Source organism: Tenebrio molitor, chromosome 3 (assembly GCF_963966145.1).
Source record: "Tenebrio molitor chromosome 3, icTenMoli1.1, whole genome shotgun sequence".
NCBI lineage: Eukaryota > Metazoa > Arthropoda > Insecta > Coleoptera > Tenebrionidae > Tenebrio > Tenebrio molitor.
Window position 1 is genome coordinate 17,363,005 of NC_091048.1, and position 255,275 is coordinate 17,618,279.

The 255,275-nt window shown below is 34.8% G+C and overlaps 22 protein-coding genes and 6 long non-coding RNA genes across 47 annotated transcripts; 15 read left to right on the forward strand and 13 right to left on the reverse strand.

The window, feature by feature from the left end:
* The first annotated feature begins 2,730 nt into the window (after window positions 1-2,730).
* LOC138126475 (uncharacterized) lies at window positions 2,731-3,204 on the forward strand. The gene is made up of 2 exons (XR_011157846.1): window positions 2,731-2,885; window positions 2,935-3,204. It is a non-coding gene; the product is annotated as an uncharacterized lncRNA (long non-coding RNA).
* Window positions 3,205-29,697: 26,493 nt separating this feature from the next.
* LOC138127408 (E3 ubiquitin-protein ligase TM129) lies at window positions 29,698-31,383 on the reverse strand. Its single transcript, XM_069043476.1, has 4 exons — window positions 30,962-31,383; window positions 30,698-30,909; window positions 30,257-30,641; window positions 29,698-30,204 (listed from the first exon to the last, which is right to left on the reverse strand). Exons 1-4 carry the CDS (start codon window positions 31,202-31,204, stop codon window positions 29,932-29,934), a joined length of 1,113 nt encoding a protein of 370 aa, XP_068899577.1. The 5' UTR covers window positions 31,205-31,383; the 3' UTR covers window positions 29,698-29,931.
* A 137-nt stretch (window positions 31,384-31,520) lies between these two features.
* Window positions 31,521-33,212, reverse strand: LOC138127405 (sorting nexin-7-like). The gene is made up of 4 exons (XM_069043470.1): window positions 32,998-33,212; window positions 32,676-32,948; window positions 32,459-32,623; window positions 31,521-32,414 (listed from the first exon to the last, which is right to left on the reverse strand). Exons 1-4 carry the CDS (start codon window positions 33,124-33,126, stop codon window positions 31,602-31,604), a joined length of 1,380 nt encoding a protein of 459 aa, XP_068899571.1. The 5' UTR covers window positions 33,127-33,212; the 3' UTR covers window positions 31,521-31,601.
* A 63-nt stretch (window positions 33,213-33,275) lies between these two features.
* On the reverse strand, window positions 33,276-41,729 carry aux (cyclin-G-associated kinase). Its single transcript, XM_069043450.1, has 15 exons — window positions 41,511-41,729; window positions 41,391-41,452; window positions 41,167-41,341; window positions 40,840-41,105; window positions 40,566-40,788; window positions 40,097-40,484; window positions 39,710-40,049; window positions 35,813-36,060; window positions 35,656-35,761; window positions 35,427-35,602; window positions 35,184-35,377; window positions 34,995-35,134; window positions 34,194-34,883; window positions 33,967-34,128; window positions 33,276-33,827 (listed from the first exon to the last, which is right to left on the reverse strand). The coding sequence occupies exons 1-15, from the start codon at window positions 41,641-41,643 to the stop codon at window positions 33,717-33,719; spliced, it is 3,414 nt and encodes a 1,137-aa protein (XP_068899551.1). The 5' UTR covers window positions 41,644-41,729; the 3' UTR covers window positions 33,276-33,716.
* Window positions 41,730-42,222: 493 nt separating this feature from the next.
* On the forward strand, window positions 42,223-45,363 carry LOC138127402 (LMBR1 domain-containing protein 2 homolog). The gene is made up of 10 exons (XM_069043465.1): window positions 42,223-42,540; window positions 42,590-42,768; window positions 42,817-43,195; window positions 43,248-43,424; window positions 43,557-43,734; window positions 43,788-43,969; window positions 44,023-44,262; window positions 44,317-44,518; window positions 44,569-44,676; window positions 44,726-45,363. The coding sequence occupies exons 1-10, from the start codon at window positions 42,367-42,369 to the stop codon at window positions 45,013-45,015; spliced, it is 2,109 nt and encodes a 702-aa protein (XP_068899566.1). The 5' UTR covers window positions 42,223-42,366; the 3' UTR covers window positions 45,016-45,363.
* LOC138127394 (glycogen debranching enzyme) lies at window positions 45,354-54,725 on the reverse strand. The gene is made up of 17 exons (XM_069043447.1): window positions 54,443-54,725; window positions 52,155-54,355; window positions 51,894-52,095; window positions 51,707-51,844; window positions 50,693-51,552; window positions 50,517-50,637; window positions 50,324-50,456; window positions 49,842-50,269; window positions 49,585-49,793; window positions 49,328-49,531; window positions 49,049-49,278; window positions 48,904-48,993; window positions 48,677-48,854; window positions 48,262-48,621; window positions 46,633-47,539; window positions 46,354-46,581; window positions 45,354-46,282 (listed from the first exon to the last, which is right to left on the reverse strand). Exons 1-17 carry the CDS (start codon window positions 54,656-54,658, stop codon window positions 46,232-46,234), a joined length of 6,756 nt encoding a protein of 2,251 aa, XP_068899548.1. The 5' UTR covers window positions 54,659-54,725; the 3' UTR covers window positions 45,354-46,231.
* Window positions 54,726-54,934: 209 nt separating this feature from the next.
* Lkb1 (Lkb1 kinase) lies at window positions 54,935-76,650 on the forward strand. Of its 2 annotated transcripts, none has more exons than XM_069043468.1 (6): window positions 54,935-56,178; window positions 56,256-56,562; window positions 75,583-75,719; window positions 75,774-75,959; window positions 76,012-76,178; window positions 76,234-76,650. In XM_069043468.1, exons 1-6 carry the CDS (start codon window positions 55,718-55,720, stop codon window positions 76,359-76,361), a joined length of 1,386 nt encoding a protein of 461 aa, XP_068899569.1. In that variant the 5' UTR covers window positions 54,935-55,717; the 3' UTR covers window positions 76,362-76,650. The 2 variants fall into 2 exon arrangements, with proteins under 2 accessions (XP_068899569.1, XP_068899568.1); XM_069043467.1 differs by having other exon boundaries at window positions 54,936-56,178; window positions 76,231-76,650.
* Window positions 55,974-57,054, reverse strand: LOC138127414 (uncharacterized). The gene is made up of 2 exons (XR_011158222.1): window positions 56,818-57,054; window positions 55,974-56,232 (listed from the first exon to the last, which is right to left on the reverse strand). It is a non-coding gene; the product is annotated as an uncharacterized lncRNA (long non-coding RNA).
* A 260-nt stretch (window positions 76,651-76,910) lies between the features above and the next one.
* On the reverse strand, window positions 76,911-79,801 carry Ifrd1 (Interferon-related developmental regulator 1). Its single transcript, XM_069043471.1, has 6 exons — window positions 79,592-79,801; window positions 78,211-78,677; window positions 77,868-78,109; window positions 77,570-77,813; window positions 77,154-77,384; window positions 76,911-77,102 (listed from the first exon to the last, which is right to left on the reverse strand). Exons 1-6 carry the CDS (start codon window positions 79,620-79,622, stop codon window positions 77,025-77,027), a joined length of 1,293 nt encoding a protein of 430 aa, XP_068899572.1. The 5' UTR covers window positions 79,623-79,801; the 3' UTR covers window positions 76,911-77,024.
* A 177-nt stretch (window positions 79,802-79,978) lies between these two features.
* beta4GalT7 (beta-1,4-galactosyltransferase 7) lies at window positions 79,979-81,522 on the forward strand. Its single transcript, XM_069043478.1, has 4 exons — window positions 79,979-80,301; window positions 80,356-80,785; window positions 80,839-80,985; window positions 81,031-81,522. The coding sequence occupies exons 1-4, from the start codon at window positions 80,187-80,189 to the stop codon at window positions 81,272-81,274; spliced, it is 936 nt and encodes a 311-aa protein (XP_068899579.1). The 5' UTR covers window positions 79,979-80,186; the 3' UTR covers window positions 81,275-81,522.
* Nmnat (nicotinamide mononucleotide adenylyltransferase) lies at window positions 81,520-83,686 on the reverse strand. 4 transcript variants are annotated; one of them, XM_069043474.1, is made up of 7 exons: window positions 83,472-83,685; window positions 83,192-83,415; window positions 82,955-83,140; window positions 82,779-82,880; window positions 82,572-82,726; window positions 82,210-82,516; window positions 81,520-81,797 (listed from the first exon to the last, which is right to left on the reverse strand). In XM_069043474.1, the coding sequence occupies exons 1-7, from the start codon at window positions 83,545-83,547 to the stop codon at window positions 81,765-81,767; spliced, it is 1,083 nt and encodes a 360-aa protein (XP_068899575.1). In that variant the 5' UTR covers window positions 83,548-83,685; the 3' UTR covers window positions 81,520-81,764. The 4 variants fall into 4 exon arrangements, with proteins under 4 accessions (XP_068899575.1, XP_068899576.1, XP_068899574.1 ...); XM_069043475.1 differs by lacking the exon at window positions 82,210-82,516 and having other exon boundaries at window positions 83,472-83,682; XM_069043473.1 differs by lacking the exon at window positions 81,520-81,797 and having other exon boundaries at window positions 81,804-82,483; window positions 83,472-83,686.
* A 118-nt stretch (window positions 83,687-83,804) lies between these two features.
* Window positions 83,805-90,395, forward strand: lqfR (clathrin interactor lqfR). Of its 2 annotated transcripts, XM_069043448.1 has the most exons (6): window positions 83,805-83,941; window positions 83,998-84,064; window positions 84,192-84,393; window positions 84,447-84,717; window positions 84,996-85,859; window positions 86,718-89,472. In XM_069043448.1, the coding sequence occupies exons 2-6, from the start codon at window positions 84,015-84,017 to the stop codon at window positions 89,450-89,452; spliced, it is 4,122 nt and encodes a 1,373-aa protein (XP_068899549.1). In that variant the 5' UTR covers window positions 83,805-83,941; window positions 83,998-84,014; the 3' UTR covers window positions 89,453-89,472. The 2 variants fall into 2 exon arrangements, with proteins under 2 accessions (XP_068899549.1, XP_068899550.1); XM_069043449.1 differs by lacking the exon at window positions 86,718-89,472 and adding an exon at window positions 89,531-90,395 and having other exon boundaries at window positions 83,872-84,064.
* A 195-nt stretch (window positions 90,396-90,590) lies between these two features.
* Nop56 (Nop56 ribonucleoprotein) lies at window positions 90,591-92,528 on the reverse strand. The gene is made up of 4 exons (XM_069043466.1): window positions 92,370-92,528; window positions 91,895-92,267; window positions 91,642-91,840; window positions 90,591-91,585 (listed from the first exon to the last, which is right to left on the reverse strand). Exons 1-4 carry the CDS (start codon window positions 92,370-92,372, stop codon window positions 90,688-90,690), a joined length of 1,473 nt encoding a protein of 490 aa, XP_068899567.1. The 5' UTR covers window positions 92,373-92,528; the 3' UTR covers window positions 90,591-90,687.
* A 564-nt stretch (window positions 92,529-93,092) lies between these two features.
* On the reverse strand, window positions 93,093-96,484 carry wfs1 (wolframin ER transmembrane glycoprotein wfs1). 2 transcript variants are annotated; one of them, XM_069043452.1, is made up of 3 exons: window positions 95,835-96,484; window positions 95,602-95,706; window positions 93,093-95,541 (listed from the first exon to the last, which is right to left on the reverse strand). In XM_069043452.1, the coding sequence occupies exons 1-3, from the start codon at window positions 95,893-95,895 to the stop codon at window positions 93,167-93,169; spliced, it is 2,541 nt and encodes an 846-aa protein (XP_068899553.1). In that variant the 5' UTR covers window positions 95,896-96,484; the 3' UTR covers window positions 93,093-93,166. The 2 variants fall into 2 exon arrangements, with proteins under 2 accessions (XP_068899553.1, XP_068899552.1); XM_069043451.1 differs by having other exon boundaries at window positions 93,093-95,544.
* A 346-nt stretch (window positions 96,485-96,830) lies between these two features.
* On the forward strand, window positions 96,831-137,658 carry LOC138127400 (ABC transporter G family member 20-like). 9 transcript variants are annotated; one of them, XM_069043461.1, is made up of 15 exons: window positions 105,244-109,399; window positions 109,455-109,715; window positions 109,765-109,893; window positions 120,513-120,623; window positions 120,675-120,834; window positions 120,883-121,019; window positions 121,072-121,197; window positions 121,248-121,341; window positions 134,867-135,088; window positions 135,141-135,259; window positions 135,311-135,723; window positions 135,779-135,959; window positions 136,859-137,124; window positions 137,177-137,263; window positions 137,347-137,658. In XM_069043461.1, exons 4-15 carry the CDS (start codon window positions 120,523-120,525, stop codon window positions 137,556-137,558), a joined length of 2,118 nt encoding a protein of 705 aa, XP_068899562.1. In that variant the 5' UTR covers window positions 105,244-109,399; window positions 109,455-109,715; window positions 109,765-109,893; window positions 120,513-120,522; the 3' UTR covers window positions 137,559-137,658. The 9 variants fall into 9 exon arrangements, with proteins under 9 accessions (XP_068899556.1, XP_068899558.1, XP_068899564.1 ...); XM_069043460.1 differs by having other exon boundaries at window positions 109,455-109,665; window positions 109,716-109,893; XM_069043462.1 differs by having other exon boundaries at window positions 109,455-109,665.
* On the reverse strand, window positions 109,943-110,983 carry LOC138127411 (uncharacterized). 2 transcript variants are annotated; one of them, XR_011158218.1, is made up of 4 exons: window positions 110,826-110,983; window positions 110,628-110,766; window positions 110,299-110,573; window positions 109,943-110,105 (listed from the first exon to the last, which is right to left on the reverse strand). It is a non-coding gene; the product is annotated as an uncharacterized lncRNA (long non-coding RNA). The 2 variants fall into 2 exon arrangements; XR_011158219.1 differs by having other exon boundaries at window positions 110,628-110,785; window positions 110,826-110,963.
* Window positions 121,349-131,809, forward strand: LOC138127413 (uncharacterized). The gene is made up of 2 exons (XR_011158221.1): window positions 121,349-128,492; window positions 128,561-131,809. It is a non-coding gene; the product is annotated as an uncharacterized lncRNA (long non-coding RNA).
* Window positions 137,633-140,518, reverse strand: LOC138127399 (biorientation of chromosomes in cell division protein 1-like 1). The gene is made up of 5 exons (XM_069043453.1): window positions 140,179-140,518; window positions 139,763-140,127; window positions 138,065-139,714; window positions 137,889-138,011; window positions 137,633-137,825 (listed from the first exon to the last, which is right to left on the reverse strand). Exons 1-5 carry the CDS (start codon window positions 140,430-140,432, stop codon window positions 137,731-137,733), a joined length of 2,487 nt encoding a protein of 828 aa, XP_068899554.1. The 5' UTR covers window positions 140,433-140,518; the 3' UTR covers window positions 137,633-137,730.
* Window positions 140,519-141,000: 482 nt separating this feature from the next.
* Window positions 141,001-141,985, forward strand: LOC138127412 (uncharacterized). The gene is made up of 3 exons (XR_011158220.1): window positions 141,001-141,329; window positions 141,383-141,553; window positions 141,678-141,985. It is a non-coding gene; the product is annotated as an uncharacterized lncRNA (long non-coding RNA).
* A 4,592-nt stretch (window positions 141,986-146,577) lies between these two features.
* LOC138127410 (uncharacterized) lies at window positions 146,578-149,051 on the forward strand. 2 transcript variants are annotated; one of them, XM_069043479.1, is made up of 5 exons: window positions 146,578-146,890; window positions 147,430-147,692; window positions 147,747-147,929; window positions 148,489-148,795; window positions 148,843-149,051. In XM_069043479.1, the coding sequence occupies exons 2-5, from the start codon at window positions 147,482-147,484 to the stop codon at window positions 148,979-148,981; spliced, it is 840 nt and encodes a 279-aa protein (XP_068899580.1). In that variant the 5' UTR covers window positions 146,578-146,890; window positions 147,430-147,481; the 3' UTR covers window positions 148,982-149,051. The 2 variants fall into 2 exon arrangements, with proteins under 2 accessions (XP_068899580.1, XP_068899581.1); XM_069043480.1 differs by lacking the exon at window positions 146,578-146,890 and having other exon boundaries at window positions 147,339-147,692.
* Window positions 149,052-154,789: 5,738 nt separating this feature from the next.
* On the forward strand, window positions 154,790-158,981 carry LOC138125376 (clarin-2). Its single transcript, XM_069040643.1, has 4 exons — window positions 154,790-155,543; window positions 158,108-158,296; window positions 158,348-158,483; window positions 158,539-158,981. The coding sequence occupies exons 1-4, from the start codon at window positions 155,324-155,326 to the stop codon at window positions 158,669-158,671; spliced, it is 678 nt and encodes a 225-aa protein (XP_068896744.1). The 5' UTR covers window positions 154,790-155,323; the 3' UTR covers window positions 158,672-158,981.
* eIF3a (eukaryotic translation initiation factor 3 subunit a) lies at window positions 158,799-167,224 on the reverse strand. The gene is made up of 8 exons (XM_069040642.1): window positions 167,055-167,224; window positions 166,630-166,975; window positions 166,231-166,582; window positions 165,539-165,747; window positions 164,470-165,487; window positions 163,519-164,347; window positions 162,839-163,444; window positions 158,799-159,053 (listed from the first exon to the last, which is right to left on the reverse strand). The coding sequence occupies exons 1-8, from the start codon at window positions 167,101-167,103 to the stop codon at window positions 158,992-158,994; spliced, it is 3,471 nt and encodes a 1,156-aa protein (XP_068896743.1). The 5' UTR covers window positions 167,104-167,224; the 3' UTR covers window positions 158,799-158,991.
* LOC138125377 (uncharacterized) lies at window positions 160,950-161,946 on the forward strand. Its single transcript, XR_011157433.1, has 2 exons — window positions 160,950-161,270; window positions 161,330-161,946. It is a non-coding gene; the product is annotated as an uncharacterized lncRNA (long non-coding RNA).
* Window positions 167,225-168,729: 1,505 nt separating the features above from the next.
* LOC138127432 (protein Skeletor, isoforms B/C) lies at window positions 168,730-224,512 on the reverse strand. Of its 3 annotated transcripts, none has more exons than XM_069043504.1 (9): window positions 224,272-224,512; window positions 192,598-192,826; window positions 185,083-185,194; window positions 176,491-176,910; window positions 176,406-176,426; window positions 176,025-176,201; window positions 171,502-171,943; window positions 170,779-171,263; window positions 168,730-170,691 (listed from the first exon to the last, which is right to left on the reverse strand). In XM_069043504.1, exons 1-9 carry the CDS (start codon window positions 224,387-224,389, stop codon window positions 170,524-170,526), a joined length of 2,172 nt encoding a protein of 723 aa, XP_068899605.1. In that variant the 5' UTR covers window positions 224,390-224,512; the 3' UTR covers window positions 168,730-170,523. The 3 variants fall into 3 exon arrangements, with proteins under 3 accessions (XP_068899605.1, XP_068899607.1, XP_068899606.1); XM_069043506.1 differs by lacking the exon at window positions 224,272-224,512 and adding an exon at window positions 206,906-207,174; XM_069043505.1 differs by lacking the exon at window positions 176,406-176,426 and having other exon boundaries at window positions 224,272-224,511.
* LOC138127096 (uncharacterized) lies at window positions 204,961-205,741 on the forward strand. The gene has a single exon (XM_069042951.1). The coding sequence runs from the start codon at window positions 205,094-205,096 to the stop codon at window positions 205,667-205,669; it is 576 nt and encodes a 191-aa protein (XP_068899052.1). The 5' UTR covers window positions 204,961-205,093; the 3' UTR covers window positions 205,670-205,741.
* On the forward strand, window positions 220,668-222,387 carry Bap55 (Brahma associated protein 55kD). The gene is made up of 4 exons (XM_069043507.1): window positions 220,668-220,979; window positions 221,040-221,173; window positions 221,225-221,855; window positions 221,908-222,387. The coding sequence occupies exons 1-4, from the start codon at window positions 220,778-220,780 to the stop codon at window positions 222,210-222,212; spliced, it is 1,272 nt and encodes a 423-aa protein (XP_068899608.1). The 5' UTR covers window positions 220,668-220,777; the 3' UTR covers window positions 222,213-222,387.
* Window positions 224,513-224,917: 405 nt separating the features above from the next.
* Window positions 224,918-226,502, forward strand: LOC138127434 (nucleoplasmin-like protein). 2 transcript variants are annotated; one of them, XM_069043509.1, is made up of 4 exons: window positions 224,918-225,077; window positions 225,491-225,885; window positions 225,994-226,056; window positions 226,112-226,502. In XM_069043509.1, the coding sequence occupies exons 1-4, from the start codon at window positions 225,056-225,058 to the stop codon at window positions 226,214-226,216; spliced, it is 585 nt and encodes a 194-aa protein (XP_068899610.1). In that variant the 5' UTR covers window positions 224,918-225,055; the 3' UTR covers window positions 226,217-226,502. The 2 variants fall into 2 exon arrangements, with proteins under 2 accessions (XP_068899610.1, XP_068899611.1); XM_069043510.1 differs by lacking the exon at window positions 225,994-226,056.
* A 25,321-nt stretch (window positions 226,503-251,823) lies between these two features.
* LOC138125853 (uncharacterized) lies at window positions 251,824-253,163 on the forward strand. The gene is made up of 4 exons (XM_069041399.1): window positions 251,824-251,983; window positions 252,241-252,395; window positions 252,456-252,678; window positions 252,731-253,163. Exons 1-4 carry the CDS (start codon window positions 251,947-251,949, stop codon window positions 253,021-253,023), a joined length of 708 nt encoding a protein of 235 aa, XP_068897500.1. The 5' UTR covers window positions 251,824-251,946; the 3' UTR covers window positions 253,024-253,163.
* Window positions 253,164-255,275: the final 2,112 nt, after the last annotated feature.

A 255,275-nucleotide genomic window follows, 5' to 3' on the forward strand; every position in this document is an offset into this window, starting at 1 on the left:
GTATTGCATGTAACCAAGATCCTGATTCTCTGCATTGCAAAGCCTTAAAACGAGCCAAGTCCCTAGATGAATTAAAGATTAAGTCATTGTCAATTATTCTTTTGATATTGATATTATCCCAATTCTTCTGAAATTGTGGAATTGTTGGTCTTTCGTTCTCATTTTCTACATCCCAGACTGCTAAAGCTTCATCATAATGGTGAATAATAAGCTCATTATCCTTTGAATTTAGTAATTGAGAAACAAGCTTTTTAACACCATGAACTGAAGATAGGAAAGCAGGGAGGCAAATATCGGAAATGCGGCGAATTCCCAGTCCACCAAATCTAATCGGTAAAGTGGACTGACACCATTGTAAATCAGTTAAACGTAAATTAAGTATTTTTTCTAAAGAAGACTTTAAAGAAGAATCAATGGAATTAACGTAATTAGAAAATTTCCAAAAAGGAGTTGTTCTTAATAAAAAATTAAATTTTGGTATGAAAAGACAGTTCTTGATTAAGGTATAAGCCACGTGTCTGCTAAGAAATTCAGCTTTATTTAAAAGATTTTCAACTGTAATAATAGTTTTTTCGACAGTGTTTTTGAAGCCTTGGTCAAAGATTGGAGAGCCTAAAAGAGATAAACTTCCTCGGTCACAAATTTTAATACCTGGTGCTAAATTTTGAAATTCCTTTATGACTTTTAAATCTGTGTCTCCAGAACAGCCAAAGATCTCGCATTTGTTAAAGTTTAATTCAAGACCAATTTTTCTGGATAAATTGATAACTTTCTTAAAGTCGGACAAAACTACTTCTGGGTAATCAGCTAGGGTTCCATCATCTAAATACCAAATATTCAGTTCAGAATTCAAAGATAAAATAATTGGTTGAATGGCAAGACTAAAAATCATAGGACCACAAGGATCTCCTTGTTGAGCTCCAACAGAAGAAGAAAGTAAATGATCACCAAAAAATAAAGTTGAAGGATTCCTATAGCATTGATAAAGATAAGGGTAAAGAAGTGGGGTATGACATTGGACTTCTTTTAGAATACAATCTCGTTCGACTGAGTTAAATGCGTTTTTGAAATCTAATTTAAGAACAACTTTGTTACGGTTTAGGTCGTTATTCACAAAGGTACGTGTAGTATGAATTGCTGCTTCGCATCCTAGCTTAGTTGCCACTCCAAGTTGGTGTGGAGATAAATACGAATTTACAATATTACGACTTTGAAAACAAGCAAGCTTTGAAGTCAATCTTCGTAAACAGTTTCCTATAGCGATCGGTCTAATTCCTCCATCTTTCTTATGAAGGGCGCATAAAGACGCACCATATAATAAATGACAAATTTCTGAAGGAAGTTGGCCAGACAATAAAAAAATGCACAGTTTTGTTATTATTATTATTATTATTATTATTATTATTATTCATTTAAATAGTTGCTGAGGCAAACCTATTTAGCAACTTAATGGTTGTATAATTCCGTATATTGGACAATTGTGTTTATTACTGCATTTTGTCATATTGCTTCTTAAAAGCACAGACATTAGCGCTGTTAACGACTGTGCTATCTAATTTGTTCCAGGTTTCAAATGCGCGGTTTGTTAGGAAATATTGTCGAGAAGATGTCCTAAATTTCTCTTTCTTAAGCTTGTATTGGTGTCCTCGTAGTCGGGGGTCCGTTTGCATGTCTATGAACTCCGAGGTGTCACTTGGCCATATATTGTGGGTTAATCTATATATCTGGATCATATCTGCTCTATCATATCTGACTTCTAATTCAGGCAATTGTAGAATATTTAACCTCTCTCTGTAGGGCTTATGTTTAAAGCCTGTCGGCCATCTTGTCACTGCATGTTGTACTCGGTTAAGCATATGTATATCCTTCACATGATAGGGTCTCCAAACCGATATTGCATACTCTAAGTGGGGCCTAATGTACATTTTAAATAACCTTGAGCATAATTCAGGACTTGGTTTAAAGAAAGCTCTTTTGATTGAATGAAAAACCCCAGAAGCCCTTCTAGCGGCTTTGGCGCTCTGGTTGCCCCAATTCAACTTGTTATTAACGAGAACGCCCAGATCATTTTGATTTTCAACTACAGTAATATCTCGGTTTCCAAGTTGATATATATTTTTTTTATTGTTGAAACCAAGATACATGACGGAACATTTGTCCGGATTCAAGGGTAAACACCACTGATCACTCCACTCAGTCACAAAATTTAAATCAATTTGTAGCTTGTTAATATGTCTACATTCATTGGATGAACTAAAGATTTTTACGTCATCTGCGTAAGCTGCAAAAGGACATTGTAATCTGGCAAGCAAGTCAGATGTGTAGAGAGTGAACAATAGCGGACCAAGCACCGAGCCCTGCGGCACGCCACTTATAACGAGTTTCTTGTCTGAGAGCACAGAACCCACTTTAACAGCAAACGTTCTAGAGGACAGAAATGCCGCAATCCAGTTTAAGACATGTCCATTGATGCCACATCTTTCGAGTTTATGTAGGAGTAAAGAGTGTGGCACTCTGTCAAATGCTTTGCTAAAGTCTAAGTAGACAATGTCAACGGTTTTTCCTGTGTCTAGCAGTTTGGTCCACTGGTTACACGAGGTAAGCAAGTTTGTTATGGCAGAACGGCCAGGAATAAACCCGTGTTGGTTTATTGGTACAACGTTTTTATTTCGTAGAAATTCGAGTAATTGTCTAACTAGCACTTTCTCAAATAGTATTTAGTAAGTTATTTTCAAATTTGGTTTTCTTTTCATTAATGACATTTTTCAGGTGATTAGAGAAATTGCGGTGAATGTCGTAATCAGATGGAGCACCGGAGCGCCTGAAATTCCGCCAGAGCTGCCTCTTATGATTTATCATCTTGAGTAGAGAGTGATCAATCCATGGTTTGGACACAACTTGTTTATGCGATTTGATGTAACTATTTTTTTCCAGGTATTGGTTGATTGTAGAGAGAAAATATTGCCATTGCAAGTTAACACAGTGCAGTTGGTAAAAGGAGGACCAGTCATGCCCGGCTAAGTCGTCATTAACAGAAGCATAAGATATTTTTTTATAAGTTTTTATTTCAATTTTGGGTGTATTGTACACTAGGACTTGTATATCAAACGTTATTCTACAATGATCAGAGATGCCAATTGGGTCGCCAACATTAACTTGTGATATCAGATCTGGGTCTGTTGTTAATAAAAGATCTAAAATGGATGGTTGTTGATTCTGTCTAAAGCGAGTGGGTTCAGAAATTAACTGCGATACATTATTGTGGTTGAGCATTGAAATAAAGTCACTTTCACGGCTGCTTGTCGATTGATATATCCCTTCATTCCATTTGATATTGGAATAATTTAGGTCACCTATCACGACTAAATTAGATAAAGTTGTAAAGCATGATTCTAATGTATTATTCAGTTTTGCATCGTGAGCAACGGAGTTTAAAGTGGTACCATCAGGAGGTCGATATAAGCAGCAAAGTGTGAAAGTAAATACTTTGTTATAAAATTTAACCCAAAGTGAATCATATGGATCTGTTTCGATATCTACGACAGTAGTTTTGAAATTGTGTAGTAAGGAGTTCTTAACATATAGGCAGACCCCACCCCCTTTACATATAGTTCTATCCTTTCTAAATATAGTATAGGTATTAATAGATATTTCTGAATCTGCAATGTTTGAGTGTAGCCATGTTTCGCTTATGGCAATTATATCAGGATTACTTTTCGCGATATCAGTAGAAAGTGTAGCAAGTTTTGCCATAATTGACGAGATGTTTGTGTATAAAATGGATAACCTAAATGGTTTGCCAGTTTCTAGTTTTTTTTATTAACAATTTGAGGAATGTTGTGAACGTACTTTATAGTTGCCGTATCATCCCCCCGCTGACGCATAATGTTAAGTTCTTCTCTTAAAGACTGCAAATGTTTTATTTGTAGCGGAGTTTTGTCATCTCGAATAAGTATTTTCGAAAATTGGGCATGGTGGATGAGATTCCCTTTCTTCCGTAAGCAGAGCCGCGCCATATCAGGAGTATTGAAGGATACTTTTAATGGTTTCGGTTTATTTGTAATTTTTGTTCCAATACGAGCCACTGACCCTGGATCTACTACCAGGGAGGCATGACAGACCTTCAGGTTATCATTCACAATGTCTACTTCCCTCTTTTCTTCGCACGAGTCTACATTGTAAATTATGTTAAAGCTCTTAGTGCCCGCTGACCTGCTTCGCCCGCTGATAAAGATATAATATCTTTTAAATATTGTGGTCTCATGCCATCTAAACCTGGTGAAGAACCGGCAGGAAAGGAATTGATAGCTTCTCGAACGTTTTGCTCATTAACTATTAAAGAAAAGTCTCCCGTTTTGAAAGCGTCTGGAAAAAAAAGTTCGCGAGATGGTGAAGGATGCTTTTTTTTTAATTCTTCAGCAACATCTTCATTGAATGAAGCTAATGAGTCATCCGAGGACAATAATTTAACAGCTCCTTTGATATCAAAATCGGCTACTTTTGCTTCCACTTTCTTAGCTAGTGATAAATGTGTTCGTCTCTTAGAAGATGTTCGTATTTGAGGTACTTCAAAATTAGAAAGATTTTCTTTTATATGCTTATTCAATGATTTATCAGATTTCTCGGCTACATTGAAAGCTCTATAAGAGAATAGCAAAAGATCCTCAAATGAAGAGATTGATTTGGACGAAAGACAATTATTAATAATTGAACTTAATTTATCAGCAGCTAAATGTCTACAAGCTTTAGGCAATCTTCTAATAGTTGGTAGCTGCTGTTTTAAATTAATAAGCAATTTTGTGATAGAAACCGTTGAAGAGAAATTAGAAGAAGTTGGTAGGTTACTATTTGTATGATACTTATCTACGTGAATTTTCAATCTGGTATTATCCTTAAAAGATTTTCCAGGACACAAATTACAATTTAATCTTTGTTGTCCACTAGAATGATTATCTTGAGATCCGAATTGCTTCTCATAATCCGTGCAATTAAATGAAGTGTTATTAATTTCTTCAGTTTTCCTTCTTGTTTTATTAATTTCTGAAGAGAATGATTTTGACGAAAACGATTGGCTCATTAGTCCATGAATCCTTGATCTATGAATTTTAAGGCCCTTTTCCTTTTTGAAATCTCTGTTGCAGTCTTCACATCGAAAAACTAATTTTTCTCCAGAAATTTTATGACACTTTTTGACGTTTCCGAATTTATGTTCAAGATTAGCGTTCGAAGGACCTGCATCAGTTAAATCTTGATCACTTATTTTCCAATCTGTTGTTCGTAGACGAAATCTCGTGTCTTGAGGATATTTAAACTCAAGATAACTATTACTTTCTTCAAGAGAATTATCAAATGATGTTGACAGACGCATGGCATGTTTAAAATTGGTTTCATTAATAATTGGATAATAACTTTAATTACTTTACCGATTAGATTTGGTGGACTGGGAATTCGCCGCATTTCCGATATTTGCCTCCCTGCTTTCCTATCTTCAGTTCATGGTGTTAAAAAGCTTGTTTCTCAATTACTAAATTCAAAGGATAATGAGCTTATTATTCACCATTATGATGAAGCTTTAGCAGTCTGGGATGTAGAAAATGAGAACGAAAGACCAACAATTCCACAATTTCAGAAGAATTGGGATAATATCAATATCAAAAGAATAATTGACAATGACTTAATCTTTAATTCATCTAGGGACTTGGCTCGTTTTAAGGCTTTGCAATGCAGAGAATCAGGATCTTGGTTACATGCAATACCTTCTCCTAATATTGGTACTCTTTTAGATAACACTTCCTTCCAAGTTTGTATTGGTTTAAGATTGGGTTGTAATCTTTGTACACCTCATATTTGCAAATGCAATGCGAAAGTTGATGAAATTGGTATTCACGGTCTAAGTTGTTCCAAAAGCAGTGGTAGATTTTCAAGACACACTGAAATTAATTCTATTATCAACCGGTCTTTGACTTCTATTCATGTTAATTCAACTTTAGAACCAAACGGACTATCTCGTGATGACAGAAAACGCCCTGATGGGATGACTTTAGTACCGTGGAATAAAGGTCAACCTTTGGTTTGGGACGTTACTGTCGTAGATAGATTAAAGGTTTAGCCTTTGAAACCTTAGGCCCTTGGTGCAAAGAAACAATAGATTTTATTAATGTCATCGGAGACCGACTTATCGCGGAATCAGGGGATTCAAAATCTAAGAAATTCCTTTTTGAGAGGATTTCCCTTGCCATTCAACGTGGAAACGCTGCAAGCATTCGGGGCACTTTTCCAGATTCCGCATTATTATCGGAAATTTTCGCATTGTAAATTAAAAATGTTATTTTATTTTTGTTTTACAAAACGTTTTCGAAAATGACTCATTTAATTGAAACACAACGTACAGAAATTTTAATTTTGATTCGGTGCGGGGATAAAACTAGATAAAACTAAAACAGGGGGAATTTCTTCATAAACTTGCTTTTTGTCAACAAGCTGGGGGATGGCAATTCGAACATTTAATTCCACAATTTTAAGTACTTACTAACACAGTTTTTGACTTGTTTTTGTTCGTTATAAAATTTATTTTTTCCAACTTTATTATTTTTTTTTTCTCAAAAATTTCCTTATGTAAGGTAACAAAATTTTTATACTGGCGTTTAGACAATTAAAAGGGCTATCAGAATCAAGAAAAAAAATATTGGGTTTCCATTTAAAAAAAACTATCGATGACGTCATAACTCGAAAACAAATGACTGCTTGGAATTTTGTTTTGTACTAAAATATGTATTTTTATAAACTAAAATTGGCCTGTCCAAAGATTTTTTTGAAAAAAATGTTGTTTAATTTTTAATGAATTTGTTCCATACTTTTGCCGCTCACTGTATATGTACTGTCGCGAGCAATAAATTTTGGTCGTCAATGTAATTTCAAAATTTGGTTAGATTGTCACAAATTTAAAAAAATTCCCTGCCTAATTTTGCGCATGTAAACAAAGTGTCAAAAAAAAAAAATGAAAAAAATTACAATTAATGTCATACAAGATGATGATAGGTTATGATATTTACGACTGTTTTACAATGGAGCATTTTCGATTGCGTCAAAGAATGACCTTGACGACCAAAATTTATTGCTCGCGACTGTACAGAGTGTCCTAGCCAAGACTTTCGAGTCTAATATCTCGGTTATTTTCCAACGGATTTTTGTGAAATTTAAAATGCAGATATGTATTTAAAAAAAGTAATTTTTACATGCCTTTTTAAAACGTTGAATCACTTAAGATTTATATCAAAAAATTGATCGTCAATTAAAAATGCTGTCAGGAGGAACGCGTCCTTGAAAGACGTCTGGTTTGCAAGAAAAAAGAAAAAAACTGTGTTAAACGTGGCTGCAGATGCAAAAACGTAGACGCGTATGAAACAAACGCACACTATCGCCGAATTTTGGTCACCCCTTTTCGCACAAATGCAGGTGACATATTTGACGTTTATCTTTCTAACCTTACAAACACTTACAAAGTTAAAGACAACATTTTGACGTAATTTATTATACTGGATGCTTTAATTCTTCCATAAAGGACTAAAACACGATCGAGATATTTTAGCAAGGTAATTTAGTTCACGTACAGTTACGGCCACGGAATTTCGTCAGTTGTTTTACTGTCAATTCGAAAAAACTTGTGTTGCCTAAGCTTTATGGTCATTATGACTGACATTTAAAATTTTTGTGAGAGAAATTCTGTCATGCACAATAAAAATCAAAATGCCTCCAGTAACGTTTTTGATTGACAAATTGACATCCATGTCAAAAATTCCAATGTGGGGTTAGAAATATATAAAACCTGGTTTACAACTAATGTCAGTTGAATGACAACGGCTGACGAAATTCCGTGGCCGTGACTGTACGCTTCCTGTCTTTTAAAATAAAGTGACGACTCTCTGAACCTTAAATTTTGTAAAGCCTACATTTGGATAGTGTTATAGTGAATTTTTTTTAATAAACAATTGTCAGTGTCAAAATGAAGTAAAAAACCATACTGTACCACCCTAAAATTTGGACATATGGACCAGCTGTATAACAATTTGACACCAAATCATGGTTAAGGTTATGTTCACTTCACTTCCCGTACCTTTCTTCCGTGAATTCATTTTCAAAGCAAATTTAATGAGAAATCAGGAGAAACCTTTTCGAATTTGAAATAAACTCTCGCTCGTTAGGGCGCAGGCTCAGTTACATAAAAAACATGTTGACACTCAATGTGACCAATCGTATTATCATGAAAATCACAGTTTGGCTCATACCAACAAGACAACGATTTGACAATTGTTTATTAAAAAAATTCAACTATAGACGAGAAAACGAACTGTCATTGAAGTTCCTACGATACTCCGCAGGCAAAAATTATTTACTTTTTCAACAATATTGAAATTTCTGCCATTGTAGTCTATTTTTAGAGTATTTTCAATAAATTTATACAATTTGACTTTTTTAATGACAGATGTTAAGGGATGTACAAAATGTTCTTTGGCAACTTTTCATCAATTGTTTCAAAAAGTAACACTGATTTTTCATTCGTCTAAATCGTCTGGTAACTAGCATTTCGCTGCCTAGGCAAGAAAATCGAGACAGAAATTTTTAATGAAAGATTTTAGGTTGGCGGCACAAAATGTCAGTGTCATGCGGCATTTTTGTACCATTTTTTGGAAAGAAGAATTTCTCATGGAACCATTTTCCAAATCTGACTATTGGAAAGCAGCCTGGCTAGATGTAGATATTTTCAATAAAAATCTAATTGAGGATCCTACAAAACAAATTCCGGGATTTGACCTACCTAGGAAAATCTGGTGTAAATTAAATCGTTTTAGAACAGGCCATGGCAAATGCAATAATATGCTGTTTCACTGGAACATTCGTGAAAACCCTTCTTGTGAATGCGGTGCAGAAAAAGAAACCATCCAACACATTGTGGAAGAATGTCCCCTTACTAAATTCCAGCAAGGTTTCTCCAAACTCCATCTACTTACTGAAGACGCCCTAAATTGGCTACAGCAAATTAAAAACATATAATTTACGATAATTATTTTATGAATTTCGAATTTTAATTATAATTTTCTTCATACGAATATATATACAGGGCAAGTCACATAAGGGTTATTTCCGAATTTATTTTGTACGCAACCAAAAATACTAATGACGCTGACTACTTGATCCCATTTATAATGTGATTTAATTCAGTAATCAACGTAGGTATGTAATTTGGCTAAAAATGTCACAATGACGTTTTCCTGTTCTGATTAATGAAATCAAAAATTAAATTCATCAACTGTCATTTTGACATTTTTAGCCAAATTACATACCTACCTACATTGATTCCTAAATTAAATCTCATTATAAACGGTATCAAGTGGTCAGCGTCATTAGTATTTTTGGTTGCGTACAAAATAAATTCAGAAATAAGCCTTATGTGACTTGCCCTGTATATATATATATACAGAGTGATCACAAAAAAACGCCCCAGCGTATATCTTTCTTATTTGAAATCCGATTTCAACGAGCGGTACATCAAATTAATGTGTTCAAAAAGTACTATAAACTGGATATAAAATGTTGCCCTTAGCAACCCTATCTTACAAGGGTCAAGGGTCAACTTAAATTTTTTAAATAGCAACATATAATTTTTTTGGTACAGTTAGATTCATTATGTTTTTCTGAGTTAAAAAATATAGCACACCCTGTATATTTAAATGTTATTCTAACATAAGAAATAAATAAAATTCAATTACAAATCATTAAGAATAAGTAGAACTTTATTCGTAACAAGCCATGAATTATTTAAGATATTCTTGTAACCATGGAGACACAGAAAAGTAAACATTTATTTTGAAAATAAACTTTCTTTGTCGTAATTTTTGTTTAATTTTTTTCTCCAATTTCGAGTTGTGAAATAAAATGAACAATAATGAAATTGTGGATACGTTGCAAGCATATTTCGGAAATAATAGAAATTACTAAAGTGGAACCAGAAATATAGTGTTTTTATGAGGGATGGAGTACATTAACTTGAGAGGGTCAGTTATGGCAGGGCAATAAACTTCTGGCACTCGTCGCGCGACTGGGCTCTACCTACCTTTGTCTCCGATGGTCCATTTATTTTTCAGACGGCTCAAAAACATCTGTCATAGAAGATTTATAACTCTCTTCAAGTTGGTAATAAAAGTGACCCCAAAATTGTAAAAGAAATTATCGACCAGAGTCCATAAAAACACTATATTTCTGGTTCCACTATACTTGAAGAGAAACGCCACCTGAAAGTCTTCTGAATGTCAGGCGAAGTATCTCGAACAAAATGGTGCTCAATTTGAACAGATCAGTTGAAAAAAAATTATTGTTATTTTTATTGTTTGTATTACTTAATAAATATTGTTTCCATGATACAAAAATGTCTGCATAAGTAATTCATGGCCTGTCACGAATAAAATTCTACTTATTCCTATTAGAAATTAAAATGACATTTAAATATACAGGGTGTGCTATATTTTTGAATTCAGAAAAACATAATGAATCTAACTGTATCAAAAAAATTGGATGTTGCCATTAAAAAAAATAAAGTTTACCCTTAACCCTTGCAAGGGAGGGTTGCTAAGGGCAACATTTTATATCAAGTTTATAGCACTTTTTAAACCCTTTAATTTGATGTATTGCTCGTTGAAATCGGATGTCAAATAAGAAAGATATATGCTGGGGCGTTTTTTTGTGATCACTCTGTATATAGCGTAAAATATTGATGTCGGGCAAATGTGTATCCTTTATCGCAAGCTGTACATTGTGTATAGCAGTAGGGGCCGAGGGGGGGTATCAAGCGATGGGTTAGGAATAACAGAAACGACGACGACGCTTTTGAATATTTGAGGAATTGGTTAATTTTTGTCGTGACAGTCGCTTCTTGAATCCTTTATGTTGCCAATGGAAGAAAAATAAATTCCCTATCTGGTAATTTTTTTAACAAAAATGATTATACAGGGCAAGTCACATAAGGCTTATTTCTGAATTTATTTTGTACCCAACCAAAAATACTAATGACGCTGACCACTTGATACCGTTTATAATGTGATTTAATTTAGTAATCAACGTATAGTTGAATTTTTTTAATAAACAATTGTCAAAACGTTGTCTTGTTGGTATGAGCCAAACTGTGATTTTCATGATAATACGATTGGTCACATTGAGTGTCAACATTTTTTTTATGTAACTGAGCCTGCGCCCTAACGAGCGAGAGTTTATTTCAAATTCGAAAAGGTTTCTCCTGATTTCTCGTTAAATCTGTTAACTGTGGTACAGTTGGTTTTTTACTTCATTTTGACACTGACAATTGTTTATTAAAAAAATTTCACTATACGAGTAGGTATGTAATTTGGCTAAAAATGTCAAAATAACGTTATCCTGTCCTGATTAATGAAATCAAAAATTAAATTCATCAACTGTCATTCTGACACTCATTCACAATTCAGTTAAAACGTGTCTGATTTTTTGTCACAATTTTTGACACCTACGGCTTTTGACAAAATGCCTACAGTACGAAGAGATAGACAACACCACCAAGTAAGTGATTTTGATAGGGGTCGAATTGTGGCGTTACGCGAAGCTGGTTTATCATACCGGGCAATTGCCTTTCGCGTTGATCGCAGTGCCGCTACGGTAGTGCGAATTTGTTACATATGGGAGGAAGAGAGACGAGGGATAAGACGAAGATCCATTGGATTACCAAGACGCACTACAGCCCGCAAGAATCGCAGGTTATGATTCTCGGCTCTCAGAGACAGTTTCTCCACAAGTCGGCAGATTGGAGACCAGTGGTTTGCTTGTTAGCATGAGAACCATATACCGCCGCATCAGGTCTTTTGGGTTGTCGTCTTATCGTCCCGTCTAATGCTTCCTTTGACCGCTGAACATCGTCGTCAAAGATTGGAGTGGTGCATAGAACGACAACAATGGAGGGAGGAATGGTACAATATGGTGTTCAGCGATGAATCCAGGTTCCGTTTGGGGATGCACGATGGTCGCAGGCGAGTAAGAAGACGTCGTGGAGAAAGGCCTGATAGTGAGTTTGCTGTTGAGAGGCCTATTCACCGTACTGTTGGAGTAATGGTATGGGGTGCTTTTGGTTATGGCAGCAGGTCATCATTAGTTCTAATTCGGGGCAATATGTGCCCTACATAAACGAAGTTCTAGAATCCGTTTTTGTTGCCTTACCTAAATGGTCTTCATCCGCCAATATTTCAGCAAGATAACGCTCCCCCATATACAGACTGTCCCAGAACTGGCGTACATCCCGTTAACCACGTGCTCCGCTCTTTCTGCTGAGAAAGATTTCACTAGAATTTTTTTGTTTAACCTTATAGTTTTTAAACTACAGCAATTTCAAGTTAGCCAATCACAACAGAAAGATTACAGATAAATCTACCGTGAGCTGTTGTTTCCTGGGAAATTCTGGATTGAATTAATATTTGTCTACGATGATTGGTTAAATTAAAATCGTTGTAACTTAAAAACAAAAGGATTGAAACAATTTTTTTTTTCAGAATCCATTTCGGAATAAATATTTACATTTGCAGTTAACGGGATGTACGCCAGTTCTGGACACTCTGTACTTATAGCCAGAAGAACACTACACTTCTTAAATGAAGCTGGTGTTAACATTTCACCGTGGCCTGCCAGATCTCCCGATCTCAACCCGATCGAACATATTTGGGATATGGGATATAATCGAAAGAAGACTGACCACTTTGCACCGGCTCCCACAGACCCTAGCTCAACTGCAACATGAAATTCAACTTGCCTGGGACCAAGTACCACCTCATTTCGTCAATGCCCAGGCCGCTAAATTAATGTATCCAAAACCGAAGTTGTTATCAAAGGATATAGTTTTTTTATGCAATTACAAGAAAAAAAACTCTTAACAGAATCAATAATAGTAATTATACACCAAGGTAGAGAAGACATTTTTTTTAAGCCGAGGTAGTTTATTACCTTTATTATAATAAAGAAGCGAGGCTTAAAATTGTCTTCTCTAGCGTGGTGTATATATTATTTTTTATTATACCTGAATCATAATCCCTGTTTTTGACACTAAAATGCGTGCGAAAAAGGGCCTTTAAGACTAGTAGTGAAAAAAAATTATAGATTACTATTTGAAAAATAAAAGTTGCCCAATGCCAATAAATGGGTAGATGGTATAAAAATTATACAGGGTGTTTGAAAATTGCTAGTACAAAAAAAAAACTGTGGCATCTGGAACCCCTAAGAAATCCAAGAAACCAATTTTTAATTTTTTAAAACAAAATGGATAAAGTAACCCTATCCCTGCATATTCTACGCCTCAGGCGGGGCAATATTTTTTAAACCTTGGTAACCAAGCGTGATAACGAAGGACTATACAACAATATGAAAAATTTATATTTTTTTGCAAGTTCTTGGCAACCACAGATTGACAGTTTAAGAACATCAAATTTTTTATTTCATTATTGCTAAACAACGTGAAGTATCTTTTTAAAATACCTTAACTCAGTGCCGCACTAACAATTTTAACCCAATTTTTAGTCATTTTTATCTCGAAAACTAGAGGATTTTTATTAGAATTTTTTTTTGCCGATGACTTCAACTCACCATCACCAATTACCAGTTTTTTTTTGTACTAGCAATTTTCAAACAGCCTGTATGCTCACTCAGGTTTGTAGTGCTTTTACAGCCATTTCGCTTCCTGTATAATTTTTTGCATTTGGGTCATCAATAGCGTGGGCCGTTTTTTAAGACAGCTGTATATTAATTTAAAATCAGAAACATTTTAGTTGGGGCACATAAATATTTTTTTAGCCGACGAAAATTTGCCCAAAACTTATGTGACATACGTTAGGTAGGTACAGAGAGTAGTGACAGAACTGTATGTAAATATTATGTAAATACATAATGCATACGTACTTCTTGATTCTTATTGTACCACATTTTTATGTTGTAATAATTGAATTTTTACAAGAAATTTTAACTTAAGAGCTACCTACTCTTTATACTAACTACAGTTTCAATTTAAAATATTTCCTTTGGAATAAATGAAAAACTGAATGTTTTCCATAAATAGCAAAATTATTGTTTAAACAATAGAAATATTTATGTGCCCCACCAAAATGTTTCTGATTTCAATTAATAGGTATGTACATAAAAACAAACATTGAAAAAAAAATCATCAAAATCGGAGCTGTTCTTGAGGATTAAGAAGTAAAAACCTTCACTGACTATTATTATTATACCTGTTTTATCTTTATCTCATAGTTTTGATACATATTTCATCTACAATATTAAATGGTAAAACCGCTGACGTGTCGCGATTTTTTTAAATCTTCACTGTACCGCACTCATACGGGCGAATAAAAATCTAAATTATGCATATCGTTATGTTTTTAAATATAAATATAATATAAATCTAAATAGGTAATTTAAATAATAATTAAATTTTTCTTCTTTGCAACATTTGCTGGAGGCGACGCGATAAATCAGTTGCCACTTAAATTTATCTCTGCACCGCTTATCTGCAGAGTATAATAATTATTAATAAAATACAAACAATTTGATTATACTTTTTATCACATCTCACAATAAAGATCACTTACCTACGTATATAAAAGGTGGCATTGTTTGAGCACTTATTAGTTGAAGTTCGATGATGATAGCTGCTTGATGCTAATTCATTCGGCACGTAGTAATGTCTAAAATATTCAAAGATATATTCAGTTCTAAAAGTAAAAGCAAAAGTAACAACAAACTAGTGAAAAGTTCGACGATTGCAACAGACAGTGAAATAATGACACACGAAAAGTGGACCAGAATCGGTGAGGGCGAGAAACCCCAAATAATGTCCCGAAAAATGTCATTGACGAAGAGTGGCAGAATGAAAGAAAAAAAGAGAAAAAACGTCTCCGTGTCCGACTATTTTCCCGAAACTGCCAAATTTTCATCCAGTCGAGAATTTGATGAAGATGATGCTAACTGTGATAACGATGTCTTCAGCGTCGATGATATTGTTAAAGAAATCCATCAGATCGTGAGGACGGAAATACGAACATAAGGCTGCTTAGTTTAGAATGCTGTGGTATAGATTTTAAGTAATTTGTATATTTTGATTAAATAAAAAAGTTTTGTATATAATTATTATTTATTGTAAAACAGTAATCTTTTCGATGTATAAGTATTTTGTAATATCTATTTTGTTAATAAAACTGTTTTCATCCGACAATTAATATTTTGTATTTAATGTGACGTCAAACCTAAAGTTCATGCATATGAAACATGAGTGGTTACATGTTGGATCAATTTGAACGCAGATCATAATAAGCTTATTTTACGCTTTGATTAGATCTTAAATTAAGATACAATTGAACAGCAAAATCACTTGAGATTAAAATTCACTTTATTTTGCTTTGTTCTTTGTATTGATATCGATAATCAGTAGTAATGGCGACTGTGAAATTAAAATCGTTACATAAAATACGAACGTAATGTATACCTACTTTGAAAATTTAGACTACTTTTGAAAGTAAAATATGATCTTTATCTTATTTGTTGTCACACTTTGATATAAAAGGTTTAATTAAAAAATATAATAAACCCTCAAGATAAAAATTTAAAATCTCACCCAACTTGCAACAAATCTCCAAGCTGTTATCTACCTATCACGTTTTGTTGTGTTACAGACAATGATATCATAGTTTAAAAATAAAAAGATAACAATTTGAGTTTGATCTCTAGCGATTGCACAAAATAAAAAATACAAAACACTCGCTTAAATAAAAACTACTTATTTACGGTAGTAACTCGAATTTTTTGTTGCCATTTTGGTCACGATTTAAATAGGCAACTTTGTAGGTAAGGTAGGATAGAGTTGACGTTTTTTTGACAGTTCATAGTCGCACAATTTTGAAAATTGTCAAGTCATAGTTGCCACAACCATTTTGAATCGCCTAACATCAAAAATAATAATAATAATTGATAAATATGTACGATTTGCGGAACTGAAGGGGAAACAATTGAACACATCATTTCTTCTTGCACCGTTTTGGCTCAAAGCGAATATAAGAAACGTCATGATATACATATAATGATAATGATAATTACAAATTATATTTTGATCGGACAGTTTTAACTGACATTCATATTAAGCATAACAGACCAGACATTATTATTTTAAATAAACAACAAAAGCAAGCATATCTTTTAGATATATGTAGCTGTTCCAAATTCCCATAATATAATACAGACATATAACACAAAAATTAATAAATATTTAGAGCTCTCCGTTGCTATGAGAAATCTTTGGTGTTTAGAAAAATTTTAGAAAAATTTCGATTTTACCACTTATAATTTCAGCAACGGGAATAGTACCGCAATCTCTTTTTAAAAATTTAAAAATTCTGGATTTAGGTAACACATTGGTAGTTGAAATTCAAAAAGGTATATTATTATACTCATGTCACATCGTAAGGAAGTTCCTTAACATTGACACAGAAGATAATAAAACACAACAAAGTCAAAATGTGGAGGCGAGACGCCGGTAATTATGTTGATTAGCACTGCACTATTACTTGATAGTAATATCCGTAATAGTGTATGTACTCAGGAAAAATTGCCGTGTCGCCGGGTGGTGGAGGGTTCAGGAATCATTTATTTGGCCAACAGAATCATATTCCAATTACAGGACAAAAAAAAAAGAGAAATTCAAACTTATCTAAATGTAATTCTAAATAATTAGCTCTTCAAGAATGAAAGGCACGAAGAGAAGTTCATTACTTACTGGAATGACAAGCTTGATTTAGGATCTACAAGCAGTGTGTTTTCTAAACTAAGTATTATATCACTGTATGAATCAATAAAAAGATCAGAAGTTGCGTTAATTTTGTTTCCCAGAGCGTGTAGTTTAACAATTGGTGAATTTAACATGAGATTTGTTTTGGCTTTGGGATACAAAAATAAATTGTGATGCCTTGAATTATACGTTGGTACATCATAAAGACGCAGACATGATAATAGCTCACTACAGTCAATTTTGCCTCTCACTATAGTGAGTAAAAATTTAGTAAAGTTAATATTACGTCTGTATTCTAAGAGGTCAAGTCCACAGATATTTAAGAGTACAGTATGGTTGTAACCTCTTGCAGGAAAATGACCGTAAACAGTACTGAATATTATATTTTGCGGCTTTTCGTTGAACCTTCTCAATACGCATTCTCTGGTAATTATAGAATGGTGACCATATTATAAGGACGCAGTACTCTAGTTTTGATCTGATATAAGCGAAGTACAAGCGCACTAGAACTTCTGAGGATCGAAGACAAAGCGTAGATCTAATGATGAAGCCCAACATTTTCATAGATGAATTGATGATCAAGTTGATGTGTTCGTTGAAGTTAAGCCTTTCGTCAAATGTTACTCCGAGATCTTTATGCTGACTCGTTCTCAACAAAATGGTATTTTGAATGTTGTAATCTTTGTTTTTTCATTGAGAATGTCATAATGCTTAGTTGCATTTCGCAATGTTTCGTTGCAGATCATTCTCAGCACACCATTCGCTGATGACATCGAGATCCTTTTGTAAAGATTGATAGTCAAAAGACAAAAAGCGTATAATGATAGAGAGATGACTTTATTGACACTCGACCAAATTTGAGTTGCGATACGCTACAGTTTCAAGAGGAGATCGTTACTAGATCACTCGAGAAAATAAGCATTGTTTTAACAAAATCATTCATGACTTTGCATTATTTTTACCAAGGCGATCTACATTTACCAGGCCAAGACACTGACCAAAGGCAGTGTGCTATGGAATGGCCTACCACAGTCTGACAACATTGCTTCACCAACATTTAGTGAAAAAAATCGAAATCCACTAAACCTGTCATTGTATTTACATTTGTCAAATATGAGTGATCTAATTTTACGACAGTTCAAAAATGCGTAATCGCATTGTAACATATAGTTTAAAACCACCTTAGGGACAGAACAATAACGGTGCTCATTACTGATAATATTTCAGATGCTCTGCTGTGTTCCAGACTATTGAAACAAGTTTGGTTATAAACTAACGCGAGGTGGGCATTTCCAACTTAAATATAACAATTTGTTCTCCCCATTGCCTAAATCCCATCCCATTTCTTGTAACTTGCTTCCCAGTCTCATTTCAAATTCGTTTTTAAAACCAAAAGATTTTCTCCAGTGATTGTGTCGTCATTACTAAATTTTGATTATTTTTTCCCAAAGTGTAATTTCTTCGTAATTAGAAGTTATTAGCACCGCGTTTGGCACAAGTCGCTTCATTTTGTCCCCATTGATAACTGTTCCGCTAAAATCTTTAGCACAAGCATGGCTACTTTTGCGAATTCATCACTCTTCGATTTTTAAAATCGCTTTCCAAATTGGCTTCGTTTCCTCATTTGATGGAAACTTAAATAAAAGCATTTAGCTACCTACGTAATTTGAAGAAGACGCATAATTTGAGTTGCAATTTGGTACGCAACACTTAATGACATTTTTAATTCAGTTTGATGAATTTGACCAAGGAGTTGTCAAAATTTATTTTAAATGTCGAATTCGTTTCAAAATTTTTGGAACACCGTAGGTCAGGGAATGGCCTACCAGGGAATGTGGCAACACAGCCAGTGTCCTGGCCTGTAACTTGAGACCGCCTTGTTTTTACACATTATTATTACATTAAGGGCCGGCTGCACCAACGTGAGTTAAATTTAACTACAGAATAAAATATACGAAAACATTGTTATAACAATAATAAGTAACTAAAGTAACGAAGCATTTTAACCTACAGTTAACTTTAACTGGCGTTGGTGAAACCGACCCTTAGGGCCGGTTGCACCAACGTGAGTTAAATTTAACTACAGATTAAAATATACGAAAACATTGTTATAACAATTGGTAACTAAAGTAACGAAGCACTTTAACCCACAGTTAACTTTAACTGGCGTTGGTGCAACCGGCCCTTAGCCCCTCGCTTAGCCCATTAGGTGATATACACAGATTACCCCCACATAACATTTCTTTGACAGTTCATAGTTTAGTCGTGCAATTTTGAAAATTGTCGAATCAATGTGCAATGGTATAAAAAAAAATCAAATGCACGCTTATGAAATGTCATACAAATGTCAACTCTACCCCTCCCAGACACCCACACAGTTTCTACATAAATTTTCCTACACTTATCCACAACCATTTTGAATCACTCAATATTAAACATAGATCTTCAAATTACCAATTGGTAGATAGAAGAAATATTATCTACTGGTGCACCTGTAGCTTATAAAATGTGGCGTATGTAACATTTGGTCTCGCTTTGGGTTTCTCAAAACTCATGGCAGGACAAACGCACCGTCATGCTAAATGAGATATTGGAAGATAAAAACAAGTTGCAAATGATGGTTAGTATGCTTGATTAAAAAAAAAAAATAGAAATTACGCTAAAACGGTTGGAAATAGACATACACAAAAGTGGCCTTAAATACAGGGTTATTCTAAATGATTGTAGTCGAAGTAGGCCATGCCCATGTTATTACATTTTTGCCGCTTTTAATGTGAACTGTCAGTTTTGTAGCTGTCACTGTCATTTTTTAGGTGAAAAGTGCGGTGATGAGATTTTTATTTATTTTTGTTAAATTAACGATTGAATCCAGAAATATTGAGTTGTTTTGCATCCAATTTAACTCCCGTGTGTACTCACTTCTTCACATCATTTTTATGTTTTTTTATGTGGAGCGGCAACCATCAATTTTACATTCAGTTTTCACGCCTACTTCGACTACAATCATTTAGAATAACCCTGTATTTATTTGTATAACCAGTTATGAAAGTCATACTTTTTTCCACGAATTTGCAGCTTGATTAACGAGGGCGTAGCCCGAGTTAATCAACCAAATAAGTGAAAATAAGTTACTTTCATAACGTGTTGTGTACACTATTATTTTGCATTTCGATGTAAGTTGAGAAATTTGGTCTAAAAGGATTTATGAAAAATTACAAAAAAAAAATAGGTATGCTTTGACAATCATCTCCAAGGAGCTGGAATAAAATGATGCAAAAAGTACTACTTTCACTACGATTTTTCGTGTAAAAAAGTGCCACATTCATTACGATATTCAAAAAATTAAATTTTACATTTACATCTAGGGCAGCAATGATAGTTGCCATTTAAAAAAATGAAGTTTTCGGCATTTTTTGTTTTCAACTTTGAAAAATTGCAGTAGGCGTATGAAACATAAAAAATGTCACTAATGGGGCAAAGATCGGCCAAACCTTTAGGAATACAATCAAAAAAATAAATTATTTATTTCCAATGGTTCAGGAGTTACAAATTTTTTAATGAAGCCCTGCAATCCCGCTTTTTTGCGAAAAATATGACATAGGTCAAAAAGATGACAGATAGGTAGCTGTTGACAAAAGGACGGGGCCTCTCCATTTAAAAAAACAAATTTGGCGTCGACTTCCGATATTTCCGGAAGTGTTGCCATCTTGAAAATATTTTATTTGAACTTAAAGGAGTCGATTATAGTCGGCCACCAATTTTCATATTAATATCTACTATTTTGGGAAATCAGAAAGTTTCTAACGAACGGGCTACGTGAATCATCCTGTATATCACTACTGGATACATAAGTCGACACATTTAAAAATACACGAAAAATACTGAATATAGTACTAAAACCCAAAGTCTCTTTGATGACTTAGGGCCGGTTGCACCAACGCCAGTTAAAGTTAACTGTAGGTTAAAATGCTTCGTTACTTTAGTTACCTATTGTTATAACAATGTTTTCGTATATTTTAATCTGTATTTAAATTTAACTCACGTTGCTGCAACCTGCCCTCATTTAGTTATTTCTGTTTGATGTTTCAATGAATATTTTCTTACAAATGGGCTAGTATTTTTGTTAAATGGATGTCCCAGAATTACCTCCCCAGAGAAAAAAAAAGAGTATTTGGGTAAATGTGATAATCTGAATTTTAAAGAAAAAAAGTCCTATCTCAAGCGATAATCGAGAATAGTAGTTTATTTAACGAGTTTGTGTGTAAATTGGGACTTTTTTGGCATGAGTGGGCGAGTGAAACGAGCGTTTTAAAGGCCCACAACGTTTTTTTGTTCGACGAGCTGCTTAAAGGCTTCAAATCGCTTAAAATCTTTAAAATTAGCTTGATGTTTCGTTTCGACAAATTGTGACATTTATCAAAATCCGTTCACACAGGAGAAAATTCTCAAATTCTGACAGTGTCAAACAAAAAAAAAGACATTCTAAACTTGACCAATCCGATTTGAGTAGCATCAAGGTATAGTCTGTCTCAATTCTCTGTTTCTATTTTACATTTGTCATTTCTTCTCATTGTGTCGTGTTTGTTACCTATTCTTTTTATTTTACATTTCATCTGACTCTATTAATGGGCTCTGCCTGTTGAGTCAGTCATTACTAATAATAATAATAATAATAATAAAATCAAATCATATTCAACATTCAATTATAAAAGAAAATTTAGAAAAACAATTTTATTTAAGAATTAAATCTATTTTAAAATCAAAATTAAACGGTAATAATTTAATTAAAGCAGTTAATACATATGCTGTTCCATTGTTGACCTATTCTTTTGGTATTATAAAATGGTCCAAAACTAATTTACAGAATATAAATATTCAAACTAGAGTTCTCTTTACAAAATTTTGTAAACATCACCCTAAATCTGCTATTGAAAGATTTAATTTACCACGCGAAAATGGTGGTAGGGGTTTTTCAAATCTAGAAATTCTACAACATAATCAAATTGCTTCACTAAAAAATTATTTTCTCAATAGAGCTCGTGATAACACTTTTTTTAATGCTTTGGTTTCAGCGGATAAAGGTTACACACCTTTAAATTTAAGTGATAATATAATTTCAGATATTGTTAAGCCAAATATACCTGACACTATAGCAAATATAAAACAAAAGTCTTTACATGGGAGATATTTTAAAGAGCTAGAACAGCCAGAAATTAATATTCAAGCTTCTCATGCATGGCTTAAAAAATCAAATATTCATCCTGAGACTGAGGGTTTTATATTTGCAATACAAGATCGTGTTATAAATACAAGAAATTATAAAAAACACATATGCGGTTTACAATCGATCATTGATAAATGTAGGATTTGCGGAACTGAAGGGGAAACCATTGAACATATCATTTCTTCTTGCACTGTTTTGGCTCAAAGCGAATATAAAAAACGTCATGATATATTCGCAAAAATTATACACATGAATTTAGCAGTTAAATTCAATTTATTAAAGGATACACAACCACATTACATTTATAAACCAGAAAGTTGTTTAGAAAATGACAATTACAAATTATATTTTGATCGAATAGTTTTAACTGAGATTCATATTAAGCATAACATACCAGACATTATTATTTTAAATAAACAACAAAAGCAAGCATATCTTTTAGATATAACTGTTCCAAATTCACATAATACGGTGTGATCAAGAATGACTGAGTCTGTTGGTAACAATGAAAATTGTCAAATTTGAAATTTATCATCAAAGGTTCATTTTTGTAACAGCATAAATATAGCCGGCATAACCAAAAATGTTTTTAATGTCGTCTCAAGTTAAAAAATCCGGTCAGTTCCAATTACGAGACAAAAAACACCAGTACTTTTCAATTGTTTCATTGCCAACAGACTTAGTCATTGTTGATCACGCTTTATAACATAGACATATATCACAAAAACTAATAAATATTTAGAGCTCTCCGTTGCTATGAGAAATTTTTGGTGTTTAGGAAAAAATCGATTTTACCACTTATAATTTCAGCAACGGGAATAGTACCGCAATCTCTTTTTAAGAATTTAAAAATTCTGGATTTGGGGAACACATTGGTAGTTGAAATTCAAAATAGTTATTTATGTATCAAGGGCATTATGAAGATGTTTATGTTCGAGGGCAACCAGTTTAAAATGTCGAGGGCCGCGAGGTCCGAGGGTTTTTAGGGTGTCCGAGAGCATAAACATCGAGTAATGCCCGTGGTGCATACAACGTTTTATGTTTCACTGCATTTGAATTTGTGAACATTTAAAAAAAATAAATTGTGAACTTGATTTTGCTAAATTTCCTAGTTTGCGGTGGCTCGTATCTATGACGACTTGTTTGAGCGGGCGTAATAAGCGGGCATTATGATTTATACGCCCTAGGGCATTATAGCCTACTTAATATATCTCGTTGTCAAGGTATAAAAAAACAAATAATGATTCAGTGAAACATAAAGGTATATTATTATACTCCTGTCACATCGAAAGGAAGTTCCTTAACATTGACACAGAACATAATAAAACACAACACAGTCAAAATGTGGAGGCGAGACGCCGGTAATTATGTTGATTACCACTGCACTATTACTTGATAGTAATATCCGTAATAGTGTATGTACTCCGGCAAAATTGCCGTGCCGCCGGGTGATGGAGGGAAAGTAACGATAAATGGATAAAAGCTTTAAGAGACTGAGCAATAGCTAGTAGGTATTAATAGATCATACAAGTAGAAAAATAAAAAATAAAAAACTCAACTTTTTAAAGAACATTACACCTGAAGTTTATCAAGATTAAGAATTAGAAAGAATAGGTATTTTTCAGCTGTTATTCCTCAGTTCTGAATGTTCTCGTTCATTTGAAGACGCTTAAGATAAAAACTAAAATAACATAAATCAATAATTTTCTCTCAGGATTTATTAAATTCAAGAAAATGGAAAAGATATGTTTTTTTTAATTCTTGTTTCATTAAACTACCTTTATAATTTCAATTCAATTCAATAGCTTCGCCGCACAAATACTCGTAAAACAACCTCAAAATAGGAGTTTTCGAGGTAGAAAATACGGGGTCATTATAAATGATTGTCTCATCGCAGTAGGCGTTAGTGACGTAGTTGAATGTGCCGCAAGCTTTATAACATGAGTGAGACTAGCATCGCCGATAGGTAGCGGTAGTGGAAATCTGTCTACTAGTTTGTCTAACGTTGCGAAGCTAGCGGCACATCCCAAATTTGTGTGGGTTTTCAACGCCAACTGCGATGGGACAATCATTTATAGTGACCTGTATTTAAATCTATTACTACATTGTATCTTTTACTTGGGTAAGGGAACTCTTTTATTGCAGCTTCTACCTTTAAAAGCAGGTTTAATAGTATTTTATTTGTTCCCTACTTGTAAACATCAGTTTATCAAGTCACTGTATTCACCTTGAAAATGTCTCTTAACTGGCTAGCATGTAAAATTATGTTAAAAAAATTACAATTAACATACATATTTAGATATTAATTGGAGACATTAGGCCTTGGCCTTCCCCTTTTTTATTTTTTTGTATGGCCATGACTTTGGCGCCAAACACTTAACTTCTTATCTGTTTCTTCCTAAACAAGGGCATTGCACTTCGATTATACAAAATTGAACATAAACAAAATATTGCTACATAACCCGGCAGTGATTCAGATAACAATAAAAAAATATGCAATGGAAAACAACGATGCTCCCAGTAGTCAAGTAGTAGATAATAGTTCTTTTAAAAAGAAATTGCAATAAAGTTTTCCAAACATTGTGTCACTTTTTATCGCAAATTACACCTATAATAATCGATATATACAGGATGTCCCAGAACTCGCGCGTCAGCCGTTAACTGCGAATTTTAATATTTAATCCGACAAGGATTCTACAACAAAAAACGTCAAAAGCATATTAGTTTTGAAATGAAAACGATTTTAAGATAACCAATCATACACGCCTTCCAGAAGGTAATTTTACAAAATGTATGCGTTTCCGAGGAAATGACTTTAGATGTTGCTGCTAAAAAACTGTGATGAATTGTTTGGACAACTTTTATTAAATTCTGTCAGTTTGACATTTAACAGAAAACGGAAACAATGTTACACGAAAAGCAAATTTTCAAAGTAAATGTTCAAATTGTGCACCACCAACTTGCCTGCACAGTCTTGCTCGTCTAAGTAAATTGTTTCTAGTGTTTTGTAACATTTCTGGTGTGACCAGTTACAAAATTCCAATCGAGGTGCATAATCTTCGGGTAATAGATGTTGAACTTTGGTGTAATGATACGGGTGCATGTGGTTGTGTTTTAAAATTCTTTGAACAATACTTTTTGATAGATTCAGGATGTCGGCCACATTCCTAACACTTCTCGTTCCATCTTCCGTGAATTATTATTGAAGTACGACTCCTTCTGTATCAGGAGTGCGAACCGTGCGGTCAACACCACCAACTCATTTTCTGTCGGGCACCAAAGAACCAGTGGTTCTTGATCTGTTCACTAAACGTAAAAATATGTCCGAACTAGGATACTGACCATGTGGAAAGCGTTCACGATACAGCCTTGCGACCGCTTTAGAATTAACTGCCACTTTCCCCGTAGATGATCATCATTTCGGTGTATTCTTCGGAAGTGAACATTTCTTACTGTGTTGCTGTCCAAAAATCGACACTTTTCAAATGACCTACTAATTAATGTCACTTTGACGTTAGTATAAAACGTTTGCACAGTTGACCAGACAAATACTGACTTTTAACATTAATTTTGTTACCCGGTAACAACAGTTCACTGAACAATTCACCTAATACACCTTACTAATGAGTATTCTGTGATTGGCTATCTTAAAATAGCTGTAATTTAAAAACTAAATTGTTTAAGAAAAAAAATATTGAAAATCCTATATCAGGTGGAAGAACAGAATGTGTGGTTTACGGCTGACGCGCGAGTTCTGGGACACCCGATATATATACACTACTAGATACGTTAAAACCCTTTCTGATAATATATCCCTCCGCCACCCGGCGACACGGCAATTTTGCCGGAGTACATAGTACATACACTATTACGGATAATACTATCAAGTAATAGAGCAATGCTTATCAACATAATTACCGGCGTCTCGTCTCCGCATTTTGACTTTGTTGTGTATTGTTATGTTTTGTGTCAATGTTAAGGAATTTCCTCACGATATGACATGAGTATAATAATATACCTTTTTGAATTTCAACTACCAATGTGTTCCCTAAATCCAGAATTTTTAAATGTTTAAAAAGAGATTGCGGTACAATTCCCGTTGCTGAAATTTAAATGTTGTTACACAGTCTAGGATTGGTTTACAAATCTATGAGGGGCGTGATGACCAACTCAATAGACCGGGACCAATGGCTTAACGTGACTCCCGAATCACGAGATAGAATATAGCCTTTTTTTTTCGCCCTGGGTCGGAATCGAACCCGCGACCCTCGCGTCCCTGATAATAATTAGGTATTAATAAAATTATTTTGTCGGATGCGACGGATCCGAGTTGTCATTTCTAAACGGTTGCTATGAAAATCGTCTACGTTAAGCAATGAAATAATGAAAATTAACCAGTAGGAGAGAAATCCTACTTCTGGGTTCGGGTCAGGAGTAAATAATGACGCCTTCTCAGACTAGTAGTGAAAATAGTAATTTATTATACGAGTTTTATAAGACACCATTTTGTCAATATTTTTTCTATTTTGCCCTTTAGATTTAAAAAAAGTTCAAAATATAATTCTATATTGGCAAATACCGAGTGACTGTAAATGATTGAAAATTATTTTGTTATGTTGGTGACACATTTGAAATCTTTAGTTGGCAACATCGTTGGCATGACACACGCAATTTTTAAAATTGAAACAAACGTCAAAAAACTCTAAATCGACAATGTACTTCGTGACTTAACCTAACCTAAATAGAAATGATTGACAGATGATCCAGGAGAAGACTTACACTACCAACTGCATCAGTGTTGCCAATCCACTATTTTCCTTCAATCATTTATAGTCACTCGGTATAATATAAAGGGTTAATAATGGTAACGCTGGTAAATAGACAAACAATTGTAAGTTTTGAATTTAAAGTGTCGTGAAGTGCAGTGATCACGTAGCAACTACTCCCTATGAGTCACTGCCAACATTAAAAATTTAAGTAAATGTTCCTGAAACGCGTATCGAAAAGAGTTAGAGTGTTATACTGACTGTGTTATAGGTGCAAAATAGAAATTATGCTCTCATTAATGTATTCTAGCATTTTCTAGTGCATTTTGTAGTGTTGGGATACAAGTTTACAATTTAAAATCGCCCAATCTCTCGCTGGACGGAGTTTACCTATTAATTGTAGAAAAAGAAACAATGTATTAGAGCCCATATCAGTATTAATACGACAATACGAGTAAAATACAAATTTAATAAAGCAACGCAAAACAAAAATTAATTAATTTATGTGACTGGCTTAGCTACCACCTGCTCTAAGTATGTACATTCAAAGTGAGAGCCCGTTGAAGTGAAGTAAACAAAATGTACCAAATTTGTCGTTTCAAACGACAAAAACTGCAGCAGACATAACCAAATCAATAAGGTTTATAAAACATTAATTTATTATCAAGGTAACCTCCCGATCCTTATCATAATCCATTTATTAATTTGTTGACGGCAGAGTAGCGAAATATGTCCTTGAATCTGATAGATTTATGAAAACTCCTAACATGCAAATTTTAAAGGTGTCCTGCAGTCTGATATCTTTGTGAACTGAGCGATAAATGGATTAACGTAGTAGCAACAGCAAATATTGCGGTTCTAGTGTTATACACATATTGGATGATTCAAAATGATTGTGGATAAATATGGCAACTATGTACGGAAATTTATGTGGCAACTGTGTGGGAAAGACGAAAATGGTTGTACCGGGTGATTTTAAATGAATGTGACTCTTTTTCATGGGTTGGTAATATTATTGTTGGTTATTCAGCTTTTTAATGTGATAGTTGACATAAACATAGGCGTCCTCGCCTATTTGACACAATTTATTAATACATAAAATGTCAAAATGACGTACGTACGCCAATGTGTTGATTAAGGTATCAAGTTTACCAAAATAATTTATGAAAAATGTTCCCAACTTAAGAAAAAAAGTCACAATCATTTAAAATCACCCGGTATTTATATCATTGTGAAAACATGAATAAAACACCGTTGTTGCAATCGCGGCGCAAGTGATTAGGTACTTTTAAGGTCCAACATCTACGAGATTAACGGAAATCAATTTTTCCGCAACGTGTCCTGCCATTTTTTAATTATTAGTTTTGAAAGTTTTCAACTTTTGATGTTATTTAATATCCATGTTTTGTTGCCACCAAGTCATGACGTACCTAAATATAGTTCCATCAGCTCCCCACCATTGCTGGTTTCCACCATAAATTTATGCTTAAAAAAAACGCTCCCAACCTGTCAGGCATTGTTGTCAAAATGAAACTAATGCGAACTTTATAATACCAATATTTTCTCTATAGCAACAATTGTTTACTTCTATTATGACATTCATGACATTTGTTATACATTGGGCGTAAAGTGGAATAATTTAGCGAAGAATGGCATTTACTAATAGTGAAAAAACCGATATGGTAATTTTTGCCAATTTTTGATGCATAACTCAAAATTTTATTTTGAGACCGGAATCTGCCACTGGTTAAAATATTTATGAAACTATATGAATCACCCTGTATATTAGTCATCACTGATCTCAGTTAGTTTGACCGGTATGAGTACTGAAGCTACGCTGCACGTTTTCAGAGGTTTTGTTTTTCATAGCATCACAGCCGCCCCTCCTTTTTCTGTTGATTATATTGTACACGGTGACTAAAGATTTGGGAAAACCTTAATAAACTTCGTCCAGTGAGAGATTGGGAGATTTTAAATTGTAGACTTGTAATCCAACATTATAAAATGCACTAGAATACATTAATTAGAGCATAATTTCAGGGCAAAAATGTTGCTGCTGGAAGGGTATATTTAAAATTTTACGTGCGCTAGGTAGGTACCTACTACAGGGTGAGCAACAATAACTGTTTCAGTTGGCAATAAAAAAATTTACATGAAATTTTCAAGACTGTGAATTGTACCTATTTCGGTTTGTTTTATTGACATTATTGACAGCTGGTATACATTTCATATTTAAACGTCTTGGTTTTTGTATTCTTTTATTAATAAAATGGTTTTCTCGTTGGAATATGACATAAAAGTCACCAGAATTTATTGCCAACTCAATCAGTAATTGTTGTTCACACGGTACTTTTTCTACGTAGAATTTAGTGATTTTTATGTCAACCAATCTCTTGCTGGACAAACTTTAACTGGATTTATACGGGTTCCATAATTCCGTGGCAATACAAAATATGTAACTTTTTTAAAGGGCTATCCTAAATATTGTTAAATTTGAGATAAATTAGTCAGTATTATATAGATTATTTTCATCCGATTTTAAATTAGGCATGTATTTCCGTTTAAAGGGGAAAAACATGCAATTTTACAAGGATCACTATCCTCGAAACTACAGATTAGTAAACAAATGAATGAATGATGTTTGACTCCAAAAATATTAATGTTTTAAATGAAGTCTCTATAACAGCATTTTACGTCATTTCCTAGAAGCTGAATGACTTGAAATTTTTAAATAGGACACCTGTAAGTACATACACAGATTTGTTTTATTTTCTTGTTAAAAATATCAAGTTAAATAGGTGCCAAATCAATGAAGAACATTTTAACATTAATTTGAAAAATCTATCATTTTTATATTTAATTTAAAAACTCAGTCAGAAAATATGCCTCTTTATTTGTTGAAAACAATATTCCATGCAACTTTAGATCTAAATCTTATCAGCAACAAAACAATTTTTTAATAAATTAACTAGGTCCGGTCCGTACAAAAGTTTGATAATATCTCACAAATTAACAGTACATTTATATTGATCTGATAAAACATATCGCCAAACATTTCCTAAATAAAAAAAGAAATGATGTAATCCTTTAATTTATCATTTGTTGTTTTATTCTTCAACATCTACATTATCCAGGAATGACACGTCTAAAATACAAAATTTAGACCTGCACATCGGACAGGTACATTTAGATGACAACCAAGTGTTTTGTTGATCACTTTCTTGTCTTGAAGCAAACCACTTTGCCATACAATTGACACACCACATGGGTTTGCAGTAACATGTCATGCAACTGTCGCTTCGTCCGCTATCATCTCCACATAACTTTTGAAGTTTAATATTCGGCGTTGCTTGCATACAACCAATACATTGATCTAATTCCTACAAAAAATATCGTCATATTTAAATTTTTTACGATTCACTTTCTTACAACCTCTCTGTTTTCATATCGGGGATTACTTTTTATGGTCTCTTTAAAAACATCCACAAACTGTTCTACTACCGTTTTATGGAACTTGACATTAGGAGGAATCGTAATGTCTCTAGCGATTCTATCTTCCAAATCCTTAAAATCTGTCGCATTAATGCGAATAATAAAACTTTCAACGTTTTGTCGTCCTGATTTAACTGCGATGTTTAAATACTGAGTTTCATTGGTTGTTTCGAGCGAAATTTGATGGGTGTCTGCTTTCTGCACTATTAAACTCGCATCGCTTTGATGGGCTATTAAAATCGTGAATGGCGTAACTTTTAAAATCCAATTTTCAGTAGCAATTACTTTGATTAGAGAATTTGTTCTCACACAGATCTTATCAATGCTACAAAGATACCATCAACTTGTAGATACTAAAACGACGCGTCAAGATTTATTTACCGTCTGAATTCTGTGCTGATGTCAGAAGCGACACGCTTCCAGTCTCGATTGTTATTGTTACAGAACTTTGACAAATTTATGGCTATTGGGTGATATTTAAAATCGTCAATAATCCATTTTCTGATCTGGTAAAGTGCCAAAATCGGTAAAGCTAAACTAGTTGTGAAAAAAATTCTCCAAAATAGGGAACCGTCTATTATCAAAGAACTAACCTAAAATTATTCGATCACAGTTTATTTTTTGCGATTGTTTTTTTGTACTTACATCCTGAAAATATTCTGAAGCGAACAATGCAATTATATAACCCAAGGGCAGCACAGAATACACCCCTAAAGTTACAATTACTCTTTTAATGTGGTAACTTACGAAATCTTCATCTTCCGATCCTAACACTCTACTGAAGACACATGGTATGGTAAAACCGGCAGAAACAAATTCAACAGGGGGGTAAATTATACAAGCACTTAAAATTATATAAAATATTGAAACAATCACCTCTTTTGACATACTGGACAATCGAAAATCATACACATCATTTTCTAGGTTATGTAAATGTCAACATGCAGTGATGCCAAAAACCAAAAAGTCGCAATTTATTTCATTGTGACCCTGCGTATTTAAAAAATATCGATAATATTCTTTCAAGAAAAGTATAGACCGTAAAGTCAAAGTAATAGTTTAAAAATGTAATTTATTACCAATTGTTTAGTTACAACAAAATAATGTAGATACTCTTTGATGTAGATAGCAATTTAGCGCTGAATCAATACCAACGCGATATTTGACCTCACAGCTCGAAGCAACCAACAAAAAAAAAACTGGCACCTGGTGAAATATTTATTAAATAGATTAGTTCAAATAATTTAGGAATGTACAATGAGATCTACAATAGATATTTTTTATATCATTTGGTTACAGCCACGTTGTTTTGAGGTGCAATTTCATTGGTGACATGTTCCCAAGCACTTACAGTTGCCTGATAGTATTCAATTTGCTTATTAACAAAATCTAATAAAATCTTTTTTAAACATTGTTGCTTTTCAATTTGCCAGTGCTCCAAGTCGCTTCTTAGCGATTCATTGGCACATTCCAAGCTGTCTTGATTAGCTTCAACTTTCTTAAGTAACTGGGGAATATAGACACCTAACTTTTCCAATTTTTCATCACAACTAGGTTGTTTCCACAATGAGAAACCACTAGCTTGTTGGGACGGATTGTGTGATGAAGCTATAAGCTTATCCTTCTCGCTGTGCCGCTTATTCAGTTCGTCCAATGAATTCTCATAAGCATACTGATAAGCTTCACGTTTCTTTATAGTTTCTTGTACTATATCTATGTAAGTTATGAAATCTCTAATTGGATTACCAATTATTGTTCCATAACTTTGGACTAGCATATTTTGTGCTGCTGTACTTCTTTCAACCGCGTTTCCAATGCTTTGCAACATATTAGCTAACTCAGGTTCAGTAGTGGCCCAAGTGGTAAATATTGGGTGGTAACTGTTCAATTCTAAAATAAAGTCAGCACGTTCCTTATTAATACGACTAGAAATTTTTTCGATGGATGACAGTTTTTCTGATAACACATTTAAGTAAGTTTTGGTCTTGTCAAATTCTAAGTGACGATTTTTCAGTGCGCTATGTGTTGAATTGGAATGACTTAAAGTGCGGATCTTCGTCTCTGAGTTTGTTCGTTGTCTTCGATGTAAGCTGAAATCCTAAAAAAAAAGTCTTCTAGGTATTGAAGCTCTTATTTACTTACAGGTTGCTTAGCCGTCAGAAATACTTTGAAATGTTCATTGCAACTTAAAATGGGATGATTAACAATTCTTGAAATAAATACATTTAAAGCTTTCATCCTCAACAATATAAAATCTTTTGAATATCTATCTAATTGACCTATAAGTGAGTGTTTACCCGGCAGCGGCTGAAAATCGATTAGTAATTAAAAATTTATAACATTATCAAGTGACAGTTACTGGAACTATACAAAAAGGATGACATTCAACTAATTTTTGACGGAGCCAAATGAAATCATTATAGCGTCTCCGGACGATATACTCGTTGTCAGAGTACTCGATTCTCGCTACTTTAGTAGTTATGCGAAACGTTATGTAGGTTTCAAGAGTTTCAAGGTGTTTCTGGGGGTTGTCAATTTTTACACTCAAATCTGAATTTTCATCCATGTTAAGCTCTGATAAATTTTCTATATCCTGAAGGGTTGAAAAACTTTCCAAGCTTGGTGACTGTACCTTAAATAATTTATTAAATTAAATTTACTAATCATTGTACATAACCTACAAGAGAATTATCAATAGTTGAGCCGCTACATATACTCGACCGGTCGAAATCTTTATGGTCTTTCAAAATCGATGATATTTCTTTGCTTTCCGACACTATATCTAAGACCGCTGAGGTATTAGTTGCCATTGTAAAAAATTTATTTATTTTTGGCAAAAGTGAGGTTAAGTTAATTGGGACAAATGGGCGTAATTACTGCGGCGAAAAATTGAACTATGCACGTCAATTCGTCAATGTACATTGTACATTTGGAAGGCAACCTCTAGAGAAAGTCTCGGTGAATGCTTTTTCACATTTATTTTTTTCTTAAATTTCACAACTTTCAATAAAATTCGAATAGAATTATTCCTTGTTTAATTACGAAACACATTTGTAATGTTGAAATTGCACAGATGACATATATATATATAAAGTTGACATAATATAAAAATATATTCTAAACAGGAAACAATAAAAATTTTAAGTATAATAATAATATCATTACGATCAGTAATTCAATAAATTTTTAACAACAACATCTCTAAAGTAACTAGGATTAAAATATTGTCTAAATTCGACAATCCAATTGCTTTCATTATTTAATAATTAAAGTCATCACTTTAGAGCTACATTATTGTTAGGATTCAAAAGGTAAAATTTAAATTGAAACAAAATTTCCTAAAAAATAAATACACTATAAGTTAATCGTAAAATGGAATGATCACATGACACGAGAAGAATTAACTAGCAAACATATTTTGCTGAGAGGCATCATTTTCAAAGTCACTCCAGGCATTATTTAATTCCATGAATATAAGTTTCGCCATATTTTCATTATCAGTTCCGCCTTGCTGCAAAAAATATTCAATCCGTCAGTTACACATTGTTTAAGTGAAATGTGTCCATGCAGTTTATAAATGCATAAACAGTTATTGTAGCCTGTTTTAGTGACAAGAACTTGTGAGCGTAGTGCTGCCAATACCAACTTACCTTGTCAGGATGTACTGCCAGACATGCTTTTCTGTAAGCTTTTTTAACATCAGCTGCTGAGACGAGTTGGTGCATATCACATTTATTCCACTTTGCCCCCTCCCATACCACTGTGTGCAGTGAACACAACAAAGCCCTAATATTGTTCTTCTTGCCTTCTTTCTGTGACATTAAAAAACATACGTACATACAGCAGTCCTCAGTTCCAATTTCTTAACATTTCTTACCCACTCTATAATTTTGATTTTATCCGGATCCATGTAAGTGGCCATATCCTCTTTCCTCATATCGTTGATTGTTCTAGGTGTATTATCTTTTTTCGCTGTAAATTTGTAACCCTGCGATCCAAGCAAATCTCCAAAAACGTCGTCACTTTTAACTTTGGTTTTCGGCTCGTTCTTATCATTGAGCGTTTCAAAATGAGATCGACTGTAATCTGCTGGAGATTTCGCTTGGTGTTGCGGTGTACCCGGCTTGTGTTTGGGAGTTCCAGACGGAATGTGTTGCGGAGTCGTCGGAGGTGCTTTATTGGGCGAGGACGCGTTACTCTGCCACATCCCGCCGCCCAAATTACCCAAATCGGCAAAGAAGTCGGTTGGTTTTTGCGGGGGAGCCTCGGCTGACGGAGGCGCTGGAGCCGAATTGAATCCACCCCAATCGCCCAATAAATTGTTTTGGGTGTCCGACCCACCGAACGGATCGAATAAAGTCGTGGGTTGCGGATTCGTTGGCAAGTTTGAGGCGTTAGATGACGTGAAGTTGGCAAAGTTGTCATTTGAGGAGTCCGCTAAGCCGCTAAGGAGATCGAAGTTTGAGCTGGGCGAGGGCTTTATGTTACTCATCACCGAGTCTGAGGTCGTGTTCAAGTTAAGTAAATCTACAGCCTCCACTAAAGGCTCAACGGGCTTAGAAGTGGGCTGAAACAAATAGTTCACCTCATGATTTATTCATAACCTCGAAATTTGCAATCAACAGTTATTGTGAATAGTTTTCATAAACTGCAAAAAAATTTAATTGTAAAAACTTACGATGATTTGTTCGCCGTCGGAATCGCTTGAATCTTTTTGTTCCAGTTCAACATGTGCAGGCCGTGGTGAAGGGGGTGCCGGTCTGGTAGGACGCTCGGGCGGCCTCCTAGGTGAAGGTTGTACCCGTTGTGGTTTACTGGCTGCAAAAATTTTTCCCTAACACACGCTCACAAAACAATGAAAACCTACCAAAATTGTCTATAGTTTCATCTTGTTCTAATTTTGAGTTAAACATAGTATCACAAACGCGTTTGGTTTTGTCCGTTAGCCACGGTGGTGGTTGCGACGGTTTTCTCTCGGCATCAGACACAAAAACATTCAAGAAAACAGAAAATCTCTCTTGGTAATGATCTTGTCCGTCAGATAGTTCATCCAATTCGGATCTACAAACCGAATTGACTAAGAGTGTCCCACACTTTTACGTTTCTATACTTGTTGAATTTTAGACAGGTCTCTTCTTCAGGTATGAAACCTGTATGGAATTGTACCTGACAGATTTTGATACCAGTGGCTTTACCTTGCGTCATCACACCCCCTAAAATGTTGCGTGCGTGATAAATAATGATGCAAACATCGCCACAGACGCTGGTGTTGATCGGCAAAAGAACCTGAAAGAATCGATTCAAACTGAGTTTTTTTTTTAACAAATTCTGAAATTTACTTTTCCCTCGCTCACGTTGTACAATCTCATCCTTTCGTAATCTTGCAAAGTAGAGAGTACGCAACGGTTTTCGCTGTAAACTTCCAAGTAAGGCCGACAGCCATCTCTAAAAATCGAAACGATCAATTGCGTCATGACCAGTTGTGTTAAAACTGACCTGATTTTGGTAAAGAGCGGAATTGGTTGCATCTGAATGGATACCAATGTCACCGGTTTATAATGCGGATAAGTGGGTGGATCTTTAACGATGTCAGATAAATAGTAGAGATATCTCAGCTCGGAAGGTCTCATGTTTGGGGGACAACGTTTCACAGCAAACATTTGTAAAGCATCTTCAGGAACTTCGTAAAGGAATGAATAAATAAATAAACCGCATACCAGAGTAGCGGAAGTAGCTTTGCCATCCTAATAAAATAAAATTTAAGCTGATAAAAATTATTGAATAAATAAGATGAAAGTAGGCTGGTAAATCTCTGTTACTATTCATTCGCAGATGTAGACAAAGGTCTTGAGCAACAGCTTCACGCGTCTAATAATAAACCAATCAAGTAAACTGAAAATTCTATTCATGACTTTAACGTTTTGTTAACGTCCATGTATTTTAAGATTCATACAACAAATAATCAAAACATCTGTTACCATCAATTTAAAAATTTTTTGTTCGACACTGTCAGAATTTGAGAATTTTGTCCTATGTGAACGGATTTTGATAAATGTCAGCTAATTTTAAAGGTTTTAAGCGATTTGGAGCCTTTAAGGGGCTCGTCGAACAAAAAAACGTTGTATTCAACTCGTTCGTGTGTAAATTGGGCCTTTTTTGGCACTCGTGGGCCTTTAAAACGCTCGTTTCACTCGCGTTTTAAAATGGCCCACGCGTGCCAAAAAAGGCCCAATTTACACACAAACTCGTCAAATAAACTACTATTACCTATCTATCTAACGTTTACTAAATGAATTTTAATATAATTTATTTTTATGATATCACTTAAGTATTTATAGAAAATTATCAATGGATTTTGAACGTGTTCGTACGGTGTTCCGAGTAATACATTTTGGTAGTCAATCTTATTTTAAGGTCCTCACAAATTAAAAATTTTCCCTGCTTGATTATGTTGTACAATGTCAACAAAATGACAGTTAACCGCGAGCGTAGATTTCACGCACTAGTGCTTCAAAATCATTCAAAAAGCATTCGCCTTTTTGAACATTCGGAAAATAATAATTTGACTTGATAATAATAAAATCTGGTTTACAAAACGCCATTTCTCCAATTTGGATGGTGAACATTTCGAAAGGGTACTGTCGCGAGCAAAAAATTCTGGTCGTCAATGTCATTTCAAAATTTGGTTAGATTGTCACAAATTGAAAATTTTTCCCTGCCTGAAAAAAATGACGAATAATGTCATACAACATGATGATAGGTTATGATATTTTTGACCGTTTTAGAATAGAGCATTTTCTGTTGTGTCAAAGCATGATTTTGACGACCAGTTTTTTTTGCTCGCGACAGTACAATCGCGGCCATCCAAAAGTGAACGATAGCTTGCGCAAATATCCGTATTTTTCGTTAGATTAAATCAGGCTGTATTCATTGGCGTTTGTGGGGCAGGCGTTACTATTTTAATAATAAAAAGTTGTAATAAATAATTTTTAATAAAAATAAGGCTTGGAAGTACCTAATTAATACATTATTAAAGTGAAAGTAAATTCGTATTGGCCTCCCAAGCCTGTTTTCTTGCCAACGCCTCTTTATATTGAAGATGCAAATCTTACTGCAACGTAATTCTCTCGCCACAGCAGCCGACCAATTTTCTTCTAGCTTTGCAATAGCCTTAGCTGTCTGAATCGGAGATGTGGCATTTTAAAAAAATTGTTTAAATAATTTTTTTAACGCTAGTGTCAAACTTTGACATTTTAGGACGCCTATGATTTAAAGTAAAAATCAAATTATAAAAAAAAAGTTCACTTTTGGATGGCCGCGATAGTACAGTTGCGGAATTTAAATTTCGGGCAGTATTTTTCTGTCACTTCAACAAAATCTCTGTAAACCACTTTTTAGTGACATGATGATTGGTGACTGACATTCAAACATTAAACTTTTCTGTCAGTCACACTGACATTTTTTGAATTTTGAATTAATTGCACTGAGTGTAATTAAATAATAGCTTTGATATGTTGACTACCTGTTATTATGTCACAAATCACAATTTTTTGAATGCAATATATGCCAAAAAGAGAAAAATATGACAATAGAAAAAAGTGAGGTTATTAATGTAAAGGTTGTTTTACGAGTTTATGTTATAACCTTATAACATTGACAATACTGCCTGAAATTTTATTTCCGCAACTGTACCTACACGATCAAACATAATGTTGGTTTCAAAAAATATTGTACAAACTTCAATGCGCGAAGACGTATTCGGCACATTTGCGCAAATGAAGTCCTCGCTCCTTCGTCGCTCGTGTATCAAATAATGCGCTCATGCGTGAAAAATGTCTTCTCGCACTCGGTTCGTAAATAACTATAATTTGTTTCAAAATCAAAAATCCACCACCTGTTGAATCGTGGAGGGAGAAAAGTCTTTTCTCCCTCCACGTGTTGAATTATGTTGGCAGAAAAAAAGAAATCCCTAGAAAAAGTTTAATTTTTTTGGGTTGGCTAAACCTCCCGCCAAAATTTGACATTGAACTGTTGAATTTATTTACGAAACACAAAATAATTATTATGTACAAAAAGGTTTTAGCTACAATATCATACTTTTTGAGTAAAATAATAAAATAAGAATAAAAAACACGATGAACTACGACCAAAACGACTGTCCAACAGTTTGATTTCATAACCCCACTTTTTTCTGACACTTGCAGACACACTAAAAACAAAAGTTGGCGACGTTGTCGGTTGTATTTTCGAGGTAGAATGCGCTGTTGGTGGATTTTTAATTTTGAAACAGATTATATGTATGTATTATCTATCACCGCTAAAATTGTCTTAGAAAAACCCAACTTTGATAGAATATAATAAATTAACCAAGGTGACGATAGTATCTATTTTTTTCCAAGATGACAGCAACGCGTAATGGTCTATGCTTACATCTTGGTTACCGAATAACAGGAATTTTAAATTTTCCAAAGCCGAAACTATTGTTTTGCGATGTAATTTGCTTGTTGTTGCCTTGGATTTGTGAGTTGCTAATTTCGTTACCGCACTCATTAGGACAAGGAGACTATTACACTTCTAAAATGAGTGTGATATGGTATAACTTATCCCACGGTGATAGATAAAATAGTTTAAATTTTAATTCGGGCATTTCATAAATCTAAGCAAAGAAACTTTCCGAAATAACAAAGTTGCGGCAGCAAATTGTACATGTTAAAGTTCTTCCAATAATTAGTGATGACCGGTTGTATAAAATAATTAAATAGATATAAATTACACCTCCAGTACTGAAACGGATTTGTCATTTGAATTAATCACTGATTTACAGCTGATATAATATATCCATTTTAAAGAAACTTTTTAAATGAGGTGAACATTTATTAGGCTAGGGGCCAGTTTACAGAAGCGAAATTAAGTTAATCGTCATCAAATGCGGGATTAACTGAACACGTGATTAGATTGAGCCAATCGAAGTTTCGGATTCATGGGTTAAAATTTAATTCGAATTAAATATTTAATTTTCTTTCTATAAACTGGCCCTAAATCTAATTTGTTTATTAGACAAACTAGTAGACAGATTTCCACTACCGCCAGTAGCGCCACCTATCGGCGATGCTAGTCTCACTCATGTTATCAAGCTTGCCGCACATTCAATTTAGTCACCAACGCTCGCCAACGCCTACTACGATGGTACAATCATTTATAATGACCCTGTACTATTTTTCAATAAGGAATGAAATCAACTTAAGGTGTATAATAAGCGGGTTACACTTTATATTTCCAACAAACAATTTTTGTTGTCAACCCAGTTAAAAACATGGTCAAGATATTAGTAAATTTGTACTTCCCATCTCGCTTAGTTTAATGTAATTGTTAGAATAGGTTATTTTAACTTACCGTACAATGAATGACAACCACGTTACGACTATCACCTGCCAAATATTGATAAATATCTTCACATAACTGGTACAAAGAATTAAGAAGTGGAGCCTTAAAATGTTCGGGATAAGCAAAAGTACAATCGACGACTCGCGTTTGCCCAAATTTCGAATGATATGATTTGCCAGAAAGATTATAAACGGAATACTTCAAATTTGGATGTCGTGAATCTAAAAACAGTCGCACGTCTTCAATATGATTGGTTTTGTAAGCTGATTCAATGCCCTCTGATGGGAAAGGCATCACTAAAATTCTGGAAGTTACATAACTCATATCTAAGTCGGTTCGTGCAATTGATCTAGAAGAAAACAATGCAACGAGCATTTAAAAAAATCGTGCACTTACTGTTGCATAGTTGCCATCACTTTGGAGCTCGTGTCTTTCAAGTTTTTCAAAAAACTACCAGCTCCCCCTTTCAGTGATGAAAACAATCCCGACTGTTTCACCTCTGGCGGTCTCTGCTGCACTGGCATTGTTGGTTTTTGGGGCGCTTGTGCGGGCCTTTCAGGTGCCGGTTGTGGTTTGGGTGGTTGTATAGGTCTGGGTGGGACCGGTTTTACACTGTTGTTGTGGACGCCATCGCCATAACTATGATCAGGTTCAGTATTCAGTTTCTGCTGAAACTGCAATGGGGCTCTCAGATTATAACCATTTGATTCGGCAATAGCGGCAATGCGTTCCAATACTCCAGTCACAGTTAATCTTTGTTCAGGATTTACTTGCAGACAACCACCTTGATGTAAATGTCAAAATAATATAGTTATTTTTAGATGTTTAAAATGAGCCAGAATTGAGCAACAATAGAATTACTTACGAATAATGTCATGGAAGCATGAGTATTTTGGATCGACAGGAAGATTGTAATTGGCATTTATAATTCTCAATTTAGCACTGTCTTCAAATGGATGTTTCATGTAACAAAAGGTGTATAAAATGCAACCTAAAGCCCATATATCTACAGGGGGTCCTATGTAATAATTATTCCAAGTGTCCACCATTTCTGGTGCCCTATACATTGGAGTTGTAAATTTTGCCATCTAAAAGTAGAAGTTGTATTTTACTGCAAAATCTTTTTTTTGTGAAATTACATGTTCTTCTATACTGGAATGTTCATTCGCAGACCAAGTCAAGTCTGGTCTATATATCTCAATAGTGGCTGAACCAAAATCACACAATTTTATTGCACCATCTTTACTAATTAATAAATTTTCAATTTTTAAGTCTCTGTGAATAATTGGAGGGTTCTGTGAGTGCATATGTGATAAGGCTTTACATGTTTGATAAAATATTTGTGTTATAATTTCAGGATCAAAAGGACTCGTGCGAGATTGCAAAATTTCAACCAAAGAACCTCCTGTCAAATTAACATATGTATCATTTAATTTAGCGTTAACCACTTTTATTTTATATAATACCTGTGCACAGCTCAGTTACTAACAGAAATTCAGCTTGCCCATGTACAGTTTGCGATTTATCTATAAATGAAGCTGATAAATACTGAATAATGTTGGGGTGCCCTGACAGCTTTTTTAGAATATTCATTTCTTGAACAATATTTCTTTTAGCCTCTTCATCAGCTGCTAGCAGTCTCTAACAAAGAACAAGCATAGAATTTAAAAAGAAATTCTTAGGAACTTACTTTTAAAGCATACTCTTTTCCAGTGCTTACATCTTGTGCAACAAAAACTACCGCAAAACCGCCTGAAAATCATTGTAAATATTGCAAAATGTTTAAGAAAAATCAATATTGAAAATTAACCTTCAGCTATGACTTTTTTTACTCGTAATTTAACATTAGATATTTCGACTATTTGACCGACGAAACTATTGTCACTCTGTCCATTCGTAGGACCACTAAAATATTCATAAGCTGATTTAAATAAGTCACTCATTTTACTTGAAAAATTTGCAGAAACTCATAACAAACTTGCTGTTCCAAGTACTCTGATAGCAATTTAGCAATTCGCTATCCGCTTAGGGTTTTTGACTTTCAATCCACCCCCGCATCAATGTTGCCAATAAAAATACACGGAACAAGACTCACAAATCAATCAATTTGAACTAAAATTAAGCTAAAGCTGTTTTATTTTCCAATTTAACTTACATCTCTTCAATATCTGAAGTAAATTAATTGTTAAGAATTTTCTAAAATATTAATTTACATCACTGAAAAAATGATCAATGGTGGCTACATTGTGTTTTGACAGATGTCAAAATTGACTGATACGCGTTTGTGTTGTTGGAAGTTGCAAGTTCATCGATATTTACAGATTTTTACCCATGCAGTACCTACTTACAATGCAATGTTGATCATGATAATTGACGAATAACCCGTTAGGAAGGTTTAACGACCATAAAGTGATGCTGTTGTAATTTATGTATTTGTGAAAAAAAAATTGGTGACGATGTCCAATGCAGAAAAACTAAAACCGATCATACCTAATAGAGGACAAGTAATTATTGAAGACATTCAAGATTTAGTGTTGTGTAAACCGCGATTAATTCCTCTAAAAAGTTTCACACTGGAAAAATTAGAAAAAATGCAACAGGAAGCTCAAAAACTACAAACACAAGAAAGTCCTAAAGAACAGTAAAGTCATTTTGTAATTGTCACAATGAATTACGGACCTTTAGTTTCAAAAATTCTTCTCTCATTTATTCTTGCTTCAACAGTTTTATATAGATATGGGAACTGGTTCAGACACCACATCATTGTTACATTAATTGTGTTGCTTGCTTGGTATTTCAGTTTTTTAATAATATTTGCTCTTCCGCTGGATGTAATATCAGTAAGTAACTTTTTATATGTTGCCTAATTTACTAGAACCAAATTTCTAGACTGTCTATCGGCAATGTAAAGAAGAGCATGATACATATGAAAATGCAACTGCTTTATTAACAATTAATTTTACAAATAAAGATGCTGAGAAATGTGAAGAGCCTTGGAGTCGAGTTCCTGATCAAGTTTTTCCTAATTTATGGCGCACAGTCTATTGGAGTACACAGTGTTTAACTTGGTAATTGTTTAAAACAAATTTATGACTTTGAATAATATATGTTTTTAGGCTAGTCATGCCTATGATGCAGTCTTACATAAAAGCAGGTGATTTTACAATTAAAGGAAAATTAAAATCAGCTGTAATTGATAATGCAATATATTATGGTTCTTATTTACTAATTTGTGGAGTGTTGCTCATTTACTTAGCTTTAAAACCAGGAATTGACCTAGATTGGTCTAAACTGAAAGCTATTGCTTCATCTGCAAGCAATACTTGGGGTTTATTTTTGTTGGTGTTATTATTTGGTTATGCCTTAGTTGAAGTACCAAGAACTCTTTGGAACAACTCCAATCGTAGTTTTGTACTTACACATTCCTATTTTAAAGCGGCTAAACTTAGCTCTGATAAATGTGAAGCTGAAGAAACTGTTGATGATGTGCTTGAGGTAACATGTTCGATGTAGATAAAAATTGGTTGATAATTTTGACCCATTTCAGTCCTTACAAGCAGTGTCTTTAGCTGTTCACCCAGGACATCCACTGCATCTGAATTTGGAAACCATATTACAGAAGGTGCCTACAGAATTAAGAGATAGAATGAGTCGTCGACAACTACCTGAAGACACCCCTACAGATTTACCAAGCGAAAAGGCTTTAATTAGACTTCACAAACAGGTAAGCTTTAATTTTAAGAGACTTGGAGTCTGCATTGCTCATTTAGAATCGTTTTGAAAGTATTACGTGAACTGCAAACTAAACATGATACACAAAATCTGTCATTCTTCACTGAAATTATCTAATCCGTAGACGATAAAGTCGCTACAAGTGCTACAAAGAACTGAAACTCAATGGAATCTTTTGGTAGAAAAAATTTTCGACTTAGAGGATACTCTAAAAAATCAAATCTCGAGAGACAAACGTTTCAAGCGAACATTTCAGAAACAGAGAACAATTTTCAGAAGATTTTTGTATGTCCCTATTGTTGGTACAGTTTCTAAACGTTCGACTTTAACCCGATCTGAACACCTTTTTTTCTAGAGTGGTACTGGAAATGTGTATTTTATGGTTACACACAAAAGGCGTTGGCCGTCATGGCGGGAATTTTTTCCGTAGCTGTTGTGTGGTCAGAAGTTACCTTTTTCAATAAACAACCTGTTCTTTCCATTTTTGCCATGATAGTTAATTTGGCGAAGATCAACTATGACTATTTCACAATTGAAGTATAAAAAGAAAATTGCGGTTTTTGTAAATGGTTCATTTAAATATTTTCTAGCTGTTGTCAACGATAATTATTTTATACTTGTGTTACTGCGCGTATTCGACTATCCTAAAAATAAAAGTTTTGAATTTGTACTATTTGGCACCACATCATCAAACAAACGAATATAGCTTAATCTTCTCAGGGATGATGTTAAGCCGTCTTACCCCACCGCTTTGTTTGAATTTTCTGGGTTTAATCCACATGGACAGCCACATTATTAAAAAACAAGTCATGGAAACTCACTATACTCAAGTTAGTAACAGTATTAATTTTACTTTGTTTTTCCCTAAAACCAAAATGCTTTAGATTATGGGTCACATGGACGTAATCGCCATCATTTCCGACGGTTTTAACGTGTACTTCCCGATGGCCATATTAGTATTTTGTTTAGCGACATATTTCAGTCTTGGTTCGAGATTACTGACCATGTTGGGTTTTCACCAATTTGTTGGTGATGATGAAATGACGACAGATCTAATTGAAGAAGGACGAGAGCTGATCAAGAGAGGTTGTCGGTACAATCATGTGTTCATTATATTAATCTGTTTCAATTTTTAGAGAAAAGAAAACGGCAACGTTCTGAAGAAGCTTCATCGCGGAGAAGAGAATATAATGAACGTTTCCCAACTACCGGCAGGTACAGGCCAAGAGGTAGCACTGATACTAGTAAGTTATTATGTTTTGAAGTGACTTTTAAATGGCTTGTGCACTGCAGTTCGACCGATGACTCAACTAGAAAACCTGGACAGTACTCGCTCAAATTTATTGCAAGAATCACATCCCCTGGAATCGTATGACGGTACTCGTTACACTAGCGAAATAGATACGCGATTTCCTCCAGACACCGACGACATTGATGCCAGATTCGGAGCTAGCACGAGAATTAACGAACGATATAACAGTTCACAAGAGTTGGAACCGAGATTTTCAGATTCTTATCAACTCGACTCTAATTACAGGAACAGAGTCGGAATACCACCACGTGGAATTTTTGACGATGTCTGAAATTAATGTTTGAAGTTAAAGAAATTCTAAGTCATTTTAAATTGTCCATGTTATTATGAAATGAGTTGTTATTTTTATATTGTGTTAAAAAATTATATTTTTATATTGTTTATAAGGCAGCAACTATTGGCGTTTATTTTAGAGTTAAAAGTATATAGATACTAAAATGCCATGTATCCAACAAAATTGTAGTAGAAATTAGTGAGTCCCACATTCCACGTAGAGTAGTATGTGATTAGTAACTTATTTCAGTATAACCACAAGGTAAGTTTTTACTCGGATTTAGTAATCATTGTTAAAATGTAATGTTTTAATTACAAGTGTAAGAAAAATAAAGGTTAATAAGAATATTTTTTATTAGTTACAAAACAATTCATTTTACATGTAATAAAATTTATGACGTACAAATTAATGGCAATAAATAATTTCAAGCTAAATATATAATAAAAAACGTGGTTATAGCTAAGGCAAAAAAGGCTAATGTGTACATAATTGTAATACGAACAAGTTTTTTCTGTTCGGTTTCATAAATTCTATTGATAACTCGTTTCTTCTGTATATTCTCTAATGATAATGGTTCAAGTATAATTGGATTAAATCTATTTTTATCTAAGAGAGGTTTGTCAATTTGATTTACAATTAGGTCGTCTACAATTCTAGGGTTATCGTCATCAACGGGCGTTATTTCATCTAGATCGATTAAATTACTTTGGGGTTTTTTCTTAATAACTTGATGCGATAAAGAGATACGAGATAATAATTCGCCGAACAATGTAATCCGGCTGCGAGACGAATCGTAATTCAAAATGGGATTATATCCTTTATAAGACTTATCTAAATTAAAACTAATATCACTACTATCACTCAAAGAATATTTTACAATTTGTAACAATCCGGAACACTTTTTAAAACACGGCATAAAATTCGTTGCAACAACAGGATGCATACTAGTAGAAATTAAAGTATTATTATTTGTGTGTACGTAACCACTCAAGTCAAGCGGGAACGTATTTAAAGTCTTGTTATTTTTGAAATACAAATCGCTGTAAACGTGACAATTATTCGTTTGATAATTACCTGTGTCATTTTCAACGTGAATTATTTCTAAATATTTTTCTTCACATCTAACGGAAGATCTTGACAAGTATGCATTTGTTTTGATCACTTCATAACTATTTGACACATTTTCTTTAAACGATTCTAATTTAATCCTAAATCAATTGATCAACGGTCGGTCCTTTTCGATCTTCTGCAGATCGTGTAAAACCTACAAGAACAACAATGTTATCGGCACTCCGTAGTACTTGGGTTATGGCACAGAATGATTATGGTACTGACCTCCAAAATGCAAGACATGCTCCACGCTTGCGTCCTCGAGCTGTCGTTGCAATAAGCTCCATCTTTGTTGGTCAGTTCGGGAAGACCCCGCCACGGCGACGTCTGCAGTTCCACGAAATGTTTGGACAAGACCACTTTGGTATTGGCCAACGTCTTCGGTAATTCCCCGTTGGCAGCGGCAAAACGAAGTTTGGCTCTTAAATAGAAACCAACAGGCCACACCCATTCCTTAAAAAAAAATACAACAATAAAATAAACACTATTAAAGGTGGTGCATACAGGGCCTTGATGGTAATTCAAGCCGTGAGCGACGTTGTAGTTGTCGGAGTCGTTCGAATTGTCGTAGTTTCCGTTGTAGGCCCAATCTTCTGGATCCAAAGTTTTCATTCCGAGCGGTCCCAAAAGATGTTTTTCGGCTTGTTGCAAGGCAACCCAAGCATGTTTTGGGTCGAACAGTTCCGGTGCTACCACCATGGCAACCGGGAAGTTACATCTCAACTGGAAGTCGGTCCATTCTTGGCTCGCCCCGTAACAATCCTTGTAAATTCCTCTCTTGTTGATCAAATCCGACCTAATTTCATTCGGTACGGGTGTCGTATTCACCCAGAAATACTTTTCGAAGTTCTTCTGGATTTTGTCGGCCCACTCTTTGAATGTCCACTTGGTCACGGTTCCATTTTTGTGTATTCTTTCCACCCCTGTGTACGGATAGACTCCGCCCTGGCTCAACTTGTCCAACCACGTGACTACAGATTTCGACAGTCCTATCAATTCGACAGCGGAGCCATCTCTTGGGGTCGCCGGTTTGCCACGATTGGCAGCCTTATCCGAAGACCCCATCTTGTCCATCCACGTGCCGCAATTGAAGGAGTTTCCGCCGAAAACAAATCCGGTTTCGGGGTGGATTCCGATCTGATTATTAAAACCTTGGTCTGTCATGTGTTCGTCGATTTGTCTTCCGGCGTTGCGTTCGCGGAAGACTAGCCCTTGGAAGTGGACCTTGAGAGCTTCTTGCATTACGTCGTACAAGGGTTGATCTACGGTGCCGGCCGGTAAGGCTGGAGAATCGTCTGTAGGGAAAATACGAGATACTTTGTCACTAAGAATGTCGAGACCATTGGGGGCATCCTCGGCGTAGCACTTGATGCAATACAACCACCACCAGACGGCGTCTCTGCAGTTGAACCTGGAAAAAATTAATCGTTCTTAGCTTAGCTGATAACGATTAAGATGCTCACACGAGTTTCAGGAATTTACATAAAAACGAAAAACAGCTTGTAACGCAGACTGAAATTTGTGATTTTTCCAACGTTCTTTATTACTTTAGTCAACGAGTAACGCATTAACAAATGATAAGTAAGTCCTAAATCTAAAAAACTACTACGTGAGGATTACGAAGAAATAATAGAAGGTGACGGTGAGATGTGGAAGCGATCGTAACATATGAAACATGGATAGATGCAAAAGAACGAACATAAGAATGAATAAAACATGGAAAACAGTAAGAAAACGAAGAAAAAACAAATCTTGGTGGAATGACATAATATAAACAAATATTTCGAATAACATCAGACGGAATCAGTAAATATTATGTATTTATTAAATTTTGCTTATCACCAGTGATTTTGTAAAAAGTAAGCAAACACTAGCTTAACAAAACAACAGCAACCTTTGTACAGGATTGACATTTTTAAGTGTTTACGTTGAGATGAACTTTCATCTTTGTCATTAAAATTTACTATTGAAAATTTGGTAAAACCAGGTTGACAATTTGAAATTGAATTTTCCAACACTTATAATATACTATTACGAAATAATGGATGTTAATTTAGATTTGTTATTTTTTACATTAATAAAGATTAACAATGAATTAGTAATGTTTGATAAAGATAATGGAAATTCGCTCACCGTGAATTGCGTCCTCCATCAAGCAAATTCGGGATCAATCCGTGGCGCAAGCAGGCCGCATACCCCAGAATGTGATATCTGGCATCTTGGTAGCGTCCAGTTAGTAAAAATAGCCCCCTCAATGCTATAAAAGTGTCGCGACCCCAGTTTCGCATATAACCCACAGAGAAGTGTGGTAAACCAGCAGACAACGTAACGCACGCTTGGACGTTTTCACCCTTATCATTTTTTCTTTTTAGTGGTTTAGGTTCGGATAAGTTTGGTGATAATACGGGCAAATCAGCCGACTTAATGTATGCCGCGAATTGTACTGAACCCATAGCTAAACCCTTCACAAACGTAGAGCCGTTATTAACAAAACTGAAACAAATTTATTTAAAAAAAAAGTAAATAATCCAATTTAGTTGTTGCTTACTCTGACATTATTTTGTGGCTCTGTTCAAACAATAAAATATAAATTCCGGTGACGATCACGTCAAAATAGCACGGAACTAAATATCTAGGAACCGACTTGAGAGATTTCGTATTTTCCTCCAACCACTGACCTAGTCGTTTTGTACCTTCATCGAATTTCAGGCGCTGCCAAATATAATCTAAAACTCCATACTGAAACAAGTTGAACAGAGTCACCCTGCTACGAACCAATCATCCAATTTCCATCACGCAAATTCGCACACATTGGATGTCCCAAATCATTGCTGGGCCGAATATTGCACAAAAGTGACATAAAACCTAGCACAAAGTGTATTCCGATGAACTAGGTGAAAACAAAATTGACAAAACTGACCTTGAAAGCCTGCGTACACCAGACTACCGAAATTCGGAATATTGTAAGTGTCGAAGCCGTGCCCTTCATCCCTTTCTTCTTGTTCACACCGGTACAATGCTCTATTTAAGTCGGGCAAAGTCATTTCGCTCACAATTTTCCACAACTCGCTCTCCTTCTTCAACGAAAACTGACTAATAAGATCGCGCACGTTCTTGATTGCTCGTTTCATCTCTTCGGGCAACGAAACTCTGAAATAATTTCGTTTGAAAACGCACCTCCAACTGTGTCACTGTTTACTTAATAACAGCTACGCTTCCCGGTTTGAAATTTTTCAAGTTTAACTGTACGACATTTGGGTTTCCCGAATCGACTTTTTCGAAAATGTCAGACTCTTCGGGTTGAAGGTGTTGTTTCAAGTGTGCCTGATACTCCGACAATCCGTTAATCCATTTGTTGTCTTTGTGGAAATTTTTACTTTTGGCGTACTTCGAACTGGAAGACCTGCAACTCTTACGTCACCAACAATCGCTATAGCTTGTCTAATTCTACATTACGTTGTGCCGACACGGTCCAAAGTTGCTTCTAAAACGATTTCATCCAAGACACCTTCGACGCGAAGAGGTTTCATTCCTCTTTGTTGGTACGCGGCGTCTTCCGGGGGATGACTGAATGCTGTAAATGCAACCAAGACGTAACTCTGGTGCGTGTCCGGGCAGTGTCTAGTCACGGCAACTACGTCAGGATCCATTTGGTCGACGTAAACCTGCAAACACCTGACGTATTCACCTCGTTACGATTTGAAAAACAGTACTTGATCGAATCCTTCAGAACCCAGATGCAAATGTAGATCGTTCAGAGCTTTTTTTGCCGCTATAATTCCAGATTTTCTCGTTACATATTTCGAATTTCCTAATGCTAATTTTTCGTCCTCCGTCCACTCAGTATATTGTCTGGTTTCATCGACTACATGAATGTGATGGGGGACAAGTTCATCGTAACCTCTGTTAGACCCGCTGGCACAGCAGGCCATATTAACTAAAGCCGTGCTTGGTAACAAATCGAAAACTGAACGCTTCTCAACTGGACTAGGGTTGTCATGAGTTAAATCCAGGAATAGGGCGTGGGCGATTGATGGAACGAGAGGGCGAATTCTGGGCTGGTAAAACGAACCAACAGGAGAACCACCATATCTGTATACCAAACGGCCTTGTTCGTGCGAATCCCATGCAGACATGGCTTCTGTAATTGTCTCTGTTAATGCTGGATCCTTCCTGTTTCAAAAAAAAAACTTACCTCTGATGAGTGAAGTGATTCCTAATCGATTTACAAACACGTTGTCCGTCGCGTCTGAATTGGTAAATAATTCCGCAACGACGTACAAGTCAGGTTTGACCTTGCGAGCACAGTCCAAGAGATACTCAGCGACCTTAAGAATACAGCACAAATATCTATAATACAAAACCATAACACCACAATATCTAATTACCGGTATGGGAGTTGAATGACAGTTATCCAATCTAACTCCGTCAAATATCTTAGCCGTCTGCTCAACGTAAGTCCTCATGTGATTCCACAAGAACGGACAATCCTCGGGTTTATCTCCAAAACTGTAACACGCATATTCTTAGCTTAAAAACGAAGAAATCATCGTTGTGGTGGTACCGAAGTTTGACGCTGTCACCCCACGCAATCAGCTCTCTTCTGATGTAAACGTTAGAATCTGGTGCTGCAAAGTTGCGCAAGGGATCAGAATTCATGACCCACCCGTTGTGCGCCATCAAGAACTTTCCGTTGTCACCATACATGATCTCTTCGTGCTCCGCTATACTCACGGGAGTTCCGTGGTCCGTGAAGTATCGATGTACAAGAGGATTTTTAATTGAAATTTCTTTGATTTTAGGACCATCGTGTTGCACTCTAAAATATCTTATTCCCGCGATCACGTTCTCGACTGCCGCATTTAGGTGTTCCTTCATCTCGTCCACGACCATCTTGTTCAGTTCATCCAACTTCCTCTTAAAATCCTCAGCGCACTTCTTGATTCTGGTGTCTTCGTCGTAGCAATCGTTGCGATAGACGTTGTACAGACTTGCAGCTAATTGCATGTCGATTTTTGATGCGAGTCTTCTGTACAACGGGTCTTGTATCAGTTTTAGTTGTTCGTTCGGTTTCGATTTCTCCTCGTTGGGAGTTTTGCTTCGGACCAAAGTTAAGAATTCGGCCACGCACTCATCGATGCTACACGTCCCCAGTTCGTGGAAGTTTAGTGCGGCCAAGACAACGTGCAGATGGTACCGGATGGAATTAAGATGATCCTCGGTACTGACTTGTGTCGGTAGGCCTTTGTCCTCGTAAACGCCTTTAGAGACGTCCGAGGAAAACTGGTGGAGCGCTGCGTCTAAAAGATAGGCAGGGCGCATGTACGGACAAGTGTGACAATTGTAAGTCACTTCTGGGTGCTCTTTTAACCATTTGCTCTCATTTGCAGTGTGATTTAGGACAATGTCGCAGATGGACGCCATCTAACAAATTTAATATTATTTTTAATGAGACCCCAAATGAAATAATTTAACAATTATTGATAATTAGGAGAATTAAATTGATGACTAGGCAACTACTTTTTAAACAAAGCATTTGTTAATACAATCGTAATAATTTTCTCTTTAAAACCCTCACCTTCCACTCGACCCTCAATTTCTTTATTAAATTTTCCACATCTTCGAAAGTTGTTTCTTGGCCATTCTGCTTTGCAAAAATGGAATTCACTTTTAACTGTTCGCTGAGACTGTACGAGGAATTGGAAGCGCCCAATTCCTAAACACTATCGTTAAACGAAAAGTACTACTAACATCGCACTAAATACCTGAATAGGTGTGAAATGTATCATGTTGTAACCGGATTCTTTGGCCACTCTCAGTTTATTCTCCCATGTGTCGAAAGGTCCCAAACCTTTGGTCAAAACTGTTTGACACTGTACGCAGTCCAGAGGAAGCTCTTCGTTGTTTCCATATTTCAGGACAGGGTCCACTAAGAAAAATCCTGAACCCTGATGTTCTTCTGTATCGCTAGTAACAAAATGGAGCCTTTTAACAGTAGGTACATCGAGATTTTTTCCAACACTTACGCATTGTCGTAGGTGAAGAAATAATGAAAACTGCCAGAAACGATCGGAGTTATTTCAGTTAGAAGAGCCGTATCGTCCGCGTAATGGCACCCTTCATCTTGTCGCCATTTCAAGAGATTGTAGGAGTGTCTGTTGAACTCTTTACCTTTTTCGGGATAGTTGCAGTAAAGTGATACTTTACGTCCTAATAACGACGGACCGAGACGAAACTGAAGAACCCAGTTTTTCTCGATACGGTACAAAGTAGAGTCTTGATGCTCTCCATCGTTTAAAGTTAGAACACGAATTTGGATTCCTGAAGACATTTTAAAGGGTTTTTCTGGTAAATTGGTTTCTTGAGTATCTTGCAGATCTGAAGTATCTGATGGAATATGCTCTTCAACTACGGCTGTGTAATGATCAACGTCTCTTGACGTTTTGTCTTGAGTTCCTGTTAGGACTTTTTCACCAAAATTGGTACTGTGCGTTCCTACTTCAGTTTCAACTGGAATTTGATCGTCTGTTTTATGATCGAATTTAAGTTCTTGCTTTTCAATTTCAGGAACAAAATTTACTTCTGTTTCTGTAGTTTTACTGTCCGCATCAATTTCCTCTCTATCAATTACTTCTGTATCACCTTGTACTCCTACAGCGTTTTCAGTAGAATCTTTATTATCTGATTCTCCTTGGGATTTTTCACCGTCGGTCACTTCTAAATTTTCTGTTTTTGTATGTCCTCCGCTTTTGACAATAAAACAAAAATTATCTCTATTTATAATTTCACTCTCAAATGGAATCTCCTCATCTGACACCTTTCCACTATCAATTATTACCAATTCTTCGCGCAAACTGTTTTCACTAGTTGTCTTATTAGAAACGATTAATTCGTTTTGAATTTCAGAAGGAAGATCTACGAAGACTTTTTCTTCAGTTTTATTTGTAATCACAAATTCTGCACTTTCACTTTGAATATTTCTTACTTCATCAGCAGAAGTCTCATTGTTCGTTTTATTTTGGGCTTCTTCAATAAGGTCAACCAATCTGCGTTCCTCACTCTTAATTTTCGTCTCAAGTTCTTCGTTTTTGATTAAATTTGAAAATTCGTTGATTTCTGTTTCACTATTCGACTGGGGTAATCTTTCGGAATTGTCGTTCAACTTAGTTATTGCCAAATCTTCATTTAATTCTTTCACATCGACATTATCTGTACCGTTGGAAATTTTCACTAAATTTTTCTCGCCGTCTATTATCTCGAATTCTTGTTCTGAAAGATTTATCTCAATAATATTCTTGCTTTTAATTTTCTGAACATTTACGTCATCAACTAAATTTTCCTTTTTCTGCGACAAAATGGAATTATTTTCTTGGACGTTTTCAACTGTTAATTTATCTTTATCATCTCGGTCCACACAACTTGATGTGTTTAGTTTCTGACTTTCTTCTTCTTTACGCAATTGTTCTAAAGTTTCTTCAAAACGTTGCGAGGCGACACTGGCGTATGAAATTTTAGAGTGTACTTTTTTGCTTTCTTTCGCTTCGAGATAGACGACTTTCCCCGATTCTTTATTCACTATTTCAATTAAATTATCATGTAATATTTTTGTAGTCGGCTCGTTCGATTTAATCTCTTCCGCTTTTTCGATTACTACAAAATCTTTAACAGCCTCTAACGGTGAAACAGTTTTCTTAGATCTTTTTGACGCAAAATGTTCTATAAGAGTTGATTTCGGCAGATCATCGATTTTGGTTTTTTGATTCTTTTTCGTTTGTCGCTTGTCTTTCACAGGAAGAAACGAAAAACCGACTAGATCTGACGATGACGATTGCAAAACTGTCGATTCAGGACTAGATTTTGGAGAAACTTTTTCTAATAATTTTGAAGGGCTTGGTTTTTCCTTAGACTTGATTTGAAAAAAAGAAAATCCCACGTCGTCTTCAAATTCTTCACTAGTTTTTACCTTACTCTTTGATGATTTATTACGTTTTCTGGATTTACTTGCTGGTTTCGTTTCTACCCTTGTGACAGTTGAAACGTCTTCATTTAATGTTTCTTCTATAACTTCCTCAATGGGTGTAACTAATGTTGTACTAAACGACGGTTCTCTCGTTGGGCTTTTCTTTGGTTTATTTTTATTTTTTTTAGATTTCGATTTTTCTGTATCATTTGCAGTTCTATTACTTCGTTCTTGGTCTGTGTCTTCACTTCTACCACCACCAGATATCTGAGGAAATTATTAACTGCAATGTTTTCTGGTCAACCACAATTGTTAAAGTGAATGTACAAGGATATGTATTAAAAATAAACTCACTTGCTCCAAATACTTCGACAAGCTTAATAATTTTAGAACACAGCACAAAGAGAGGTATCGAAATAAAAGAAACGCGACAACTACACTATTGTTTGACAAGTACAATAGAAAATTAAATATCCCCTTATTAAATTTCCACCAGAAATAAAAAACTCTATAAGGTAAAAACCTATTGCTGTTGTTGCTGCACTTCTCCTTGACTGGCTGTATGTCCATGTTGAAAATATTGTTTACTATAGTGAATGCAACTCTTTAAGGTCAAAATAATACAAAAATAAATATTTTAGTTCCATATATAATAAATAAAAAATATATCAAAGACCATAGGTTATGTAAATTAAGTTTTATTGGTTATTTAAGACGATAACCAGCACAAAATTAATCAGTCTGCACCTTATCCCTTTAATTAATTATTATAAATAAATTAAACACAACAAACATATGATTAAAAATGCGGAATGGATAAAGTCTACAGGCAGAGTTTAATTTCTAACTTACCGCTTTCCGATAACTCTAATACTATGCGGAGAGTAGTTTCCTGCGGCTGTCTTTATATAATAATTCACGCTCTTTTAAATATTCAAAATTCTTGCGGCACCATGAAAATATTTACTTGAAACTGTCAAGGTGACATTGACTTGACAGCTACTTGTTGACGGGTACCAAATGGATACCGAAAATAATTTTAATCAACGTCATTTAGTGTTATCAGTTAATAATAACAATAGTTTTCGGTGGCACGAAAAGCATCTGAAGTTTGAATGAAAAATTGAGATAAACCAGTCGAACGTTGTAGTTTATCATTAAATGATTTTAGAATTGTTATTAAGTGTTTCTGTAATTCTAAGTTAAATATAGATATTATTCCATTTATAATTATCATTTTTAAACAAGTTTTCGTTATTTTTATACAAATTACAATATTTTTGCATTTTTACTGACCAATGTGCATTTTCATCTGGTAATTTTAATTGATCCGTGTTGGTACTATTGTCATTTATTTAATGAAATAACATCGGATCTTTATTTTTTCCTTGTTAAAAAATAGCAAAGTTAAATTGAAGTGGTTTAAATGTGTCTTTAAAAAAAATCCACGTACTTTTTTCCTAAACTAGATTATGTAATCACTAGTGTAAAAATGAAAATCCCCAGAAACAGCTGTTGAAATGGACAAACAAAAATATTGAAAATGACATGAGGTGTAAGTGCCCAAAAAATTCAACTTAGGACATTTTTTAATCAAACAAAACCGTCACAAAGTGCAAAAAATTAATTATGGACAAAAAAATGTGTAACATAACTAAAAGTGACAGTGATGAACAGGAGTTCATAGACGAAAATGAAGAAGTGGAGATTACTAATAGAGTCTTCGATGCTGATAGTGAAGAATTTCAACCTGCTAGAATTTTTGATATTGATAGCAACGAAGAATTACGCCCACTCGACGAACAACCGCTTGAAGAACAAAATATTTGGAGTAATAACTTGTCAGATGATCTTGATGGTGTTAATATCAACAATTTTTTCCACCGAGTGTCATCTGACCAGGTCATATATCAAGCCAGAAAGCGCTTGAAAATGATTGGAAAATACGTAATGGGTGATGTACTAGGCGAAGGTTCATATGGTAAAGTGAAAGAAATGTTGGATTCAGATACTTTGTGTAGATGTGCAGTGAAAATTTTAAAGCAACGCAAGCTCAGAAGGATACCAAATGGAGTACAAAACGTAGAAAGGTACTTACGGTTCCGACAATCCACGCCACCAAGGCGGCCATTTGCGATTTTAATCTGTAACAAAAACATATTTTCAGGGAAATCAAATTGCTTAAGTCGCTCAAACACAAAAACGTTATCAATCTAGTCGATGTTTTGTACAATGAGGAAAAACAAAAAATGTATTTGATCATGGAATTTTGCGTTGGGAGCCTTCAGGGAATGTTGGATTCGACACCTACAAAGAAATTCCCATTGTTTCAAGCTCATGGGTATTTTACACAACTAATTGATGGGTTAGAGTATTTACATAGTAAAAGAGTTGTACATAAAGATATTAAGCCTGGAAATCTTCTATTAACGTTGGAAGGGGAGTTGAAAATTTCCGACTTGGGCGTCGCTGAGGTGAGTACATACAATCAAACAGTTAAAAAATACCTTTTTAAAATAGTGCATAGAATTTGACAAAGCTGACTTAAAAATCCACACATCATTAAATTTTGCTACTTGTTTCAATTATTGTAAAAAGTCACAAACACAGTTAAAACATTCAAACACATTTTAAAATCACACACTACAGTAAAAAAATTGAAAAAATATATTGTTTTTGCTTGGTTGTTTTGATAAAGTGATAAGAATTGTTAATAAAAAAGAGATTACCTTGTTAATAGAATGAGAGTTAAAAGTAGCGCCAAGAACAAAGTAGCTGCCAGAAACATGATTAAAACTGATTATTTAGCTACAGAATATGTTGACCTGTATCTCTCAGGTCAGAGGTTAGAGATTTTTGGATTAGTAAAGCACACTGTTAGTTTTATTAGTTTTGTAGCACATAGGAAACCACGAGAAATGAAATGATCGCCACCAAGAACGCGGCAGTTTATTTTTTTTTTTCACTTCATTAAAATTGGCAAATGACCTTAAAGGTTGAGATTATCACGTATTGTGTTAAAAATATTTCGTCGTTTTTTACGAGAACAACTTAATTCATTGTGGCAGTAAATAATTATTGTTTCTCCTATCTTGACTAGTAATGTTTACTTTAAGGTTTCATTATTCTACTGCATGTTGCCCTCATGATTGATACCAAACGCAGTTTCAGACACTCTCTCGTTAAATGATCCTTGTATCACTGTTTATTCTTTTATTAAAAATTGATAAACAGTGCTATAAATAAATGGAATTTTATTTTTAGACGTTTCAATACTTTAAAATTTTGTGCCTTCTATCCCTTGCATATTTTTCTTGTGTTATCTTTAAATTAATTTTTATTTTCGGTATAACTTTCTACAATGATATTCAGCGCATCAAAATTTCCCAGTTTTTACCTAATGCTATTTTTAAACTTCACGATTAAATATTTTGTTTAGAGCTACCTAGTTCTGCCCGTAGGTTCCGTCTCACGTATCTTTGAGAGCGTTTTTTAACGTCGAGACGCGAATTACGCTCGAGAAGATTGAATTGATTAAATTTTATCGTCTTGTACCTAATATTCTAATTTTTCTACTGGGTCCCCCAAAATTTGCGGAACAACTCAATGGGGCAATGTCAACTCATGTTAGAAAATAATCAGAAAAATAATAAAAAAAGGTGCAACTTGGATCTCATTTATTTTAAATATCTATTAAAACAGATTTTGACTATTTGTCTTTTACTAGCCAGGGGTATAATAATTCTGAACGATTGTGATCAGGTTTGGAATTATTTTCTTCATTATTTCCAGCATTTCCAAGTAGTAATTTTATGTCCGTTTTACCTCAAATAACTTGTGGCAACATGGCTTTGATTTTTCTCTCTCATTTCCATGAATACAACAAAAATGAAATATTTGCAGAAAATAAACTACTCCCTAGGATTTAGGGATATTCGATACTACAGTTAATTTCAAAATTATCGAGTACACCCCAAAAATCAAGAAGTCGATTTATTCCAGTTTTTTCCACATGTAAACATGCCTTTTTGAAATTTGAGCGTCATGTTTTTTATATAGGTTAGGTGAGTTTGACAACATAATTTGGAAAGAATGAGCATTTTCGCGTTTTCGGTTAGATTTGGCATTTTGTTTGTCAAAATTGACATTGATCATTGACAAAAAATGTAAGTGCAATTCACACTGTAGAAAATTAGGTGTACTCTATAATTTTGAAATTAACTGTACAATAGATTTAGTGTCCGAACGAAACCATGTTTTTCAGCCGAAACCGAATTTCGGCCTCTGTTACAGTTTCGGCCGAAACCGAAACTTTTGAATTCAGTTATTTTTTGGACATAGACCTTTGTAATTAGATACAACTGTTTGTCTTCAATCCAAAAATAAAGAAAAACATCTTTATGCTTCTATTTTTATTATAAATCAAACTAAAAAACAACTTCTGTCAGTCTTAATTAAACATTTATAAGTATTATCGGGTGTTTTTTTAAATTTCATCTCAGTAGGCATTGAAGAGTCGATTGTGAATGCACTATACGGGTTGCGGATCACGGATCAGCTGTTTAAATCTTACGATTTACACGAATGGTGCGTTCACAATCGACTTTTCATCGCCTACTACGAAGAAAAAAACACCCGATACCTACTTAATAATAATAATCAAAATCAATCAACGAGCGTGACGCGACAAAAAACAGTTTCGGTTGGAGTCGAAAATTCAGCCGATTTTTGGCAGAAACTCTTATTTTCAGCCGAAATTGGCCGAAACCGAATCTTCGGTCGGACACTAACTAGATTGCCATAAATTTGGTTAGGTTGGAGGCTATGTGGTTTCTGGCGACAAACAAAAGATATCGTAACCAAAAATGTAAGGCAAAGATATGCATGTAACAGTTGCAAATGGCTAATTTCTCGCTAAGTATAGTGGAACCAGAAATATACTGATTTTGTGGACTCTGGTCGATAATTTCTATTTCAATTTTGGGGTCACTTTTATTACCAACTTGAAGAGAGTTATAAATCTTCTATGACAGATGTTTTTGAGTCGTCTGAAAGTGGACCATCGGAGACAAAGGTAGGTATAGTGGAACCAGAAATATAGTGATTTTATGAGGGATGGAGTACATTAACTTGAGAGGGTCAGTTATGGCAGGGCAATAAACTTCTGGCACTCGTCGCGCGACTGGGCTCTACCTACCTTTGTCTGCGATGGTCCATTTTCAGACGCCTCTAAAACATCTGTCATAGAAGATTTATAATTCTCTTAAAGTTGGTAATAAAAGTGACCCCAAAATTGTAAAAGAAACACTGGTCTACAGTGAAAAAAGATTCTGAATAATTTTAACTAATTTTTGCTTGTCTACCCATGCTGAATACGAGTTGATAAGTAAAAGTCATTTATTAGTTTAAGTTTTCACGATACCTGATATCAATGATATCTTCCAAATTTAACGATCCTAACTTCCTTGAGCTTGATAATACTGATATTTACTAGTTGAAAATATTTTGTTTTAGTGCCCTGTTCTGTATTACCAAGTGATAATAGTGTTAAAAGTAAAAATAATAATTATATTTTATAGCAAAATGTCTCTTTTAACAGTCTTATCACTTAGTAATACAGAACAGAGCACTAAAACACAATATTTTCAACATTTGATGCCAACTAACTAAGTAAATATCAATATTATCAAGTTCAAGAAGGTTAGGATCGTTAAAAATTTTGAAGAAATCAGGTATCGTGAAAACTTAAACTAATAAATTACTTTTACTTATCAACTCGTATTCAGCATGGGTAGACAAGCAAAAATTAGTTGAAATTATTCCGAATATTTTTCCACTGTAGACGAGTATTATTGCTGGACTGTTTGTCCTTGTCGAGATGTTACAGAAGCAGAATACAATATATACAGAATAATGTATAGAAGAACAGTATGATTTCTGTTAATTTTTGCAAAAATCTTGTAATTTTTTTTTCTAGTAAACGGAAACTAATTTTAAGTATATATTATAAATTTTGTATTCAGCATATGAAGATTAATAAAAAAAAGTACTTTACGCGAAGAATAGTTTTTTAAAGTCAAAATTTGTAGACCAGTGAAATTATCGACCAGAGTCCATAAAATCAGAAAATCACTATATTTCTGGTTCCACTATAGATCCCAGTCGCGCGACGAGTGCCAGAAGTTTATTGCCCTGCCATAACTGACCCTCTCAAGTTAATGTACTCCATCCCTCATAAAATCACTATATTTCTGGTTCCACTAACAACATATATATATATATATATAGGTACATTTTCATCGCTAAGACCTCCGTTATACTCGCGGGCGCTCAAGCCTCCACTACACCTGATGCACATATAAAGAACTAAAAGCATAATTTCACATAAGGGGAGAGTCGGTAACAAAGGTTTCTAAAGAGGGGTAACAATTTCCTGTAATATTTTAGATTGTATGATTCGATCGCTCTCACCTCCTACAATATATTACATTATTTCGATGCTGTGACTTCCGGCGCTGTTGCCACTCCTTTCACGCTAAAAATAGATTTAAGATGTTTTGTATATGATGAAATAGGTTTATTAACGGCAAACAATACCATTTAACAGTGGAGAACAAATAAAGAAAAAACCAAATACAATAACTTCAATAACATAACAAAAACAATAGATATACAATAGATATTTAATATTATAAAATTCAACATTATGAGAATGTGAATTAACATTCCTGCAGATTCTAGATAAAGGCGACCTTAACCCATAGTTGGTTCTATGATAAGGAACAACTAACAGATGTACACTTCTGAAATTACATTGAGGCACATAAAGTAAAAATAAGCCTAAGATTGACGAACATGAAATCATATAATTAATTACTTTAAAAACGAAGCATAAATCCAATTGAATGCGTCTGGATCTTAAAGTACTTAAACCAAAATAAGCCAATATATTATCGGTTGTAATTCCACGAGAGCTCTGAAATGATCGATTTTTAACACGAAAGCTGCCCTAGGTAACGACTGTTACTTTGACAGTATTAATAATAAGAATAATAATAATAATTAATTGGTGGAGGGAAATTATGTCAGTGACACGAGTGGTTACTAGTGGAGTAAAATCGGACTGAAATTATGACTTTTAGTGATTCCAAGGTATAACTAAATGAAACCTATACTATCTTGTGGAGAACATTTTGGGGCATAAGGAATGGTCATCTACAACTTTTTTTAATAGGACCGAACTTTGAAAGCGCCTTTATACGTAGTTGAGGTGTAGTCCGAAAAACTACGTTTTTCGTAACATTTAACGCTGTGTTAATTCAACTATTGAAGCTATAATTATGATTTTCTGTATATTTGTAGTAAACAGTACAGCGCTTGCAATAGTGAATCGGAAATTTCGCAAATATCGATAGTTTTGAAAAAAATAATTAATAAATTTAGATTAATCAAAAATGCGCATCGTAAACTTCATTCTGCTGGGACCTATGTGAAATGTTGAAAATTTCGATACACATGCAGCGAGTCAAATGTAACTAGGATATTGTAAAAGTTTTTAAAAAAAGAATTAAGTCAGTAGCCCGTATACTTTTTGAGAAAATATTTTTTTTATTCGACGAGCGAACGCGCCGGGCGGCTCCTGGCAGGCAGATATAACCCTGCACGCGTATTTAGTCGTCTATCGATGTAGGGATTGTAGCAGTCTAAAAACAATAATTGTAAAATTTTGAGTAGGTAAATTTTTTGTATTTTTGCTAAAATTTACCTACTTTAAATGCTTTCTTCTTCGTCATATTCATCGTCATACAAACAAGAAACATTGTTCTGACATTTTTTGCAAGAACAATCACTCCAGGATCTTAAGCCTTCCTTCATGCACATACATTTATTGTTTAATTGTTTTTTTTTAATTTAAGAAGGATAGATAAGCAATACCATTAAAAAAAAGGAAAAATATTATTTCTCGTCGATTCTCCTGTTCCTATAAAAAATGTTAACAAAATGTCTTCAAAGTAAATCAATATCAAAAAATATTATTTTTATACTAGTTTGAATTGCAGTTCATTTCTCTCTTTTTACTTCCAGTTCTTTTGCAAAATATGCTCATTTTAAGTATGTCAAAAGATTGACCTATGGGTTTTTTAGTGCACATATGTACCACTTGAAAATGAAGTGTTACCAGCCATGCATTTTTTAAAGTTTTAAAATCGGCAAAAAAAAATCAGCATACAATGTCCTTCTGAAAACATTTAAAGAGTTAGGGAAGTTAAACTCGATGACTATAACCGAGGCTGTTAAAATTTCTACTAAATTCGCACTGGCTTTTTAAAAAAATAAAACTGAGACCATTAACATATTAAACCAACTGAGGTATAAACTGACTACAACCTCCAATAAGTCTGCTAAAAAATTGCCACCAACAGATGATGCTTTTGGTCAACATGTGCTAAGGTATTAACATTAAAAAATAATAATAATTATGTACCTACATACCTCACTCAAATTTTAGATGCATTGATCAATTACGTATATCGTTGTGTAGTCATGTATAGTTTGTCCAGCGAGAGATTGGTTGACATAAAATTCATTAAATTCTACGTAGAGCAAGAAGTCGCTAACGCACGTAAAATTTGAAATATATCCTTCAAGCAGTTTATAACATTTTTGTCATGAACTTATGCTCTAATTAATGTATTCTAGTGCGTTTTGTAGTGTTGGGTTAATTTAATACAATTTAAAATCTCCCAATCTAAATAAGGGCATTTTAGAACCTGTTTTAGCTACAATGGATCCCATACCTAATGACATTAGAAAACTGATGAACATTTTTTGGACAGACCAATGATGCCAAAATAATAAATGTATGTGCATGAAGGAAGGCTTAAAATGCTGCAGATTGTTCTTGCAAAAAATGTCACAACAATGTTTCTTGTTTAGGTATATGAGAATGAAGATGACGAAGAAAGCATTTAAAATAGGTAAATTTTAACAAAAATACAAAAAATTTACCTACTCAAAATTTTACAATTATTGTTTTTGGACTGCTACAATCCCTACATCGATAGACGACGACTAAATACGCGTGCCGGGTTATACAGGCTGTCCCCAACAAAAAAAAGACGAGTCCATAGCTTCCTTATTTATCGGAGGATTTTAATTATCTATACACCAAATTAAATGATTGTTAATAGGCTACAAAACGGCTTAATAAATTCACATATAGCTCCAAGGGCTTTAAGACTAAAGTGTCAAAATATTTTTTTTTCAAATGGGATTATAGTCCATTTTTTAATTATAGTCCGATGTATCAATTAAAAAGCAGAACAACTGTCATATTGCTATCTCTTTTCAACATAATGTAAACAAACTATTGAATTCTTGTACGTATTGTATTAAGCGTGTCCCACTATGCATTTCGCTTTAGCATGTGCGATTAGAGCAAGACGCGAATTGTACGTTTATTCCACTAGCGACGTCAAATTTTTAGGTTACGTTTTAACCACGTTATTTGGGATAATTTTGTTTAATTTTGCTTGAAATGTCCTCCGTATGATGCCAACGAAAAGCATGTGGACGGATCCTTTTACAGAATTTGTAAATTGCAAAAACAATATTGGAATTGCGCGGAAACTTGCAAGACTGGAAGTTAACAGGTAAGGGGGTAAACTAATTCATAGAGGTTGTTTTGTGTTCATGGCGTTGCCGAAACAAAATCTAGGAAGAAAGAAAGACAGTCTAAACGTGGTTGTTTAGTGCTGTTTTCAACAATTTTTAATATATCTGACCTATTAGTTCATATGTAAATAGTTATCAAAAGCATTCTGAAGGGAGCGGTTTTTTGAAAGATAAAATTAAAACGGAGGAATGAATTTGCAGAAATACCAAGAAAGCACGAAAGAACACAATATCTGTCTCATGTTGCCTAAATAAATTTTCAAATATTGGTAGAACCATGCACTGCTGTCAAATGTCGAAAACAGACGCAGGTCATGTCGACTTCTTGATTCGGACTAAGCTCATCGGACTATAATAAAAAAATGGACTATACATACTTTTTTTTAGTAATTCTGATAGAGATTTTAATTTTGAAAACAACAATGTATCACAAGTATAACTTCAGATAAAAAAAAATTACACTAACTTTTGAAACAAGTGACGAGCACCAGGTGAAAAGCTATCAAAATGCGTTGCGTTAGAATGTAATAACAATAACCAAATTAAGGTAGCTGGAAAAACAAATGACAAATAATAACATGTGGGATTGCGCAGATATGCCAATGTTTAGCACAAAATGGAATATAGACGATAGTAGCGTTTTTTTACATTTTTTTGGTGAAATTTTTGGTATTTAAGTGTATACTTGTGATACATTGTTGTTTTCAGAATAAAAATATCTATCATAATTACTAAAAAAAATATGTAATCCCATTTAAAAAAAATATTTTGACAGTTTACCCTTGAAGCCCATGGGGCTATAATTGAATTTATTAGGCCATTTTGTAGTCTATTAACAACCATTTAATTTGGTGTACAGATAATTAAAATCTTCCGATAAATAACGGAGTTATGGACTCGTCTTCTTTTTTGGGGACACCTGTATTTGCCTGCCAGGAGCCGCCCGGCGCGTTCGCTCGTCGAATAAAAAAATTATTTTCTCGAAAAGTATACGGGCTACTGACTTAATTCTTTTTTTAAAAAGTTTTACAATTTCCTAGTTACATTTGACTCGCTGCATGTGTATCGAAATTTTCAACATTTCACATAGGTCCCAGCAGAGTGAAGTTTACGATGCGCATTTTTGATTAATCTAAATTTATTAATTATTTTTTCAAAACTATCGATATTTGCGAAATTTCCGATTCACTATTGCAAGCGCTGTACTGTTTACTACAAATATACAGAAAATCATAATTATAGCTTCAATAGTTAAATTAACACAGCGTTAAATGTTACGAGAAACGTAGTTTTTCAGACTACACCTCAACTACGTATAAAGGCCGTTTTCAAAGTTCGGTCCTATTAAAAAATTTTTTATTGTTTTCAACTAAGTTAACTAACGCTTTGAGAGTCATAAGACTACGTATAAATTAAAACAATTGCGTAAAAGTTGAAAATGAAATTTTCTTTCGTGGAATTGTCATGCCGAATACAACTCGATGGTACGAAATTGCGGGAAATTTTTCTGCTCATTTTACTCGTATTTGTTTCTTAGACAATTTCCACTCGTTCGCTACGCTCACTCGTGGTAAATTGTCGTCGAAACAAATACTTGTATAATGAGATCGAAAAAATTTCCGGCAATTTCGTACCCTCCCGTTGTATTACTAATGATAATTTGAGGAAGGAGGAGCTTTTTACAGCGACAATTTTTCGATAATTTTAGGACCATGCTAAATTATCGGTGTAATTCGTTCCTAATTGGATCAATGATTCAAAATACTACAAGCTGATAGGTTGAAATTTTCCGAGTGGAATTGTCACTATAATCCAAAAAATAAAGCCTTACGATTGGTCGAAAACGATGATAAATAAAATAATCATAGTTATTTCTATCAAAATGAATTTATAGCAGGCAAATTTTATAAGTTTTCTCTGAATTTTTTCAATTCTGTGAATAGCATTTTGATACAGCGGACACCATATTATAGTGTTGTATTCCAAATTAGACCGTACAAGGGCATTATATAGCAACACACTACACTACTACACTGATGAACCATGAAGCCTAACATTTTGTTTGAGTTCTTGACAATTTTTTCAATATGCGAGCAAAAAGTAAGTTTACTATCGAGTATTTTTCCTAGGTCACTAATTTGAAACAAACATTCTAAAGCACTATTATGAATATAATAAGATGGAAGGGTAATAATTTTCTTTCTAAAGTAACGAATTACTTTGCACTTGGAGATATTAAGTTCTAGACCATTGGACTCACACCATGAAACCACTCGACCACAAATCATCCTGAATTCGTACACAATCAGATCTAATGTTGTAAAAAGGTTTTAAATCATCAGCGTACAGCAGAAACAAGCTATCTCTAATAACATTCTTTATATCATTAATGAATATCGAAAACAACACAGGGCCCAAATGAGATCCCTGAGGAACTCCAGAAGTCACTCTAATTTCCCTAGATCTATGTGAAATAATGCGCACTTTCTGTTTATGATTTCTTAGATAAGAGTTGATCCAAGACAACAGTGGATCACCAATTCCCACAATGGAAAGTTTGAGACACAATTTAGATCTACCTATCAACTCGATCAAACGCTTTTTTAAATCAGCGTAAATACAATCTACTTCCATATTTTTTTCAAAACAATTGATCACATATTCCGTAAGAACAAATAAATTTTTGTAGTTGATTTACCCTTCAAAAATCCATGTTGTTCATCAATAATAATATTTTTAACAGTATTAGTTATGACGTCGCTAACAATAGAGCCGGCATGAAAACGTATTAGGTACGTCCTATTATGTCTACTTCGATGTTGCCAAATGTAGGAGGCGATGAAGTGCAATGTTTATCTACAATTATTGTGAATATATGGCGGAAGTAACAACGTCCGAAGTTCAAATATACGCAAACGACGGTGGCGCTCGTAGCGAACGGCTGAACTAAAGACGAATATGTTTTGACAAAGTACTAACCATAAGACCTCCATCGAAAAGTTGAGAGGGAGATAGCTGCAACCTACTATAGTGCTGCACTATTTTATTTCATAGGATACGTTATGACCTCCGAAAACGGAGGTGCTAGCGTCATATATGAGGTCACAACGTTTAGTGTTTATATAAAACGGAGGCGCTGAGGTGTAGGTTTTATGTATATATATATATATATATATATATATATATATATATATATATTAAGCCCTTTATTCCCGGCTGGGACATAGGGAAGAAACAAATTTTCTCCATTCGTTTCTGTCTCTCGCAATATACCCCATCTCTGCCACAGATTTATTGGTCTCCCTCAGCGTGGATCTCTTCCAAGTTTCTTTTGGTCGTCCGATCTTCCTTCTCCCTATTGGGTTCCAGTAGAGTGCTCTTTTACATATCTCTTTGTCGTCTTTTCTTAACGTGTGCCCCATCCATCCCAGTTTCCTTTTCCTAATTTCGTGTGCTATTTCTACTTGTCCGGTCTTCATCCATAATTCTTCATTGGTTATAGTGCGGGGCCACCAAATTTTCAATATAGTTCTTAAGCATCTGTTTATGAATACTTGGAGTTTATGTCTTATGCCTTCTGTCACTGTCCAGGACTCACATCCATATAATAGAACAGGTTTCACCATTGACGAGAAAATTTTAAGCTTTGTTTCTGTAGTAGTACTACTGGATCGCCAAATTTTGCTTAGTCTTACAAATACACTACGTGCTTTTGAAACACGTGAAGTTACATCCTTCAGGACTCCTTCCTCCCCTGATATTATACTTCCAAGATATGTGAAATCCTCCACCTCTTCTATGATTTCAGAGCCTACTTCTATACTTGTTGCTGCCTTTGTGTTCAAGCGCATGATCTTCGTCTTGATTTTATTAATTTTTAGACCCGCTTTTTCAGACGTTCTACTTAGGTGATCAATTTTTTCTTGTAGTTGTTTCCCATTCTGGGAGAGTAGGCATATGTCGTCGGCAAAATCGAGATCTTCTAGGTTCTCCTCAAAGGTCCACATTAATCCTCTTTTCTTATCTTGGACTGTTGTTTTTAGGACTTCGTCAATAACCACTAAAAACAAAAGTGGCGAAAGGATGCAGCCCTGGCGGACTCCTGTACTGGTCTCGAACTCTTCGGATAGTGTACCCTCATGCAATATCCTACATTTGTAGCCATTATATCCCTCTTTAATAAGATTGACAAACTTCTGGGGAAGGCCTTTATTCGTAAGTGCTGCCCACATACATTTTCGGTCTATGGAATCGAAGGCCCTTTCATAGTCTACAAAGAGAAGGTATAGAGGAGATTGATACTCCATCGATTGTTCTACTATTATCCTCAACGAAACAATCATATCTCTACATGCTTTTCCCGACCTGAAACCACTGTTCTTTCCGTAATTCTTTATCTAATAATTTTACTATTCTATTTAATATTATCTTGTTGAAGGTCTTGCTAACAATGCTGAGTAGTGTTATACCTCTCCAACTGCTGCAGAGTTTTAAATCACCTTTCTTTGGTAGTTTTACAACCACTCCGGTCTTCCATTCGTCAGGGAATACTTCCTCTATCCATACTCTTCTAAACAGTGGTAACAACATTTTTGCAGTGGTGTCTGTGTCGACTTTAAGCATTTCACTTCTGATTTGGTCAATCCCTGGTGCCTTTCCATTCTTACAGCTTTGTATTGCTTCCTTTAATTCCTCAATAGTTGGTGGTTCTGTATTTATTTGCAGCTCTGGTTGTTTCGCTGTTGTTAGAGCGTCTCTATTAGTTCTCGCCATGTTCAAAGTTTCTTTAAAATATTCTGTCCACCTTTGTAATTGTTCTTCGGTTGTAGTTAAAACTTTACCATTTTTATCCTTAATTAATTTTTGTGATCTTTTGGTTCCACTTATTCTTCGGACATTATTAAATAGTGTTCTTGTGTCTCCCCTCTCAGCTGCCTTTTGTGCTTCTTGTGCTATGCTCTCCATGTGTGCTCTCTTGTCTCTTTTTATCTTCTTTTTAATATCAGCTGCCACTTTTGAATATTCTTTTTGTATCTGGTCGTAGTTCTCTCTCGTTTTTGCTGATAGTCCTCTTTTCTTTAATTCTCTTCTCTCTTTAATTTTATTCCAAGTGTCTTGACTCATCCATTCTCTTTTCTTGCTTGATTTATACCCGAGTACTTGCTTGCTAGTTTCCAAGAATGCGTCCTTGCAATGCTGCCAAACATCTTGTATTCCTTTGTTGTCATAGTCTATGGATGCCTCTTTCTCCCTCAACATGTCTATAAATCTCTCTTTGAACTTCTCTTTGTTTAATTTTTGTATATCAAAAATTTTCGTCACTCTAGGTTTATATTTCTTCTTCATGACTTGTAGCTCAGCTCTAATTTTTGCAACTACTAAGTAGTGATCTGTTTCAATATCAGCACCCCTTTTATTACGTGTATCAAGTAGGTTATTACACCAAGCTTCACTTATGCATATGTGATCAATTTGGTTTTGGACTTTCTTATCGGGAGATACCCAAGTTATTTTATGACAGTTTTTATGTTTAAATAGTGTTCCTCCAATCTTGAGCTGATGCAGTCCACAGAGCTCCACCATCATTTCACCATTCTCATTTTTTTCTCCTATACCATTTGTGCCCATTATATCTTCTAGTCCATTGTTGTCTGTACCAACTTTAGCATTAAAGTCACCCATCAGCAGGACGATATCTTCTTTAGGAATAGATCCCATTGTGCGATTCAGTGTGCTATAAAAGACCTCTTTATCTTCAATATCGGCAACATTTGTAGGGGCATAACACTGTACAACTGTAAAATTGTTATTTTTCATATTTATCCTCGCTGTGATAATTCTATCATTAACTGGTTCCCAAGATATCAGTGAGTCTCGAACTTTGTTATTCAGAATTATTGCAACTCCATTCATATGTTCCCCAGTTGTCTCGTCTTGGCCTGAATATATTATCTTGTATCTGTCCACTGAAATTTCACCCACACCTTTCCATCTTGCCTCGCTTATTCCCATTATTTCCACCCCATAGTTTTCCATCTCATGTAGAGCTTGCCTGAGTTTTCCAGCCTGATACAGGGTTCTTACGTTCCACGTCGCTACTAGAATTACCTTATGCTCCCTGTGTTTTAGCTTTGTTTCGGTTTCATTGATTTGCTGGTTTAAGGTGAGGAGGTAATCACTCTTCTGCACCCGAGAGTCTTCCTGACCTGTATCTATTAAGTTTTCTTCCGTATGTGTGTCTTCAATTTTTCCTGTTACTTTTCCTTTTCTATACCTTTTACGTAACCGGGTCGTTATCATATCGAATCCATCTGAGACTATATTTCTGGTTCCACTAACAACATAAATATGGAATTAGGAGTAAAAAAATATCGAGCATGTTATGTATGTTACAGTGTTGCAAACGAAATTTTTTAAATCTATAAATGTAAGATCGTAAGCAGATATAATTGGATCTCAACTTTGAGTGATCGCTTACCAGGTGAACGTCCACAAATGACACAATGTCCAGAATTTGTTAAAGATGTTCAAGAACAGATACGACGAAATCTATTAAAAGGTTGTAGTCAAAAAGCATAAATATAAAGAACTTGCTGAGGGATGATTTGAAGTTTGGAACGTATAGTTGAGCCAGTGTTCAATGCCTTATAATCAGTGGAAAAGAAAATAGATGAAGAAAGGCACCACAACTTCTCTAGCGATTGACACCATAGAATCGAAATTTAGAAAATGAAATGATTACGTTTATTCTAACAGTTCTTGGAAACCTTCAGAAAAAATATTCAAGGTCGAGCACGCTCAACACACTATTTTATATAATTTTATTTCTGTGAAAAAAAAGAGATGTGAAAACGTCGGCACCTGTAACTACAGTTAATTTCAAAATTATAAAGTACACTTCAAAAATCAAAAGTCGATTTATTACAGTTGTTTCCACATGTAAAGATGCGTTTTTGAAATTAGAACGTTATAGGTTAGGTCGACAACATAAAATGTCGCTGATATTTTAGAACACCGTAATATTGTCTGTTTTATCTTCTGCACGGTGCTCTTCGCGGTGTTATAATGCTGGGCTACCTTCCGAATCGACCATCCTTCTTCTAATTTGGAAAGAATGAGCACTTTCGCGTTTTCTGTTAGATTAGGCATTTTGTTTGTTAAAAGTGACATTGACAAAAAATGTAAGTGCATTTCACACTGTAGAAAATTAGGTGTACCTACTGTATAATTTTGAAATTAACTGTACAGTTGCGGTCGTTGAAAACTCAGACACTTTGACAACAACATTAATTTCTCTCGCAATTCTGACCTAATATGTCAAATACTGACACTGACTTTATAATCCTTGATGAAAATCCTGTTTACGCTAATCAAATTTCGGAATTTATACAGAGTGTTTAAATCTTTCCTGTCTGAGATTTCAACGGCCGCAACTGTACATCTTGGAACTGTACATTTTGGAAAATGTTAAGGTCATTGTTCACTTTAGCTACTTCTGGAATTTTCCCGTTTTTTCTGGCTAGACCGCCTCAGGGCGTCCACCTGCATCGTTTTCCACCAGTCAAACCTTGTGCAAATGAATTTTATTCGGAATCGTATTGTAATATGCACATTCCTAACCTTATACGAGGGCGGAAAGTTAACCATTCCTTTTTATCTTTACTTCCCTCTCTTGGTCAGTAATAGGCCACTTTCCGCCCTATTATAAGTTTTTTCCAGTGGCGTACAATCGCGGCCATCCAGAAGTGAACGATAGCTTGCGAAAATTTCCGTATTTTTCGTTAGATTAAATCAGGCTGTATTCATTGACGTTCGTGCAGCAGGCGTTACTATTTTAATAATAAAAATGAGACTGAGAAGTAATTAATACATTATTAAAGTGAAAGTAAACTTTAGTAAAGAAACCTTTCCAACACCTATTCGCATTGGCCTCTCAAGCCTGTTTTCTTGCCAACCCCTCTTTTTATTGAAGATGCAAGTGTTACTGCAATGTAAGTCTCTCGCCACAGCAGCCAACGACCAATTTTCTTTTAGCTTTGCAATAGCCCTAGCTGTCTGCATCGGAGTGAGATGTGGCTGATGTAGAGATATTTTCATATTTCATGGCGGAAACAAAGGACTGAGAAATGTCACAAATTTGTTTTGTCAGTGTCAAATTTCTTAAAGACGTTCGTGATTTCGACAGAAATGTAGCAAATTGGCAATAAGAAAGTTATTCATCGTCGAACTAGAGAAATAATTTGTAATACGTTTGATTATATGAGAATAACTTTTCCTTTTGAAGCACTGACAAAAATTGGTTTCCTTAGAATTTGTTTTTTCAATCTATTTAGCGAAAATTTAAATTTACCTAGACATTCCTTTTTACGGCGTTTATGAGAAATTTGACACTGACAATACATTTTTGTGACATTTCTCAATCTTTTGTTTCCGCCACCAAATATGAAAATACCTCTAGCATTTAAAAAGAATAGTTTTCATAATTTTTTTATCGCTAGTGTCAAACTTTGACATTTTAGGACGCCTATGATTTAAAGTAAAAATCAAACTATAAAAAAAAAACGTTCACTTTTGGATGGCCGCGATAGTACTTACTAAAAGTCGAAAAACAGAAATGAAACTGCATCAAATTATGTAATTGTTTATTTGCTAAAAATGTAATGATTCCGAATAAAATAGTATACAAACCTCGGTGGGAATGTGTTTCATTCCTGTCTCGAGCATTAGTTCACCTCGGCTACGCCTTGGTAAAGACCCTTTCACAATGGCGTTAACGTTAAGTCGATGTTAAAACGTTAATGTTTACGTTAGATCTAGAAATTCAAAATTACATGTATTTCACTGTGGACCGTTCACAATGACGTTATGATGAAAATTACTGTTGCATGATATTGTTAGCGTTAAGGTTAGTTCTAGAAATGTTCTGGATTCTTAACGTTACATTCTAACATTAGCCAACGGAAATAATTTATAAAAAGTACTGAAATACATGTAATTAGATCTAACGTTAACAGTAACGTTTTAACATCGACGTAACGTTAACGCCATTGTGAAAGGGCTGTAAACTATATTAGCGACAGGAATGAAACACTTCCCACCTCGGTATGTAATCTACGATTCCTTACCCTTTAGTTATACTAAGACATTGGCGCGGCCTTGAAACACAACAAGAGAGAAAAAAAGGCATTTGCACAAGGTTTGAATGGTGGGAAACGATCTAGGAGGACGCCCTGACTGTCTAGCCAGAAAAAACGCGAAAATTCCGGAAGTAGTTAAAGTGAACAATTACCAATGTTATTAAGCTTCTCTAATGATATACCAGCCAAGAGCACCTTCAATTCTTCAAATTTTCTATCAGAATTCCATCCAGACTCATATTTCATTTCTGCTGAAAATTGGATTGCCAAAAGTGCTCCCGTGAATCTTTTGAATTGTGAACTCTCAAGCAAAATTTGACACAAGTGTGTCGTTAATTCCTTTTGACGGTGTTTTGTGCAAATGGATGAATGACCACGTTCTTTGCAAGCTTGTTCAAAGCCGAAGTAGAATACCTAACTGATGTTATACATTTCAGTTGATAACACATTCGTTAATAAAGTCTTTCATAGGGAGTCCATTTGTTTGTTTTTTTTTTAATATGTATTACACAGTTGGTTGCAAAACAAAAACGGGAAACAAAACTTTTCCTAATGTAGTTACTATTGCGGGCAAAAAAAGTGGGACATCAACGTCATTGTCTTGACTTTTAATGTGAAATAACCCTTATCTGATTTTAACCCAACTTTGAATTGACTGACGTTGTCATCATTAAGTATTGTAGGTTGTAGGGAATGATTGTAAGTAAGCACGTAGTGAATATTTATTTAATGCAAAGTTCCAATCAAAATCTACCTTTATCAAAAGAAGAGGGCATTTGGAAAAGGAAAATAGGAGTATAAAATAAATTTTTAAACTGTTAGCTAGAATAGTGTCAAAAAAAAAATGACAATAAAATTTGAACTACATCGAATGTTTCAAAACTGACAGAAATTTGATTTGTCAATTAATTATCTGCTTGACAATACGTATCAAATAATTTTAAAAAATGTCATTGAATTTTGACGTTAATTCTAACCTCTCTCGTAAGAAAGTTTCACACTATGAAAAGAATTGTAAACATGTGGTAATTTTATTCTGACAGTTCCCGTTTTTTTTTGCAACCAAGTGTAGTATGTATGACACGTCATGTAATTATTTGATGGGAAACTTAATACTTCATTAATGACAGAACTTACGAGAAATCCTAGGTGTTAACATAGGTTGGAAGTTTTCTTTTTCCTTTTGTTCCAAATTTGAAAAATTTTCTTTTTCCTCTTCATTGCTGCTAATTTTAATATCAAACGCTCTTTCTTTTCTAGTAGTAGTTTGATATTAAAATTAAGCTTTGATTTTCTACAAAGCGGTACCGTAAAGGGCCATTCACAATGGTGTTAACGTTACGTCGATGTTAAAACGTTAATGTTAACGTTAGATCTAGAAATTCAAAATTACATGTATTTCATTGTGGACCGTTCACAATGACGTCTTGATGAAAATTAATGTTGCATGATATTGTTAGCGTTAACGTTAGTTCTAGAAATCTTCTGGATTCTTAACGTTATATTCTAACTTTAGCCAACGGAAATAATTTATAAAAAGTACAGAAATACATGTAATTAGATCTAACGTTAACATTAACGTTTTAACATCGACGTAACGTTAACAGCCCTTTTACAACTCGTTCGTGTGTAAATTGGGCTCTTTTTGGCCCACTCATGCCAAAAAAGCCCCATTTACACATGAACTCGTTAAATAAACTACTATATTTTTTTATTCAACAAAAAATGTGATACTGAAACATTGACCTATTGAAAATTACTACTGTGTCTCTTAAATGCTTTGCATTTTCGATAATATAAAAACAAGTTCTGCCTAAATTCTCGGGGTAAGGGTATTTTCCCCTTTATCCCTACTTCACATGTTATCCCTCTTGTTCGCTTAATTGAATGTTTCCGTGTTTTCTGATAATTTGACTTTGGATGTAAATCTTTTTCATACAGTCGCGAACAGAAAAAAATAGGACAATGCTTTTTCGCTACTGTAAGTCTGTTGACTCTTTCTATGGTTCCATTAACATATTTATTTATTTATTACAGTAAGCCCGGTTTACTCAACTCAATTTTAGCTAAATTTCTTAATAAGGCTTGTCCTACTTTTTTCTGTCCGCGACTGAATGTTAAATCCTATTCTTGTTTAGTATATAGGTATGGTTGCTATAATATCATAAACACACAAACAGGTAAGGGGCGTCTATGGAAAACAAAATTTCTGAAAACGCTTGGCCGTAACTTAATCACTTGTCAGTTGCGACATTTATATCAATTTTGTTTGAGGAACGGTTTTCACTTAAGAAGACAAAATATTTGTAACATAATATGTACTATTTTCAAAATGGGAACGAAGAAATGACCGTGTTTATCACCTTTATGAAAATCAAGATTTCAACGTTCTCAAAATCACTAACGTAACTTTTAAGACTGACATCTGATAATTGAAATTGAATTGCCAACTGAAATTTTTAGTCACAGCCAACTCTAATTTTTTTTTTTCGATCTCACGGTACAATCATGGGTTTTTGATAATGCAAATTAACTCGAGCCGAATTTTAAGTCAAAATACACTTGATCGAATCAACACATAAGCAAGAAAAAATTAATGTTGTTTGATACCTACGCTTTTTGCAAGTGCTAATTGTTCGTGGTTAATTTTCCTCTAATTGAACTAATTAATTTTCTTTGCAGACAATCGATTTCTTTGCAATAAACGACACGTGTATTCAGGGTCAAGGTTCTCCGGCGTTTCAACCGCCCGAAATTGCAAACGGTTTGGATTCCTTTCCCGGTTTTAAAGTCGACGTCTGGAGTAGTGGTGTCACACTGTATGCTTAATTTCACGTAATCTTTACCTTCAAGTACGTTACTCACATTTGTAGGTACAATCTCGTGACCGGAGAGTATCCTTTTGAAGGTGATAGTATTTATAAATTGTTTGAGAATATTGGCAGAGGGGAATTCACAATACCGGACTATATCGAAGATCCGCTGAGGAGTTTACTTTTAGGAATGTTACGAAAAGATCCCGAGGATAGGTTTAGTTTGCAATACATTAGGCAACACCTGTAAGTATGGGTGGATGGGACTCGTTAAAATGTTAATGAAGTGAATTTTCAGTTGGTTTTCAAGAAGGCCACCGCAGAACGCTACACCAGTTCCTATACCGCCCTTAAGAAACGACGAATTTCACTGTATGACCGTTCTACCGTATCTTTTTGACCATTACTACGATACATCAGACGCTGCTAATAATCATCAATATTTCACAGAACGGGAGCTTAATGGTGAGACGTTGCTTGAAACTTGTGTTGCACTTGTTGACGTGAGATTTTTCAGAAGAAATTATGAAGCAGGAGGCAGAACAAAATAATGGCAATGCTCAAACAAACCAAAGTTCCAAACGGAGATGGAAAAAACCAATTTCTTGTATTGCAGTTAGGAAATTGCCAGGTTGTAAACAGTCTTGACAAAACTTTTGCATTCTTTTCTATTATTGTTATTAACATTTCCTTCTTTCATCCCTTTCAAATTACTGATCGTATTAAATTGTTGTTACATTGTTTACAAATTTATATTGTTATAGATGTTTAAATCTCAAATATTTTTTATTTTTGTTGATGTATGTTCATAATACAAATGTGTTTAATACGATGAGTAATAGAGAACACCAGTGAAAAGAAAACAGCATGAGAGTGCCATATGTAAGTTACTATGAAAAAAAAAAATTGAGAAATAAATAATTATGTTGACTGGTCAGCATCTTGCCACTTATTTCACCCTAGCTACCACTCCTCTGTCCAAGGACCTCGTCCAGGTTTTTTTTAATTATTCAGACGAACAAGTTGTAACGACTTTTCAGTATTATTTGTGTGCTATAAATACCACCTCAGGACTGCAACTAAGTTAATTTCGGAAAAAAAAGTAGGTCAAGTTAAATTTGTAAATGAATTTACTTATAAATGTATTTACAAATTTAAAAATCTACTAACATTGAAAAGATTATTAAAATTCACGTACACAACAAAAATTTGATTTACTTGCTACTACTATACAACAAAAATTATATCTACTACTGTCAAGTTGTTATAATTGAGCTAAAATAAATACATTGAATATCCCCATAATATGTCTTAGAAGTCTGATCGCTTGTCTCTATTCTTCGCTCGTGATATCGTCCTGGCTTTGAACGCAGCTGCGTTAATCAATCGCTGAAAGAATATTGTGTAAAAACTATACTCTACAGTTATATAACTTCGTACTTTACGACACCTCTCCATGTGCTGCTGTGCATGTGCGGGAGCTTCATGTGGTTGAACAATAGGAGCTGAAATCTCAAATATGTCTCTCAAAAGATCGTTTTCTCCCAGATGTAAATTAATTCCTGGTCCCAAAACGTTACACAAAGCTTCATACTGTTTTCGTTTAGCCCAAGTGTCCAAAATCAAAATTTCTCGACCAAATTTGACCTGAATTTCAGGTACAATATCATCCTGAAACATTCATAACTTTTTAGTGCGCGACTATGCTAATTTGACATCAAAGCGTGTTAAAACAATGCCACGAGATTTCAATGGACACACTAGATCTCAAATTAGATTCTCGACCTCGGTACAGATTGACAGTTTGACTCCAAATTTTACAAACATCATGTACTTTGGTCACGGTTCATAATTACTTCAATAAACGAAAGGATGTCTCTAAATGTGGCTCTCTGTTGTTTCCTATCTTTCTTCGCTCGGTATTTGTGTGAATCGGTTGCCAGTTTTTTGAAAGTTTCTGAAATGTATATGGCGAAATCGTCTGCAAAATCTGAGTTGTCTTTTCTGCCTTCTTCAAAAATTAGGGCCAACGCTTCGCCTGCTGTTAACCTAACTTCAAGGTGCGGCGACTCTAACAGTTCAGACAACTGATCCAATGATCTACAAAGATTGAGTTTTATTAACGTTCCAGTCTTTATTTTGCAACGTTCTTACGGTAAAGTTTTGCTGCTGATCAAATCTGTGAGACTTCCTGGTGGCATGTTCGTCAACAACAATGTCCAAGCACTTAAAGCTGCTGCGTGTAAATTTGCGACTTCTGGCGTAATATTTGGGATTGAACCGTCGCCTTTCAAATAGCTTCCTGAGAAGATACCTTCCAGGTTTTGCATGAGGGATAGAATATCTCCTAATTGACGACCAGAGAGAAAACCCATCATGCCCAAAGCGAGACAACACTACAAAAAAGATTTACCTTACTAAACGAACTTTTAAGATTTTTTAACATTTTGTCAAATATTGATCTTTCAGTCAGTTAATTTGCAAGAACCACACCTACCTTCGCTCTAGCAGTTGCATTGACGGAAGTGTCGCAAGCTATTGTTATCAAGATCGGTCTCAACGTCTTATCGACGATCTCACCGGCGTCTTCTTCACCTAGCTGTACGGTTATCAACGGTGCCAACTCGGCAGCTGCGGATTTTTCTAAACCATTCCCCTTCTTCAAACTCTTCTCGACACTGTCGCAAATGGTAAAGTGTCTTTCCCTCACGAAATTTGGAACATATTTTTTTATTAAAGCCTTGCGAAGCAACTGAATCGAATTAATTCTGCCTTGGGACGATTTCTGACTCAAACCATCCAACATCTCGATCAACTTATCCTCAAACTGTTCTTGCGCAAATTCTTCAATATCCTCACCATCTTCTAGACTTTTGTTTTCTGAACAGTTGCTGATGATACTGTTGTTATCGTTGTAAGAGTCATCGTCGGATGTGTGCAGAGAGCCATCAAAACGTCCACGATCTGTAATTTCAAATGTTTGCATCAAAAAATGATCAGAGAATTTGTGCACGTGAATTTTTTATGGGCAAGGCGAAGGAATATTTTGCGACTATCAGCCAACTGGCAAAGATTTAGATTTTAGACGCCTGCTTTAATTATCACCAAGGTTTTAACCGACTGCTAGATAGATGCTAAAAATTCTCACTACAAAAAAATAATCAAATGAGGGAGGTCAAGAGGACAATTACCACTATTACTCTTCTCTGATAGCAATGACAAGAAAATAGTGAGTCTCGGTATCAAACGGGGGAAAAATCATCTACATTCTAATAAATTTATTTACTATAGTTATCAATGAAAAACAAGTAACAATCTTTATTCAGTCAAAATTGAAATGAGTAATCTTTATGAAGACTGTTTTAAAGATAAAGAACCTTGAGAATGTCAAACTATAAAACAATGCAATAATTTGTTTATTTTTCGTTGCTGATTTATTATTCCTACAGTTAGGTAGCTAGTTCAAGGTGAGTCACTTTTTTTTTATTTAGTAAATTCGACTTATAGCACGATAATTTTTTTGTATCTAATGCGATTTAAAATTTTGACGATACAGGAATGAAAAAAAAATTGTCATTTGAAAAATTTTCCTTGAATAAAATTAGATATAACTATGGCAGTCACTTTTAAACTGCTAATTCATGGATGAGTCACGCCATTCTTGGAATCATAAGCTTCGGGATATTTACAAAACAAGCTAGATCTTCTTGATCGGAGGGCATAACTGGCACTTCTTCAAAAAAAGATGTGGACACGATTCCATATGTCACATTTTTGGTCATTTTAACGCTGTGACGTCATTTACATGAATATTTGTGTCAAAACTGGTCCTTACGGAACGTTACAATAAGAGCTCAGCCTGTTTTTGTCTAACTCACCAGACTTTCCTTTTCGTTTTCCTTTCGGCATGGTCGACAATTAAATAAACTTTTTCTTAAATTTACTAAACAAATCCACTAAATTCACACTAGATCAAGACGGTAAACTGTTTGTTAAACAATTCTTTACACACGCACTGAACACCTGACATTTAATTTGAGATAAAATCGGGATAAAACTCAATAACATGTTTCCAGTTGAACACGAGACGGTCAACTTCGCTATGTCAGCGACAAGCGCCTTTTAAGTACGAATTGGTGCCGCGAGATTGCGCAACGTTGTTTCACAAACTTGACGAAATTAAATCGATAACGATATAAACTATTTCTTTGTATAAAATCTCCATTATTCCCCATCAGTATATATCAGGTGCTCGACTATTAATTGCAGACTTTATCTAATTCCATATTTTTCGCAAAGAATGCCATAAAATAATCTCCAAAAATATTTTATTATTGGCGACACTGCTACAACACTTCTCATTTGGCAACAATGGACGATCATGCCAGACCCTTTAAAAAATTAGGTTATGTAAAATCTAATATTTAAAAATTTAACTTTTTAAAATGTTATGAAAAATGTGTAACGCTCAAGATGGTAGTAACAAAACAGAAAGTGTTTCGTTTTACTTTTACCCACCTTTTCGTTACGTTAATGTCTGTGATGTTTTTAGTGACAGTTGTTTTAACATTTAAATTATTAACTGATGGTAAATATTTTTAATTACAGTACCAACAAAAATCTTCATCTATATTATTTGTAGATCATTGTAATTGCCCTCGTCAAGAGACAGTTATTCAGTATGTTGCAAAACCTAAACATTATGTCAATAAGGGTTACGAATCGAATCACAAATTAGCAGTATTAGTACCCTACCGTAACCGATTTGAAGAACTGATGGAGTTCGCGCCATACATTCACGATTTTTTAAATGATCAAAAAATCAACCATGATATTTTTATTTTAAACCAAGTTGATAGTTATCGTTTTAATAGAGCCTCATTAATCAATGTAGGCTACCTTGAAACTAGATCAAATTATGACTATATTGCTATGCACGATGTTGATTTATTGCCTTTAAACAAAAACTTAAGTTACACGTATCCAAGCCAACCTTTCCATTTGGCCGCCCCAAATCTCCATCCACGTTATCATTATAACAAATTCATAGGTGGCATTCTGTTAATCAATAGGTTGCAGCATGTAAATCACAATTAATCTTTTCACTTATTGAAATGTATTCTAGGGAACATTTTGGTTTAGTTAATGGACTATCAAACAAATACTGGGGATGGGGATTGGAAGATGATGAATTTTACGTAAGACTAAAAGACGCAAACCTTAACATCACTCGCCCTGAAAACATATCCACTGGAATGAATGACACTTTTAGGTTGTAAAACACTATAATTTTACTGTTTTTATCATAAAATTTCAGACATATCCATGGCAAAGACAGAAAACGTGATACCGTCAAATGCTTCAATCAAAGAGAAGTTACAAGAAGACGTGACAGACAAACAGGACTTCATGATGTCAAGTATAAAATAATTAGTTACAAATCAATAACGATTGGAAGCGCTCCTTTGACTGTTGTCAACATACATTTAATTTGTGACCGAAACGTGACTCCATGGTGCAGTTGTTCTGAGGATAAGACTGAGAAAAAAAAAGCTGAATGAAGAAACGTTGTGTGCCATTTGGACTTTTAGGTGAATTTTTGAGTTGCAGCAACTTGTGCAATCATTTTAAACTTTACACACGTACCAGCAGGACTTTGGCTACGCAAAATTTGCTGTATTTTTGCTAATTTAATTTTTGTACCATTTATTGTTATACATTTGATACAAAATTTTAATTTCTGACAAACACTTTATTTTATACATTTTTGTATATTTGCTGATGATGTAAATTATATAAAAAAAGGTTTTAATTATTGATGATTTATTCCACAAAACAATAAAAAATTTTATACAAATAATATCTACATTTCATAAATTACAAACAAATATATCAACAGCTAACAAATTCTAGGTACCGCTGCTACTTAAGTAATAGATTATCACTTTTCAATAAATCTCAAAATATTGTGTTTAGGAATGTTGAGATTATTTTTGAGATTTATTTATAGTTAGGGGACGCGAGCAATGTCCCACATAACAATGAGCTCAACTAGAGGAGGCATGCAGGTCGCACTAGAGATGCCTGAAACAGAAAATATCATGCTACACGAAAACATCACAGTAAATCATGCATTGAAGTCATTTTTGTTAAACACTCGGTATATGAGATAGATCAAAATGGAAGAGCAACATTGATTTTGACAGTATATAGCTTTCAGTGTGTTTTCTAAAAGTGAATGAAAAACACAGCCAGAACAAGTAGATGTTTCAACTAACGCCAGAATGTCATGCAATTATACAATAGTCTCAACATCGCTAATAACTTGAATTCCGTGTTTGGTAAAAATAAATTTAATCAAATTTTCATCACAGCTTTTACATTCTTTCAAATTCGCATTTGATTTGCTGTTTTTTATGGTGTTTTTAGCGTGTAATTCGTCAATATTGGCACAACTTTTTGAGTTTTTCAACACTTTCTTGTCCTCCCTACGTACCTCTTTCGAATTGGAACCTTCTTTTACGATTCTGTGATCACCGTTACTTTCAGTTATGATTTTCACGGCCTGCCCAGGATGACGAATATTATTTAAAGCGTTAGCTTTAGTTACACTGTCGACTGTATCTATAGATAAACGTTTTTCGTAATTTCGCGAAAAAAGCGTGTTATTGCATATGATCATGCAATTTGTAGGACTAGGTGACTCCATAAGCACGTCTGATGGAGATGGAGTCAAAAAGTTCGAATTGAATTCTGGAGTTAAATACTTACTGTATCCCAGCAGCACAGACAAAAAAATGTAACTAAATATTTGATTGTATACAATTACATCACATGTTTAAATTAAATTTTACTTACATGCTTTTACTGCCATATAAGTGGTGTTTATGTATATAATCTAGAACTTTATCTGGCAATAGGTACTTGACAGATTCTGACCTCCTTAAGGCTCTTCTAATTTTTGTTGAACTTACTTCATTTCTAATCCATTCAGTGACTATAGTAATGTTAGACTACAAAACAAATTTATTAATTCAATTCTTTAATAAATTCACTCTCTTTTACCATGTATTTGGTAAGCATATCCGAGTTATAAATAAATTCAAGGGGGTTAGTATTTGAACGTGTTATCACAACAAGACCATGTTGTCCCACTATGGCCTCAATCTAAAATGTTATTTTAGTCATTCTTAGTTTAATAACTTTGTTTTAAAAAAATTAAATCAGCACAATAATCTTACATCATCATCTGACCAGAGTCCTGGAGTACCAAATGATTCGAGTAAATCGGCACCACAAAGTAATTTGATTTGTACAGAGTCTTCACAACCATTTCTCACATTATCTGGCACCCAATGAACATCATCTTCATTCAGTTTATCAAAGTGACTATTTCTTGAAGAATGTAAAATGGCATTTACATGATTCTACAACAATGTGTTTACTAAATCAGAAACTATACACAGCATGAACACTACCTGATGGTACTGCAAAACTTGTTTTGTTCTATTCCATGTTTCTTGTTTACATTCCCAATCAGAAAGTTTTATCCAGTCAGAATTTTGCAAAGCTAACCGTACCATTGCCAAACGATGAGTGGCCGCTTCTAAGTCTTTTTTGCCGTAACCGTCGTGGACGGGAGAGATTAAGCCTCCTATGACAACATGACTTCCTAAGCGGTGCAAATGATCCCTTGCAATTTCTAAAAATTCACAGTAATTCACTTTATCTAGTTAACGTCAAGGTAAATATCCATACCAAACATTCGCAGGTGCATGTTTGTCGGAGGGTTGAAAGACCCACATGCCAACAAAATAACTTTAACAGGAGACATTTTACACGATTTACTTTAGAAACACTTTCGCAACAGTCTCAACCGGAACTGATCGAAATTTCGCCGAAAAGTAAATAAGCAAGTGACCTCACCGCTAATGACATTTTACATTGCAAAAGTTTGACATGCAGTAATACCAATCCACGTTGTGAATTCTACAAACAAAGATGGAATTTTACTTTAATATCGAGTTTTCTAGATGAAGGCAATTATTTCATTAGTTCATTTTAATTCCTCCAAAAGACTACTGTTCAATTCTTATTAATGAAATGAACACATTTAATATATTAGATAATTGAGATTTTAAATTTTGGTTGGCGAACTGTTGGTGACGTCATTGACGGACAGTATGGCTGAGTGATCGCCAAGTCATCTTTTGCTAAATAATTTTGAGGTAATTTTGAGTGATAAAAATACGAAATATTTAATAACCGTACCGTATTACAATAGATCTCATCCAAAACAAAATGGATAATATATTCAGCATGTGGAAAGTGCGAGAACTCGCAGATAAAGTGTAAGTATTTTTGAACTCCACAAATACCAGATGTTTATCTTTTTCTTTTATTGTGATTTTTTATAAGCATCAAAACTATACAACTTGCACTTCACCTATATTTATTTACCCTTGTGCGTTATTTTAGTACAAATGTTGTGATGAATTACACTGAAATTGAAGCAAAAGTGAGGGAAGCTACAAATGATGAGCCGTGGGGGCCTACAGGACAAATGATGCAGGAACTAGCACACTCCACTTTTACCTATGAACATTTTCCAGAAGTTATGTCCATGTTGTGGAAGCGAATGTTTCAAGACAATAAACAACATTGGAGGAGAATTTACAAGGTGATTTAAATATATTTATTCTTAAATTTTACCCTAAGTTAAATTTTTTTTAGTCATTATTGGTTCTCAATTATTTAATTAAAAATGGCTCTGAACGTGTTGTTACATCTGCAAGAGAGCACATTTATGATTTAAGATCTTTAGAAAATTTTAGTTATATCGATGATATGGGCAAAGATCAGGGTGTTAACATTAGACACAAAGTTAAGGAGCTTATTGAATTTATTCAAGATGATGACCGTCTGCGAGAAGAACGGAAAAAGGCTAAAAAGAACAAGGATAAATATATTGGAATGAGCTCAGACATGGTTAACATGAGATTAGGTGAGTTATGTAATGTTAACTTTGTTTTAACATTATGTAATTGCTTTTAACATTAATCATATTAGATAAAACGTAAATGTGGGGGCTGATTCTCCAATTAAAAATTTCATCTGTCAGAGGTAATACTGAAGAATGAAAATTTTTCACATGACCATTATGTTATTTTTTTATTTGTTAAATATTGTCATAAAGATAACTTTGACACTGGATTAAGTAAGATAAAAGTGCAACATTAAAATAAAGCATCCCTTTTGTTTACTCAGAATGTTGTGTTATAGGAAGCCATGATAGATGGGATGATAGATCTCACAATCGGGACTATGGTGATAGAGATTGGGATGAGCCATCGTCCGGCGCTAGTCGTTATCGCGACCGGACTTTTGAAGACGACTATGACGTCGATAAAGAAGATAGCGACACGGAATCCGCTCGTAATAATGCGAACACCCGCAAATACAAAGATAACGAAACCACAAGTCCGACGCATACAGATAAACGCGTCAATATCAACATCAACTCGGCAATAACGAATTCCCCAAAAAAGACAAGTAAACCGCTGAAGAAAGTAGATTTGGGGGCGGCAGCTAATTTCGGTAGAGATGCTAGTCAAAGCCCGTTGCCTCAAACGAACGATCTACTCAACGACGATTTTAATCCGCGGGCCGACGAGGACGACTCCAAAAAGTCACCGGAATTCGGTGATTTCGAGGCAGCTTTCGGTAGTAATTCCACAACGACGACGGTCACGACGCCAAAGACCGACGACGACTTTGCCGACTTCAGTTCGGCGTTCTCGCAAAATTCAACAAACATGTTTGGCGCAAGCCAACCACCGCAGCAACAAAACCAACAGAATCTGTTCGTGCCGAATGTAATACCCCCCCCTAACATGACGAACAGCGTACCTCTGAAGCAGCCGAATTTAATAGGAACGGGGGCCCCCATGGGAGTTCAATCGATGCCTTTAGTAACGGGGAATAACGCAAATGTGATGGGGATAGCGCAACCGAATAATCGTAACGATCTGTTGGGAGATCTATCCGGATTTAGTGGATTGAGCATACAGCCACAAAGCGGACTCGGAAACTTACCAAACAATAACCAAGGCCTGATGGGAACCGCGCCCAGTCTGCTAGACGGAGGTAAGTCGATGATTACTCGCCAATCACCTGATATTCATGATTATTAACTGCCGTTATGGAGACTGCAAACTACCTTAAAATGACAGACGGGAAATTTGTAAGGGACCCAATAAAAACGTATTTCCAAGAGAAGTTGCATTCATAGTTGTATTGTTTATAAGTTGGTTTTCAAATAATGTGAATCGCTAAAAGCAAAAAGAACATGTTACGTTAATGTGACAGACTTTTTGTCAAGAGTAGTAATGTAACAATTGCTACTCGTGGCATTGGTACAGTAAAAATCCCATTACGTTACACGAAATGAAATTTGTTGCGCAAGTTTTTTAAGAAGTGTTGGAATCAATACTCTTTATTGTAATTACTGTTGTTTATTTTCCTTTGTGCAATTGGTACATTTGTATGATATGATCTTAGCGATAACTTAAAGTGATCGCAAGTGACGAAACAAATATTTTGAATGATCAGTGAATGTCAGTTTTTCAATAGGAAATCCCTCCATCTAAACATTTTTACCTAACCGAAGGTTAGTTTTTAATTAACCTTAAACAGTCCCACGTGACAACATTGATTCGTTCTGCTCTAGTGGATACTTGGATGTATTCTTTATGAGTAGTTTTTCATCCAATCACATAGGAAATGCGTCATTTTAACTAGAAATAATATATTGGAAACATTCAAATTGTTTGAGCGAAAGTAACAATCCGTAGGTATTTTTAATCTGTGGTTCTTTCTACGGTTAGCGATTCTATTTATTTAACTTTTCAAGGAACTTGGGGATTTTTTGATAATTCTTTTCTTTCCTGACCAAACCCTCAGTTGTATCTTTTCGGGAAACTCATCCGAGCTTTCCCATTGCAGATGCCAGGAATTCGGTTCGGGAAGTGTTGTGCGAACGTGATTCAAGAAAAAATACAGTGGATAGACAAATGCAAAATTCTTGCTTAACGCTCACGAACATTTTGAATAGAATCAAGAAAATATCATCACAGAGTGACATCGACGATATCGTTAGAGGCCTTGATAACACGATACAGTTTTTACCGACGTTAACTGTTCAAAAATTACTGAGAATTGATCAAATCGATTTTGCTGATTTTGCCGAAGTAGACTACAGAAGATTATTGGAAAGTTTAATTTCAAAATTTGACCACAGCTTTCCGACAGATCAAGGACAGATGTTTATGGAAGTTAAAAAAATATTTGCAGTGGAAGATCACAATTTTTTCGCAGTTGCTTGTGACGTTATCACGAAAAATCTAAAAACCAAAGATTTTAATGTAGCAGATTCTCTGAGTTTTTTAACAGAAATCACATTGAAAAGTGAAGGATGTTTTGCTCTCATTTTTCACAATTTTTATTCGCTCGAGTCGGAAAATGAATTTGAGGTGGAAGAAAATTTTGCACAGTGGCAGAACATGATACGAACATTGCTCTCATTACCGAATAGAATTTCAAACGCTCTGCAAGGGCAGTTTCGGCGTTTTTACACGTCAAACGAGTATTGTAAATTCCTCGTTTTCAACATTTTAAAAGTGATAGAATTTACATCAGATTTGTTAATAACAGAGCCAGAACACGAGCAGAAATTTAATTACAGAAATTTGAGTTTGTTGTTGAGTAAAACTTTGATTAACTACAACGAACACTTCAGTTCTGAAGCCATCAAAAATTTCATCAAAATTGTAGCTACTCTGACGAATCAAAATTCATCTAAACAAAAGATATACCAAAAGTGTTTCTGGAGTTTGTTTGATAATTTAGAAAGGACGGCGGTAGAGATATTCGCTGTGATGATCTTACAAAATTTGGATCCCACGGTGTACTCTGTCAGAAATGTTCTGGGACCAAATTTGATAAAAAATGACAATTGGAAATTCGCCTTTTGTACAAAAATACCATTACTGTCCCAATATAGCGACAATAACCTGATAAATAATTTAGTTGTTTATATAAGCGCAACTTCTGAACACAATTTGTTTGCCTTGCTTGCGAATTTAGTAACTGTGTGGTCGGATAAGTCGGCGTTAAATCACACAAGTGTAGAACATCACTTTTATTTGACTAAAATAATCGTGGTTATAATGAACAGCCTGAAAAATATCGGTTTGACTGAAAGTGAAAGACGTATTTTGCAAGGAAAGGTATATGCAGGAGTCCCGATACATTTGGAAAATTCTATAAACGAAATCAGAGCAATGGGGATGAAAGCGTCCGAAATAATTTTAAATTTTTTGAATCAGGAGAGCGAAAAAGATAAGGCAGACAGCGGCCTCAATTTTAAGTATGATAGTTTGCCGGCAGAAGCCAAAGCATCTTCTGAAATGTTGCAAAAATTGTTCGACTACGATATGTCAATTTATTACAAAAAGAAGAATGTGACAGACGACGCATCTGAATTAATTTCGCAGTTACTGGAAGTAAAATTGGAGACTGTTGAATACGTGCCGCCCGAAAGAAAATTAAGAAACGTGAAAAATCAAGAGCAACCCCAAAATACTGTCGTTGCTGAAGCGATTCATCAAAGGAATAATTTAATAACGATCATCGACAGCACTGATTTCGAATTAGATTCGGACGATGATTTGGAACCGTATGATCTTTCAAATGACGTGAAAGTGTCGAAGAAACCTCCCCCGAAGTATCTGCGTGACTTGAGAGACGGCTTACTGGAAACCCAAGATGCAGAATTGTTCACTTCGAGTGTGGAGATCTGTGAAGATTTAATAATCAAACAGTTGCCAGATGATGATGCATCACTCGGTATAGAAATTTTACAAATCTTGATCGCATTAGATCAACGATTTTACGTTGACAATTTCGATAGTTTAGTTTTTAAAAGCTGCGTGGCGATCACTTGCGTTTATCCCGCTCAGTGTGCTGAATACTTGTGTAAAGAATTTCACGCAGACATTGGAACTTACTCGATTTCCCACCGAATATTTGTGTTGGATGTGTTAAGCGAAGCCGCCGATGCTTTATCGAACTTAAATCCAGATAAAGTAGAAGAAACGCCAGTAGTTAAGAAGATAAAGAAGAAGAGTTCTGAATTAGAAAGTGCAGAAGAAATAATCAGAAAGCGACTCGAGTCGAAAACGAGATATTTTCATAAGCACAAGTCTTTCAGAGTGGAGAAATTGAATAAATTCGCCAACGTGGCGGGTTATTTCTTTTTTCCGCTGTTGTACGGCTACAATAAGAATAAAATGATTTCACAAATTCCCCAAAACGATAGTGACTTTATTTTGTTGATACATTTTATCAGGACTTTGGCTGTTGTAATGTGTTCCGCACAAAATTGTCCGATTGCACCAAGAATGGCGAAAGAAATCCTCCATTTCTCTTGGTATTTACGTTTCCACAAAGAAGTCAAAGTAAGAATGGCGGTAATAAGTTTGATCGGTGCTGCCGTAATAAACACTCCCAAAGAGAGATTGATTTCAGATTTTATCGATGAACTTCTCGAGTTTAGACTTTGGTTAGGCGACCTCCTTAGTCTTAATATCGCTAGAGGCGAACCCAACCTAGAATGTAGAACGTTAGCGGCTAGTACTATGTGTATCATTGATAGTATTTTGAAAGTTGAAGATGAATAAATTTTTCAATTGATCATTAATGTTGTGTTTTGATTTCGTTTTTGTTTGATCATGTATTATCGGGACGTATTTGTGCAGGTCCAATGTTAACCCCAACGTCTGCTCAACAACCACTTCAACCGTTGTCTTCCACATCGTCCAACAACAACACAGAGAAAACACCAATGACAAATAAAAACCAACAAATGTTAGGGTCGACGTGGAGTAACTCGGGAAATTTAAATATCGATCTAGATAATTTATTAGTAGCTAAACCTAAGCAAGGGGTCTCACCAAGCATGAATCAATTGGCTAGTAATCCTACATCACCAATAAATCAACCAAGATTAACAAATCAGTTTGCCACTATGAATTTTAACGCTCAAGGCTTTCCCCAAACTAACAACTTCAATCAGCCAAATAAACAGTTGTTTCCTAGTTTTTAAATATGTTAACGTCTTTTTATAAAATTCGACAAAGTCACGCAAGATGAAATTCCAAAGATTGTACTTTATTCGTTGAGATTGAGCCAATTGGTCTTGCTTTAGTTGAACTTTTCTGCACATATTTTTGTATAGTTTTCTTTTTGTTCATACAACATATAATCTACAATGCTCATTAAGGGTGCTGGGTACGTTTACATTTGTTAATATTTTTGGGTATTTAATTTAGTATTATGCAACTATTATTTATGTTATATCAACTAACTGTAGAAGTCAGGGATCGGGCCCTGTTAGCAAAAAAAGAATAGAGCAATATCATATTGTTAATAATTTTCTATGAAAATAAAAATGTTCGTTTCATTGTTAGTTTTTTTCTCTTCAAATGCGGTCACGTGAAAATGCCGTCGTGCCTTATTAATAATTAAAAATACATTTGATGTTACAGCTCATGTATAACTGTTAAACATTCCGCTCATTTAGTTTACTGTAAACCCCTGAAAAATAAACTGTTGTCAATAATTTTTTTTTCGTTTTATTCCGAAATCGATCAAAAATAATCTCGGTTTTCTTTGTCAACATTTAAGATTTGCACAATTTGAACAATTGCAGGGTATACTTTGCATTGAATATTTTACAAAATTATACACAAGCTTTCTAGAAGTTTTTTTAATGTCACCAAAATTATTTTATTGTTCGGACAAAATAATAAAAAAACAATAGTTTGATTATATATTTAAAATGCAATGAGAATCCTAGTAGATTAAGAAGCATGTGGGTTTAAAAATAAACTATATTTTTATCTAAACCTAATATTCATTCTTGCTTGTTTTTCTTATTTTTCTTTTTCTTCTTCTTGGGTGGCTCTTCTGTTTCTTCGCCACCGCCATTACTCTGATTTACACCGTTTTCCCCAAGAGTATCGTTCAGCGTCGATTCATCCAACTTCTGTTTTTTCTTCTTTTTCTTCTCAATTTTAGCTTGTGCTGTCTCTTGCTCAAGTTCCTCCATAGCTTCCTTCATAACTTCTATATTTTTCTTAGGAATATCGCCATTTTCATAAAACTTAAGTCTATCTTCAACTTGTTGCCTTAATTTCTCCCCAAAAATGTGTGTCGGCTGTTCGGAGAAGCAATCAATTCTTGACGCTATCGAACACTTGTTTGCCAGATAGCGTGAGATGCGACCTTTATTTTTTGTCCCCGCTCGTCCAATAAACGTGGAATGGAATAATAATCCATATTTAGGCGTATTTCCTCTTGTTTTTAAGGCCCTGAAAAGAGCTTTTTCGGCTCCTAAAATTTGTACAGTCGACGCTGGATATTTGGCGAGATTTGTTAAAGATCCAGCGTGTGCTATCAATCGCGCGCCCACTTGTTCTCCAATCAATTTTGCCAAATTTGGCGCAATATCGTTCATCTTACTTTTCAAGTATTCAGCTAGTTGGGTTCTATAGTCAGCCAAAGCTATTACTCGACCAGCAAACATTTCAATATTCATTAGATCAACGATGCTGATGTCCATACCCATGCTAGATTTGGACGCATCAATAATTGCCTGCGCTTTACCAGAATCCATTGTGATCTCTTCTAAATCCGCTAAAGACTCATCCGTAAGATCTTTGCGGTTTTTAATGAATTTTGTCAAACGGGCGTAAGTATAATTTTCAGGGACAATTTTGACCAATTCTGGAAAATGGTATGAATACCATTCTCTACAACAAACCATGGAAAATAACTGACGTTACATATGATGTAACTAAAATGTTACCTAATCCTCATTGAAAAAGTGTTAATGTCTTTATCAAGTTGGTCTAAAAGAGCAATAGACTGGATTATCATATTGTCAACTCTGTGAACATTAAATTTGACTTTAGCTCGGGAATATGAATGGCCCAAACCTAACTGTGCTACTCCTGAACTTTTGGCAGTAAATCCTTTAATAAGATTATGAAAATGATGTCTAATTCCTGTAAAAAAACCTCAGTACATTGCAGCAAATAATGTTATCTATCAACTATTACCTCGAATTACTTCAGGTACAGCACCCACATGTGTACAAGGTATCCCCAAAGCTTCAGTAATTGCAGCTCCTAATTTAGGGTCACTTACCCCAAGGCTAATTTTATTTTTCTTCTTACTCTTTGGGATTGTGATGTCCAAAAAGTGTTGTAAATCTTCTGGTAAAATACCTTCTGAAATTGCATTAATGTTTTCCAGAGCTGTTACTGCAGTTTTAAAGGGTGAAAATCCGACCAACTGGACTACACTATTAAAACGTGCCAAGTCATGTATTGCGGCTTCCAATTGAGGCAATAACATGCCGATTTCTTCAAATTCTTCCACTTTGAATACTCCATAGCCGGCAGCGTGTTCAAATAATACAAATAGTTTCGACTAAAAAACATGCGGTTAGAAGTGAGGTTATGTTTACAAATAGAGCAAAGTTTATCCAAAATTATACTTTAAAAAATTCAAAATATAAAATACTTTTCTTACCATTATTAATTATCCTTAATAAAAGAAAAAATTACATAAAAACTAAAAATTGTACATCACAGTTACACGTGTTAATGCTAGCATAACCACGACAACCGACAACATGACCGATGCGGATGCCGACAACTACGCGCTATCATCATTCGTTATGCCCAGAATGCAAAACGCCCGCGAATTTGTACGGATAGACCCCCTGCACTAAAATCAATTTTTAAAATAGTAAAATGAATGTGACAAACACTGAAAAGGAGAATTGTCAAGCATTTAAATTTTTTATTATTATTTATTTATTTATTAAAATTTTTAATATGTATTTGAGGGGGGCATAGAATCAGAAACTGTAAATTGTTATTAACTATTATTTCTATTAACCTTCTACATACATACCTTTCTCCTTTACTTAATCAACATAATTATAAATGTTTTAACACTAAAAAATTGCGAGTAAAAAATTTATTCTATTATTTTATCCTTTTATAAATAATAAGAAAATAATGTATGTTTCTGCTGTGTAGGTTATTATGATTACCTAATCTTTTGTATTGATTAATCAATTTTTAAAAAATAATTTTAAACATAAAAACTTGATCAATTAAACACTGGGCGATTTGTATACTTATATTTTTTAGGGAATTTAGGGCGTCGGTTAGTGATTTTCAGTTATCACTGCTTGAAATTCAAGATCCAAATATATATTTTTAAATTTGAATAAAAACATATCAATTGAGTGAAATAATTTAACATTTAATAACATACAAATAAATACATTTGTTAAACATTAATAGTTACGTAACATTCTACTTAAAAGTTACAACGGGACTCAAGACAACATTTAAAACAAATTTAAAGCCCAAAACTACGGCGTTCATAAAGGTTTCAATATTAAACTTAGATTCTGTTTGTTTTTTAATATTTGTTAACTTATTGTTACTGCAAGCAAGACAACCCATCTCATCTAGATGGACGTGGGTCTTAAAACCGCCTAAAATACCATCAGAACCCACCCCTTCGTTGTTAAAAAGTCTCCCCTTGAACCAAATATGATCGTTGGGTTTTAGACTGAGGGTAAAATTTTTAAAGTAATCATCAACGAGGATAGTTACTTCTGGACTCTTGCTCCAGATACCCGATTGTACCCTCGTTGTAATCTCAAAGGTGTACGAATTATATTTTTGAAGAGAACAAGACTTGACCGACTTAATTGCATTATAAAAGGAATTACACTCTTCCCGAACAGCTTGAGGAAAACTGCTACAGTCATTTATAGTTTCCTCACCGTAAAAACAATACAAATACTGGCGAAAAGACGAAGGGAACTGATCAACGATCATCTGAAAATGATTAGAGATCGACCTAACTTTTACATCGTTGATGTAGCCGTCCCAATTTATGTGAGAATTCTGCAGCTGTGCACACTTTATTTGGGCAATGGCTATATTTTCTTCTTGCCAAACAGGTTGATGACAAAATCTTTGATAAACGTCCCACGAGAGAAATTCCGGTAGTTTATTATCGAAATAGTGTTCCTCATTTTTATAATACGCAGAATTTACAAGTGTAAAAATGGCAACAACTGTGGACAAAATCTGAACGAGAGCCGTAATTTTGTTATAGCGTGTCTGGGCACAAACCCAGCACAATCCTAACCCTAAAGCACTCAAGACAACGAACGCACAGACGCTGAAAATGAAATCAGATGTTATGATCCACTTAGTTAAAGCAGCCGCAGGTAAAATGACACTAGTTAAACCGACTAGTGGTAAAAATAATACAATACCGACTAAAGCTAAGCTGCCGCGCAGTAAACCGAACATTGTAGCTCCCTGGGAGCTGATGATGCAAATTTGCAGCCAACCCAGTGTCACACAATGAGGAATTAAAACTTGATAAGTCCCTTTCCAATTCTGTCTAGAAGCTATTTTGACCAACAATACTGGTATACACAGATAAAGCAGTAATCTGAAATTAATACAAAATTCGATTCCGTTACCAATCACATAACTTGCAAAGGTTGGGATTTTTAAATCGAGAAATCGCCAACCTTGAGCCACCACAGGATCAGTCTCATATGGGTACTTAGCTAAGACGTTAATACCAAAACTGAAAAACACCAACAGGTCAAAAACAGTCTTCCCTCTTCTTTTATACATGAAGCCCAACAGTGTTGCAAAAGTGAGACAAAACGAAATTATCATGAGTTCAGACTGGGGGATCCACTGGTCCACGATAACAGGATAGACAACGAAATTGACCAAAAGGGCACCAAAAAACATGCCGTACGGCTTCAGATTGTTACGAATGTACTGAAATTCGGCCTCCTCGGGATTCAAGTCTCCCCCCGAGTAACATATGAACAATCCCGACCACAGACGGAAATCATGAAATTCTCGTTTCATCTGTAACATGTGAAACGTCACAATCACCATAACGACGAAACTGACGTAGAAGAAAACCATCGGGAGGAAATAGAGAATACTGTCGGCACTAACAAGTGCGTAAACTAACATCAACGCGAGTAACTGCGTTTCCGATTTGGCTAACGGGAAAAAGAGTGTGAACTGTCTCCCCAAAAATTTTATCAATTTGTAATATAAGATTTTTAAGGCGAGAATGGGGTGCAAAATCGACCTGTGCACTAGGGGAATATGATCTAAAGCTTTCAGATCCGGTTCAGATAAACACAACGTGCGGTTTACTATGGGAAGGTGTCCGTGGGAGTAATCTACTGCAGCTGATACCAAATGATCCTCAGTCAATTTTTCATTATGGACATCAGATTTTTGGTACCAATCTGTTTCTTCATCTGACTCGATTTCATCATAGACGAGTTCGCCATTGATTTGCCCATTTTCGTGAGTTTCCTTCTGAATTGTTTTCACTTGGCCTTGTTCTCTGTCAATTGCAAGTATTTTCTTTTGCAACTGATCAGATGTAATGTAATCCCCACCATTTGATAAACTAGCGAACATTTCCCTGGCGGCCTTGCGCGCCAATTTCTCATGTTGAGTCATACTTATACAAGATTTTACATCTAAATAATTCAGTTCGGTTATACCTTTCCCAGTCTGTAAGCATGTCTTCAATAAGTTTGTGGCTTCCATGTTACCCTGTTCTGATGCTTTGATCAGCCAATACACGCCCAAACGTTCATTTTCTTTAGCCTCTTTTTCTACTTCTAGAAATATGTTATTGTAACATAATGGTACGAGATCACATCACAAATTCTCATTACCACACTGCTCATCTAGTAACTGCTTCGCCAGAACCACTTGAGATTCTGGACAACCATCAGTGGCCATTTGACTTCTTAAACGCTTCAAAGAACTTCTAGGGCCATCTAAAAATATTTCTTATAGAAAATAAACTAAAAATGTAACCTTCAAAAAAACACCGCTTCAAAATAATTGATTTACATTGAATCACATGAAACACTAGTGTTAATGTAGAATTTTAACTTAAAATTACCATGTAAAGACCATTGTTTCCTCCCAGATGTGGCTCTTTTTGGTACCACTCCAGCCATCATTTGTAAATAAACTAAATGTCAAAACATCAATGGATTATGCAACCAATCATATACCACCAAACAAGTTGCACTGTGTATTTTAAGTTGCCTAGTTAAAACTGCAATAAATCTGTGTGGCAGAAAACATTTACATTTAAATTTTATTATTGTATAATAAAATAATTATGCGATTAACAATCATGAACGTCACATTTAACATATATACAAAAAATTGTTTTGTAAGAATAGACGCACGAATATAGCTGTTACTCCTACCTACCATTCCCATTAGTTATCACACACATTAATTTTTATCAGCTTTCAAAGAAATGCAAGTTTTAAAAGGGTATACTTACAGAAAATTTCCTCAAAATAAGATAAAACAATGTCGAGGTTCATTTCAATAAAATGTGTGTTTTATCTTGTTCTAGAGTTCTTTTATTTTATGTTTAAATTAATTTTTTCAACTATTAACAGGACAGGTAATAACACGAACTCGAAAAAAGCTTTTATTTTGCAATTAAGTTGCAATAATATGTGTAGCGGTGGGACCTCCAAAAAGACAAAACAAAAGAACAATCGATGCAGTTAACGCTGTTATCTTAAAAGTCGAACAAGTTTAAATGAAAGTGTAAACATATATTGCGCAAAGATAAGAGTGGCAACGGTTGTATTATGTATTACAATATCTTGCTGATTTGAACATTTTTGTGTGCAAATTGACTTAAACATTTTTTAATCCAACAATTGATTGAGCACGTTGGGTTTAATTCACCGACACATTTCGTATTTTACAAACTTTTGAATTTTTATTAATATCATTTTGTTTAAATTTTAAGGATAGATGATAAACACATTTGTTTATTAAATGAGTTGTGTGTGACAATTATACCAAATTGTCGAGGTTTTTATTAATAAATAGGTGCGTTCATCGATTCCTTCACAGGCAATTCAAGGTTAGCAATATAGTGATTTCCTGCTGAAAAGCAACAAATGTGAATATATACATGGTAATCATTTGGCCAACCAGTTTAGCAGCGGCTGGTGTACGACGAAGGCGTAAAGGATTTTTGTGTTCGTGAACGCTTGGGGTACCTACACAAACTGCAGGCAAGTCATTTTTCTTTGTATACATACATTTTATATGGACTATTATTTATTAAAAAAAACTACTTCTTGGGAAAACTATAGAGGACATTTTTACACTAATTATATTTTTTATTATGTGTATAATACGTTTTGTTTTAAGAAAAAATGTGTTTCAATAAATTTGCAACACTCTTCAAACATCTGGGCGATTATAATTTTTAAGGATAAATAAAAATCTTGACCTTTTAAAAATAGGAACTACTCGTTCATCAATTTCCTTGACAAAATGTTCCGTAAATATTTTAAACATTATTTTCCATACATTTCTGTATATTTAAGCAGGGAGAAGTATTTTTTAAAAAGGTAAGGTAATTAGCTAAATACATTCCTTTGAGAGTTGGTCAAATTTGATGATCTTTAGATAATTTAAGAAAACAGGAGCATAATGTAAAATACATCTAATGCTGATGTTAAAATAGGGTAAATTCAATTATTTAAACTGTTCCAAGTATTTTTTTCGAAGTTTTATTTGTTTTTTTACTTCATATACATATTTCCAATTAAAACTTACACAGATGGCTGAAGCAAACAATACCTACTTAGCTTTGCAATAATTATTTAAAGTAAAAATTATGGTGAGAAAAATTCATTAAATGAACTCATGGTCTTTTATAATGATGTACTTTATATAAATACATAATCTCTCTCTTCTATACCTAGTATTACTCATTTTCTTTCTGATCAATTTTCCTTTAGAAATCAATGACGAGGAATAATACATTACCATTCACATAATCGTTCACATACGAATTTGCTAACCACCTAGGAACTTTGAAGCGATTAAAAAATCGAAATTAAGTATGTTTTCTTTAATCTCATCTATATCTTTTTATTTTCAGTTTATTTTTTCTTTCTGTAAGTTGCAGCTATTTTTAATTGTAATAAGGTTTGTTTGTTTGTGATTTTAAGGATAAGACGCACTAATTGGTTTCTAAAAAAATCTGACAGAATCAACACTGAATTTGTATAATTTAACTGCAAACTGTTGCCCACTATTTTGAATATACTTACTAACGAAGGATCAATAAACTAGATAGTACACTCTTTGAGTAAATATGATTTTAAGCACTTAGAAAATAGATTAAAAAGGAATAAAACATACACAACACGCTAACAGAATAATTTTTCGCACGTATCTATCAGAGAAACCAGTTTTTAGTTCAACTTATTTAAATGTAAATATTCTAAAAGTATTTAAGGCAGTCAAATGTTATCCGATAGTAACTTTTTTCTCCTTTAAATTTTATCAAAACCAATGAACATTTCAAGGTAATTTTAATTTTTCAACACGGTTCGTGTATGACGTTAATTTCTAAAAAGGAAATAAAACCAATCATTTGCTCTAGAACACAGCTTCACCAGGTTGAAAAATTTTTTTCGTGTGTTGCTTACAGAAAATTCCTCAACGTTATCAAGGTGAGATTTACTCGTACTTCATTAACAATAATACCTTTAAAGTTAATAGTGCAACCAGATGTATCGACCCAAATTAAATCTGCTCGTAAACCGGTTTTAATTACTTGAACAACCTTCATTAATCTGCGCTTTTTTTCGTCTCAACAAGAAATGTACAACTTCTTGATAAATACAATGTGTAGAGAAGTTTATAATATCTATATATTTTAATTAACATACAATACAATAATTATTTGTGAAGTGGATGCTGAGTAAGCAGAAATTCTAGTCACCTGTTAATTATATTGAAATAAATGATCTAATAAAAATTATTCTTATGACATTGAAACAGAAGAATAATTATTTTGTTACGCCTGCTTTATTAATTATCGCGTTAGTTTCCGCAGAACAGTTGATCTTTTTTATAAATATTATTATGCAAAGCTGTTGAAAATCAAGGTTTTCCATTCTACTTTCAGTAATTACAATTATTGTTCAATACAATTTCCAACTTGACTTATATGAAAGTTTTCTAAAACGTGTTGGAGGGTAAAGTATGAACACATCACACGACGGTAACAACTTTAGTTTATTTAAGGTTCTAAATTTCACTACCAATAAAAATATTTCTGTAAATTGAGAAATTGAGTAATTAAACATTAATGAAGAAGTGCCTGTAATTAAAATGCATAAGATCAAACAATTACCAAGTTTAAGTAAGATGTTTGATAGATGACTTATTGATTAAATACGTACAATACGTACAAGTGTCCCCATAAGAAATAATATAAAGGATTTAAATCGGATGATCTTGCGGGCCACTTGAATGTAGTGTGAAGGAGCTCCATCTTGTTGAAAACGAAAGTGATTTGCGTTATGGTTTTCATAGTTTTCTATTACTTGCGTTGTCATAACTCGAACTACCTACTGCAAAATGCATTTGAGCAAAAACTTTATTATTGAATGGAGGTTTACATTTTGCACATTTAATCAACTAATGTTATTATAAATGAATGTAGTTCAAGTAGGCGTAAAAACTGAATGTAAAATTTATGGTTGCCGCTCCATATAAAAAACATCAAAATGATGTGAATAAGTGAGTACACACTATTCACACACGGGAGTTAAATTGGGTGCAAAACAACTCAATATTTTTAAAATTGATTGCAAAACAACTCAATATTTCTGGATTCAATCGTTAATTTAATAAAAATAAATAAAAATCTCATCACCGCACTTTTCATAGCGACAAAACTAACAGTTAACATGAAAGCGGCAAAAATGTAATAACATGGGCATGGCTTACTTCGACTACAATCATTTAGAACAATCCTGTATTTATCAGAATATGCTAATTGGTTTAATTACCTACCACACGGTGGATCAAGGGCTTAAAACAATTTACTCTTCATCATTTTCGCTTGTACACTGGAAGAGTAGGTATGTACCTAGTTTTGAAGAATTGCCTATTTATTTCTTACTTGTCGAAAATCAACAATTATTTGAACTTCGTCACGATATTCTTTGGTATTGGGATGGCCTTAACTCTTTTAGAGTTTAATGATGCCGACAATACATACTTTTAGTCAGTCCCTTGGGAGTGAAAGCACAGCCGACTAAGTTAATTTATTGCTAATCGAATGGACCTATGTAATATGTCAAAGTGCGTTCATTAAGGCTAGGGCCACACTACAGACTAAATAATTGGCCGATAATTTAGTCCGATTGGGTAGCTTCCGCGCACACCAGGCAAACTAAACTGTTTGGTTGGCTGTTGGTGGCGTTGGTGCGCAGACAGCCGACTATTAATCGGCCGACTGCTTATGCACAGTTGATAAAATCAATGCGATTTTAATTAAATATGACATCTGACATAGGATAAAGATATCCTTTAGTTCAACATATTGAATACCTTTCATAATCATAAATTAAAAATCAAAATTTTTGCACTGTGCCAGGACTCGCTGCTGATTTACTACATAAAGCTGGTCTTTTTTCAATTTCTTCAATTCTAATAACGAGTCATTAATTAAGGAATAAGGGTAATGCGAAGGCGGAGAAGACAGCAATAAAAAAGAGATTGCAAAGGTGGTTTAAAAAAACGTGTCGGAGCAATAAAGGAAAAAGTAAAAAAAAAACAAAAATTTAAACTTTATGAGGGGTCCTAATAGAATTTGAAAGTTCATTCGAATTTATGGTCTTTTTTCACTTTTGGTAATGAACAAAAATTACGAATAATTATTATTAACGGTTATTGTCGTAGTTCATAGTAGCGCGTTCCGACTGCGTCTTTACCTTAGTATTAACGCATAAAAATATGTGTAAAGGAATCTAGTTTAATTCTGAATTATAGATATTTAAATAATAAAGCAAGTCTCATTTTTTGCTGGAATATTTCCTACTTTTGTTGGTATCTTAATAAATCTTACGCGATATTAATTAAATACATATGAGATTTGACATAGGTTTAAAATATCCTTTAGTTCAACATATTGAATACCTTTCATAATCATAAATTAAAAATCGAAATGTTTGCACTGCAGAGAGCCACTGTACGCCTAATATGTGTGGATCACCGACTGAATAGTCGGTGAATGTGTGCACTCGTATTGTACACCATGCTCTATCAATAGTTGGCCAACTTTCTTGTTGAATGGGAATTCCAACTATTTTTCGATCAATCTGTCGGCCGACTACAATCGCTTTAGTGTGCGCACACACATAAGTCCTCATACTTATTAAGAACCAACTAAATTGTCGGCCGATCAAAAGTCTGTAGTGTGGCCCTAGCCTTAAATTTATCCTCAAAGTTGGGGTTGAAGACTCGATTGTGAACGCACTATGCGGATAACGAATCACGAATCAGCTGTTTAAATCTTACGCTTTTACACGAGTGGTGCGTTCTCAATCGACTCTCCAACGCCAATTTTGAGAATAAATTTAAATGAACGCACGATAATGTACACAGGGTGACTGACGAAAAACCTTTGACGCTGTATCTTACTTATTCTTTATCCGATTTGAATAAATGACACATCAAATGAAATAGTTCGAAAAGCACTTCATTATTATCCTATTCGATATTTTTTTCGACATCTATTTTTTGACAGACGATAGCCAACTTTTTTTTTTCAAATTACACTCTATATATTTTTTTATTCGTTCTTATAAAGAATCTTCTTCTGAATATTTGTACATTAAAAGAAAAAACAAAAAATTTATTTTAATTGAAAAAAATTGAAAATTAAAAATCAAGTAGGTAATCAAATTTGTAAACAATACAAAATCTATTCTAGTTGTTCAAAATTTCCTCAATGCTGTTGCAGACACTGTCGATACCTTCTAGAAATTCCCATCTTTGCATTCAGTAAAAAATTTCGGGGTTTTTCCTGACATACTCGCACTATCCATTTTCTTAACTTTTTTGGGGTACCTGGTGGGGTCAAATAAACATTGTCTCGAATGTTTGGAATGAATATAAAAAAATCCAATGAATTCAAATCTGGGGATGTAGCGGGCCATCGAATAGCTACATGAGCACCCATTCATCGTTTACCAAAATGATTTAAATGATTTAAAAATACAAAATTCATGCGTGCATTATGTGGTATGGCGCAGTCCTGATGAAACACGACTCTATTCAACACTGTTAATGATATCTTATCCAGAAAGTTGCTTATTTCGTTTGATAATAAATAATATGATATTTTGTTTGATTGAGACTGCTATCAATACGAGTAAAAAAGGGACCCACTAGTCCATTCTATCTCCAAAAATGCCACACCACACGTTAACACTAAATCGTCTTTGGAAATTTTCGTCCTCAGAAACATGATTATTTATTATTATCAAACTGTTTTGACAAATGAATATTCAAAGCTTACTTAGTCATTTCGAGCATTTAGAACAAATTTCTCTCTTGTTTATTTTGGTCACTTGATTTTTAAATTTTGTACATTTACTCTTTAATTTCTTGACTTTTGTTTAATGAGTGGGCATAGTTTGCATTTTTATATTCAGAAGACAAATCTCTACAATACTGAATAAAAAATGTACAGTGCTATTTGAAAAAAAAGAAGCTGATGTTTTTCGTCAGTCACCCTGTATATGAATAAGAAAATTAAATTTACCCTTGTAAAACACAATACAAAATGTTCAAATGAACAAAACTGAATATTTGTAGGTACTTATTTCATATTAATATTTACATAGGTATTATATGTTACAATCTTTGTACTGAACAATGTCACGTTGTTAAAATAATTACATATTATGCAAATTTACTTGTTTATTACGGCGGAGACGAGTTCCTCCCGGTACCCAAAATATCCTAATCTTGGATGCAGGTAGCGAAGGGTTGGGGATTAGACTGCATTGCAGGGGTGGTAATTATTATCTGCACATTTAAAAAATAATTTTTAATCTAGTCATCCTTCCATTTTTACTTTTTTAGATGCACTTATTAGTTTTCAAACATATCCGTATAGCAAAATTCAATCTGCAAACAGAGGAATGAAAAAGTTGAGAAACGACGTAAGAAACAAAAAGGAGACATTACAAAAATTAATAGAAAATTATGAAAATGGAATACTCCCTAGAATAAATTTTGTACAAATAATCTCTTATCATAATAAACCTATGTTGTAATAATACTCCTGGGAGTAAACATTTTATTTTAATATTTAGCAAATATTCGTTTATCTTGCACTCAAAAATGTAAAAATATACCTGCCGCCTTCCTTAATCCTTCGACAATAAGCGGGAGCAACTCGTCTACAGAGAACAGCTAAGTACCGAACACCTGTGGTGTAAACTAACCGCTGGGAGGAACTCGTCTACGTCCGTTTATTACACGAACGTAGTAAGGGCAATAATTACATGAAAAATGAAAAGGTGCACTTTAGTCCCTTGTCATATAATATACCTACTATTACGTATACATCTGCTCCCAAATTTAATTTAAAATTATAGTAATTTTGTTTTGCTCATACTTTTTTTTTTAATAGTGATGACCCGTTTGTTGTGGCCTATTAGTAGTTTATTTGACGAGTTTGTGTGTAAATTGGGCCTTTTTTGGCACGCGTGGACCATTTTAAAACGCGAGTGAAACGAGCGTTTTAAAGGCCCACGAGTGCCAAAAAACCCCAATTTACACACGAACGAGTTGAATACAACGTTTTTTTGTTCGACGAGCCCCTTAAAGGCTCCAAATCGCTTAAAACCTTTAAAATTAGCTTGACGTTTCGTTTTGACAAGTTGTGACATTTATCAAAATCCGTTCACATAGGAAAAAATTCTCAAATTCTGACAGAGTCGAACAAAAAAATAATAAACTGGTTAACAAAAGGTTATTGTGAACATTTTTCTTTATATGTAATTGCATTAAATAAATCAATTACAAGTGCACTGTAAATAAGTATCATTTCAATTAACCACAAGAATGAAATTAATTGTTGCTAATATTTAAATTACCGTGTAGTACTAATGCAGTTTACGAGTCCCAGTTCTTGTAAGAATAAAATTGGAAGGCCTTCGCGTTCAGTATTTTATGTGTTTGTTTATATCTTTATGCAAACCACTGGCAATGATATCTTCCATCATTTATTTATGTCAATACAATTGTAATTTATATTTATTTTTCTGTTGGAGCAATTAAACAAAAACATTTTTAATTGGTATTTCAATTTTGATTTAAAAGAATTCTGAAATTGATTTTTAATAATAAGAAATATTATTTTAATGACATAAAGTTCTGCAAAAGCAAACACCTTTTATGCAAATTTTCTGATCAGTAAAATTAGAAGCGTAAAATAGTGTATAACTACCATCAAAAGATAAGTGCGGAAGAATCAATGAGAAGAATGACGTAGGCTTACATAAAAAATATTGTAAAATCTAAGATGGTAGAGGTTAAATTTAATTAATCCAGTGATTTGAAGGATATCGAACTTGCTGACCTGAAGGATATCGAACTTGATGACCTAGAATTAATAAATAATGTTGCGAATCAATAACGATATGTATTTTATTGATGAACCATTTGTTCTGGGTAAAAGTTCAGAATTAATAAGTACTTAGTCACATTGTACCCACAAATGCCTCATAAGTTGTTTTACCATTGGAATAATTCATGTTTTGAGTGTTAATTATTATCTATGTATTTATGTTTATTTTTATACAGTGAACAACTAAAAGCTTAAATTAAAAAACAACATTTTCTTAGTGAGCTTTTCGAAAAGAACTCGGACAGGTAAATTTTATTTTTTACTAAAACGTATTATGTACAATGTACTGTGTACTGTGTGTGTCAACCAAGCGAGCTGAACGCCCGCAAACGTGGCTTATAATCATCCCAAAATGTTTGTTTTATCAAGAAACTTGTTTTATCAAGAAACACGAAACTTACCTAAGAACATCAGTACTATTGCGGGCAAAAAAAGTGGGACATCAACGTCATTGTCTTGACTTTTAATGTGAAATAACCTTTACCTGATTCTAACCCTACTTTGAATTGATTGACGTTGTCATTAAGTATTGTAGGTTGTAGGGAATGATTGTAAGTAAGCACGTAGTGAATATTTATTTAATGTAAAGTTCCAATCAAAATCTACCTTTATCAAAAGAAGAGGGCATTTGGAAAAGGAAAATAGGAGTATAAAATAAATTCTTAAACTGTCAGCTGGAATAGTGTCAAAAAAATGACAATAAAGCTTGAACTACATCGAATTTTTCAAAACTGACAGAAATTTGATGTCCCACTTTTTTTGCCCGCAATAGTACATTAATTTGATGTGACAAAAGACAAAGTTTTTTTATACCCTTAAAAAAATTGAGCCATTCATGTACGTGCGTTATCGATTCATTATCCGGAAAATAAGTACCATGAAGGTGGTTATTTAATATTGGGAGTAAGCACAGTAACAACCAGAAGCTAGATCTGGTGAATGTGGAGGTTGTTCCGAAGCGGCATTGTCCTGATGCAACAGCACACCTTGTCCTTTTTTCCATGATAGCATCGTCCACTTCTAAAATTAATTTAACCTAATACAAGGTGATCAAGAAGGATTGTTTATGTTGGTAATTCTGAATTTTATTTTTAAATGGACAACTGGATTAAATTGAACATGCTGCTGAATCTGTTCGAGAGCCTAAAAGGGTGAGTTAATGTAAGTTTCATGTTTTTACGAGATGACCAAGAAGGACTGTTTGAATTTGCAATACAATTAAGAACATTTTTTTATTCGGCTATTTACAACACTGCAACCGGATATGTTGTGTGGATTTATTTGACAGATATCTGACGTAGCATTAATAACGACAAAATGGTAGGTTATGAGAGTAAAACTTAACGGCAAAAAGAAATCAAAGTGGGAATTCGGAATAATAATGTAAAAATTAACTAAAGGAAATTCTCGAAGTGCTCCCCATTTTGCTCTAAACATAAATTAACTCTTTTCTCGAATGATTCACCAGCATTTTAATTTAATTTGAAATGTCAAATTTGACTTGTCACTGAAGCCGTCAACAACCGGAAGTTACTCCAGTTGTACCATTTAAAAGTAAAATTCAGCATTACCAACTTAAACAGTCCTTCTTGATCACCCCGTACATGTTTTGTTGATTTATTTGACAGATATCCGACGTAACATTAACAACGACAAAATGGCAAGTTGTAAGAGTAAAAATTAAGGGTTAAAAGAAATCAAACTTGAAATAAAGAACAATGTCAATGATGCGGCTGTTAGTGTCAAGCCGTCAACAACCGAAAGTTGTTCCAGTTGTACCATTTGAAAATAAAATTCAGTATTACCAACTTAAACAGTCCTTCTTGATCACTTGTACTTTCCAGCCCGAAAAATAATTGAAAACGCTACATCAGAACTCGAAAAAACTATTGCTGCGACTTTTCCAGCCGAAACACCAAACATTCGAGGTGGCAAATCCTTGTTTCTGCACTTCCTACGTGAGCATTTTCACTCTGAATAGAAATCCTGAAGCCAAACTTTACGATTCGCAGTAAATCTGTCCGGAACTTGTTTACTAACCGTTAAATTTGCCTTTGAGCTTGGAGGTCAGTTATCTAATGTGCTTTTTGTCTGGTGGCCATCTCTTTTAAGCCTAATTCTTATGCATTTTTTACGCAACTTACTGAAAACCTACAACTCTACAATACATTTTATAGAAATTTCACTGAAGCAGAAGAAAGTTTTAGATTTAACTAAAAATATCTTTCAAAACCTTATCAATATCTATGTAAAATTAATTATTCATCCGAGAATCCGAGATACCTAAACCTACTTGCTGGGCAGATATAAAGAAATTTTGTACTTTAATAAAGAAAGCTGTTGGCTCGGTTTGATGTACGTGGATTTTGCTGGATGAGAAACATATCTAAATATATACGAGAAAAGCAATTTTCACATGGGTGCAAGTCAATATAACTTGTGTTCAAGACATTATGGTCAACACCTTTTGTTGTTTTCGTTAACGTGTGAGGCAATTTCATCGACTGTCAAATATTTCGTGAAACAGGAAATGTAGAATGAATAAGTGGAAGTGAATGACCGTCAACACGTAAAGTCCATTCGTTTTAATAAACAATTGTCAATGTCAAAAATTCTTATAAAACCGGACTGTACCACCCCAGACTTCCCAGAATGTCGTATTTATGGACCGGATGTATATTGGTTTTTACACTAGACATTTATTGAGGTTATGTATATGTTGCACTTTGACGTTTTTCTATCGCAATTACACAAATCACAATAATAATGTCATATCCAGCGACTCGTACGCAAGTACCTACAGAAAAATGATATCTGTTAAGACCTTGCACATCAAAAGCAATGTTATTATGTTTAATGATTCTTAAAAATGAGTTGCGTCTTCAAACTTAGCAAGAAGAAATGAAGGTTTGTACGGAATATTTACTTGAAATCCAATAAATCGGGAAATGTGAACGGTTAAATAAAATGTGGATTGAAAGATAAAAGACAAAAACTATTTTAATATTAGAAAAATGAAAAAACTAGGAAATAGGTTACTTCAAAAATATGAGCAGCTTTCTCGCAAATTTCTTTCATCGACATTCATGGTTTTTCCGTCTCCAATTCTTTGCAGTATCGAACTACTGCCATCTTTTCACGTTGAAGAAGCGACTGACCTGTACCCCTTTTACGTGAAGCCATTCTTCAACTTTAAATTCTTCGCCAATTTTGAATTTTATATTAAACAAGTCTTGCGCATGTCAAAAGGACGAAATTTGGCTGACACTCAGAGATGCCAAGATTGATTTATGAAATAACTAGGGTTGACATTTTGGCAAGTCTACCACCTTGACAACATTTTGACAATTGTTTATTAAAACGAATGGACTTTATTTTAAATTGGTAATGTTAATGTATTACATACATTAAATGAAGATATTATCAAATTGATGTTATGCATCTGAAGAATTTGTCAACTAAAAAGTCGACCTACGTTTGGAAAAGAGAGGGAAAACCACGGTCTGCTTGCTGCAAATTTATTGAACATCCGATATTATTTCAGCGTTTGGCCACGAATAAATTAATAAAGAAAAACGGACTATGTGATTAGGAGTATACAGGGTTGCGATTATGTACGGAACCGTCTCCGTCCTGCTAAAATTGTTTAAGCTAGAACCCTGAAATTTTAAACAGACTTAGGACTTATTAAAAGCTACTTACCAATTGTTTTTTTTTTTTATCCAAAAGTTTTCAAAATACAAAGCCAACTCGTTTTTTTTTTTTTAGATGTGAACATGGGTTAAATGGGGCATTACTAAGAAGCTTTTTTTTAAATTAAATGATATAATAAGTTTGGTGATTTGTTCGATAGAATCTTAGAAAAAAATTAAAACATAATTAAAATAAAATGGAAACACATAAATTTGCAAATCCGTCAAAAATTAGAAGAAAACCAAACCTATGGCAGTAGAAAATGTTGCAATCGATTATTTCTTTCCTCATTGAAACATCTAATTGGGAATATTAAAAATTTGTAAATACAACGTGTAACAGAAATAAGTATATTAATTTTAACTGGTAATAGATCTCGTCAAAAGGAACAACTTTTCTATCTACCATTTTGCCGAAAAACGATGTTTAATTCCAAAAAAAAAATTGGAGAGATTTTTCACTAAAATAACCCTACGCCACTAAATACTGCAATGGCTAATTGAGATCAGCGCTAATATGAAAAAAACATCCATTTTCATCCAGAAAACGTGTTTTAACGCCGAAATCGAAATTCAAATAAATCTACCCGTATAGCAAAAAATCCACTTCGTAAGAATCTGGTTGTTTCACGTTTTTAGGTAGCTTAGTTTTGGAGATATGAACGGTTTTAGGAAAATCTTTCCTATTTTTTTAAGACACTACGCAACGTTTTTCGCCAAAATGGCAAAGAGAAAAGTTGTTCCTTTTGATGAGTTCTATTACCAGTTAAAATTAATGTACTTATTTCAGAAACATCCTGTATGTAATAGGAGTACTTACCATAGACAACACAGTAAACCTATAGAACGCAAACTCCTATGCATTTTCCCTGTTTTTTTGGAAACGCACCCACCACAAGCCGCCAGGGGACGCTGCGGTTTTATAAAAATAAAAATCGCGGAAACTTATGCCAAAATTTAAAAAAATTATATTTTGACATATCAAGTCATAAGGGTCATAAGTAATAAGTTTACTATTGTGAGACTTTGCACCGTGCAAAGGTATTATAAACCATGTGGAACTCGCCATAGATTTCCAAATCCAATTAAATATCCTGGGCGTTTTATGGAATGTATTAAAAAGACTGGTAACAAGCAGTTATCATCTTTGGAGCCTATGAAAGTGTTGGTATAACAGCTACACTGTGTGTGGACTTCATTTTACCAGCAAAGACTTCGGCACGAACGAATGTGGCCGTACCCTCGATACAACTTCCCTCCTTTTCCAGTCCAGATTTACTTCCAGTAATTGTAAAAAAATATTGATAATTATATTTTAACTGAAAACTACTTTTTATAGAATTTTCATCCGATCTACTGATCTACGACGTTTATACTGAAGACACTATAATTGTGTAACTCCTGTTTTATGTAGTAATGAAGTTGATGATATAAATTCTTATGATGTGAAAGTTTCAAAAAGAAAATAAGAAAAGCTCAGCATATTCAAGTAGTATGTGGGCCCCTTCATCACACAGCACTTTTTAAGGTAAAACACCCGGATTTTCCAGGTAGTTTAAAAAAACATCAAATAATCATAAAAATACCCCCCGATTTCCAGGTAGTTTAAAAAAACATCAAAAATTCAAACAAAACCCCTGATTTTCCAGGTAGACATCCACTCCGTGGACTAGTGCTTTGCCTGATAAAAAAATAACCCAATTTTTTCAAGGGTAAACTGAAAAGCAGTGGGCTCCTTCAGCACAAAATTGAATACAGCTTCATCCAAACAAATTCAGGTAAAGTCCTCATTGTGGTTTCTCTATAAATAATGAAATTCCAACAAACTTTATTTAATCGTTTATTTCAAATTATTATTTATAATTTTTCTGACATCAATGATGATGAAGATGATTTCGGTGGCGACGGTGTTGTTGAGGGTGGTGACGGTGACGGTGACGGCGACGGGGAAGATGGCGAAGGGCATGGTGCCCTAACTCCTTCTTTGCACCTACAAAAAAAAGTTACAGTTTGTATTAGATATATATAATGGATGATAACAAACACAAGATGTTGTTTTTAATACTGTAATAAAATAATATACTTTAAATTCACATCTGTTTTATTTAATAAATTATTTTTTCTTGTGTTTTGTTAAACACCTAAAGCTGTTATAAATTATATAATAGAGAAAATTTACTTACACAGCATTATTGCAAAATTCTTGTTTCATTTGTTGCGACGGAAATCTTAATATGAACTGCCTGGTCTCCCCCCTTACATCCAGCCTTATTTCATCAATTGATATATCCTCAATAGTTAAATCTTCTTTGTAAAAATATCCATCATACTTTGGGTTAACGGAATCCAGCGCAACTGCTTTTTTAAAAACTCCAACCCACACATCCACTTCGCGATCCTTTTTAGTTCTGATTGTAACGCCTTGCATCATATTGAATGCTCGTTTTAATCTAACCATCTATTCGAAACACAAAATAAATTTCCTAAAAACATTAACAAGAAAAGAACATACCTTGTTTTTTGTTGTATCAGTTATCACCAATTGCTATGAATCCTATGAATAAATGAATATGTTTTTCTTTTACCTAGTAAGAGTCTGAGTGCAGCTACTTTATATCAAAGATTGTGTGGGTCTTTGTTACCTACTTTACCTATCAAAAAATAGTCTTACTATAAAAACAGATTGATAAATATGTACATAATTGCAAACCTCTTGCACTATTAAAACTGCGTTTTATGTGAATCAGCCAATTCGTCGCTCTTCTTTTCCTACTAAGTATTTCTACACACAGCACAAAACAGTCAAAACGCGTACCAGTGCCGGTTAATCTAAAAGAATAAACAACACAAGACGGCAAGATGGCTAAATGGCTACTTATTATTGGCCAAAAGTAATATGACAGTTTAAATGTCAATTTAAAAATTCCCGCGGGGAACCTCTAACCCCCTCAAGCTTGCCAGGCAATTTAAATTTACCGCGCTTTTATGTTTCGAGGTCACATATATTACCTTCACCCCGTGTTGTGAACCATGAAAATTACTTTTTCAATAAAAAATTCCCTACATCGTCTTACCATAACTTGTATATCCAAAGTGGTTTAAAATTAAAAATAAGGACAATTAATTAATTTTCCGAGATAGACAAACAATTTAACACTATTATTGCTGCATGCAATTTATTTATTTTTCAAAATTCAAAAGATTTATAACTTCCCATAAATAGATTAGACCTTAACAAGTCTTCAATTATTATTTGTACATTAAATTTCCAATTAGTATGATAAGTAATACTTATGATGGAATAAAAACGATAGATAAATAACTTCTTAAAAATTATTATTTTTTTATTTAATGTGTCTCAAAAACTATAACAAGTTAATTCACTGTAAATAAAGGATTAATATCCAAACGGTATTGTATCAAAGTTTTCTAGAATAACTCTCTTGTCATAAACAAAACCAAATTCCTTAGTTTCTATTTTATTTAAAAGTTCTTTAGTTTTGGTATCTCTGGTAATTCGATTATATTGTGTACTAATTTTTTTGTCTTTATATTCTAAAATATTATTTATACTATCGGAATTAATCTGTTCGGACGTTTCATAGTTTAATGTAAATCCTTTTATTTTACAAACAACTTTACCTGTATTAGTTTTGTAGCAATAACTTTTTGGGCCTGTTGATATCCAGTCTATTATCCATACGCCTTTACCTAATTCGTCTGTCCAATCTCCCAATAGACAGCCTGTTTTAACAGTGTTTTTTCCATCATCTATATATACAATACTATCTGTATCATAATATGCTACGCTTTTTCCTAATTTATCTAACATTTCGTACAATCTTAGTCTAGCATTTGCAGTTGTAAAAGCAGCTATAAATATATTGGTATTGAAATCATTTTCTATATAGCAATCTTTTAACTTATAATCAATTTGTAACATATTTTCATTTATATCGTTTATGCGTATGTTATCAAGTTTGTCGTCTAATAAAATTTCATAAAACCTTTTAACATCTGTAACATATTCTGTTGCACCCATATTTTGTCTTTGCCCAAATTTACCCCATAAGGAATTTAAGCATATTTTCGCAACAGCTCTCTTTCCAGGATTATTTTCTATTTTACCCAATTCAATACCTAAATTTTCTTTTACAGCTTTTCTATATTCTTCTTCCGATTCAAAATCATCCTGCCAAGGGCTTGTTTCTAATTTAATTTTCATAAACGCTTTCACATATCCTTTAAATAAATTTGATGATTTTTCGTAAAAATGCCAAACCTCATCAATAGTTATTATTTTGTACCCCTTTTCAATTGCTTTTTTTACTTCGTTGGTACACCAGGTTCCTCTGATAATTCTTTGAGATTCTGTATGAGAACATTTATCTTTTTGATTATTTAATTTTGCACACAATTGACATAATGGAAATGTTAGTTTTTCATCACCAGATTTGGTTTTATTCTTAACAGGTAAAACGGGGTGATACAAACCTTTTGGTGGTAAAATTGCACATTTTATTAAACCATACCAATCTGAATTGTACGTACGAGGTTTGAATATTTTAGTAGGATGTCCAATTGGATAATCATCGTAACATTGTACTGTTGGATATAAACTGCAAATATCTATATATTTCAATTTCTTTCCTTTAACGCGCAATTTTGTTGCATTCGTTCTTCCACCAAAGAATGCGTTTCTAGGATTAAGTTCTTCCAATTCCTTAATTTCTTCTTCAATTTGTTTCATTTCTTTCTTATATTCTTTTGACTTTGTCCACTCACATTCCCACATTTCTATTAAGTTATAACCAGCTTTTTTTATTTGCTCACTTCTTTCTATTGTTTTCTCATAAAGATCTTCCATAGTTGTTTTATTCTTATTATTAATAAAATCTGAACTATAACATTTTGTACAACCGTGCCAAAAACAACCGTGATATTGGTAAACAGTATTGGATTTTTCATCAAACCCGTCAACTTTTGATCCACATATTTTCACTTCACCATTGTTCAATGCGTGTTTTATATTTGGATTATGAAAACTATTTAACCATGAAATTGATTGTTGAGAATATTGATCTTTTTTCGGATTATCAACAACAGCTATTGTATCTTTCTTAATATATTTTGATCTATATATAGCCAAGCAAACACCTGCAATAGTAATATATCTAAAAGGATCTATATTCGCAATTTCTAAAAACTGATTTCTTAATTCAAGACATACATCCTCTTCTTAATATATCAACATCAGAATTGCAATAATCATAAAGTTCTTTTTTAAAATCAAACAAATAATTTTTTTTCCTTTTTTGTTTATGCCATTCTAAAAACTCTTCCCTTTCTTTTGGTTTCATAGAATTAACACCATAGTATTTTGTATCAGGTATTTTTCCAATATAGTTCTGATTTTCTGTAGTATTGAAGAAATGTGGAAAATATCCTTTTTTAAGTTCTTTTAGACCGAATGTTTTAGGGTCCTTGAACAAAATTACTACTATCAATAATTCTTAAATTAATTGATTTTATTTCCATTAACATTATTTTAGATCCATTATATACGCAGAAAGGTTTAATACCGTTTTCAACGCAATATTTTAGAATAAAGTAAGAATCATAACCTTTAGAATAATGTGCAATAGCTGTGTGCCCTCGATGATCTCTAGAAATTAACCATTTACAGAAATCTTCGTTACTCTTAAAAGAATTAACATTTCCGCTAAAATTGTGAGATATAACTAAATTAGCGATGTGTTTGCCTGTTTCTTGCATCGCTTCATAATCAAAGAATAAATATTTTTTTGTATAGGTACAATGATTTGTATGCCTTGTAGAACCACAGTTAACACATTTAAACGGTTTCGTATCATTCAGTGGTTTTTTATTGCAATTTTTGCAACCACAGCATTGATAAACCCAGTAGTTTTTGTTCTCAATTTTTTCCTTAGAGTATATTATAGTACAACCTTTTTCGTTACAATTTTTACAACCTTTTACTGTGTATTCCTTGTCATTTTCTTTTATTTTTGTTTGGCAGATTCCACCTTTTTGTCGTTTCCATTGCATATAACATTTATGTTTTAATATTTCAACTTCTTTACAACAATTTCGACATTTTTCCCATCCACATCTGTGTTCTTTACAACCCTCTTCTATCATTTTGTTACCTTTTTTAATGATTTGATTACCCTTCTTGTTATTTCCTTCTTCAATCATTTTATTTCCTTCTTCAATCATTTTTTTACCTTCGTCAACCATTTTATCACCTCTTTTGAGTATTTTATTACACTTTAAGCATTTATGAAATCTTTCACAAACTTCTGAATGATTTTCAAAACATTCTTGATTAAAACAGTATCTATTGCATTTTTCACAATATATTCTAGAGTCTTCTTCGTGTTTGGGGTTAAAACACATTAGGCACATTTTCTTTTCTTTTTTGCATTTATGGTCGTCTTTGATTTGATATGGTTTATCACATTTTTTACAATAATAAGACTGACCGTAGAAACCTGTCATACTATTGATTGTATCGAAATGATTTCCATTTTTATATAAATAAACTTTCACATCTTTTTCAGGTCCTGAATATATAATAGAATTAAAACATTCGGCTGCTACGATTTTTATTTGAATATTTAATAATCTTTCTATATTCGCAATATCATCTAAAGTAAAATAATTTCTATTATATTCCCCAAGTTGATTACATAGTTCTTGAGCTAAAGTAGTTTGTAAATTTCTTCCCATTCTTATGTATCTTATATCATTATGATCATATTCTCTACCAAGTATAATATTTGTATGATAAGTTAATCCAACAATAACAGCTCTTGGGCAACATAAATTATCTTTGTTTTTTATCGATGTTATGCTTTTCTTTGTTCGTGAGTCTTCTGCTATATTTAGCAATCTTTTCGCATTAGTAGCACCTCTAGGCATATTAACTACTTCAGCATTAAACGTACAACCGTATATATCTAAATCTTGATTTGAAGTTAAGATACTTTGAATATTGTTTAATAAATTATTAATATCTGAGGTTCTTGACATACCTGTTGAAATAGGATTCCAAAGATCAGGATGATTTTATCACTAGCTAAGAAAGTGGAAGCAAAAGTAGCCGATTTTGATATCAAAGGAGCTGTTAAATTATTGTCCTCGGATGACTCATTAGCTTCATTCAATGAAGATGTTGCTGAAGAATTAAAAAAAAAGCATCCTTCACCATCTCGCGAACTTTTTTTTCCAGACGCTTTCAAAACGGGAGACTTTTCTTTAATAGTTAATGAGCAAAACGTTCGAGAAGCTATCAATTCCTTTCCTGCCGGTTCTTCACCAGGTTTAGATGGCATGAGACCACAATATTTAAAAGATATTATATCTTTATCAGCGGGCGAAGCAGGTCAGCGGGCACTAAGAGCTTTAACAAAACTGTGCAATTTTTTATTGTCTGGCCAACTTCCTTCAGAAATTTGTCATTTATTATATGGTGCGTCTTTATGCGCCCTTCATAAGAAAGATGGAGGAATTAGACCGATCGCTATAGGAAACTGTTTACGAAGATTGACTTCAAAGCTTGCTTGTTTTCAAAGTCGTAATATTGTAAATTCGTATTTATCTCCACACCAACTTGGAGTGGCAACTAAGCTAGGATGCGAAGCAGCAATTCATACTACACGTACCTTTGTGAATAACGACCTAAACCGTAGCAAAGTTGTTCTTAAATTAGATTTCAAAAACGCATTTAACTCAGTCGAACGAGATTGTATTCTAAAAGAAGTCCAATGTCATACCCCACTTCTTTACCCTTATCTTTATCAATGCTATAGGAATCCTTCAACTTTATTTTTTGGTGATCATTTAATTTCTTCTTCTGTTGGAGCTCAACAAGGAGATCCTTGTGGTCCTATGATTTTTAGTCTTGCCATTCAACCAATTATTTTATCTTTGAATTCTGAACTGAATATTTGGTATTTAGATGATGGAACCCTAGCTGATTACCCAGAAGTAGTTTTGTCCGACTTTAAGAAAGTTATCAATTTATCCAGAAAAATTGGTCTTGAATTAAACTTTAACAAATGCGAGATCTTTAGCTGTTCTGGAGACACAGATTTAAAAGTCATAAAGGAATTTCAAAATTTAGCACCAGGTATTAAAATTTGTGACCGAGGAAGTTTATCTCTTTTAGGCTCTCCAATCTTTGACCAAGGCTTCAAAAACACTGTCGAAAAAACTATTATTACAGTTGAAAATCTTTTAAATAAAGCTGAATTTCTTAGCAGACACGTGGCTTATACCTTAATCAAGAACTGTCTTTTCATACCAAAATTTAATTTTTTATTAAGAACAACTCCTTTTTGGAAATTTTCTAATTACGTTAATTCCATTGATTCTTCTTTAAAGTCTTCTTTAGAAAAAATACTTAATTTACGTTTAACTGATTTACAATGGTGTCAGTCCACTTTACCGATTAGATTTGGTGGACTGGGAATTCGCCGCATTTCCGATATTTGCCTCCCTGCTTTCCTATCTTCAGTTCATGGTGTTAAAAAGCTTGTTTCTCAATTACTAAATTCAAAGGATAATGAGCTTATTATTCACCATTATGATGAAGCTTTAGCAGTCTGGGATGTAGAAAATGAGAACGAAAGACCAACAATTCCACAATTTCAGAAGAATTGGGATAATATCAATATCAAAAGAATAATTGACAATTACTTAATCTTTAATTCATCTAGGGACTTGGCTCGTTTTAAGGCTTTGCAATGCAAAGAATCAGGATCTTGGTTACATGCAATACCTTCTCCTAATATTGGTACTCTTTTAGATAACACTTCCTTCCAAGTTTGTATTGGTTTAAGATTGGGTTGTAATCTTTGTACACCTCATATTTGCAAATGCAATGCGAAAGTTGATGAAATTGGTATTCACGGTCTAAGCTGTTCCAAAAGCAGTGGTAGATTTTCAAGACACACTGAAATTAATTCTATTATCAACCGGTCTTTGACTTCTATTCATGTTAATTCAACTTTAGAACCAAACGGACTATCTCGTGATGACGGAAAACGCCCTGATGGGATGACTTTAGTACCGTGGAATAAAGGTCAACCTTTGGTTTGGGATGTTACTGTCGTAGATACACTTGCAGACAGTTACGTATTGAAAACATCTGAAGTCTCAGGTTTTGCCGCTGAAATGGCTTGCAAACGCAAACATAACAAATATCGTTCAATTATTTCGTCAAACTACATATTTAAAGGTTTAGCCTTTGAAACCTTAGGCCCTTGGTGCAAAGAAACAATAGATTTCATTAATGTCATCGGAGACCGACTTATCGCGGAATCAGGGGATTCAAAATCTAAGAAATTCCTTTTTGAGAAGATTTCCCTTGCCATTCAACGTGGAAACGCTGCAAGCATTCGGGGCACTTTTCCAGATTCCGCATTATTATCGGAAATTTTCGCATTGTAAATTAAAAATGTTATTTTATGTTAAATTTTAATAAATAATTATTATTTTTATAATAAATGTTCTGTGTTCCTTCCGTTGGCATTTAAGAACATTTGAGTATGCCGGTACCAATTTTCATAAACAGAATTCAGCATTTCTGGGTTTTTACGAATCTGGTTCGCAGGGTCTCCTATGCGTTCCCGAAGTTGGTCTTCTGTATTTATTTCAACTTCCTACACCAAATCTTTCGTGTGGCCCCAAAAATTAAAATCCAGAGGGGTTAAATGGAGGATCGGGGACGCCATCGTATTGGAATCAGTCAGAACCAACCTCACATAAATGCAGATGTAGCTCCACAAAAGTACAACGGGACGGAAGGACTCCTTCAGGAAAACGCTCGCCGTATGGTCGCCTTGCCGGTCTTGAATTACCACGTGTGTCGCCATAGAGTAAATGTAAATCGGCGTATTCTTGTTTTGTGAATTTCATAGAATTTCATAACTTTTTGAAGGATTCGCAAATTTAAAATTAAACTTGACAAATGTCATAGGTGTTACAGGTACCGTTGCTAAAGCAATTGCAGCCAAGCAACCAGAATTACCTTTTTAAACCCGATTAACTCATTAGCGTACAGCAAATTTTGACCAAATTTTCAATTATTTTTATCTCGAAAACGAAAAGACTTTTATTAGAAACATTTTTTGTGTATGAGTTCTACTCATCATGACCTATTACTGGATTTCTTCTGGCAGGTTATATCGGGACCACCCTGTATAATTTTTTCTAATTTGCTGTTTTAACAAAGCTGTTAACGCATTCGTTTTGAATGCGTTAATAAGCTATTAACACATCCGAAATCTAGGAACTTTTTTCAGTTGGTAACACACATTACCGGCAGCAAATTGATATTATTGGTATTCTCTGCTATTTGCCGCATTTCTGGATAATTCATCTTTAATTGCAATTTCACTTGCAAAAAATGACAATTATGTTTAGCCTAGATTCAAATTTAGAATTTTACTTTAAATATTAACCATTAAATAAACGTGTCACCAACTGTTACAAAATTCCCTAAATTATCAAAATTGATTTTATTTGTAAAAAACATGTATTTAATATGCAAATTAGAAAAAATAGCATAAAAAAACTCGTTTTATAAAACATAAGAGCACTCGTCTTTTACAGGCACTCCTGCCTGCGGCAGTCGTGTTGCAAATCTGACTTGTGTCTTAGTATAAGTTTTATAAAACTCATGCTTCATGTTTTAATATACTATTATCGTCTTATTTAAAAAATAATTATTAAATGCAGTCTACCTACAAAACCACATTTAAACGATCATAACTCCCGAACGAATTAATAGTAGAATAATTGAAAAATCATGCCACTTTTGGATAGAGCATTGAAAGATCTTTCAAATGATGTATCATATGACTTTCCGTACTATTCCAAATTTCCAAGTCGACAGGGCCCTCAGCATCATCTTTGAAGATTCACGTTTCAGTTTTACATTAATAACAATACACTCGATGCCATTTGATACATTTTTGTGAGATAAACTTTGTAAAACAACTAAATTAATATACATAATTAATAATTAATAATAGAGCTCGTGATAACACTTTTTTTAATGCTTTGGTTTCATCGGATAAAGGTTATACACCTTTAAATTTAAGTGATAATATAATTTCAGATATTGTTGAGCCAAATATACATACCTGACACTATAGCAAATATAAAACAGAAGTCTTTACAATGCGAGATATTTTAAAGAACTGGAACAACCAGAAATTAATATTCAGGCTTCTCATGCATGGCTTAAGAAATCAAATATGCACCCTGAGACTGAGGGTTTTATATTTGCAATACAAGATCGTGTTATCAATACAAGAAATTATAAAATACACATACGCGGTTTACAATCGATCATCGATAAATGTAGGATTTGCGGAACTGAAGGGGAAACAATTGAACACATCATTTCTTCTTGCACCGTTTTGGCTCAAAGCGAATATACGAAACGTCATGATATATTTGCTAAAATTATACACATGAATTTAGCTGTTAAATTCAATTTATTAAAGGATACATAACCACATTACATTTATAAACCAGAAAGTTGTTTGGAAAATGACAATTACAAATTATATTTTGATCGCACAGTTTTAACTGACATTCACATTCAGCGTAACAGACCAGACATCATTATTTTAAATAAACAACAAAAGCAAGCATATCTTTTAGATATAGCTGTTCCAAATTCCCATAATATAACACAGACATATAACACAAAAATTAATAAATATTTAGAGCTCTCCGTTGCTATGAGAAATCTTTGGAGTTTAGAAAAAATTTCTATTTTACCACTTATAATTTCAGCAAGGGAATAGTACCGCAATCTCTTTTTAAAAATTTAAAAATTCTGGATTTAGAGAACACATTGGTAGTTGAAATTCAAAAAGGTATATTATTGTACTCCCATGTCATATCGTGAGGAAATTCCTTAACATTGACACAGAACATAATACACAACAAAGTCAAAATGCGGAGGCGAGACGCCGGTAATTATGTTGATAAGCACTGCACCATTACTTGATAGTAATATCCGTAATAGTGTATGTACTCCGGCAAAATTGCCATGCCGCCGGGTGGCGGAGGGATAGTATAATAATAAATTTTTTGATTATTATTATTATTATTATTTTAAATGGTATTACTACATATAGTAATACCATTTATTTACAATACACTCGATGCCATTTGGTACATTTTTGTGAGATAAACTTTGTAAAACAACTAAATTAATATAATTATTAATAATAATATGTTTTGTTATTATTATTATTTTAAATGGTATTACTACATATAGTAATACCATTTATTTCATGCTAGATGAATTACCTACCATACTCTATAATTAACTTCTTATAATTATTTACAGTGACGCTAAGATGGCGACGACATCAGCCGTTTATGTGGAAAATGCTTGTAAATCATACGGTAAAAAACAGATACTGAAAGATCTTCGCATGTTAGTACCGAAAGGGAGTATGTAAGTCTACTGTCATTTCCTTTTTTGCCTCGACAATTTCAATTATTTTAGTTACGGCCTCCTTGGTGCAAGTGGTTGTGGTAAGACCACTCTTCTTAGTTGTATTGTAGGGAGGCGCAAATTAAATTCTGGAGGGATATGGGTGTTGGGTGGCGAACCTGGTACCGAAGGCAGTGGCGTACCAGGACCAAAAGTCGGATATATGCCACAGGTGAGCGCTACCCTTCACATTTAATTTTTAACTGACTCCCAATTACAGGAGATATGTTTGGTTGGCGAGTTTACCGTCAAAGACGCTATATACTACTTCGGTCGGATTTTCGACATGTCCGAAAAAACAATCGAAGCTAGATTTGTCGAATTGTCTAACTTATTGGACCTACCGCCAGAAGACAGGTACATTTTTTTCCATTTGCCTAAACTGTAGACTGACTAAATTGTGTTTAAGATTCATCCGGAACTGTAGCGGAGGTCAGCAGCGCAGAATTTCATTTGCGGCTTCCATGGTGCACATGCCTGAGCTTCTAATTTTAGATGAACCTACGGTTGGTGTAGATCCCATTCTGAGAGAGAGGCAGGTTTATCTCTAGGAGAAAACTTTTTGTAAATATGGGTGTTTTTCAGAATATGGGACCATCTGGTGGAGGTTACATCTAAAGCGAGCATGGCTGTGATCATCACAACTCATTACATAGAAGAGGCTCGACAAGCAAATTTGGTAGGTATTGCCACTCAAACAGGAGCCATCTAGCTTTATTGAAGGGTTTATAGGCGTCGAAAATACAAGGATATAGGGTAATTTCCATCCTTTTGATTTCACCCCCAAAAGTCATTTACGCAGAATTATGTTGTGTCAAGGATACTCCACTTTTTTTTCCAAACTTATTTCAGAATCACCCTGTATACATATTTCTCAATCGAGTAGATACCAATTGATCTTTTTATTTTTTAATGAATCCAAGACTGCTTTTATTAAGCGCCGGTTGCACCAACGTGAGTTAAATTTAACAACAAATTAAAATATGTATACGAAAACATTGTTATAACAATGGGTAACTAAAGTAACGAAGCATTTTAACCTACAGTTAACTGGCGTTGGTGCAACCGGCCCTAAGACAATTTTCAGTTATCGTTACGTGACATCTATCAAACCTAAAATGTATTTGTGTTTAAATAAAAATAACCTATTAATACAGGTCATTATAAATGATTGTACCATCGTAGTTGGCGTTGAAAAAAAACCCACACAAATTTTGGATGTGCTGCCAGCTTCGCAACGTTAGACAAACTAGCAGACAGATTTCCATTACCGCCAGCAGCGCTACCTTCGACGATACTAGTCTCACTCATGTTATGAAGCTTGCGGCACATTCAACTAAGCCACCAACGCCTACTACGAAGGTACAATAATTTATAATGACCCTGTATAACGAAAATATTATGGGATTTATAATATGCGAGGACGTCACCTGCACACGTCCGAGCGTTGTTTAAATCCAATACTACAGGGTTTGTCACGAGAGACTTCCGATGAAAATTTCGTTATATGCAACCGAAACTACAACTTCTAATGGATTCTAGCTTCTTAAATTTATAAAATGTAATACTTAAATCAACGATTGCTGGCCCATAGTGTCTGTCATGTCAGTTTTCACATTTATATTAACCTTTGCTCACAACCTCAATAAAGAGAGTGTCATGATTAATTTTATTCGCCAAGCTACTTGGATTGCTAACTTATTTCGAATTAAACAAAATATCAAGTTCTAGGGGTTTCTTGTATTTTGGGTTGCATACAACGAAATTTTCGTCGGAAGTCTCTCGTGAATAACCCTGTATAGTTCATTTTTTAATGCTGTAGAAAAAGCCAGGCAGCCCAACATACACTTTCAATAGTTCATTAGATTCTATTTCAGTTTTGTAAATTACTGATCCCATCCATGATGCCATATGTCACAATAAATGCATGTAGCCTAAGGGAGTCCGTTTCGGCTCAGGGACGCGAGGGTCGCGGGTTCAATTCCATCCCAGGGCGAAATTAAAAAATGAAAAAAAAAAAGCCTATATTCTGTCTCGTGATTCGGAAGTCACGTTAAGCCATTGGTCCCGGTCTATTGAGTTGGTCATCATGCCCCTCATAGATTTGTAAAACCAGTCCTAGACTGTGTAACAAATTTTTTTTTATTTTAATTCGTGTCACTGTCAATTAGGTATTATTTTAAAGGTAGTTTGGTCAAGGGTTTTTATACTTGATTATCGATGGAATGCACAGAACAAATTATGTTCAACGAAAAACTAAATCGTCCTTATCCGTATTCGAAAAAAACATGATTTTGAACATTTACAAACATGTCTGTGATGAACATGCGGATACGGTTAAGCTAAAGAAGAGGAGATGTGGGAATTGGATGTGCGTATTGAAGTGACTGTGGAACCACTGATTATTATACACCTTGGAGAGTCTGATGACGAGTCGGATTAACCGGAAGAATTCAAAGATAAGAGTTGATTTTTTAAATCCATGATATGCCTGAGTTATCGTTAATTGTTTCTATTTACTTACTTACTGTTTTTTATTCATTAATTCTAGATTAAACATTTCAATTAAAATTTATTATCAATTATAAATGAATCTAAGGTATCTAGGCAGCTTTGATAACTGTATATTGGGCTGCCTGACTTTTTCTACAGCATTAAAAAATTAACTATTATATATTCGAGTTATGTTTCAAGCTTTATCGTATCATTGTATCTAACGTATTATGAGCGCGTAACTAAGGTATTATTATGACTAACTAACGTATTATAAGTAACTAAGGAAGCTGAGTTATTCGAATATTATGGACTTCATAATTATCAATAAATGTGTAACATAAAGTGATCATAATCGTTAATGATACGATAAATGTACATTAATTTAGATGTCAACTTCATGTCAAATTAAAAAAAAAAAACTAAAACCAACTTGTAATGATTTGAATACATTACTTTTTCCGCCAAATATTTGAACTTGCGCAAAACGGTAACAAATGTGGTCGTGATCGTCATCGAATCGGAGGAACCCTACGTTGTGATTTTCTTTTGGCGGAAAAGGTTCGGAATGCAAACGGTGAGGGTTCCAGTTGGAAGAGTGCCGCAAATAAAACACACATGTGAGGGACGCAAAATACCTTTTATTAAAAATGTCTGTAATAACTTTGATGAAAAAGAAATTGAAACGAATACAAAGGACAGAAATTAAGTTTAACGAAGTACAAGAAATTAACTAGTTGAGTACATCACAAAGATAAACGACAAGATGAATGCAACAATATTTAAAATAACAGAAAAACGGGCACATGACAGACAAAATGACAGTTTAAAGCTTGCAAAACAAGTAAACAAATTATAAGGCAGTTATTACAGACAGGGACGGATGAAAAACCCTCTTCAAAAACCGTATCCCAGGTATTACTCATGTTTTACAATTCGATTAATGTCAACAACAATGTTTAATTTGAAACTACGCGGTCAAGGTACGCCGCCGGGAGCTTAGAGCTGGAGGTAACAAACTTTCGGCCGCGAGGGGACTCAGGAGAATAATCTGAATCATCTTGAAATCAAGCGACGTTTATAGATATTCGGGGTATTAATGAACGTCAGACTATTTCACCGACCAAGCAAGAGTGACAGAGCGTTTCGGGGTCGTACGAGTAGCATTCCTAGACCGCAGCCGCAAAGACCTAGGTCCGCCGTCCCCAACCAACCGTTTCCGGACAAAACCCCGAAGTCCCTATAACCGTCGACGGAAGCTTCACGAAAACATCCCGACGCCGCTCCCGCAAAGACTAAGGTCCGTCCCCGCTAACGGCTCTAAATAACCGTAGCTTCCACAGAAATTTACTAAACAACCCCACGACTTCCTGATTGTCACCTAGCTCCCACAGTGGCGCACTTACAACATTTTACTTTAACTTCCGAAATCTAGCAACAACACGAAGGAAAAAAACCGGGTTTAATTCTGTACAAAATAATGTAATTTTGAACGTTATTGTTAGAAACAGGTACTGTAGCAGGTAGTCCTGCCTACTTTCTTTGTGAGAGGGGTGAAATCACCCACCCTTATTTAAGTCGAGATATAGCGGTAAAAACCAGAGTCTACCACTATCCTTGGTACTTAACACTTGTACATCAACATTTTGTCATACAATAAAGTTTTTAAGTAGTTATACAAAGACGACTATATCATTTGAACGGCTAATATCACCACCCAACAGTGATTAATCGTTCAAATTCTATCGAACAACGCGTAACATTAAACGATGCGAAAATTCAACACAACAAAACGCAACATTAAACAATGATCAAATACACAAAACAAAACGCAACATTAAACAAGGATAACATAAGCAAAAACAAACCGCAACATTAAACAATGAGGAAATAAAAGAGAACAAAACGTGAAGTTAAATAACGATAAAATAGAACCACTTTAAATGGCACAAATGTCAGTAAACAACATAAATCACGAATACAATAATCGCTGGTAATGTTAAACAAAAGAAAATGGCGGGTCGAGTGCCGTTAGAAAATGTTAGTGAAGAACAAAAACAAAATGGACACACGCGGTTCGGACGACGGCTCCGTATTTTCGAAATTACCAGATTGCTAAAAAAAGAACCTCCCGGGAGAAAGATAACACTTAAAATTAACAAATGGGCGCTTCTTAAAGAAACAGCATGCAACAAAATGAAATCTACAACATACCCTTACCACGTGGTCCTGGTCCCAAAAACAAAACACAAAAAAAAAACAACGAAAGTGGGATAAATTACCCAGGTGAATTAAAACGTTGAATTCCTCACGGGGACACAAAATATCTACTCGGGACGGTAGTGTAATTGTTCAGATTTAACTTACAAATTTCAGAAACTTGGATCGCTCTTCGCAAGGTGTGTTCGTTTCGAAAAACTAAACAAAAGTGACCTACCCCCTTCAACCGCCCGCGCGAGCCCGTTTCATCCCCGCTATATTTCGGCTTTTCAACAGCGTCGCCAACTCGCCAAGATTACCAACCCCATCCCTTAGTTCCTAGTCTAGCCGCTAGTACCTTCCCATTTGGCGCGCTCTCGTGGCGGTACCGGGAATTATAAATTTTTAAATTTTAAACTGGGTCACTACAAACTATTATATGTTTTAATTTTTTTAATAAATATAAATGATCCATGAAGGCGATGAAAATGTATCGGATGTTTTTTATAATTTCACCTCACAGTAGGCGTTGAAGAGGTGAAATTTAAAAAAAACACCCGATCTAACTCGTTGAGTTTCAATGTTTGTAAGGCCTTTTACTACTCGTGAATAACTCTATATTTAATTTTAAATAAAATGTTTTCTTAATACAGTCGATACACAAGTACAGGGTTATTGACGTAAGATGACTAGGTGAAAATACAACCCAAAATACACTTCTGTTCACTGAAAAAGCATACACTTACATTTTGCTTGTGTAAATCAGATTTGCGAGTACCTAGGTACTATTGGGGACAAAACACTTTGGTCGTCATTTTTCTGTCACTTCAAAACAAATTAATGTAAACCAAGCCTTAACGTCAAGTCAATAGTGATGACAATTTCAAATTATTGACTTTTCTCTTGTCAAAAATATGGCACTTTCTACCATTCAAAAATTTAGAATCATCTCCCTTGTTTCTGAGGGATTGTCCATGGGCCAAATTACCTTGTGGAAACCTTTTCAATTTTTCCTCCTACGAATATCTCCTTCAGTTGTCCATTTTTCGGTATTTAACATTTTGCAATGATGAGTTTGACAGTGACAGTGGTTGACAGTAGTAAAAAATAAGGTTAACCGTCCTAATGCTTGCTTTACAACTTTATGTCAGTCAACTGACTTTGACGACCAAAGTAATTTGTCCCCAATAGTACTTACCTGATGTCACTGTCATTGTCAGTGGCAGATAATTGAAATAATTCGATTTCAGTCGAAATAAAAGTGTTCTTAAGGCCCCCTCAGTGAAGTATGTATTATTCTTTATTTTCAAGGTTTATTGTGGGTTCTTTAAGTCAGGTATAATCACAATTCGTTTGTAAATTCTTATAGTTTTCCCATTTATAATTTGGTTTTACTACCAGCCCTGTTGTCAGGGAGTTAAATACCCCGACAATAGGCAACTACCGCCATAAATCCTAGGACTGTAAAAGAAGGTCTGTTGTCTGACCAGGTTACAATATATTCACTATTGCCAAAACCACAACCCCAGCCCCTAATAATTGCAATTGCACTGCCATAAAACCAAATTATAAATGGGAAAACTATACATGATAACTTAATATGGGTAAACATGGAAACAAATATCAAGTAAATTTACACAGCCAAAAAAATTGCAAAAATCTCTCCCAAGACTTGTATGCTTTTTCCGTGAATAGAAGTGTACATTTTACAAAGCATATTATTAAAATTAAAGAAATAGAAGAAATCAGGCAAATAATCTTACCTGACCACCCTTTCACAACCTTTGTCAGGATTGGACCCCTTTCCCTGATATTATTTTCGTGCGGCCCATGTTTAATATGTAGTACCTATGACACTGGTTTCTTTTTTAAATAAATTAGAGTCGTCTTCATCTTTTATAAATTACCGGAGCTGTAACCCAGGAGCGCCTAAGCGAAAGGCGAAAGGTGACATCTAAACATAATCCTAAAGCTTCCTACTTTCGTTTCAACTGTAAAAGCTCATAATATTTCTTCAAACATTTGTGCATCCTCTTTGAGGAGATCACGTCCCCCTTCCTAAGAAATTTTATTAAAAATTGCTTTTGACATTTAAGATTGCAATAAGTATAAAAAACATATGACGTTTTATAATTCGTGCCACGGGGCTTAGATTCAATTCGACGAAATTGGATAGAGACGATAGATAGTGATGAAACAAAGTGCAGAACGCAATTTTATCTTTTTTATAAAAAATACTAGCTGCTTTCCAAGTGGGAGTAATTTACTCCGAACAGTTCTACGCCGAACTGTTCATTGGTTTGTGCCGCTTGGAACGCTGAATTTACTCCTGCACTGTACACTGTCATTAGTGTCATCTGAGTCCGATTCCCGCCGTATATTTGACATTTCTTAACATCCCCACCACAAAAAAACTCCGAGTACCAAAATTTAGGTAGGTACTTCAGGGGGCAGGGGAAGGGTATAACGGAGTAGTTCTGGAGTAGTTCCACAAATTACATGGAACACTTATTGTACTCCTGGAGTAGTTCGGAACTACTCGCGTAGATACCTGGAAAGCAGCTATTGTTCGAAGAAAACAAAACAACAACAAAAAGAAATGACTCTATTAGTTTGTAAGTTAAGTGGATTTAAAAAGAGAACCAGACAGACAAGAATTTGTAATGATTTGAATACATTACTTTCTCCGCCAAATATTTGAACCTGCGCAAAACGGTAACAAATGTGGTCGTGATCGTCATCGAATCGGAGGAGCCCTACGTTGTGATTTTCTTTTGGCGGAAAAGGTTCGGAATGCAAACGGTGAGGGTTCCAGTTGGAAGAGTGCCGCAAATAAAACACACATGTGAGGGACACAAAATACCTTTTATTAAAAATGTCTGTAATAACTTTGATGAAAAAGAAATTGAAACGAATACAAAGGACAGAACTTCAGTTAACGAAGTACAAGAAATTAACTAGTTGAGTACATCACAAAGATAAACGACAAGATGAATGCAACAATACTTAAAATAACAGAAAACGGGTACATAACAGACAAAATGACAGGTTAAAGCTTGCAAAACAAGTAAACAAATTATAAGGCAGTTATTACAGACAGGGACGGATGAAAAACCCTCTTCAAAAACCGTATCCCAGGTATTACTCATATTTTACAATTCGATTAATTACAAAAACAATGTTTAACTCGGAACTACGCGGTCAAGGTACGCCAACGGGAACTTAGAGCTGGAGGTAACAAACTTTCGGCCGCGAGGGGACTCAGAAGAATAATCTGAATCGGCTTGAGACCAGCGACGTTTCTAGATACTCAGGTTAGTAATGAACGTCGGGTTATTTCACCGACCAAGAAATAGTGACAAAGCGCCTCGGGGTTGTACGATGAGCTTCCCAAGCCGCTTCGAGCAGAGCTTGCTCCACCTTCCCCAACCAACCGTTTACCGACAAAAACCTAAGATCTCTAGAACCGCGACGGAGGTTTCACGTCAGCATCCCAGAGCCGCATCGAGCAGGACTTAGGTCCGCCTCCGCTAACGGCCGTAACTTAACCGTGGCCTCCCCAGGAATTTACTAGACAACCCCACGACTTCCTGATTGAAACCTAACTCCCATTGTGGCGCACTTACAACATTTTTACTTTAACTCTTCCGAAACCTAGCGGTGCTTAACAACAACATAAAGAAAACCCGAGTTTAATTCAATCGAACAACGCGTAACATTAAACGATGCGAACATTCAACACAAAAAAAGCGCAACATTAAACAATGATCAAATAAACAAAACAAAACGCAACATTAAACAAGGATAACATAAGCAAAAACAACAAACCACAACATTAAACAATGAGGAAATAAAAGAGAACAAAACGTGAAGTTAAATAACGATAAAATAGAACCACTTTAAATGGCTCAAATATCAGTAAACAACATAAATCACGAATACAATAATCGCTGGTAATGTTAAACAAAAAGATGGCGGGTCGAGTGCCGTTAAAATAAAATGTTAGTGAAAGAAACAAAATGGACGCTCGCGGTACGGACGACGGCTCCGAATTTCCGAAATTACAAGATTACAAAAAAAATGAACCTCCCGGGAGAAGATTAGTGATAACGCTTAAAATTAAGAAATGGGAGCTTCTTAAAGAAACAGCATGCAACAAAATGAAATCTACAACATACCCTTACCACGTGGTCCTGGCCCCAAAAACAAACACAAAAAAAAGCAACGAAAGTGGGATAAATTACCCAGGTGAATTAAAAAAAACGCCGGATTCTTCACGGGACACAAAATATCTACTTGGAGCGGTAGTGTAATCGGTTCAGATGTAACTTACAGATTTTTGGAATATTGGAGCGCTCTTCGCAAGGTCTGTTCGTTTCGAAAAACTAAAAAAAAGTGACCTACCCCCATCAACCACCCGCGTGAGCCCGTTTCACCCCCCGCTATATTTCCGCTCGCAGTTCCTAGTCTAGCCGCTGGTACCTTCACATTTGGCGTGCTGTTGTGGCGGTACCGGAAATTTAAATTTGAATTTTAAACTGGGTCACTACAAATTCTAAAAATGTAAGTTAACCGAGTATGTAAGTTTAATACATCAGTGGATATACATACATAGAGGTATTTTCATATTTGGTGGCGGAAACAAAAAACTGAGAAATGTCACAAAAATGTATTGTCAGTGTCAAATTTCTCATAAACGCCGTAAAAAGGAATGTCTAGGTAAATATAAATTTTCGTTAAATAAATTGAAAAAACAAATTCTAAGGAAACCAATTTTTGTCAGTGCTTCATAAGGAAAAGTTATTCTCATAGAATCAAACGTATTACAAATTATTTCTCTAGTTCGACGATGAATAACTTTCTTATTGCCAATTTGCTGCATTTCTGTCGAAATCACGAACGTCTTTGACAAATTTGACACTGACAATACAAATTTGTGACATTTCTCAGTCTTTTGTTTCCGCCACCAAATATGAAAATACCTCTACATACATGTTTGCTTTTTTTATTTATTTAGAAAAATCAAATACAAGGTTACTATCACCGTCATCACAATTTCACCATATAATTGATACAATTAATTATTTTTTTATGCGTATTAAATATACAAATTACATACGTGTTAACCGTGGGACTCCACGAACGCCACGTCAGCACCGCGTGGGAAATCTCGGTGGTACTCGGCGGGAACCGACGGTCCACGACGGGAGCAGGACGAAGTACCGTGCGGGAAGCACAGGGAGATAGAAGCTAAAGTCAAAGCGAAACATGACAGGGCGGAGCTTAGGATGCGCGGTCTCCAATTTACCGCTGACAGGGGCGTATCATACAGTCGTCAGTTTAGGGGCAAAAACTTAACCAAAACGCAATTTTCTCCATCTGATAAAAGAAATTCTACACCGAGGTCATCTACATAACATTCTCTTAACATATTCTGTATAGCGTAAACAAAGGAAATTTTTTGACTCCGCCACTGTCAAAGTAACTGATCTACATTCGTCTTCTGCGCAAACCACGTGATGTCATGTTTCGTTTTGACTTTACCTTCTACGAATCTACCAGCAAAGGGTACAGACTTGTATCGAATCGATCCGGAATTAAAACTCCTTGTTTTGTGGCCATTTGTTTCATTAATTTACCGCCCAATCACAAATCCTGCTAACATACGTATTTTATTTTTTGCTTTCGCAATGCACCGATTAGTGATTACACTTTTATTCGTTTTATAATTTTTAATTTGCAGTTTATTACATGAAAACATTTGCTTTTAGAAACATGATGAACACTAAATTTTAATATATACTTAGGTCCTGTAGTCCAGTCAATAGAGACATAAAAATGGTTCCACCTTGGAAAAGGTACAGAAAAGTTTATACTTGGCAGGTATCTTCTATTAGGCATATTATTAATATTGCCGAGTTTGCGACCTTGGGGGGTTGCCGCTCGCCCCGCCATACTGGAGAATAGGGGTGGAAAATCACATTTCTGCGATTATTTCATTATCCGTGCGAGATATGTCTATCTAAGTTATTATAGAAAATGTAGAGCGTATAATTCTCTACATTTTTTGTTGTTTATGTTTTTTTGTCAGATCAATAGTTTCGTAGTTACAGCGTGTAGAAATCGAGAATTTCTTTTATTTTTGTACTTTTTATTCTTTTCCACACCACAGAGGTAGAGCAATAGGTGCGTTTTTTTTTTAGGTAGTGTCCCCGGTGGGCATAGTCCACGATGCAGTAGAAGTTTACTGTTTTACTCTTTTTGATCTCTTTGTAACGTAGACGGATCCAAATGATCTGGATCGATCGGTATAGATGAGCTGAATTCATCAGAGTTTATGAATTCGGGGATTCCTCTTGAGAATTTTCCTCTTGTTCCTCGGGGTCATCATCATCAATTAGGGAATCTAGGTACAATGGGAAGTATGAAAAAATAATAACGGAAGAACTACCAAAGTACCTAGGAAGAGAGAGTAGAAAGGAGAGAGTGATAATAGCAAGATTTAGGTGTGGAAATGAGGAGAGAGAGAATAAATATTGAATGAGGATAGGATTAGAGTGTGCAGGATGTGTGGAGAAAAAAAGGAGACGATAGAACATTTGTTGAATGAATGCGTAGAATTGAGAGAGAGAGATGAAAGTAGAGAAGAAATGTTGAATGAGAATGGAAGAGGGATCGAATGGATGAAGAATGTTGAGTGGAGAAGAAGGACAATATGTGGGGAATGCTAATTGTTAATTTGTTAATTGGATATTGATTTTGTTTTAGTTATTTACTTAGATTAGTTTTTTAGTTATTATATATTATATTAAGTTAGTGGAAATGTATAAAAAACGGATTACTTTGAAAACCTGTATAGGTATCAAATATACATACATACAATTATTAGATGAAATTTTTTTAGTTTCAAAGACGTGCAAAACGACGTCTTTTTTTATTTGTTTTTTAATTTGTTGATATGAGAATTACTTTGTTGATATGATAATATTTAAATTCAGCCATGTGGGTATATTTTCTTACTGAAGAATTTTTTGTGGTAATTTCGGTACAAAATTAGAATTTTACGAGTCTGTTTCGCCTTTCAAATCGATATCCTGGAAACCATCAATCCAAAAGTACAAAAGTACAAATTTTGGTATTCATTATTTAATGAAATGGAAATAACATCAAGCGGAAACAGAAATGAGCGGACAAATTAAAATTATTGAAAAGCGTTTCTTTTAAAAAAGGAAACTTAACCTGTCTCAGCTCCTCTCGAGAAGCTCAACTGGTGCCCAATTCTTGAATCGATGGAATTAATTCTCATTGGAAAAATAGGCAAATTTTCTCATGAGAAATGCAAAAGTGTATTCTGGACTTACGTCAGACGGATTGTTCCAGCAGTAATCCGGAGAATTATTTCACCTAGTGTTTATCATGGGAAAATAATTTTCTTGCGAGAAATTCGACTGTCAAATGTGACATTTTTGTTAATACATAACTGTGTTTGTGAAAGAAAAAAATGGAAGAATTCATTGCAATCCAAATAATGGTTGCCCAAGCACAAAGACTTTGTCCGAAATTAGACCCGTTTGATCCAAATTGTCAACATATTGCATTTTTAAATTCTCATGTGAAATCATTTTCCAAACAGTTCAAGAATACAGATATGAGACATTTTAAATTCCAATGGGAATTCATTTATGGGAAAATATTCTCAAACGAATATTTTCCAGTGATTTCAAGAATTGGGCCCCTGAAAACAAAATATTTCCATTATATACTCCAAACTTTGACGAAAACTGTATTTTAAATTATCTTTAGTAATAACACAAGTGTCCCACCTAAGACTTTTAAGTCTTATATCTCTGTTATTTGTACATACAGGATGTCCCAGAGTTGCGAAAAAGCTCCATAACTTGTTTGTTATTAAAGATATCAACTTTTACTTTTTTCTAGATAATAGCTGCGCTTCTACTGCACATTCGGAAAATATTGGGGTATATATACAGTGTGTCTCAATATTATAAAAACACTAAAGTTATGTTTTTTTTAAATGGAACCTACCTAGTTTGATTTAATTTTTGGATTCTATGCTAAATTATGAATCAAATTTATACAGATCGTTTTTACTTATCTGTCATCGTTTTTGATCAGTGGCGCTTTTTTTAACAGAATTTCGAATTGCAGGGGTCCCTTCGAAAATTCGTACCTTCCAAATTGTTGCACATAAATTAAAATTATTGATGCTGTTTGATTTCTGAATATTTGCCGCCTCTGCTGAGTGTTTACTCGACAACCTGCTCAGTCGCATATGCCTACTGCGATTTTTTAAATATAACAAACTAAAAATGTCAAAAACTCATTTTTTTCAAATGGCACCCCGTATTTATTATTGCACTGGTCGAAAGTTTTTTTGACAAGGTTTTGAACAATATTAGGTTTGTATAGTCGAATCTGAAAATCTAGGGTGCTATCCTAAAATCGTTAAATTTGGTGTAATTTTTCCGTTAAAAAGACAATACAAAAATCTAGTAGGCCTAACAAAAGATAATCACAGAATATGGTCACTCCATAAAGATGAATCAACCAACAAAACAGTGTTTAACAATTAAACATTTAATTATTTTAGTGATTTTTTGTGACTTTAAGATAGCACCCTAGATTTTCACATTCGACTGTACAAACACTATACCGTTGGAAAGCTTGTCAAAAAAGCTTTCGACCAGTGTAATAATAAATACGGGGTGCCATTTGAAAAAAATGAGTTTTTAACATTTTTAGTTTGTTATATTTAAAAAATCGCAGTAGGCATACACTACACTACACTACACTAGCAAAGCACGTAACTCCAAAATGCAAAATTTTACAGGAGCAACAATAAACTGTACCAGAAACAAAATTGCATTCTGCTAACCGGCGAGTTCACCTGGATACAATTCGGTTACATTTGGTTTCTTGTATCCAGGTGAACTCGCCGGTTAGCAGAATGCAATTTTGTTTCTGGTACAGTTTATTGTTGCTCCTGTAAAATTTTGCATTTTGGAGTTACGTGCTTTGCTAGTGTAGACGACGATATGCGACTAAGCACGTTATTGAGTAAACACTTAACAGATGTGGCAAACATTCAGGAATCAAACAGCGTCAATTATTTTAATTTATGTATTAATTATTAATTAACACTTGGTTAAAATAATTTGAACATGTCCACTTATTTAACAAAAAAAAAAACGGACTTTCCACTTTGTTAGAAAGGCAGCAGAACAGCTAAACTATTTTTTGCACAAAGGCGGCCACCAGTCTTGGCGCGACTCTGTTTGAAACATCTTAAAAAGTAAAAGCCCTCAGTACAAATTAAGAACGCAAATTACAAATTTCTAGTAAAAATAGAAACATACAAAGTTCTAATCCCACTAGACTCCTTCTGTAATCTAGTTTTCTCAGTTTTTGGATTTATCTAACTGCAATTGATTAAAACGCATACACCTGATTTTATGATGACTGTAGGGCATAAAGCAATAATAATGTTCCAGGTCGGTCTGATGCGTGATGGTCGCCTTTTAGCAGAAGAATCGCCTTCAAAACTTCTAAGGATGTTTCAAACCGAGATATTGGAAGAAGTGTTTTTAATCCTGAGCCAAAGACAAAACGATGGGAGATCAGACGATGCAATAGCAGTTCACGGTCCTTTAGTTCAAAGTTCAAACACCGACATCAGCATGGCATCATTCGATACCACTCGCAGTTCAACAGATGTAACGATTCAATGTTTTTTTTTTCTATGAGGTCGCTAAAAAGTTGTTTCAGGTACTTACTCCAAATGAAAAAAAGAAAAAACGTAAAAATGTGGGTGGCTACCACTTGAACGCCAAAAGAATGAAAGCTCTCTTAGATAAAAATTGGAAGCAATTTTACAGAAACATTAGGTAGATTTAACTTTTAAAAAATGAAAGCCCTCCAATTAAAATCATTTTTAGCGGTATGATTTTCATACTTCTGTTTCCCGTTGCGCAAAACGTGGCTTTTCTCTTTGCTGTTGGTCCGGACGTCAGAGGTATCCAGCTGGCTATTGTGAATGAGGAAAGCATGTTGACTTCATGCCCAAATTTTACCGCGTTAAATACTGCTATTCCCTACGACTATTCCAGTTGCCACTTGAGTAATATCAGTTGTCGATTTTTAACGTACATCGAAGATCCAATGATTAAAAAAGTGAAATATGATTCGCTGAACGAAGCTATGAATGGAATAAAACACGGAAAAGTTGTTGGAATTATGTACCTGAGGGAAAATTTCACCGAGTCGTACGAAGAACGATTAGAACTAGGCAAAGATGTAGACGTCGACGTTCTCAATTTCAGCGAAATCAAAGTGTGGATGGATATGTCAAGTAAAAATAAACAAGTTCATTTTATGGGAAAATATTTAACGAGATAGTCTTCCAGATCGACAGATTGGAGCCACCATTAAGTACAAGCTTTTGTCACTGTATATAGATTTTCAAAAGGATCTTCTCAGGGACTGTAATTTAGACCCTAGAATGACGGATTATATGAATCTGACAACATTTTATGGTACTACTGAAGACACCTTTACTGATTATATGGCACCAGGGCTAGTACTTACGTGAGTATCTTATTTAAATTATTATAAAATTTATTCAGCACAAAAACGAATACCATTTTTATTATACACTAGAAATGGTGTATAGTATTTATGTCACGTGAATCTACGTTGAATAGAAAACAAAAAATTCTAATGTAAATTTCATCTTAGACGAATAATTTTTTAATTATTATCAATAGCTTCAGAATTTATAAACAGCAAAGACTGTATTTTAAAAATTTAAAAAAATTACAAATAAACCAGTAATCAAAATGATAAAATTAGTTCTGGAATATGCTCTAAAGCTAGTTTGACACGATGCTAAATTTTGTAGAAAATTTGTTAGAAAATGAGAGAGACCCTCGAACAGCACCAATGAACGATCAGGATCATAGTCTGTCTTTGTCATTTTTGCAGGATTTTATGTGAAATTTAGTATCGTGTCACACTAGCTTAAGTAATATCTGTGGCGGTCGTGAAAAAGTAGGTAAGTCGAAAATGTTAATTTTTCAAGGCAACGATTCAAAATTCCACATCATTCCTAAAATCCTGTAATTAAATAGAAACTTCTTTCTACCTGTACTTGCTTTCAATATAACTAAATTTTAAACTGTGAAAATCTGAATTATTTAATTCCATGATTTATTATTAAGGTGTAAACATCGTTAACTCATTTTTGAAATTATTTGACTTACCTACTTTTTCACGACCGCCACAGATATATTCTAGTGCATTTTGTAGTGTTGGGTTACAAGCCTACATACAATTTAAAATCTCCCAATCTCTCACTGGACGAAGTATACAAAAATAAAATTGTTTTTTGCAAAATGAGATGTTTTATTCGATAGCAGAAACTTTCGATTGTCACCAGCGTATTTTATTTAATAGGCATTCGACCAACATTGTTTTATTATTTTCAGGATGATGTTCTTTTTAATGACTTTGATGACATCCCAGATAATAGTTACCGATCGCTCCGAAGGACTTTGGGATCGTTCTGTAATAGCCGGAGTTTCATCCCTTGAAATAAGTTTGACTCATTTCGTTTTTCAAGTAGGGATCGTTGCTATTTACACCGCACAAGCTTTAGTTATAACTTTCGCAATTTTTCAATTGAAAGTTACCGGTAGTTTGTGGACTATCGCGCTTCTAACGTTTCTTCAAGGAGTGGCAGGAGTGGGTTACGGTAATGTAAAAAATCAAAAACCGAACTAGATGATTAAAGCAAATTCTTTTAGGTTTTTGGATTTCGGTAATTTCTTATAATGTTACAATGGCAAATATTCTGACCACTGGGAGTTTTTACATCATGATACTATTGTCGGGTATGAACAAGTACTTTACATTTTTTATTACGTGAAGCACGTTTTTCAAATGTTTAAACGACATAACTCTATATTTGTTGCAGGTTTATTGTGGCCCATTCAAGGCATGCCGGTATTCCTCCAGTGGGTGTCTAGATGCCTACCCTTCACAATTGCATTAGATTCATTTAGAAATGTAATGAAGAAGGGCTGGCTTTTGAATGATTTTGAAGTTTGGAACGGAGTTGGAATTGAAATAATTTGGATAATAATCTTGGGAACTGTCAACACGATTTTAATTCAAAGTAAAAGATAATGAAGTAATGTTTAGATTTAATTTAAAATGTCGGTATTTAATGTTTTTTTTTTTTTTATGAAAAGATGTTGCAATAAAGCTGTTTTACTTTAATATCAAACATGGGTTAATATAAAAATATTCAATTATTTACAACCATTACTATTCTATGGTAAAAATTGTAAAACCTTAGTCAGTTTTCCAAATTTTTGGCACCTCTACGTCTAGAACTAGTGAAAGTTGGTCTGGGCTTGTAAAGATCGTCACTTGAATATCTCTGATTGCTTGCTATTGGAAAAACACAAGAGTAACCGTAAGTTTAAGAGAGTCTGAATCAGATCAGACACTTACCCTTACTTATACAGTTGCGTTTCGGTTTCAAGGGAACTATGACAGTTTCGTCCCTTCTGCCGACCGATTTGTCACTGTCTGCCGGGCTCAACGGCAACGGAAATTTCTCACTTGGAGAAATTTCTAAACAGAAAAATACCAATTACAAAACACGTAACATAAACCACCATTTTTACCTGCATTGTTGTAAGTTCTGTCTTTATTTTTCTTTGCAATCCTCGTTTTTTTCTCGGGAATTATCACGAATTGTTTGTTATTATTTCTCACATCGTTATCTTCGATCTTTCTCTTGTGGACGTTTCCATCGCGTACACAACCACCTTTCTCACATCTGCCGATGAATTGGTCAACAAATCGCAGAAAATCAATTTGTTTGATGTCGACACTTTCAAAATATTTACATTCCTCTTCGGTTTTGCTTTCTTCCATTTCTTGCTGACTTTCTGTACCTTCTGCCTCGAATGTTTGTCCTCTATCTTCTACGCTGTCGTCGAGACTATCATCTTTGAAATCCTTAAACTCTGAATACACTTCTTCTCTCAATTTCGCTTCCATGGCATCCCAGTTATCTTGACTAATTACAGTATTTTGTAACGGTGACGGTACAACTTCTAGTTCTGACATGATTTTGCTGTTCAAAGTTTCTTGTTTGGATTTTTCATCTTCAAAACAATTTTGTTTCAAATCATCTAAATTGATACTCGACGAAAGTAGTATCGGCGTATTAACGTCGACGGTTGCCAAACTCAATTGGTTTTGTTTTTCTAATTTGGCCAACTGCTTTCTGATCTTCATCAACCTGAGCGCCTCTTGAATATTTGACGCACATTTTGGTTTGAACACTTTTACTCTTTGCATCTCTGGTGATGAAATTGTTACTTCGGAATTTTCCACCGCTCCCGTTATTATGATCGGAGCTTTCGTTGTATTCTCTGTTTGCTCTGAATTGCCTGAATCGCCTCCGCCGTGGCTCGAATCCTGGGCAGTTTTCTGACTTTGTGTCGTCTGACTATCAGACGCTGTAGTTGGATAGCTTTGTTTACTGGACTGACCATCATTTGAATCGCGATCCGTCGAACGTCTGTCGTTTTTCTTATCTTTTGAACTATAATGATCGTCTTTAGATTTTGTGTCTTTCTTTTTGTCTTTATCTTTCTTGTGGCGATCGCTGTGCGACGACGTTGACGAGTGTTTGTGTTTGTCTGATGAGAAAGACTTGTCTCTAGACTTGGAATCGCTTGATTTATCCCGTGGCTTCGAGTCTTTATAGCTTGACCGAATTTTGTCTCTATCAGACTTATCTTTCTCAGATCTTGACGGATCTTTTTTCACGTTTTTATCTTTGCTACTGCCACTACTGCTGCTACTATGATTGCTGTACTTGCTACTGCTATTGCTGGCCCCTTTCCCGCGATCTTTATCACTTTTATCTTTCAGCTTATCTTTCTCTTTATCACTCTTACTACTGTTTGTACTTTTCAAATCTTTCTTGTCGTGACTTTTATCTTTATCTTTAGAAGAATAGCTGTGTCGAGACTTTGAATCTCTACTGCTCTTTCTATCACGATCTGATTTGCTTTCACTTCGTGACTTGTGTTTATCAGACGTTTTGTGCTTAGTTTTATCACTTGTATCATGTTTATGATTCGAATCGCCCGATTTTATCGACTTTGATTGTGAATCTTCACAAATATTCATTTTCGAATTTTCATCTGAAGTTACTATTGACAAGCGACTGTCTGAACTGTTGCGAGACATCTGTGAGTCTTGTTCCATGTGTGAAACTTTATTTTCATTACTTTGATTTGATTCATGGCTGACTAAACCTTAACCACAAAATTGAGACAATTATACAAAAAAAGCTACATAAATACCTGAAAATCCTGACAAATGTGAATCAACAGAATTTTCCTCTTGAGGTACATACATTGACTGCTCATCTAATGGTTCAAATGGAGGAGACTCATCTTCTTCAGTTTTACTTTCATCCATATCTTGAAAGTTCTCAGTGCTTTTATCATCTTTCTTATCAACAGGTTCAGATTCTGGAGATACTGCTTCCAAATCGGTAGGCAATAAGTCACACTGTTCACTTTTAATGCCTTCATTGCGATTAGGTTTTTTAATACCTAAATAACTGTACACTACTTCTTCAACTTTTGGTAAAAAAACCGTGTTAATTTTTGGGTTTACGACTTGATCCACAATGCGTTCAACCCCAGTTTCAAGGTAACCCGATCTGAAATAAAGACAGGTTATGATTTGTACACATTTAAATTCTTAACTTTACTCTGTAATAGTTTTTCGCAACATCTCTCGGACTTGATTTTTATTCATGTCAGGTCTCCAAGATTGTTCCTTGAGGAAGCCTGTAACACTTCCTTCTACTCGTTGACGAAGGTTTTGATAAGCTGGCTTCGTGTCAACATCAGCAAAACATTCTTTGCGAAACTGATCGAATATTCCTTGGGCTTTCAATTCGTACACTATTTTATCAATTAAATGCTGTTCACCTGGCAAATAATTATTAGCCACAACCTCCATTATAACGACAATTAGATAATTGTGTTATTGTTTTCTCTCACATGATACGTTTGACATTTATCTGACATTCAAAATTTTTAGGCCATTCTATTGCCAACATAGACATCATGAAATACCCACGCGACGTCAGATGTTTATGCAACCCAAAATACAGTTCATGTTTAATAATAATAATTACAGAGAACTCCAGTTAAATTTTAAGACTAGTTTACCACTATTGTAACTTGTCAAATCAACAAATACGATGAACTTTTTCAGTGATAATAAAATTTTCGACTGCTACTTTTTTTATTTTCAAGCATAAAAAACTATCTATCTTTTAATCCAGTTACATCAAATTGTCTAAGAATTTTTCTCTTTGTGACTATTAGGAAGACATGAAGGAATTGTATGTATTATCTGAGAGTAACGAAAAAGGATGACTGTTATTTGTAAAATTAGACACCCATACAGCCACAGAACACCTAATATAGCTGTAATTGTCGTCAATCACAAGATGACACAAAATACTTTTACCATTATGTCACCGTTGATAACAAAATCGAATGCGAGATATGTTATCTGATGAATTAAGTATTCATGATAAAGTTCATTTTTAAACAAATATTACTAAAGGTGTAACCGTATGTTGTAGTAAGGTGTGTAAATAAAGTGTACAGTGTAAATACATAAACAAATTGTGAATGATGGCTAAAACAAAACGAGAATATATATTAGCAACATGTTTTTTGTCCGGCGCCGCCGCCATTATTTCTTTTATATCGTTGGGAACAGATGAATGGGTCACGGCGATAGCTACTTTGGACGGTGACTCTGAAGATAATACTTATAAATTTGGTTTGTTTGGTGGTATATTTAAACAAAGGACAATACAAATAGTTGAGTTTGAGTTAACGAGTAAGAAGAAATATACATATCAAGTTAATGACGTCATCAACAATTTTTTGCAGCGGTCTGTGCATTTGGTTACAACATATGTGCCCTGTTATGTGACAGCGCAACGGAAAAGAATCTTGAAGATCTATATAATAATACCTTTAATAATACCAATTTTTGTACAGATAGTGTTGAGGCACGAGGTTTTGAGACAAGGTTACTCGTACGTGATTCTAATGAAATAGGTAACAAATTACAACTTAAAAGCATAAAATTCAGACAATTTCAAAATCATCTTTATAGTGATATAAATCAGAATTATTACTATATGATCTTTAAAATAACTGAAATCTTTATTTTTTATTTCAGAAGACAGGGTATTTATAAATGCAGGTGTTTGGGTGTGCACGATTTTCTTTTTAATAATATCTGCAGTAATGGGTCTGCTTTCTGCAGGTTTAGCTATATGGAATACGGCGACTAACCCTTATCAACCTTATTTGAGTATTTTTGGATTGTACATATACAATGCCATAGCGCTTTTCAGTATTTTGTTATCAGTTATATTGTGGGGTGCAATGTTCGCCAAAGATCTGACTCGTATGATACCGAGTTACAAAACATATCTGGAAAGATTTGATACTAATGGTCAAGCCTCGTTAGGTTATTCCTATTGGTAAGTAATATTTTCAGGTTTATATTTTCTATATCAACTTGTTTCAGGATAAATTTGATATCTGTATTCTTTTATATGCTCAGCATATGCTTGCTATACATCCGAAATTATGTAATATCAAAAATACCAGAGGTGAATGTTCACATAGAAGACAATGCTGATCCAGTAATTTATCTTTATTAACACTGTAGATATTTTATTATTTATTGTTATTACTTATCGTGTAGAGTAATTAAAGATATATTTATAAAAGTGAGCTTATGACTCTTAGAAATGTATATCAGGTGAGTTAAGAAATTTTATATGCAAGTCGTATTTGAAAGATTGCCATAATTGATCAAGAATCCGTTTTTTAGTAAATACACTTTCTTGAGTTAATCAATTCCATTTTAGCATATCTATTCTGGAACAAGTTTGTCGTGAGCCAATTCTCATTTCCAATACCTTAATAAGTAACAAAAACATACATATACCTAATAGTATAATGAAATTTTAATGTGGCTCATTATACACGAATTAAATACCTACTATACTTTATTTACGACTGTTGACTTAAGTTTTATTATGCTTATGAATTTTCATCTATAGGTAGCCATACACGAGCGGGATTTTTCCTCAAGGTTCGGCCTGAACAGTTCAAGCCACGTGTGTGGCGGCGTCCTTGAGGCCACGATGGGTCGGAGAGACATAAAAATCCCGAACAAAAATCAATTCTTTTTGAACCTTGAGGCCGAATTTTTTGTCTCTTGCTGCGTGTACTGTGTGGGCGATAGTCGGCCTTGAGGGTTTCCTTGAGGCAAATCCTCTCCGTGTGTGGGCGAGGGTTCGGTAAAGGAAATCGCCAAGGAAATCCCGAAGGCTTTTTCCTTGAGGAAGTCCCGCTCATGTATGGCTACCTTAAAAGCCCTTTGTGGAAGTGAGCTGTCGTGGTTGTCAAGGAACCCAATTGTTTTTGATCAAAAATGAATTAAAAAGCCAATTAATACCTAAGAGTCGTGGAATGTGAGGTGAGTTCATATTATTCTACTAGTGTAATATGAACTAGATTATGTATCTACGGATACGTAATAATAATAAATGAACGTATAATTTAACAGTCGTAGATAAACTGGATTGGATCACGAAAAAACAGGTAAACCTACATTTTTAGCATATTTTATTTACTCGTAAAGCATAGCATAGCGCGCAGCCACCTACGATGGTATAGTCCTTGTATCTTCGTAAGGAATTCTGACTTAAGCCCTAAATAAACCGAACAAAGACTCTACTTAAAGAAATTTATTGTCATATTGTGCCTGTCAATCACTAGACCGTCTCCGACAAATATTTTGAGTTCTACCCCAGGTAATTTTTTTCTCCGAGACTATTATATTCTCTCTGGGGTGCAAGCGGTACCTCAAATTAAAACACACGTGTACGCGAATAGGTCGACGGAGAGCGAACGGTGGCAGCTCCACCCCCACGACGGATCTCCTCCAGGTCCCCAAAAATCGCCAGATTATCTAGCACAAGGTTCTTTTGCTGGTCCACATCCTCCCCTTCGTCGGAGCGGAACCTGTGCGAGGAGAGTCACGGATTCAAGGAGTGGTAGGTACTATGGTGCAGACCCCATCCAGTCGTCCCCGCCGGCTCCAGAAGGACAGCACTCGCCAGCAGTTAAACAGCCATTTTTTTTCCTCGGTCTTATCACGGCGAGGCCTTGTCCCGCGATAAGACCGATCAGTTCTTTGTCATTTTCCACTATCTTTATACGGGGTCATTATAAATGATTGTCTCATCGCAGTAGGCGTTGGTGACGTAGTTGAATGTGCCGCAAGTTTTATAACATGAGTGAGACTAGCATCGCCGATAGGTAGCGCTGCTAGCGGTAGTGTAAATTTGTCTACTACTTTGTCTAACGTTGCGAAGGTACTCGTAGCGGCACATCCCAAATTTGTGTGGGTTTTCAAAGCCAACTGCGATGGGACAATCATTTATAATGACTCTGTATATGTACTGTAACGGTCCGAATGGGTTCGAGAAATTAAGAATTTTAATTTTAAAATAATTTCAACGAAATATTTTAAATACCTTTCATTTGCGACGGAAATGCTGGTCAGTTGTAAATTTTATTGGTGCCGTTGTCGGCAAGAGTGGTATAGTTTTCCCATTTATAATTTGGTTTTATGGCAGTGCAATTGTAATTATTAGGGGCTGGGGTTGTGGTTTTGGCAATAGTGAAGATATTATAACCTGGTCAGACAACAGACCTTCTTTTACAGTCCTAGGATTTATGGCGGTAGTTGCCTATTGTCGGGGTATTTAACTCCCTGACAACAGGGCTGGTAGTAAAACCAAATTAGAAATGGGAACACTATACCATATTCCTCAAGTGAAATCTGCCAACCTTTCTTTGAAAATGCAGGTACGCGCCCGGTCCAAACACAACACAAAGATAACAGTTTTCATGGGAAAAGAAACATTGCAAAATTTACTCGTTCGACAATTTGTGGAGTCCAGTTAAAATCAGGGAATAATTGAATTAATGAATTTGATGTTAGCAGGTTTCAAATTGAGAGAACCACCAAATCAATGTTCAAATTTGAAAGCAATCGGTCAAAGCGTTTTTGAGTAATCGTGGGAGAACGAAAAGTGGGACAGACAGACGCACAGACAGACTCACAGACAGACATCATTCTAAAAACTTCATAAACGTGTTCAGGGGACCTCAAAACGTAAAGATCTGATGAAATTAGCAATTCTAAATTTTGGACCGATCACAATAACATCCACCTTTGGTTGGGTAAGTTAAAAAATCCACGAAGGCGATGAAAATGCATAACTGGTTGCGTTTCAATGTTTGTAAGGCTCATTATTACTCGTGAATATCCCTGTATTAAGCTAGGATTAAGTTTTAGTTGGTAATATTTGTTCACGTTGGAATAAACATCAGTGGTGCAAATCGCACACATTTGGCATTAACTTTCATATGAGTTGTCATAGTATAGTAACAGGTCACTCATTTGCACCACCGATGTTCATTCCAACGTGAACAGATACAGCGTGATCAACAATGACTGAGTCTGTTGGCAATGAAACAATTGAAAAGTACTGGTGTTTTTTGTCTCGTAATTGGCACTGACCGGATTTTTTAACTTGAGACGACATTAAAAACATTTTTGGTTATGCCGACTATGTTTATGCTGTTACAAAAATGAACCTTTGTGTGCGTAAGACGAGTGAAGTTTATATACGTAGAGCATTTACAAATTTCGTTGGATATAATAACTAGTATATTATTATACGAGTTTAATAAGACGCTTTATTATCACCTGAGTGTGTTTAAAGCACGACGAGCGGAGCGAGAAGTGCTTTAATTGAATGAATGTGATAATACGTCTTATTAAACGAGTGTAATATACTATTTTATTTACTTTGCTTTACTAATTCCTGAAATTTCGGCTGCTCAAGCTATCATATTAGACTAGGGACGCTCGCGTAGGTTGGTAACATACGTTTTGACAAAAATGTAAGGTTACATTTACTAAATTTACTTCGCTGCTTCGTAGCTTCACTCGTTACCGTGGAGGGAGTATAGACTGGAGATGGCATTTCCTATGCTTCCCATGTTAAAAATCCGAACCCTCTAAAAGCACGTGCAACAACCTTTTATGACCCAGTCCACAAATCCACACTGCGCGTGGAAGGAAGGCAAAGGAAGCCATTGGCGTAGCGTCTGTATTCAGAAACCTTTTATGGCTCTGTAGTTTTCGCGGGCAGGTAAACGTATTTGAATTAGTGCCATCTCCATTCTCCAGTTTATATTCCCTCCACGCTCGTTACCTTGACGCCTGACGTCAAACGACTGATGTTGCCAATATAACAAAAGCTAAAAGTTACCAAAAACAGTTTAATAATATGCTTCATTATTAAACTGTTTTCGGTATAATAATGAGTCCATTAGTAACTCAAAGTAGATAAAATTTGTTTTGTAGTAAATATCAATAAGTTAAATTAAAAAATTATTATAATCTGTTTCAAAATCAGAAATCCACCACCTATTGAATTATGTTGGCAGAAAAAAAGAAATCGCTAGAATAAGTTTCATTTTTTTGAGTTGGCCCAACCTCCCGCCAAAATTTGACATTGAACTGTTGAGTTTATTTACCTAACACAAAATAATTATTATGTGCAAAAAGGTGGTAGCTACCATATCATACCTTTTGAATAAAATAATAAAATGAGAATAAAAAAACAGGATGAACTACGACCAAAACGACTGTCAACAATTTTCTTTCATAACCCCACTTTTTTCTGACACATGCAGACACACTAAAAGCAAAAGTTGGCGACGTTGTCGGTTGTATTTTGTAGGTAGAATGCAGTGTTGGTGGATTTTTGATTTTGAAACAGATTATTAGGTATAGGCAGTGAAGCGAAGCTTTCATTTCATTACCATTAGACTTTTATTTATATTTTTGTATATATGTAATATAAAATAAAATGAACTTATTTTGGATTTATTCTTTTACAAATTAAAGAATCAAAAATAGTTATTACTATCGTGTCAAAAATGGATTACTCCCTAGAATTGGAACTTTTAGGGAAATAACGTTTTTCATGTTGTGTGTAACTAGAATTTTCAAAAGTTATTTTGAATGCCTAAGGTTGGTTACTTTGAATTGAGAGATTAAATCCAAATAAATATGCCGCCAGTAACCAAAATTGATTGTGAAACGAAAAATCATCTATCACTTAGCGAGAAATTAGTCATTTGCAACTGTTACAATTAATTTGCTGTCTTACATTTTTGAGATATCTTTTGTTTGTCACCAGAAACCACATAGCCTCCAACCTAACCAAATTTATGGCAACCTAGTAACGAATATCCCTAAATCCCAGGAAGTAATCCATTTTTGACACGAGAGTAAGTATTATTTAAAATATGTAATTTATTGTATATTTGGTTTGGTTCATATTGTAAGTAACTTGAAACCGAAATAAAGAAGCTTTACTTTAAAAATACTTTTGCTTTTTAACACATAGGATTTTTAATATCTTTTTCCAGTTCTTTTTCACTTAATTTTCTAAATATTTTTAAGCCAAATATCTCAGTTTAACAAAATTATATAAAACCAAATTTGATGAACCATGAAAAATTATTTATCTGTCTAATCTAGTTAAATCAAATATTCTAAGAATTTTTTCTCTTTGTGATTATTACTTCAGATATGAAGGAATCGTATTATCTTAATAGCGAAAAAGGATGACGATCATTTGTAAAATTAGATACCCGTAAAGCTGTAGGTACTTGTTGTCAATCACAAGATGACTGAAAACATTTTTACGATTATTTCCCCGTTGATAAGAGAAACTAATGCGAGATACGTTATCTGCTGAATTAGGCATTCAAGATAAAGTTCATTTTTAAACAAATATTATTAAAGGTGTAACCGTATGTTGTAGTAAGGTGTGTAAGTACAGTGCATCGTGTATATACATAAACAAATTGTGGATAATGGCTAAAACAAAACGAGAATATATATTGGCAACATGTTTTTTGTCCGGCGCCGCCGCCATTATTTCTTTCATATCGTTGGGTACTCAAGAATGGGTTACAGCGATAGCTATTAGTGAGGTAGACGATAATGAAAATACTTTTAAATTTGGTTTGTTTGGTGGTATATTTAAGCAACTGTCAATCACAAAGGCAGTCTATGAGTTAACGAGTAAGAAAAAATTCACATATCAGGTTTATGACGTTATCAAAAATGTTTTTGCAGCGGTCTGTGCATTTGGTCACAATGTATGTGCCCTGTTATGTGGCAACAACATGGAAAACAATCTTGAAGATCTATATAATAACATACCCTTTAACAATAGCGACCTGTGTTCAGCTAGTGCTGTTTCCATGGAGGCACCAGTTTTTGAGACAACGTTACTCGTACGTGCTTATAATGAAATAGGTAAGAAAGTATCGGGCCTTCAAATAAATATATATTTAGAGTAGGCGTAGGCGACATTCTAATTCTGTTAACAGTGTAAAGTAATTTTTGTAGATAACCAATTATTCTCCGGAGTTACACAGGTTACATAGTAAGCTTTTTCCCAATTTCATATTGTCATATTCCGTGGAGGGGGAATAGGGAGGAATGCACTACAAAAATTAAAAATATTTTCTAACCTAATTTTATTTCGTTAAAATGTCAGACGTTTCTTGTGTCATTTTCTACGCTGGAAAAATGTTGCAAACAATTGAATTTCCATACGTTGCTCTAAATATAAATTTATTTGAAGGCCTGTTACAACTTAAAAACATAATATACAGGCTGTTTGATAAAAAACGCCTCAACCCATAACTTTTTTATTTATTATCCGATTTCAATGAACAAAAAAACCGAAGATATGGTTTTTCATGCGCGACGAAGCAGCCATAAAATAAATTTTTTTGGCGTTATTTTCAGTAGCTTACGATAGTCAACTTTTTAAAATATCTAAAAAAAAATTTTGTTTTTTTTGTTTTAGACGATATGGTTTTTATAAATGCAGGAGTTTGGGTGTGCACGATTTTCTTTTTAATAATATCTGCAGTAATGGGTCTGCTTTCTGCTGGTTTAGCTATATGGAATACAGCAACTAACCCTTATCAACCTTATTTGAGTATTTTTGGATTGTACGTATACAACGCCATAGCGTTTTTCAGTATATTGTCATCAGTTATACTGTGGGGTGCGATGTTCGCCAAAGATCTTAGTCGCATGATACCGAGTTATAAAACATATCTGGAAAAATTTAATACAAATGGACGGGCTTCGTTGGGTTATTCTTACTGGTAAATAATATTTTCAGGTTTATATTTTCTATAACAAATTGTTTCAGGATAAATTTGATATCTATATGCTTTTATATGGTCAGCATATGCTTGCTATACATCAGAAATTATTTAATATCAAAAGAACCAGAGCTGAAAAGTGTGCACATAGAAGACGATGTTGAACCAGTGATTTATCTTTATTAACATTGTAGATGTTTAATTATTTATTGTGACCATTTGTCGTTTAGGATCATTAAAGATATATTTATAAAAATGAGCTTTTGATTCTTAAAAGTGTAGAAGATAAGTTAAGATCAGGAAAAATTATTTTTTAGTCTATTCTCGAACAAGTTTGTGCTGAGACAATTCTCATTTTCGATACCTTGATAATTAAAACAAGTATACAGGGTGCTTAAAAATGGCGAAACAAGGCCATTGTGCACTATTCAGGGACACCATCTGAGCATGGAAAAAATGTTAAAAAAATTCTATCTCGTGATTCTTTAAAGATATGGAGGCTACAAAATCGGTATCTAAAATTGTTATTGTTTACCAATTCTTAATATTTCAACAACTTTTGTAGTGAGATATATTTACAATTATGTTCAACAATAATTTTTTTCTACAAACACTGGTAAAAAGTGAATTTTTGACGCGGTGTATTATAGCGGCCAAAAAATTTTGAACGATCAAATTTTGGCATATCGAAAAATGTCATTGTAAGCTGCCGTTTACTGTTATTATGACGTTTATAAATTAAATCGAAAAATTGACCGTTTGAAGTAAACGTCTATCAAGTTTATAATAATAATTTAGTGATACAATGCCAGCCGTATCTGAATTTACTAAAGCCAAAATAGTAACCCTTCACCAGAGGGGTGTGTCGTATGGACAAATTTCGACGAATTTAGGGTTATCGAAGGGCACTATCCATGCCATTATGCGGAAGTGGGAACACACTGGGAGGGTGGTTCGGCGTCCAGGTTCTGGAAGAAGGCGGGTGTTTTCCGTGGAACAGGACGAGGCAGTCATCATCATCCTGCAGAATAGGCCTTTCTCTAACGCTGAGGAAGCAGTGGCAATAACTCATTTCCCGGGGTCGGTGAGAACTGCTTGACGACGAATGAAGGCAAGTGGGATAAAGAATCACGTGGCAGCAAGAAAAATTACATCAACACCTCGCTACAAGGAAGTCACGAGTTGGTTTTGCTCCACAACACTTGCCCCAATGGCTGAATAAGAGTATATCGACCCAGAAATACGAGGTACGAAGAACGTTATGTTGATGCTACCGATCGTACTGGCCGTTTTTCGGTAAATATGTGGGCCTGGATTTCGGTGGAGAGTCCGGGGGTAATCTTACATGTGGAGGAGAGGTTAACAACCAGTGCCGTTTATACTCGTATTAGGATTCTTGAAAACGTGCTGCTGCCTTCTGTGGAACCACATTTTCCCAATAATAATTTTATTTTTCAACATGACAATTGCTCAATCCACACAGCACATAGGGTAGCAGCATGGGTTCAAGATCATAATATAAACGTCCTTGAGTGGCCAAGTCGCAGTCCGGATCTAAATCTAATAGAGAATATGTGGGGATTATTAGTAAAAAAATTAAAACTTTTGACTGCGATTACCGAAGCATGGATAGCATTACCCCCGAACTATCACCAAAATCTGTGCCTGTCCATGAGGAATAGATTGCTCTTGGTTGTACAACAAAATGGAGTAATGATCAAATATTGCCTTCTTCAGTTTTATTTTGTAAAGTTTTTTTATTTTAAACTTTTAATTTTAAGTTTAATAAAATGTTATAATTTATTAGTATTGTGGATTGATCTGTACTTTAAATTTTTTGATATTTGCGTACCAAAATGCAACCTGTTGGGTCGTTCTGTCTTGACGTAAATAGGACTAAATTTGGTTTCATCTATTATGAAGACATTCCTGATTTTGTGTTGATGCTAAACATCTAAGAACTAGATAGGTAGGGGAAACTCGGGCAAGAAGAACCATGTGGGCAAAAAGAATCAGTTTATTATTTTTTAATTTAAATTTGTCGCTGCTTTGTTTTTATGTAGATCCGTTAGCCACAGTCATTTTGCAGGACTTGATGTGAAAGACGTTGACCTAAGTTAATTTTTTCATGTTTTACGCCACAAAACAAAGAGTACCTATGTATGTGTGAATCGATGATTGTAGCTCAGACAAACCGAAATCATTTCTAAACAAAAAAAAAAATTAATTTCCGAACTTCTTTTGGTAAAAGAGAATTTCGCGCTCTTTCTAACCTGTAAAAAGTTTTGGCATAGGAATAATTTCTTTCGTGTGAAATAAAAATCAGTTACTTTCTATGTTTTGACAATTGTTTATTAAAAAATTTCAATTATAAATCAACGATTGCTGGCCCTTATTGTCTTGTCATGTCAGTTTTCACATTTATATTAACTTTTGCTCATAACCTCAATAAAGAAAAAGTGTCATGATTAATCTTATTCGCCAAGCTATTTTTTATACTTGGATTGCTAACTTATTTCGAGTTAAACAAAATATCACGTTCTAGGGATTTCTTGTATTTTGGGTTGCATATAACGAAATTTTCATCGGAAGTCTCTCGTGAATAACCCTGTATATTAGAAACAAATAAAAAGATGTAAACAAATAGGAGAGCGTGTTCAACAACGACTGTGTCTGTTAAAGCACTGACAATGAAACAATTGAAAAGTATGTGTTGGTGTTTTTTGTCTCGTAATTGGGACTGACCGGATTTTTTTTACTTGAGACGACATTAAAAAATGTTTCGGTTATGTTTATGTTATTACAAAACAGATTCAATCATTCTTGATCACACCGTATATTATACAGGTGTCCCAAAAATGGCGTACAAACTACTTACTACTTATCGAGGATGTTTAACTGTACATGAAAAAAATATGGAAAAAATGTTTCCGACAAAAAAAACAATTATTTTTATTATTATTATTAACGATAATACAATGTAAACAAAGATATATTCATACATCATTACCTTGAAATGTTACCGTATTATGCAGGATTAGATATTGGTAGTGAGTGATCTTATACTTTGTGATAATATGTACGATTAGACGTAGCTGTCATGACAATTTCATACCTACATACGGGGTGATCAAGAAGGACTTTCAAAATAATTAATCTGTTAAGTGCCACTTTCAAAGACCGCCAAATCAGCAAGTAAGTCCAATACAATTTTTTTAACATTTTTCTGACGTTTACGGTAATCTCTTCTACACCGTAGTGCACCGTTAGTACGCCATTTTTGGGACACCTGTATATTTAGCTCGATTTCAATGGAATATTCACAATGAGAAATGGATTTCATTCGCAATCTGATTTTTCTGACCGGCACAAAAAACGACTCACTTTGAATTTTATTAGTACGGGGTGATCAAGAAGGACTGTTTAAGTTGGTAACACTGAATTGTATTTTAAATCGTATAACAGGAGTAACTTTCGGTTGTTGATGGCTTGTCGTTGTTAATGCTACCTACATCAGATATTTGTCAAATAAACCAACAAAACATATCCGGTTGTAGTGTTATAAATAACCGAATTAAAAAATTTTCTTAATTGTACTGCCAACTTAAACAGTCCTTCTTGATCACCCGGTATAATTAAGTAATTCATTGTCTTAGAAACATTTTTTGATATCATGTTGTATTGATAAGTGTTATTTAAGTTATTCTTTGCCAAAGAATATCCGACAAACAAAACATTAAACACAGCAAATTAAATTTTAATGAAAAAAAAAGTAATTTTTCAGAAAAAAATTTGTGTTATGAAAAATTGCCAAAATTTGAACAGCATTTTGAATTAGTATCTCGTATTGTCACATTAAATCTTTTAACACGTAAATCAACCGACAAAAACACAACGTGGAAGTACCTAACGCAAATTTTCTAATAATTTATTTAAACAAAACAATTCGGTTGCCATGGTACCATAGCACTCCCGATGATTGACAATATTCCAAATTAACTGTAATAAAGAAAAATAAGCATACATATAATTTCAAGATTATTTATTGAAGAAATCATAATGAGTCGTTTTTTGTGCCGGTGAGTGTATTTCAAAATTATTGACCTGTTTAGTGCCACTTTCAAAGACCGCCAAATCAGCAAATAAGTCCAATACAATTTTTTTTATCATTTTTCTGACGTTTACGGTAATTTCTTCTACACCGTAGTGCACCGTTAGTACGCCATTTTTGGGACACTGTGTATTTATTAACCATGGTTGAGAGTCAAGATTGAATCCCGAAGGCTATAATAGTCTTCTCAACCGTTGTTTTTGATGAATGTTGATCACAATGAATGATCTGTGTGCTCGAAGGACTAATGGTTTGTATACTGGTTGAGTGTCATAATGGATGACCAATTAATTACCCCGAATTTTTCGTTTTTGTTTATTAACTCAACACTTATGTAATTTATTACAAATGACAGAGAGAGGACAAAAAAGGAAGTCTTCTTTAGTCGAGGTTGTCTTACACTTTATATTCTTGGGATGGGAGCTTCCACACCCCGCTAAGGCCCCATCGGCTGTAACAACCATGGTAAATACATATATTTATAGGGTTATTAAGTATGAATGTTTCTAACATCTAGTTGACGTAGCGGCACACCTAAGTAAAACGCATAGCCACCTACGATGTTAGAAATATTTATAACAACCCGGTACTTTTTTTGCTATTGATTATCTCCAGGGCTCTTAAATCAGTTTTGATTGATTTAAGCCTACTTAAACGAAGAGTTTGATTTTCTTCGTGATCCACAATTCGTTAAATCAAGATTGACTTACCGAGAAAAGACCATGTACGAGAAGTATGCGTCATACCTATTTAATGATTATAAAAATTGATAACGTAATGATTAATTACCAGAGGTAAAAATACAGTACAGTCGTACACACAAACCACTGAAATTCTGAATATGTTAAGAATAATAAAATTTGACAGTATGAAAACTGGAAAAGTTGGAAGTTTTTGTGTGTAGGTACAGAAACTGTTAATTAATTTGGTATACCTAATTAGGTAAACTCCAATGTTTGTATCATCTTCCCGTTGCCAGAAGTTCGATTGTCATATACAGGGTGTCCCCAAAAAAGAAGACGAGTCCATAACTCCGTTATTTATCGGAAGATTTTAATTATCTGTACACCAAATTAAATGATTGTTAATAGGCTACAAAATGGCCTAATAAATTCAAGTATAGCCCCATGGACTTCAAGGGTAAACTGTCAAAAAAAAATTTTTCAAATGGGATTACATATTTTTTTTTAGTAATTCTGATAGAGATTTTTATTCTGAAAATAACAGTGTATCACAAGTATACACTTAAATACCAAAAATTCACAAAAAAAATGTAAAAAAACGCTACTATCATCTATGTTCCATTTTGCGCTAAACATTGGGAGCATATCTGCGCAATCCCACATATTATTATTTGTCATTTGTTTTTCTAGCTACCTTAATTTGGTTATTACATTGTAACGCAATGCATTTTGATAGCTTTTCGCTTGGTGCTCGTCATTTGTTTCAAAAGTTAGTGTTATTTTTTTATGTCAAGTTATACTTGTGATACATTGTTGTTTTTAGAAGTAAAATCTCTATCAGAATTACTAAAAAAAAGTATGTAATCCCATTTGAAAAAAAATATTTTGACAGTTTAGTCTTGAAGCCCTTGGAACTATACGTCAATTTATTAAGCCGTTTTGTAGCCTATTAAAAACCATTTATTTGGTGTATATATAATTAAAATCCTCCGATAAATAAGGGAGTTATGGACTCGTCTTTTTTTTTGGGGACACTCTGTATCTAATAGTGCAATCATCATCAATATCATTAACTATATATCTAAAACTACAAACTACCTACCAATTTTCTTCGAAAATTAACACTGTTATGGCGGTAAAAATTTGCTAACCGAGAGTTTCCGAAAGCGCACGAATTAGTTTGTAGTTCTCATTCCGCGGTTCTCACCATATACGTTTGTTCTTCAGGTAGAATAGTTTGTGGGTAGAATACAATCTACTGTGTAGAAGAGATACTTCATCCAGTTGGTGAATGACGGTTGTCATATTTTGTGTGAAGCACAACTGACTAATCGGTAATCCCATGTAAATTTTTTGATGTGTTCGAGAAAAGACAAAACGGTTTTGTGTGCATTTGAGGTGAATTATCAGTGTTTGTACAGTTAGTGCGATGTGGTCATCTCGACAAGTGGGACAAATATGCGAAGAATTTGTCATCAGCAGTGATGATTGAATAACAAAGCGAAAAGACATTAAAGAAAATGTTTTGCAAGTGTCGTGTGGCGTTCCAGTGGAAACTTCAACGATAAGTCAAACAGGATCCACGGCTGAGCGATTTAATCCGAGTTCCGTTTATCCGTCGAATTGACCACAGTAAGAAGTCTTCGGATACGCACTCCGCCTTGTAGAAAGTTATTTTTAATGTCCATCATCGGCGAACACATTAAATTGTGTCAACATTCGTAAAATGACAAAATGAACCTGTTCAAGCGTGGCATGATATTCGTGACATTTTTCGGATCCTGCATAGCGATGGCCTTGCTGGTGGCAAGTTTGGGTACGAAGCAGTGGGTGAATGCTAAGGCCAAACGGGTGAAAAATCCCCACGAAAGCGACGGCAAGATCAGTTTTGGACTGTTCGACGGTAAAAAGGAACTCAATGTGGCTTACGGTTGGAGGACTTACGAAATCGATGGTAAGCTTGTCGAGGCTGGGTTCCCATTATATGGCAATTAGATTCGAATTAGTCTTGTTATAAAAACGAAAGTACTCGTCTTCGTGTCTTTGTTAAAATTCCAAAGGCATAAAGACATGGACGGATTACGTCACGTTTATTCCGACCACCTTCAATCTGTGCATGTGACGAAAATACAAAGAAGTCAGGTACAATGACGTACCTATTATGCGTAATCACTCTTGAGGAAAATCGCATGTTTCTCATTGTGCAAATATCGCAGGCATAATCACATTAACAAAACTTTTACCAGGGTATTCGCTTATGGAAATCGTTCGATTTGAATATTTCAAAGAAAAATACGGCTGCCCACTGACAAGATATCGATTGTTCAACATTTAGGTATTTATAGCAGTCAGAAAATAAGACGTTCACTCTGTAATCATAATTATTACGACTGAGGGATTTACCGTCTGCAAAAGAACACGGAGGTCACGTATAAATTCTGTAGCTAAATTATTGCAGTACACAAGTTACAGTAATAAAATGTAGCTTCAGACTCGTAAAACCCTCTAGGCCGTCGGTACGGTGCATACAACGCACTACATGTTACAGTGCGCTCTTCAGGCACTTGCGGAATGCGGATTTATCTGTAGGTATTGCTGGCGCAGTTCGATGCTGATCCGTCACAAATACAGGGAATTTGCTTTCCACAAATGCTTGCCAGTTATTGAAAATGTCACTTTCCTCTTTTGTGTTAACACTGATCACTAGTTCTGGACGAAGGTTTTAGCCTCTCGCATGACATTTTGAAAAAAATGATAAATACTGTTCTAACAAAAATAACAATATGCCATCCAACTCCATAGAATAAAATCATTTTAGAAATTCACCTGGGATAATTGAAATGTCACTTGAATTTTTGATTTTAATCCAAATAATTTTGTAAAATGACTAACTTGTTACTGCAGCTTTTTCACTCTCTTTATTATCTTCTTTTGTATTGCTTAGTTAAAAAAACTTTGCAAGCAATCGACTAAGTAACTGTAAAAAGGAAATACCTACCAAGTCGGTTCTTTTTATTTTATTATGCAATGCAAGAAGCAAAAATGTGAATTTCATGGTTTTTAGTCAGCGGTTTTAAGGAGATTAACGAATGTTTTTTTAATAAATCTGCACAACGAATCTTCGTTAAATGTTATATAACTTAAACAGCAAAGAAAAAAATGTTGGTAAACATGTGCATTTTGCTACCTTCACAAAATACATTTTATCATATGTACATATGATAAACACCGATGCTGTCGCTGAACCAATATTTTACGTCCATTTAACAGCTTGAAGTATCATTTTTAAATTCATTGAGAAAGCATGCCGCATTTGTTGATTAACAAACAAATGAAGCCATCTATAAAAACCTGACCACATTGACAAACGATTGCAATAAAACCAGAAATTCTCTTAACTAACACGTTGAGTCATGTTTTTGACCACAGCCTGGGATAAATATCAAGCACCACCTACTCGAAGCTTGTAAAAGTTGTAACAATCTGTAAAAAAATTTGACTATTTAGAAGTAGTAAATTAAAAATAGTTTGTTGGCAAGTTATTCTCTTTATTTCACATTAAATGAAGCAGAAGTGGGACCACAATTAATTAATTGGTAATTGTTCACTTTAACTACTTCTGGAATTTTCGCGTTTTTTCTGGCTAGACAGCCTCAGGGCGTCCTCCTAGACAGTGTCCCATCATTCAAACCTTGTGCAAATGCCTTTTTTTCTCTCTTGTTGTGTTTCAAGGTCGCGCCAAGGCTTAGTATAACTAAAGGGTAAGGAAAATTTTAATTTGCACAAGGTTTGACTGTAGGGAAACGATGTAGGAGGACGTCCTGACGCTGTCTAGCCAGAAAAAACGCGAAAATTCCAGAAGTAGTTAAAGTGAACAATTACCAATTAATTTACTATCAAATCTGTTTCCTGCATAAATGATAATGAAAGCTGACCAAGCTCGAGCTGAAGATTTTCTTTAACGTATGAAGTTCCCATGTTAACAAATCACAGAAGGTCAATGTGTAAGTGGGACGGTTAAGTGGAAGAAACCTGTACATAATTTATTATTGGCTACACCATTACCAAACTTGTACACTTAATTATAAGTTGTAAAAAAGTAGGACTGACGTGAAAAAACGATTAACTTGTTTGGAGGCAAAAAACCACGAAAACCGAAAGTTACCTACGTCGGTTTTATTTTTTCTCGTGATGTTTGAACGAATCGCCGATTGATTAACTGAGATTTGCTAATTTTTGAAGAATAGGTACTGGCTTTCGCGTGGTGCACACAATTAGGTTGCACGTTTCAAGGATGAAATGTTTTCTTAGCAAATAATAACGGAGGCATTGTTGAAGTTCTTGTAATTGCTCGTTTTGTTTCTTTAACCTACATCTAAAAAAATAAGTGAAGTGTTACAATTTCGTAACTGTCCCACATTGCATTATCGACAATAATTAACCACACCTCCGTGTTCATTTCTTTATTTGGCTTCACAAATTTGTTGCCATTCCGTAACATCCTGTTCCTGTTCACAGTGATTCACCTGCTGAAGTACGAACCGGAGTTCTTAATTTATTGGTTTTGGCTGGGTACAGTGATTGGCGTGTGCGGAGGCCTTTTATTTTCCGCACTGGGTGCGGTGTTCGCAGCTATAAACACTGCCACTTCCACGTCAAGATGCTTGACCTCATCGTTGGGCCTCTACCTATGGAATGTCTTAGGCCGTAAGCACGAGACAAACTCAGTTTGACATTTTAGAAACTAATTAATTTCAGTGGTTGCCGACGTCGTTGCCATCGGATTTTGGATAGCCCAATTTTATTTAAGAGTGCAATATAACGTACTGTCAAGGGAGGACAGGGACAACGATTGGACCTCGAAGGACATGGCTGAATTAGGCTATTCTTTTTGGTAAGTTTTACTTCGCTTTTTATTTTGGTGCACAATTTCACGCGACTTTTTCCAGGTTCGTGGTTGGTGCGGCCGTCGCTTCATTTGTAAATATTATCATAATTTTTATAGCAAATAGTGAAAAGGAAGTCGACACTGTAGTACCAGTTCTAGAAGAAAAAACGAACGGAGCCATCATGTTGTATTAAACACAAAGTTAAATTTAAACAAGCTGTGAATAACTGCTTTCATACGATTAGTTCTGTAAAAATATTTATGAATTAGAGTAAGTTTTATAATTCGTTTTAATATTAAACTGTGGAAAAAAACATTGAATTGCTCATTTAAAATTTATTGATTCGATTAAAAAATAATATAAAGCGTCCCACAACTAGCTCATAAAGTATTTACTAAAAGTGACACGATGAAGTCTGCAGAGATAATAAATACAGACAACATACCAAAAAATTAATTTACGATTTTCTACATATGAATAATTATAAAATATGTAAACTGTATTTAAGACGCTTCAACGACGTTTCACTTCAGCCCATCCATCATCTTCCTCCGACTGGGTTTGCTCGCGGGGTGCTGTAAAAAAAAGAATCAATCGATCTAGCAAAAGAGAAAAGTGCAGTTTTTGCTTTCAAGAATTTTTTACAAACATGTAAGAAATACATTTTCGGAAACGGAATTTCGGGCAGCATTTTTCTGTCACTTCAACAAAATCTCTGTAAACCATCTTTTACTGTCATCATGACTGACATTCAAAAATTAAACTTTTCTGTGTTTTTGAATTTTCTACTGTCGCGAGCAAAAAAAACTGGTCGTCAAATTCATGCTTTGACGCAATGGAAAATGCTCCATTGTAAAACGGTCGTAAATATCATAACCTATCATCATGTTGTATGACAGGACTTATCATTTTTTTCTCATTTTTGAAGTGAAAACTTCTTTAGGCTCACCACATACATTTTATTCCCGGGCAGTGAATTAGTTTCATGCGACACGCTAAGAATATCGTTCGCAATACGCAATCAATAACGGGCGTCATAGAAGTTTTCACTTAAACTCCATCCATTTTCAATATACGCAACTAAATCTAGTGATTTTAGTAACTTTTGTGGTGTAATAGGATACAACTTTTTTCTATTGTAAATGCAATGTCACAAATAATAATTCAGGTTATGTGTATTTTGAAAAGGTTATAATGTACGATTATTGTCATTTTTGACAAATCTCTAATCGGGTCCCGTAATCAAGCAAAGTAGACTATCTTTGAATATTTTACTTAAAATATGGTATCTACAGGTTAATATTAAATACCGGCATTGAAACCAGCAAGTAGGTGTACGTAACGTAAACAGATTTTAACGAAAATATTTCAGAGCAGGACACAGAGTGAAAGCACGATACATTAGAAATGAATAGTGCTCAGGAACAAACAGTGTCAAGTCAAGTCTGGAGCCCGGCGGTCTTGTAATTAAAAAAAGCGCACAACGGCGCAAATATTTCTTCACTGTTCCATCGTGCGTCGTTTCCATTCTGTGCCTGCGCCCCCGACCCAGAAATTACTCCGTACTTTTCCTTAAGATATGTGTAGGAGATTGAAGCTAACATTTTAAATAGATCAATTTAAATTAAAAGTGGATTTATCGACTTACGGAAAAAATCTCCCCAACCATTCGGTAAACTGCGATTCTCCCCAAATTTGGACCATTTACTTCCCAAATGTTTTTAAAACACCGGTGAACACTTTGTTTTGTCTCGAAGTGAGGCATTTTCTCTTTATAACTCTACCTGTGGCCTACATATCGCTACTTAATCGTATTTTTTTCAATAATTATAATCTGATTTTTTGACAAATTCAAAACGTCTGCTTTGAATGTTCAATATTAGAAAAAATAAAACACTTTCATTGCAATACAAAAAAAGAAAATTCCCTAACAGTAATGTATATTGTAAATGGATGGAGTTTACGTCGTGCGGTCTTAAGCGCACTCTTTTTTATATTTTGACACTTTGTTGACATGGGCATAATCAGGGAAATTTTTTCATTTTGTGAAAGTCTAACCAAATTTTGAAATGACATTTGACGACCAGAATTTTTTGCTCGCAACAGTAATTTCCTATACAAGTGTCTACATCGTGTGAAACTGTCTTTTAGAAATTCTTGTAAAAGTCGGAGGTTAGAAGTTATTGTTTGCTAGTACGAGTATATTATGCAGTTTTGTTTTTCATAATTAAAAAGTACCGGGTGATTTTAAACGAATGGGACTTTTTTTTCATAGGTTGGTAATATCTTTGTTGGTTATTCTGCTTTTTAATGTGATAGTTGAAATAAACATAGGCGTCCTCACAGACCATCAACAGAATTAAGACTTTCAAAACTCGTATAAAACATGGGAGACACTGACAACACTAGCGCTGCTCTAGCGTTAGGCCAAACTAAATTACCGAATTTACTCGTTAATCCGATCGGGAATTTCCGTTTAAAGAAAGGTTGATTTGAATATTAATTAATAATGTCATCAGTAATTTTGAATTTTCTAATAAAATAAAATAAATTTTATGAATTGTTCTAACTCCAAACCAGTATTTTGAGATAATTTTTTGTCATCTTTTTATTTGGTAAGTTATCTTTTTCTTTTTGAAAAAGTACGAAATATGTTTTTTCAGATCGCAATTTTTATTTTATTTATTTGGATATGGGAAAAATTAAACATAAATGCTTTGTAAACAACAGGATCGGCGATTTTAAATTTCCAAAATTAGAAGAACAAAGGAAACGAGGGATAGAAGCTTTAGGTAAATGTTGCACCACCCTTCAAAACAGATAATGCCTTTATTTGCGCGAAACATTTTAGCAACAATTTCTTTACTCAAAAAACAAAACTCCATAAATACGCCCTGCCGTCGATTTTTCTTCGTGAAGATAAACAAACTTCAATAAATAATGTTGACCAGCTGAACAAATTGAAAATTCTACGATTACTGAAAATCCCACTGTAGAGAATCTAATCCTTCCTGTTATGCCCAAGGCCCAAAATAGACCCGTAACAAAATCTTCTAGTGTGTTGCAACTACTTGAATGCAAGAAAGTTAGTAGTCTTTATCAAAAGGTAGAAACATTTATTATATGGACCGATATCAGCGAAAAACAATTTCAAAATTAAAAAATCTTTTGCACGATTCTAAAATTATCTCCAGAATTTTTAAAAATTAACGCAAAATCAAATTAATGAACTAGATCTACCCTTCAATTCAGTTTCACTCGCCTTTTAAACTAGCCCACTCATGCCCAAAAAATCCCAATTTACACACAAACTCGTTTAATGAACTACTAATTTGTTATATATGTTAGAATTTGTATTAAAATGTCCAATACTTAATTAGTCGTTTTTATTTTTTTTAAATAAGTATCAATTTAAATTAAATTGAAAAAAAAATATAGGCAACTAGGTATACAGAAACTAGTCAGATATGCAACTTGTTATACATTAGTTTGGCCTAACGCTCGGGCAGCGCCACTTGAGCGCGTCCCCGAAAATGTAATCCCACTTGACAGTCTTACTATAGTTTAATTGTCTGTGGGCGTCCTCGCCTATTTGACACAATTGATTAATACATAAAATGTCAAAATGACGTACGTACGCCAATGTGTTGATGAAGGTACTCTCGTGTCAAAAATAAATTACTCCCTAGAATTCGAACTTTTAGGGAAATAATGTTTTTCATGTTGTGTGTAACTAGAATTTTCAAAAGTAATTTTGAATACTTAAGGTTGGTTACTTTGAACTGAAAGATTAAATCCAAATAAATATGCCGCCAGTAACCAAAATTGATTTTGATTGTGAAACGAAAAATCATCTATCACTTAGAGAGAAATTAGTCATTTGCAACTGTTACAATTAACTTACATTTTTGGGATATCTTTTGTTTGTCACCAGAAACCACAGAGCCTCCAACCTGACCAAATTTATGGCAACCTAGTAACGAATATCCCTAAATCCTAGGGAGTAGAGTTAAACCGGCCTGAGATATGTCATTTGGTAGGGGTGCGCGCAGACGGAAAACAGTTGGACGAGTCCATCTTTCGTAAAATAGGGGTGTTCAACAGATTAAAAATCAGCTGATTTTTTTCAGTGACCGGTGAACGAGTAAAAGTTTCTATTTAGCTGTTTTTTTGAGTAATTTAAATGATTTGTCCGCCTGGATTTCCCCCACTAAATGACATATCTCAGGCCGGCTTAACTCTAGTTTATTTTTGAACGAGAGTATCAAGTTTGCCAAAATAATTTATGAAAAATGTTCCCAACTTAAGAAAAAAAGTCACAATCATTTAAAATCACCCGGTATTAAGAATCAGCACTTACGCTTTTCCTTTTGTGGTGGCGGTCCTCTTCTCTCTTCTGCTGCTTTCCTCGGCGGTTCTTCCCTTCTGGTGAAAGACCTCCAATCTGACGCTCCACCTTCTCGTCCGCCTCTAGACGGAGGGTTACGTCTCGGCCCTTCGTCGTCGTTTCTACGCATGTTCCTCCAAGATCCCATGTCACGATCGCCTCCCCTGCGATCCCTGTCGTCCCTATCTCCGCGTCTGTCTCTGTCTTCCCTGTCGCCGCCCCTGCGTTCTTCTCTATCGCCTCCGCGCCGATCCCTGTCGTCCCTCTCGCCCCTACGATCGTCTCTGTCTCCACGACGATCTCTATCTTCTCTGTCTCCTCCACGTCTGGCTTCTCTCTCGTCTCTATCGCCAGTTCTCCGTTCTCTGTCGTCTCCTCTGCGATCGCGGTCCTCCCTGTTGAATCTGTCGCGATCGCCTCTGTCGAAACTTCGCCCTATTTCTCTGCGGTCCTTGTCTCTGTCCTCACGTCGATCGCGATCGCCCTCAGATCGGTCGCGCTCCTCGCGTACCTCATCTTGATCGCGGTTCCTCCAAGCATCGTTGGTTTTCGGCTCCTCCGGAGTTGCACGCAAATTTCCTACACAAAACAATATTAACAACGATAGTGACAGTTTAATGAGATTTTTAAACGGTACGAAAAATAGTACTCACGAGGCCTCCAAGCTTCGACTTTCTTCGGCTCTTCGGACTTGTCCAAACGCCTCCAAGAAGAATCTCCACCCTCGGCTCGTTTTGGTGCCGCCTCTTTTTCGAGGAGAGCCTTGTTTCGCCAAGACGAATCCTTCGGCTTGTCCCGTGTTTTCTCACTCTCCTCGGCCAGTCTCTTTTCAATTTCTTCCAGACGTTGTCTCTGCTTGGCACCAGTTCTATCCAACATCTCTTGTTGCTCTTTGAGCTTCTTCTCCCTTTCTTCACGCTCGGTTCGTTCTTTTTCTTCACGCTCTTTTTTAGCCATCTCCTCCAATCGAGTCTTCTCTTCTTCCTCTTTTCTCTTTTGTTCGGCCAATTTTCGTTCCTCTTCTTCTTCCTTGTCTTTGAGGTAACGTGCCCGACGTTCTTCCTTACGCTTGATTTTGCGATCGAGAAGTCGTTTCTGGCGCTCTTCATGCATGTTCTTCTCAAATTCTTTCAGCTTGTCCTCGTAGACTATGTTGCGTTCTTTCTTTAGTTTTTCCAAAAAGGCGTCCTTCTCTGGTTTCATCCTGGCCAAACGGTCTCTGGTGGCCACGGCAAGTTTTCGTTCTTCGATGGCGGCGGCGATGCGTTCTTTCTCCTGTTGCTCCCAGAAAGCTTGATCTTGCAACTGACGCTCTTTCATGTTGGCCTGAAGAAGAGGAATTTCTTCTAGACGTTTCGCTCGTTCGAAATAATCCACTTTCTTTTCTTGCGACTTTAGTTTGGCCTGGAGCTCACGACGTTCCTTCTGCAGTTCTTCCGCTTCTTTAGCTGCGATTTGATCGGCATCCAATTTCTTAATATCCTAAAAAAATATTTTCACTAGATTACGATTAGTTTGGAATTTCAAGCTTTAAAAATAAAAATTCAAGCTACGAATTCACTTCAAACTTTGTAATTGGAATTACGCAAAAGTGATCAACTTACGTCTTCATCCAGTTTCTTGAGGATTTTCTGCCCGTGTCCAGTTTGACTGATCTGTTGCAATTTTTCCTTGAGATGTCTGTCCTTGATCTGCTGGATCTCGTTCTGTGCTCTCTTCTTCTCTCTTTCTTCACGTTCATGTTCTAACCGTTTTTGTTCGGCTAATGCTGCTTGTCTGGCCAATTCTTCCAATCTTCTCTGCTCTTCTTCTTCACGTACAGTATTCAGACGTTCAATGTATTCCTTCCTGTCCTCAATAATTTTATGACGTTGCAGTATCTTTTCGTGTTCTTGAGCTTTAGTGTCGTGGTAGTTCTTCACCATAATACTCCTCAACTTCTCTCTTTCAGCCCTCTTCTTGTTAGGATTGATCACACTAATTGCTTGATTAAGAACAGTCGCCATGTTAACAAGTTGATTTCTGACTTGTTCACTTGGCATTACTTGCAAAGTAGGACCTTCTGGTTTGTCCTCTCTTTGACTTTCACTCAAGTCCATGCCAAAATGAACGCAGTGTTTGCCGTGATCGATTCTGATTTGCATGTCGTTGTGGCGCACACAGTCAACTAGAAGCCGCTCTAGGTGGAAAGCATCAGTGAATTTGGCTAACTGTATCAACCTTGAAAATTCGATCGTTTGGTACACTTGAGCGATCTGTCGTACCAAGCGGACCAAAGTTACATCTTGTAGAGCGGGTATGTATTGCTGCAGCATATTCTCTTCTGCTTGTAAAGACTGTATGACTGAGTGGACTCTCGAGCACAGCAACAATGGATGAAAATCAACTTCTAACCAGTTGTACAGGTCCTGCAGTTGAGGCGAAGCCAAGCTTACCACGTTAACGCGAACCAAATCTTTTAGTAAACTAGCTCGGGTTGGAGGCTGGAAAAGTCCCAACAGAACTGCCAAACGTTGAGCTTTTTCCAACGGTGACTTGTCAGTCTCTATGAAACGGTCGAATTCTGGATGGGCGGATGGCAGAGGAATCGATAAAGTAGCGATCAGTACGCGACAAGCCATTCTGTTCAAATTTATATTAGAATGTTGAATCAACAGCAAAAATTAAGTGTACCTTTGCAGTTCTTCCTGAGTGATATTTTTCTTCATTTCTTTAGATAACTGGAAAAGTTTAAACAAAGCGGCAGCATGGAAGAGGTAATTTCCGGCCTTCCAGAAAACCATGGCGAGCTTTTGATAGTAGTTTGCCATTGTCTTGGGAACAGGCATTTTCTTTGACATGTTCATCAAGTTGTGTATGTCTTCAATTGCTTTGTAAGCTTCCTGTGAATTTGAATAAACTTTTTTTACTCATATTTGAAACTTTATTTGCTCAGATTAAATATTGTATGGGTTTTTGTTTTTTTTTTTCAAAAAATATAAGTATTTTTAACAGTGACATCAACATTCGAGCCGAACACATTTCAAATGAAGCACAGTAACAGTTTAAAACAATTTCTATACATTAAATAAATATTTCAAATATTACTGTTTATTTGACATTTTATATTTCCTAACAAGACACCTATTTAAAATTATGCACCATAATAGTGACTAGAGTTTCTTACATCTAATCCATTTAATTCTTTTGCAATAGACAACTGTATCTATTAACACATTCACTTTCAAAAATACCATATTTAATTTTTTTTTTTTGATACAGTAATGTTGCATTTTCTAAATTTTTATCTACCTGAGGCAATGCAGGCTTATGTGGCTGTTGTCCATGAAGTAAATCATTAACTATTAACCTGTTTTATAACCTACCTGCCACAATTCCATTTGTATGGCAAAATCTAACTGGTGCAGCCTAGTTTCCAGATTTAGCTGTTGAGTTTCAGGTTTTGACATAGAAACATTGGCAACTTGGGCTGGAAGCTTACAAATATCTTCTAGATGTTTCCTCAGCTTGTCACACAATTTCCTAAACTCAGTTTTCCTGTTGTACTTGAGACAGAATTGAAAAGCCATTCTTGCAATGTCATGGTATAGATTCTCAACATGGGCATTAGTTCTCAACAACTCCAAACATTGGCAGTAAGACTCCCACAAAAACTTGACCCAAGGGGTAAGAATAGTGCGATCAGAACGATCTTGGGCATCTTCCCCAGAAACAGCACTAGAATATATTTTTTATGTGAATGCTTCACTTTGTGGGTTAGCTACCTTAGTAAGATGCTTTCTGGAGTTGCTAAATTGTCGAGATCGTCGATGTCGATGACAGCTTGTGCTGACTGTTCACGTGCATTCTCCGTCTTCTCTTCAGCCATACGAAGATAACCTCGTATGACGTTTTCCAGAGATCCCACGTTCACGGACTGAAACATGTTCCTGTACTGGAAGAGACCCTCCTTGGCGATGTGAGATTTCTTCAGCTCGACACACAGATCTAGATATTTGAACATGATGGGTTCCAGGACCGATTCCGACCAATTGTACGCCCATTTTTTATTGCGGAAGACTTCTTGCAGCGTATCCAAAGCTCTTGCTGGTTTTCCAACTTCGATGAATTCTATTAAAACGGCATGATTAGTTTGTTATATAAATAAACACGTGAGGTGACCAACATATGTGCCGGTTAATTTTCTTACCGTTGGCTCGCTTTAAAGCATTTTCAGGTCTTTGACCGTAACGTGCCATTTTGAATCACTTTTTGTATTCACTTATTTCACATTTAAATATTTAATAAAAGAAATAAGGCAGATTGTGTGGAAACGTCAAAAATTTCCACAACGCACCTGCAAAATGGTAGCCGGAAACGAAGACATTGACAGATGACAGATCATCGTGGAGGGAGATCATTGTTCATTGATCAACCGTTTGTTGTGGCGGGTAATTTAAAAGGATTCATATACAGTGCCCTTTTTTTTTCGCTGGCCATAGGGATTTACATGCTAAAAATTTAGGGTCTGTTAATGAGCTTGTTAGTAGGAATTTTTAAGTGAAATTTGGTAGGATATTAGATTATTTAGTATTTTATAAATCAATTTCAGTTCGGCCCATCGTACAAAACAAAATATAAAAAAAAATTAGAGCAAAAATAGGTTGATTAAATTTACCACGTGGCTTGCCAAGTAGGCTGACGTAATGTGAATCCAACTTGATCCAACAACCAACAAATGTCAAACAGTAATAATTTTCAATGGAAAAAAGAAATTATTGAATGGGATAGACTTTGAAAAATGTGGTTTTATTTCATAAACATAAAACATAGGAAATCATAATTACATCAAAATAAATAAAATTCTGCTTCAACAATATTAAACTATTTTAATTATTTTCGAATTTTCATTTCATAAATTGTTCAAACTATCGTCCACAGGGTGCAAGACTAATCAAGACGATCATAAAAATTTTATCGAACATTTTGTAACTGTCTAACGATTATAAAACCTTCTGGGCAAAAAATAATGTAATAAATTAAAAGTAGGTACTTTTTTAAAATTAATTCGGTAATTATTTTTTTCTATAATTGATTCAAAAAATTGAAATTCACGCATAGTTATCTGTGCCTGAAGTGGGTCATTTTCTGACGTGTATTTTTTTTTGCACTGTTAGTAAGATCGAAACCATAGAAACCATACAAAACAGTGTGTGAAATGCAATTTCACGCATACGACTATTTCTGTTTTTCATTTCACGCACTGTTTTTTGTTTATATTTCGTGCGCGAAGATGTTTTTGTGCATTCAAAGGCTTATACTGCCTCGACCTTCGTCTCGGCGTAAAAGACCTTTTCATGCACAAAAAACACTCTCTTCGCGCACTTAATATAAAAATAACTACATATTTTAATCAAATAAACTGAAATTGATTTATAAAATAGAAAATACTAATCTAATATTCTGCCAAATTTCACTTAAAAATTCCTGCTAAAAAGCTTATTAACACGATCCAAAGTTTTTGTCATGTAAATCCTTATGGCCAGCGTTAAAAAAGGCACTGTATAAACTGGGTCAAGATTTATTTATAGGTATTTATTTTCTCATTATTATTTTGTAAATAATCCAAATTCAAAACATTTTTTTTAAATTTATCTACGTATCTTACTGTGAGACAGTTATTAATGAATTCAAGATTCAGAGAAATAACTTTTGGTAAATAATTATAATAAAATTTACCATTTTGTAGAAATTGGTGAGTTTTTCAAACTTCACTATTCTCTTAATAAAGAATACATAGTAGGTATGTATGATTATACATGTGTGAAATTGGTTTTTATAAGTTTTCTAAGAATAGGGATAGGTCAAGAACAGAAAAATATTGGAAGTTTTCACAGTAAATTTATTTAAATAAAATTTGATAAGTAGCATACATTCATGGGACGACCTAAGAATGGAGTTAATGAGAAATTTAAGTACCGTAGTTTAAATAAACTATTGTTTACAAAGTGAAAAATATATATTACAAAAGGCACTCCAATAAATTAATAATTTCATTAAATTGCGTAAATCACTTAAGGACTAACGACTGCTGACACCAACCACGATGAGAGCAGTCTCACAAGTATAATGAGATGCATTTAAAAAAGTCAAACTACGTTGTAATGAGAATAATTTAATATAAAACACTGAAAGTACCATTTAAAACACCTAAATGCGCAGTATATAAACGTTTCGCTAATCTACATTAACACTACATTCTGTTTAAAATATAAAAATTTATAACAACTATTATATGAGATAAAATAATAAAATCAACATTTCTGATACAGTGTATCCTAAATATTACTTTTGTATAAGTACAGATCACACGGTCAAATTTGAAATCGAAAATACGATTACATATTTACAGTTTAATAACATTATTATTGTCAATTCACTCCAACATCATGCAATATATCAAGCCAATTTGCGACAAATAAATAAAACACAATGACTTTCTCCGTTAGCATCAAATTTCGTTTCGTAGTTGCAATGTTATTTTAATGTAATTGACGCTGTTAATTCAATTCCCAAAATCTGTAAGTTTTGGTCACGTTCCGTGGTAACTTTTATTGTCTCGGTTCCCTTTGAAAAGATTCTTTGATCGTGTGAACATTGAATAAAATACAGATATGCACTATTATTGTCGTAAATCGAATGGATATGTGTGATACCTATGTTGAACACCATCAATTTAAAATGTAAGTAATAAATGTTACAAAATAACTGTTATTGTCAGCGAAAACAGCCTTAGAATTAGCTCACTATATATATTTTACAAATATTCAGAAATTATTGTCAAATTTGTGCACATATTCTTATAGATTACAGTTACGATAATTATTGTCGCTTATTTTGTATATTATAGGTACAGTACTATATTGACTTTAACCAGTGAAAAATTAAAGTCTATTAAACACAGAGCAAGAGTTCCGTAAACACCACTAGCAACTTCACCAAGAAATAATATAGCAAGTTTTTGGCGAGGATTGGCAAATAGACGCAAGATTATCTTGTAGTGCCAGCCTTAGATGGTGCTCAGGCCGAACGAATTTGGTTAAGACTTTCTTTCACTATTTTTCTAGACTATCGAATAAAAAATTACCTCACCCTACATCACTTAAAAAAATGTATTTGTAGGCAACACCTTACGACTTCTTATCGAATGCGTACGCCATTGACTCTAAATACTTTTCAAATCATCAATAAATCTACTTCAGAAATTAAAAAAAATCTACAAAGTCTTTGATATGTTTATACGATAATTTTCTTGGTTCCTCTTTTGTTGTGGGTGTCTACTGCCTTTAAATTGTTTTAAAGTATATGGAAAACTCTTTCGCGTCTTGTATATTTTACCGATATGTTCTCGTTGTGCCTATTATTTAATCATTTTGTAGAAAACATTGTTTTCTCAAAACTGCATTCTTTTTTATAATAAATAAATTCGAATTACGGTAAGCTGACTAGTGATGTTTCTAAAAACCACGCGACACATTGACCGATATGAAAAATTGCACCACGATAGAGCGTTATTATTTAACTGATATGGACGCTTTAGAAAGATAAAGTTATTGTCTCGTCACAGAAATCATCAGTCAATATCATATAAAATTATGCTTAGGACATTCATTAAAACGTTAGAAAATACGCCCACGGGAGTGTATTGTGATGGCTGAAACTGTCAGAAGACAGATAGCAGCAACTGCAATGATGGACACGCTTCTAGAAGGTGCTTCTCCGTTGCTTTGCAGCGCGCCTGGATTGACCACGTGGATCTTCCAACCCAAATTGTTATGTGTATAGCACTAGAACAAATAATTAGAAATGAATCAACTTTTTCTTCGAGAAGTGAAGATATAATGGAAGCATTAGAAATTGATTTTGATTGTTACCTGATAGTAGAGTAAATCTGGTGCATCCATTGGCACGGTCCAGTTTAAATAACCTGGCTCGCCTTGGTCGCACTCCAACCTCAAAGTTTCAAGATACTCCTCGAAGGTGTCTGATTCGGCCGATTTGTCTACACTCTTGTGGGCTAACTCGCAGTAGCGTCCAGTCGCCGTCGGGTAAGGATAACCTTCACGGTCGTAATCAACTCCAGCATAAACCTTTTGCGTTTTTTGTTCTGCTTCATTCTTCTGTCCAAAACCTCCTTCTTTAGAGTCGGTGATATAAAAAGGATGATACCTTGCGGGATTGCTACTGTCGCTACCTCCTTCCACTTTGAAGGTGTAAGTCTGACCCCGTTCCACTGTAACTTCAGGAATCAAAAGGTTATTAATGTACCAAGCAATCCCCCAAGAAGGTTGACCAGTGATAGGTGTGTAACCTCGTTTCCCGCCCGTCGGTCCAATTAATGCAGTAAAGGTGTTTTCCCCTAAACAAATAAAAGTGTGATCATTGCGACTTTCACAGCCGTCACGTAAAGCCATATTAAGAAAAATTATAACTTGGTGACAACTCGTGAACTTATTCGTTTTCTTTACCGAGTCAAGGTAAGGCTGGCGAAACTAGGTAAGAAAACTGGATCATCTGAAAGAGTGGCGGCCACATAACGTGATATATTTTTTCTTAAGATGGTTTGAGTTTCAGTAACTCGGCCGCCGCCACCTTACCTATAATTTTCGCCGGCGGCCACGGTTTCGGTCCGTCTTCGTCAACTAATTCGTATAAATTTCCTGTACATCTGTTATCGTCGAAATCGCTGAAATCGATCTTATCATCATCCACTGTCTTATCTCGAATCGAATGGGCATTCGCTTCCTTTCTGGAATTGAGCGGCCCAAAAGCAGCGATTACGCTGACTTCGCCTTGGCTTGGTATGGGTCTGTCGTTGACGGCCTCGTTCGTTTGGAGCGGTTTCGAGTAAGTGACGGTGGTGACTCCGTTCTTGCGATCACCTGATATTAATGTGACATCGTTTCGACCGCCGATCCTTTCGTCTGGACAAACTCCCGATTTGCCGTCACATTGAGCTGTGTGCGACATGTAGTAATCGACGGCTTTGAAAGTTCGAGAGTTCGTGTCGTAGAAAGCCACGGTGACGTCCCCACCAATCTACAAGTGGAAGACCTGGTTAACGCACGTCGTGCGGACTCGAACACGCTCCAAGAATCAGGACAATTAGATAGTTTGTTTTTAATTGCCAAAGAACAAATGATTTAGTGCATCCGAGTAATTGTGTGAACAAGAATTTTTATTAGATACTCCAATTGAATTTAACTGTTTACTCATTAGTCATTAGGTACAGTGGCGAACATTAAATTTTTGGCCGTCACTCTTTGATACAGTGGAAAGTGCACTAGTGTGAAACGGACCTAACACCTAACCTATAATAACATCTTGTATGACATTAATTGTCGTTATGTTCTTATTGTCAGATTTAATTGATGAAATGTGAAATGAGATGTACAGTCGCGAGCAATAAATTTTGGTCATCAAGGTCATTCTTTGACGCAATCGAAAATGCTCCATTGTAAAACAGTCGTAAATATCATAACCTATCATCACGTTGTATGACATTAATTGTCATTTTTTTCTCATTTTTTTTTGACATTTTGTTGACATGGGCATAATCAGGCAGGGAAATTTTTTAAATTTGTGACAATCTAACCAAAATGACATTGACGACCAAAATTTATTGCTCGCGACAGTATCTATGTAATATAATTATATTGGAACAAAAGTACTATCGGCCGTATTCACCAACGCCAGTTAAAGTTAACTGTAGGTTAAATTATACGAAAGCATTGTTACAACAATAGGTATCTAAGTAACGAAGCATTTTAACCAAAGGCCCGTATTCACCAACGCCAGTTAAAGTTAACTGCAGGTTAAAATGTTTCGTTACCTTAGTTACCTATTGTTACAACAATATTTTCGTATATTTTAACCTACAGTTAACTTTAACTGGTGTTGGTGAATATGGGCCTTAGGCGGTTAAAAAATTTTAGCCGTCAATTTCTGTCACTTCAAAACAAAATTTTGTAAACCATACTTTATTGTCATTATGATTACCGTCTTGATTATGATTGGTATTTTTTGGATGGTAAATTTCAAAATTCGAAATTATTTTGTCATTTTCTGCTACACAAACGTTTACCTCAGGTTATCTATGCTCTAATTTTGTTCATTCATGTCGGATTTTTGGAATATCTGAGCTTTAAACAGTTTAAATTGATTGTCAGAATAACAATATGCATGTCAAAATGACAAGAATCGAAAGTGGGGTTACGGTTCCTAAAGGTTTATTTACACTTTACATGAATGTCAAGATAGTGACGGCTAAAATTTTTTTAGCCACCATAGTAAACTATTGCGATCATTAAATTTTGGACATCATTTTTCTGTCATATAAAAAAATTACTCTAATGCCCGGTTTCTGAAACAGCGCAATAACTAACTAGCCGGTTAAATTAAGCGTTGCTATAGAAACGCTAGAAAGTAACCAATCACATTATATGATTTTTGTATTTGTCGGAGAGTTAACTAACTGGTCCGATAAAATTGTTTCCAGAAACCGGGCCTTAATCATGCTTTATTGAAATTGTCACACATGAATGATGAAATTGTTGTCAAATTTATCTACAATTTGTCAATAGCTCTAGAACAAATACATTTTTGTTATTTTCATTACAAACAAGAATATAAAAAAAAAATCCAAAAACGTTCTTTTCAATGTTTAATTTGTCATTACCGGACATAGAGGGTAAAACAATATCACTTTGTTGATCAATAACAAAGCAATCATTTTGATAAAATTCACTGAACTTTTTTAGGTACTACGGCGGACAATAAATTTAGGTCGGCAAATTTCTGACATTTCAAAAAGGGTCAATGCAAGCGACCATTTATTGTCATTATGACTGATGTGTTAGTTTGTCAAACTGAAGGTTTTCAAGCTGTTTGGCGTTTTCTTCGAATCTTCGCCTTTTCGTAACTCACAGATCATGACACAGTACCATAACTGATTTGTAGTACGCATTTCACTTTGGTGCACGTTTCTTTTCCCAATTTTAATTTTGATTATCGCTGTCACGATGACAAGAATGACAAAATTCGAAAATGGGGTTAGTTGAACATAATGCCAGCTTCACATTTTTACAGGTCGACCAGAACAGCTTGGCCAGTGACGCAGTGGACTGAAATCCCTCCCACTAGCGGAGCGCACTTGTCTGTTGGGTCTGGAAGTGTTTAGATCGTGTACAAACGGGCGAAAATAAGCGCTTCAAGCTTCAAGTGAACAGCATGTCCGGGCTGTTTTGAGCAGATTTGCTTCATTGAGTGTACCGTACCTACAACCATAGCCATATCCTTGTCTTACAGACACTCGCTCGTTTCCTCTTGTGCGCATCTCAGACGCCAAGCTATTCTGGTCAAGCTGTATGTCATTGGCAGGCCGGCCTAAATTTATTGTCCACCATAGTACTATGGCGGCCAAAAAAAAATTAGCCGTCACTATCTTGACATTCATATAAAGTGTAAATAAACCTTTAGGAACCGTAACCCCACTTTCGATTCTTGTCATATTGACATGCATATTCCAAAAACCCGACATGAATGAACAAAATTAGAGTAGTCGTACATAAATAACCTGAGGTAAACGTCTGTGTAGTAAAAAATGACAAAATAATTTCGAGTTTTGAAATTTACGTACTATGCCGGCCAAAAAATTTTGGCCGTCTTTGCCTGTCAATAAAAAAAAAATGTGTAATCCGTACTTAATTGTCATCATGATTAGCGTCTTGATTATGAACGTTATTTTTTGGGTGGTAAATTTCAAAACTCAAAATTATTTTGTCATTTCTACTACACAGAATGTTTACCTCAGGTTATCTATGTACGATTGCACTAATTTTGTTTATTCATGTCGGATTTTTGGAATATCTGAGCTTCAAACAGTTTAAATTGATTGGCAAAATGACAAGAATCGAAAGTGGGGTTACGATTCCTAAAGGTTTATTTACACTTTACTTGAATGTCAAGAAAGTGACGGCCAAAATTTTTTGGCCGCCATAGTACCACCTGGTACCACCCAAAAATTACCAATCATAATCAAGACGGTAATCATAGTGACAATAAAGTATGGCTTACAAATTTTTTTTTGGAGTGACAGAAATTGACGGCTAATTTTTTTTGCCGCCATAGTAGTCACGATCACGGAATTTCGTCAGTCATTGTCATTTAACTGACATTAGCTGTAAAACAGGTTTTATATATTTCTAACCCCACTTTGGAATTTTTGACATGGATGTCAATTTGTCAATCATTTTTATTGTGCGTGACAGAATTTCTGTAACAAAAATTTTAAAATAATGACAATAAAGCTTAGGCTACACAATTTTTTTCGAGTTGACAGTAAAATAACTGACGAAATTCCGTGATCGTAACTGTACCTATTTACATCCATATCTAAAATTGACTCAAGTTGCAAAAAACCATTTTGCATTTTCAACAGCACTTTTATGCCATTAGTCATTTGAAATTACTTTAAAACTGTACTTATACGGAAAATATTCAATACAAACTATGATTTTCTGGCCTTTTTGCGCCTTTATTTGGTTTAAAAATATTGAAAAAATGCTGTTGCAAATGACAAGTGGTTTTTTGCAACTTGTGTCAACTATAGTTACAACAAAGGTCCGTTAATAATCCAAACAATTTGATAATAAATTATTTATTAAATTAGAGATGTGTTAAATGTCGAGTTGTTTACTTGAAACATACATTTTTTAACAATGTTTGGATCTAGTGGAGGTTTTTTATTATGACAATATAATAAATGCCATCTTTCTTAGGGAACCATTAGTTACATTGGGAAAATATTTTATTTTGCTTATTTAACAATTTTATCGAGTTTTTAAGACAATATTTTCCACTAAAACTTCAAGAAAGTGTTCAAAATTTTTTTTTTGAAATTTGGTACCAAAAACCGAATTAGTTTTTCTATAATTAGAAATGTATACATTTCCGATTCATCTAGGCTAAATTAATTATTAACAAACTATCGTCATGTCCAGGATGCGAAATCAAAATATTTGACCTTTTCATTTGAAGAGGGTTAATTATTTTGAGAAAATGAAAAATCTACACATTTACACAGTCTGCATGGAAAGTCATCAGTCATAAATTTAATTACCATTTGTGACTTATTTGGGGCACCAGATAATCCAAACGCTACGTATTGATCTTCACGGATTTTGGCTGCCAGTGTGATTTCTACGTGATCTCCTTTCAATTCCCATCGCACTTGCAAACGTTTGTCTAAGAACTCTCGACAATTCGTGGCCGGGCTCGAAGGTTTAGAGGTGCTCGTCTTCATAGGCAGTCAAAAAAGAATGATTAACATGGTAATAATTAAAACAATTGTATTCACCAAACAAAGCATCGCATAGTTTTAGAACAGCAACAACTTTGTCTTGTTCTGATCACTCTAAATTATACTGTTTGGTGAATATTTGCGATAAAAACAATGAGGTACAAAGCAAAATAACAAACGTGGCCTAGGTGATGTACTTACAGGGTTGTACCACCATGGAGGCTATGAAGTAGAAAATGTATTGATTACGATATTAAAAAAATGTTTCTGGAGAAGAGTGACTTACAGAGATTTTGGTTTGTCCGAGAGCAGGTGGAACGTCGAGGTCTTTGGGTATGAGGACGTGTCCGAAGTTGTGTCTGTATTGGACGCACCAGACGGCCAACCATTCAATATCGTAGACCGTGAGAGAGCCTGGAAGTTGTATTTCGATGTCTTCACCTTGGTAGCCTCTCAGAGGGTCCAGAGATCCCATCTCGTTGGGTACCTTGATCCCAAACGCTGAGGGTTCGCTGCCGTTGCCTACCCAGAAGTAGGCGTCAGGTCCGGCTCCGTCGTAATGTAAATTGGGAATGTAAAAAGTTTTGGCATCTAAAATGCTTATGTTGTCTGAGCGAAGGCCGTGAGCCAGTCGTTTGAATTCAGGAAGAACTCTAGGTTTAGGTACTTCTAAGTTTGGAGGGATGAAAACTTCGCCGAAATCGACCTGGAACGAGATTTACAAAAAGGAATGTAAGTAGATTTGGAGTTTTAAATCAATTTTTAATTTCTCTCGGGCACGATCAAAAAGGATGATAATTTACTTTTAGTCATTGCGAAAAAGCTGGAGGTAAATTACTCCGATAAAGTTGGGGGCGCTGATTGAGAACTGGCCTGAAGGGAACTAAGACGTTAAATAAGTAGTTGAAATGGTAATAAATTTACTTTCGGGGGGCGGGGGGGCAGGTAGCCATTTTGGTAAATGTATCTCAATTCTAAACGTATCAGTCTAGTTGGAGACTAAATGCGTCTACTCTTGGCGCAGGTCGATAATATGATACTGTAACTCCAGGGTCTAGCACCACCTTCTGGACTACCCACCGAAGAGGGAAAATCAACCCTAACATCCACATGCAAACGGCCCATTCGACGCATCGGCTTTTACATTTTATACGTGATTGTGTGAAATCGTCGAATTTCCAACTGACGAAATTTATGCTCCGGCCGTTTCGAAATAATGCCGACACTGTTTGTTAATTATTTTAGCAAGATGGGGGAATTAATTTGACCTGAAAGGTTCAATGAACAAAAAGCTTTTTTTACGTTCGAGGATAATGTGACATGATTTATGATCGGAACGAAGGGGTGGCGTCCGAACTTTACAATCCACATAAAAATTACCCGGAACGCTGCAGCCGGTAAAACTCCTTCATCTTACCAAACCAAAAATTAAATAAACCGACAAATAAAAACGCTCTTTGACACCTTCCGACCCTAAATATTCACAAATTTAACTCTCAAAAGTATCTACAGAGATAAGGTTCTTTTATGTATTTCCTTTTGCTGATCCTGCCATAAGGGAGGAATGCCATCTATGCTTTCTAGACACTCGCTACTCTGCATAAATAAAATACTTAATGATTATTTGTTTAATCCTTAATCGGTTGTACTAGATAGATTCAAGAGAATAGTAATTAATTTTTTTAATCTAGAGTTGTAAAAAAGATGGCGATTAGTAAATCATTCCTTAAACGACTTAATAAGTTTATTAGAGGTGAGCGTTGTCACAACTTTAATAATTTAGATGGCGAGTTGTTTGCTCGCAAATGTTTCCTTTCATCATAAATTTTCTTTGTACGCTAAAGAAATTTGAATTGGAGGAACGCAGAGACGTGTGCTATGCGGAAAAGAGGCCAAACCTCCGCGAAGTTATGCGTCCAATAAAATTCATTAGGTTCGGTATCCTAATAACCGAATTGGATTGTTAATTGTGTGTCACAATGAAGAAGACGTTTATATGCAAATGTGAGAAACACTTGGAACAAATTAGAGTCACGTCCAAAAACAAAAGACCACCGGAAACGTTCACAATACAAGTGTCAGTGTATGTCACGGCTGTTGGTGATGGGAAATAATACTCCAAGGGGGCGCTCTCTGAACAGAACTTGTTCGCAAAATGGAGGGGCAACGCTTATGTTCCACTCTGATACCTCCGCTGAAAAGCTTTTATAATTCATGAATTTCAGTAGAGCTTTCAGTGATTATTATTACATTACCCAACTTTAGACCATTACATGCAGTTTCTCGGTTTAAATTTATTCTGAAACTATATTGTTGTTGCATAAGTTTCATGGTATCAGTTGCGCCGCAAACTCGGTGTGGTTTTGTGGGGGTTTAGAAAACTTTTTTTGAAATTTCTTTGTAAAATTTTAAGCGGCACCCATAATTAACGACAGTGAATCACGATTGTTCTAAAATTAATTCCTAAAAACAAGAATCACATTTAAAAAAGCAAAGGTGTTTAAAAAGAAAATAATGTACCTAACATTTACTCTAAATTTGAATTGGCACAGTATGTTTTTAAAGCTGTTGAACGAAAAAATGAAAATGTAGTGTAGAACATTGCACAAATGCTATTTTTTCTAAAACATACTACAACTAGGTAATTGCTTGTAATAAAATCAAAATATGTATAAGAAATTTTAGAAATTCATGTTCTGTCAATGTCTTCAGTACTCTTCACTATATTCTAAGTTTCAAGCTGATACTTATTAATGTTTAAAAAATTTAAAATCTGTACATTTACATTAATACACATAACAACAAATAAAAATTTAGTAAACCTTTGAAATGTGCTGATTGGACCATACCCACGGTAACTCAATCATACAGGAACCATTCTCAAAATATTTTTTTTTATTTTGCTGAAACTGTTGAAACACATGCACATCATCTCATCTCTAAATTAAGCCATAAGTTTTCAAATCTTTTCTTTTTCACAGCCGCTCTTGACCATAAATCTTTTGAAACATCATATGAAGATGAAAATTATTAATCATGGTAAAATTTTTTACAATAATTACAAAAACAAGTATTGTTTGGAAACATAGTCATATCATAACAAAAAACTAAGAATGACTAGTATAACATCCTTTTAATCTATCAGGTATACCAAAAAACTCAAATTAGAAATAATGTACTATTCCGGACACGGAATCTTGGCCAACATTTTATGACGTTTCTAAAAAAAATGATGTAAACCAATCATTAGTGTCATTAATAAATGACAATTATTAAAAATCACTTTGAAGTTGGGTTATATTCAATAAAGGCCAGTTCACACATATTTGTCAGTTAAATGTCAGTTGTCGCCAAGATGTCCGGAATAGTACCTATACGAAACTACAGGTCGACCGCTTGGCGAGTGACGCAGTGGACTGAAATCCCTCCCACTAGCGGAGCGCACTTGTCTATTGGGTCTGGACGTGTTTAGATCGTGTACAAACGGGCGAAAATAAGCGCTTCAAGCTTCAAGTGAACAGAATGTCCGGGCTGTTTTGAGCAGATTTGCTTCATTGAGTGTACCGTACCTACAACCATAGCCATATCCTTGTCTTACAGAAACTCGCTCGTTTCCTCTTGTGCGCATCTCAGACGCCAAGCTATTCTGGTCAAGCTGTACTGACTTTTAAAATCGCAGGGTGGTTTTTGTAAAATACAGGGTTATTCTAAATTATTGTAGTTGAAGTACGCGTGAAAACTGAATGTAAAATTTATGGTTGCCGCTCCACATAAAAAAAAAACATCAAAATGATGTGAATAAATGAGTTCACAAACGGGAGTTAAATTGGGTGCAAAACACTCAATATTTTTAAAATTGATTGCAAAACAATTCAATATTTCTGGATTCAATCGTTAATTTAACAAAAATAAATAAAAATCTCATCACCGCACTTTTCACCTAAAAAATGACAGTGACAGCGACAAAACTGACAGTTCACATGAAAGCCGCAAAAACATGGGCATGGCCTACTTCGACTACAATTATTTAGAATAACCCTGTATACTGGGTGTCCCAAAATTCGCGGAACAACGTAGTAGTACGTTGTTAAGTAACCAATAAGAGGTCAGGTAAAAATGTTTAAAAAAATCAATTTTCTTTTTTGTAGAAGATATGGACCTATTCGTTACACTAAATGTGGCAACATTTAAAAACATTCTATGCATCCCAATAGTCTGCAAATACAGGGTTATTATAAATGTTTGTAGTCGAAGTAGGCGTAAAAACTGAATGTAAAATTTATGGTTGCCGCTCCACATAGAAAACATCAAAATGATGTGAATAAGTGAGTACGGTGTGTACACATTTAACGGTGTGTTCACACACTGGAATTAAATTGGGTGCAAAACAACTCAATATTTTTAGGATTGGTTGCAAAACAACTTAAAATTTTTGGATTCAATCGTTAATTAAAAAACCGCACCGCACTTTTCACCTAAAAAATGACAGACAGCGACAAAAATTGACAGTTCACATCAAAGCGGCAAAAATGTAATAACATGGGCATGGCCTGCTTCGACTACAATCATTTATAATAACCCTGTATTTCATATTTGTTGTATCCTTGGAAATGAGAGGGAAAAATCAAAGCCGTGTTGCCGTACGCTATTTGAGGTAAAACGGAACATAAAATTACTACTTGGAAATGCTGGAAATAATGAAGAAAATAATTGCAAACCTGATCACAATCGTTCAAAATTATTAGGCCACTGGTTAGTAAAACACAAATAGTCAAAATCTTTTTTATTATTTAAAATAAATGAGATCAAAGCTGCACCTTTTGGGCCCCCATTTCTTCAAATCTAAGAGGTACAGAATTTTTTAATTATTTTTCTCGTTATTTTCTAACTTGAATTGACATTGCCCCATTGAGTTGTTCCGCGAATTTTGGGGCACCCAGTATACAGGATGGTCCCGATATAACCTGCCAAAAAAATTCTGGGTCATTAGAAGGATCTAATTAATAATAATTCGGGATAAACTAACCCCTATCCACACCCATTCGACGCTGCTGACCACAAAAATACGTATCTACTCAGGAATTAATTGTTGGTGTTTGTAAGGATGACAGTATCTAAGCAACATAGGTACCTGAATCGTTTATGACAAATCTCAAATCTGACAAACTAAATCAAATTAATGACATTTATTGAAAACGCTGTAGGTACACTGCGTGCGTTAATTCACCAGCTTATTTAGATACAAAAGCTGATTTTGTACACTGAGATGAATGAGTAATAAATAAAGTGGTGTTCCTCAATGTGTAAATAAATGTAGAGGTAGTGTGTGCAAAATTGTGGAAGAACTGTGTAATAAGAGTATTGTCTTAATTGTGGTTAAATAGCCAAAATAATGTATTGAAAAAATTTATTTACACTTTACATATTCGTACTTTCAACTCTAACTGAGAATATCTACTAACTATGAAAGGTACCTAACCTAGACTAGAAAAATTATTTTATAATAAATGTTCTGTGTGCCTTCCGTTGGCATTTAAGCACATTTGAGTACGCTGGTACCAATTTTCATAAACAGAATTCAGCATTTCTGGGTTTTTACGAATCTGGTTCGCGGCGTCTTTTACGCGTTTCTGGAGTTGGTCTTTTGTATTTATTTTAACTTCGTATACCAAGTCTTTCGTGTGGCCCCAAAAATTAAAATCCAAAGGGGTTAAATGGAGGATCAGGGACGACATCGTATTGGAATCAGTCAGAACCAACCTCACATAAATGCAGATGTAGCTCCACAAAAGTACAACGGGACGGAAGGACTCCTTCAGGAAAACGCTCGCGCTATGGTCGCCTTGCCGGTCTTGAATTACCGCGTGTTTCGCCATAGAGTAAATGCAAATCGGCGTATTCTTGTTTTGTGAATTTCATAACTTTTTGAAGGATTCGCAAATTTAAAATTAAACTTGACAAATGTCATAGGTGTTACAGATACCGTTGCTAAAGAAATTGCAGCCAAGTAACCAGAATTACCTTTTTAAAACCGATTAACTCATTAGCGTACAGCAAATTTTGACCTAATTTTCAATTATTTTTATCTCGAAAACGAAAAGACTTTTATTAGAAACATCTTTTGTGTAAGTATGAGTTCTACTCATCGTCACCTATTACTGGATTTCTTCTGGCAGGTTATATCGGGACCAGTCTGTATGTTTGAGTTAGTTTTGTATAGCAATATTTTTTATTTGTTCATATATACCGGGTGTAGAATGGATTTTAGTACATAGGTACTTTACGTGTAAAAGTAAAAATCCTCGGATATTGGCTCCCCTAATTATTTTAGAACAAACCCTCTAATACAAAAGTTGTAGAGTTTTAAAAATGATTCCTAATTCTTATTTGTTTTGTTTGTTAACATCTTCCGGAAGTACACAATAATGGAAAAAAGAATTAAAGGATTTGTCAAAATAGCAATAGCTGGGAAGTGTAACCGAGGTGACAACCAAAGATGACAATAGATGATATTTGACATGTTAAACTTGAAATTGGTCACTTCGGATAGAATACAGGAAATGTTGCTTGCATGTCTCTAAAAGACAATCCGGAGTAATATCATTTTACGAAGTTAACTTTTTCTTCTTTGTTAAAAGAGTTCATTCTTTGAGGAATCAGCAAACTCGTAACGTTTGTCAAAAAATGAACTTCGTTGTTGTCGGGAGTCATGGCCAGTACCATTTTATCGCTAGATTTTTAATATTTAATTTTTCTTGTCTAACAGAAGCAGAAGGTGTTAGAAAATAATGAGAAAAGAAATTAGGTACAATTTTTTTTACTCTACAACTTTTGCGTTTGGTTTTGTTGGAAAATAATTAGGGGAGCCAATATCAGAGGATTTTCACTATTGCACGTAAAGTGCCTATGTATCAAAATCCATTCTACACCCTGTATGTAACAGACTTAAACGGTTGTTTAAATTTGATTTACATTACATTAACGAAATAGTTAGTTCATTTTCTTTAAGAAGATTCTTAGGTACCAATTATGATGATATTAATTTTGACGGCCTAAAATTTTGTTCTCAAATTTTGTTCTCAAGTCTAAAGCGTTATTTCATAGATTTACTCATTTAGAATCGTTTTTCTTTTTTTTCAACTAGATTTATCGTTATTTTACTTCGTGTTGGCCCGACCATCATTTACTATATTTTTATAAATCATTAAAATTTTTGTGATATATTCCACAGAAAAAAATACAACCCGTTCCAGTACCAGTTTAACATTTTTTGTGTTTGATTAAAAGATGAAGCTTATTTTTTCAAGAATTTAAAAAAAATCTAATAATGGAACAATACAATGAAAATGTTTATAGTATGTAGAAATAGTTTCTTTTCAGTGGTTGTGATTATACAGGGTATCTGAAATACATGTTGTTTTCATAAAAAATTCAAATAGAAAAAACGTTTCATTTAATAAGCTTTGCTAACTGCTACGTGTTAAAATTAACACACGCATTTTAGATACACCCTGTATACCTACATCTCTTTTTAAAATATTTTTACTTTTTGTTATGATCGAATTATGTGATAAATATGTGCCCTGTTGTATCTTCAAGCTTATGAACTCTAACTATTATTGTTACTGTTGTCAAGACGTTTAAGATTTGTATTTTCGTTTTTTATTAAAAATAGCTTTTGTCATATCTAATATTAGAACAATACAATTTTTAAACCAAAGAAAATACAATGGTTACGTAGCTAAACTTAACAAATTTGCTAATTATGGTGGACATGTTATACGCGCTTTTGATCTTGTTTTAATTTTTTGAGTACCCAATGAGCAGTCACCTCTTGTCTTGTAAACCTAACTCATAATAAGATTAAGTCCTACTATACCCTCCGAAATTTCACGTATGTTTAAATACAAATTTAAATACCATCTGATTACGCAGATATGAAATGTAAAAAAAATCTTTTATAAGATATAAGATGATATTGATGGTAAATTTCAGAGGTTAAATGAAGTGTGTGAGGAGTGTGTAATTTGTAATTTTCTATTTTTCAAAAAGTTTAAAAAGCCATAAAGAAAATTCGTCTATTGAAATCGAAATAGTTTTATAAAAATATCTCATTTAAAATGTTAACCGTATTATGTACATATTTGTATTGTACGGCAATAACACGAAGTGCTATAAAAGGAATAAAAGCCTTAAAATTGTAGGTGTTCAGATTTAAAAAAATAAAAATAAACAGCTCCTCTTGGTATACAGTTATGTTGTTTGTAGTGAATATAATCTTTAATTAAAAGCACAAATCTACTCAGCTTTTAGGTGTTATTATTACATGCAATTTTCCCGTTTGCATGTGAAACCATTGTCGTTGCATAAGTTCACGTTATCAGCATTGTGCGCCGAAGGTGTTGTGGCGGGTATCGCGGAATGCTTGCAATGTTCTATTTTTTCCTTTTCTATATAATTTTGTGGCATAATAAGAGTAAGAAGCGTGAGAGAGATAAGTGAGTAACAATGGACCGAACAAACGAGTACCTTTGTCAAGTACAGAATTAGCATTTTATCTAATATGCAATAAATAGCTTCGGAGGCGTCGCGACGCGTCCCTCCAGTGATTTAGTGACGCGCCGTAAATGGAACCAGTTTAGCATGACGGACACAACGGGGGCAATGGGCCGCATGGATTAATCAGGAAGTAGGGACTCCACAGCCGTGGCAACGGCGCTTTAACGACAAGAAAAAAAGAAAACTGGATTAAGGCACCGGAGAAAATTCGTCGTCTTTCAATATTTTTAATTTGGACGGGGTTTGGAGCAGTCTCACAAAGGAAATGTATTTTATGTGCCAAGGAAATAAAGTAAAAATATTGTTGAAATTAACTGACCGTAAACCGCCTGCACCACACGGAGAGCCATCGGATATCTCTAATTCTCTTGCCCATCGGCAGTCTGAGGATTATGTTCGTGTTGTTGTGAGCCCGTAATACCGGAGGATCCCTGAAACAAAGAAGCGGACATGAAGTATACACAAAAAACAAATCTGATAAAGGAAATCCATCTCCTGAAAATTACATTCTTGTTTAAAAAATATTCCTGGAGGGTGGTGGAGAGAAAACGTAAAATTTCCAGTTCTACGCGACTCTTCTACCAACCCCTCCAAGAAATTGAAGCAGTTGTTAACAAATAAATTAACAAAAATATTAGACGCGTAAAGGACGAAGCGTATTATACATTCGAAAATAAGATTGTTTTTTAAATACAAAAAAGGAGTCGATTCTCTGTATAGTTGTAAAAAGGACTGTACATCCTGGGTACGGTTATATGCGTTGTCATAGCTACATCATAATCGGCTTAGAACGTTAGCGATGATAGCGGTAAGCTGTTTAATGAGAGCAGGACGGCCTTATGCATGAAAAAGGGACATGAAGAAGAGCACGAAAGCCCCGTTGCTATGATAACTCCAAAGGGCTTATTGTAAAGAACTTCGCCGAGGGAATAGATTTTTATACGGTTTGCAAATCCTCCCTAAACGTTGCGATGTTTATTTTATTTACCCGCGAATAACGTGCTGTATCAGACCAGATTTCCGTGTCTTATTTCATTTTTCCCTTTCTCTTCTCTGGCGCACAAATCGCATTTGCAGATTTGGAATTAGAATTTGCGGAATTGTGTTTATTAGTGGCGGTTTTTTGTCGGTAATTGAGATTTTATGGAGGAGGGTCGTCAAAACTGGGGTTTAATTAACTGTCCGGTTATTAAATCGGATGTGTCGGGAATAAACAGGGCTCGCGTGTAATGTACGCGTCTCAATTGAGGAAATCAGATTCCAAACAGAAGTCTACATCGCCGGTAAACCATTGTGTCCATTTAAATGTAAATGAGGACTATCATAGTCATTCATCTTCCCCTTTCGCTTTGATTAAATATAGTGTAAGCGCAGTCGGGCGTCCCTTGGCCCAAAAGGCACCCCATCGAGCCGACTACACCCACCATTAAAATTATCAAGCGGATACGATTATTATTATTGGGATAATGGCACATGATCCCGAAATTTAGCGACAACAGTCTCTCGTATCCTAAATATTTATTTATAGGGGCTGTCCCAGAATTCGCGCGTCAGTCGTTAACAGCAAATTCTAATACATATTATTTCGAAACGGATTCGCCATTAAAAAATGTCCAAAGTTTAAATTAACCAATTACATGCAATACATATTTTCTTAAAGGTAACTTTACTAAATGTATTTTTCCTTTAGGTGGTGTTGCTAAAAAAATGAGATGAAATGTTTGAACAATTGTCACTTTAACATTTAATAAGGACAAACGAAAAAAAAACATGAATCAAACAATACCTTTTTTAAGAAAGTGTTCGAATCGAGCACCACCAACTTGAATACACACAGTCCTCAGAAGTGAATATTTCTTATTAACGAAAACCTCCAAATGCACTGATTTATTTGTGTGTGTGTGTGTGACATTAGTACAATGGGCTTTGTACAATGGACCAAATAAATGTTGAAATTATTTGTTAATTAATATTAAACTATGTATAAGATCTTAAATAATATCTTGTCAAATACAGAGCAAATTGACGTGTAAGTTCTGGACCACCTCTAGACAATCTTAAAATGTTAGTGTGCCATTTTGTCTCTAAATGATTTTTATAGCTTTACTACGTATCAATAGCACTTGTTTCTGCTTAAATTCACAATTCCACTACAAATCAGAATCAAAACAATTTTGATAATTAACAATAGGTGATTTTAAAATTTCTTTACTCGGTAATGTGTTTTATTTCATACTGTCCGGTAGATGTTCAATTACATTATCAATTTGAGTCCGGTAGGTGAGTTATAACAGCATCAGAGCCGGGAAGTGTCGCTAAGCAACACCTACCGGACTGTTTTATTTTTATAAATCAAATCTGACATTGAAAAGTGAAAAAGTCAAAAAATATTCAATGTAAAACACAATAGCAACGGCCGTTGTCACAGGAAAAATGGTGATGCAATTTGCAGAATATACCTAATGTGATTTTTTAATTTTTGAAATAAAATTATGATGCAGAACAGACTTCCAGTATGAAATAATAGTAGATTATATCATTAAGAGTAAAAGTGAGTCTTTTTGTGCTAAGCCCTGAGATTGAGATTGAGGTTCTTGTCAAAGTGACTTTTTTACCCATTTTTTCATAAAATTTAGTGACTTCCAAACATTTTGTGAAATACTTTTAGCCCCTTTTTCTTGAAGAATATCAACATTTGTATAAGGCATTATTGGCTCAGTCTTTACCTTTTGTGGGGTTTCATCACAGGTTAAAATATCTCTTCAACTTTCAAAATCACCTTGTATACTTTTCGACAGAAATTCGAGAAAAAAATTCTAGTCTGGGTTGTTATTTCTGAAAAAAGCTTGCCAAGCGCGGCATTCAGGTGTTCTCGAGGACCAGCGGTTAATGCAGATACTTGTTGAAAAGAATGTCTTCCCATTGTAGATACACAATATGTATTATTAGAAAATTTCATTCCGATAATCATTACGTATTTTGGTCCGATTTAGCTTTGCCCAAAAAATTTAAAACGACTACAAAGCAAAAACAACAATTTCGTGTCAAACAGTGTAATCCACAAATATAAAGCTCGACCGACTGAAGATTTGTCCAGGTTGGTTCACAGTAATGGATTGGTATTTAGCAAAAACTGAGAAAGAATTACGAATTCGCATTAACAAAAATTAAAGAAATTGACATGATTGTTGTTCAAAATACAATGATTGATGAGTATTATGGTTAGAACTAAGTTAAAATGTGTTAAAGAAATGTTGTTATACAACAAGCTAATTGTTAGTTTCTACATTATCAGTTTTTGAAGATTTCCCTACTACTTTTAGCCCAGCTGTTATATCAAATAACGGGTGACTATTAAAATTTTCACTTGGAGTTGGCTTTGAACGAGTTTTTATTTTTTCTGTTACTTTAGACACACGCAAGAACGAACGACAAATGTCAGTCAGTACAATTGAAACATAACCAAATTAAGAGAAAAAACATTTATTGAAATGGCAAACTTGTCAGTGTCTAAGGTGCAACGGAAAACAAAGAGTGATCCATAGCCAACCCTAAGTGAAAATTTTAATAGTCACCCGTTATATCGGGCCTTCAAATTCTAATTCTGTTAACAGTGTAAAGTAATTTTTGTAGGTAACCAATTATTCTCCGGACTTACACAGGTTACATAGTAAGCTTTTTCCCAATTTCATATTGTCATATTCCGTGGAGGGGAATAGGGAGAATGCACTACAAAAATTATAAATATTTTCTAACCTTATTTTATTTTTGTTAAGATGTCAGACGTTTCTTGTGTCATTTTCTACGCTGGAAAAATGTTGCAAACAATTGAATTTACATAGGTCGCTCTAAATATAAATTTATTTGAAGGTCTGTTATATACAAGTGATTCACAAGTAATAATGAGCCTAACAAAATTTGTGATGTAACCAACAATACTTGTACCCCATAGTTTTTTAGTTTTGTGTTTTTATTGATTATTTGAACAATTTGACAATGTGATAAATGTAATGCCGGGCACGTTGACTATGTTTTATAAAATTAAATTAGTTATTTTTGTATTAAGTCCGCAAAATGTGTGTTTTTTGTTGATGGATGAGAATGGGTTTTTAGTCGAGACCATCAGGTCGAGACCAAAAACTCATTCGAATGCGCCAAATCAAAGTATCAAGCATTGTGACAAGTCATTGTAATCTAGGAAACGCGCAAAAAAAGACTACATTTTTTCACATGTGGAAAAAAAATCCATTTTTCACATGAGCTAAAAAGAGAAACTTTGCAACTTGATAACGATGCATAAATGTCACATTTTTTTGACGGTTGTAGAAAAATAACTATTTTTCATCCACATAATCTGTCTAAATGTAAAAAACTTATGAACACAAATGTCATCAAATTATTCAAACATCTTAATTAAAATATAATTTGGATACTTATCTATAATTATAATCAGTAACTGTAGATATTGTAGTTTTATTATCAAAATGAGTAATACATCGGATCATAATTTATTTGGTGCTAAAATTAAAATCCAGGAACCTGAGTGACCTATATTTTATCGCTCATACAGACATTTTGCAAATTTTAATTATGATATATTTACGCAATGGCAATTGAATCATTATTTATAATGTTGATAAAGTTGATGACATGGTTGGTTTTTTAATGCAAACATTGCTAATTTATTTATTATTCAATATCAATAAAAACAATTAGAAGTCGAAGGAAATAAAATTGGAAGTACCTACATATATTGGAAGAAACGTAAAAATAATAAGTAGGTACTCATGCACCAAGGGACAATAATGTGTCATTTTTCTCTCGGTACGTTAAAGAATGATTTCGTGGCCTTGATACACAAATAACTATTCTACAACCGGCTTGGTTGAATATTTTGACAATTCTGATATTCCGTGACGTTTAACACTTAACAATTAATAACATTTCGTAATGTTTACGTAAATAATGTTAATGGAATCAAGTATCATTTCTTCTTTGTTTTACTTATGGTAAAAGAAAGTTAAATTAACAAAGTATTTGTAAAGAATGCATGTACAGAAAGAAGAGTAACGGTAAACAACAAACAAAACCAAAATAATTTTAATACCACCTACGTGTAAAGCGACATGCGTTGTAAAATGCCCATTTTAATATACTGGTCTTTCACTGAGGATTAGAAGCTTTACGTCGCAAATAAAGTTTTAAAAAGTTTTGTGTCATATGATCCTGCGTGGTAGCTTATATCAATAAGATGGGACAAAGCATCACCCTACAAAATAAACTAGGATGAATCATTTCAGCTGAATTTATTTTTCTGAGTAGTTCAGTTTCTATTTGTTTCTGGTCAGACATATGAGTATATGTAAAACTATGTGTCTTGTACAAAAAGAAATTATATATTTGAAAATTTTGTATAACTATTGCTTATTTGAAGTTGAAATGCACCCGATAATTAATTCTTGGTGTTTTTAACAGTAGATTTCAGAAGTTTCAGTGGAACATCAAATAGGTGGGTAAAAGTAATTGTCATCTGTTGATTTATATTTGATTTTGATTTTGTAGCAATGACGCAAACTTGTTGAGAGAGGATGAATGTCATTAACTAAGATTAAACTCATGGCGTAATAAATGATATTGAAAGTTTGAAACATCCCATACAATCATCCCACAACAGACTGGTAACTGATGACATGGCAACTTGGGAATATTGAGCTTTCAAAGGGGGAAAATGCCCCGCAGTCACGGGGATAAACAGAGAAGGGTGTACCGTTCGGGAGTTTGCTGCCGAAAAAGGAGGGAACATGTATCAGGAGCGGCTGTAATTGTGATGAAGTCAGCTCAACATCTTTATTAACTGCTAAGTGAGTATACGACGTTACAAAGGATCGGATACGTGTGGGTGGACTATACGAGTATACCTCGCTGTCTCCGGAATTTATTCACTATTTTCCACACATCTCTGACGATAAAAAACTTTACAAACCACCACATATCCATCCGTTATAACTGCACTTCTATCTATAATTGGACGTCTGAAGCAAATGTTTGGACTGTTGCCGAGAAAACTTATCTCTCTCTCCCATATTGGAAAAACGCCGATGGAATTTAATAAAGTGTAAATTTTCTCTGACGGCAGATTCATGTAGGTGTCATCAAATCTTCTAAGTCGAACATGAATAAGCTTTGATGATGCTACAAAACCCACGTCCTAGGGATGTTTCTCTTTAATTGCGTATTAATTTGGCGTATAATTGAACACAACAATAAAAGACAATCACTATTAAAAACACTTTCGTAATCAGAGAAATATTTTTCATTAAAAATCTTTTCAATTTCCTGTACTCTGCTTACCTCGTTAATGAAATAGATTTAATTAAAATCAAATTTAATTATTTTATATTATACCTATGTAAAATGTGACATTGAAGCGAAAGTAACACGTCAACTAAATTCATACATCAATCAAATGATGTTATTATACCCACACTATTTTTATTAAAGTAAAATTAATGTTTCATTTTAATTAATTTCTGGTTCGGCTATTGACTTTCTAAATAAAATTTTATACCGTTTGGACAGCCAATGTGTAATTTTGTAAAATTAATCTGCGCCCTAACTACTCTTGTCTCTATCTCTGTTGAAGATCATAAACAGCGCAACAGGCACGTTCCCCAAAATAGTTATTTGTATCAAGGCCGCGAAATCATTCTTTAACGTAGCGAGAGAAAAATTGTCGCCGAGGCCACTTTCGGCCGTGACAAGACAATCTGGGGGACGTTAAAGGATTTCGCGGCCAAGGTGTACACAATATTTTTTGTGCAACTGAAAATTTGTAATTATTATAAAACGAACAAGCAAAATTTACTTCACTGTCAATAAATATATGAATATAAATTCGGCTTACATGTCGCTATGGAAATGACATAAATAAAACAATTCATTGTGTAAATACATAATCGTAAAAATATTGGCAGGGCATTCTAGTGAAGGTGAAGTTTTGATGATTCGTGTGGGTACTCCTCCAGAGTTAAAAATTACGTATTATAAATTGTTCGGTTTCTAATTTCATACCCAAAAAATCTAAACGCCCGTTCTACATGAAAACTCTGTTTGTATCAAACATTAAAATGACGTTTACTTTAACGGCCGTCGTTAAAAGCACCGCCCGCGAAATTGGATTTCGCACCCTGTTTTAGGTACGCAAAGTGTTCGTTTCGCGTACATCTTTATTATAAGTATTTCAATGAATTTCGATATCACTACAAACAATTGTTAGAAAACTTTTTTATTGTTAACCGTAACTTTATTATAGATGAAAATAAAAAAGTAGAGCAAGACAAAATGAAACTTACAATTCTCATTTTTGGAATTTTATTTGTGTAACTTTTAAAATTTTGATATGAGAATGAACTTCAAGTTTCCGCAATGCAGTTATCAGCTCTGATAAAACAAATATTGTTTATTTTGATATTTCTTTATAAATAAAGTAAAGTAAGTAAAGTAAAGAAAGTACCAGAGAATACTGTCCTTTATTTTTAGACAAATTGTCATTACGTCATACAATGTAATATTAAAACTGGTCTCTATTCTTTAGACCAGTGGGTGTTAACAATCCTTGACACCTTAATCTAGAATTTAAATAATGATGAGGGATGTGGGTATTGTAAATGTTTTATCAGCTTCAAACAACCATGTGAATTTTTCTTTAATAAATAAGTTTAACAGAATTACTGGTTGTCAATGACACATTTTACATTTTAATTGTTGGCCAGACTATAATGATTAATAATTTTCATTGAATCACGTTGACAAGGATAAATATGGAGGTCCTCACCTGCCTACGTAATCCTCAGGGTAGGGAATAATAATGCCTTCGGGACTGGGTCTTGGCGACTTTCCAATCCAGAAGAAGGCATCAGGTCCTGTTCCATCATATGAGAATCCCTTGATGAAAATCGTGCTCTCGTCCACAGCATAAACAGTTCCTTTTATTCCGTGGGCGAACTCCTGCAACTGTCCTATGAGACGGCCGTAATACGGTTCCGGATGTCTTCCGTATAATCCTGAAAAAAAATCCCGTTACATTTTCCTCCTTCGACTTGTTTCGCTTCCGTAACCGGCGTAACTGAATCAATTTGCCGGTTACAATGATCATTATTGCCGACACCCTCGGTACACCCAATAAAAATCTATATAATATATTGAGTTAGAGAGCTCGCAGACTGCTGGTTTCCCCTTGGGCGCTCGAACAGGGGTTGAGTTTATAGGTTCCCGTTGTCACATTTCCAGGCGTTATTGCTGACCACCGATTTTATCACCAAGACCGAATCGAAAATAATTGTGACTTTCGTTGTCACTTAAATGTTGTGGCTTGGGTTATTTTTTGGCGTTGATAATTGACGATTGGGGGAGTGATAGCAACGCACACTGGCTGACTTTATAGCTTCCGTAAATACTCCGTCTTTGAGGAACAGCAATATCGTGAAAATCCAGAGAACCCTGAATGCATTGTAGATGGGGACGTATGAATATCAAGCGGATTTCCCCTGTAAAAACGTTAAAAGCCTTCATGTCTGCTTTTATTTGACCGGGTGTCTACTCGCCTGTCTATTATTCCCTCAATCGACGGCGATACCGCTATACGTCATGTACCAGAATACATTTCAGCCAAAAACGAGGCAAAGAGACGTGCGAAGAAGCATAAGAAGTCAAACCGAATTCGCCTAAACACCAACAAAAATATAATTTTCTATTCGACACGATGTTGAATTTGCAAGGTGCATCGTGTCATTCCAATAAAAGAGATTATCGATGTTTCGACACACCAAAAATATGAAAAGAGAAATATAGTAAAGTTATCAGGACGTATATTATAGTCTGCACTCGAATCGAACGGGCAGTAATCAAGTAGTTCATGTGCGAATGCGATAAGGATTCGGTTAGGGATCGATAGTGACGATTTCAGGACTATGCTCTCTGTTAATCTCGTAATATGTGCTCTAGTCCACCCTGGACTCCTCAGTCTCAAACAATCACCCTCGCAAATTGCTCTCTAATCCCGCATTTAGCCGCACTACCATACAACAATTTATTGCCACACCAGCAACAGGCTAGTGGAACTTCCACCCGGCGCATCCGCCATCGACAACTTAGAAATGACCACTACAAATTGTTTTCTAAAAAGGACGACCACATTCAAGTGACTATCAAAGGTTGTGTCTTTTTTATACAGGGTGTTAGGAAATGGTCTCCCAAGAATTTCAGGGTGAGTTTGTGAGGAAAAATGTGGTCGAAAATCTGAATACCACTTTTTCCTAACATGAATGGTTACATTTATAAACCAGAAAGTTGTTTGGAAAATGACAATTACAAATTATATTTTGATCGCACAGTTTTAACTGACATTCACATTCAGCATAACAGACCAGACATTATTATTTTAAATAAACAACAAAAGCAAGCAAATCTTTTACATATAGCTGTTCCAAATTCCCATAATATAACACAGACATATAACACAAAAATTAATAAATATTTAGAGCTCTCCGTTGCTATGAGAAATCTTTGGAGTTTAGAAAAAAATTCTATTTTACCACTTATAATTTCAGCAACGGGAATAGTACCGCAATCTCTTTTTAAAAATTTAAAAATTCTGGATTTAGGGAACACTTTGACATTGGTAATTGAAATTCAACATAATAAAAACATAATACACAACAAAGTCAAAATGCGGAGGCGAGACGCCGGTAATTATGTTGATAAGCACTGCACTATTACTTGATAGTAATATCCGTAATAATGTATGTACTATTGCGGGCAAAAAAAGTGGGACATCAAATTTCTGTCAGTTTTGAAAAATTCGATGTAGTTCAAGCTTTATTGTCATTTTTTTGACACTATTCCAGCTGACAGTTTAAAAATTTATTTTATACTCCTATTTTCCTTTTCGAAATGCCTTCTTCTTTTGATAAAGGTAGAGTTTGATTGGAACTTTGCATTAAATAAATATTCACTACGTGCTTACTTACAATCATTCCCTACAACCTACAATACTTAATGACAACGTCAATCAATTCAAAGTAGGGTTAGAATCAGGTAAGGGTTATTTCACATTAAAAGTCAAGACAATGACGTTGATGTCCCACTTTTTTTGCCCGCAATAGTACTATCGCGGCCAAAATACTTTGGTCGTCAATGTGACATAAATGACATTCAATTGTAAAGCAAACTTTAGGATGTTTAACCTTATTTTTTACTACTGTCAAAATTATTTTAATCTATCAGTGTCATACGGGTGGGGTAAATCCCAGCTGCGGAGGCAGGGTTCAAAAGCAAAAGATCAACATGGTCGCGGTTTAGACAACCTTCAGAAGCAAGTAAGACGATTCTATATTTATCAAAAACTGAAGGTGCCATATTTTTGACAAGAATAATTTGAAATTGTCATGTATATTGACATTAATACTTGATTTACATTTGAAGTGTCAAAAAGTGACGACCAAAGTATTTTGGCCGCGATAGTACTCCGGCAAAATTGCCGTGCCGCCGGGTGGCGGAGAGATAGTTCAAAATATCCTCTGTTTGCGGTAATATAAGCATTAGCATACCTTCGGACCGCAGCATTGGCATTTCCGCTACACAAATTGCATATCTGTGTACTCCTCGATAGAATATTCTGACACTGCAGGCGACGGATAAAAGATAGATCAAGTGTAGACTTTGACAGTACTAAATTTCGAATCGTTACCAAGCAATCATTTTTAAATCGAAACAAATAAGATTTTATTTTTTAGTAACACGATATTGTTTCTTTTCGTCATAGATACAGATTGTGAAAAACAACTCATAACTCCCTTGGGATATTTCAAATTATTTCGCCCTCCACATTGTTTACAACAAACTCATTAGAACCAAAATATAGCAACCATATATTCACGCAATCTTCCCTGCAAAATATTTTTAAGAAAATTTTAACTTTTAAAGTACAGGCACTAAAAAATAAAATATTGTATGCACCACGGGAGATATTCATGTTTTTCCCCTCAGTTTATAACCACGTCAACCTCAGGGAAAAATCATGTTCATATCTCCCTTAATGCATAAATATCTATTTTATTATTATTATTATTATTATTGAATAAGTCAACTGACAGACTACTGTCCAAATAAAAGTTGACTAAACCAGGAAAAATATGAACAGAATTCAGCAACAGTCACCTACAATTATTACTCCTGTCCAATGTCGGAAGTAACACTGAATAAAAACCATGTCAAGTAAGCCGTTGCAATAGATTCAAATTACGCGATATAACAATCGATCCAAATTACGAGTACACGATATAACAACCAGTAGGTATACTCGGAAGTAGCATAGCATGAAGATCACAAATTTCATTAAAACAGTTAAACATGGAACACATTCTGAACGAAGGAGAATGATTAAGAACATTTGTATTAGCTTTAGGAACATGGAAATATCTATGCGATCTTGATAAAATCTGAGGAACACTGATGCACAGACCAGTCAAAAGACTGGAGCAGTCCACTTTATTGTGGAATAATTTAAAGAGGAAGGTCACCGTATCAAGTACCCGTCTTTTACTTTTAGGGGGGTAAAATTAAACCTGGAACACAAAAAATCATTTCGTGTAGACAGCAATATTTCAGGAGTCCCAAAACAACAGCGAACAATTTTATTTCCAGAAAATGGTTCAATTTTTCCAAAAACGGTATAACGGTGTTCGACCACATTTTCCCTGATTAACATACCCTGAAATTCTTGGGAGACCATTTCCCAACACCCAGTATATTGGAAACGCAAATGTTGGTTATTTTGATGACATTTGCTATGATATCTTCAAGTTCTTGTAAACTGTGAATCGAATTTCTAAACACTACCCTTTTAAATGCAGAAACAAAAATAAATCAAGAGGAATCAATTCTCGTGATCGGCTTAACCACAATCCCACACTTATCGATCTAAGTAATTAATTGTTGTTCGTGTTGTGTGAGCAGTAGCTGAATCTTGTAAGAAAAAGTTGTTTGTTCGTTCCACATCATGTAGTTGATTTACAAATGGTTCAAAACCAAGTCTGAGCGTTAATAGTTTCATTAAATAAAATTGGGCCAATGATTTGCCTTCGGGATATTGCAACCCAAACACCAGTTTTAATTGGATGCAATGTCATCCCAATTACATTGTGGAGATTATATACTGTAAAGTGCTTGTAAAGGCGTAAATGCAAATTTTTCTTTCGGATTTTTTTACACTTTTACTTTCATCACAAATTTTTCATTTCTACTTTGTCAACATCCTCATGCTATTTTTTATACTCAATATTTGTTTCACTCTCTTGTTATTCTGTTTCATAATTTTATTCTTTTCCTTCTTTTAAAGTGTTTCAGTAACTTTAGTAACTTTACTCTCCACCACAACTTATACTTTTCCCTTGCATATTAAAATCTAAGAGATAAATGTTTTATTTTCTTATTCTTTTACTGACTTCTTGATAATTGTTGTAAATTTTTTTATCAACATTGTGCTGTTATGCTTTGTTTTCTTTGGCACTTTTTTTTTCCTACGCTATTTTTTTATTCTTTTTTTATGACAATTAGATTTAATTTTCTACAGAATTCGGTTTTCTTTCTTTCATACCTTCACTTCTTCCTACCTACTATTCTAAAAACAACATCGTACTATCCATTTCGTATATTTACTTTGTAAATGACGCTTTCACTCTTTCTGCTTTTAGTAAATGTCATATCTGTTTCATAATAATTAGAGATTATCTTTGATATTGTTTTATCGATTCTGTGACTGTGTTTGGTATTCATTAATAAAATGTTTAATGTTTTAGACCGTTAACGACAAATTACTATTTATTTATGTGTCTATTTTATCATTTCTCAAATAAAAAAAATCATTATTATATTTAGGTTTACTTAGCTTATAACTTTTTTAGAATTTCTTCCAGTTTTCTAAATACATACAGTTGCGGTCAGAAAAAAGTAGGACAATGTTTTTTTGCTAATGTAAGTCGTTTACTCGTTCTATGGTTACTATTAAAATATTTATTTATTTATCATAATAAGCCCGGTTTACCAACTCAATTTTAGGTAAATTTCTTAAGAGACTCGCCCTACTTTTTTGTCCGCAACTGTACCTTTCCAATGTACTCCTACTTCATTCTTTTTTAAATTTTCACAATTTTTCACTCCAATGTATACTTGTTGATTTTCTTTATTCCTTTGTCTTCTTATAGTAATATTTGTTTCTTTGTTCCATTAAAATATTTCTTTTTCGTGTTCAATTAATAATAAATATTAAATAAACACTCCCACTTGATAATGACTATTTAATGAAACACATTTCTATTGCAAAATAATAACTGCTTAAATATAAATTTTGTATAAATACTAGTAAATACTAGTACGATGCATTTTTTTAATGAGAAAAATTACTAAACGATTTACTATAACTATGTATTATTGAATAGTTGCCAAATTATACATTTTGCTATTAATTTAACTATTTTTCACTGATTTAAAATTCGAATGAATTCTAAAATTACATTAACTAGGAAATATAAAATTAATTATGACAATCATCACGCAAGCGTTCAATTTTTCATTAGTTTTGTCAATACACCAATTTTGTTTCACTGCATAATACTCCTATCGCATGTTTCCATTAAAACGAGAATTATTTATCTTGTTATTTCGATAACTTGATAGTTTAGTAAAATTTAAAAAAAATGTGTATAAAAACTAAGAAGCCGAAATTCTCACAAAACTAAATCTGGAAGCAATTTTAATTAGTGGGTTGAAGCCACTTTAAAATGTTTTATTTGGCCGACATGTTTGCTTAGTACACAACTTTCCGTCATAAAATAACACAGCTCTATCATTTACTCAGAGTGGCAAGCTGTTCCCCCGGTCTTCTTTCAATGTAATCTGCATGAAAAGATTGACAGATAGCTTTGAAGTGCAAACAAGCTCGCTTATATCCCTTCCAAATCTCAGATACGTAAAACGAAAAGCACAAAACGAAATAAGGAACTGTTTTATATCTTTTAAGTGTTTTATGGATGTAGAACGTCATTGGAGTGATCCCCGTTAAGTCCCAGGACGAAATAAAAATCTCGTTCTTCTCGAAATGCAGCAATAATAATTATCTGAAGACGATCCCCAGTCTCAAGAAAAACAAGCTAAAATGACCGGAAACGTCCACGCGTACGGACGAAGATAAATCATAATATCGAAATGATCAGTATTGATTGGTGGAGGAGCATTTCGAGGCATTTCCGCAATTTCAGAGTACCCCGACAGGATTCGAAGTGTCAAGAGTCACAATAAACGACATAATCGAGTCTTGATATCTCGATTGAGATCGACAATGGACAGGGTGCTACCAGCGCAGTGCAATTTCGAAGGGAGGCCTTTTCACAAACAATTATTCCTTTATCGTGGAAGAAAAATTCCAATTTCTAATTACTTTACGTTTCGCTGCGGTCTCCGTGTTCAGTGTTTCATTGCGAGTGAAAGTCACCCTTTTGCTTTTAAGGGGTTGGTGATTTTTATGCGAAGTCTTCACTGTGACTGACTAGCGCGACGGTGGATGGTCGCCGCCGCCTCCGCCGCCGAACGCAACAAACGATGGACGAATATGCCGCGGGGGATTCCGCACAATAGATGACGCATCGATCCAATGACGTATTCATTTGTCTTCTGCCTCATTGCGGCCCCCATTCTGCTACTAGTGTCGTCGACTCTCCGTGATCACGTGCTCTTTTGATACGCAATTACCCCAAATCCACGACAGTTTCTGTGGTTATCAAATTCCCAAATTCTGACTTCATCCTGACGTTATCGATGAAAATGGTTGCAGCGGTTGTGATGTTGGTTAACAATCACGCCGAAACGATAATATTTGTGTTATTATCAAATTTTTATATGACATCATCATAATGTTATCGGAGGATAGGTTGAGGCTCTTGATAACTTGTAAAAAATTATATCAAGTTCTTTTAATAGAATAATTGGTCAGTCGTTGGAGAAACCAATCTGTATACAATTACTCCGAATTCACAACTGATAGTCTTTGGGTGAAATCACCCAATTTCCATATTCTGATCATTAGACAACAGTGTTTATGAATTTAATGATACAGAATTAGAAACTCAAAATGTCGCATCCCAGCGGTCTAAAATCTTCATAATATACACATATTATCTAAGCAACACCCTGATTTCTCATCTGTTGTAAACCATGATTTAAAATAAACATAGATGATATCCTTGAAGGTTGTTTTCTACCGGGTGAGTAACAATAACTGTTTCAGTTGGCAATAAAAAAATTTACATGAAATTGGCAAGACTATGAATTGTACCTATTTCCGTTTGTTTTATTGAAGTTATTGACAGCTGGCATACATTTCAAATTTAAACGTCTTGGTTTTTGTAATATTTTATTAATAAAATGGTTTTCTCGTTGGAACATGACAGAAAAGTCACCAAAAATCACCAGTAGAAAAAAGAACTAATAAAATTTAGAAGAACTTGACGTTTCGGATATACAAAATAACAGTAGTTTATTTAACGAGTTCGTGTGTAAATTGGGCTCTTTATGGCACTCGTGGGCCTTTAAAACGCTCGTTACGAACGAGTTGAACACAACGTTTTTTGGTTCGACGAGCCCCTTAAGGGCTCCAAATCGTTTAAAAATCTTTAAATTAGCTTGACGTTTCGTTTTGACAAATTGTGACATTTATCAAAATCCGTTTACACAGGAGAAAATTCTCAAATTCTGACAGTATCCAACAAAAATAAAGCTTAACAAACGGGTTCCCATAAATTGTAAAATAAAAACTTTTCTGAAACTAATTTTTCTTATGACGAAAAATGGATTTTTTACAACAGAAAAACCATGTTCGATAAGGATGAGCCTATTTCCAAATGTGATGCTCAGAAAGCCAGAGGAAGTTAAATTATTACTGGTGGTTTGCAAAAATGTTAATTTATTACAATTTCTTGAAATCTGAAGAGGCGTGTAATAATTTTTTTTAAAAAGAATAGTTACAAAGCGTGGAAACTTTTCACGAAAAGGCTTGGAGTAATCAAAAAGAAATTATTAATTCATCACGATAATAGACCCTAATAGATATCAACAATTCCCTTGATAAACCTTCACCAAGACAGCTAGCAATTATATTAGCAATACTTCTTATTACAACGCCTGCTGCTTTTTTTTTGTTACTTCTTAAAATGAGAAATCTTTCCATGATTTACAATATAATTTTTATAGACTTTCAAAAAATGTCATATTCAGTGGGTAGAGGAAAATTGTAACATCACTGGATCAAATCCTGAGGACAATTATATTAAAAAATAAAATCTGATTTTGAGATTACTTTAGGTCATGAATTTTTCTAATTCCACCATTCCCCATTTTTCCTGATTAAACATAATTTTTCGTGGTAGAACATTATGAGCTTTAGAAACTTTTTAGAGATTTCTACCAAAATCTTGATTGAGTTTTAATCTTTTTGGTGAAGTTTGTTTTTCAGTTTTTTAATTAATAAAATCGATACTATCTGAAGTCTTCAGATAAGGATTTTTCCTATACCAGGTGTTTCACGTATCTTTCCGACTCTGACAAACTTTAAATACAACCAGTAATACTTCTTTCATTTATAACTCTAACTTTCATTAACGATAATTAATTAATAAGTAATGATAATTAAATTGTAAAGGGTGTTTTCTTTAATTCGGCGTCGAAGTAGGCGTTAGAGAGTCGATTGAGAACGCACCATTCGTGTAAAAGCGTAAAAGCAAACAGCTGATCCGTGATCTGTTATCCGCATAGTGCATTCACAATCGGCTCTTCAACGCCAACTTCGAGGCCAAATTAACAAAAAACACGCATTATATTTTGGTATCTAGCATTATGTGACAACTGAATATTGAGTTGCATAAATTCGGCGTAGATCTCGGAAAGTTACGTGAAACACCTTGTATACAGTATACTCAGGAAAGTGGTGGCAAGTTTTCCAATTAGTTCCATCAGGTGGAACTATTAACATAAAATATTTTTGATCTATGGCAACATCCAAAATATATTTAAAATGTTCAAATTGGCCACCACTATGCTGAGCATATCATGTAAAACCATTTAACAATAGCTATTCTTTGTTCCAAGCTGCTTAAATCTTAAATCCATAGGGAAACAGCTTGGAAAAAAATTACATCTGAGAATGTCAAAAAAAAAAGATTGATATGCTTGTATCCTATGAAAAAGTAATAAATAGTAAGCAACGTTGCAACACTTATTTGATTCGTATCTTGAATAGTGGTACCTATTAGTACGCAGCTTAAAGGTTGCCACCATTTTCGTGGGCACCTGTAGGTAATGTAATGTGATATAACTATAATCCATTAAATAATAAAATTAAAGAAATTATTTAACAAAGGTGTAATGATGACGATTACTCACGAGGATGAAGATTATAAACTGAAATAATCACAGTGGGTAATAATAGCCCTTACAGGTGAGTCGAATACGATACTTTTTCTACGACGTACAAATTTCGTCACTTTTATTATCAAAATTCACTTATGTTGTTTAATAAAAAAAAAGAACACAGACTAACGACTTTTGACATTTGAAAACAATTATAACATACTTATGACTAATCCTCTTATAACATTTATAATAATCCACAACAATACTACTATTCCATATAAACGACGTAATATTAATGACTAACCTGTTTACGTTAGGAAGAACAGCTGTGGTGCAAATGACTGACCTGTTACTATGACAATTCATATGAAAGTTAATGCCAAATGTGTGCGATTTGCACCACTAATGTTAAACCACGACAAGCGTAGCGAGAAGTGCTTTAATGGAACGATGTGATAATACGTCTTATTAAACGAGTGTAATATACTATTTTATCTACTTTGCTTTACTAATTCCTGATATTTCAGCTGCTCAAGTTTTCATACTAGACTAGGGACTTTCGCGTGGGTTGGTAACTGACTTTTTCACAAAAATGAAAGCTGATGCTGCCAATATAACAAAAGCTAAAAATTACCAAAAACAGTTTAATAATATGATTCATTATTATTAAACTGTTTTCGATATAATAATGAGCCCATTTGTAACGCAAAGTAGATAAACAGTATTAAAAGAAAAATGGTAATCAAAAAACTAATGTGACTACAGTTCTGCAAACGGCCTTCTTCCGAGAGACGTTTGGTAATGACTGTATATTTACAAACTTAGCAAAAATCTTCTGCTACGTTTAAGAAAATCTAGAAGATTTTTAAATCGTCATTTACAAACCTTTGCTGTTGTCAAGAAATTTTGCGGACATATTTTTAACAACTTTTAGAATTGTTTTTCTTTTTACTATTAAATTACAAAGGGAGATAACATATATTTGTAATCGTAAAAATTTCTCACGACCTCAATGTAACTTTCACAGCGGGCAGGGCACTGTCCTTACCGTTCTATATGATTCCGAGGTTACTCACCTGAATTTCGTAATACTCGTAAATATTCGACATATTATACCGAAACAGGAAATAAATAATTCCAGCCAATTGTGGGATTATAACCTTGTTTTGACGAATTTATCTTAAGCGGCGATAGTGGGAAGACTCACGATCGATCATTGACAGCTACATTATGTGAGTTAAAAATATTACAAGAATCGTTCGACGAATTCTGCAATTATTCATGTTCCCAATATATTTAATTCAAGTAATGCACAAAGTGGTTATTTATTAGACTAGCAATGGTTCCAGTGCAGTACAAGGGGAACTGGCCCTAAATTTCCTCGATGTACGAGCAGGTTTGGCTTTTAGCCCCTTCTGCTTCCATTAACTGATTAAAATAAAACATTTTGCTGGGATTAAAACCGGCTTGTTCTATAGTAGGGCTTCCTCGGAAGATTTTATTGTACTATCATATGTAATCGTTTTTTCATCAGTCATTTTAAGCACGAAAATCGATGGGTGAATTGATGTCACGGATTTGAATTGAAATTGCCACATGTTGGCATAACTTCCATACAATATCTTCAGTAATCAGTAATCACGCAGTGGCAGTGGAAGGCGATGACAGAATAAATCTAAACAAGATGTGACAAGTGAAGACGCTGCTGATTGGTCGTCACCTCGACGACAAAAGTGAAATAAGCATTAAAACTGAACTGTTTCGTTTTCAGAAACACGAACGCAGTTGAAATTGATCAACTATGAAGTCCACGAATTTTTATTGAATTAAATAAAATTTCAGTACAATATTAGGAAGTAAAATCGTTTAAAAAGAAAATCAAAAATTAAAAAAAGAAAAATATTTACAGTTGATGTGTAATATTAAATTTCAAGTGAATTGGTATTAGTTGGATTTGTAAATTGCTTTGATGAAGGTTTTAAAAATTAAACGAGAAGATAAATGACTGCAAACACAATTTACAGATACAGACTAGGAATTGACCTCACAAGAAATGCAAATGAATGCACGTTCCACTTTCACGTCTCACCTTGACATTGTATTCTTTTCAAATTTCTGGGTCAAAGACTTGTTCAGATCTGGATTGAAATCTGTATCGATTAACAAAATTAGGTTAAAAACGACATTGAGGGAGCAGCAAAGAAAGAAAAACATGTCATCTTCTATTTAACCCGGCACTTATTCAAACTTATTCATACAAACTGTTCCGGTACTGTGGCGATCGTGTGGGAATGTTTTTATCCAGTTAGAATTTTAATTGTGTTGAAAAACAATGTCGTAAAAGTAATCTATCCGGTAAAAATGTGAGAAAGAAAAATTTTTATATTCTGAGCGGTTTCCACATTTACCATTCAATCTTCTTGTCAAAGACAAAAAACAAACACGCAGTGATTACTTTTGGGCCGTTGGAATAAAGGGAAGTACAAAAAATCCCCTACTAGTTCAGAATGTCGAGAGTTACATACTCGAAATTGAGGCTCGTTACGTTTTATTAGTTCTCTTACTTTCATATAGCCTAAAGACATGGAATCCATCCCTTTTCAACAAGTTTTGAAGTTTGATTTGGCTTGGAGTGAAGTCTATATTAGTGTTTGCGAACGTTGTGGTTATATGTTGACTTTCAACTTGGAACTTGATATCGTCCTTTCCACCCCCACATCATACAACGCCGTTTAGACGCCTGCTCGATCTCGTCAAACATAAAAATAATAAACAACTATGTGACAGCGTGACATCTAGAATATCCCTTCAAAATTTCAGTATATTTATCAAAATTCTCAGTGTATTCAAATTAAGAGTAAAATCGAACAATGTTCGTATGTACTACCGAAAAAGAGGCGAAAAAGCGTACGCAGAAATTGGGCGATCTTAAGCAACTCGTCGAAGCCATCGAAGAGAAAATGATGATCCCTTGTTCGTTGGTGTGTTGTCCGCGTTGTGCACCGCCTTGTCTTCCCCTCCAGGAACTGTGCCCAGAAGAGCCTCCGGCGCCCCCGCAACCCCCCGACGTGATGGTTTGTTATAAGATGGAAAAAATTGAAAAACGAAAGAACGGCAGGCCCGCCAAGAGAAACAATAGGCCGAGGAGAACAACACGTGCCAAATCACGGGAATTAAGGGCTAGTATACTGTACATAGGGTGTGATTGTGAGAAACGGAACGGTCTTCAAGATGACTGCAGAAGGACGGGCTGTCATGGTTCACCGGAGTGCCTAACTAAACCGGAACCCATCTGTGGGCCCAGCGAGTTTAGCAATGGTAAACATTTGGGAAAGAAATTTGGAACGGCTGAAGAAAAAGCAGACGACAATGACAATTGTGAAGACGAGGGGAACGGGAGGGTTACCGTTTATTATAACTGTTATCCTGCGGTCGTTAAGTGTTAAAACTGTATTTCTTGTAGTCCAATGCTAAGTAAATAAACCAGTTCGTTTGTCGGCTAATTATTAAAAATGTGACATCAATTGTTTTAATTAAACTTACGACATATATTTCTGTTGCCTTTACACATCAACGGCCATGTAACGGTTATACCGTGCGATCAACAATTATTTAGATCAAAGAAGGCGTTGTAATCTTGGCCGTAGGTCGACAGGGATGGAAGTATTTCTGGTTGCACATACCCGTTTCAATTTAGATTTGGAATTTTTTGCCGAAACTCGGCCTAACAGCTACGTTATTGAAAACACCATTACGAAAGTAAGATTAATCTTTTATGTTCTGAAGTAAAAACCATTCTTACGTTAAAATTTGATCCATAATGACAGTTGTTTGACGTTTCTTAGCTGAGTTAGCAAAGAACTTAATGTAACTTAAAAAGATAGAGTTTTACTTACCAGAAAGATTTTTTTAAATATCCAAATTTATCATACTCCAGCAAATTGTACATATTTAATAGTTTTCATATTTGTTTTCTAAATGAGCTAATAACATTTATGCCCGAGTTTATTGTAAATTGGAAAAAAAGCAAATTTAATATGAGATATGTATCTTAAATTTTTATATCTCACCCAGTATCTTACCAATAATGTTTTTGTTTATGAGTAAATACTTTCTATATTTGCAAATTTGCAAAAGTTATCTGATCCAGACAAAAATAAAATATTTACAAAAAATCTGAATTTTATTAATATGTAATTGCAAGATGTGTTAAAAGGTTAAAACATTTTTTGGTAACATGGTTAGAGGTAATTCAAAAAAATATATGTATGTAGTTACAATCAGACATTATTTTAAAATGCGGGACATTGAGACCAGCGTTATTTATTATCATTACCGATGTTTCTATCAAGTAACGATGATTCTTTTGAAAGCAGTATTTTTTATTTTTACTATGGACCTACTTTTTAAACATATTTTTATTCTAATAGAGTTTTAATTTTGACACATTTCTTTATTTTTATAATAATAAAATAATTAACAATTTATCTTAATGAGTTGATCGACCACTTTGCTATAATAATAAAAATGTATTTAATATTGGTTGGTAGGTTTGTGTAAAACTTCAATACCTAATATTGTATTCATTCGTTAGCTATAAGCTATAGGTACCAAATCGGGGAAGTATAAGAAGGGCTTCTTGGTTGGTTTTATTGAACATTTTTTACAAATTGCGTTTTTACCTGCACAGACGAAGAGAAGAATAACTAACAAAGGTTGAAGCATCATGACTGTTAATATTACTATTATTGAAAATCCGGTGGAGTGAGATCGGCGCGGCGGTCACAAACTTCACAAACTCTACATTCACAAACGCACTATACAAACGAACAAAAAACAAACAATAATAATTGAAAGAATCACTTAAAACATTACATGTCAGTACCGGAGGTACCTGCGGCCAGGCTAGCGTTTGTAACGCGGGAAACGGACTGTCCTTTGAGCTGGCGGCGGCGGCGGCTTTCACCGGGAACGGGGCGGGAAATACCGTAGGCGTTCCGTCTGCAACTTACGCCCACATCCCTGCTACAGTTGCAAACAGGAAGGAACAGCAGCAGGAGCGCCGCACGCCGATCAAAACTCCGGACGATTCCGGGGGCCTCGGAAAAATCATCAGAAATTAACGCTTTTTTTCACCTTATTTACCTCATCTCGTGCTGATTTCTGAGCTGAGTTTACATCACCTCGGTTGAAATTCCCCGGCGGGATTTTTAGCCAGGACCGGAGTTACGCGTCCTTTTCTAATTACTTATTCCGGGCACATAAGGGGCCGTTCCGGTTTGCAAGCAGAATGCTGCAGTAGAGATCCATGTCTTGTTTGCCGATGCAACATTTGACAAGTGGTTGGTATAGCCAGGATCAATACTGAATTTTATGGCTTTGATAAATGTATTTATGTAAGTTCTTGCGATTTATTAAATCTTTTTCAACATTATAGAAGGCATTTTGGACCGTGCTGAACCTAACGTTTCCCCTTTTGCCATGTATTAGTATTTCTTTCCTTTTATGCTTTATTTTTACTGTTAGAGAAATATAATACTGCTACAGATATTGCAGTTATCTAACATAAAAATATTCTCTTTTAAATAGAGCCCAACTTTCTAGAAGTACATAATTTACTTCCTCATATGTGTTGGCCGATATTAATGTTATTTGCTGTTTCTACAGTCACCACAAGTAAATTTTCCTAAAAAAACATTCCATTATTAATAAAAATTAATAAACATAAAAAACTATACTTGCTTTTATTTATCTTTAATTTTTACTTAAAGACGTTTTGTTTTCTTCTTTTAATTAATTTTTTCTTAACAGGAACTGTGCTAAGCACCGAAAGCTTTTTATTTTTTTTTCCATCTTGTTGGATATTTTGATCCCGAAAATAAAAAATTGGTTATTGTTGGCTTAGATACGTCGAATTGATAGATACATATTTAATATCTTACAAAGAGTGATTTTCCGCATTTTAAACAGAAAATTGACACTGACAATTTATCAAGTTTACACAAATATTTGCATATAACACAATTATCAGAAGTCGACATGTCAGTTAAGCAACATAGCTGATAAAACGTCATTTTGACTAGTCAATACAAATACAGCGTGTTCAAAAAATTTGTAATCAAATGCCTTGGTCCCTTGGTGCTTGATTTGTTTCCGTTAACATAGGTACAGTCGATGGACAAATAAAACTGGGACAAAAATGACAATCACATAAGTCAAAATTTACAAATTTGCATCGTATAATTACGGCTTTATCAACTTTGGTATGACATATTATACAGACACTGACAAATATATTGACAATTCAATGGTCTGATTTACATAGATTAAATCTTAAGTGTCCCAGTTTTATTTGTCCACCGACCGTACATATAGCATAGTTTTATCATTTTATCAGTGGTCAAATCCTAGATGTTAGACGTTATTTTTTTTTTTCACGAATAAGCAGTGGTGTGAATTATTTCCTTTGGAAAACTATCGCGCGTTCAAATGAAATCCTGGGCTGGGAAGGCGTTGTTGTGCTTTTTTAAAGCGTAGATTAATTAAAGCATGTTGACAGCTAACCTAAAATTTATAGCCAACATTTTTTTCTTTTTTTTCTTTCTTTGCAATGTTTTACATTAAAAATAGAATAACTTAACGGTTCCTCTTCTCGAAGCAAATATCTAAGGGCACCAATTGCTGAAAACAAACATGTTCAATTATGTCTCTGTTAAACATAAACAAATGTCATTCGTGTCAAACGGCGGCAAATTTAAACTTTACATTGTTCTAAATGGTTTAATTTTTCCAATGCCTACTCAGACTAGGATTTCATTTAAACGCGCGATATAACTAACCAATGAGAGTTTCCGTGGTTTTCTTAGTGCTATATTATGGACTTGTCAAAGCATACCAATAAAAAAGCCGAAATGAGTTTGGAAAATAGAGAGAAAACCACGTACTTCATACAAAATATTTTGAACACTCGTTACAAAATATTGATGTGGGAAATCGTACTTGACGTCCACGTTCCAAATCATTTTTGAAAATAATTTTTAATATGAAAAATTTCAATGGAATTTGACAAAAAATCAAATCGGTACAAGTTATCGTGAACAAAAGACAGACAAACACGCATAGCTGCCATGCGGAAAACTTTTTTTTTACGTTGTGATCTTATCTCTGCAGCAAAATGTTGCTGCGTTCACTTCTAATTTCGCTAGACATGTTAACGTCACAATTTAGCAACAAAATAAGGAAATTCTTTTTTGCCTCCATTCCACCCTCCACTTAACCCTTAATAGTTCAAGTATCTGTAACCACAGATACTGAGAAGTACAGTGCTACCTGAAAATTTCTAAATGATAAGCCAACCCCCTTATTGAGATTATACTCGTAAACGCTGCAATTTACATCAGGTTATTAAGGGTCAAACTAACCACGCGCTGCAATTTGGTATTTAGGATTTGAAAACCTTCGACCATCGCTGCAATTTTCAAGTCCGGTGGTTACAAAAAAGAAGCGACTTCAACCGTTTCTACAGAGATACACAAAGGCGATTTTCGACCGCTTGAAGATACAAGTATTTTCCCCTTTTAAACACCAGCTTGTTATTTCTTAAGATATATAAAATTAACTTATCATCTGGCAGATTCTGTGGATAATAAATATGTAACTTTGCGTTCGCAATTTTGTAATTAATGATTAACAAAAAATTGAACATTTTTTGATAAGAAATATAAAAAGTAATCACGTTTTAGTGCTCCGCATGGTTATAAAAAAAAAACAAATAACCACCATTTTGCACTCCAATAACATACTTATCATAACAGGACTTTGAACACTTAAAATGCATAATGTAGATAATCGATATTCAAAATTTCTGTTATTTTTTATCGTCATTATCAATAAAAATCGTTAAAACGAACAATCTCGTTTCTAGGTGTGGTCACGAAAGAGGCTAAAGAACTGCACACGACCGCTTAACAGTAAAAATGAATCGGTCAATAAAATCGATTTGTTCAAATCACCTGTGCAGTTCTGCAGCCTCAAATGCATCGATAAGGAAAAAAATGAAGCCGGCACGAATGACGAAGATCATTGAACGGTTAGAATGTTAGTGGGTCAGTTTTCAATGATAGTCTCGTTTACCTGCCGTCCTCCCCTAAGGACTATTGAGCTAAATTAAAAAACGGGCCTTCGTTTGAGTCCTTATGAACTCTTAACGCCTTCACAAGAAATTTGCGTTTTAATTATCACCTAGTTGTAATGGGAGATTTCGTTTTTTAGGTGACGTTTCTAATTTCCTTTCTCAGGAATGGTGTAATTTTTATTATTGTTTTGCCCAGCTCGCTGTTGGTATTCACACAAACTTTCTTCAACAACAAGTAGGAGCACTTAATTGAAGAACTTCAATTAAAGGTTGTTCGGTCTTGATTGCATAAGAATTAGTGACGCAATTTGCGACAATTTTACTAACAAAGTACCCACCTATTTTTGTTTTAGTTTCGACAACTTCCTTGCGGATAACATCTTGTACTTAATGCAAGAGCTTTAAATTTTCTTCAACATAATTTACTTTGATGTGTTCTCTTGTGAGATTACTATTTTATACATAAAGGAACAATGAGGAAGACTCGTGTCAACATCAAAGAGATTCTACTCGAGCTTTAAAAACATGTATGTGACTGTGTTTAACACAACACAACCAAGAAATCAGTTCAGTTGGTTTCAATCTTTCTTGTTGTGCTCGTAGGTATACTAATGTGTCCCTTCCGAGCACAAATTTTCAATCGTACCTACTTTCTTTAAATTGTTTTGCGGAAACCTGAAAAGTCAATTGTTAAAACGTTTATATAAAGGTAAATCAACAATTCTTAAAATGAAAGCAAAGCGACTAATTTAGGGAAAGTGAGGATAGGCAGTACTAATCTTTAAAAGGAGTTTGACTCAACTGCGGTTTAAATACCTTTGCGATAAAAATTATTGTCTTATTCCGAGAGAATAAGTTCTTAAATGTAAGTGGTTTGGCAAAATCTAAAATTATTTTAAAGACATTTTTGTTTTATTTTGTTTAAAATAAACTTGTGACGTGATCAAAATAAACAAGTTAATTCGCTTTGTGTTGAAATTGTGTCGACGAAAAATGGTTTAGTGAGTCGTAGAGTCGAAGAGAGATCGTGATTTGCAAGCAGGAAAAATAAAACCGCAATACCGGAACCAAGGGGAACATAAATTTTTATTAGAGACAAATAAAGTGCATTTATTTTATTTGTTTAATTTTTTTTTTCTTAAAAAATCAATTGACTTAAATAAAACATTTTCTAGTTCGTTGCATTTTTATTGATATTAATTTTTTTTTGAATATACAGGGTGTTTATAAATGTCTGTGATCGCGGTTTGCCATGAAATTAGATTCATACAAATGGTAACCAGTACTATCGGGCGTTCAAATAAACATATGTATGTATATTTAGAGTAGGCGTAGGCGACATTCTAATTCTGTTAACAGTGTAAAGTAATTTTTGTAGGTAACCAATTATTCTCAGGAGTGACACAGGTTACATAGTAAACTTTTTCCCAATTTCATATTGTCATATTCCGTGGAGGGGGAATAGGGAGAATGCAGTACAAAAATTAAAAATATTTTCTAACCTAATTTTATTTCGTTAAAATGTCAGACGTTTCTTGTGTCATTTTCTACGCTGGAAAAATGTTGCAAACAATTGAATTTCCATAGGTTGCTCTAAATATAAATTTATTTGAAGACCCTTTATAATAATTTTGAGGTTAAGTGTAATCTGACAACAGATGCCAGTGCAAAATGTTAATGCCATCAATGTTTTACCCTTTTACCAATAAAGTGATGGCCGTAGTATAAGTGGTAGGTAAACGTGAAATAGACTTATCCATTTCAGGCAGATTTGATTTCAGTCAAGTCTGTCTTAAGCCAGGTTGAAAAAGAATGAAGGTTAGAGGAGGAACCATCTCTAAAAAAAAAAAAACAGGATTCATCTGGTCCGGATGATTGCACCCTAGAAGGGCTTAGGGTTACTAGAACATACAAGGGTAGGCGGGACTCTAAAGTTCTAGAAAGACAACCAAACTAAGGGAAGAAACCCCTAAAAAAATAATTTCGCTCTTCAGGCTAGGGGTTGAGCCATCAGGACACTGAAAAATATCAATAGCTAAAATTCAATAATCCTCAAAACCAGGACGCATCAAAACGAAAACAGGGCCTGAACGATAAATGGTTTATGAATTTTAGTTGTTGGAATTGGAATGTTCATGGAATACCGATCAAGCAAGAGACAAGTTTTCCAAGAACGAAATGAGTGAAGTACATGGGAGGCCCTGTTCAGTCGAACTCAAAAGAAGATATCCAATAGATTTAGCCGTTCTGAGTGAGAACAAGCAAAAAGGAACGAACGCGTACAGCGAAAATTTATGGTTTTGTGTATAGCGGTATAGACAAACACAAAAGTAAAAGGTGGAGTGGCCAAAGTAGTTAAAACAATTATTGAAGAAGGGTAGATGTTTGGAATGAGAAAGGGACACGCCTGCTAAAAAAAGAATAAAGAACCATAATTCCTTTCATTTTCATCGAGTTGCTGAATGAAATTTTGTAGAATTTGTTCTCTATACCTTTGTTCATTAATGGTATTATTAAAAAATATTGGTCCAATTAACCTTCTTCTGGAAACCGCTATCCACCAAATACCTATTTTTTGGGGATGTAGTGGAGCTTCCAAATATGCATGAGGATTATCGGTGCTCCATATACGAAAATTTTGAGAATTTACATAACCTGATAACATAAACCAGGCTTCATCAAAATCTTGAGGTTTCAATTCCTGATAAACGTTAATTTTATAAGCATGCATTTTAAAATTCTTTTTAACATCTTTATGGCAAGTGCTGAGAGAAACGTTAGACTGAAGTGCCAATCTCCGCAAAGAAATGTTTGGATTATCTTCAATTCTTTCGCGGATATCTTCCACAATGTCTTGAGTAACTGGTGGCCTACCTGAAGACTTGCTTTTTACGACGCTTCCAGTTTCCTGAAAGCGTTCTAAAGGTCGTCTGATTTTCTGACGTAGACAATGATCGTCATAATGGTAATCCGGAAATCTGATGCGGAATTGATCGAGACAAGGCTCGACAGAGTATGCCCAGACACTATCGTTATCTATACCGTTCATAAAAGAAGCCTCTAATAGTATATTATATACCAAGGTGGAGAAGTTCATGATTATAGCCAGAGCGCCAAGATTAGAGCCCGAGGCGCACCGAGGGTTGTAAGGCGGGAAGGCTATAAGGGACTTCTCCACTGTGGTTTATATACTATTATTAACCCAGGGAGAGAAATTCTACTTCTGGGGTCGGGTCGAGGGTCAATGATGACGCCTTCTGAGACTAGTAGTGAAAAAATAGCTATTTATGCACCAAGGGCGTTACAACGATAATTACGCCCAGAGAACGATGAATCCAACTCGAGGGCTTTAGCCCGAGAGATGGATATCGTTTGATGGGCGTAATCATTCGGTGAGGCCGTGGTGCATACAAGATTTTATTTTTCAGTACGTGTTCTTAAAAAAAAAATTGGCATCTTTGCAATTATGAATTGATGAGGGCGTTATGAATTCATTACGCCCGCTTATTCTTATTATGCCGTGTATTATGCCCCGGTTGTTATGGACATGTTTACGTATTTCGTATCCTAGGAGTTATCATGCAATTATTATACTAAAGTGAAAAATAAATGAATTTATTTTGTTCGAATTCCATCTTTCACAATCGGTCTACTTGACGTATAATTATTTTGACGTGCATTGCTAGTCAAGTTCACGATTTTGTAGAGAATTAGCTTTTTCAAACGCAACGTGATAACAGACATTTATAAACACGCTGTACGTTATTAAACTCTGAGAAAACAAATTTTCAGATAAAATTGTTTAAGAAAATAAAATTTCTGGGGGTTATAAATAAAACAAAAATCTTCTGTGGTATTTTCGCTTAAAACTGCTTATAATAAAAACTTGGAAGAAGAGTTCAAAAATTCAGTGGCGTAGCGTGGGCTTTCGCCGCCCGGGGCCGACCGGAAATTCGCCGCCTTCTCTGTTTTCATCATTAGTCAAGAAAATTAGTAAAACGTCAAATAAAGGATCTTTAAATTTTTTAATTAATTAAAAATAATGTACTCTTCGTGTTTTTTTCAAAGCAAAATCTTTTATACAATTGTCAATGTCAATATGTACGTCATGTTCGATTGCCAATATACCTAGCTAAATTGAATAGTCTCAAGTGGACATAGTCGATCTTAGATAATTTTTAATTAACTTTAGTTTAGAGAAGCTTCTCTCGCAACTGGCATTACTAATGGCAGCTGTTAAGAATATTCTCAACATTATGACAATGTTTGGTAAGCCAACGTAAATTTGAATTTCCAATGCCTACCGCGATGCCACTTATTCTGAATTATAATATAATTAATTAGAATCCTTCGTTCGTTTTTCGTTCGGAAAGGCTCGGCTTGGCGGGCGCTGCGCGCTCCTTATCAGACTCGCGTCAGAGCGGGCGTCCGTGATTTGAAAAAGGATTTTCTAATTTTATATTTAAAAAATTACGGCGCTCGCCGCCCGTTTTCATGTGCCCCCCCTGTCCCCTCCTCCATGCTAGACCACTGTTCAAAATATCAAGTTGAAACATTTTAGTTCTTCATTATAAGCTGCATATTTTAAACAAAAAAAATTGTAATTAGTCTTTGACATTGAAAATTAAAGAAAATTTGCTTTTACCAACAGTTTTTTACGTTTATCTTCATAATTGGAATAACAAAAGAAAACTGTTTTTGGGATAGAAATTAATATTTTAATAGTTTTTGTAGTTAATTAGGTAAGAATTCTATAAATTTTTGTTCATTGTTTACTTGTATTTATTTGTGCCCAACTATAAATTTAATAAATCACAACTAACCTCGAACAATGGAGTTTTGCGAAACTTTAACAGTGTTCAGGTTGAAATCGATTGGAATCTCGACATAATTGCATTAACATTTTTGTCTCAGATTATTGGAAAGAATCCACCACTAAGAGCTCCTCCGGTGATTTTGAGACAGCCTGTATTTATGAAATCAAGTAAAAATCTGAATTTTGAATTTTATACCATTTCCATAAAAATTACTCCTATGTACGCGTAATATTCACATGGCTGAATGTTCATATATTTCAATATCAGCAACGTCTACAACGCACATTTTTGAAACGACAGAGGTTATACAAAATAAATTGGAATTAAATATTTTTGTGTGCAACCGTACGCGAAACGAGCACTTCGCGTACCGAAAACAGTCCGTGAAAGCCAATGCTTTTAACGAAAATGTCATTTTAATATATGATACAAATTAGTTTCTATGTAAGACAAGCGTTTGGGTATGCAATTAGAAACCGCCGAATTTATAATAACACATACGTACTTTATAACTCTGGAGGAGTACCTGCACGAAACTGAAACATCACTTTTATTACAATTCTCTTCCAACATTTTTACGATTATGTATACTGTAATTGTGAGTAAAAGCATAAAATGAAACATTAAAGAAGTTGCTCGAAATACCTGCCATGGTTTGCAATGCAAGTTTCAGCACAACGGCGACTTGCCTAAGAAATCTGAAGTCGATTCAGAATGCCTCAGTTTTCACGAATTTACTGAGCGGCATTTTCAACGCACCATCGTGAAGGTACCATATTTTTCGTCGAATTGTTAGCTAGGAATTTCCTCGACTAATTCTGGCAAAACTTCGTTTAAAAATTGAGGATGACCATCTACATTCAACAATCTCAACCCACACGTTAATTAAAATGACCGCTAGAAGTGACACTCTTAAATTTCGTGAGAAATGTCTTTTTCTACACCTAAAATGCGATCTTCTTCAAAATCCTTTGAGGCAACCTTTCACCCTAGATTTGCCGTGCTAGTTCTGACGGTTGGTGAAAGAAAGACATTTGTGATTTTAATTGAGGTTAAGATTGATGTTCTTGACAAAGTGACTTATTTTGAATTAAATAACAACAAAAAAGGTATACTAGGTTTTTTTGACCGATTTTTTCATAAAATTCAGTGGCTCCCAAACTTTTTTTGAAAAACTTTAGCCCCTTTTTCTCGAAAAATATCAACATTTGTATAAGGCATTATTAGCTCAATCGTTACCTTTTGTGGAGTTCTATCACAGGTTAAAATGTCTACACAACTTTCAAAGTCACCCTGTATATAAAGTAAAAATCTTGTTTGTATTTTTACGTCTGATATTTTTATTTTATAAAATTTGCAATGACAATTTTTGACTGTTATTTCTTTATTTGTTTGATCATGTAGTGACAGCAATACTATATCTTCCGCAAAACTCACCAGACACACGTAGCGTTGTTTTCATCTTTCAAGAGATTAGGATAATTATATAATTTAAAAGAAAGTTAAGTGTGTAAACAGCTTAGGTACGTGCTGCAAGATTACAAGAACACTTCATTCTTTCATTGTTGGTTTGCACACAGAAACTGGACGTTCATTTCTTCCGATTTGACGACGTCCCGTTGCCATGATACCGCATACAAGACCGATTAACTAAAATTGTCAAATATTACAACGCGAAAACAGTTTAAACTGCTGAAATCAATGAGATCGAAAATCGATTCGGTTCGACTTAAAACCTGAAGGTTGCAATTTGCGACTCATTAATTAATTAATATTCGCAATGGCAGTTACGAGAAATCGGTTTGAGTAGAGCAAAGCAAGAAACCGAACGGAGTTTCCAACTTGCAACTCTAACGTGATTAGTGCACTGACTGTTTCCCTTGACAGGCGTAACATGTCATTAACGCCCCACCGGGACGCCATTGATACGCTTTGACGGTCTCCCAAAACTAAGGGTTGGTTTGCGCCACTTTCCTTAATTTTGTTAGACAGCATCCAACTCGGTTATGTTTATGGATAATCGACAAGGATTGCGAACGGCTTTCTGGTACGCCGTATTTGGATAATTTAGTTTTTGTGTAATATTTTAGAAATTGATGATCGACTGAAAAGACGACATCTTATGGGAATTGTCCGCTAAAGCGTCATTAATTTATCACGAGTCGATTAGGTGTATGGTTCATTAAGATATTCAACATCATGGTTGGTGTAAATGCAGCTTTACACCCTAGTTTAAGGCTTTTGTCAACCCCGCGTCGCATTAGTCTATTAGAATGGGGGACAACCCTATCATTTAGTAATCTTTGGTAATCGGCTATGCATTAAAACATTACGTTAATAGCCGTGCAGCCATGTAAATTACTCTATTGATTTGCCAAACCGCGCTGGATCACAAACGCTTCGCCCTCAAATATTTATTTTTAGTTGATCAACAAAAAAAGTGCTGCAATTTTATTTCAACAACAAATCCTAATACATAAATATTCTAATCGATTTTCGATTATTAAGCTTTGCTCAAATGTCAAACGTTGTGTAAAATATTTTGAATCATTGGCAAAATGTTTTCATTTAGAAAATCCGGTTTCATTTCATTCCAATTATTTTATGAAGCTTTGCAATGGTAAATACGTACATCCTATTTTGACGGAGATGAGCGAAAATTTTAAATGAAAGTAGAGACTTTATTATAAGAGTTCATTGATTCCCATCGTACAATTTTGATAATATTATTTAAAAATTAGAATTTATTCGATGATGTTTTTAAAATTTCTTTTTTTAAACATCGAATAAATTACATATAATTTTTAAATAATATTTTCAAAATTAGAATTTATTCGATGATGTTTTATTGTTTAAAGCACAATTTTGTACTTACTTTTTCTTACAAATAAACAAAGTAAAAACAACGTAAATATTTTTTTCATTTTCCCTCATGTTGCTTTTAATTATTTTTTTAATAAATCACCGGTATCTTGAAGGCTTAATAAAAAGTTAATTACCATATGTTACTATCGGGTGTTTTTTTTTAACTTCACCTCAAATGCTCCTACACACGGACGTGGTACATGGATGCCTTGAGACATGCATGTGCATACGTGAACGCGTAAAGGCCCCTGCACACGGACGTGGAGCCTTGAGACACACATGTGCATTTGTGAACGAGTAAACAACGTCGTCAATATGGACGCTTAATAAAGCTACGTTGTTGAATGCACAATCAGAAGAACACAGTACACAGAACACCGCGATGATGTTTCTGTTCTGTCTTCGCCAGAAATTTTGCTCGTACGCTGATGTATCTACGTGCATGTATCAAGACATCCACGTCCGTGTGTAAAGGCCTCTACACACGGACGTGGATGCCTTGAGACATGCATGTGCGTAAACAACGTCGTCAGTGTGGACGCAAAATAAAGCCACGTTGCTGAATGCACAATCAGAAGAACAAAGAACACCGCGGTAATGTTCGTGCGCTGATGTATCCACGTGCATGTGTCATGTGTCAAGACATCCACGTCCGTGTGTAACCCGCTATAGTGGCGTTGAAGAGTTAATTGTGAACGCACAATACGGATTACGGATCAGCTGTTTAAATCGTACGTTTTTAAAGGAGCGCGAGTGGTGCGTTCACAGTCGACTCTTCAACGCCTAATTTGACGTGAAATAAAAAAAAAAGACCCGATACATATAAATTAATGTATTAAAAGTTAAAAACATATACAGGCTGATACACATAACTTTCGGAAATTGACGAAATTTAAATGCAGCCAGTAATACGTTTTTCATTCATAACTTGATCCAAAAACATGAATAATTTAAAACTTTTATATGGTTTGGACATCCTTCATGAAAGTCTCAATTATAAAAATTTAAAAATGGCAGTATTGGACAATATTTTTTTCATTTAAGAAATTGACTCCTCATATATCAATATCATATCGAATTAACAAAAAATATTTCAGTACTTATTGTAAAAAAAAAGAATTGTCAAGCGATTGCCAATAATGCCCGAAGTGTCCAGATTTATTTGTAAATAAATGTATCAAGTTATAACTGCATAACGTATTAGGTACTGGCTGCATTTAAAATTCGTTAGGGTCGGAAAGTTATGTGAATCAGTCTATATCTGCACAAGTATTTCACGAGTGACAACGGACGGACGGAATTGAAAATACCGAGCGATCATTTAAAAAATAAATCGAGTTTGCTTTGGAGCCTATGCTATAGCATGGGTTACCATAGGTAACACGCCGACGGGATTTATTTTTTAATTGATCGCACCGTACAACCCACAATACATTTTCAAAGTTAACGTGGACATTTGTTTTTTGATTTAAAAAACATAAAACATAGTTAACCGGGAGCTTTCGTAAATCTTGACATATTAAACATCATTCGCTTGGTTCTGCAACGGCAGAAGCATTTTTAATACATTTGCGTTATGTCTATTTTTTCATCGTTCATAGTACCGGGTGATCAAGAAGGATTGTTTAAGTTGGTAGTACAATTAAGAAATTTTTTTTAATTCGGTTATTTATAACACTGCAACTGGATATGTTTTGTTGGTTTATTTGACAAATATCTGATATAGGTACAGCATTAACAACGACAAGCCACCAACAACCGGAAGTTACTCCTGTTATACGATTTAAAATACGATCCAGTGTTACCAACTTAAACAGTCCTTCTTGATCACCCCGTATATTAAAGAACGAGTTTTATAAGGGTTGATTTGGCGCCACGAGTCCCAGGTGTAGAAAATGACCCGTAGGGAGTTTTCTATGGGACGAGTCCGCCAATGCCCTTATAAAACGAGTTTTTTATGTTATTTTTTAGAATTTGCACCCTAGTTTTAATTTTTAAATAAAAAAATTAAATTTTCAAATTCTAGGGAATTTTGTATTAATTGGTAATTCAAGATAACGGATGCAACTACATCTGCAACAGACGTTAAAAAGTAGAGTTTGAACATCAACATTGGAAGTTTTTTGGTGTAATTGACAATAATAATACTCTGATAATACACTGAAATATTGATAAAAATTTTCTTAGAGATTTATTAAACTACGAGTGCTTTAAGATAGCCATAAACGACTCCCAAATTGAATACAATAATAGACCTATTAGAGACGCAAATTCTAAAAAATACATTTAAATCGTCGTATTTTAACCCTAAATGTCAGTTGTGACATATGTAATTTCATTTTAAAACAATACGATATTCGATATTTAAAATAGTCAACGTTAAGCATGGAAATGTATTATGGATGATTGCATTTTCAATTCCGCCGGGCTCATTATCACTCGTGAAATATCCTGTATATAGAACTTCATAAATTAAATTACATATTTTCAAATTGACAGTTTCGAGAAAACGGGTAATAAAATAACACTAATGTTTCGCCTTGAATATAGGCAACCTAATATACACCAGTAAATCATAATTCATGATAGTGTAAAAACTAGTAATTTTAGTGTGAAATAGTTGGTTGTCGAAGCGACGCTTGTCAGTCTGTCAAATGCCGCAGATGTCAAACAGGGACATAACCTAATTAATCGTGTATTTTTTGGTTTTTTTCATTAATAAATATTTTTCTTTGAAAATGTCTGGAATGTTATATGGTGGTGACGAAATCGGGGCTTTAGTATTCGACCCCGGCCATCACTCCCTACGTGTAGGTTATGCACAAGAGGACACTCCAAAAGCCGAGATTCCGGCTGTTGTCGGCGTTGCACCGGACGATACACTCAAAATAGAACCAGAAAGTAAACCAGATGAGAGCAATGTGTCTTCAACCGCACCGGGTATAAATTTTTTTAAGGCCAAGCTGTAAGATTTGAAAATATGTAATTGAAATCTTATAGCTTGGAAGTACTACATTGACACTACGTTTCTTCACACACCGAGGGCCAACATGGAACTGCACAGTTACATGAAAGACGGTATGATTGAAAATTGGGATTTGTTTGAGAAAATTATCGATTATTCATACGATAAGGTGAAGTATATATTCATCTCTGATACCTAACATATAACAATGCTTTTATAGATTATCCAGTCAGAGTCTCAGTATCATCCTGTCCTTTTTTCTGAGTGTCCTTGGAATCTGCGTCAAAAACGCGAAAAACTCACAGAAATCATGTTTGAAAAGTACAAAGTACCTGCTTTCTTTCTTGTAAAAAATGCAGCATTAGCAGCATTTGCTAATGGTCGTGCCACAGCGTTAGTTATCGACAGTGGAGCCACACACACATCAGCCGTACCTGTTCTAGATGGTTATGTAATGACCAATGCTGTTGTAAAATCACCATTAGGTGGTGACTACCTCATCTTGAAAGCAAGAGAAATGCTTGAACACATGGGAATTGACTTGACACCATCCGCATTAATAGCAAACAAAGAAGTTGTCCGAGACAAGGATAAACCAAAATATATGAAAAAGAAGTTATCTTTTCAGCCAAGTAACAGTTGGCTGGCATACATGATGAAAAAAACAGTACAAGATTTTCAACAAAATGTTATACAAGTGTCCGAGTCGCCATTTGATGAAAGAATTGCTGCAGGATTTCCAGCTGTTCAACATGAATTCCCCACAGGATATCGTCAAGATTTTGGTTCAGAACGATTTAAATTAGCTGAGGTCCTTTTTGACCATGCAATGTTGGGGGCAGGGCACATAGGTAACGAGTTTAATTTAATATTACTGGATTTAACAATGGAGTCTTTTGGCAGCTGCAACAAGTGCTGGGATGTGTGATGTGGATATAAGGCCAGCTTTGTACAGTTCCGTAGTTTTAACTGGTGGTAATTCTTTGGTTCAAGGATTTAGTGATAGGTTAAGTCGGGACTTGTCATCTAGGACTCCTGGTTCCTTAAGACTAAAAATGATTGCCGCTAATGGTACAGTAGAAAGACGATTTGGTTCGTGGGTTGGTGGTTCAATTCTTGCATCAATTGGAACATTCCAACAAATGTGGATGTCAATGCAAGAGTATCAAGAGGCTGGAAAAGCCCAAATTGACAGAAAGTGCCCTTAAACTGATGCAATTTTAAGTTCAAACATTTCCAATTTTATTTTATCTCTAACATCGTCTCAGTATTTTTTAGAATTTTTAAATTCAGTATGTAAGGAATTTGTAATAAAATTCAGAAGTAACAAGTTTTTTAAAAATATTATTTAAGAAAAATAAATAAATATAGACTTTAAACAAACGTTATTTACAATTCAGTCTTTACACTGCTCTGGTTTACATAAAGCAAAATTTCATCACAAAGGTCCTTCAAATTACTGAAAAATGTGGTGTCACTGGAATCGCCAGTGTTATCATCAGACTCGTTAGAACTTAATAGTTGGTAACGTTTCTTCAAACTTTCTAACAAATCCTTCTCATATTTTCTTCCACAATACTCCCTTAAAGAATGCATAGCAGTCAAACATTTTTCCAACGAATCGTGATCATCTTTGTCGGTTATAAGCAAACCCAGCAATAACCTGTTGAGTTTTTTGCACCAATCGTGTTCCAAAATGTATTTGGTCAAGCTAAATGATGTATAGTACTTGCTTAACTTTTCATCAAACGCCGCCCACTTATGCTCTACTATCAAATCAGAAATCATTGTGACAATTCTGATTTGGATTTTAATATTGTCAGTATCAAAAAATTTCGACAACACCGTCAAACCCCCACTTTCGACAAATTTTTGTTGAGCCACCGGAAACGACCTCAACAGAGCACCCAACGCGGTTAAAGCTCTGCTCTTGATCCCCGAATCGGAACCGAAATTAATTAGGCGCAACAGAATTCCAACACCACCAGTTTCGAGGGCGTGAATTTTTGGACCGACGTTGTTTTGCATCAGAGATCCCATCAGTTTTAGCGTCTCTTTTTTTATTTCCGTATTACTTCTGTTTAGGTTTTTGTAGATGATTTCTTGGAAACCATTTTGTCTGACAAATTCGCGCGCGTTATCGTACTGGTGTGCCAAAAAGTCTAAATCTTCGAGAATTTTCAACACTTCCGCTTTGTCCACTTTACCTCCGGTAGTCACCTCTTTGTGTTTTTTTAACAAATCGGCAATTACCTCAGCATCGATTTTCGGAGTCAAATTCAGTTCACCTAGACTCTTTTTTATGTCATCATAACTGCGAAATTTTTCCTGGATGTTTTTTATTTCGTCGGGAGTGAAGAGGTCGTCGCCTTTAATGTTTTTAACGGCCTCTTCGAGAATGGATTTTGGGATGATCTTTTCGGAAAGTTTCTCGTCTTGACTGTCCTGCGGTACGGCAGTTAGCGCCTTGGTTTTGTCCTCGGGACTTTGATCGTCGTCTAGCAATTTCGCCTCGGTTAGTCCTGTTTCTAGGTTTATCCTAACGTGGAGTCCTTTTGGGATCTTTTGACCTGTCGTGAAAAAATAACAGTTTCGCTAGTTTACTCTCTGAGTTACTCCTAAGAGTCCAGGAAAATACTGCCAAAATCTGGAATGAACTGCGACCTTCATGAAATCTACAGGGCCACGTAATTAAAAAAAGTAAACGAAAAATAAAAGAATTGAAATAATTTTAATTCATAATCGTGATGATCAAATAATTGTTTTGTCAACTGAGTTACATTTTTTCGAAATTTTTCGCATACATCAAATTTTTCAATTCATTTGATACTTTGTTTAAAATTGCTGATTGGTTCATCTGCATTTTTCATGAAGATCAGGTGTACTCCCAATGTGTGAGGCAATATTTTGCTTGATTTTTTGTTAGTGTTAATTAATTATAACCAAGCACAAAATCATTGTTCCTTTTCAACTTTTCTACTTGAAACCTTGTTCTATGTGGCTGAGCAAACTATCCAACTACTTACAACTACAATATTGTTACGTGAAATAGTGCCTACGATATCTTTTCAAAAGCTACCAGTGTAAAAGCGTGCTTTAGATCCAAACCGCCCCATGAGTCGTGCGAAAGCGTTAGTTCTTTGTGAAACTGACTGTACAAACACGTTTGGTGAAAACATGCAAAATATATGTGCCGCAGACTATCAAATACTATAAATGGGAGCAAAGTGATAATTACAAATATAATCCTAAGATACTACGGCTTACCTTTTTTAACAGTTTGCCACTCTTTGGTAGGAACAAAAACATCGTTGTCTTCATTTTCATTACACTGAATTAAAATTATAAACAGAAATAATATGAAGACACTCGATTTTTTAAACATTATTGTTTGTTAGTGCTCACATGTAAAATAAAACATTTTTGCAACTGCGCTACTTTATAGGTTAGAGTCACAAACAGGTGACAGATCGAACTTGTGTCCATTTTATTGGTCCACGTTGGATGTTGTTTTGACTATTTCGTCGTTAATTACAAATTGTCAGGCAAATTTCTGAAACTGAATACGAATGCAACGAAAAATCCAGCAGTGCCTGTTTTATTTCGATAATTCATTTTATTAGTGCCCCTAAAAATCTTCATCAATTTTCGGAAATGATTTCAGATTTTGATTTGAATTTGAGCGTCGGACCGTCGACGATCTGCGCATTTTGTGTCTAAAACGTCGCATTTTCAATCTTCAAAGTCTGGAAATATTCTCATAAAATTTAAAATTTGTTTAATGTAAACTTTATCTAAAATTCCCCTATTGCGATTTATTGCAATTTTCATTCATAATGTTGTATAATTTGCCAGTGAAACTGCATAATAGATAATAAATTTTAATGCGTAACCTTAGACACAATTCTTAGTCCCTCCCTCTTCCTCTTGCCATTTGTTAACGGCAATCGCCATTAGGAAACGCACTCTCTTTTCGTCTTCGATCCGTTTGCTTTGCCGGCTTCTAGTCACGTGCAGTGCTCTAATTATCTATAAACATCTGTGAATTACGATGGCCGATGAATATTTCTTTGGTAAGTTAAAATAACTGAAACATGTCGCTTCATATTCGTGGTACACATTTTTTGATATCGTTGTTAATAATGATAGAAAAGTAATACAAAAATTGTTGTGATGCCGGCTATTTGCGCGCCATTATTGACGGCCATTGTTTACATTATCCCGGCAAATTCTAACGAAATTGTGGGAAATATATCAGCATTATTTCAATTCTCACGCATTTTTTCAAGTTCTGGGAGAAAAACGCGTTATGGTCGTCAATGCGGCACGATTTCATTTAAATTTCGCGATGGAAGCTCATTTTTTTTGTAGCAAAGCATGAAAGATGCGTAATTCGCTTTGTAATGGGTTTTTTGCGTTGTCCTCGTACCCAACACGGGTTTTGCGCCGTTGGTTTTCGTTGATGTAGATTTTGGCCGTTTTTTAGCTTTGACGCTGAAGGGGGCTAAGGCTAGTGAGGTGTGGGATCCAGAAGCCAAAGGGGCTGAAGACTACCAAGGTGGCCACAAACTCATCATCAAACAAGCTTTGGTAGGCCCTGAAGCCACAGAAGGCGAAGTAAATGTAGTTCAAGTGGAAGCCATGACTTGGAAGGACTCTGTTAAAATCCCAATTGCTTCATTGAAGGCTGGTGGAGCAAATAACCAAGTAGTTTTAGATTTATCATTCCCTGATCCTCCAGTCACATTCAGTCTTGTACAAGGTAATGGACCTGTACATATAATAGGGCATCATCTCATCGGTAGTCCAATGGAAGAGTTTGATGAAATGGACGAGATGGAGGAAGAAATGATAGAGGATGAGGAAGGAGAAGAAGGAGCCGTAAGTCATTTGTCTTTTTTCATACTTTATGTGAATTCTACTATTCATCATTGAGTGAAGATATCTGTGTTTAATATTTATTGGTAATTGCAAGAGTTGTATTTGTAGGACGAAATGAAGAATAGTAGAACAAACAAACGAAAAGTTTCAAATGGAAAATCTAATAATAAGGTGTGATTACAGAATTTCAGTACAACACTATTTTTTAATATTGTTTTCCTTTTAGGAAGAGGATGAAGATGATGAGGAACCTAAAAGCAAAAAGGCCAAAACGGTTAACAATTCAAAAGGGAAGACTCCTGTTAAGAGCAACAGCAAAGCAAAGAAGTAATTTAAGTTTTTCTTTTTTAATCATTCATTTTATCATTAATGCTGTTTATGTCTCATTGGAATTGGACTTGATTTTTTCTGGTGACCTTCATTTTTTTTAAAGGACCACTATTGTAGGTGATTTATATGTTAAAATGTTTTTGACATATTGTCCAATTTCTTTTATTCCATAAGTAACTTTTATGTGAAGTATGTAAGACGAAAGAAACCTGTTTAGGTATTTATTTGTGAAATTCAGTTGTTTGTATATACTACAATCTCATTAAAATAGTTTTTTTCTAATAAAATTGTCTTTTCTATATTCAATTTTATCAAGAGCTGTTTATGCTCTTTAAAATGTAAATTATGAAGTGCCGAAATTTGCTTTTTGCAGTATGGTTCAACATTATTGGCCATGAGAATTTTTAATGTTTTTTTGGTTAAACAAATGACAGACATGTTCCAAAAAGTGTCTAAGCATGTGGGGAGTTTGACAAAATAAATCAAATTTGAAACATTTGTGTTAATAAGTGTATAGCTAATATTAGTAAATATATAAGTAGATCATTGAAGTACATATATAAGAAACTCTTAACGACGATATTTTTTTTAACAGTTCATATTCTAAACTAAAAATCAGCAAAACAAAGTCGTGTTTTTATATTTTACATATTCATGAAATGTGTCTACAATTGTTCACTAACAAATGATTGTATTTGCTTTTATGGAAATAAAATGGCATTTATTCTTTTCATAAATTTAAGTGTAATACTGATTTAAAAGTACTAAAAAAAACTAACTTTTCAAAAGCATTTATAGTAAAAATTAATGACTACGTTTCCATGAGGAACCAAAAACGATTTGAAAATGGTATTGGTATTGAGTACGAAAGTGTACATTTTAGTCCGAGAGCTGATGACGAATTTTGGGAAGGTATTTTAGGCAATCGGAAATTTAAAAAAATGTACTATTTGAATGTTAGTGAATCTGGAATCGAGAGTCGCTAAGGGCGTTTGCGGTTATTTTACTACTGCGCAGCATATGACATTTGCAAAAATGAATCCCAAAAAATATACTTTAGGCAGTCTGAAATTTTTATGGCAGATTTATTAATTGATATTAAAAATATGTGCAAAAAAGCCAGACGAATACGAGGGTTTTAAATAATTCCCCGACGCGAATAATAGTATGTTATACGCCAAGGTAGAGAAGACATTTTTTTAAGCCGAGGTAGTTTATTCCCCGCGAAGCGAGGCTTAAAATTGTCTTCTCTAGCGTGGTTCATATACTATTTTTTTCACTACTAGATCCGTTAAAACCCTTTCTAATAATAATTATTAATTAAATTTGTTTGTCCGATGCGACGATCCGAGTTCTCATTTTTCAACGGTTGCTATGAAAATTGAAAATCGTCTGTCTACGTTAACCAATAAAATCAAAGAAAATCTTTCGTTGCTAGGTGACGGCTGTTCATTATTGACCTTGGTTAATAATGAAAATTATTATTAACCTTGGGAGAGAAATTCTACTTCTGGGGTCGGTTCGAGAGTCAATAATGACGCCTTCTGAGACTAGTAGTGAAAAAACATTTATTTTTCACTTTAGTATAATTGCATGATAACTCCTAGGATACGAAATACGTAAACATGTCCATAACAACCGGGGAATAGTACAGGGCGTAATAAGAATAAGCGGGTGTAATGAATTCATAACGCCTTCATCAATTCAAAATTGCAAAGATGCCTTTTTTTTTTTAAGAACACGTATGCACCACGGCGTCACCGAATGATTACGCCCATCGAACGATATCCATCTCTCGGGCTACAGCCCTCGAGCTGGATTCATCGTTCTCCGGGCGTAATGATCGTTGTAACGCCCTTGGTGCATAAATAGCTATTTAAATAAGTGAGACAAAAAAGTCTTATGCGTATACATAGGTCCGAGAGAGATAGTTTATCGACGTCTGCCAGCAGTAGCTAAGGAAGGCCCCGGCTCGTTTTTTAAAATAGATTGTTAAACAAATCTTTTCTTCAGCAACGCCGTTCCTTACTATAGAGCCTATGTATCTGCTTAGATATTCTATCTATATACATGTGATGTCAATTACCTAATAGTTTGTTTCCCAACTATATGCAGTTGTATCAGTTTATAACACGAACTACGTGTATGTAGCTATCTCTTTTCAACACATGTCAAACAAGTTCGTTGCCTCTGCTACGTTCGCTATTAAGATGGTCGCTCTATGCATCTCACTCTAAACCGTCGATCTGAGTAACATAGAACTATTGACGTCTGTCGGACTCGGGACGGCGTCAGATAAATGCAAAACTGCTCATGCGCATCATCCATAATTATTGGAAAAGTGAATGATATTTGGATTATTCAAAGCGATTATTTCGATTCATTCGATTATTGAAACACATTTATCAATTATGCCCAACACTATAAAATACTTTTTTGTTCGACACTGTCAGAATTTGAGAATTTTCTCTTGTGTGAACGGATTTTGATAAATGTCACAACTTGTCAAAACGAAACGTCAAGCTAATTTTAAAGATTTTTAGCGATTTGAAGCCTTTAAGGGGCTCGTCGAACAAAAAAAACGTTGTATTCAACTCGTTCTTCTGTAATTTGGGCCTTTTTTGGCACTCGTGGACCTTTAAAACTCGAGTGAAACGAGAAAAAAAGCCAGAATTATACACACGAACTCGTTAAATAAATAACTATGAATTTAAATTTAAATTGGCAGAAATTATCCCTTGCTGTCAAATACGGACAAACGGTATGTCGTCTTCTTGATCCAGGCGTGACGTCACTGCATATATTTCTGATATAAACTATACCTAATATTAAAAATTTGCTTCAAATATGCGAATTAATATTGTCTGAATTAAAGTTACATATGAAAAAAAAAATCATTAAACTAATTTCAGATTAACAGGAACAAATTGCTATGTTTAGAAATAATATTTTTCGAATTTTCGTTAATAAATTTATGGCTTTTATATTAAAATTAGTTTAATATACAGTGCGTTTGTAAAGTTCGGAAAAAATTCCATAAAACTGTATACTCAATTTCATATAAATGTGCATCTAAGCAAGCCATGAAAATCTGATTTTCTGTTGGTATTAAAGCTAAAGCTGGTGATTTTGACTTTCAAAGTTGCTTGCTCTGCGCGAACTCGATTTGACTAATTTTTCAGTTTTGTTGTCCATTTTAACATTGCTGCTTTCAAAAGCAATGTTACGCCTTTTTACTGATTAAATTAAAGTAATTCTTATTTGTTTTTGTCTTTGTATTTTTATCAAGTAACGATTTATTGGACATGACCTTTAAAAATGTGACTTTTGTAATGTAACTAAATTAAAGGTGCTTTTACACATGCACAGCTCACTTGATGAACATTTATATGAAATCAATTATAATAAGTATTAAGTAATAAGTATTAATTTCTCGAAGAGGTCAACTTTGTTTTTAAAAAGTGCATATTGTTCAGTACTTTACTTATGTTGACAGCTTTTTGTCTCGTAATTATGACGTCATCAATATTTTTTGTAAAGGACAACCCCCAGGTAATCTTGCATTTTACGGTGGCAAATGTGCGCATGTGCAAACTTCATATACTGACCCCCTGTTGTCAACGGTATAATTTGCTAATTTACTTTCAAAATATAAATTAGACAGGGCCCAATTTTTATTAAGAAACTACTACCGCGTTTAAAATTAATTGGGATTCAACAATTTGATCTGAAGCAACACATTTTCGCCATATAATAGACATTTCTACGCATGCGCACATTTGCCACCGTAAAATGCAAGATTACCCAACCCCCACTTTTTTCTTCTTTTTTTGATAGATCTTTGTATTTTGGCCGTCACTTTCTTGACATTCAAGTAAAGTGTAAATAAACCTTTAGGAATAGTAACCCCACTTTCGATTCTTGTCATTTTGACAATCAATTTAAACTGTTTGAAGCTCAGATATTCCAAAAATCCGACATGAATGACCAAAATTAGAGCAATCCTATAGTCCATTTTTTTATTATAGTCCGATGAGCTTAGTCCGAATCAAGAAGTCGACATGACCTGCGTCTGCTTTCGACATTTGACAGCAGTGCGAGTGCATGGTTCTACCAATATTTGAAACTTTATTTAGGCAACATGAGACAGATATTGTGTTCTTTCGTGCTTTCTTGGTATTTCTGCAAATTCATTCATCCGTTTTAATTTTATCTTTCAAAAAACCCTTCAGAACGCTTTTGATACCTAACTATTTACATATCAACATAATAGGTCAGATATATTAAAAATTGTTGAAAACAGCACTAAACAATCACGTTTAGACTGTCTTTCTTTCTTCCTAGATTTTGTTTCGGCAACGCCATGAACACAAAACAACTCTCTAGGAATTAGTTTACCCCCTTACCTGTTAACTTCCAGTCTTGCAAGTTTCCGCGCAATTCCAATATTATTTTTGCAATTTACAAATTCTGCAAAAGGATCTGTCCACATGCTTTTCGTTGGCATCATACGGAGGACATTTCAAGCAAAATTAAACAAAATTATCACAAATAACGTGATTAAAACGTAACCTAAAAATTTGACGTCGTCGCTAGTGGAAGAAACGTACAATTCGCGTCTTGCTCTAATCGCACATGCTAAAGCGAGATGCATAGTGGGACACGCTTAATACAATACGTACAAGAATTCAATAGTTTGTTTACATTATGTTGAAAAGAGATAGCAATATGACAGTTGTTCTGCTTTTTAATTGATACATCGGACTATAATTAAAAAATGGACTATACATAGATAACCTGAGGTAAACGTTCTGTGTAGTAGAAATGACAAAATAATTTAGAGTTTTGAAATTTACCACCCAAAAAATAACGTTCATAATCAAGACGGTAATCATGATGACAATAAAGTACGGATTACAATTTTTTTTTTTTGAATTGACATAATGACGGCCAAAATTTTTTGGCCGGCATATAAATAGTACTAGCTGTTTCTGTTAATCTGAAATTAATCTAATGATTTTTTTTTTCATATGTAATGTTAATTCAGACAATATTAATTCGCACAGTTGAAGCAAATTTTTTATATAATTGACAATACAATTATATACAGGTGTTTTCGAAGTTGAGGCGTTCCTTTTAACATGTGGTAGTACTATCGCGGCCAAAATACTTTGGTCGTCAATGTGACATAAATGGTATTCAATTGTAAAGCAAGCTTTAGGATGTTTAACCTTATTTTTTACTGTTGTCAAAATTATTTTAATCCATCAGTGTCATACAGGTGGGGTAAATCCCAGCTGTGGAGGCAGGGTTCAAAAGCAAAAGATCAACATGGTCGCGGTTTAGACAACCTTCAGAAGCAAGTAAGACGATTCTATATTTATCAAAAACTGAAGGTGCCATATTTTTGACAAGAATAATGTGAAATTGTCATGTATATTGACATTAATACTTGATTTACATTTGAAGTGTCAAAAAGTGATGACCAAAGTATTTTGGCCGCGATAGTATGCGTTGTTCTAAGGAGTTTTAGCCAAAATCATCTTAGTAAAATGTGTACCGCAATGAAGATACAATTAATTAATTTTTTTGAAACCGGTCCTGCTCAAATTTGCGCTGATTTGTTAGAAATTGGAATTGACAAAAAAAAATCAAATGAGCATGGACGTCAATCAAAAATACTGTCAGAGTTGTCATCTAATTAGTCGAAATAGCTTTATTATTAGGAAAATAATGAGCTCACAGATATGTTGCAAATGTATGGGTAATGTTATCACGTTATCAGAATGCAGCTGCGGCGTCCAGAGAGTACTGCAGAGCAATTTCCAGAAAGACACCATCCTGGGCCAGGTTAGTTATTAATCAAGTACAGTTGCGGAATTAAAATTTCGGGCACTATTTTTCTGTCACTTCAACAAAATCTTTGTAAAGCACCTTCTACTGTCATCATGACTGACATTCAAAAATTAAACTTTTCTGTGTCAGTCACCCAATCAACCCAATCAATTTTGAATATATGTTGCCTACCCGTTATTATGCCACAAATGACATTTTTTGAATGTCAAAAAGACAAAAACATGACAAGAGTAAAAAATAAGGTTCCTTATTAACGTAAAGGTTGTTTTAGAGTTTATATCATGACATTGACAATAGTGCCCGAAATTTTAATTCCGCAACTGTACAGCGGAAAAATGGACAGGACCGGACTCAAAATTTTAGAAAACAATAAAAATATACAATTAATTATCCGTTAATACAAACATTTTACTAAGAAGATTTAGGCTAAAATTCTTAAGAATAATGGGTCGTATGATTTCCCTTTCATTAAAGTTAAAGAACGTCGTTAAATTGTTTTGTCTCTGTCTAACATAGTGCTTGTCATATACTCTCACTTTGTCTAATCAATTATTTAGCTAATGAAAGGCTTAACGAATGGGAAATCATACGGCCCAATGTGTAGTACCTCGTGTTACAAGGAACGCCTCAACTTCGAAAACACCCTGTAGAATATCAATATCAGATCAGATATAAGCTCTATATTAAGAAAAGGCGTTGCTGAAGAAAAAATGTATTTAATAATCTATTTTAAAAAGGGAGCCGGGGTCTTCGCCTTAGCTGCTGCTGGCAGACGTCGATAAACTATCTCTCTCGGACCTATGTATACGCATAAGTCTTTTTTGTCGCACTTATTTAAAAATAAAAAAAAAAAGTATTCGCGTAGGGTAATTATTTAAAACCCTCGTATTCGTCTGGCTTTGTTGCACATATTTTTAATATCAATTAATAAATCTGCCATAAAAATTTCAGACTGCCTAAAGTATTTTTTTTGCGTACACTAAAAAAATAACTTTGAGTCAGTCGGGCTGTACTTTAAAACCGTCCAAATAATCTGGCCTTCTTATTTCTGTAATCTATTAATGTTAAACTAAAAAATTAATATAATTTCAAGTTGCCTAAAGTATGTTTTTTGGGATTAATTTTTTGCAAATGTCATGTGCTGCGCAGTAGTAAAATAACCGCAAACGCCCTTAGCGACTCTCGATTTCAGATTCACGGATATTCAAATAGTACAAATTTGTATACATATTTCTGATTGCCTAAAATACCTTCCCTAAATTCGTCATCAGCTCTCCGACTATTTGAGTAACGGGTGTTTTTTAAAATTTGGCGTTCAAGAGACGATTGTGAATGCACTATACGTGGGCCAACCAACAGATGTAGTAATAAAACCGCCCCTTAATGCCCGCGTATTTTAAATAGCAGCTTCCAATTGGCTCATTCAAAACGTGCGCAGATTTTCGAAAGCCTGATATACATCCACAAAAATAACTTGACGGCATCCGGCATCTCATTCGTTTTAACCTCGCTTCGGGAGTTTGACCACGTGTTTATGTTTGTTTGTTTTCTTTGTCATTTTTCGATTTGTATTACAAAATAGTTTTTTTTCAAGACTTTTGGTTCTCTATTTGTTAGAAAGAACCTGTTTCATTGTGAAACAGGCTTCGGCGTATATCGTTCTACGCAACTAGGCCACATCCCCTTTTTTTATTACTATATCTGTTGGTTGGCCCAAGTATAGACGGGTTACGGATCACGGATCAGCTGTTTAAATCTTACGTTTTTACATGGGTGGTGCGCTCTCAATCGACTCTCCAACGCTAACTTCGACGCCAGATTTAAAAACACACCCTTTAGTTTCAATACGTATAATGAATTCCAACTTTAAAAAAACGATGCCTGGCCATAACAATCTGACAGATTTCATCCTGTATATCTGAAGAAAACTTTGGTTAGGAATTTTGAAAATTTTGAAGTCACAATGTTGCCATACTTATGTTACGCTTTTGTACGAATCGATTGAAACCATAGAAAATAAATCCCTAGAAATGAACCTTCCGTGTTAGCAGACGGAAACAGAAACAGCGAATGTGCTGCCAGTGGTCGGGTGGTAAACTACACTTTGCGGTTCTGCACATGACGTTGACTTGATTTTATTATCGGCTATAATAGGCGCTTTCCTTTTGCACCAAAACTCAGATATTTTTGCTCAGATCAGTTTGGTTCACTTACGGTTGGCTTCAAAAAAAACGGGAACTGTCAGAAAAAGTTCTGTCAAATTTTATTAAATTTTTATAGTTTGAAACGGCCTTTTAGAATTTAGGTTAAAAAACTGTACTTATGTGTCAGAAATACTACTGTGAAACAGACACAAATTGACATAAATTGACAAATTAAATTTCCAATTCACATTAGGTAAAATTTCGTTTCCCGTTTTTTTTTTAAGCCAACTGTATGTACGCGTTCCTTTTGCTTTTGGCTCAGACAAATAAAGTGAGATTTTTACTTCCCCCTTCCCGATGCTGCACCACCTCCGACAGCAGATGCAGATAACTGAGAATTAACTTTAACTCACTTTGTAACATCGGTGGTGGGGGAAAAATATTGGGAAAAAGTAAAGCGAACCATCGCGTAGTTTTAAGTTATGTTTTGTATAAAGTGTTTGGCACAAATATAATTATAAAAAAATAGCAAGATATACAAGCTGCAGAGAACAAAAAATGGGTGGATCATCACTTATTTTATACCATAGTTTTATAATCCACAGATATTTTTCTCTAGTGAGAATGGGGAAGCAGAAACATTAAAATCTTTTCTGGACAAAGTCATTTTGAAAAAATTTTGGGTTTTTTTAGGTCAGATCGTTGTAATTAGACCACGTGACATTCTGACATTCGACATTAGAGCTTAGCGTTCCGCGCCCGCGTTTCTTTTAACCGGCTTCACTCACAAAAGTCAAACTGATCTGAGCGACTCAGATCAGTTCATCTCAGCTCACTGCGTTTGCAAAAGGAAAGCTACTAATATAACACAAACCGTGCTTGCACTTGCAAAATGGCATTTTATAGCCTTGTGATACATAAAGGCGTTTGTGGCCCGAGACGTCAGTCGAAGGCCATAACACGCCAAGGTCGAAGTTTTGAATTTTATAATAATTTAGGTAGATTCAATTTTAAAATAACGACACAAAAAACAAGAAGGTGGAATAAGCCAGTTATTGTTATTACCGTAGTAACGTTATAAGTAAGGATAGCCATTGTTAATTTAGTGCGTGTTCAGTTTTTGTAGTGAAATATTTAATGGAAAAACTCTAGAAAAATGGAAATAACAGAGGTATTTTCTGTTGACGACGAAGATGTGGTCGTTTCAGAAGAAATATTTCAAGCAGCCAACTACCGAAAGTCTTCTTCCGTCCAAATCGCAAGACAAGTATGAAAAAGAATACAGAAACTTTATGGACTGGTCTCAAACTAAGAAAATCACAGGCAAGTGTTCCGAAGATGTTCTCCTTGCCTATTTTTTGGAAAAATCAGAAAAATATTCAGCAGCTTCTCAGTGGAGAGCTTCTAGCGGACGGTAAAAACTTTTTCTCCCTACCGGTTAGAAATGTAGGCTGTGGATACCTCATTTGAGGTGAGAAAATTCAACTTTCTCGCTAAGGTAAGAAAGTTAATCATGAAATGTTTATGGTAAAACTGTACCAAAATACAAATGTCAAAAGTGTCAAAAGTGAAATAAGTTATTGATAAATGAAAGCCAATTCAATGAAGTAAGTTGGTAGGTCAATCATATAATCTGGAAAATAAACAGATAAGCTAGGTAGGTAGATTACTTTACCCTGTTTATATCAAATTTTCGAACAAACCTCAAATCTTCAAATGCGATGATGACAAGTTAATTAAACAAATAACACAACCTACTATTAATTCTCAAAATTTTCGTTTTAATCACGAATATAACCATCTTTTTTGACTTTTTTCAACAAAGTTGTGCCGGTAGGGAAAAAAATTGTATTCAAACCTTGTTAAGAAAGTGTCCTTGCAGACCTTAGGCACTTACAAACCTCGTCTACGACTCGGTTTATAATCTTTGCCTGCGGTCTGCAAGAAACCACTTTCTTACCTTGGTTTGAAATATACTATTATTCGGAATCGTATTGTAATATGCACATTCCTAACCTTATACGAGGGCGGAAAGTTAACCATTCCTTTTTATATTTACTTCCCTCTCTTGGTCAGTAGTAGGCCACTTTCCGCCCTGTTATGACGTTTTTCCAGTGGCGTACACGAATTGTCGAAAAACGGTAGAAATGAAATTGCATCAAATTAATTGTTTATTTGCTAAAAATGTAATGATTCCGAATAAAATAGTATACAAACCTCGGTGGGAAGGTGTTTCATTCCTGTCTCGGGCATTAGTTCACCTCGGCTACGCCTTGGTAAACTATCTTAGGTCTCGACAGGAATGAAACACTTCCCACCTCGGTATGTAATCTACTATTATTCACAATCGGTTAGTAACGTACAGCTTTTCTAACCTCTTAAAGGTTAGAAAGTGAGCGTTTACTCGTGTACACAACAACCGGTGAGTAATGATGAAAAGAGGAGTCAGTAATGAGTCGTAAGCGGTCAGTAATGAAACCCATAACTGACCTGTGGTGGCGCTACTGTAGCACCAATCGCGAAAATCTCTGTACGTTTTTCTGATATCGTAATTTGCTTTTCTCAGGTAAGAGACTGAGTATTAATTTGTGTGCGAATTCCTGCAATTCTGGGGAGGGTAGGTACATTCTATTTCACTATCGCACATTTTGTGTGTTAAAAAATGTGAGCAAATCTCAATTTGGTTTGACTTTTGTGAACTAAAATTTATTACAATCTCAATCGTGCGCGCCTACTAAGTTTTAATATTTTGCCAAAATAAACGGTACCAGGAAACAGGAGGTAGTTGAAGAATTCATGGCTTCGGTCGACTTCTTCAAATCTTCTGAAGGTATTAGCGACGCAAACGCACTCCTTGGTCTCCAGCTACTACTAGAAGGTCAAGCTCACACATGGTGGGTTGGGATCAAAACACTGGTAACCACCTGGGAGGATACAAAAAAATTCATTAGGGAAGTATATCTCGACATCTTCGGAGAAAAACAAGACAGAAACACGCCGACTAGCACATTTACAGTCAAGAAAAGAGCTCTCTTTTCGTTACTCGAGAACCCCCACGATGAAGAGACTCAGGTGAAGATGGTGTTTGGCTTGCTACGGCTGGAAATACGTGAGAAAATCACATTCAGCAGCACTGATTCATTCTCAAATCTATTCACAGCTGCTCGAGGAATAGAAGCCACCCTCCGCGAAAAAGAAAACGAAACGACATACCAACAGGAAACCGAGAAAAAGAAACCCCACGAAAAATGCACATTTTGCAAAAACCCCGGACACGACGTTTCGGCATGCAGGAAGAAAATAAGAGCCGAACAGGAAAATGGGCAAACGAAAGCTACGAAGAATGAGTTACGATGCTACGGATGCGGTCAACCTGGGGTCATCAAACGAATTTGTACGAAGTGCTCATCACCACAACCCAGTAACCCAACCGTAGCCGTCGTAAGAGATAGCCGTGCTGACGTAGAATTGGCAACATCGCTTGAGGACCGTCGAAGTCAGCAATATACATGGCGCGATATAGTGGAGTGTGTGCTAGTTTTCATTTTCTTGTTCATAACTGCCGTTTTTTGGTAAATATTCATGTATAAAAGGGTTTGATGTGTGTGGGAAGAGTTGTTCAACCGTGTTATGTAAAGTTTAACACATTTTTGTTTTCATTTATCGGTGTAATTTGTGTTTTTTGTGGGGAGTCTCCTGTATAACCTCAAAAACATGCCTAGCCGTTGTTGTGTGCCTGGTTGTAACAGCAACTATGATTCAGCATTGAAGACAACACAGAATAATCGTGGTATGAGTATATTTAAATTTCCTAAAAATGAAGAACGTAAACAAGCATGGTTGAAAGCTATTCCGCGGGATGATTTTACACCCTCATCTTCAAGTGTGGTCTGTCAATTACACTTTCATTCTACTGATATTGTTAAGTATGATAAACACTTGCAACCTGATGGAAGCACTAAAGAACTTCTTTTAAACAGACCACGCTTAAAAGATAATGCCATCCCCAGTATCTTTCCCAATTTACCCGCGTATTTAACCAAATCAAAACCGAAAGAAAGAAATGACCCTCAGTCTAGACGAAATGCCGTTTGTCAAAGACAAATTGATAATGTGACCAATTTTTTAAATTCAGACATTATTATCGATTTTAATGATTTAAAAAACAAAATTTCAACTGAGGTTAATATGTCTGGGTGGGAATTTAAAATAAGTGATAATGGTGTTTATTTTTTTACATTAAATTTTAGTAATAATAATTTAACAATTGACACATCGATATATGTAAGTCAAATTTTGCAAGTAAAAATATGCATCAAAAAAGAAGAACTAACTCCAAATGAATTAAAGTGGATTTTGCCTTTCGATCTTAAACTTTCTAGGTTGTCACAGTTAGTAAATTTATTAGCACGATACAAAAATTCAACTGATAATAATTATTCAGAACCAACAGTAAATATTTTAAATCGGGGCTTAGATTTATTAATAAATGCCCAAGAAAAGGGAAGAGAACAAAATTTTGATAAAATCAGACAATTAGAAATAATTATAGATCAGTTGCGACAAATTGTAAATGATAAACCGAAATATTCATCTTGTACTGTTATAATGGCTTTTATTTTATATTCCCAATCAGCTTCATGCTACGAATTAATTCGCAGTTTTTTAATTTTGCCCCATAAACGATATTTGCAGTCAATATCGTCTTCTCTTCAAGTTTCACCTAATTCTGAGTTAACAAATAAAAATTATCTTGTAAATGTCTCTAAACCTTTAACTTCATTAGAGCGGGTTGTAGTACTATTAGTAGACGAAATTTATATAACGGCTCGATTAGACTATAGATCAAAAAGTATAATTGGTTCTGCTGTAAATTCACCATCTAATGAAGTGGCCAAAACAGTTTTAACTTACATGATTAGCTCTGCATTTGGAAATTTAAAAGAAGTTGTTAAATTCGTTCCCGTGAACAAAATAAAAGGAACAGAGGTTACTGAAATAACAAAACAAATAATAAATTTTGTTCAGGACTGTGGTTTTGAAGTGCTTTGTGTTATAACCGATAACCATTCCATAAATCGAGCTATGTTTAAAACACTTTCAAAATCATTTAAAATTGAAAATCCGAAAAGCCCAGAAAAAACAATTTTTCTTACTTATGACTTTGTTCACATCTTTAAAAATATTTGGAAAAATTGGCTAAATTTAAAAAATCTAGATCACACCTTTGTATTCTGTGATTGGGAAGATCTGGAGACAATTCGGTATGCAAAATTTCAAAATCTTCGAGACATTTATCATGCAGAACAAAATTCACTTGCTAAACAAGCCTTTAAACTTTGTTATAAGTCACTGTATCCATCTGTTTTGGATAGACAGAAGGTTATTTTGGCAGATAATATTTTTCACAGTTCCACAGTATCTTGCTTGAAATCAAAGTCAATTAATGACACAGCACAATTTTGTGAAATTATTAGAAAATGGTGGGATATTGTAAATAATACTTCCAATATTAAAGGCAAAATTAAGAGAAATGAATGGTGTACCCCTTTTGAAAAGGAACATATAGATGACGATGTCAAATTGCAGTTTTTAAAAAAATTTGTTTTGTGGATAGACCAGTGGAATAGCTTAAAAGATTTTAATGGCAAATTATCAAATGAGACTTATCACGCTTTACGACAAAGCACATTAGTTTTAATATCTTTAATTGAATACAGCTTTCAAACTTACGATACTTTAAAGTACATACTAGCTGGAAAATTTAGTACCGATAATTTAGAAAAACGCTTCGGATTATATCGATCTCTGTCGGGATGTAACTATAACGTTTCATATGATGACATACTGGGAGCTGAGAAGAAAATTAGAGTTAAAAAGGTATTTAAAAAAATTGATGGATCTTTCTCATTTACAGAACTGAAGGAAAATTTTGGAGCAATAATTGACGATGAAAAAATTAATTATTATGATAATGATAATTTCCCACATATTAAAGATTTTATTTTCATATTAGAGACAAATTATCTGCAGGATTGTGATATAGATTTCTCTGCAAAAATATATATTTCTGGGTATGCCGCACATTCTATATCAAAAAAATTAAGTTGTTGTGAATGTATTTCTGTAATTAGAGCAGAAAAAGGAAAACAGTTAGGTGATGTTTATTTTGATAATCTACAAAGGAATGGTTTATCGGTTGCAACTGATTCTGTAATGTTTATTTTCGTACATATGTGTTCGATTTTGGAGTATATTTTAAATGATGAAACTTGCTTACCAAAATTTTTAAATTGCTCTGAACAAAAAATTCTCTTATGTAAGTTAACTGTACTCAGCATTCAATCAGATTACTATTTTCAAGATTTTCTAGAAACTTGTAATTGTGGAAATAACTATAAAAATATTTTAAATTCTCTGTGTTCCATATTTGCTAATATATGCTTAAATAATTATGTAAAAAACAAAAACAATCAATTGGCCGCACAGAAAAAAAAGAATGACGGCAGTGGGACAATGAAAAGTTCAAAAACAAGAAAACTAAACACATTCCAATAAATTAATAATAAAATTTTAATCATACATTTTTATATTACCAGTTATGTATATATTTTTGTTTTGAAGAATTCATTTTGTTTTTATTTATTTTTTGATTTATTAAAGAATTTTATTTTATTTTTATATTCTCCGTTATGTACATATATATTTTTGTTTCAAAGAATTCATTTTATTTTTTGATTTTTTAAAGAATTTTATTTTATTTTATTTTTATATTACCTGTTATGTATATATTTTTATTTTGAAGAATTTATTTTTTGTTTATTTTTTTATTTTTTGAAAGATTTTATTTTACTTTTATATTACCTTTTATTTATATATTTATGTTATGAAGAATCCATTTTCCGTTCTCCTTTCTCCTTTCTCCTGGCAGGAGATGGCCCTACACCTCCACGTGGTTCTTGCTGGACAATAAATTATTTTTTTCGTACAAGATATATCTACCTAGATATATTTCCTTGCTAAATCGTTTCGTATAGCAAGTAAATGTACTTGCGGTTTTTGTATTAAAAATATAGTTTATTGACAAAGTGGGGTTTTTCCCAAATTCCCTTATTGTATTATTTGAATTTTTTGAGTTAAATAAATTGTTAATTTTAGTGATATGCAATAATTACAGCCTCACACGTTTTCGACATTTATCTAAGTACGTCTGCGAAGTGTCGAGTGCCGGTCCACTAGAGGCGAGCGTTGCGGCGTTGCCTTTTTCTCAGCACGGCTATCTCTTACGACGGCTACGAACCCAACCATGGCATTCAACGCGATAAACGTTGAAATCCTAGAACGGCCGGCTGTGGACATAGAGATCTACGGTTTTCCAGGAACCGCCTTCCTAGATTGTGGTGACAGGACAAACCTCGCCAGCCCCCGGTTACAAGATATCTTCGTAAAAATGAACCTACCGCTCCAGGAACGTACGGCACGTGTGGTGTTAGCCACTGGAAATTCTCAAGTCCAAACAGTGAGAACTGTCACGGTCCCAGTCAAGCTGAAAGGACGGACTTTCCAAACACCCTTTGTATGTGCTCAAGGAGGTGCGGACGCAGTCACCTTACTAGGCACCGACTTCGCCAGGATCGCAGGCCTGGTAATCGACTTCTACAATGATAGCTATAATTTCCACGGCCTTTATAACCCCCTTCGGTGTATATCGCTTCAAAAGGCTCCCGTTTGTTCTCCGAAATGCACCTGCCACCTTCCAGCGCTTAATTGACCGGGTAAAGATAGGATTAACAGATATCACTCTCCTGGCATATCTCGACGATTTGATACTCTTGTCACCTACAGCTCAAAAACACCTCGAATACCTCCAGCGTACATTCGACCAACTACGCTCATTTAACCTTCGAATGAACCGACCGAAATGCCGTTTCGCTTGCAACGAGGTCCAATACTCGGGACACATAGTCTCTGAAGAAGGAATCCGTCCCGATCCAGGGAAAACACGCGCCATACAAGACATGTCCACCCCAAGAAACGTCAAGAACGTTCTGACCTTCCTTCAGACGTGCAGTTAGTATCGCAAGTTTATACCAAACTTCTCCGAAGTAGCTCGACCGCTCAGCCAGCTAACACGGAAGAACTCCCAGTTCGAGTGGAATCCAGCCCAGGAAAAAGCGTACCAACACCTAAAAACGGCCCTCACAACAGCACCAATCCTCAGACAAGCCGACAGCAGTCTAAGGTACGTCTTACGCACAGACACTAACGCTTATGCAATTGGCGCGGCTCTACTCCAGGGGGAGGGAACCGACGAACGACCCATCGAGTACGCTAGCCGATTGTTAAACGCCGCCGAGCAGAATTATTCAACCACGGAAAGAGAGGCCCTAGCTATCGTTTGGAGCGTACAGAAGTTCCGGCCCTACCTAGAGGATTCCCCCACGGTTATCGTCACCGATCACCAACCACTCCGGTGGTTAATGTCTCTCAAATCTCCAACTGCAACCGTACAACATATCTATAGAATACTCCCTCGGCAAAGCCAATGTTGTAGCTGATATGCTGTCTCGTCCGCCCAGAAATGATGAGACGATTCCTCTACAGAGTGTGTCAATCGATCTTCCCACCAGGAGTACCGCTGACCTACGGTCCACCCAACTTCAAGACCCGGAACTCCAGAAAATCATACGAGGATTAGAAACCGGAGCCCCGGAAGAATCCAGTCAATGGTCCGGAAGAGGGTACTTCATAAACCAAGGGGTCCTATACAGATATTCACAGGACGATATCTCCGAAGAAGCCCGGCTAGTTATTCCTGAGAGCGAGAGGAGAGCCATCCTGAAGGAACATCACGATGCCCCGACCGCTGGTCATTATGGCATCGAACATACCCTGCAGAAGATCCGTAGAAAATTCTATTGGCCAGGCATGCGAGCATCCATCACTCAACACGTGAAGCAATGCCTAGCCTGCCAACGCTATAAAGCCTCCAATCTCAAACCCGCAGGATTATTACAAACCCCAGTACTACAGGGTTATTCTAAATGATTGTAGTCGAAGTAGGCCATGCCCATGTTATTACATTTTTGCCGCTTTCATGTCTACTGTCAGTTTTGTCGCTGTCACTGTCATTTTTTAGGTGAAAAGTGCGGTGATGAGATTTTTATTTATTTTTGTTAAATTAACGATTGAATCCAGATATGTTGAGTTGTTTTGCACCCAATTTGACTCCCATGTGTGAACGGTGTGTACTCACTATTCACATCATTTTGATGTTTTTTTATGTGGAGCGGCAACCAATCGAAATTTTCGGTTAGTTAAGCATATTAATTGCATAGATAATCGTTCCTAATATACATATTCTTAAATACAACGAAATTTATGGAGATGTGAGTATGAATTTAATTATTTCACGGAATTCAGTACTTGCTATAATACCCACAACATTGGAAGTAGATGAAGGAAAAGAATATGAAGATTTAAGCAGGCAAAGGAGTGTTTGCGGTGACAGAGAATGTTTCAGTCGGGATCGGTACATTAGCAGCACTATTGGAAAGGCTTGCCTACAACATTATGTTAGTGAAGAATATTTTTAAAATACATTTTAAATTATTGCAAGTCTATTACTGATTAAAAGATTTTTGAAATCCCTACCTGGGCAAATATTTAAACTTTCTGAAGCCAATTCATTAAATGTTTTTGTCTTTTTATACTCCTTACACGTCTCCAAATAGCATTTTACATGTCATCTTTTTGACATTTAACGTTTCGCGCCAATTTCGGCGCCGGCAAAGTAGCGCCAAACGGCGAACGCCGAAAACTGGCAAATGAACAGGCCGGAGAGAGTCAAGCGTCAAGCGTCTCGACTATTTAGAAGGTCGTGATTTAGAATAACCCTGTACAATAACGGTATGAAGTTTTGGCCATCGACCTTTTTGGACCCCTACCCCCAGGGCCCAACGACGAGAAGTGGATTTTAATTGTTGAAGACTACGCAACTCGATGGGTAGAAATATTTCCTTTAACCACCGCCACAGCCGAAGAATGTGCCAACAAGCTAATCGACGAAATATTTCTGAGATACGGACTACCCCGAAGACTCATAAGTGACAACGGCACTCAGTTCATCAGCGGAATTATGCAATATGTCACTTACTGCCTTGACATCGATCAAAAGTTCACGCCAGTTTATCACCCCAGTGCTAATCCGGCCGAAAGAAAAAACAGAGACATGAAAACGTAGCTAGCCATATACTTAGGCAACGACCATACCCGATGGCCTTTGAAGCTCCCAGCCATCCGTTTCGCCATCAACAGCACGATCTGCCAAGGTACCGGTCTGAAGTATCCCACGATCTCAGACAAATACTTCAAAGTGAAAACTTCGTACCAGAGGTGACCCCAAAATTGTTGTTCATAACCGAAACCATGGCAACAGCCCGAGAAGCACATGAAAAGCAACAAGACAAGCGTAAAGAGGTAGCAGACGCAAAACGACGACCTAGCCCCCTTTACAAACCTGGAGACAAAGTTTGGGTCAACTCTCACACCTTGAGCAACGCGAACAAAGGCCGAACTAGCAAGTTCACCCCAAAAAGAAATGGGCCCTACGTCATCCTCGCCGCCAAAGGGCCATGCTCCTACGAAATCGCTAGCCCCACAAACCCCTTATCTCTTTTAGGTATCTACCACGTATCCGCCATCAGCCCGTACCAAGGACCTACCGACGACACGCAGGTGTTCCCCATCGTCCCCATCCGAAGACGCGGACGTCCCCGGAAGAACACTAACTTCAAAACCACGCGTTGGGTCGATTGCAGGTTTTGAGGGGGAGTATAACCCGAGCGCTTAAATAAGTCCTCGAGCGTCCACCAGAGTAGCGCTCCAGTCGCGCCACCCTCACCGGCCCACGCATCACCCCCTCTTTAACTACCGCCGGAACAAGCAGTACCGGCTGACAAGAACCGAGACCTCCCGACGGGAAAAGTATAAGACCATGAGTTACAACCCACTTTGCATTCGGGAGGTCCCGGGCAGTCCCGGGTTCTAACCCGGTGCTGCCTGACCACATGTGGGTTTTTTTTCAGAGGTTTCCCGACACTATCACATCGTGGTATGTCCCATATCACAGATAAGGCGAATGCTGGGTGAGTATCAACCTCTCAGTACCTACCACCTTCCTTCCGCACCCATCCTCACCGTACCCATCCCGAATCTTCCCGTCAGTGTGGCTGAAAAGGCTGTGAAAAGCCTCAGCAGCCCGCCCCCCTTCGGGGGGGAATGAAAGATGTATCCTTTCTTTTTTTCCCAGAGAAGCAATCTTTTCCGCTCCTGCTCAGTTGCTCCCTTGTGAGCACGACTACCTGGAAAGAGAACCTGCTGCTCCGTTCCAACGTGTTTTGTACGTTACATCTTTGTATTTGTACATACATATTGTAAATATACGATTTCTGCGATCAAGTGTGTGAGTGATTTCTCATCGAGCCCCAGAGAAAATTCAAGAACTCCGTCATATTTTTTATTATTATAATGTTGCTTGTTTTATTAAATGATTGATTGTGCATAAAATAGTATACAAACCTCGGCGAAAGTCCATTCCTGTGTCTCGAGAACTAGTTCACCTCGAGGGCAAGCCTCTCGGTAAACTATTGTTGTCTCGACAGGAATGGAACACTTTCCTCCTCGGTATGTAATATACTATTACAGCCCTAGAGCTATAATATACTGAATTACACCCTAAAAACTAGTCCATAAGTGGACAAAAATCGCCCGACCGGACATAAACTATTTTACTTTCTTACGAATATTAAAATAATAAATCTGGCAATGCGGTGGCAACAAAATGTCGAACAGACACTGACAGAAAAAAAAGTGGCATCCATTGCATCATTGAATCAGTTAGTCCAACATGCAAAGAAAAAATCATAGCCAACTCGGTCCCAAAAACATCGTGAATGCCTAATATCAAGGCGGTCTGTGGAATAGCCCACTAACGTCTGACAACGTTGCTTCGTCAACCTTTAAAAAAAGTTTCTAGTTTTGAAGTTTTGTGATCACTCACTGTCACTCACTATTTTGTCATTGTTGGCTGTCAGTTAATCATCACTGAAAGATTTTTCTAATTCTCGTATTGCAACTTTACTTCAGTTAAAGTATATCAGGTGACCAAGTCAAGGTAATTATGTGTATCCTGTTTTATAAGATAGCTATTGTTAGTAAAATTTCATAGTCCTGTATTCTGAACAAGTATCCTATCCAAAATGAAGATAGAAGACCTTTTAGTTCACCTTGATTGCATTAGCTCGAGTGCAAATTCCAACACATGCCACCTGTACACTGTACAGCTCAGGACAAGATTTTTTTTTCTAAAGTCGTACACAGAGACCATTAAAGACCAATAAAGGTGCAGTATGAATTGTTGAAAATAAATAAGAACTGCTACCCACTCGGGTGTATGGACCCTACCATCAATACAGGTTTATAATTTAAAATGGATTTTAGACCTAATGGAACGAGCAACAAAGACCTCACGCGCCAGTTTTCTAGTTCCAAAATCCGCATCCATTCTTGCATTCTAATCTTCTTCGATGGGAATTTGAAAACGCTAACGTAGGAGGACTTACTTGAAGCATAATTTGACTTGCAATTGGGTATCTACGAGAACACAACATTTGTGTGGCATGTTTATTTTTCACTTACTGAAATTAATTGTCTTGTCAAAATGATTTTTGAATGAACCGCCTTCCTATGGAAGTACCAATATTTTTGAAACTCAGGATGCTATGGAATGGCCCACTAAGAAATTTGGCAACACAGCCAGTGTTCTGGCCTGTTAAAATAGAGACCGCCTTGCTAATATGTACGATGTCCAGCAGGTTTGAGGATCGATTAGGGCGTCTTGGAAACGGGGCGGTAGCAAACTTGCCAGAGATAATTGGTGCTCACAGAGCCTTTTAATTTCGCACCAGTAATAAGATTTTCCTTCATCATTATTTCCAAATCTTTGAAGTTTAAATGACCAAAACGTCGATGCCAATTGCCAAGGCGATCTACATTTACCAGGCCATGACACTGACCAAAGACAGTGTGCTATGGAATGGCCTACCACAGTCTGACAACATTGCTTCACCAACATTTAGTGAAAAAATTCGAAATCCACTAAACCTGTCATTGTATTTATTTGTTACTAAATTGTAAACGTCATTTATTCGAACTGTCACTTGACGTTGAAAAGTCATTTTAACCGGCTAGTAGCGTTAAATTGACAGCAGACCAGTTATGAATTTAACAAGTTAGTAGAGAAATTTGAAATTTGGAAAGGATAGTAGCGTTTTTAACATTTGAACATTTTTATTTCTTTGTTTCTTACAAATTAAAATTAAATGTACAATTAGAATTTCCGCTAATGTCGAACATTCCTGAAGCGGAAGTGAATTCGCTCGTCATTGGACAATTAATTGTAGAACCTCCCGAAGTGGAAGCCACATTTGTCGAAGTGGAAGCCACATCTGTTGAGTTTCGTCCAGGAAACATTTTTTTCGCAATTTCAATTTTTTTATTGATAGAATCCTCCACATAACCTTCCGCAATTCCACTACTTTTCCATCCTCCCACACGTTTTAGTGTCAAAATATCTCCACCTGCATCCACAACCATTGTTGCTGCTGATCGGCGAAATGAGTGACCTGTGTATAATTCAGGTTCTTGTAGCCCTAAGTATGTTGCAATTTTTTTCGGTACACCGCCAATAGTGTGCTGGCCAACATTGAGGGAAATACATTTGCCATTACGGTAGGTTAAAAAGAAACGTAATTGGTCTGCTTGACGAGGACGAAGAGCTGCATATTTTCTGTACAAAACAAAAGGTTGAAAACTGCAGCCCTCATCTGTGATCGTAAATCTCCTTGTTGTTAAATTCTTTGTATTCCGTAAAGTGACGATAATATATTTCTCAACATCTTCTACGTCCTTCACCGTCAACGAGAGAAGCTCGTCACACCGGCAAGCACCAAAAATTCCAAAAATTGTAATCACTTTATATAACAACCAATAGTCATCAGGAGCTTCAACAAGAAATTTTTCCACTTGCTCTTTTGTTAAAACCCTTGCCTTCTTTGGCACGTAACGCTCATTTTTTCTCTTGAGAAAAGCAATTACCTTATGAAATCTACAAATGTCAAGTTAAAATATCACTTTTTTGACAACGTCTGTAATAGGAAAACAAACCTGCGAACTTCAGCATTTTCTTTAATTTCCAGGCAGCTTTTTAACATGGACCATTTCGACCACAAAGAATTGGGGCTAAATTTGTCTGATAGTTGGTGAAGATACACCAAAAGAACGTCTTCCGTTACACCAGTTACGTTATTGTTTTTCTGCCAATTTTTAAATTCTTCATATTCTCGTTCATATCTTGCTAAAGACTTCGCTGGCAGTAAACTGGAAGCCACGTTTATAGCTTCCTTTTTGATTTCTTCTGGCACGTTCATTTGAGAAAAAATCTTGACGGAAATAAACAATTTGAACAAACGGCGCGTTGTCATAGTAATTGTACTTCTAAGGTTTCTGAGTTTTGAGCAATAATTTGGAAGAAAACAGAATTTGATCATTTTTAATTTTATTTAGTTGTTTACAATTTAGTAACAAATAAAATATTATATAAGACACGCCAGGTAACTGGTTTTACTGGCTCAAGGAGGTAACTGACTCGTCTTCGACTCGTCAGTTATATCCTCCATTCGCCAGTAAAAACCATTTTACCTGGCTTGTAATGTAAAATACTATTATATTTGTCAAATATGAGTGATCTAATTTTACGACAGTTCAAAAATGCGTAATCGCATTGTAACATATAGGTAGTTTAAAACCACCTTAGGGACAGAAAAATAACGGTGCTCATTCCTGATAAAATTTCAGATGCTCTGCTGTGTTCCGGACTATTGAAACTGTTTGCCTAAATCCAATCCCATTTCTTGTAACTTGCTTCCCAGTCTCATTTCAATACGAAAAGATTTTCTCCAGTGATTGTTTCGTCATTACTAATTTTGATAATTTCTTCCCAAAGTGTAATTTCTTCGTAATTAAAAGTTATTGGAACCGCGTTTGGCACAAGTCGCTTCATTTTGTCCCCACTGATAAATAACTGTTCCGCTAAAATCTTTAGCACAAGCATGGCTACTTATGCGAATTCTTCACCTTCGATTTTTAAAATCTCTTTCCAAATTGGCTTCGTTTCCTCATTTGATGGAAACTTAAATAAAAGTATTTAGCTACCTACCTACGTAATTTGAAGAAGAAGACGCATAATTTGAGTTGCAATTTGGTACGCAACACTTAAATGACATTTTTAATTCAGTTTGACGAATTTGACCAAGGACTTGTCAAAATTTATTTTAAACGTCGAATTCGTTTCAAAATTTTTGGAACACCGTAGGTCATGGAATGGCCTACCAGGGAATGTGGCAACACAGCCAGTGTCCAGGCCTGTAACTTAAGACCGCCTTGCAATTGCTAAAAATGTCACATATCATAGTGACAGATGTAGCACACGTTTTCTGGTGATTTTCTCGAAGATTGAATAGGTCTCCATCTCGATCTGCTATCATCTTGACACGTCCACGACGATCTTGGATGAATGCCCGATTCTTCGTAAAAAGAACTTCACGATTCTTGTCCACGATCTTCGCAATTGACAACAAATTTGTTCTGAAATTAGGAGCATAGAGAGTATTTTTCAATTCGATCTTCTTTGCTTGATTTCCAACGGAGATTAGTATGTTCACGCTTTCTTTCGCAATTGCCAGAGTTGTTGCGTTACTTGCCAATTTCAGCTGGCATTGAGCTATTTGTGAATCGATGAACAACTCCCTGTCGTTGCAAATGTGTGATGTTGTACCACATCCGCTGTCCAAACACCATTTATCGTTAGTTTTACCCGAAAAGTAAGCTTCATGAACAAGTCCAGCCTTTTGGTTTTCTTCTCTCTTCTTTTTGAAGCAATCACCAGCTTTGTGACGACGTTTACCACAATAATTACACTTGTAGGTAATTTTTGGCATCGAAGACTTTTCGTCTTGTTTCTTGTAATTGTCTTTTGATAAGTTCGAATCCCTTAAGAAATGTTTAAAGAACATGACACCGCCGGTTGAACTTCCGGCAAGTTTCTGACTCCGTGCGTCATTCTCCTCGACAATCTTCACCTTTAGATTTTCCACGTTAGGTAAGCTATCTCTCCACTCGATAGCGCATCGAAAATTCTCAAAACTACTAGGTAAACAGATCACCATTTATCTCGATGTTCATTCTTTGTAATTTATCGACTGTGTTCACGAACGTCGTCGTCTTCGCGCATCTTGTGTTGTATCAATTGTTTAATAACGTTGCCTTGCGTGCCGGTTCTTTGGATTCATATATGGATTCTAGTTTCATCCATATCTCCCGCGAAGTCTCACAATGCGAATCTGCCTAAGTTCCGATGCATTCATGGCTAGGATTAAGTCTGATTTCGCCTTGCGATCGGCGGCGATCCATTTTTTTTGCTCCTCTTCTGTGACAGCACGAGCTTCACCTTCACCGGTAACTTGGGGTGTAGGCTTTTCGCCGGATACATACGACCAAGTATCATTCTTGATAAGGAGAGCTTCTGCCTGGATCGTCCATGTATCATAATTGCTTTTATTTAAGATTGATTTCAAATCTTGTTGAATTTGTGAAACTCATTTCCACTAAATTGCGTTAGATTAATTTTTCGAGGTTTTGCGCGATAGCAGTCTTCAAATTTCAGTTAATCGTGAACCTGTTTGTACTGGGCCCATAAACTGTGAGAATTTCAGTGAATCAGAAATCCAGGTTCAGCGAACACGAAATTCTTTATGTCAAGATAGTGACGGCTAAAATTTTTTTGCCGCCATAGTACATTAGCAGTCGATATCTATTATGTCGATGGTAAAACCACGAACAAAAAAAAAGGTGAAAATTATGTTAAGTTTGTTTATCTTTAAGTTGCATGCCTTGTACATAAAGAATATGTATTTTTCTATAATTGATTCAAAAAATTGAAATTCACGCATAGTTATCTGTGCCTGAAGTGGGTCATTTTCTGCCGTGTATTTTTTTTGCATTGTTAGTAAGATCGAAACCATAGAAACCATACAAAACAGTGTGTGAAATGCAATTTCACGCATACGACTATTTCTGTTTTTCATTTCACGCACTGTTTTTTATTAGTTACCTAGCAACATGGTCACTGCATTGAAACTTCAGAGTTCCTTCAAAAATTTGAATTTTTAATTTCAATTTTTTGAATCAATTATAGAAAAAATATTGTTTATATTTCGTGCGCGAAGATGTTTTTGTGCATTCAAAGGCTTATACTGCCTCGACCTTCGTCTCGGCGTAAAAGACCTTTTCATGCACAAAAAACACTCTCTTCGCGCACTTAATATAAAAATAACTATATTGTATTTAATGATTTAGTAGGGGTTTTCCAGAACTATAAATTATGTGAAGAAACACATCTTATTTTAATAAACATTTACTGCTAAAACTTATCTTCATAATTCATAAGTAAAATGTATTGACCCTATAACATGAAGATATTAGGTGATCTTGTTTTCGTAATATTATCGTAATTTTGTTAAATAAACAAATCATATCGGACGTTATAAATACAGATCTTTGATCCTTCTATGCGACAGTTTGTGTTTTGTGCTGGCTAAACAAAGTTATCACAATGAAGTTTGTATTAATCACCCTTGCGCTGTTAGCTGGTAACTATCCCTGACAATTATCCTTATCATTAAGAAATATGAATCTATTTATCATTTGCGAAATCTTAATTGTCTCCGTAATTAAATATGTTTTTTTCCCGAGACTGTGAACAGTGTGAACATCAAAGAATCATTTTAAAAAGATTGCACTAAAATTTTGGTTTTGTAAAATGCGCAGTTTGGAAGCTTATTTGAACCTTTTATGATAAAGGTTATCTATTGTAGTTCTCCGGTCTATATTTACATTTCATTTACAGCGATTAATGTGGCAACTTGCACTCTAACACGCGGTTCTTCGAGCAGCATTAGCGCAAATTCCAGATATATGCAATATCTGAGGGAAAGAAGTCAAATGGAACGATTGCGTTCTCAGTTCGAGGAGTTGTGTCCAGGAAAAGACGACGAACTTGATGTAAATTTAAATTTAAAAAACTCGTTCTAACAAATTATTACATACCTACTTGGTTCGTAGGACGCATTAGCACAACTTAAAGAATGCGCAGATGAAGTTGATCAAAACACGGAAACAGCTTGCTCCGCCATCAAAAATCACTTCTTACGTTGCTCTAAACCTTTCCTTGAGTTACTCGAAAATTGTGTACCTGAAAAATCAAAAGAAGTTCCAAAACTTGTTTTCCACGCCGTCAACTCTGGCATCTCCTACCTATGCAAGACAGATGGAGAACATATTTTCGGTTGGTAATCGCTAATGTTTTCAAAGATTTTTGCTGATAGTTTTGTTTATAGAATTGGCAAACATGTGCGTCTTCAAAACCGATTACCGAATGATGAGATGCGAACGCAGAATCAAAAGTAAGCTGCAACAATTCCAGAAGAATTCACCTACCAAGACTGACATTTGTGAAATGGCCAACTCGTACAAACCTTGTCTTTATAATCACCTGCAAAGCTCATGTGGTAACAGAATTACAAGAGAAGCGTTCACGGGACTCTTTGATGCGATGACTTCACCTTGCAAGACTGTGCAAGACAATGGATTTGAGCGCAATGACATCAACGAGGTTGAACTCTTGGAATAAGTCAGATTTAATAATGATATTGTTGTTATGATGTCTAGGCAATTGTGATTTATTTTTTTGATAAAAATGATATATTTTTAAAAGTTTTGTGAATTAAGTTAAATTGTAAATAAATTATCCTAATCTATTTGGCGAATTAAGATTCGAGTTCTGTTTAAAGCACGAACGAGTGTAGCGAGTGAGTGCCTTTAATAGTTGAGATTATTAATCGCCCATTAGCAAACGAGATAAAATTTCAAGTTAAAGCCAAATCAAAACCAATTTCATCTTTTTAGATGAAGACGAGACCTTATAAAATACCTTCATCCTTTTTTGTCTTCAGGGTAGGCCATTTTAAAATTTTTCAACACTTTCTATTCACTTTTCCACAAAGAGTGTCAGAAGACGTCACGTCCATTCACATTTAATATCACGTAAAAATCACGGTTGCTAAGAAAACCTAGTTACCTTTGAAAAATATGACATGCGAATTATAACCAAAAAGGTCGGATTTTGAAAAAGTGAATTGGCAATTGTGCAGTTATGGAGCTATATAATATAGAAAAACCTGCTGCAGTGTTGGTAAGTGCAAACAATGCATGCTCGAGGTTGTTTATATATCAAAATATCATCAAAACGTCAAAATCGCAAAAATCGTTGATCAATGAAAAATAGTGTATTAATGAGGTCGATTAATACACTATATTTTAGACAAAGTAATTCATTAATATTGAAATTAACAAGCGGTCAACGGAAACAGATTTTAAGCGATTTGGAGCCTTTAAGGGGGTCGTCGAACAAAAAAACGTTGTATTCAACTCGTTCTTGTGTAAATTGGACTTTTTTTGGCACTCGTGGGCCTTTGAAACGCTCGTTTCACTCGCGTTTTAGTCTGGCGCACTCATACCAAAAGAAGCCCAATTTACATACGAACTCGTTAAATAAATAACTATATTGATATAATATGTAGTATGATTATTACAATATACATCCCATCTAGACGGAACTTCGTTATTATGGACGAAACAATGGCAATCCCCAAATCCCAGTTTCCTTTGACTCCTGATCAATGATCATCCACCGCGCTTATGCTCTCACTTAAGTAATATTATTTATTTACTGCCAAACTGTCCAGGAAACTTAAGAACAATAAGACGGGTCCTTAACTAGGTAAGTACGGTCGATGGACAAATAAAACTGAGACACTTAAAATTTAATCTATGTAAATCAGATTATTGAATTGTCAATGTAGGTATTTGTCAGTATCTATATAATATGTCATACCAAAGTTAACCTATTTGTGATAAAGCCGTAATTAAACGATGCAAATTTGTAAATTTGCGACTGTACATATGTCTTATGACGTTGGAGTACATGAGGGATTGTCAAGATCTGTTGTTTTATTTTTGTATACGAAAATGTAGGTACAGTTGCGGAATTAAAATTTCGGGCAGTATTTTTCTGTTACTTCAACAAAATCTCTGTAAAGCACCTTCTACTGTCATCATGACTGACATTCAAAAATTAAACTTTTCTGTGTCAGTCACCCAATTAATTTTGAATTTTGAGATTTCAGTTAGTTGCACTGAGTGTAATCATCGCTTTGATATGTTGCCTACCCGTTATTATGCCACAAATGACAATTTTTAAATGCCAAAAAGAGAAAAACATGACAAGAGTAAAAAATGAGGTTATTAACGTAAAGGTTGTTTTCGAGTTTATATCATGACACTGACAATACTGCCCGAAATTTTAATTGTAATAGTATCTTATTATTATAAGACACTTGATTGTGACACGAGTTGGTGGGGCACGACGAACGCAGTGAGGAGTGCTCCAACAAAACGAGTGTCACAGTGCGTCTTATAAAATGAGTGTAATATACAATTTTTTTGTTCGACACTGTCAAGTCAAGCTAATTTTAAAGATTTTAAGCGATTTGGAACCTTTAAGGTGCTCGTCGAACAAAAAAACGTATTCAACTCGTTCTTGTGTAAATTGGGCTTTTTTGGGCACTAAAACGCTCGTTTCACTCACATTTTAAAATTGCCCACTCGTGCCAAAAAAAAAAAAAATACACACGAACTCATTAAATATATCTAAATATAAAAATACTATTTTCTACTTTGGTCGCATTAATTTGATAAAAACTCAAAAATCTAATTATGAAATAATCTAGGAACTTTTGTGTGGCATAAGTTATGGTGGCAAATGTATGTCAAATTTCAATGTTTTAATTGGTTTGTTTTAATGGTTAACAGGAGCTCGCTAGA

Excerpts from the sequence above, each read along its gene's own strand:
- LOC138127408 (XM_069043476.1), bottom strand. The coding sequence starts at position 31,204 with ATGTCAAAAGAGGTGATTGTTTCAATATTTTATATAATTTTAAGTGCT. Across the intron at positions 30,910-30,961 it reads CTTCAGAATATTTTCAGGAT|GTTAGTTCTTTGATAATAGA; the intron begins GTAAGTACAAAA and ends GAATAATTTTAG. Across the intron at positions 30,205-30,256 it reads CCCGATATGAAAACAGAGAG|GAATTAGATCAATGTATTGG; the intron begins GTTGTAAGAAAG and ends TATTTTTTGTAG.
- LOC138127405 (XM_069043470.1), bottom strand. The coding sequence starts at position 33,126 with ATGGCAACTAATACCTCAGCGGTCTTAGATATAGTGTCGGAAAGCAAA. Across the intron at positions 32,949-32,997 it reads CAACTATTGATAATTCTCTT|GTACAGTCACCAAGCTTGGA; the intron begins GTAGGTTATGTA and ends AAATTATTTAAG. Across the intron at positions 32,415-32,458 it reads TTCTGACGGCTAAGCAACCT|GATTTCAGCTTACATCGAAG; the intron begins GTAAGTAAATAA and ends CTTTTTTTTTAG.
- aux (XM_069043450.1), bottom strand. The coding sequence starts at position 41,643 with ATGAGTGACTTATTTAAATCAGCTTATGAATATTTTAGTGGTCCTACG. Across the intron at positions 41,453-41,510 it reads AAAAAAAGTCATAGCTGAAG|GCGGTTTTGCGGTAGTTTTT; the intron begins GTTAATTTTCAA and ends AATGATTTTCAG. Across the intron at positions 40,050-40,096 it reads GTGATGGCAACTATGCAACA|ATCAATTGCACGAACCGACT; the intron begins GTAAGTGCACGA and ends GTTTTCTTCTAG.
- LOC138127402 (XM_069043465.1), top strand. The coding sequence starts at position 42,367 with ATGAATTACGGACCTTTAGTTTCAAAAATTCTTCTCTCATTTATTCTT. Across the intron at positions 42,541-42,589 it reads TTCCGCTGGATGTAATATCA|ACTGTCTATCGGCAATGTAA; the intron begins GTAAGTAACTTT and ends CCAAATTTCTAG. Across the intron at positions 42,769-42,816 it reads AGTACACAGTGTTTAACTTG|GCTAGTCATGCCTATGATGC; the intron begins GTAATTGTTTAA and ends ATATGTTTTTAG.
- LOC138127394 (XM_069043447.1), bottom strand. The coding sequence starts at position 54,658 with ATGGACATACAGCCAGTCAAGGAGAAGTGCAGCAACAACAGCAATAGG. Across the intron at positions 49,279-49,327 it reads GGAAGCGTAGCTGTTATTAA|AGTTTCGTTGCCCGAAGAGA; the intron begins GTAAACAGTGAC and ends AAATTATTTCAG. Across the intron at positions 48,855-48,903 it reads TGATGGAAATTGGATGATTG|ATTATATTTGGCAGCGCCTG; the intron begins GTTCGTAGCAGG and ends ATGGAGTTTTAG.
- Lkb1 (XM_069043467.1), top strand. The coding sequence starts at position 55,718 with ATGGACAAAAAAATGTGTAACATAACTAAAAGTGACAGTGATGAACAG. Across the intron at positions 75,960-76,011 it reads CAATACATTAGGCAACACCT|TTGGTTTTCAAGAAGGCCAC; the intron begins GTAAGTATGGGT and ends GTGAATTTTCAG. Across the intron at positions 76,179-76,230 it reads CACAGAACGGGAGCTTAATG|AAGAAATTATGAAGCAGGAG; the intron begins GTGAGACGTTGC and ends GAGATTTTTCAG.
- Ifrd1 (XM_069043471.1), bottom strand. The coding sequence starts at position 79,622 with ATGCCGAAAGGAAAACGAAAAGGAAAGTCTG. Across the intron at positions 77,814-77,867 it reads ATCAGCAGCAAAACTTTACC|ATCATTGGATCAGTTGTCTG; the intron begins GTAAGAACGTTG and ends CAATCTTTGTAG. Across the intron at positions 77,103-77,153 it reads ACATGGAGAGGTGTCGTAAA|CGATTGATTAACGCAGCTGC; the intron begins GTACGAAGTTAT and ends ATATTCTTTCAG.
- beta4GalT7 (XM_069043478.1), top strand. The coding sequence starts at position 80,187 with ATGGTAGTAACAAAACAGAAAGTGTTTCGTTTTACTTTTACCCACCTT. Across the intron at positions 80,302-80,355 it reads ATTTAAATTATTAACTGATG|ATCATTGTAATTGCCCTCGT; the intron begins GTAAATATTTTT and ends TATTATTTGTAG. Across the intron at positions 80,986-81,030 it reads GGAATGAATGACACTTTTAG|ACATATCCATGGCAAAGACA; the intron begins GTTGTAAAACAC and ends ATAAAATTTCAG.
- Nmnat (XM_069043472.1), bottom strand. The coding sequence starts at position 83,547 with ATGTCTCCTGTTAAAGTTATTTTGTTGGCATGTGGGTCTTTCAACCCT. Across the intron at positions 83,416-83,471 it reads CATGCACCTGCGAATGTTTG|AAATTGCAAGGGATCATTTG; the intron begins GTATGGATATTT and ends GTGAATTTTTAG. Across the intron at positions 83,141-83,191 it reads AAGTTTTGCAGTACCATCAG|AATCATGTAAATGCCATTTT; the intron begins GTAGTGTTCATG and ends ACATTGTTGTAG.
- lqfR (XM_069043448.1), top strand. The coding sequence starts at position 84,015 with ATGGATAATATATTCAGCATGTGGAAAGTGCGAGAACTCGCAGATAAA. Across the intron at positions 84,065-84,191 it reads CGAGAACTCGCAGATAAAGT|TACAAATGTTGTGATGAATT; the intron begins GTAAGTATTTTT and ends GCGTTATTTTAG. Across the intron at positions 84,718-84,995 it reads CATGGTTAACATGAGATTAG|GAAGCCATGATAGATGGGAT; the intron begins GTGAGTTATGTA and ends GTTGTGTTATAG.
- Nop56 (XM_069043466.1), bottom strand. Across the intron at positions 91,841-91,894 it reads TGTACCTGAAGTAATTCGAG|GAATTAGACATCATTTTCAT; the intron begins GTAATAGTTGAT and ends GTTTTTTTACAG. Across the intron at positions 91,586-91,641 it reads ACTTTTTCAATGAGGATTAG|AGAATGGTATTCATACCATT; the intron begins GTAACATTTTAG and ends GGTTTGTTGTAG.
- wfs1 (XM_069043451.1), bottom strand. The coding sequence starts at position 95,895 with ATGATGGCTGGAGTGGTACCAAAAAGAGCCACATCTGGGAGGAAACAA. Across the intron at positions 95,707-95,834 it reads GAAACAATGGTCTTTACATG|ATGGCCCTAGAAGTTCTTTG; the intron begins GTAATTTTAAGT and ends AAATATTTTTAG. Across the intron at positions 95,545-95,601 it reads GTTACTAGATGAGCAGTGTG|AAGTAGAAAAAGAGGCTAAA; the intron begins GTAATGAGAATT and ends ACATATTTCTAG.
- LOC138127400 (XM_069043455.1), top strand. The coding sequence starts at position 120,523 with ATGGCGACGACATCAGCCGTTTATGTGGAAAATGCTTGTAAATCATAC. Across the intron at positions 120,624-120,674 it reads TTAGTACCGAAAGGGAGTAT|TTACGGCCTCCTTGGTGCAA; the intron begins GTAAGTCTACTG and ends CAATTATTTTAG. Across the intron at positions 135,089-135,140 it reads CCACTCGCAGTTCAACAGAT|GTACTTACTCCAAATGAAAA; the intron begins GTAACGATTCAA and ends AAGTTGTTTCAG.
- LOC138127399 (XM_069043453.1), bottom strand. The coding sequence starts at position 140,432 with ATGGAGGTTGTGGCTAATAATTATTTGCCAGGTGAACAGCATTTAATT. Across the intron at positions 140,128-140,178 it reads TTGCGAAAAACTATTACAGA|ATCGGGTTACCTTGAAACTG; the intron begins GTAAAGTTAAGA and ends TCTTTATTTCAG. Across the intron at positions 137,826-137,888 it reads ACGCAACTGTATAAGTAAGG|CAAGCAATCAGAGATATTCA; the intron begins GTAAGTGTCTGA and ends TTTTTCCAATAG.
- LOC138127410 (XM_069043479.1), top strand. The coding sequence starts at position 147,482 with ATGGCTAAAACAAAACGAGAATATATATTGGCAACATGTTTTTTGTCC. Across the intron at positions 147,693-147,746 it reads GGCAGTCTATGAGTTAACGA|CGGTCTGTGCATTTGGTCAC; the intron begins GTAAGAAAAAAT and ends ATGTTTTTGCAG. Across the intron at positions 148,796-148,842 it reads TCGTTGGGTTATTCTTACTG|GATAAATTTGATATCTATAT; the intron begins GTAAATAATATT and ends AAATTGTTTCAG.
- LOC138125376 (XM_069040643.1), top strand. The coding sequence starts at position 155,324 with ATGAACCTGTTCAAGCGTGGCATGATATTCGTGACATTTTTCGGATCC. Across the intron at positions 155,544-158,107 it reads GAGGACTTACGAAATCGATG|TGATTCACCTGCTGAAGTAC; the intron begins GTAAGCTTGTCG and ends TCCTGTTCACAG. Across the intron at positions 158,484-158,538 it reads GAATTAGGCTATTCTTTTTG|GTTCGTGGTTGGTGCGGCCG; the intron begins GTAAGTTTTACT and ends GACTTTTTCCAG.
- eIF3a (XM_069040642.1), bottom strand. The coding sequence starts at position 167,103 with ATGGCACGTTACGGTCAAAGACCTGAAAATGCTTTAAAGCGAGCCAAC. Across the intron at positions 165,488-165,538 it reads ACTCAGGAAGAACTGCAAAG|AATGGCTTGTCGCGTACTGA; the intron begins GTACACTTAATT and ends AAATTTGAACAG. Across the intron at positions 164,348-164,469 it reads TCAAGAAACTGGATGAAGAC|GATATTAAGAAATTGGATGC; the intron begins GTAAGTTGATCA and ends ATATTTTTTTAG.
- LOC138127096 (XM_069042951.1), top strand. The coding sequence starts at position 205,094 with ATGTTCGTATGTACTACCGAAAAAGAGGCGAAAAAGCGTACGCAGAAA.
- Bap55 (XM_069043507.1), top strand. The coding sequence starts at position 220,778 with ATGTCTGGAATGTTATATGGTGGTGACGAAATCGGGGCTTTAGTATTC. Across the intron at positions 220,980-221,039 it reads TGTGTCTTCAACCGCACCGG|CTTGGAAGTACTACATTGAC; the intron begins GTATAAATTTTT and ends GAAATCTTATAG. Across the intron at positions 221,856-221,907 it reads GTTGGGGGCAGGGCACATAG|CTGCAACAAGTGCTGGGATG; the intron begins GTAACGAGTTTA and ends GTCTTTTGGCAG.
- LOC138127432 (XM_069043504.1), bottom strand. The coding sequence starts at position 224,389 with ATGTTTAAAAAATCGAGTGTCTTCATATTATTTCTGTTTATAATTTTA. Across the intron at positions 176,427-176,490 it reads TCGGACAAACCAAAATCTCT|CCTCCATGGTGGTACAACCC; the intron begins GTAAGTCACTCT and ends TCTACTTCATAG. Across the intron at positions 171,264-171,501 it reads GCCGCCGGCGAAAATTATAG|GGGAAAACACCTTTACTGCA; the intron begins GTAAGGTGGCGG and ends TTATTTGTTTAG.
- LOC138127434 (XM_069043509.1), top strand. The coding sequence starts at position 225,056 with ATGGCCGATGAATATTTCTTTG. Across the intron at positions 225,078-225,490 it reads GGCCGATGAATATTTCTTTG|CTTTGACGCTGAAGGGGGCT; the intron begins GTAAGTTAAAAT and ends GCCGTTTTTTAG. Across the intron at positions 226,057-226,111 it reads ATGGAAAATCTAATAATAAG|GAAGAGGATGAAGATGATGA; the intron begins GTGTGATTACAG and ends TTTTCCTTTTAG.
- LOC138125853 (XM_069041399.1), top strand. The coding sequence starts at position 251,947 with ATGAAGTTTGTATTAATCACCCTTGCGCTGTTAGCTG. Across the intron at positions 251,984-252,240 it reads CACCCTTGCGCTGTTAGCTG|CGATTAATGTGGCAACTTGC; the intron begins GTAACTATCCCT and ends TTTCATTTACAG. Across the intron at positions 252,679-252,730 it reads AGATGGAGAACATATTTTCG|AATTGGCAAACATGTGCGTC; the intron begins GTTGGTAATCGC and ends TTTTGTTTATAG.